This window comes from Diplotaxodon limnothrissa, linkage group LG5 (assembly GCF_057381915.1).
Source record: "Diplotaxodon limnothrissa isolate DT_005_m linkage group LG5, D_limnothrissa_male_GT1.1, whole genome shotgun sequence".
NCBI lineage: Eukaryota > Metazoa > Chordata > Actinopteri > Cichliformes > Cichlidae > Diplotaxodon > Diplotaxodon limnothrissa.
This window is the reverse complement of record NC_140600.1, coordinates 33,530,916-33,798,784: the sequence shown is the minus strand read 5'-3', so window position 1 is coordinate 33,798,784 and position 267,869 is coordinate 33,530,916. Positions and strand designations below refer to the sequence as shown.

At 39.0% G+C, this 267,869-nt stretch overlaps 1 protein-coding gene across 1 annotated transcript; it reads right to left on the bottom strand.

Annotated features, from left to right (window-relative positions):
• Window positions 1-42,522: 42,522 nt before the first annotated feature.
• Window positions 42,523-265,019, bottom strand: LOC146632685 (metabotropic glutamate receptor 4-like). The gene is made up of 12 exons (XM_085353439.1): window positions 264,592-265,019; window positions 223,372-224,420; window positions 130,415-130,631; window positions 95,410-95,545; window positions 95,051-95,205; window positions 94,571-94,711; window positions 81,206-81,406; window positions 65,628-65,764; window positions 63,533-64,468; window positions 47,275-47,521; window positions 45,033-45,035; window positions 42,523-42,779 (listed from the first exon to the last, which is right to left on the bottom strand). The coding sequence occupies exons 2-12, from the start codon at window positions 223,936-223,938 to the stop codon at window positions 42,730-42,732; spliced, it is 2,790 nt and encodes a 929-aa protein (XP_085209565.1). The 5' UTR covers window positions 223,939-224,420; window positions 264,592-265,019; the 3' UTR covers window positions 42,523-42,729.
• Window positions 265,020-267,869: the final 2,850 nt, after the last annotated feature.

The following is a 267,869-nucleotide window of genomic DNA, read 5'->3' as shown; positions in this document are numbered from 1 at the left end:
GCTGATTCACGTGTCAAATAATCCATTGTATAAATCTATCACAAGCCATTATGATGCAGCAGTGTGATTTAGACAACTGAAGGTGTTTCTGTGCTAAACTGCAATGGAATAGACGGTGCCACAAAGGGAGAATTTTACATCAGAAAAAATGAAAGAAAGAAAAAAAAAAAACCTCAGCGCTGCAGTATGATTTTATTATTAGTATTGGTGACATGCCTGCAAACTGGTGCTTTACAGCAGTGTGCGTCTGTTTCTAATGGTCTGTCTGATAATTCACACTCCACTACTTTGTCTCCTTTCCACTCCATTTACCAAACATATCTACCTATTCTTTGATATTCCTGTCCTTCCTTTGAATCTCTTCTTGCATGCAACATTTTATCCTACTTTTAATCTTTTACATTTTATCTTGTAAACAAATAAATCAGTGTTGATCCATTTCTTGTCGTTGATTTGTCTTTTGAATGATTCATTGGTTTGTTAGCTTGCATGTTTTTGTGAACTGCAATAGACAGACTTCAAAGTTTTCTCCCAGTAAGCAGTCCAGTAAGCAGTATGGGTCAACAACTAGCCTTCATGTGACTAGTTTTACGTGGATAATTTTAATAGCGTTGGAACGTTTTGGAACTACAGGGAGGGCACCAGGAAAAGGTGTGATCTGGAAAGGTGATGGCCCCAATTCTTAAAAGAGGTAAGTGGCTGATGAGGTCTCTCCCTGTGTCAGATTCAATGCCCTGCCAGCTTTGCTACACCAAACCTAGGACTGTGGCCAGAGCAGCATGTAGTGTATGAATCAAAAAACATTATTAATACCTTTTGTTGTGAGAGTACTTGTAAACATGAAAGGCTTTTCTGGTTTTGTCCAGTTTTGTGCTCTGACTGTGTGAATGTAGCTTTGTATCTGTCATTTTGATTCTCAATTTTTGGCACAGTTGAATACATTGAAAAAGTGAGATTGTATTTACAACTTTAAATGAAATGAACACACAAGTTTGTGTTGAGAAATGTATTAAGATTTAGCCTCACTTCAAACCACTTGCACGTTCAACCAGAGAAGAGGAAGAAGAAGCTAAACGTCTTACTTTAAATCCAAAATAATTGAATTCATGCCTTTTACACTTTCCCAACCCTAAAGTGGTGCTCATCTTGTCCCCGTCACAGACTCAACAACATGGTAAACCCCATTTTGGTTTAAGTATACTTTCAAAGTATTACTTTACTGAAAATATACTAAGAGACATTGACCAGGCATCTGCTCTTAGCAAACTCTTCATCGCATCCAGAGAACTTGAGTTCTGCACAGTACATAGCATTACCTCTACTTGACTGCCAGTGAGATGCGTACACTCAGTAAATTAGTGGTACGGGTTTTGTATGCAATTTTGATACCTATGAGTACTCAGCCTTGTATTGTTTAATCACTGTAATCTGTTTCTGTCATTCAGGCTGTAAATTTTTGTATCATTCTTGTAACTGTGTAAATTGTTAAATCTATGAGGATAGAGGTAGGTGCAGTTGTATGGCTCTAGTATTGTCCAGTTAACAGATGGTTGAGCAGACATAGAACACATGTATGAGAGATGATACTGTTTTCATACATGTTAATTAACAATTTAGCAGGAATGGGAAATGGGCACATATGGCATGTCACTGTTGCGAGTTGATGTTAATCTGTCAGGAAAGCACCGTGAGTTCAAGTAGGATCACAAGGATGTGTGATTAAGCATAAAGTTTAATCTAATCCAATTAGATATGAATTAGGTGTGCGTAAGTCAGCCCATATGGAAAAGATATATATAAATCTTATAAAGTTTGTATCTGTCTTGTGTGAAACTTGTATGAAAAGCATATACGTGTGAAAACAGATATAAGATCCCTTGAAAAATTATATAATGAAACTTGTATGTTTTGGATACTTACTAAAACAATGTATGAAAGTAATGCGAAAGTGGCCACTTTCATGAGTAATCACACATAAGTTCTTACTATTTCTTTTCCATATGGGAGGCTGTGGCAATTATGTATTACATCTTTCTTAAAGGAATACACAATTGCCACAGCGTGTACATTGTGTTTAAAGCTAATGTGTTTTTTGATCTTGTATGAGATCCCAGTGTATTATACTCCTAATTAACACAAATATCAAATCAGCCAGACGTGTTCAAGACTACCTGTTGAAGTTCAGCAGAATGTGGATGAAAGGTGATTTAAGTGACTTTGAATGTGTCATTGATGATGGTTCCAGACAGGGCAGTCTGAGTATTTCAGAAACTGCTGATCTACTGATTTTTCTGCACAAAAGAGAAAATATCCAGGCAGCGGCAGTTTTATAAGTAAAAATGTCTTGTAAACACTCTTTACACTACTCATCTCTGAATAGACACGCTGAACCTTGATGTGGATGGGCTACAGCTGTATACGACCACACTGGGTACCATCACTGTCAGGAGAAAAATGAGAACATTTTACATCGCACAATAGAACATTGGAATTATGTTTCCTGGTCTGATGATGCTTGATTTCCACTACAAGAATCAAATTGGTTCGGTTACAACCCAGTAAAAGCAAAGTGTATCTGGTCTAAGTAAGAGTATAGATTGATCTGGCATGGGTAGGTGATATCAGGATTGTTTACCATATTTGTATTTGTAATCAAGTCAGTATGACCTTGTTCTTCAGAAAACATAAAACCAAACCTCTTGGAGTGTAGTTATATGTAGTTATTTAATTTATTCATATATGTCGTTCTTTATGCAACTTGGATGGATGTCATGCTCATTGATTTGGACTGAGTAGGCCACAGTCTTTTAGAACTAAAATTCTTTGAGGTCATCTGACTTGAGGCATGATCAGAGGCTCCTTTAGCATGACAGAGTTAGGTAGGGGTCGAGGTTAGTGTGACCTCTCTGGAATTCTCTGTTCATCATGTGTTTTGGCTGCTGAAGAAAGGTTTGGGATAACTGACATGTCTCTGTTTGCAGTCAAGGAACAATGTTAAAAACAAAAGGACAAAGTGTGTAAATCTTTTTTTTTTTCATTTCATTTCCTTCCTCTTTGTATTTCCTCGGTCACTATCTCATCCATGAACTTTCAAATCCTGCTCCCTCTTCCCTTGCCCAGCTCTCCCTTTTGGTCGTGGTAATAAACCCATAGACGTTTCTGTCATGCAACACTTTTGGCACTCATAAAGGTGCCACCTGTTGCTAGTGCATACCAGGACACTTGATGATACTAGTTAGGATACTGCAAACTTGGCGATACTCATTTACTGCCCCCACCCAGTATCCTTTTAGGGTAGCATTAGTTGAGTCAGTGATGCAAGTACTCCACTGTGCAGATATTCACTCTGAGAAATAGTAAGGATATTGATCAGCAGTTTGATACCAATGCACTTTACATCATGCGCTTCATGTTAAAGACTGCAGTCAAAGATTAAAAATAGGGCATTGTCTTTCATTTTTGTAGCACATTCATTCCACATTGAAGAAGATACTGTGAAATGTAGAATAGAAGACAAGAAACATGAAAGGATTTTCTGTGTGCTATAATTCTTAATATGGCCTATCTTTATGTTGGCTTTATAAGAACCTCTAGCAGTTGAATGACTTATTATATAAGAAGCATTTTTAGTGCAACTACAGTGCACAAGTATGTAACTATCACTCATTTCTCTATGTTTTACTTCCAAAGCCAGATGTTCTTGTAATTTTTTTCAAAATCGCCTTGAGCAGTAATTCTCTGGGCTTTCTGAAGGACTTTCAAAGCAAACATAACAGACAACTTGGGAAAGAACCAGTTTTGAATTGTATTGTTAGGCACATTCTTACTGGCAGGGTGTCCCAAAAAATGCACAATTTGTTCCAATTTCTTTTGTTTAATCTATGAAAAATGCCAAGGATAACACAGTTTGACAGTCATAAAATAGTAATTTTGCAACAACAAAGGGGTTAGCAAAGAGCAATTAGCTGAAAAGTTGGCGTATCTTGGCTCCTACCTCAAAGCACACTTCACGCTCTCGATCTTGCATGCTGCACAATAATGTTTAATATTTAGTATTTACTTTTTTCTTTTTTCTTTCTCAACAGGTGATCCAGGTGATTGATATATGTAGTTTTTTTTTGTCTGCTTATTTTGTTGGTTTTTGTTTTTTGCCCTTTATCCCCGTCCCTGACTTGTGGTAGTAACCTCAGAATGATGCTGCTTAATCATACCTTATGTCATGGTAGGGGGGTTGGGTTGTTGACCCAGTGTTCTGTGTTTTGGACCTTTTATGTTTTGGAGCTTTACCAAACTACTGAAATTGTAGAGTTTTGTAATCCCTGGTAATTTCTCTGCTATATTATTAGAGGTCTCTAGTTTAGTTTTAAGTTACTTCATGGTTATCAGCTTATAGTCCCACTCCCTTTTTTCTGCTCTCTGTGTTTTGTTCCCTGTCTGTCATGTCTCTCGCCCTCTCTGTCGTTCGTCCCTGTTTCGTCTCTGTGCTCTGTGTCCATGTTCTTCTCCCTGTGTTTCCTTTGTCTCCCCCAGTCTGTCATGTGTTTCCATGTTTGTTTACCCCTGTCAAAGTGTCAAGTCTGCATGTCCTTGTCTTAGTTTTGGTGTGTGTGATACTCCCTGTCTTATTTAGACAGTCCCTAAACTCTTGTGCATTGTGTTCAGTTTCGCTTCCGCTGTCTCAGTATGCCTGATTTGGGTTAGTCTACTTTTCTGAGTCTACTTTGGCCTTTTGTTTTCTATTCTTGTTTGTTTTTTCTCTCAGCCTAAATACTTTTGTTAAATAACACTTTTTGTTAAATAAACCTTATTTCCCATTCTTCTTTGTTTGAAAGTAAAAATGTAACTTAGTTAACCGTCATGATTACCTGCAAACACCTGTGATAGTTTTAGCAAAATAACCAAAATTACACATTTTTGCTACATTTCATAGTAATATTTCCAACACTTGAAAATCTAGGACCAAAAAAATTTTATTTTATTTTATTACATCACTGGGAAATAATGTATTTTTCGGACCATAAGGCACACCGGTTTATGAGGCGTTCTGTCGATGAACTGGTCTGTTTTCATACATAAGGTGGACCGGATTATAAGGCGCACTAAGTGAAACAAAACAGTCAGATAAGTCAAACTTTACTCAACCCATTCTTCTTGTTTCCTCCACTTCCGTACCATTGATTCATTAATGTTGAATTCTCTCACAGCTGCTCTATTTTCATGTTGCAGTATATTAATGACTAACCTCGTAATGTGGATGGATTATCTCAGTTGTTCTCCTGACTGAAGTTTGTTGTTTGGTCTGTTTACAGCATCCTATCATGCGATTGCATTTGTCCCTAACCCTCGGGAACACTCACATTAACTTTTATCAAGTGGAAAAAAGTTAGCATTCATCCTCCAGCTTCACTGTGTTTATGTTACATCTAACATAGTTGTGTCACTAACGATCACGTAGCACATCATTATATACCTGCTAGTCCAACTTCAGTAACCCTACAAACGTCACTGCTGTTTAGTTTTCTGTCTTCATTTATGGAAGTGATAGCAGAAAGAGGTTTTAATTTTTTCAGAAATCTCTCAGTTATAACATGGTATATCATGTTTAGGTGGAAACTAGCGAGCTAACTTCCTGCTAACTTCTAACTCCGTTAAATTTAATAAATTCTGTTTTCATGGATGCATGGATGTTAAACTTAATTGTTACACCTGGTAAAACAGCAATGCTGATCATTTGATTAAAGATGAAAGAATTTAGACAGTTTTTAACTCTCAGTGATGCTGCAGTGTTCGTTTGACTTTGGGACCTGAAGCTGACAGAGTTTTGGACCCAGATTACTCCTTAGTACGGTAGCCGTAATGCTCCGACAGTCCATCAAGCGGTGCAGGTTGTAGCTTACCAAAGTTGTACTAAAACATTTTTTGACAGATTTTTGAGATTATAAGGAGCACTGTCAATTTTTGAGAAAATTAAAGGATTTTAAGTGTGCCTTATAGTGTGGAAAATACGGTAAACGCTTTATATACAGCTGTACAGACTGAATGTTTAATAGATGACTGTTTAAATTATAGTTCACAAAAGATTTTGATTTTTAGATTTACAAAGTGTGATGACAGAGCCACAGCACCATCATCTCACCATAATATCTGTGTAAGAAATTACCAAATGCTTACATTCTGACCATGTGACAGTTTACAGTTATATTTTACTACTAATTACTAAATGTTTCTCTAAAAATTAATTTGAGTTTAAATTTATAATAATATAGATTGTAATATATAATAATGTAGATTTAAAATGTTTTAAATGCATCAAATGTCCTCTTGTCCAACCAGTTTTTTTTTTAACTGTAAATAGTAAATACATGAAATCTGTCAGAACTGCACATTATCCAATCAAATTTATAAATTGATTATTTGATAGCTTAATTCCATACTAAATTTCTATGTTTTAGTATTTGAAAAGAACATATTTGTGGACATAAAACATTTTGTAATTTATTGATGTTAACCTTTACTTACAACATCTCAGTGATAATCGTTCAGTCTTTTCTAAATCAGCTTCTTTTGACTCTGCAACGAGTAATGCATGTCTTTGAAAGTCAGAATGGATGTCAGGATGTGATTTTGTGTTTCGCAGCTGTTGTAAAGAAATTATGATAATCTTAAATAATTTCCTTTAGTGCAAAATCTGTTTACAAATTAATAGAGATCTGAAATGACTCACAATTTTATTCCTTTTCAGTCATTTGGTAGGTTTACAAAATGTGCTTTGTGGTTAATGTTAAAGCATTCCACATGAAATCATAAGCTTTGGATCTTTTAATGTAAGCTCTGTTGCTCAGCAACTGTCATAATTGCAATGTATTTGTAATTATAAATCTGTTGTACAATGACAATAAAGGGCTTCTATTCTATATATCTGGTTTCCAGTGACAAATAAAGTCATACAAGTTTTTTGTTTTTTTTTTAAGCGAAAAGCTACAGTTTACATATTCTTAAATTCCAGATTTCTGTTATTAATGTGCAGATGTCCAGATGTTATTGATGTTCATTTGCTAGAGGTCCAGTCACAATCTCATAAAAATTCAGTTAAACCTTGGCCATAAAAGTGGTAAATTAGCACCAATAAAAGCTTATGACAACACTGATGCAGCATGCTGGTACTTGATCTCGTCCTGAGACATCCTGAGACTTTAAAATGGGAAAAAAGATCCAGAGAGAATCACTAGAATGAGTATTAAAGAAAATATATCCAACACTCCAACAAAACAGTTTTGTAAATACAGTATTCTTCACACTCTTCAAACAGAAATGGCTCAATGCACATAGACATGACATAATATACAATGTTTAATTAGATACTTTCACAGTAACAGTTTAATTTATGGTCAATTTTCAGACTGCATTCTCTGCTCGAGGGTGTAGCTGGGGTGGAGGGTCTTTTTTCTGTCCTGAACAGTTTTCTTTTCTTTTCTTTTTCACTGAATATTGCAAAGAGTATAATGTTAAAGCTCTTATATTTGAAGGTTTGATCTTTGATCAAGACATGAGATTTATTTATCCTTCTTAATAGATTAAAACAGAATTATGACCAGGTTTTTTTTTTATTAGTGGCTGTACCTTGTTTTTCAGTGTTGTGCATAATGAACTGGGGTTATATGGAGCACTTTTCTACTGTACTGTACTGGCAGTGGGAGGTCTATCTAATGCAGGGGTGTTGAACTCCAGGCCTCGAGGGTTTGCAGGTTTTAGATGTGTCCTTGATCCAACACAGCTGATTTAAATGCCAAACGACCTCCTCAACATGTCTTGAAGTTCTCCAGAGACCTGGTAATGAGCTAGTCATTAGATTCAGGTGTGTTGACCCAGAGTGATATCTAAAACCTGCAGGACACCTACATCTAGGTGGTAATAATGAAGTAATGATCTTCTATCGGTTTATTCATCCATCTGTCCATTTTCTTAAGTGCTTTTCCAGTTTTAGTGTGATATAGGGCAGAAGTTATATAGGCTTTTTTTTTTTTTTAAATCTAACTAAATAACCCACATGCTCATATAATCAGTGTTTCCTCACTGACCTGCAATTTCTTAGCAGTCGATTACAGAGTATCTTTGAGATTAATCTTTGAGATCTTGATGATTTTTTATCATCAGCTGGAATAGCCTGACTGTCACCAGTTTCCCCCTGTCCTCTCCTGCCCAGCAGATGATGGATGATTCTGTGGTCCAAAGCATCTGACCCATTTCGACCTGACTCTGCAACAGTAAACAGAGGCCCTTTTCGACATTTGAGCCACAAGCACATTCTTACATGAATGGTTTTATCATTTTTCTGTACCCCCAGTATTTCTATGAGATGCTGCAGCAAACTGTTTATAGATAGACTTAAATCGATACCCTTCACCTAAATGAACATGGACATGAGGTGTTTGTTCACATCCTATATCTATATCCAGTTCATGAAAGCCTTTGCACGCTTGAAATGTATGTGTAAGTTTGTGCCAGAAGCAACACAATTTTTAATTACTATAGGAAAAGTAGCCAGTGTGATTTGGTAATTGGTAGTGAGTGTGACTGATTAAACACAAAAGATTATCAATTACAGAAAACAAAAAAGCCATGACACTGAACACATAGCGATAACATTCTCTGAGCAATGCTCTTTATTTACATCTAAATGAAAAACATAAAAAGCCTGACCCACTTAGATTCAAATACACATATTTTCTCCATGTTCATCTCAATTTGATTTTTCTTCTTAAAAACAGAATGTAAGAGACCTTCTTCCAACAGCAAAGCATAAGGATCACTGGAGCTGTAAGTCTTAAACTAACTAGGCAGGCCCTTATCTACTGGCAAGTAAAGCCGCAATCATTGGTGTTTTTATCAGATATATTATGATGACTTAATATCCACATAGATGCTCATATTATCACCTTTCTGTCAAACATATTTTAGTGAAATGTGAAACCATCTGTCACTGTCAAAAAGAACTGATATTTTGATTAAGAAAAAACACTTAGCATTATGGATACTAATGGCACTCACTCATTTTTAGAATCAGAACCATCTTTATTTGGTCATTTGGCCATGTTTGTGCACACAGACAAGGAATTTGACTCTTATTTATATATATTTATATATAAATATGAAGAGAAAATGAAAGCAATAAATATACAGAGAGTTACAGAGAGTCTTAAACTATAAAAACTGTAACAAACTACAAATGGGTGTGAGTGATAGATAAAAATAGGCTGAACATGGATTAACCTTATTAATCTAATTTAATTGTCTCAATTTTTATGTTTTTTTGAAGCTGATACTTTATTTCTTTATTCTAAACAGATGCAGGTACATAGAAGAAATGTAGATTGTCTTTTATTACAGATAATTATCTATAATAGTTTTTCTTTTTTGTAAAAAAGTTTAATCAGTTGCACTCACTACAATCAGTAAAGCTAATCTTAGAGGCCAGGTGGATCAGAGCAGATCCTGTTGTTCTGGAGTAGGTGAAAATTAGTTCTTGTGGCTTTCTCTTGTGTGGTTTCATCAACTGCATATTCATATAAACTAAGGCAAAGTCTGTGTCTGTAGCATTTACTGTAGCACTTCATTCACTGTGCTCATGTTAAGATACTTCATTAAACATAATGTTGAAAAAAGGGAATTAGTATGTTGCTTTTCTTAGCCTATGAAACATGCATCCATCAGCGCCCGATGAAGGCCAGGGGCATGTTCTGGTGTTTACCGTGTGGCCAGCGGGGTTTAAAATAGTTCTTGGGAAACTGATCGTCAGCGCTGAGCAGCCATGAAATCCACATAGATCATATTTCTACTTAGTGTTGGAATGTGGTGGCAAGACATAAACGGCCCCATCAGCTTTGTGAAATCACATTATGGACTCACTGTTTAAACAGTCATTTAAACTGAAAAAACTAGTCATTTCCAATGCAGATTCCAACATCCAGAGCTTAACATGATTCCTTGACATATTTGTCATTGTTATAGTGTGGACAATGCTGCCACTAGATGGTGTTGTTACGCTTTACTGTGAGGACAGGCTTCCCTCACAACAGGGTGTGAATTTAACACATTTTAATCAATTAAAAATCAAAAGCTGAGGAGTCATGTGGCACAACTGGTCAGAATGTTTATACACTGAATTACAATGCAGTTTTGAAGCTTGAATTCCATTTTGTTGCTGCAGTTAGTGTGACCATGTAATACTGATTGCAGTATAAAATTCCCTTAGATGATAAATAGTGTCTTAGTAATATATATATTCCTAATAGAAAGACCTCCACTTAATCTTTTTTTGTTATGTCCACCTAACCATTTCTCATTTGGATAACATACTGGAGGTGGCACTGAATGACAGTTTATGAATTCTGTTCATATAAAATCAGAATATGGAAAGCTGTCTCAGAAATGACAGAATGATATTATCCATAGACACGAAGTTACGGTTAACTAGACCAAAGCAATCATTTAAATGTTAAATCTGATTTGTGCCTTTGAAACACCTTTGCCAAAGTGTGGAAAAATCTTTGACAGCTGCAGGATGAAAGGATTTTATTTATTTACTTATTCCTTTTTTCCCCTCCAAAAGATCTCGAGGCTAAATTTCAAGCATGAAGCTTTAAAGTGGGAGGTCACCCAGGAACAGGATAAAGCTACTAGTAAAAATGGTTTTTAAAAGGGCTCAGGTGTAGTCGTGCATCCACCTTAATGTGAGAGCCAACAATAGCATGATTCATAGCCGCAACATGAAATACCCTACAGCACACTTTTAAGAAGATTAGCATATCATTCTTTTCGGAGAAAATGATTTCAAGCATCAAACCTCCAAATTGCTTCTTTGTAAAAGCAAGCATTGAATAGGAATACTCCAGGAGTATTTCTCTTCACCACAGCAGGTTTTGGTTATGTATTCTGAAACCCAGGAAAGTACTTCTAACTTCTCTTCAGTCTTGCAAATGTTAAATATGCCCAATCATCCAGAGACCATTATACTGCCACAAGTACAAATTTTATGTGACTATAGGCAAAAATATCTCTTAAAGAATCATTCATAATGAAAATATCATACTAAAGTACATTTGAATCTAACTTGAATTTAGCAGTATATTTATTGAGAATCAATATACATTATTTCTACTGATAATATAACTCTGCCTACCATGTGCGTGCATTAAAAGCAGCGACTATACCATTTGTCAGATATTTTGAGCCAAACAGTGACACCTTCTTGACTTTTAAGGATGGCCAAGTCAGTGACATAACTGCAATTCCAAATGATGTCTCTCTTGGTAAATACCAGGCTGCAGGCTACAAGACTAAAAACTGGCCATAGTCCAGGCCTGGCAGAACACCACCAAGGACCAAATGTCAGCTGTCCTCACCAGAAAACAGCAGCACTGGCGATCAGTTTTAAAAAAATGAAACCACAGATAATTGTGTTCTTGAAAAGAAAACTATTTAATCATGACATCATTAGAACCTTGCAGATATCCACTGAAATCCAGGGTAGGGAGATGAAAGTCTTTGACTCTGGAGACTGCTGTTTTCATCTTTTCTCCTACCAGCAGTCAAAGTTGGTAGGAGACAGTTTGCCTGTCATGTTCGAATAGGTGTATAAACAGAGTTTTCTCTCATTGTGTGTTTATACACCACTTTGCATTTAATCATTAGTTATTATTAAAATATGGCTCTCTTCCACTGTGTTTCTTTTGTTCAATCTCCCTCTCTTTATCTCTTACCAGTCACAACAGATGGCTGCCGCTCCCTGGAGCCTGGAAGTTTCTTCCTGTTTAAAGGGAGTTTTTCCTTCCCGCTGACACCAAGTGTGCACTTATAGGGAATTAGCTAATTGTTGACAGATTGTTGATTGTTATAATTTGGCACTATATTAATAAAACTGAATTGAATTGAATACCATTAAGATATTGTGAATACAATATAATTTAAATGATTAGTGGTTCATTAATACTATTTGTACAAGGTGATTAATAATTATTAACTTAATATAATCATTAAACTATTAAGTATGCCTTTATTACTTTTTAAAAATGCAGCTCATATAAAACACACACCCTGCCACAATCTGCATACTTTGTATATTTGACTGAAGTAGACAAAAACATTATATTTGTGTGAACAGCTCACAAATATTAACATAACATTAAGCAATGATCAATAAATTCCTGTAAAATAAATGTACCTTTTTCCATCATGTCTTTAGCAGCAGTTTAGTTACCCCTGTGCTAAATTATCCCCACAGGATGTTTGTCTAGATGCACATCAACTCTTAATAGGGTGGAAATGCATGTTAATTGCCATTCTTTATACCTGATTTTCTGTAAATTACATCAATATTTATGGAAAATGTGAATGGAAAGTATATTCACGTCATTAATTTCAATACATTATTAAATATAAGTCAGTGTATCAGATTCACGGCTACTGCATGGCTGCAAGCAAATGCATATAGGATGACCTTGTTTGTGCATATCCATTAAAGGATGGTAAATGTTCATCATAGTGCAGTGATGGGATACTAGAACTGAGCTTGTTAGCCTGCCTGATACCCACCTACACTGACAGACAAACCATTTTTGTATTGTGCTTTTTGGTATATATCACAGCCAAACCCAAGCACCAGCAAATAAGCTCAGGCAAAGCAGTAATTTTTCATATGATGCTTTGCCATTATATATATCTCTGTCTTGGTCACCATAAGTCTTACTTATAGTAGCTGTTTAAGAACTGCAGTGTTACCAGAGACAGGAGCGATAACTCCAATGTAATAATGGACCTCTGCACAGCCACGATGACAGACGAGCCCCTGTTGTGGGAATATATTCTTTTTTACACACTCCTTTCTTTAAAGGACCTTCTTGTTGAAAACCTCATGTGTGAGAAAACTCAAGAGTGAAATCCTCCACACAGCTACTCTATGTCTGAGCTGACCAAGGCTGTAACTATGCAGAATAATTTATTGTCTCTTAGTACTGGAGAATTCTCTGCAAATATATTTCTTTCACCAGTGGTGAGCGCATCTAACTGAAGTGCCAGAATCAAAGCCATGCTGGCAGCTCTCAGGCTAACAACGTTGGTCTAGATTTAAATATCAATATTTATACATTTTGTCCAGATATTCTTGGTGATCATAATGGTCCCTTGACTTTTCATCTAGCACAAGCCAGTAGTAGCTACTCATAGTGTGTGCAGCATACGTTCTTATTTGTTCACCATATTAGCGACAGTAGTAGAATTTGTTTTCTTTACGAGGGCTAAGCTATAGTGCACCTTTAATGGGAACAAGGCAAAATCATGATTGAGTGGATATGCAGCATTAACATATCTTGCTAATAATCTATGCACTTTAGCATAGTTTAATATCATGGTACTTATTGCTCAGCAATATCATAGTGTCTTTAACTACACTAATACTGAAACTAACAGGCCCATAACCCCATGCTGTAGTTAGCTAATATTAATCCAGAACTAGCAAATTAGATATTTAATAAATGTTTAAGTCATGTGTTTCGCCTTCAAACAACAAAACTGCTGACCCGTCCATATTTTCAATATGCATAACCTTTGTCCATCCATGTATTCCTGTTAAAACAAAATCTCCACATGACTTTAAACATTTCCTAGTCATATTATAAACATTTTCCTTTTTTGAGAAGTTACATTAAAAACTGAGTTGGTGTTTTCCAGCATGCTTGAACAGTACTTTGCCTTAAACTACTTTTACTCTAAAGTTATGACTGCTAAATAGACAATAATGCAAATAAAAAACATTAAAAAAAAATCAAACACACTTTAAAGCACACTTTAAAAAAATAAAAACAATTACTGGTTAAAACTAATAAGCGAACACTAGCATGCTAAACCAAGTTGCTAAAAATGGTTAATATTACATCTGCTAGCCATCATCGATTGTAATAGTTGTAATCATGTAACTTCACTGGTATATACAATCCTATGCCAGCATAGGCTTACTGTGGACTTACTGCCAAAAAAAATTCTAACTAATAAGACTGTAACTTAAATTTTCCTTTCTGTGCAAATAGTTTCGAACGTTAGACCAGCTGTCATCACTAAACTTTTCATTTTCATTATGTCTGGTCACATTCTGTATCATTCTTTAAGTATGCTGCTACTGAAATTGGGCCTCTACTAGTATAATGTTTCCTTCTTAAGTCATTTCTTTTTCTCTGTTGTGGCCATTATTTGGCGCTCAACAGCCTTATCCTTTGCTAGGGGAAATAGTGGTCATCATTTAGGCTAATATCTTAAGGTCCCCATCTCTGGCTCTGCAGAATGCCATCCATCTGTCGATGAGCTACCTCATGAGCCTCATAGTAATATTCCTGTGAGATACTTACCCATCTCTGCTTCTTCATATGGATCAGGTGAAGACACAGGCAGTTGCAGTCTGAATGTAAAAACAGGTTAACTTTTGTTACTTGAGCCATGATACCAGTTGAGCAGATCAGGCATGTAAATCATGTCTGCTGGTTATGGATTTGTATCACAGCTTAGTCAACTTGCTGTTAGTCTGAAATAACCATACAGTTGGTTACAAAAACATTTATACCAGTTACTATTTTCGAATTCAGTTTTGACCAAACTGGACTTTGGCAAAGGAAGTCTGCTTTTTTCTAAAGTATGATGGATCGGCTGCTTAGGAGGATAAAGACTGTTTGCGGAAGAAATTAGACAGGAAGGTAAAGCCACAGACATAGTTGTATTTTTTATGTGGAATAGAATTGCTCAGTTATTTCTTTCTGCTGTCTGGGCTTTTTCCTGGCTGTGGAAACAGCCAATAAGAAGTAAAAAAAAACAAGTCTGATTGTGCTGTATTTCACCTTCCATCATAATAGCCATTTATCCTCCAGTCTGGCTGATCCAGCTTCAAACCTCCCTCACTGTAACTATATAGGAAAAAACAAACAAACAAAAAACCCCAATAAAAATAGCAATAGGTCACTAAACCTCACTAAAAAGGTGTGTGAAGAGTATGATCAGCTAAACGTTTACATGCATTTTAGATGTTATATTGCATCTCCACATCTGTTCAGTGCAAGTAGGTGTGAATGACAAGTGTAGCCTCAAGGTCAGGGGGTAAGGAACCACAATATTATGTTATTGTAGAATACACTGAAAACGTCTCCCCAGGCTTTTCACTTGTCACACTGTATGAGCGGCAGCGCTTCATTTTTTTTAAAAGCTCCTCCAGCAAAAAAGAAAAGGAGCAAAAGTATAACATTAATAAAGAAACTCCCCTAAATCCAGGTTTCCTGTGGATGATTCTCCCACAAGGAACTGACTGTGACTCATTACTCAACAATGACATTGGCTGTACTGCTAACACAGACATCTCAGTGTACATAGAAATCAAGAGGCTAAAACCTCAACTGTGCCAGCCCTTTCATCATCACTCACATTTCTTCTCCATTACCTGTTATCAGCATGCTAGTGTCATGTTACCAGTATGCTGTACATGCAGTTTCTCTTTCATTTTGTTTAACTACAGCAAATGTATCGTAAAGCCAGACTATGGAACTGCGAGTTTCAGTAGGTTTGTTAGTCAATATTAAAACTAAAGTTCTATTTCAAGTATTTAAACCAGGGCCCTTCATCCATCCAACTTCCTCCATTCATTAGCTTATTACTTGCTAATTTTAATTCTACAAGAATTGCCAATAAAAATGTTGAAGCGATCCCCTACGGTCTTAATCCTTTTAAATATGAGTATTACTTAATTTGTGTATGAAGGGGGAAATAGTGTAGTTTCTATTCTCTATTCTATTCTATTCCCTTTCTATTCTCCTGGATATGAATGAAATAAAGCATCATCCATTTTTATAGGTCCTTAAAGTAGAAAAAGAGAATCTAGTTACAAATGAATGAAAAGCAAATTAAATGGAAATGTTAGAGTGAGTCATTGATGTGATCCACTGGTGCAGCAATAACTGCAGGTTACTGTTTCCAGCAACTAACCTCAGATGAACCACTTTCATGCTGTCCACCAACTTACTGGGTTAAGGTCAGGACTTTGACTCAGACTTGATTGTGTAAAATGTTTTCTTTATTCTTCCTCAAGCATTTTTTGGCAGAACAATGTGAAAACTGAGGGTTATTGTTCTTCTGCATGACTCACTTTTTGTTGAGATATTTATACTGATGGTTTTTTCATTTTTTTTAATAGAATTCTCTGATATAATTTAGAATTAATTGTACCACCACAATGTTTTTTTTCCTCTCTCCAAATGTAACACTTCTAATTTAAACTAAAAGGTTCTATTTTGTTTATGTCATTATATTCCATGTTAATGTTATTCTATGCTAATGCCTAGTGTATCATATTAGATATATGAGGGGTTTTTTTGTTTTGTTTTGTTTTTTAGCTTTTGTGACTTCACAATATCTTCATGTTTGTTCCCCCCGAAAAATCAAAATAATCAAAATAAGCAATACATTGCGAAAAAAAGAGCTGGATGTAGCAAATATGATACAAATTAAAACTGATATATATAAATTAACAGTTATTATTATTTTTTTAAAGATTCAAAACTACCATTTCAAAAAAAAAAAATAATACAACTTTCTGGTAATTTTTTCATGGTTCAGGCTTTTAGGGTTAATTTGTATACACACTGGTGCCTGTAAATTGGTGGAGTCCAAACTCCAAGATGGTACCCTTTCCAACCTAATGAGTACCAACAACTTTTTTTCTGAGATATCTACTTTTCCTGCCACAATATACTTCCAAAATCTTGAGTTATGAAATTTTGATTTATTTTTTTTTTTTTAGATTATCTGTCTATAAATGCCCACTGCTCACTGCTGTGAAAGCAAAAAAATTGCAGTCAAGGATTTGCAATAGCTAGCAATGAGTCTTTCGCATCACTCTGGAGGGGCGTTGGCTGGCTGTTTTTAAAGAATTGTTTTAGTTCAGTCACACTGGACAGTTTTCCAGCATTGACAGCTTGTTTAAAGGGTTCAAATGGGTAATTGTGTATATGTAAAATAAAGGTCCCCCCTTGCCCTGCGAGGTGGTCTTTATCCTTCATCCTTGGGTTTGCGCCGTATCTTTGCTGTTCCTTGGACTGCCATGATTAGTGCCTCTGTGCTGTCTTTCAATCCAGCTTTATCTAGCCACTGGTAGGATTTCTGGATGTCAGCCAGTTCTTCAATCTGCCGGTGATGCATGCCATGCAAGGGCCTGTCGTGCTCCTCTTTTTTCCCAGGTTTTTTGCTGCCTGAGGTATTCACTAAGCACATGGTCAGTTGTAGCCATCTTCCATGCATGCTAAGGAGTTTCTTTGTGTCGATGTCAGTTGCTCCTCTGTCTCCTCCTTTGGCCAGCTTATTATCCCAGCAGGGTATCTGATCACTGGTAGGGCAAAGATGTTGATTGCCTAGATCTTTAGGACTTGCCTGACCCTCTGCAGGTATGTGGTGGTTGCAGCTTTCCTGGCAGTTTCATCGTGGTTCCAATCTGCCTGTATGATTCCAAGGTACTTGTAGCTGTCATCTACAAGTCATCTACAATCTTCCCTTGTAGTAGTACAATGTCCTCAGTTCTGAATACCTTCCCTGTCTTTGTTACCATTGAACTACACTTCTCCAGACAGAATGACATTCTGATGCTGTTGTTTTATATTCTAGTGGTGTGAACCAGTGAATCTATGTCTCGTTCACTCCTGACTTACAGCTTAATGTCATCTATTTAGAGGAGGTGGCTGACAATTCTCTGTTCCGTACTTGGTATCCATCTTGTCAGTAATCTCACTGAGGGGGACTTGTGCGACTGGTTTGAAGTTAGCCTCTAGTGTTGTTTGCCACATCCCCATCAAATTCCTGATGACAGCTGTTATGGTCCTGTTGAGGTTGTTGAATTGAAGGCATTCCAGGATCCATATGTGGGACATTGAGTCACAGGCTTTCAATCCAGGTGGGGCACAGGTTGGTAAGCCTGATCTTGCCGCTTCTGGTGACTGCTTTATCTACCAGTAGCTGATGTTTCACCCTTCTGGTGTGCCTGCCAAGGCCTTTCTGTGCTATGTATTGATATGAGCCTGTTCATCTTAGCTGCTATGATGCCTGACAGGAGCTTCCATGTGGTACTGAGGCAGGTTATTGGTCGGTAGTTTATGGGATCTGTCTCTTCTGGGGATCCTTGGGGATCAGGACTGTCTGACATTTAGTTAGCCATTCCGGGTGTCTCTCTTCCATTAGCAGCTGGTTCATTTGTGCTGCCAGACGCTCACGGAGTCCACTCAGCTTCTAACCAGTAGGTGTGAATCATGTTGGGGCCTGGTGCTGTCTAACTCTTCATACTGTAGACCTTTTCTTCTATGTCTGCCACTGTGATCCTTAGACTAAAAAAAAAATCAGGAAGGGAGCAAATACTTTGTACTTCAGATCAACAGAATATAACATTTCATCTCATGAGATATTATTAGGGTTCTATTTATTTGGGTTCTGTTTATGAACTTTTTCCCTACTGGTTTTCTCTATATCTATTCTAGTTTTAGAAGTTGTGTGTAAAGATGTCACACAGAAATAGAAAAGAAATGCTCAACAGTTTATAAAAAGAACCCTTTTATTTTTTAATTTAGAGCCAGTCAAGTAGTACACTCAACAACATGATACACCAGTTATGACAATAGTTTGATGGCTCTCATTCCCACCTCATCAGATATGAACACTTTTTAAGGATCCCTTGACATCTCATGTACCAGTATACTGTATAGGCGTAATCATAATTCCACCTCAGTTAGGGTTGCCAACTCCCTGAAAAATAAATAAGGGACACCTCGTGGCCAGGGCCGGGCGACCCAGTTGTCTTCACCCTTCCCAGTGTGGTGAATTTTCTAGCTCTTTTTTTGTGTGTGAAATTATTTTTTTAACCATTTGACTTGAAGTTGATTTAAGTAGATGCATATTCTATTCTTTGTGATATGAACACATGGGAAACAAATGATCATTTAGCCATTTATTTTTAGCTCAAAATGACAACATTAACACGATAAAACAGGTCTCTTTCTTAAACAGAAGCCTGTCATGCTTAACTTTTGAGAATATAAGTAAATCTTTCTTTAAAAGCACTCTTTCCTGCTTAACTTAAAATAATATAAAACAATAGAAAGAAAAATATTCTTGTAACAGTGCACATTTAGTGCATTTAGTACAATTGGCTTCAGTTGAGGTATTATTTCAGCTTTTCTAATGCTAATCAGCTGCTCCTGTTTGTAAACCCGCTTGTTCCCATGATTACGCATCATAACTCATCATCATTATTCATCTATGTATTACTTTTATGTATTAGTCATCAATTTGTTGTAATCATCTATCCTTGCAGTTGTTTATTACACAAAATAAATTATATTATCACACTTCTGGCCACATAGCGCTGATATTCATTGCACATGCCCATATTAACTTTTTCCAGCCAGGTGTTTTCCTTTTCCCATTCTTCCCTTTCTCTGAGGGGAACAAAAATTGCTGCTCTAGTGCTGGGCTCACACTGTGCGATTTTTGGCCCATTTTGAGCCGATTTTTGAGTGATCGGACCGATTTTGGCCTTCATCGTGCGTCGTGTAGTATACGTGGGGTAACGAGAAGTGATTAACACCTCACGACCAGCTCCCGATCATCAATCGCTCGTGAGGGTGTCACCACAGGCGCTCACACTGCTCACGCGCAAACGTAAACGTTGGTGAAAAAGACGTTGCAGCACGGCTGTGCAGCGTGTGATCTGGACACAAGCGATGGAGGCACAGCTTTGGAAAGCTCATCCGAGCCTTTTCGATGTGGCATCACAAAATTATCACGACCACAACAACCGTGAAAATAGTTGGATTTACACTGCTGCTCAATCACAGCTGCCTGATCAATGTTTTTCATTAGCAATTTAGCAAAGTTGATGGTAGTGGTGTGTCTGTGTGAGTGAAAGACAGAGAGAGCGAGCGACAGATTTTCTGTTATAACCTTCATGTTATGGAGGCACAGTGTGAGCACTCAGGTCGCATCAGAGCATCGGGCGGTATAGTGTGAGAGTACATCGTGGCATACGAACTTCTAACCCCTGCGAGTCAATCGTGCAGTTTGAGCAGGAGCTGAATAACGTGACTGAAAAAAATCGCACAGTGTCTGCCCAGCTTTAGGTGTACTGTCATCCGAGACTTGCACCGCAGAGTCGGCGTTTGTTCCCCTGTTGGCCATGCTTCTTGTTGTGGTCATCTGTTGTCTTCCGGTATTTTCTCTGCAAGCGACCTTTCCTCGACCAATGAGATGAGCGGTAATCTGAATTGTCATACTCGAATTGTCATAAGTGTGCTGTCAGCTCATTGGTCACAAAGCAGGAGAGGGGCTGGGAATTATGTTTTCAAACAAAGTGTTAATTCCATAAACATTTATAGACTACTTTTGATTCTCACTGTATTACGGGACAAAGTGCGTCCCTTATTAGCTCAATACGGGACGTGTACTTTTGTTTCGAAATACGGGACGATTCCGTATTTTAAGGGACGGTTGGCAACCCTAACCTCAGTCCACATTTCATATTTTTTTAATACAAAATCTCCTTATAAACCCATAGAAGTTATTTTTACTGCCTAAAACTAATCAATTAATTTGGGTGATGTAACTTAACGACCAAACAGGATACCATTTATGACACCTCTCCAGCATCCTAATGCAGACTTTTCCTCTGTGGTGTACAATACTGCTGCAGCCGGTGCATGAAGGCATCCAAGCCAAATGACACCTTGTACATATTTCTGCAATGCCAGCAGTATCTGAAACAATGTGTATTTGACACTCTGAGCTGAGAACACATTATTATAAAATATAAAAATAAAATTGGAAGTAATACCATTGAATACTTTTAGATTTTAAAAGATATCATTTTAAAAGGTCAAAACACGACAACCTGCTAACAATAAGACCTCAAATATCATGTAAAGGAAACTCTTTCCATGTAAAAAGACTATTTAGTGTTGATAATAATACTTTTTCACATGATAATACTTTTCTAGTCTATAGATATAATGCATCAGTTGCTTTTTAATTATTATTTCCAGAAACACATAACTTATAGTGCATGTATACTTCTGAAATATTGACTAGGAGAAAAAAAATACCAGCATGATTGCATGAAGTTATCATGTTTGTTGCAAATACAATATTGGAGCCACAAATAAAAGGATGTCAAAAACTTACCAAAAGACACAGGTTAATATTCATCAGCGAGACTTAATAAGGTATGAATTCTTTTGTTTTTGATTTTGCTGATTCATCATCATCATCATTATTTGATCAAAAGCCTCTCCATCACTGTGTTTTATTTAGCACCCCATGCTTAACAATAAACTTGTAAAACTCTGCACTACTAATTGCCACCACAGCGATACTAATCAGAGGGGCATGTGTTGTTTTTCAACAAGGTAGGTGTTTTATTTTTTTAACAGCACAGAGAAAATACTTTTCCCTAGGGATCCAACCACCACAGCTACCTGTGTACTCCATCCTTCCTGCTGAATACGAATTTCAGTGCCTTCATGAAGGGCAATTTGACAGTAATTTGTAAGGAAAGGGACAGTATTAGTCATTCGAATCACCCACCTATGTCTGTGGATTATGAGTCATGAGTCCATCTGATGAGGTTCATTCATTTCACTGTACATGTAAAACGAAGCTACATCTTCCTCTTGTGATGTTTGTTCCTTGTCAGTGTCTTCCGTCATTAGAGCAGGATAAAAGCAGTTTGTCAGCTTCAAGGACTCTTGATTATACTAAAATAAAAGCAGCAGGAAACCTCGCCAGAGATCTAACAGACTGAGCAGTGAATTTCTTTACCCAAGCATCTGCAGTCTGGAAAACAACAGTACCTTTTACGCGTCACTCAGAGTCTTTTGTCAGATAATATGAGTAGGTCATACATTTTCACAAACAAAATGTTCTTTGTAAAGTAACTAATAAGAATCATTGAGGTTTTAGGACATCTTGAAGTGTTGTAGCCCTTACCTGCTTCTATTTAAAGCCTGCTCACTTAAGCATATAGTTCCATGAAACCGATTCCATGATAAATGTATATTCTATTCCTTTTAAGCAATTCTTAAGTTTTAAGCAATGAAAAGAGGTTAAATTATCTAATGCAAGTTGTAGGTTTTTCTTGTAAAACCAAAAGTGCTGCTTATTGTAGTTGTCAGATAATATACCATTAATCCTTACAGCTATTGAAAACATAGTCATTTTTCAGTTATGATGGGAGGTTAAAATATCCAGCCACAGCGCACTGACTCACTAATCTGTTTACAGGTAGAATATGTCTAAACACAGATATTGATTTATCTGTACTCTAAAACCTTTGATTGAATAGTGACAGAGTATAGACTCTTACCCAGTTGTGGTTTAATCTTTTCTCCTATCAGCACTAAGCATACATGTTGTAGTAGCAGCCAGACACACAGTTTATCAACTGTCCTTCAATTACTGTATCAGTCAGCAGGTCGCGCATGTCAGAACCCAGTGGATTAAGAGTATGTTGTAGAGCAGTGGCCCCCAACCCCCGGGCCTCGGACTGGTACCGGTCCGTGAATCGTTTGGTACCGGGCCTCGAGATTTGAGGCTCAGGTGTGAAATGTATAGTTTTCAGGGTTTTTATCGGTTTTCAGCGTTATTTTGTTTATCGTTTTTATCGTTTACTCGGTTTTCCTGGGTCTTTTCACGTGTGTTATGAATAAATTTTCTTTTTTTCGGTACCGGTACTAGTTTTATTTTGTTGTATTTATCCGCGACACCTTAAAGGCCGGTCCAGGAAAATATTGTCGGGCATAAACCGGTCAGTGGCGCAAAAAAGGTTGGGGACCGCTGTTGTAGAGGCAAAAAGGAGGGCACAAAATAAGAACTCAGGGAAAACAGAAGTGGAAAACAGAACTATCTGTTCTGAGGTTCTTAACACGTATTCCCTGTACTACCTCTTAAGTAAGTCTATAGGAGGTAATATCTATTGGCAGTGCAATTTTCAGACTGAAACCAGACAGAGAGAGTGTCCAGGAAAACACGTGTCAGTTGTCACACCTTATAAGACTGAGTGGAGTGATCTGTAGTGATTATCTACTCTGCCTAAAGACTTACACATATGCAGAGCAACTTCCAAGACTTGTTTCCTTGAGTGCTCTCAACAATTCTTTAGAGTGCATGCTATGAATTGCTCCACAGTTTTCTTTGGAGTCTTTTGCACTGCTTAAGAATTTGTATCAGAAATTTTTGAAAGGCTGATTATCGTTGCCCTGAAAGCTGTTACTAGCATTAGTTTGGACAGTGCAAGCATTTTCCATAGAATTATGTCTTCATTACTTATGAATGCAGCTTCCCTGTCTACCGACATGGGAAGCTGCATTCATAAGTAATGAACAGAATAAGTAATGTACAGAATATTACACTTCTGTAATATTACAGATGTGTAATATTACACATCTGGTGCTAACACATTCAATTCATTCAATATATTTAGACATTCATTCAATATATTCATGGTAAGACTGCACACCTCGCAGGTTTGATTCCTGACCAGGGCTTCTGTATCCAGTAAGGGTTCTAGCCTAGACCCCCCGTGCTAACCAAGCCTACCTGTCACATGAGGCATTGAGGAACCAGGACACTCTGATGAGAAGTGGGCTACTGGAATAAGATGGCGTCTGTGGGCAAGAGATGAAAATAGGGCGCTGTTGGAATGCTACTATGCAGTTGTAATTGGAGCACTGAATCCCAGGCTAGGCGAGTGGCTCCAGCAGATCCCAAGAACAACATTCGACATTCCCGTCCAGAAGAGTGCAGTCCTAGGTACAGCTGCGCAGGATACTGAAGCTCCCAGGCCTCTGATAGAGGACCTGAGCTTGAAGGACAGAACGCCCACAGGGGGTGAGAGGACATAGAGAAAGAGAGAAGAGAGAGCCTGTTAATAACAAGACTTTTAAGACTATGGGCTTTTCTTTTCAAGGTTGAGCTTTCTACTTACTCTTTGCCACAGCGCACTGACTCAGCATAGAACTAAAATGACACAGGAGTAAAATCAATCCTTATTTTCTCAGAGAGAAAGTTAACCAGCGAATTTTCCATATATGTTTAATTATTCCAAACTACTGTCTCCCACTTTAATCTAACTGAAAATATCAATATCAATGCATACTCAATGGACTGGTTTGTACAATGATTGGTCTGAACTGTCAAAGAGATAATATTCCCACTTTATTCAGTTTTTGTTATGTTTTGTGCTCATCAGTAAATATTAATACACAAATGCACTAAGCTTAAGTGGTTAACATTGTAAACCAGCCTCCTGCTACCTATCAAAAATGTCATATCACTTTTTCAGATGGAGAGCAATAACAGAGATGTTCGGCGTAATGTCTTATTAGTGCAGTTATCAATATTTCAAGCATAAAACGTATCTGAAATATGGTATTAGCTTTCCTTGTGCCACTTTGTTTGTCAGGGTTCATTGTTTAGGATTCCCCAAACAAATCATCCTAATCCCTCAGACACAGATGGTGGTTAATAATTAGGAGGCTGAAATATGTCACTTTTATGAGCATTGTATTTGGCTCCACATAGTACAGAAACCAGACTGCACCCTGTTATTTCTCACACCTAATTGACTATCACTGAGGACTGGTGTGGTTAAGTTGTTGATGAAAGAAGTATTTAGTGTACTGTGAATGTGCCCACCAGATTTCTGACTTTGACTCAGCCAGTAGCTAAATCAGCTCCCTGTTTGTGTCTGTGTTTTGATTGGTGTATTACACAGTCAGGTCAAGTATTGAAATATACAATTTCAACAGGTTTTCCTCCACCGCCACAATAGATTTGAAATTACAAAATTGAGATGTCAAGTCGAATCAAGTCAAAGTTTATTTATATAGCACATTTTAAAAAAACTAGTGTACATCAAAGTGCTTCACAATAAAACCACAGTGCGGGCAGAATAAAGAACAAATAGTACAATTATACTTAAAATTGCATTTACATGGTGTAGTGCAGGCCAAATGAAAGTCAAACTAATTTGTTTCAAAAGCTAAGTTAAACAAGTGTGTTTTTAAAAAATCCCATCCTTTCGTGAACCTCGGGACCAAAAAATGGTCCCGCCCCAAAAGTGCTCAAAAATGTTATATATCAATATTTTTTTCTACTTTAAATTAGTCAATCTTTTAAAACTACTTCTGCTTAAAATATCCATGTCAAGTTTTAATTATATTTTCATTGTTTTAACCCTTTAAATCCCAGTTTTATTACATGAGCGCCCTGTTTTTTTAGCCCCAAAAAACAAAAAAACTAAATATTTTCCAAAAAAAACATTTGAAGTAATATTTGTTTGTTATTATAATTAGGCCTTTAGATGGACTAAAGATTGGCACCAACAGTCATTTCGATCGCCTTTTATTTTTTTTCCAGGAGCGCATTTCATAAAATGCACACTATCGACCACGCCCAAAAAGTGCAATAAAAATATTAAATATTAATTTTTTTTTTCACTTTAAATTGGTCAGTCTTTTAAAACTACTTCTCCCTGAAATATTCATATAAAGTTTTAATTATATTTTCGTTGTTTTAACCCTTTAAATTACAAAAAAACTAAAAAAAAAACTAAAAAACTAAATATTTTCCCAAAAAAACATTTGAAGTAATATTTGATTGTTATTATAATTAGGCCTTTAGATGGACTAAAGATTGGCACCAAGAGTCATTTCGATCGCCTTTTTTTTTTTTTTCAGGACCAGAAAATGGTCTCCAGGCGGCAAATGCTCCTCCTCTAGGCCGAAATAAGTGCATGTTGCCGGGGTAAGTCGCGACGATCACCGGGGCACGATCACCGGGGACTGCTTTTTCCAGCCCACACGTCCGATACCACGTGACAACAAATACGTCATTTCCTGTTGACTAAAAAAAAAAATGCACCCTCTCATGGTCCTAGGGACCAAAAAATGGTCCGCCCGATCAGCGGGCGAAGCCGCTGCTGCACGCCGGAAATGAGGCTTCATTTCCGGCAGGTCTGTCCAAGCAGCCCGCTGTTTTCCAGCAGAGGTCAAATGTGAAGCAAGGGCGCCACCCGGTGGACAAATAAAAAAATTACAACTCTAAGGCCTGTAGTCCAAAACGAAACCTAAGCTGGAAACCTGACGATCCCTTTGACCGTAATTTTTCTGGCGTGAAAAATAGCGTTTATAATGGGTTTCAATGGGGCACAAATCGGCCACGAGGTTCGATAGTGGATGTATGCCTTTTATTCAGCCATTTAAGCTCATTTAAAAAACTCAGACTGAAATTTTAAAATAAAATGGGAAAAAAATACATTTTTGAAAATTTGGCTATACTCCATTAAACACAGTGGAAATGGCGTGGAATTGAAAAATGCAAAGGCCACGAAATGGTCCCAGGTTTTACTGAGGGTTACGGGATTTGAACGATTGAATTGATTCCGAAGTACGGATTTCGACTGGGAGATTATTCCAGAGTCTAGGGGCAGCGATGGCGATGGTCACCTCTGGTTTTACCATTTAGAAATCACAGCCACTGGCTCAAAAGCAACTGGACAATGAATTGAATTCATTACTGAAGTCCAATAGCTGAATTTGCATTTGGCACCTGTTCATGGAAACTCTCAGTATTCAGTCCAAGGAGCTGTTGATGAAGTGACCACATCATCAGTTTGTTAGATTCTTAAAATGACTTCTACAACTAAAGTAGGTCAAGAAAAAACGCTTGGCTACATCTAGTTAGATGAAGAGCACTCTTTAAGGGTGAAGAGCTCTCTTCCATTCCACAGCCCATTGGCTGTCTTCCCAGGTTAGTGTGTGTGTCTTTGAAGAGGCCTGTACCTAATTCATAAAAAAGGGAGAGGATAACTGGCACATGCACAACAGGTGTCCCAATCACCTCACCTGGCACTGTTCCTAAATTACTCTGCCCCATGTCTCCTCCTGCAGCCCCCAGTGAGTGTCCCAGGCAGTAATAGTGTACGGTATCATAGGACAGTCTTTCTCAACAGTACTGTAGCCTGATTCTACACTCTGACAGTTTCTGGCTGATATCCATGCTGGAACAAAATGGCCCTGAGCCCTGTGTTTGAAGCATGAATCTGCGAGACAAAGAGGAGAGAAGCAAGGAGCGCTGAGTGGAGATTGTTTCACTCTCAAATTCCACCTGGCATTGCTCTGGCCTCTGGAACAAATTTGGATGAGAGCAAAGTGAGTTTCATCCGCCTAAGAGACCAGCTGTTGACTGCCCATGTGGTACCCCAGATACTGTACCTCTCTCCATCAATCCGCATACTTCTTTAGGTTAGTGATAAGCCCAGACTCCAATACCATGGCCACCTGCTGCACACACCAGGTGAGCAGTAGATGATGACATTGTCCACACAGGTAGCAGCATAACACGCTGCACCCTGTCCATGAGGTACCTAAAAAGCATAAAGAAACGGAAAGTAAGTGTATCAAGTTGGTATATTGAATAGAGTAGGATATACCAACTTCCCTAGACTCTGAGGAGAAGGAACTCTTCCAGGAACCCTTGGTTAACTTCCAGGAGCTTTTTGATCAGGGGCATGGGATAAGCATAAAACCATGACACTTCACTCGCTTAACATTTTTAATGACATGAATAGTTGGGTATAAGCTATAGCAGACACTATGAGCTCATCACCCCCATTTCCAGCATTGCTTTCAGATCCTACAGAACTTCTGTTCTGGTAACCTATGGGTCATGACAGAACCATCACACCCAGGCAAGTTTCAGCATTATGTTGTATGAGACTGGTGCAACCTGGTAGGTTTTGTAGCCTAACAACTGTTCCCTGAACCATTTTGTGGGATTGATGGAATTTGGCACCTCTGGCTCAAAGTCAACTATGTTATTTATTGGGTTTTCCAAATAGACAGACTCTGTCTCTCCCTATGCTTTCAAGATGTCCAGAGCACCAGAAAACCTTGTGTTACTGCTGAGCACAGCACCTACCACATCTTACTGGTGTAACCTGCTGGTTGCGATGTGACCCTCACACGTTGTCTTACCAGTTGATCTGTACCCAGCAAATCTGTACCCATAATCAGAGGACAAGGTGGGAGTTAATCATGATCTTAAATTCTGTGCATTTTGGCCTTACATTAAATAAATGTCTAAACAGGAGCAAGATTATTTAGATGGATGAAGCCAAGACTGACTTGTACCCAAATAGTGAGAAATGAAGAATTTGAAGTAAAGGAAGGCTCATAATCCAAAGTACACAATGTCATTTGTCAAAAATGGTAAAGGCAATGTTATGGCATGGCCAATATAACTGGGTCATTGCTGTATGATGTTGTGACTGCTGATAGAAGCAGCAGGATGAATTTTGAAGTGTATAGAGCTATACTGTCTGGTCAGATCTAGACAAATGCCACAATGGTGATTGGATGCTGCTCCACAGTACAGATGCATAATGACCCAGAGCATGCCCTGAAAACAAAACAAGTGCATCTTAGTGTTTGAAATTGAATGATCTTAAATATAAGAGTATTAGAGTGTGACTTCCATTTACTGAAGATGAAAGTAAAAGCAAAAAGAACCACAACTATTCAGCACTTGAAGGCAGCATCCACATGTCCATTATCTACATAAAATAGAAATGCATCCTACAAAAAAAAGTATGTTTAGAATTATATTTATTTGTTTTTTAACCTTTTGAATTAAAGCTGAAATTTTAGTCTTCAACTCCTTTAAAAACCATCATAATGATGCATGGAGGCATATTATAAAAATCACCTCCTTGTTATAATACTTTGAACTGACTTTTTATTTATTTCATTTCAGATGTTTTCTTTAACAACCTTATTTTGTTCAGTTATAATATCTTCCCAAGTAAAAAAACATGGGGAAAAAAGACATTTGTATATTTTATTTTAATATTTTTGGTTGCCAAGATTGTGAGAGCACAGAATAAAGCCTTAAGGCGACAAGTGAAGTAAGAGAGAAAGAGGCACTTTATGCACTCATCAAGACTTGAAACTCAGAGCGATTAAGTTGAATAAGGCTTGATGAGGCCCTATATCATACCCTCTACATCAGAGGGACATTGTGACTAATAGCATTTGTCACAGATTGTTGAACATACATTTGGAGACTTTGGAGGCCCAGTGGTGAATTTCAATTTTTTGCCTTGAGTCAAAAAGCAGTAATGTCACCATGTTTATAGTTTTCACTGGGAAAAAATACTGTCTCAGTTGTTATTCCCAAAACTATATGAACCTTAAGTTTGAAATTTGCATTACAAATATGTAAAAAAAAATGTAAAGTTAAAGCTTTCACCTTTGTTTAGTTTGTGGTCCATTTAGATATGTAGCTGTGCCCTTAAGAGGAGGTCATGAAATTGCAATTACTATTACATGACATTAATGAGTATAATTTGAGAAATCTGGCCATCTGGCCATCTGTCAGTTGTCTGTCTTGATAGCCATACATCAGACTGCTTTAATGTCATTTCATTCAATGTCATTGATATGAGGAAGTGCATCCTCATAGCTATTCTCTCTTCAAAATACTAACTTAATGACAGTCTACATGTGACATGCTCAGAGGCTTTTCAAAGAAAATGGGTTTCCCCTAAAATATGTGTAACTGTGAATATGGTTTTATTTGCTTTGCTAGTATTCTCTCACGCATAACTCAAAAAGCTAAAATAGCACACTCATACACTTGTATGTACTTTTTTTAAATTATGAAATGGAGATGTAACAATAATGTGTGATGGTGTGAAAAGAGTCAGTCATATGGGTACAGGGGCAATAAAGGTAATTGTCACCTGAATCCGCAGCCCTGCTTAGTGTTATAAAACTTTACAGGGAGTTGTATCTCATTATATTCCAGGTTTTTACCGTTTTCGTTCACCCTTATGGTGTCGTCTTCGGCTGGAGCCAGGCAGCTGGTGTAAGTGATAAAGTACTGAAAATCTGTTGCACATGAGTTTAAAACTCTTTGCTGAACACACTGGAATATTTAGCAGAGCCGGGTTATTTAAGTTGATTATTGAAATTAAAGTTATTAGACTAATGCTGCTCTGTAACTGCTGAGTTAGTAAATAAACAGCCTCGAGTAAAAAGTTTTTTGCAAGAAAACACAAGGCAGTAATTTAGTAATATTAGGTGCTTGTTTCTGAAGTCATTCACACACTGGTGATGGTAAGCTACATTGTAGCCACAGCCACCCTGGGGCGCACTGACAGAGGCGAGGCTGCCAGACACTGGCGCCACCGGGCCCTCTGACCACCACCAGTAGGCAACGGGTGAAGTGTCTTGCCCAAGGACACACGACCGAGACTGTCCAAGCCAGGGCTCGAACCGGCAACCTTCCGATTACAAGGCGAACTCCCAACTCTTGAGCCACGGTGGCACGGTGGTTAGCACTGTTGCCGCACAGCAAGAAGGCTTCCTCTCACCGTCCAAAGACATGCAGTTTGTGGGGATAGGTTAATTGGATAATCCAAATTGCCACTGCGAGTGAATGTGAGTATGAATGGTTGTCTGTCCTTGTGTGTTGGCCCTGTGACAGACTGGCGACCTGTCCAGGGTGTACCCCGCCTCTCGCCCTATGACAGCTGGGATTGGCTCCAGCACCCCCCGTGACCCTGAAAAGGATAAGCGGTAGCGAATGGATGGATGTTTCTGAAGTCCTATAATGGGTAAAAGATGATGGTATTGCAGACTTTAGTGTGTAGAATATTCTACTTTAAAAGATCAACATGTATCAAATTAGTAAAAAGGCTTTTTGGCTTGAAGAGTGATAGCACAAAGTCATTTTAAGCATAGTTGTATTTACAGGAAAAACAGGCTGTGGATCTAATATTAATCTCAATAGAACATTTAATAACCAAATCAATCCAGGGGAATTACAGTTCCTGTGATAGAAAAGTGAGTTTCAAAGAGATAAACATTCCCTTGTAGCTCATAATCCTTATAGTTTGTTGCCAACCTGCCTCTGTGGAAATTGAGCAAATATCCTGGTTATTAATTCTTGTTTGTAGCGAGAAAATCTTTCTGAATATAATCAGAGCCGGTGTTTCTTAAGTTGGAGAATATTTGTAAAAATATGAGTGGTCATATTAGAAGACCCTTGCCCTACTATCTGCCTGGGAGGTTGAACTATATTAAAAATGGGCCCATATTTCCTCTTATGTTGGACTCTCTGACAATATATTACAATATGAGCTCCCATCTTCTCCGTGACCAGACACCAATGTTTGCTTATAAAACTAGAAAGCTTTTTTACCCTATGTATCACATTTTCATACAGTGTCATCCAGTATTAATGCAGTGAAGGGCTTTGAATGGTTTGCAATAAATCATGATTTTTAACAGCTTTAGGGATTGAGTTCACCTCTATCTAGACTTGACCTACTTCTTAGCAAAGTCCACACAAAGTTGTTCCAGAGTCCCTCGTGAGATGAAAGATAAATGTGGATCTTCTCGGAGTACTCATTGTCCACTTTGTCATTCCATTAGTTATACACAGACAATCACCATTATAGTCCAGCCCCCATTATTTATTAACCATTTTAAGTCACATTCTGCTCCATTATTTTATTGTATAACATCACACATGAGTCTCATCCTTAGGATGTTTCTCTTTGAATTACCTGCTACCTATTATAGTCTCAGATATCACAAGTACAACATGTGATGAAATAAAATATGCAAAACAAACTTGAGACAGTTCAGAAGTCCAAATAAAATGTGAAAAATCTGGAAAACAGCTAGTTAGTCAGTTCCCTTACTTGTGACTGACTCAGGCGTTCTTGCTCGACCATAATCATTTAATTTTCTTTGCACTGACTCATGGATTAATCGTTGAATTCCTTTAGTTTCACCGTAGCTATGATTATTTCACTCACAGCTGCTAAAGTCAGAGGAAGATTATTTCCATCTGCAGCAATGTACCTTTGATGGCATTGCTCACTTCTGGGACCTTGTTGCTTATTCATAAAGTCATGGCAAAAAGTGCAACCTCTTTCATTTCGAAGGTTTTATGTATCAAGACATGATAAAAAATCATTTGAATCTTAGAGAAGCAAATGTTTCTCCTGCTCAATCTCAGAAACATTATAAAGCCATTTCCAAACAATTTCAAGACCATCATTCTATAGTAAAAAAGATTATTCACAAATGGAAAACATTCAATACAATTGCCAGTTTTACCATGAGCGGACATCTCAGCAAATCCACTCAAGGTCAGTACACGGAGAAATGACAAAAACCCCAAGAAGTAAATCTCAGATTCTTCAGGATTCAGTTAGCATGTCAAATGTTAAAATTCATTACAGTATGTGTGGCGTGTTTGGAAGTGTTGCCAGTAGAAAGATTCTTTTCTCTGAAAAGAACGTAGCAGCACACCTTAGGTTTGTAAAGGTTAATGGTTACGGCTAATAAAGGTAATCTTATCTTATCTTAAAGTTCCACCTGGAAAAACCACAAGATTTCTGAAACAATGTCCTTTAGACTGATAAGACCAAAGTGGAAAAATTAAGCCATAGAGAACAGTGCTGCATTTGGTGTAAACTAAACAGAATGTATCAGTGCAAACACTTAATACCAGTTGTCAACCATTGTGGTCGAGGAGTGATGATTTACAGCCTGACCTGAACATCTTGCAGTCATTAAGTTGACTATGAACTCCTCTGTATACCAACGTATTCCAGAGTCAAGTGTGCGGCCATCTGTCAGGCACCTAAAGCTTGGGTGAAATTGGGTCATACAACAGGGGAATGATCCCCAGCACACCAGCAAATCTACAAGAGAATTGCTTCAGAAGAAAAGATGTAGGTATACAAGTCTTAATACAATACATGTGTGCAGCTAAAGTCGTATTTAACAGCTTTTATTTATAGCTAATAACAATTTAGGCCTATCTCCTACCCCTAATTCAAGATGCAATGCTATAAAATGACACTTTGTAAAATGACATGCAAAAACTAGACCACTACCAAATGACATGTAAAATGTGGGAAAGTGGCTTTCTCAATAGGCTGCTATTACTTGATGTGTTCCACAGTTTGAGTTCCATCTGGAGGCATGTACTACCAAGCAAGATTAAAGGGTTAGTCAGATATTTTGACCCTAAAGCCAGAGTTCTCAATGCACAAAGATGGCTCTCTTTTTATCTGGGCAATCACGTGTAGACTCACAGCCACATGCTACATGCTAACATGTCAGTAGGTTCCTCATCTACACAGAGGTGGACACAAAAAGTTTACCATGAACTCCTCCTCCTGGTGAACTTTGTTCAACAGCACAACAATGTTGTTAAAAACAGAATCAGAAACTTAAATTGTCTTCCTCCAGTTCGACATGGAAATTTTAAAGAGGATGAAAAAGAAAAAAATGTCTAAAGCTTAAGCTATCTAGAGCTCAGAGCCACCCACAAACCAGCAGCTTCAGGATGAGCAAAGGATCAAGGCATTTCTAGTGACGACGAGTAATACAGAAAAAGTTATTAACATACTGTGAATGATGTAAGTAGCTGATGTTACTAGGAGAAAACTCAAATGACTCTTCAAACATGCCTTTTTATGGATCTTAAGCAGAAAGCCTAAATTTTAAAAAGTTCATTCTACCCATTATCCCATCTCATGGGTTTTTATGCAAATCATAAAAAAAACCCTGGTTGTGTCAGAGTGAGCAAGTAGTAGTGTAAAACTTTAATAACATAATGACTGTGTTTTTCTTTTAAACTACTGATCATGGCTTGTAGTATTAAAACTATATCATTTGCTCCAGAGGGTTTTCACTGTGGCAAAGGAGGTATTATCAGTCAGTGTGATAACAACCCAGGGGTCCAAATCATTGAAGCTAACTCAGGGATTTAAATATAACTAAAACTATAACCAAAAACAGAAATTAGATTGTAAACTGTACTGGACCATGACACAGGCTATAATGAAGAACCCTGAAGGAATTTCATGACAGTTAATCCAGTAGTTGGTAATGGTGGACTAATTTATAATGTTATGACACCACCGTGGTAATAGCGATCATACATACTGGTATGGCATTTCAGAAAATTCAGTTCAAATAAATAAATACAGGACATATTCAGGTGCACAGAAAGAGAAATGACAGGTTAGAAATATCAATTCTGTTGTTGTGAAATATGAATAGAAGCATTAAATATTAACAAAATACATTAAATTTTAAAAGAACGTCATGTCAGTGCTGCCACATTTCTGAATCAGCATAAACATACAATATATTGTTGTTGTTGTTTGTATAATCAAAATCTAGATTTGGCCAGTGAAACGACTCTCTGACAGAATACCTAAGAAGATGTATTTAACAGACAGCACTGTGCGTTTGAGGTCGACTGAGCTAAAAGGAGAGAGTGAAGTGGTGCATAGCAAATGAAAGCATTATTGGTGGTGAATATGAGACCCAGGCTGCGGTAAACTAGGCTCTGCATTCTACTGTCACAGCCTTTCCCTGTTCTTTTTAGGATGGCCTAGTTTCATTGTAAAGACTTTACCCACCTCCTCACACTTTTTTTTTCTCCCCAGAGAAAAACACATTACCACAGTGTCTCTCTTTAACCTGGGGAGCTCTACTTACAGCACTTATCTGGTTCTTCATCTTCCCTGGGGCTCAATTAGAAATATTGTTCAATGGACTCCACAGTCAAGATAATGACGTGTTGAGCGTTACAGAGGAGTGTGTTTTCTTTAAAACCTTAACCTCTGACTTGAAATTGCAAATGATATCTTCATGTCCCAATGAAATCAGTAAAATAAGCAAGTAAAACAAGTAAAATAATGCTTCTGGCAGAGTGGAATGAATTAATGAAACTTGGTTGGCATTTCTAGTCAAGTACTGGCTGTCAGAGCAGTGTGGTATTTTTCTTTTCTCTAATTTCTTTATTCTTTATTTACAATATGCAAATCTAGCATTAATGCTGATAACATATTCACACTTTTTAGTCACATTTTTGCCATTGCAGAGAGAATGGAAATAAAGTAACTTTCTGAAGCATTAAACAAAAAGTGAAATGATGGTGCAGCACATGCATCAGTGCAGCCTTGGTTACAATGTTGCATGCAACACACTACAAAAACAAAAAAACTGCAGTGTAACACATTTTGGTGAGTATATTCAACGTTTTGCTTTTATACAGTGACTGCATTATCAGAACATTACTCCTTTGATTGCGCAGTAACTGCAGGATATTCATGAGGTACTGTTTCCTAGCAACATAGCGTATGCACTGTGTACTGTATGAGCTATAGTAGCATGTCTGTGATCACTAAGACAAAAGATGAATGAAATGTTAGGGGAATGTTTAAAGAAATGGGACAGACAGCTTTTCAAACATTTCCAGTTTATTTTTGTTAAACGCTGGTATTTTTATTTTTTTTTAATACACGCATTCATTTCTGTTTCTGTCCACAGTGAATTGGTTGAGCCTCTTCGACTGACGCTGCCTCTAGATCAGGCTTTTTACAGCAAAGCAGCCCCTGTCAGTGTTGCATTTGTGATGGTATACAATAGCATAGCTGCACAGCTGAGAGAGCCCAGTCACGGGACCCCAGAGAGAAAGCATCACTGCATTGCTTCTCTCAAATCCTGCTGTATATTGGTGCTCAATTCAAGACAAATGTGCTCCTGCACTCATTCTGTCACCTGAGGGCAGTTGTATTGTATTATTCTGAGGTACACACAGGAGCGGACTAGTGAATAAACATTTTATCGGCTCAGCTATTCATACTTGCATGAGGATTGTCTCAGCTTTGGCACTTCACTTCCCATCCACTGCAGTCAGATCCAGTTTAAATGCTTAATGAAATGTTTTTGATGACTAAAACCAAATTATATTACTATTGCAGTACTTTTCAGAGCAAAGACAGATGGCTTGCATTTACACATTTTAAAGACTTGACATGGTTCAACTGGAAGTGAGGCAAGATGATTTCAAGAACATAAGAAAGCATTATTGCTTGCTCTATGATCCAGTAGTCAAATGGTGGGGTTTGCATAGACACTGTGCTAATATTTTTCCCTATTGTGTGAGTAGCATTGAAATTCATTTATTCCACTATTCTAAAGCAGCTGTCTTTTTTTTACTAAGATCACATAATGCTGAGGAGAGATCTATATTCAAAACGGAAGCTTACTTTCTTGATTTTGCTGTCACTTTTCATATCATGAGACCACCTCATCAGAGATGTAGTTGTACATTTCTAGTGTATCATTAGCCTGTGTTGATAACCCCCTCAATGCTTATCTGAGTATTTGTATCTCCCTGTCTGCAATAACACAGTTGAGCAGATTGCACTCAATCACTCGACAGTTGTGTCGATATGGCCACCCACACGATTTATTTTCTTGAGTGTATTTTGCTGCTGTGCTGCCGAACAACATCTCAAGTTGTCCCAAATATTGTTCTTTCAGAGTCAGACGCATTGAAGCAAGGACAGGCCAGCTGTTGGCAGAATAACACATTCACACTCGCATGTCTCCTGCAAAGTTGGGACGAAAGTCCATAGTTTCAGACACCCAAGTCTTTGATGGGCTGAAGATTCTGATTGCACCATCATTTGAAAAAGTCATTAAACTAGATTTATTTCTTTTTGTCTTTTGTATCAATCATGAATTCAGCTATTATAAGTTCTATTAGTCAGACATCATATATCATCCACATAACTATCTCTCTAATAAACACTTTGACTGTCTCAACAAAGGTTAAATCTGTCTACTTCGAGTTTGGTGGATTTGTCGTTGAGAACCAGAATAAGTGTTGAGTTCAGTTGTTTGGTGCTGAGTGCTGATCTTATTTTTGGGCTGTATTCTACTGGAACTCAGTGGTTAGAGCATTTAACTCCTGCTGCAAGATATCATTGCCACTGGCAAATGTTTGATGTCAGGAATATTTTGTTACCTCAAAGATAATGTCACACTTAGTTCACTTAAGTGTACTTATCTATTTGCTTCTTACTGTATTAATTATATGTATTAGGATGACATTTGTTAAAGTAGTCTGATGGGGTGAGCCAGAGACAATCATTATCTTGACACCATTATGACAAAATAACTTGTCATGGTCCTGCGTCTGTGACCCAGTGTTTGATTTATATTCTTTGTTTTAGTTGTATTACTCATTCTGTTTACTTGCCTCCCCTATGTCCATGTTCAGTGTGTTGTCTGTCCTGTCTTTCATGTATGTTAGTTCTGTCGCCATGTTTGTTCATCTGTTTTCCAGTCGTGTCGCTCACCTCTTCTGTTTTCTGTATTCAGTCAGACCGTCTTAGTGTGTGTCCCATGTTTCTGTTTTTACTTTGATAGTCTCCTGTCCTGTGTGCATTACGTTCAGTCTTGTTTCTGTGCTGTTAATCTGATTAGCTCCAGCTGTGTTTCCCTCCTGTTTCCCATCCCTTCGTTATCCTCTGTGTATTTAACTCCTCTGTATGTTATCACGTTTTCCACATTGCTGTGTGTTTCCCCAAGCTCCTCAGTTTTGCTCATTACTCTTAGTTTTCTCCTAGCTCCTAGTTTCTTAGTTCAGTTTCCCAGGTTCCAGTTTAAGTTTTGTTTCCTTGTTTTAGTGTTTGGTCCTACAGCAATAAAAGCTGCCTTCCTTAGTTAATACTAGTGATGGCCAAATGAAGCTTTCCGAAGCACTGAAGCTTGTATTGAAAAACGGTTCATTACTCGAAGCTTTTCAACACAGTCCTCTCCGGTGACATCTGGTGGTGAAAATTTTGAAGAGCAGCTTGAATCTGCAAAATAAAACGGACTGCTCAATTATCACTGCTCACTCAAGAGTGGAGTTCTCTCTGATATTGGGCCACCGTTCCGTTGCTTTGAACATGTAACTGGTTTTGTTTTCTCGATTGGGGGGCTGAAAAAAATGTAATGCGTATTTGCGTAATACATTTTGATCAATAAACTTTCCCTATTTAAACATGCACTATGGTGGCCTTTCTTTGCTCATAACTCCTTGATGTTGGTAAATACAATAAGTGAGCAATATATATAATATACATATGAGAATGCACAGCACATTATGGAGTATGCCCCTGCTGTGAAGTCCTGCCTCCATCTACTTGTCGTTTAATCACTGGACAGCTTGACAGGTTCATACAAAATATTAGATTAGGCCAATTGTCCTATACATATTTTTGACCTAGGGGTGGGATTGATTGTGAACTGGAAAGGGAAAATGCTTAGGAAGCTGAGTACGGCTGCATCGTCACTGATTTGTAGAATCATTTTGATTCGATACAGGATCCGATTCAATTTGATTGGAATCTGGAAAGTTTTGCCTCAGTCAGAAATATTACAAGTCTGATCATTTAACAGTATATATCCATAATTTCGTATCTATTAAAAGAAAGCTGACACATGTGAGACTTAATTAGAGATGTAAACAGAGAGTTATGAAACCTGCAGCTGCAGAAGCCAGCGAAGAAAAAAGAGGCAAACACAGCGCGGACCTGACGACACATCAAAATCTGACTCTGACGCGTCGGGTCCGCGCTCTGTGTTCACGTTTGTATGCAGAATCCGTAAACCTGCTCCCAGTTACTGTTTTAGCTGCATGGTGTTTGACGACATGTTGTGAGGTTTAACCTGAGATGCTGGCGTTTCAGGCATAATAACGTTAATTTACAAATCGACACGGGATTTTAATGAATCAATATCACTTTATTCAATTTAGCATGGATTGTAATCAGAAAAGCGATAATCAAAACCCATCCCTAATCAAGAACTTGCAAAGTAAAAACATGATCAATGTAAGGTAGCCCTTTTGTTATTTACATTTAAAAAGAGGATTAGTGTTACTGTGCGCTGGCTGAGTCTGTTTCTTTTCTTAGAAATAGTTTCTCCTGCCCTGGAGAAAATCCACTTGCATGGAACAGAAGAGGCTGTGGAGTGCAGGAACTACACTGCAAGTTGGTAGATATGCAGGTATTCCTGGGTCCTGCAGACTATCACCTAAAAACAATAAACAAAATGATTTTCTAAACTGTGTAGCAATGTAATGTACGTATAGTGTCAAATACATTTTTGTAGTCTTCATTAGCTTTAATTCACATGGAAGTGTTCCTAAAGTCATATGCTGTAATGATATTTACATTATGAAAACATGATTTTGGACATTTCAAGTTTTTCACTTCGGCAGATAAAATGAATTGAGCAAAATCAACTCAAAATATTCCCACACGCCAGAACGTCCTCTCTTCCTCGCTGGCTCCATATCTGTCAGTGGAATGATCACCTCGTCGCTATCTGTCACCATCAACACACTCCACGAATCCCGTGGATGATTCACTTCCTTATATCTGTTTGAATCAGGTACCGAAGCAGTTACGTGCGTAATGAAGCTTCGGACGTCACTGGTCACGTGACTTTTGCCAAACGAAGCAAGCCTCGACACAGTGCTTCTGAACCAGTGTGTTGTTTTTTTCGACACACGCTCCGGAGCGTCAGCTTCAAGCGGGCCATCACTAGTTAATACCTTTGTGTTCAAGTCCTGCATTTGGGTCCTACCTCTGCTTGCTCATAGCACATCCATGACATCATCAGTCAACAATTACTATTTGATGCAGTAATGTAGTTGTTCAAACATACATTTACAATAACAAATATAGCTCAAGATTGCTCTGGTGGCAGGCATTGCAAAAGTCCAATTTTGTTTGCTTTTCTTAGAAAACACAAAACATAAAAATGTAGATCTGATTGTCTGCAGTTGGCTGCGTTTTATGGAATATTACTGCCACCACTTGCTGATAAGCAGAACAGAATCAAAAAGGAGAGATCCACTTTCAGACACATACATATTGCAAACTGTGTTTTGGTGCTAAATATGTAAAATCATTTATGTCATGAACTGATAAACTAATACAATTCTCACCATATTGTTGGTTTGAATTTAGCAGTATATCAGGATTAGTGATGATTCCAAACAGCATGTAGTGTACCACTGATTCATTATGATCACCTCCCATTTGCTGTGCCCTTCTTCAGCTGTTTCACATTAAAAGTTTGCAAACTGAAGTTTTTACCATTTAGAAGATACTGCAGTTTTTGAATTGAATGGTTGTTTTATCAGTTGTAGTTTAAATGTATGGATTTACTGAGGTCTGGTATAGGGTGTCAAGTTATGTAGATCAGATCAGTCTTATTACATACCTGCACTGTTGGTGAAGTTAAATGAATTGTAATAAACATTTGGACAGTGTATGCTTATATCTTGTGTTTTTAAAAGCATGAGAGATGTACAAACATGTCTTGTGATCTACTTTTTGGATCATCTCCAGTAGTCATTAGAAAACCTACTGAGATGGAGGACTGATTGTTGACGGGTTTTCTTCCAGATCTATTAATAATGATGATTCTAATAATGTGCTGATAATGTACTGAAGTGCGTCATTTTTTCTGTGCTCTGTTTCTTCTTGCTCTTGCTATGCAATGACTGTTATTTTCCAAGCCTTTTGTTGTATTGTGGGCTCACACTATCAGGGAGGCGTGGAGAAGATGATAGATGCAGAGAGCTTTCTGCATGCAAAAGCCTTGGATGAAAGTAGGGGCTCCCCATTCATTTAAAATAATTTCATGTTTCCTTCCACCAACTCTGTGTCCTTCCAGCACTATTATCAGAGCAATGTGGCAACGTGTTATTCAGAGGATGGCACCCATTGTCTTGTTTTCTTCAGGGCGGACAAACACTTTACATTGGGAACAAAGTACACACTCACTCACACAGAAGTGCTGCCAATCATTTAGCTAGGGATATTGTAAGTTTGCTAATGTATCATTTTCTCTCTTTTCTTTTTTTAAACTCAAGCAACATATGTACAAGACCAGACAGGAACCGTTAATGATAACCTGTTGAAAAACTGAACAAAAAATAATAAACAAACCAATTTTCAACTTTCTTGAATTACAGAAATGTGAAAATGGACAATGATGTTTTAAAACATTTTTAATAGAAATAAAATTTTGTATAAAAAAAAAAACTAAACATGCTTCACACACTTCATTAGTTTTCATGAGGTTTAACAAATACATAGCTAGCCAGGCACTGTATCCTTTTGTATTTTTTCCCCAATTTTAAGATATGTCAGGACATAAAGCAGACATCATCAATCTATTTAATAACATACATTAACTTACCATTTAATTTGGTCAGCACTCACATTTTATTCTGCAACACAAATGGTGTTGAAAGTAATACAGAGGGAGGCATGAAAAGCAGCATTGAATTCACAACACAAATGACCCCACAATATTTTCCCCAAGACAATAGAGGGCTTTTATACTGCACGGAGCCAACCCTTAATCTGTTCTGCCAACTCGGAGTGATTGATAGAGATATTGTATAGTTTTGCAATTAGAATTTCATTTGCTAAAATGCCTTACAACTTCCTGACACCTCCTCCTTATCACAAGAGTGCCTGAAGAGGACATGATTTTTTTTTTTCAGTAGCTGGTCCATTATGGATATCACCTTCAGGGTATATTGCATGATCCTCTCAAGGGCATACTTCATCTTAATTCCCCTACTAATGGATCTGTACAGCTAAGCTTTACCCTTACACTATGAATGTGTGAGAATAGCTGGTGGCAGTGGTGGTAGGGTCATCCTGGATAACAGCTCACAGTGAGATCTCCTGGCTAAAACACTGTTTATTTTAACCATGAGCCACTGTTTCAAAGCACATACAGATATGCAGAGGGCAGTGGCAGCCTTGGGCTAGCTGGTAATACAAATCATGGCCTTACTGTAGCACAGATAAACAATCACTCACTAGACCTTCACCATTTGAGAACAGATTTTAACGTACAATAGGCCCAAACAATTTTAAACAACACTGCAACAGAGTTTAAACGCATTCCTTTTTTTTCCCTTTTGTTTTTTTAAACAACACAACACAGGATGTTAAAACTGGCATGCTCAAAATCAGCAGAGACCATTTTATATGTGTAGTCATTCTTATTAACTCATCGGCAACTTGGAAGAGGAAATCAAAATACATGGAGTCTGGTAAAGATCTGTTGCATTGTTGTGACGATCAATATTTCCAGTCATTTGACTCACGAGACCAGAACACATTTAGAAATAAAAACAAACACAAGCCCCTCTCAGAGATCCATAGACCATGTTTGCATGCCTTTTTGGTGTTGATTAATCCCTTGTGATGCCTTGAGGATTTGAAGATTAATTATAATTCACAAAACTGGCAAACGACATTAAGAACCTGAACATATTCTTACTCGTAGTTCAGTTTCAGTCAGTGCTGCGAAAGATGACGGAGAAGTCTTTAAAAGAGGGCATAGCTGAAATGTAAACACAGAAAAGGAAAGCTCCATCCTTCAGTCTATAGGCCTCTGCCATGCAAATATTTTCATTTTTCTTTTATGTATTCTTCTGAGGCAGACCAAAGATGGAACCTTAAAATTGTGCTGTTATCTGTTCTGGTCCCAAGTTTTGTCCATCCCTGCATCTCATGTGCTCTTTCCACACAATGCCGCGTCTTTGTGCAATATTTCTCTGATCTCCACCCGGAAAAAAGACATATCTATTTAATTTATTTGACTTTATTTATTTTTGCCGGATGCTTGAAATTCCACTGCATGTTTTGTTTTCTTTGCTGGGACGGAAATCCTGAATCGTGATAACATCCTTTGTCCTTCAGATTGCATGGTTGCTGTAGCTGATGTAGGTTTGCTTTGTTGAAAACGCTGAAAGAGACGAAATGAGAAGGAAGAGTCAGAGTTTAATACAGTTGAGGTAAAGTTTGTAACCTAAGAAAGGGAGCTGATTTGGGCATGAAGCTCTTTTTGTTTAGCGCTCTTCCTGTAGTAACAAGAGTAAGAAACTGCTACACAGGGCTGAAAAAATGTGTTTAGTTCCTGATTGGTTATGATATTACGATCCTATTAAAAATTCCCTAGTTCTCAGGTCATGTTATTCCCCTCAGCATGTGCCAAATGTAACTATTACCTTTAGCTACCACCACCATTTTTTTCCCTCACAGCTATAGCTATCAGGAGTTAACTTTCCAGCTGTCTCCCCGGACCATGTTAGCTGATTCTCTGAGTGGGAGCAGATAAATCCTGACATATCGCCACTAGATCTCAGCATTGGGGGGAGCTGGCCCAGACGGGAATTTTTCAATTTCATCAAGCCATATATCCACACTGGCGATGACAATGACAAATGGCACTCATTCAAATAGCCATACACTGTATAGCCCCCTGTAAACGGTAACCCCATCAGGATAATTTGCTGCTGGCTATCAATTCAGCGTCTCTGCCTTCTCGACACTTATTTTAACAAAAGGCCCTTTTAACCATCCACACAAACATGAAGCAAGAATGGAATTAATGCTGCTCTGTTTGGATGCATGTAGTTTTTGTGACAGGCCTCACACCATTGTGCTATTGTTACTGCAGAGCATTGTGATAAGTTTTACATTGATTTCTGGTTTTCTGCTAACAGTAAATATATGTCAGCTATTTTATTCTCCTATGAAAGGAAACAGCTGTCAATACCTGTGGTTTTGACCACAGACTGATAAAAACCTTTTCCAGCTTAAGGCAAGAAGAGTGTTTTGAATGCCACTTGAGTAATTTCTGCTGACTCAATTGCTGAGGTCATTATTTACCTCACTAATATAAATCCACAGTGCATCACAGGAGTGCCAAGCATTGAGATTAGGAGGCATACACAGTGATTCAGCTGCTTTATAAAAGATAGTCACACCTTTCTTGTTTTTTTAATAATGTGTGCAAATGCTAGGCTTTGATTAGTGATTCAATAATTTATCTATTGATTATTATTTCAGTTTATATATAGCATGTCAGTAAATAGTAATGAATGCAGATAGATTTTCCAGTCCGATGGCTTCATTTTACAGGATAGAGCAAGTAAATATTTGCATTATAATGAATTATAAGCAATGGTTGCATGACAAAAATCAACAGTTTAAGTCAGAGATAAACTGAAAATTATTAGAAACCCAGTTCCACACAAGAACTGGAACGCTATATAAAATATAAATAAAGCAGGATTCAAACAGATAGAAATAGAAAACACAAAGTTTACACTGAGACATTTTAATATTTGATGAATTAGCTCATTTTCCAATTAGTTGGCAGTAACATGTCTCAAAGTTTGAACAGGGATAACAAAATGTTAGAAAAGTGGTATTGCACTACAAAAACTACTGGAGGGATATTTTGCGATTGATTGGGTTAACTGGCAACAAGACAGTAACATGATTGGCTATAAAAAAGAGCACTTCAGAGAGATAGCCTTTCTCAGAAGTAAGGATGGGTAGACATTTATCAGTCTGCAAAAAGATCTACAAATGGTAAAACATTTTTCAGAATAATTAGTTTGTTATTCATTATTATACAGGGTGGGCCATTTATATGGATACACCGTAATAACATGGGAATGGTTGGTGATATTAAAGTCCTGTTTGTGGCACATTAGTATATGTGAGGGGGCAAACTCCTCAAGATGGGTGGTGACCATGGTGGCCATTTAGAAGTCGGCCATCTTGGATACAACTTTTGTTTTTTCAATAGGAAGAGGGCCATGTGACACATCAAACTTATTGGTAATGTCACAAGAAAAACAATGGTGTGCTTGGTTTAAACGTAGCTTTATTCTTTCATGAGTTATTTACAAGTTTCTCTTTGTTCACAGCCATTGACATGTTGAAGAGGTTAACACGTGAGGAGCGGATCGAAATCGTGTTGATATCTGGTTGAACCCAGTAACCGGGTCATTGCAGCAGATTTCAATGCAAGACACCCTACGAGACCACCCATCTCCCATGCTACAGTTAGCAAACTGCTTGCTAAGTTTCGTGAAGCTGGTTCAGTGTTGGATTTGCCAAAATGTGGACGCAAGAAAACTGTCAGTAATGAAGAAACATCAGTGGCTGTCCTAGCTTCATTCAGCAAGAGTCCACAGCGTAGCACTCGCTGCATGTCACTGGAGAGTGGCATTAGTCGAACATCCCTTCGGCGGATATCAGCTACTCACAAATGGCACCCTTACAAACTCCAGCTACACTGCAGCATCTCAGCGAGGATGACCCAGATCGGCAGAATTTGAGCAAAGAATTTGTAGGATGGGCAAAACAAAAATTGGAACAGGACCCTCAGTTCACGCAGAAGATTTTGTTCAGTGATGAGGCAAACTTTGATGTGAATGGTGAAGTTAACAAACAAAACCACCGCTATTGGTCTGACACTAACCCACATTGGATGGATCCCTCCAAGACTGTTGGAACCAAAAAAGTGATGGTTGGGTGTGGTATATGGGGTATAACGATAGTGGGTCCATTCTTCATCAATGGAAACCTCAAGGCCACTGGATATTTGAAATTGCTACACGATGATGTGTTTCCCTCTTTATGCACTGAAGCTGGCACGTTCCCTGAGTTTTTCCAGCAAGATGGTGCACCACCACATTATGGGTGCCAGGTCCGAGCATTCCTAGATGAACAGTTTCCTGGAAAGTGGATTGGTCATCGTGGGCCAGTTGAATGACCCCCAAGGTCTCCCGATCTGACCCCCTTAGACTTTTATCTTTGGGGTCATCTGAAGGCAATTGTCTATGGTGTGAAGATACGAGATGTGCAGCACCTGAAACTACGGATACTGGATGCCTGTGCTGGCATTTCTCCTACAGTGTTGCTATCAGTGTGTGAAGAGTGGGAGAAGAGGGTTGCATTGACAATCCAACACACTGGGCAGCACATTGAACACATTTTATAAGTGGTCAGAAACATGTAAATAACTCATGAAAGAATAAAGTTACGTTGAAACCAAGCACACCATTGTTTTTCTTGTGACATTACCAATAAGTTTGATGTGTCACATGGCCCTCTTCCTATTGAAAAAACAAAAGTTGTATCCAAGATGGCCGACTTCTAAATGGCCACCATGGTCACCACCCATCTTGAGGAGTTTGCCCCCTCACATATACTAATGTGCCACAAACAGGACTTTAATATCACCAACCATTCCCATGTTATTACGGTGTATCCATATAAATGGCCCACCCTGTAGAATAATGGCTTTCAGAATAAAGACTTTGACTAACTCAACACCTATAATACATTTTAAATAATATCACAAAATGATTTTGAGAATCTGAATAAAGGGACAAAGGTCAGGTCTATGAACACAATTTGCTGTGCCATCTACAAATGAAGGTTAAAATTCTACAGTATGATGATTAGAAGAAACCATATGTGAAAATGATCCAGAAAAAACATTGTCTTCTCTGGGCCACAGCTCATTTGGACTGAGGCAAAATGGAAAACTGTTCTATGATAAGATGAATAAAAAATATATAATAAAGAATTTCAAAAATGTAAAAACACGGACATAGACAAGAATGGAACAACATTCCTCTCCCAGAAGTGCAGCAACTGGTGTTCTTCAGTTCCCTCATATTTACAGACTGTTTTTAACAGAAGGGAATGCCACACAGTGGTAAACACAGCTCTGTCCTAACCTTTTTTGAGACTTGCATGCTTCTAACTGGGCTGCACAGTTTGCATTAGCAGTTATTGACTCCGTGTTGGTTTCATACTGCAATTTTGTAACAACATGATCAATACAATTTTTCCCAAAACACATTTAAAAGTGAAACAATCAAATTGTATCAAATTTTAAGATGTGGTAAAGTCGTCTTCATCTTTTTAGAGAAGGCCTAAAATTTAGGCGATTGGACTTGAAGACTTTTTTAAGGACGTGTGTTACCCTCGTTTACTTGTTATTTTAGGAATAGTTTGACATTTTGGAAAACATTCACTTTAATAAAAAAAAGAAGAAGATTGATGCCAGTAATAAAATCATACCTCAATGTTTTACAGGCGTTTTAGTTCCATTGCTGGACTCCAGAATATGCTTTCTAATCCATTCCTTTGTGACTTCATTCTCACACACATAATTGTGATTCCTGTAATGCTTCTTGAAAAACAATTTCCACAGCCTCACCACCAAATGAATAACAGTGTCACATTTACTAGATTCAATGAAGTGTTAAATAACATGCTATACATTTGTTAATAAGGTTTTGTTTTTTTTTCCACACTGCATCCTATCATTGCATCAATTTGTTTTACAGACACGGAAGGACAAAACATTCCTGAACTTAAGCCAGCAGGTTTCTAGTCAAAGCTTTCCTCATTTGCATTTTTGCTCTTACACTGTGTTTCGAGGCTTTCGCACAGCTCGGTCTTGGCTTCTCCGTTGGGTCTGAGTCCAGCCTTGGGGTTGAACTTGTTGGACATGGTGGCAGCAGTAACCACAGCCTTGAGGGTCCGTGTGCGCTTAGGCACATTCTGCTCAGGGTGGAAAAGAACCACATAGACCTTGGGCATGTAGAGCAACCCGAGGGACACTGAAGCACTCAGGCTCACAGAGATCGTCAGCGTGGTTGTTTGGATGTACATCTGCAAGAGGCAAAAACCAAACATGAATGATACAAACAGTTTAACAGTGTTTTGCATTACCGATTTTTCTGTGTGGGCAGTGGCATGTATAGTACAAGAGACATCTGCTGTGCATCATTATAATTAGAGTATTCAATGACCCATGTGTTGGTCAAGGAGTTTTTAAATGAGTATCTACTTTGTCCAGTAGAAGCTGCAAAGCTATCTAATGAAAATGATGTGTTAAACTTGTTTTAAATCAGCATCCTATCTGCTTTTATGGTGTATGTGTGCTGAGCCAGCCAGGGCCACAGTGTTTACTTAATTTTCTGCCATTCTAGTTTTAATATGACTATCACGTCCACCCTGAACACAGATTGGATCTTTTTCTGACTCATAATAAGCAGGCCCATAAAAAAAGAAACAAGCTCATGAAAATTTTACACATGGTCAAATCCTCCAAATTATGGGGGAGGGCAACAGAGTACCATCCTCATTCATTCCATTTAATTGTTTGCAGAACTGCAGCAAATTAATGAGTCATCTTTAAAGATGCAATAAGGTAGAAGAAAAGCTTATGCAATTTCTAAACATCATACTGTTGTGACTGATTGAGGAATGAGTTTACATTTGGCTAATACTGGGATACACACACACTCTATCTATCTATGATTGATAGATAGATAGATAGATAGATAGATAGATAGATAGATAGATAGATAGATAGATAGATAGATAGATAGATAGATAGATAGATAGATAGATAGATAGATAGATAGATAGATAGATAGATAAAGGTATATAGAGCGAGATATAGACAAAATATATAAAATTGAAAGTTCAGTTCACTAAAAAGGAGGAGTTTTGTTTGGATATAAATTAAATTGTGCTTGCTGTAATTTTCTACACCTCTGTAACACACAACAAGAATCTAATTATGATCATTTACCTGGTGTAACTACATAAATGTATGAATACTGTCAATAATAATAATAATAATAATAATAATGAGAGATTTTGTTGTTCCTTCAAATCCACCAAAATTGTTCCTAATGCATCAAAATTGATGGTGAGGCTTAAAATAATGTAATGGGTTATAACCTGCTGTGGGTGTAAGATTTAATATATTTACTCGGAGGATGACAGGTGCGAGTAGTAACAACAACAACAAGAAAGACTGAAACGAGAGCAGGTTTTTCATTCTTTGGTTACCATAATCACTGATTTACAAAGATAATTAAACCACAGTCGACTACAGTATTCAAATGAACACACATTTCCAACAAATCAGAATCTGTTATTTCTTGCAGGAACGATATTCGAATCAGACGATAAATCCTCTCATGCATAGATTTTTACTCACTAGTATTTTATATGTTGGTACTTTAAGAGTCAATCTTTCAAGTCAAGTTTTTCCTCATCAGGTCTCTGCTATTTTCTGATTCAACAAAAGTAACAGCTTCTCATACGTGACCTCTATTTTAATATGTTGTGTGTTTTTATTATTTTGACTCTCCACAGTGCTTTCCCTATATACTCAGCCAACCCTCTTTCCATGTGAGACTGCTGGCTGAAGAGAAGAAGGAAGAATGGAGTCAGTATTATAGAGAGACAGCTGCAGCGCTCCCCTCCCAGCTGTGGGGAGTATTAACCAGTGAACTGCTCAGGGCTTGGTTCACTGCTGCCTCAGGGACGGACTGTTGAACCCAAGCTGTTCATCACATAAACAGAACATAAAAGTGTTCTGCTGCTTTTCACCCAGGAATAATATCATCTTAAAATCCATCCTCTCGGTCACTGATTATATACCGGCACAGAATAAATAAGAACAGTAAAATGACTTTAAATCTGAGAACATTTAAAGTCTGTGTCAGAATAACATTTTTTTTAAAAATTGAAAATTATATTCTCAATCATTTCAGTTTTGGTCTGTAAAATTAATGCAACAAGGAACAAAAGACACTTAAATCATCTTTGATGTCCATACTAAAAGAAGTCAATTATCCTATGTCAGAGCTATAAAAACTTGCTTTATTTGTGGCTCAACTAATCAACTTATCAACGCAGTACCAATAATAACTACTATGATTATGTAACTGCACCATATCTCACTGTAAATTAGGTCACGTTGAAGAACAAATATTGTTATTATCATTTAATCTAATGTAACCTTAGGTAAGGTTATTTTAAATTTTGAATATTATGTCAGCAGTGATATAAATCAGGACAATCAGTAAGCTGTCACATTGTAGAGGCTAAGAATAGAATATAAGTGGATTTAATGCCAAATAGTACAGTGTGCAAGAATAATAGTTTCATTTATATTTTACATTTAATGGTGGTGATAATATACATTGGCCACTTAATTAGGTACAACTGTTCAGCTGCTCGTTAACACAAATATCTAATTAGCCAAACAGCAGCAACTCAAGGCAAGGTATGTAGAGATGATCAAGATGACCTACTTAAGTTTAAATGGAGTAATGTTTGTATTTTTGTAGGGTCTCTACAATAATACTGCTGTTGTGAATTGGTGCTATATAAATAAAATTGAACAGAATGAGGAAGAAAGGTGATTTGAAGGACAGCTAGTCAGCTAAGAACAGGGAACTGAGGCTACAGTTTCTAAAATTAGACAATACACGATTGCAGAAATGTTCCCTGGTTTTAAGAGTCTTGACTTCTACAGCAAAACATTCAGGTGGTAGCGTCAGAATTTGACATAAACATGGCTCCATTCTGTCTTATTACAACAGCTCAGTCTGGTGGTTGTGCAATGGCATGGGGGATATTTTCTTGTCATGCTTTGGGCTTCTTAGTACCAAGTTAGCAATACATCACAGCTCTGCCCGAGTATTTTTGCTGACCATGTCTATCCCTTTATGACCAAAGTGTACCCATCTTGTGATAGTTGCTTCCAGCAGCAAAACAAACCATGTCATAAAGCTGAAATCATCTCAAATTGGTTTCTTGAACATGACAATGAGTTCTCTGTACTCCAGAGGCCTCCATGGTCACCAATCAATCTCAGAGCACCTTTGGTATGTGGTGGAACAGCAGAGTTACAGCATGGATGTGCAGCTAACAAATCTTCAGTAACTGAGTATCTTTTCAATATGGACCAAAATCCAAGAGGAATGTTTCCAGCACCTTGGTACATCTGTGGCAAGAATAACTGAGGCACTTGAAGACAAAAGCGGTCCAACCCAGGACTAGCATGTGTACCTAATGAAGTGACTAGTTAGTGCATGAACTGTTTTCTTTTTTAAAATAAACAATTATTTGATAATTTTTTTTGTAACAGCATTATAGACAAAGTGATAGATTTTATAGTAACTGGTACCTTCTTATAGATGAACAATGGAAAAACAAATCAGCACATTTTATAAACTAATCTCAGTCCTGCCTGTTTGTTGGTCTATGTTATAATAATATGTATATAATGTAATATGTTAGATGAAAGGAAATTATTGCCTTGACCTTACTTGAAATCAATATATTATTGTTTGGTATTTCATCAGATAACATGTGCCCTCTCTATTGCCTCATTGATGTTAGCTTACAAATGGAGTCCTTTTTTCAATGTCAGAGCACGTCCAATATTCAGTCCATTAATTTGTTTCCTCCTGATTGAAATGCACCTGAGCATTCAATGACTGGAGCAACTTGGAAGAGAAATGAAGAGAGATACCATATATCTCACACACATATCATCACACTGCCATTAGCGTAGCTTGCCTTAGGCAAAACATAACATAGAAGAAGTACTCATAGTCGCATTAATGACTGAACTAGATGGAAAGAAATCATGGAGCTATCAGTACCTGGAGGATCAGTGATGGGAAGAGTCCTGGAAATATTTACTCAAGTAAAAATGTACTTGTGTACAACAGTACTCCAATAAAACGTAGGTGAAATAATGGCATTATTAGTAAACATGGCTGTATTACACAAAAGAGGAAGCTGAAGAGCAAGGGTCACCTCCAGAATTTTTTTAATAGGTGTGGTCATATGGGGGCCAGTAAAAATATTGGCTGGGGAAATTGTGGGGGACATACAAAGTAACACAATGGGTGTCACTGGGGGCCCAGCAAATTGTTGTGGTAAAGAAAAGTAAAGAAAATTTCTTATATGGTGATAATAAGTCCAGTGAGCCACACCCAGCCTAAAGCAAGTAAATGTAGAGATAAAGCTCATAAACTGACATTTTAAATCAAAAAAGGAAGCTGCAAAATGTTTACGCACAGTGTAATGCACTCACACAAATACTATATGAAACTGAATACACTGCTTCGTGTAACAGCAGTTAGGCTGCCGTTGTATCTGCTGAATTTGCTCTTTAGTCTCAGATCCTGTCACGGTCCGGGGCAGCGGCCGTGTGGAGAGTGGAAGGAGGACTCAAAGCGCAGCACTCATTCAGGTGTGAGGGTGATTTATTGATAATAACAAACATAAAGAGGAGATGGCAAAACAGAACTACGGATGAACTAAACTGGGTGAAACTACACAAAGGAGTGGCAAACCTGAACACGAAGGGAGAACAGCAGGGAGAGCACGCAGAGGATTTCACAGGGTAGATGCAGAGTATGCAGGGTAACACAGAGGATGAACACAGGTAGGAACACAGACGACGCGACGAGGAGCAGAGGAAATCACACGCTATAAATACACAAAGAGACACTGGGAAATCACACACAGATGGGGGAAACAGCTGGACCTGATTAACCTGACGAGACAGGGGAACACTAACACCAGGGACCAACAGAGGGAGCACAAACCCAGAACCCAGTGTCTAAAATCCCAAACACAAACCATCCCAAAACAGCCATGAATAATAATGAAAGTAATAACAATAAGTACATAAACATAAAGTCACTGAGTCATGGTCGCAGGACCATGACAGTACCCCCCCCTCAAGGGCTGGCCCCCGACAGCCACAGAAACACACCACCAGATCCGGGCGGGCGGCAGGGGGCCCAGGACGGAGGGACCGGACCACGACCATGGACGGAGGCCCCAGAGTCCCAAAACAAAGATGAACACAAAACCCACAGGGGAGCAGAGTCCAAAGCACAGTTCAGGAGGCCGTCCACGAAGAAGGCAGCGGCGGCGCGTAAAGAGTTCAGGAGGCCGGCCGTGCGGAAGGCAACGGCGGCGCGTAAAGAGTTCAGGAGGCCGGCCGTGCGGAAGGCAACGGCGGCGCGTAAAGAGTTCAGGAGGCCGGCCGTGCGGAAGGCAACGGCGGCCAGTCAGGCGACGGCGCTCGGCCAGTAGCCTAGCCAGCGGTCCAGAAAACGGCCGTTTAGCTCCAGACCCAAACGAGGCTGGGCCAGGCGAGGCTGAGGGCACGGAGGCTGGACCAGGCGAGGATGCAGACATGGAGGCTGGACCAGACGATGGAGACACGGAGGCTGGACCAGACGATGCTGATGATGCTGATGCTGGACCAGACGATGCTGATGATGCTGGACCAGACGATGCTGATGATGCTGATGATGGACCAGACGAAGATGAAGCTGAAGCTGGACCAGACGAAGATGAAGCCGGACCAGACGAAGATGAAGATGAAGCCGGACCAGACGAAGATGAAACCGGGCCAGGCGAAGATGAAACCGGGCCAGGCGTGGATGAAAACGGGCCAGGCGTGGATGAAGCCGGGCCAGGCGTGGATGAAGCCGGGCCAGGCGTGGATGAAAACGGGCCAGGCGTGGATGAAGCCGGGCCAGGCGAGGATGAAACCGGGCCAGGCGATGAAGAAGCTGCAGCTGAAGCTGGGCCAGGCGAAGCTGACGCTGTAGCTGAAGCTGGGCCAGGTGAGGATGAAGCTGGACCAGAATCAGGCGAGGATGAAGCCGGGCCAGGCGTGGATGAAGCCGGGCCAGGCGTGGATGAAGCTGTAGCTGAAGCTGGGCTAGGCGAAGCAGACGCTGAAGCTGAAGCTGGGCCAGGTGAGGATGAAGCTGGACCAGAACCAGGCGAGGCTGAAGCTTCAGGCTGAGGCGTGGCAGTAGCAGGTGGTAGCGCTGCAGGTGATGATACTGCAGGAGGCGGCGCTGCAGCCACAGGTGGAGAAGCAGCCACAGGTGGAGAAGCAGCCACAGGTGGCCGGACGGGATCCTCGGGCCCCCCAGCAGGCGAAGCAGGAGGCTGGACGGGCTCCTCGGGCCCCCCAGCAGGCGAAACAGGAGGCTGGACGGGCTCCTCGGGCCCCCCAGCAGGCGAAGCAGGAGGCTGGACGGGCTCCTCGGGCCCCCCAGCAGGCGAAGCGGGAGACTGGACGGGCTCCTCGGGCCCCCCAGCGAAAACAGCCGCAGAACCAGTGGGCACCGGGGCCCCCGGCACACATGAAACAAAGCCAGTAGGCACGTGGGCCTCTGGCACACATGAAACAAAACCAGCAGGCACGTGGGCCTCTGGCACACATGAAACAAAACCAGTAGGCACGTGGGCCTCTGGCACATGTGAAACAAAACCAGTAGGCACGTGGGCCTCTGGCACACATACGGAGGGCTGCAGCTGCGCAGAGCACTGACCCTGCTCAGGCAGTGACAGCCCGGTGCAGTTCACAGCTGGCATCTTGGCCACCAGGGGTCCAGAGTAAGCTGAGGGCAGCAACCCCGCCTCTGGGGAAGCCCCGGAGTGAGTAACAGTCACTAATGTTGCCAGCTGTTGAGGAACAGGTCCGTAATGTAACAGTTTGTCTCCCTGCTCAGAAACGGCGGTGGAAAAACAGTGTGAAAATTGTGGCTTAAGGGAGGCTAATGGTTGAGCTACAGACTGGGAAGCTTGTGGCTGGACACAGAACTGAGCCGGAGAATGGTGATAGAGTCCTGGCTCAGAAGGAGCGGCAGAGAAACAGTCTCTCGGTTTCACAGAGGGTCTGTACACGCCCACTTGCGAAGGGTCCGTTACCACGAAGGTGGGTAAGCGATCCGAACAGTCTCCCATCCCGCTCTGGATAGCCCCAGAAAACAGAGTCTCGGAATCTGGGGAAGCCAGAACATGTCGCTCGCTCACCGCCTCGGACTGCTCGGAAGTAAAAGCAGACGGGGGGTGAAGACCGAGGTCCAGAAGGAGGAACTCCCGCTCCCACGAACAAAGCGAGCCCAGAAGCCATGGGAGACCGGTCACCAGACGCTGTAGCCGCCTCTCTACAGCGCGCTGGGACGTGCCACCCGGGCTTTCCAGCCACAGGTCGATCAGCTCCTGTGTGGCATCGATGAGATTTTCCCGTAGTTCCCTGGATGGATTAAGCGCTGCTGGGTCCATGTTGTGGTCGCGTCGTACTGTCACGGTCCGGGGCAGCGGCCGTGTGGAGAGTGGAAGGAGGACTCAAAGCGCAGCACTCATTCAGGTGTGAGGGTGATTTATTGATAATAACAAACATAAAGAGGAGATGGCAAAACAGAACTACGGATGAACTAAACTGGGTGAAACTACACAAAGGAGTGGCAAACCTGAACACGAAGGGAGAACAGCAGGGAGAGCACGCAGAGGATTTCACAGGGTAGATGCAGAGTACGCAGGGTAACACAGAGGATGAACACAGGTAGGAACACAGACGACGCGACGAGGAGCAGAGGAAATCACACGCTATAAATACACAAAGAGACACTGGGAAATCACACACAGATGGGGGAAACAGCTGGACCTGATTAACCTGACGAGACAGGGGAACACTAACACCAGGGACCAACAGAGGGAGCACAAACCCAGAACCCAGTGTCTAAAATCCCAAACACAAACCATCCCAAAACAGCCATGAATAATAATGAAAGTAATAACAATAAGTACATAAACATAAAGTCACTGAGTCATGGTCGCAGGACCATGACAGATCCTCTGTTCCTCTAAAAAAAAAGAAGAAAAAAAATCATAACAGAAATGATAAGGTCATATTTAAATGTGGATTTCCTATTTACTCCTACACAGCTCAACTTCTGTCAAGCCAGAGAACAAGCAAATGCAGCATTAACTGAGCAACAATGGTAATGCATCCTAAATAAGCAAACGTAGCAAGCCAAAGTTTGTTAGATCGCCAGGCTAACACAAACTTAAAACATTAACAATCTGCTATACCCGTGACCTTTGAACTGAAGTCGTTACAGTTAATTAACATACAATACTTTTGCAGAAGAGGTAGTATGTAGAGTTTTTGTAAGAGAGGGCCTCTACATGGTTGTGAAAACACTGCATAATGAAGCTGTGTTGCCTTGGGCGTGAAGATGTATTAGACCATTAGATTTTTGTTTTTTTGTTGGTAACTCTGCAATTGATTTTCACATAAAAAATACACATGAAGATAACCAATAACGATAATCTACTTTCTTACAGTAATCATAGGAATTGTATTTCATTATTTTCATTCCAGCAGAAGTGATAAAGCAATTCCACACCCTGGCCTACGGTGAGTAGAGCAAAACTGAGTAAAAACATCTGTGATAACTCATAACATTAATTTGACAGCTAATAAACATGAACAGACTGCATTTTCAATTCAACCCAAGAGAGTCTCTGAGGCAGGATGCAAACAATCAAATTTATTTAAACTTGCATAATTCCCTCACTATATTAAGGTACTTTTTTTTTTCTCAGCATGCTATGGAAGTACTGAGCAGAGGAGTTTGCTGCATAAGAATTCACTATAATTGCACTCTAATTAAGCCAATAAACAAATAGAACCCTTAGGGGACACAATAATATAGCTTCATGGCAGATTGTCATTTATAAAGATCACAATTCTTTGGCCTTGATTAGCTTCACGGCCTATCCACCCATTATCAAAGCACCCAGAGGTCAACAGAGGGCTGCAGTGCTTTAGGCCTAATGAAAGCAACAACTGCTCTCTGAAGTCCAAGATGTTGCTTAGCTTCCTCTGCTTCGTAGCATCAATCTTCATTATTTATTACAGAGCCTCAGGGGCATTACTGTGAATAACGCTGTTTATCTTACGACTGAGAAAAGACAAAGGGAGAAATGGGAAGGAACATGGAATGGGTGGTAACAGGTAGCAGGTATGAACACAGATTACACTGTGTAACACAAAAAAATAACAAAAAACCCCACTCCTGACTCTGGTCTGGTTGAACTGAAACTCCCACTTCTTTGTCTGACTACCACTTTAACAGCAGTTTTTTTGTTTTTTTGTCCTAACGGTGCCAATAGTGAGATGGAGACTTCATACAGAAATAAACAACCCCACTCAGTTAATCAGACGATTCATGCACTGTAATGGCAGGACCTCTTTGTGTGGGCTGATTGAATTTAAGCTGAGCCCATTGTGCTGTAGCCTCATTCCCATGCATGCTATTGTCTGCTGCCCCTCCTCCTGCCTATATCTTTGAGACAGCCGCTGATTTAGACAGTTTCTCCAGGTAAGTAGGTGTCACATCTATTCCTGAAGGTAGCATAAACACTCCATAGATAGACCAGATGTCCTCGTCTAAATGATAGAGAAAGCTTCCTATGGCATTCGTTGCATGTGTCTTGGCACCAGATGACAAATAAATGACGGTGCTTGTAATGCTGAGGCAGAGGCCTGCTGTAAACGGGTGATGAGTGCGTACACAGCTAGATAAGGTAAATCGAGACCCAAAAGAAGTGGAGCATTTAATTGCTCTGAAAGACTCGTCAATGTGGGCTGTGAAGATTTGTGCAGCCTGACATTTACAGTACAATGATTATGAGGTGTGTTTGCTTTGACATGTTAATTCCTTAAATAAGATCATTGTTTATATAACATCTCAGCAAATCAGTCACAGGCTTTATTTTTAAAAAATAAAACAACAAGAAGAAAATCTGGCACAGCAAAACTAGCTAACTTTCCTGCTCAACCAACAAGTTTTCCAAAATGTAATGTGTGTTCAACAGGTGAGAAATTTTATTTGTCCACACTTCCTAAAATTGTTCTGAATCTGCTTAATGATCTAACTTCCTATATTTATTCCTGTTATCCTTTTCTTCATTTCTAAATATATATATATATATTGTTAAAATGATGAGTGGTCATATTATACATGACCAAATTCATAACCAATGAGGAGTCTTTCTGCTGCTGGTTCTGTGCAGTATGATGCCAATGAGAGCGTGTATCCTTAGGACAGTCATCTCAGGTACACAGCTGCTGTTCAGATCTTCTATTTATGAGGAGCAGTAAATAAGAGCAAAGTTGGCTGTAAGTGAGAGTAAGAAAAAGGCTCAAGCTGCTTGCTTTAGGCAATGGAGAAACTGTGTGCACCAACATTCCATGTAGATAAAGATTATTTTGAACCATCAAACTACCCTAACAGAGTAAAAATATGGAGTTAGAAATGGGCATAACAAGTTTCCTTTAAGGTCTTATTGGCTTTGAGCACATTCATCAGAAACAGTGACATGTAAATGGCAACTATGTCACTGTTTTCATGGTAACAGAAGAGCACCATTGGGGGCATATCCTGTCCGTTTCTCTGCGCTTCAGCTTTTCAGTTTAACTCAAGCCACCTGTAAAGGCTCTGACCACTCTGCAGTGGTAGAGTGCTGTTACAGATCATCTAGAGTTGAGGTAATGGTGGATATTTGTTTGCCCCGATGAGGCAAATTGCACTAAGACTTGGAAGATAGTCAACAATCTTATGATGGCTAGAAGTGCAATCAAGCCCATGACCATCCCTACATTTGGAATTTTAGAGTATTTAGGGTGTCAATTTAAATAGAATAGAGGACCAACACTGCAAGTGTACAAGAACAAGATGATTATTCTTTTTTCTTTTCTTTTTGCTGAGTTTTGTGCACAAAAATATTCCCGAGATTTTCAAGCAGTCTTCATTCAGACTGTGTGCTGTGTACAAACTGTGGAGTGGTTTTCTAGGAGAGTACATGGCAACAGAATCGAAAAAAAACATTCTCAAGGACAGAACTTTAATTGGGGGGGGAAAAAACCCTTTACTCCAAGTCAGTGTAAAGTAGGAGGTCATTGAACAAAATACTCTCCATCATGGACTATCCATCCTAACTCTCTGCAGTACACACTACAAAGACAGAAGAAGGCATTTTCCAACATGCTCATTTAGGCCCTATGTCACAGAAAATCATCAGCTCTGACAATTTTGCTGCTATTGCAGTGATATTACTGTTCTGACTGACTGTTACTGACTATTTTGAAAAAAATCATCATGGTTCTGATATTATTATTGTTGTTGTTGTTGTTGTTGTTGTTGTTATTATTAATAGCCTTAAATTTAGCTAGAAGTCCTGTATACAGCAAATTTGAACAAGAGAATTTCAACTACATGCATATCTGTATTCAGCATGTTTGGGACTCACACCGAATGCGATAGACGCGACCAAAAAGCGCCAGACGCCCCTAGCTGGTCACGTGCACATTCGCACCTCGACGCACGACCAACGCGAATTGGCTGCACTTCAAAACATGCAATTTTCACGCACATGAAGCGGAAATGTGGAAGGAAATAGTGCCAGATGGCAGCTGTCGATCTAGCCTTTGAAGAGAGAGTCTCTCTTCTCTATTTACTGTGGAGAGCAGAACAGCGGCATAAAGGACATCCTCGCTGTACCTGGGTCCATCAGGTCCTCTAGAAACGTGAGCAGTTTGGTGAGTTTCACCACTTGCTCCAGGAGCTGCGTCTGCATGACGGACGCTTTCAGCGGTACCACCATCTTTCCCTCGCCCAGTTTGAGGAGCTGCTGTTGAGCGTCAGTCCAAGCATCGCCCACCTAAACACCTGTCCGTCTGCCTGCGGTTAGTAAAAGTGTTTAAAACGGCAGTCCTTTATCGATACCTGTGCTAATATAAGCTCATTTGAAGTCCCAGTGACTTCCCCACAACGGCTCTTTTAAGAGCCACCCACAAACCTCTAAAGAGCGTTCCTGCCTTTTCTTCTTTAAAAATTTCCTTAATAAATTACTTTGCATGTATACCTGATGCTCTGGTCGCGTCTATCGCGTTCAGTGTGAACGCACCGTAAAAATAATTTAGGGTGTCATTTGTCTTCAAGGTATTGGTATATCTCTGGCTACATCCACACTAATCAATCAATCAATCAAGGCTTTATTCGCTACGTGCAGGTTGCCCTGCAGTGAAATAGGACCCCCCCCCCCGACCTTACACACACAACACTGACATCACATGGGGATAAAGGTCGGAGATCGGTAGCATTACAGAAAAAAAAACACAGAAATATTCACTACAATGGGAAAGTACAAGAGGAAAAAAAGAGACCTCTACTCATGCTGGGCTCCTGGGAGGACAGCATGAGAGCAGGAAACAAAAAAACTCCTCTGCACAAAAAAAGCACATAAATGTCCACAGCACAACATTATGGAACACGTGACAAGCCACAGGGTCGGGTGGGTGGTGAGGAGTAATCCGAAGCAAACACAGCAGCCATCCTAATAGGTTTTCGTTTGAAAACGCATCATTTTCTCTCCGTTTTGACCTTCCGTCCACACTGAGATGGCGCTTTCCCTCACGGAAAACGCAGTGTTTTGAAACACTCTCGAAAACACATACATTTGAAAACGGTGCTTTTGCGTTGCATTGTGGACAGCAAAAACTGAGACTTTTTGAAAACGATGACACATTTTAGTCATGTGATGCAATTCCAGTGACCAGTTAAATTAAGATAGCAGAGGGCATTATACAGCGGTTGCTTTGTTTGCTCTCAAATTTTCTGTACGTTTTTGTCCATGACAGGTTAAACCACAATAAATAGCGATAGCATACACGTGGTGTGTGTGTAGTTGTCTGTCTCTTAAAACGCCAGTGATTTTCCTACAGTTTGAAATGTCATGCAATCTTGTGAATTTCATGAGTCCAGCAACTAACCACTCTTACTAGATTGTATCATGTCATCTCAACAAGAACAAATTAAGTTGTTGAATTTCATACAGATCCTACATGATTTAATTACGTTCAACCTAGAAACATGAAATTATTTTTGTTCAAATTACAAGTTAGACTTTTGTAAATGTAACAACCAGTCGAGACTGAAGAAGTCACTTCGATGAGTGACGAAACGTTTCTCCCACAAAACGCTACGTCCAGATGAATAGAATCAACTTTTGGAGCTACACGCAAGATGCTTACATAAATCCAAGAGATGCCCAATCCCTTTCCCCCCCCCCACTGTGTAAATGCTTCAGATAGCTTTTCTTCAAATTCTTAATTCTCACTGACTTTTGCAACTTCGTACTCTTTTGGTACTCGTAGCAACAACTCCACCTCATCGTTAGTCCGTTTAAAAAACTTGGTGCTTTTCCTCAACATTTTGCCACGACGTTTCAAAGGGCCGGAAAGTAAATAAACAACAGACAGAAATGAGGCAGATCGAATCGTCTTGCGTTTCACGCATGTGCAGTATTGGAACATAAGCGGTTTTGGCCGTTTCAGTGTGGACTGACAACTCTGTGAAAACGACTGAAAACGATAGTGTGGACACGAGGCGTTTCCAGACGAAAACGCCTTTTCAAATCTATCCAGGCTAGTGAGGATGTAGCCTTCGTTACAAGAAACCAATGTTTCCATGTTCTGTGGACATTCATCTGCTTTGACCTCTGCCTTCTTAAGACTTTTATGTATTTTTCTACAGCAATATCTTAATACGGGCTCTTGCTCTCAAGGGACAAAACTCATTCTGATTCATTAAGTTACATCCGATCTTTGTTCCCATTATTTCTAAATGCTTGGTAAAAAAAACAAAAAAAGAAACCAAAAAAACATTTGCAGTAGCAGTATGCTGTGTGGTCTGACAAAGCTACAAACCATATTGGAGAGTAACTTAAATTAAGTTTTTCAGACTCAACACTCAACAGCCCTTTTGGGTTATATATTAAATATGATTATTCTCTCTCAAATGAGGAAAGAAAAAAATGTAGGACATTTCCCTGAAGCTAAACTTCCATTTTGTGTTCCATTTTGTGCTTTACCTTAACATAGCTCAGGGCCAAAGTAAAAGTTTTCTAAATGATAAAAGTAAAACTGTCCTCCAGCCATAGTGTGTACAGTTTTCCACAGGAAATAATAATTAATAAGTGACTCATGTAATTTAGATCAAGAAAAGTGTTTTATATTAAGACTGGGTGAGAAAAGTTTTCAGGGTTTGTAAATTAAATTCATCTGAGGTAAGGAACAAAAAGTAGGACTTCACATACCCTTCAAAGATTTTTTTTTTCACTTCTATTTTACTATTCAAAGCCAGGCTAGCTAATGGATTACCTCATCCTCTAAAAACGCTGTTCAATCTCTCTGTGATTGTATAATTCTCTTTCATCTTCAGAGAGAGGAGATGGAATGATTAAACAAAGAACTCGCTGATCTCCGCGGCTGGTGTTGACATGCGACTTCAGATGTGCAACACTCACATTAAAAAATAATGTGGGCTTTGCACTTGGACCAATTCTTCTTTACTATGTATGCTACGTGTATGATAATGAAAAATGTATAGTGACGACAGCTGATGGTTGTTTTTCCCCTCTGACTATATTGAGGAAATGTAACATTAATCAAGCAATATGTGTGAAACTCAACTGGTCTCTCAGTTTTCAGCATCTAAATGCTGTTGTCTGCACTTTTTCTGTTCATGCTAGTTAACATTTGGGGTAAGAGAAAGCCTGTAGCTTGGACTTCATAGTATTAATGCAACATGCAGCATATGAAAATAAGTCATTGTACTGCCAATCACATAATGCATAAATATAATACAATTGGCTACAGTCATATGCAGATTTTCTGCAATGCCGCAAACTACAGAAATTGGGAGGGGGCGGGGTGTGCTCTGAACCACAATACACACTTTTCTTCCCACCAAGCTAACTATCACAGCCAGTTTCCAGGCCAGCATTTTGATGTATTGTTTTGTTTAATCCCAAATGGAAGAAGGTAAGGATTAATTTGTTGCATCTGTCAGACCCATGCTGGCACTGCTGATAGTGTCCGTGCCAGTTTTAGGGCTTTTTTGTTTTTTTGTCTCACCACTGCCCTCTCTTGTAGCCATCAAGCCCCTTTTGTTACACTGCCAAAACACCTCTTTCAACTGCATCAACACATTGCTATTGTGTCATTGTTGTACCCCTTTGGCTTTGTCCCCAGACTTTCTCCTCTGAATGTGAGGTCCAAGCCCAACCTTCATTTCCATGTCCCATTTGGATCCCTCTTGACCTCAGTGCTCCTGCTGAACACAGTCCAGGTCTATGGTTCAAGAGGTCGGGCACATTGATTTGACATGGGAATAAGAGTGTGAGCTTGTGTTTATGTAAACAGCTCATGGTTCCCTAATGCACTGTGGCATACAGCTGTCACATATATGTGAGTCACAGGCTTGTGAGTTGCCTTCAGAGTTATTACAGAAACATTTACATTACTTTATGTGTACACGTTGCAGATTCTGTATTCACAAGCATCCTCTTTTTAAGTTCTTGGTTTTTATAATTACTGGTACTTCACAAAATGTTTAAAAATTACAGAACAGCAGTAAGGAAAACTGAGTAGAACCATAATTTAGCCTTTTCATTATATTAAGTATATAATTAGATACATATTTAACATTCAAACAGCACTTTAATTCAGCAGACTTGGTGGATCTAATTATAAATGCTTAATACTGCAGGAAGGCTTAACCCAATGGTCACCCCACCGCCCACAAGAGGTTGAATAACTGGATAGAGCAGTAGAGAAAATCTTTTCTATAATCTTTGTTTCATGTCTTTCTTGATAATTGCGATATTCTAATAAACCAAGATAAAGACAATTGTTAAAGGAAACTAGGGAAACCAGGTAATACTGGTTGAAGTCAGTCTGTAAACCCGCTATGGGTTTGTTATGATAAGACTACTTCTGCTTTACATGGTCACCAGCGTACAATTATTTGTGAGGTTATTTTTGTCTTCTAAGTAAATGTCAAGAAATATGAATGCCAAAAGCCACGCTAATAGGTGTTAAAGATAGTTTTGTGTAGCTGCATGTCTAAGCATTTCTTAAAAGAAACTGACAGGCAAAAAATACAAATTGCACTCCAGTATTAGTTGTAAGCTTACCTTTTCTGTTGATTGTGATGTGCCAAAGAAGATTGGGATGAATGCTAGCCAAATAATGCAGGTGGTGTACATAGTAAAACCAATTGGTTTGGCCTCATTGAAGGTCTCCGGCACCCCTCTGGTTTTAATGGCATACACTGTGCAAGTGACCATGAGCAGCATACTATAGCCAAGCAGGCAGATGAGGGACAGGTCAGAGATGTCACACTTGAGCACACCACGAGCCATCGCTGGGTTAGAGGTTCTCTGGTCCTCATAGTCAATAATAGCTTTGGAGGGATCCACAACAAACCAGATGCACACCCCGACCAGCTGCACCGAGGCTAGGGTGAACGTGATGACTAGCTGTGAGGCTGGAGAAATGAACTTTGGCGCGCTCACAGACATACTACCCTGCTCGAAGATGCGGTAAATACGATTGGTTTTGGTAAGCAGAGCAGCATAACTAATGCTCATCCCCAGACCCAAGAAGATCCGACGAAGGGAGCAGATTACGACATCAGGGGCAGAGATCATCAGGAACGTTGTGGCATAGCAGAGAAAAATGCCAGTTAGCAGGACATAGCTTAGCTCCCGGCCTGATGCTTTCACAATTGGAGTGTCATTGTAGCGAACGAATGTGACCACCACAAACAAAGTGGCCATGATGCCAATGACTGCAACAAACACAGGGATGACTGCCCACGGAGAGCTCCACTCCAGCTTAACAATGGGGATTGGAACGCAGCCTGTGTGATTCTCATTGGGCCTCAAATCAAAGTGACACATCTTACACGTGTAGGTGTCTGCCTGGTATTGATAGCCATCGCAGCGTTCGCAGTGCCAACAGCAAGGGATGCCCTTCACAATCTTCTTGCGCTCACCAGGGCGACAGGCCTGGCTGCAGATTGAGGAAGGGATCTGACGGACACCACCGGGCCACTGCATTGAACGAACCTATGAGGGAGGCAGAGGAATGTGGAAAGGGATGAATGGACAGATAGAGAGAGAGAAGAAACATCTGAGAAAAGATTTTTAGTGTACAAAGCTCACTGAATTGCATACAGCTGAGATAGGTACAAAAGGGTGCTTTATTGATCCAAAATGGTCATCAGAAGCTCTGGAAGCCAAGGAGAATTCGTGTTTTTGGTTCTTTGTATTTATTTGGGTGAGAAGTTGAAAAAAGGCAAACTATTCAAGTATTCCTCATACATTCAGCAAAATCTTTCAGTGGTAAGTCAACTTTTCTGAAGGGCAAGTCTGAGAGGAAAAGAGAAACGCAATGTTTGTCCTGCAGTGAACTAATGGCACAATTCCTGTATTATTTTTTTTTTTGGCTTTGGCAATTTTTTGTGTTAAAAATTAATCAAAGTAGAAAGAGATGTCTCATTTCAAAATATTATTCCCCTTTGTGGATTTTACAGTTTCCTAAGCATACTTTGGAGGATAAATTAAATTCATCATTTGAAACAAGGTCTACTCCCTTTAATGTTATCGGTTTTATTTAATTGTGCCAGTTCATTCAAAGGCAGTAAATTTGTCTTTAAATGTGTATTTAATTGAGAACTCAAATAACACTAATTAAATACTGCTGGCACATTTTACAGTAGGTGCCTACAAATACCTTACCTTTCTTTTTTTCTTTCAGCACATGTTGTTGAAAGAGGTGAAGAAGACAAAGCTCCCCTCAGCCGGCCTCATGTGTTCAATTGAACTCATTTGCCTGCCCAAGGCCCCCTCTTCATTTTGTGAAAACATAATTTGTTTGAGTCCTTTATGTAATTTACTGTTATAATACTGTTACTTCATCACACTGCCTGCCCACAGTATTGTTTTTGGAAGTCAGTGATGCCGTCTGCTGTCTGATATTAAATATGTCTGTCCGTAAGCTCCCGTGGCTTTCTTTTCATCACAGTCCATTCTGTTAATCATTTAAAGTGCCCCCTGGATATTTACACCTTTGAAGATAGAACTGAGCACTGTGAAATGGTTTAGAGGGGTTAGAGATCTAACATGCAGCTGCAGAGCTGAAGTAACCTTTCAGAGGATTTTCATTGCAAACACTGACACAAACATAAGTTGTAGGGGACACAGAATAGAAAATGCCAGTGCTCACATTCAGATGGAGTTGATCCGCCCAGTGACCAATAATTTTGTACTCGGCTGTTCGGTTTCTGATCTGGTATTGGTAGATCTCATAGCGTCCAGGGGCATCTCCGTTTTCATTGAAGAGCACTGGGTTGCCAGCTATGCCTGAGTGAGAGAACAAAAATATTTATCATCATTATCTGTTTTTTTGTGTTCTGTGTGTGCTTTTTTACAATTTTTCAGTTCTTGTGCTCATGGGTGATTTTATAGTGTACAATAATTCATCAATATGTGGAAAGTAAGGGTGTGGAGGAGGTGGAGATCCATCAAAGACCAGCAAAGTTCTGAATGAACCATCCAGTCTTGGATTACTGACCACATTTTCACTGAGTTCAGTAACTGAAAGCAATGGTGACTTCTGTTTTTAGCTTTTGGCTAGTTGACAGTTGCTTCCACTACATTTCTACTTGGCTGTAGGTGGGATTAAGTGTAAATACATAACGATCCTGCACATGTAGCTACCAGAGAATGGAAATTGAGACAAATGTTATTTTTCCATTGTAGTTTGCACTGGCTAAAAGTGGTAGGACAGATATGTCAACATGCAAACTTCTTAAACACAACAAAACAGAATCTGAAAGAACCAAGTAAAGTGAAGACAGCAGTGTGTGTTTATCAGAGTTCTCATCTTAAACATAATCAAATTTTCCAGTTTCCTAAGCTTATCGATCTTGGCAATTAAATCCATATATGGTAGAATAAATAAAAAATACATAAGAATCTGACAATTAATTAGAATTTTCATGGTTCTCTTTTATCACTTTGTTTTGTTTCTGTGGGGTTTTTTTTAAGAAAAATCCATTATCAGTGTTTCTCACTGCACACAAGAAACCTTAAGAGCCTGCCTTCTTCTTACAGCAAACTGGCTGTAAACAGTTGGAGTTGAGCAGGAAGTTCAGAGATAGAGTACTGACCGCATTTTGTACTGATTTTTCTGTCAACTAAGGTGGGCTATAATTTATCTTTCCAATAATGACTCTAAATAATATTCCTGTGTTCCTGTTTTATGATAAGTATGTTAATCACAGTATGGTATTCATAGAATGGTCTTCCTTGGCCAGATAATGGCGTAAATGCTTCTTTTTATTTTATTTTATTTTAATTTAATTTAGGCCACTTGTGGTTTAACATTAAGTCTCCCAAAGACAATTAAAATCTCAGTTAAGACGAAAAAGGTAAACCTGGCCAATTGCTGCTGATGGATTTTCTGCTGATGAGAATTTTTTTTGTCCTTGCTCTTTGTTTCAATTCTGGGGAAGCGGCACTGTAATCCACGTCTCGATGAGTCAGCCCTGTTGGATTAAGGCATTACTGTTTTACTCAGCCTTGTGACAATGCCGCCCACATCACAAAGCAGTTACTGATCATGGGAGGATTACAGTGACTTTATGAACCACAGAGGCAGTTTTTATATAAAAATATTAAGAACATCGCCAGTATTAGTAAGCTATGACATTTTTGTTCAGAGATTTTAATCATGCAAAGCTTGTTTTATTTTCACTAATGACCAGCGGAATTTCAAAAAGATTAAAGCTATCTGCCTTCCAGTGTCATGGTTGTCTGCCTACGCTGTCATGGTTGAACACATAACCTCAAGCCAAAGCCTTAAAAGCTTGGATATAGACTATGAGATCAAGCGCTCCTATGGACACCTTCAGTGAAAGAGGAAAACGGACCATGAATGTCACTGGCAGCTTTAAGAGAATGATACGGCAATGCGTCTGATATAGTTGTATGTAAAGCCTTGTGGGCCTTTTGGTTATGCTTGCTTTGCAAATTAAATCCTTTCATAGACTGACTGATCTCTTATTGAGTCTCTGAGCAACTGTTAATCTTCTCTTTTATGCACATATACAAAAACAAAGCAGTTTTGCAGTGATTTTATTTATATATTATTTTGTAATAACATTTAAATGGACTATTCTTTATTTTTCTGTTGGGTCATTATAAATATAAAAACAATGATGTTGGTTTTAGTATGTATGTGGGACACACAATAGAGACAGGGTGCATTAAGCCCCAAATTCCTTGTGCTACATTGACTTTGAATAGCATGGAGCAATGTGGTTAGATGCACTAAAAGAGACATCAGCAAGAACAGTGTTTGTACAGTTGAATACTTTTGGATCTTGACAACTAAAGCATTTTCACACCATGTAACTTTTAATATTGGAAATCTGGAGAATTCAAGAAACTAATGCGAGGAGTCAAATGTGAGGAATATGAAGTCCAGCCAAAAACTAAGAGTAAGAAGCAGCTGGGTGCTAATCAAAGCAGTTGATTAACTGATCGTCAGCAAGTGTGACCAACTCTATAAAAGCTTCATAACAGTACAATTAGAAAAAGACTGAGCAAGTATTTCTTAATAAGAAGGAGAAAAAGGGGAAAAGTCTTTTCTCTATAAAGAACACAGCAGCACAGCTTAAATATGTAAAGCTGAACCTAATCAACCCATAAGACTTGTGAAGCGATGTCCTTTAGACAGGTGGGTCCATAGTAGAGATGGTTGGCCTTAATGTACAGCATGCACTTGCTGAAAACCAAACACATATCAGAACAAACACTTCATGCTAGCTGTCAAGCACGGTGGTGATAATACTGGGTTGTTTTTGAGCCACAGGACCTGTGCACCTTGCAGTCACTAGGTCGACTGAACTCATCTATATGTGAAAATATTCCAGAGTCAAATGCGAGGTCATTTTTCTGACAGCTAAAGCTTATTGAAAAATGGGCCAAACAAAAGCGCAATGACTACAAGCACACAAGCAAATCTACAACAGGATGGGTGAAAAAGAAAAGAATCAAGGTGTTGACCCAGTCAAAAGCTCCCAATTCAACCTGACTGAAACGCTGTGGTGGGCCCTTGAGAAACATTTGTATAAACAAGTGCCTGCAAACCAAAATCAACTTAAGCAATGTTCTACAGATATTGTAAAGATGTTGTACAGTAATTTTACAGAGATTACTTATTGCTGATGAAGTTGGTTCCACAAGTTATTTAATCATGTGGTGTACTTTTCTTTTCAAATGACTATAAATGACCTTGCTATCACATGATATAACGCTAGCTTTCTAAATGCTAACTAGACATAGCTTTTCTAGAATAATGCAGTATGGGGGGCCAAATACTTTGGGACTAGAACAGGATATCAACAAAATTTAACAAAATATTGGCCACTTATTTTTCTATAATGAAACAAAATTAAAGAAAAATGGGGAAATACAATCTTAAGTGTGCAGGAAGGTAGTTTATTTTGCGGCACTATGGTCAGTTTTCAGTTGCAGCTAAGAAATTAGATTTCTCATCCCTTAAACTGCTTGTCTAAATAGTCAACTCTCAAGTCCAGGAAAGATTTATTTGCACAGAGGACTGTTCCATGGCTCCATTGTGCTGTGAACTGTAGCCTGGGGGTAGCACAAGTGTGTACCTCAGGCTGCTCGTTTGGGGTTGATGAGGTGCTAGTAATTATATGTAATATTTAATGATTTTGACCTCTTTCTGTCTTGCACTGTTGTGACAATCCCGAGTAAATGTATACATAAACTCTTTAATAATTGCCATGATATGATCATTAATCCAGCATGTGCTTGCTCTGCATCGATGCACAACCAGAACACCTCAGTGAATGACAACAACATGACAGCTGGTCATTAACTCTTAATGACCTGTACCCAGACACAATGTCGAATTTGGCATGGATCCACTTTCACTCTTTAAGCCATTCAGTCACAGGCATGACCTGTACATGATTGCTCAGTCATAGCATATACACGTTCACTATCTGCAAGTACTCTTAAACTGGCCCTAAAATGTTCTGAAAGCATGCAAGTGGTTGCTTTTAAAAACCCTATAATATGTGAAAATGTATATATTCAAATCACCACAACACATCTGGGTTTTGGATCTGCTAAGAGAGTGTAGATATTTTAAAACACTGCAAATTGTCACATAAAAGCCAGTATTTAAATATTACCCAACACAAACAAATGAAGGACATGCAAAAAGCATCAGAGGAGTGAAAAAACAGTAATGTTAGAGCTAGCATGGTAAATTTAGCATAATGTGGAATCTCACAGCACTATTTTCATCAGTGCAACAGCAGCTATATCACACTAAACATTTTCTCTTTATAAAACAGAAACACAGCTTTCATTTAGTCTGTCTCTGCCTTATTTGGGAGCACCATAAAATATTGTCAATACAACCTGACGTGCAGCTGTTTTAAAAGCATGTAAAAGCATGAATATACCTTTTGAGCTTTCAGTGTGCTGCAAGTGTTGCTATTGTTGTATTGACTCATTTAATCTAGGCTCAGAAAGATGCAAAAAGACCCAAAAACACTCACTAGAATAGTAAGTGAATGAAAACAGTGCTTTCATATGGAATGATGAGAAGTGTTTTTGAATCCTACTTCAAAACTTTCACAATGAAAAGTCATCAGTGTAAAGCAACTTCAGAGATTCTCTTCACGAGCATAGTCTCTCCCTCTGTCTGTGTTTCCGAGCAACATCTGCCAGCTTTCCACTGCCACACCCCGCTGCTCTAAAACTGGTTTGTTCAGTTTATCGTCTTCTGCTGACTCAGCAGTTCTAGCCAGAAAAACACAAGTAAACACTGCACTTCCAATGCGTAACAAATTATTTAGGGCTGATGAAGAGACAAAATTGTGTTATGTGGCCATGTACTGACACTGCCTTACAAACAAGAACACAGAAAAGCCACTCTTGTCTGAAAAGCAGTTCAGCTATAGTACAACTAAGGTGCGTGCACAGGAACACTCTCAAAGGACTTTAAATGTGTTTCCATTGGCTGACAAAGCTCCACCGCACTCTCCATCTTTCCAGAGGAGAAACACAGTCTGACAGTAGCTCCTCATGCCTGGTTAGCTCTGACTACGAGCTCTTTGACGCTGTCCACACTACACTGAGTGGTGGTCAGTCATTCTCTGTGTTTCCACATTACCTGCAACACACCATAGCCACGAGGTCACACCTCCTACAGTCACCCTGAATACGATTTTAAAATGAGAGCGGTTCATCAAACGGTTACAAACACTAGCATTAAAGAAGGCCTATTTCTGGTAGAATTAAAGTTGTTTCAAATAAAGATAAATAACAACCCCAGCTGGTATTTCAACATTTTCTTTACTGTTATAGCTTCTGTATTAGACACAGACTCTGTAAACAACAGGATGTACTGCTCATCTGAGGGGACAGAAGTTGATAGTAGAGAATGATAAATAGATCTTTTTTTAAGATAATGTCTGTTCCTATAAGATATGGGGGGATCTTTTGTCAATAACATGATTGAGTATGATGCCGAATACAAAAAAACCCCAGACATACTGCACATGCAAAAAAATATGTCAGTATAGAATTAGCTTTTGTGCTATGCAACAATGAAGATCTTGCACATCCTTGAGAAGAAAGAGAAGTGACTTCCGGTTTGGCGGGTCGTGTGATGGCTGTGTAGGATAGTTGCTCCCGACATTTTTTCTACCCCAATTTACCTAACTCGAAACATAAAAAGTTTGGATTTATCTTTGTGGGGTACTATACCAAGGAATAGAAATGCCCAGAAAATCCAAGAAAAAGGATGTAGGAGAACGTACTGAAGCGGAAGAAGATGCTTCGTCGCAAGCTAGCAGCAATATGGAAGAAGACCAGCAACCCGATGCTAACGCCACAGCGAAGGACCACCCAGCTACGATGGACATGATATTAAAAGAATTACGTGCTTTTAGAAAAGACACAAATGATCAGTTTAATGCTATAAGGGAGAAGGTCGTCGGCATTGGTATAAGACTCGACGAAGCAGAGGGACGCATAGACGTAATGGAGACTCGAATCCAGGCCTCGGAGGAGCTGCTAATTGAAATGGCAAATTTTCAGTTGCGATGCGAATCTAAGCTACTGGAATTAGAGGGACGGTCACGTCGCAAGAATCTTAGAATATATGGCGTGAGGGAAGGGGAAGAGGACAAATTTCCATCCGTTGTCAATTTTGTAGAGGTTCTATTTGAAAAGACAATGAGTCTCTCCCGCCCCACGGTGTTGGGAATTGAAAGAGCACATCGAGCCGGTGGCAAAAAACCCCCGGAAGGAGCCCCTCCACGCTCAATTGTAGTTAAACTCGCAAGTTATCGTAACAAAGAAGACATTATTAAGAAGGCCTGGCAGGCTAAGGGCTTCAACTTTATGGATTCTAGGATATATGTGGACAATGACTATGCCCCGGAGATACAAAGAAGAAGAAAGGAATATGCGACAGCGAAGAAGGTGCTTAAAGAGAACAATATTCGCTTCCAGACGCCTTTCCCGGCCAAGCTAAGGGTGTTCTACAGAGAGGGAATTGTGACATACAACACGGCGCACGAAGCGACTACCGATATGGTGAAGAGGGGATTATCGGTAGAAGTTGTGAAAGACAGAGACTCATTCTTGGATCAAATAAAACAGCACACTTGGCAAACAAGTACGAAGAAGAAAGGTGGAAACTCGACTCCAAAGCTGGGTTTCAAGGAACGCCTTCAGATATTTAGGCACCAAGATGACAGTGGATAAACAGCAAGTGTGTGACGGAGCACTATACTAGAGGTAAACTCAAGAATATTGAGACCTAAGATGAACTGAGAATATGAATTTTATTTCGATTTACTTGTTTTGTTATATAATTAGTTAATCTTATAAAGAGGGCATATAAAATTACATTAAAGTCGGGTCATTTATTTGCACAATAAGTTGGACCCTACAGACCACTGGGCTTTCGGCCTGTGTGCCGGAGAGGGCACTCTTCCACAAGTGGACAGAAGAGTTTTTCCCTCACCAAATATAGCTAATATAGCGATTATGTTTTTGGAAGTCAACATGATTATATGTTTTCATTGTATAATGTTTTTTTTTGGGGGGGGGGGGTTTTTTTTTTTTTTTTTTCTTCTTTTCTTTTTTCTCTTTTTTTTTCTGTTTTGGGGGAGTACCTTTCGATCTTTGGCTATGTACAGAGATTGGAATTATATAAGGTCGTACATCAATGCCCTGTAAGGTAACTAAAATAGTGTCATTTAATGTAAATGGTCTGGGGAGCCATATTAAAAGAAGTAAAATTATGTCAAAAATTAAAAGAGAACAAATAGAAGTTGCCTTTATACAGGAATCTCACTTATCGAAGCTCGAACATGATAAATTAAAGAAATGGAAATTTAATCAGTATTCCTCTTCCTGCCCTCAGAGTTCTAAAAGGGGTGTGGTAATTCTAATCTCTAGTAGGTTAAATTTTGAATGCATCCAAGAAATCAGTGATAAGGAGGGGAGGTTTGTGTTAGTCAAAGGGTACCTGGAGGGTATACTGATTACTCTTATAAATGTATATGCTCCCCCAGGATCAGAGATAAAATTTTTCAAAAAGGTTTTTGAATTGATTGTTGGAGAGGCACAAGGTACTCTGATTTTGGGAGGAGATTGGAATGTTCGCCTCAACCCGTCCTTGGACTCATCAAACCCACACGCTCCGGGATTGAATAAAACAACCAAAAACATCAAATTAATCTTAAAGGACGTAGGGCTCATAGATGTATGGCGAGAACTAAACCCCAACAAGAAGGATTATACCTTTTTTTCTCACCCTCATTCATTTTATTCTAGATTGGATTATTTTTTTATGTACCAAAAAGATTTTAGCAGGGTGATCAATTGCAGGATAGGAGTGATGGATTTATCAGACCATGCCCCATTGTACCTGGAAGTAGTGCTTGGATACGAAAGAAGAGTTACATCCTGGAGATTAAATACAAGTATTCTAAGCACGATGAAAGAACAAATTAGTCAAGATATAATAGATTATATAGCGGAAAATAATAATGAAGAAGTTTCCCCAAGTATTCTATGGGACGCCCTAAAAGCAGTGATAAGAGGAAAACTCATAGGTTACAGCGCTAATTTAAAAAAGAAGAGAAATGAGCATTTAAGAAAACTCCAGACACAACTACAATATCTTGAAGATGCCCATAAAATAAGCGCAGTTACAAACTTACAATTAGAAATACAAAAGAAGAAAAACGAAATTGATGAAATTTTTTCAAGTGAAATACAAAAAAATATGGTTTTTTTAAAACAAAGATACTATGAGGTAGGAGGCAAATCTGCTAAATTACTGGCTTATAAATTAAAAAAACAACAATTAGAAAATACAATATATAAAATAAAGGACCCTCAAACAAATAACATTGTGTATAAACTTGAAGATATACAGTCAGCCTTCCTAAAATTCTACAAAGAACTATATACACAACCTAGAGTGGATATTAAAGGTATGATATCTTTTTTAGATTCATTCGACTTACCAAAGTTGAATGAAAAACAGAATATAACCCTAATCAAGGACATATCTGAATTTGAAATTAAAAAAGCTATTACAAAATTGAAACCGAATAAATGCCCAGGCCCAGATGGATTCCCATCAGACTGGTATAAAGAAATGAAAGAGGTACTGATTCCTTTGATGAGAACATCATTCAACTATATTTTAAAGACGGGAGTAATTCCCCCATCTTGGAATGAGGCTTCTATCTCTATAATAGCTAAAGAAGGAAAGGACAGGCTTGACTGTGGAAATTACCGCCCCATTAGTGTTCTTAACCAGGACTTTAAGATATTTACATACATTCTTGCCAAAAGAATTGAAAATATTCTTGTTCAGATAATTAGTTTGGATCAGACTGGTTTTATTAAGCAGAGACAAACGCAAGATAATGTTCGCCGAACACTACACGTTATTGATTATGTTAGGAAAAATAAAATTCAGATGGTCCTTATGAGCTTAGATGCAGAAAAGGCCTTCGATCGGGTTAATTGGGAATTTTTATACAAAGTCATGGATAAATTCGGATTCCATCAATCGTTTATCAGGATTATACAAGCATTATATAAATCACCAAAGGCAAGAATCAAAGTTAACGGGGCGCTTTCAAATGTTTTTAACCTACAGAGAGGGACACGTCAGGGTTGTCCTCTAAGCCCCTCACTCTTTGCTCTCTTCATAGAGGCCCTGAGTCAAAGTGTAATACAAAGCAATACTATTACTGGAGTCAAGATTAGGGGTCGAGAGCATAAGATTTCCTTGTTTGCTGACGATATTTTGATTTATTTGACAAATCCAAACACTACTTTCCCCAAGCTATTGTCACTTCTGGAGATCTTTAGTTCAATATCAGGTTATAAACTAAATATATCGAAGACTCAGATATTAACTTTTAACTATGAGCCCAATTATGAAATTAAGGCTAAAGCCAATTTGAAATGGGAAACGGAGCAGATGAAGTATCTTGGAGTAAATATTACTAAAGATCTGTCTAAGATATACAATGCAAACTTTAATCCTTTAAGTTATAAAATAAATGAGGATATTAAAAGATGGAATTTATTACCATTTTTAAATTTTGAATCACGTATAGATACAGTTAAAATGAATATCTTGCCCAGGATGCTCTACCTATTCCAAACACTCCCTGTAGAAATAACTGACAAACAATTTCGGGAATGGGACAAAATAATCTCTAGGTTTATATGGCAGGGGAAAAAACCACGGATTAAGTACCAAACTATTCAGTTGGCTAAAGACAAAGGAGGGTTGGGGTTCCCATGTTTGAAAGACTATTATATTTCTGCTCAATTGAGGACATTAGTCTGTTGGTGTAATGTAGATTATCAAGCGAGATGGAAAGAACTAGAAACAGTGACCTTAAAAGATTCTCCAATTCAGGCAATTCTAGGGGATGTGACACTTATTAAAAAACAAATTCATCAAGGAAACCAATGGATTAACCTACCTTTAAAACTCTGGTTACAATTTCTTAATAAGAATGATTGGATTGAAGAGGTTAGGATTTTAAGATGGTGCGCTTTTGACAGTGATTTTTTACCTAATGAATTAGACGTAAGATATAAAAAATGGTCTGGACAAGGTTTAACGGCATATTGTACGTTTTACGATAAGGGAATTCTTAGGGACTTCCAATCAATAAAAGATCAATACCAGTTAAGTAAAACGGACTTTTTTAGGTTCTTACAAATTAGGCATCATCTATATAATTTTATACCTAAGAGAACAGATCTTTTTTCTTTACCTGTTCTGAGTATATTTGTCAAGGCTTATCAGGCTGACACAGGCCTTAAGGTGATTTCAAGATTGTACAAGGGTATACAAGAGGTTAAGAAGTGGAATACTACCTACATCAAAAAAAAATGGGAAAATGAAACAAATATAGCAATATCAGATAACATTTGGTATGAGCAGTGCGCTTTTCAGTGGAGAATTTCTAGTTCTAATACATGGAGATGTTACGGTTGGAAGAGTATCTGTAGGTTTTTTATTACCCCTGCACAAAGTAAACATTATTTTAATCACTCTAAAGATTGAAGGTGTTTGATTCTTTCGCTTTGTGGGCTGCAGCTCCAGCTGCTACTGAATGAACCAATAATCAGCACTTGTGAAGTTGGTGATTTACAAAAGAGGAGACACAGTTACATCCCCAGATACATCTGTGTGGGAAAATACAAAAGAATAAAAGCTTTTTCGAGAAAGCACAGACGCCACAGACCAATAGAAATAAATGTTTTTTGACTTTTCTTTTAATATTTTCTAAAAGGTTATCTGTCATCAGCTACTGTGTCCCTTGTTGAGCCCATGACAGTCTGCTCAGATATTGATGCATTTATGTATTTTCCTGGCACATGAGGAGCAGGTTTAGTACATCTTTGTATTTAAAGGAACTTGTTGACCTTTACCAGTTTCAACATCTGTAATGTAAGACAGAGTGCATTTGAGCTGTGTATGGACTTAACTATGCAGGTCTGCAGAGGAAGAAATTAGAATTATTTTTAGAAGATATCTGCTGAAACTGCTTACAATAAACAGAAATGTGTAACAATAGATTCTTGCTGGCTCGGCCTCAAGAATGATTCATCACAACAAAGAATGACCTACTTTCACATACATTTCTGTCAATTTGTAGGAAGAAGCAGGACAACTGCTCAGTGTATTTACTGCTGAGTAACATGCTAATATCCCAACACAGAGATAAATATTATCTTTGAAGTTTTTGTACACTGGCCAGTAAGTACAGTCTCAGCTGTTGGGCTGTTTTATGTATCTGGACAAGTTCAATATACTACTGTGAGCTGATGCAATTAGATGAAGTGTAGCGTAACCTCAAGGCAACCCCTCTGGTCTGATGGTGTGAATATAGTCTCCCTGCTAAGAACAAAATTCAGCTCAAAAGTGCTTACTGCACAGGAGTTTTCTGTCCCTGCTCACAGGCTAAAACCCTGTTGAAACCAATTTTTACAGAGAGCATCTCTCAATCATTACTTTACAAACAGCCCAATTAAATAAATGTTTGAAATGATTGTGGATGCACTTATAATGCACACACATTACTAACATGCTATTCCATCATACAGTTCTTATATATTCAATATGTCAATTTTAATTCAATGTCTTGTTTCCCATGGTCGAAAATGTCATTTCTTGTAGGAGCATCCAAACATCAGCTCTAAAAGGGAGAAACAGAAGTTGCATTAAATTCAAGAGTGGTTGCCTTTGAACCTCCAGGCTTACTGGTCTATATACAGCATACGAAATTGGACACATCACTGTCTAGACAATGACATAAACATGATTTGTCTAGACAGAAACTATCAGAACCTGTTTGTCTGGGATGAAAAGAAAACTACAGAAGCTGTTTTACATCAGATCACGAGAACCACTTTCAACAACATACTGCATGTTGCGAGTTGTTTTTATCTAACATTATTGGATCCTGAGCAGCTCAGCTGGTGTGGAGCAGTGCTAAGGGCACCTGATTTACTACTAAGCCAGGAGATTGTAATCAGTACTTTACATCAATATATCATAAATAGGGTGAAAAGAGCTGAACTGATGCTAAAAATTGTGTTGAGGAATTATGTAATAAGATTTTAAAAAGGTTGCTCTTGTGCAAAACTCTTGAATCACTCCTCATTTCTTACTGTATTTCCCAGAGGAGAAGACCTTGTACTCCAGATATCAAGATATACTGTATTTAAGACAAAGACAGAGTGTCTACAATTCTAATGATCCTGAATTCTCTTAGGCAGGCTGCCTTGAAGTTGTCCTCAGGAATTGCCTGCCTTTTGTTCTCTTTCAACATGAACCCACACTGCTTCAACAATTCTGAGATCCGGGCTCTAGGGAGACTAATCCACGAGTTATAACGTCCATTGTATGTGTTATCTATCAAAGTATTGCATTGGCAGCGTGTTTTGAATCATTATTATGCTGAAAAAGGTTTCAAGCATAAACGTTGTGTAGATGGTGATATTCATGAAAACTTTGCTTGTAATTTTATTTATATTTGCATGGTAAATGGTCTGTATTTGTATAGCGCTTTTACCTGTCCCCCCTAGGGACCCCAAAGCGCTTTACACACCCAGTCATCCACCCATTCACACACTGGTAGAGGCAAGCTACAGTTGTAGCCACAGCTGCCCTGGGGTACACTGACAGAAGCGAGGCTGCCATATTGCGCCATCAGCCCTTCTGGCCAACACCAGTAGGCGGTAGGTGAAGTGTCTTGCCCAAGGACACAACGACCGAGACTGTCCGAGCCGGGGCTCGAACCGGCAACCTTCCGATTACAAGGCGAACTCCACACTCTTGAGCCACGATCGCCCAGATGTTCGAAATAGACAGATAAATGGTAAAAATGGTAAATGGCCTGTATTTATATAGTGCTTTACTAGTCCCTAAGGACCCCAAAGCACTTTACACATCCAGTCATCTACCCATTCACACACATTCACACACAGGTGATGGCAAGGTACACTGTAGCCACAGCCACCCTGGGGCACACTGACAGAGGCGAGGCTGCCGGACACTGGCGCCACCGGGCCCTCTGACCAGAAAAGCTATAGAAAATAGAAAAGTAGAAATAAATAGAAAAGTTTATCTAAAAATTTGGTCACTGCCAATCAAATTGCTTGGTGGATCAAAATCTGACCTGCATTTATCATTCCATTAATTTTGACAGGATCCCCAACACCATTTACTGAAATGCACTACCAAACCATGACAGAACCTTCACCATCTTCTATAGATAGCTGCAGACACTCAGTGATGTACCTCTCTCCTAACCTCGTACATATTGATAACGATTTAGTTTAAAAATATTACATTTGGATGCATCCCTCCATAAGACTTTTAGACATTGATTTCCAGTCCAGTTCTTGCGTGACTTGACATTCGTCAGCCTTTTCTCCCTGTTTCTCCTCCTTAAGAAAGCCTTCTTGATAGCCACTCTTCCACTAAGACCATTTCTGATTAGGCTTCGGTGAAAAAATAGATGGATCAACTCAAGGGCCAGATGCGTTTCTCAGGTCCTGTGTCACATCTTTGTTGGATTTTTTTCCCCAATTTGTTAAGGACACAAGTTTCAGATACAGTGCAACTGTTGTAGATCAATTTTCTTTAGGCTGACCACTTCTTTTGTCATCTATTTGTCCAATTTCCCCCTTTTTTTAAGGACACACTGCAAACCATGCCAAGTTTTCAGCTAATGACTCCTTTTCAGTGCTTGAATGATTTTAATATGACTAAAAAAAAGCAGACAATGTCAAAAAAAAGCTAAAAAAAAAACAAACCAAAAACCTCACACTTTGATAGACCTCAAGAACACCTGGAGAACTATTGCTCAAAACCACTTTAACGAATTACAAGAAAATCTATTTCCTTGAAAGTAAAACAATTGTAAAAAAGTAAAGGGGGGTGACTTGAAACTTTTGCACAGTACTATATTTGCGAAAGTAAAAATTACATTTTACTGAATACTGTACACAGTCCTGCTTTGGTAATAATGCCGCAGGCATGGTGCTTGTTGCCTAAAAACCACTGACTCCTGCTGAAGTATTACAAGGAACTAGCTTTATGTCCATCAGTGGCGTAATTGTGCTCAGTTATGATTTCAATTCATCAACTATGGCATTGTAATAGTGGTAGCAGATTTCAGGAGTTTACACTGCTTTACTCTAACAAGCAACATTTTGGCCCAGATAACTCAGCACAGAAGTCAGTAGTGATTACTGACACCACTTAAGTAAAAGCTTTTTAGGCCAATAAAAAAAAAAAGTGTCCCCATTTATTGCCACACTTAGGGTCTATGTGGCAACCTAGTAGTGCTCTAGTGCTATTTTTTATAAGTAGGTTGTTTCAAGCTTGTAAACATGGATTTAACAATGCATCTAAAACTGACTTTGGGCAATGCAGCTAAAGACTATGTCATAACCCCAAAATGTTGACTGTATGTTCAAAAGCAGGTTTAATGATACCAAAACCTGCAGAATCACCCAATAAAATTATTTTGAAATTAAAAATATAAATTTACTTCCCAAATGTGAATTAAACATTAAATTGACATTCTGCCAATGTAATAACTAGATATTAAAATGACAAATTAGCTTGAAGAGCATGAGTTCAAATGAATAATTTATCTGTGCAAACACTGCATACTCAAGTCTCTATGAAAGAATTATAATTGCGTTAAACAGCTTTGCTTTAAAAAGGCTGACTATATAATGAAACTCTGGATCACTGCTCTTTGTGTGAAAGCAGTCAATTATTAATATGCCAGTCATGAATGTGAACTTGACTGATAACTGGGTTTAATGTAATGCTACATAAAGAGTTGGGAAATAGGTCATACAGTAGAGGGGGGAAAGTAAGTTGTGTGCTGGGTCGGGAGCCATATATGGCATCTCAATGTAAGACAATGTTCTTCAAACTGTATGGTTGTGTCGAAAAAAAATAATTCTAATAATGTGAAAGTCAAGTACTTATCATTTTAACCCTCAAACACAGACCTCGGATGGCCATTGAACTTCTATAAGCAATGTATGTTTGTAATCCTACATTGCTTGCATCTTTCACAGCACACATTTTCAACCTTAAAACTTCACATTTAACATGAAAAATGTGAAGTTTGTAGAAAATGTGCATTGAGTTTCCTACAAAGTCAGTGGGAAATATATAGCAGTCATATATAAAACATTGTTCTGCAATTGAAAGAAGAGAAGAATCATCTCTTTTTAGCATTCACAGCCTCACAGACCTTTTATCCAAAGACTTCAAACCTGGATTGATCTGTCCATTCTCTCCATACCACTTTTTTTCTTCTTTTTTTAACCATTTATAAGCGGGCGGTTGAGGACCACTAAAGCATTTGTTTCTCAAAAAACACCTGCTTCTTAAAACCCTTTCAGCTCTGCCACAAGGGTTTTTCAAAAAGGCTTTTCGAATTACCAGTTAGCCTTTTAACATAAAAACTTGCATTTGGTAACAGAATGTGCCACTTAAATACGAGAATGACAGCTGCCAAAAAGGGCCCTGTAACACGTGATGTAACCCATCACTGATTCATAAAACTTATTCTAATAAACTTTAATTGACATAAGATGTTGTCAATTCAAAACTAATACCAAATGACCCTAAAAGTGTATATTTGAGTGTCTATAACTGACCTGAAAAGTTGAGACGACGAATATGCTTCAGCAGATGAGTGCCATTTATGGGGTCCATTTTAGCGCAGAGACCAACCTTGCCCGGGCACAGCTCCTTGTGCATGTTGTGCAAGGCATGAGCCATTGCATAGACGGCATCAATAACAAACTGTACCTTTCCTTCCTGCTCATATTGCGAGTCCTTTCCGATTCGCTCCTGATCTGAAAGACATAGACAGATGCATGTGTGTGGTTTTATAAGTATTAATTGGTTAAAAGAATTCATGAAATAATTCAAATCGTGGTAAGTGATATATGTAATGATCTGCAGTCATTCATTTGGTTTGGTCACCATGTCAAGGACAAGGTTGAGTCCAGTATTAGTATCCATGTAGTCAAGCAATCATGTTTGAGACAGAAAAAAGATTTTACAAGTAGATTTAAACGACTCAATCAGGCAAAAAATCTGTAGCTCTATCAGCCACATCATGCAATTAAGAAAACTGTATTCATTTAAAGGCATGAGCGGTTTCCATGAGTGGATCCAGCTTAAAGAATTATCTACTTGTGAGTTTGTCTCTGACACTTGTTTAAAGAAGGCCGATGATAAAGTTGCATATTCAGTGCCTGTTCTAGACAATTAATATGCACAATTATAGCAAAAAAAAAAAAATCCATCTTGAAACTAATTTATAAAGTAACTTGATGAAGATACTACTGATGTGTGCCAATAGTCAGGAAAACTTATCTTCTCAACACTTGTCTTCTGTGTCATCCCCACTCTGGATGGCAGCTTTTAGATAAGACAATTGTGTTCACGCTACTTGGAATGAGCTAAACCTTTTAAACGAAGGGTGTGGCATCAGTCCAAAAGACAGAAGAAAATGCATTGCTCCTCAGTGAGTCTTATTTTTTATGTACTGAATGGTGTTGCCTCTTGCAATTAGCTAGAAAGTAAATATCTGGATCGCTGCAGAGGACCAAATCAATTCTAATATCTGGAGTGCAAGGTCTTCTCCTCTGGGAAATCTCATCTGTTAAAAATGAAGAGTCTTTCTTATATCTTCTGAAGGAGTAGTAGAGTTCCCTCTGTGTGATTTTCGTGAGCATTATGTTTTGGGCCTGCATTTCTATTCTACAAATTTTAAAAATATGCCTCATGCTATTTTTCATTAGTTGCTTTAAACAGTTCTTCCAATTTGATCAATTTTTTGTATTCCTTACCTTCTTGACTGAGTGTCCAACTCTGAATTCAGTATTTATTGCCTGGTTCAATTTAGAAGACCCAAAGAAGCAGGAAATAGAGACATCCATTCACAGGACAGGGATAATCCCCTTATGGGCTCAATGTAATAACTCGTGATAGGAGTTTATTAATCCTGGCTCAGGTTGTTCCAGAGGTTTTTGTGATTGTTAATTGCTGTGAGGAGGTGGGGTCTAAGGAGATACAACGTGCCAATCCTAACTTCGGCTGTCTGCTCACATGCATGAAGTCTTAAAGCTGTTTCTATGTAAATCTCCTGTATGTGCATTAGCCATTATTAAAAGCAGGTGTGTTCAATTAAGATTTACAATAGACTAATTACTAGGGATAAGCTAATGATAGAGCTGCATAGAATTCAATTAGGCTTTGCAAGTTAATAAGCACACAGCAGGGAATGAGCTGCTGATACTCACACAATAATTTCCATATTGTTGGTTGAAAAAAAATACTTGATGCTATAGAGCTTCTTAACTTACTTCCATATTTTTCAGTATATTTCAGTAAGTAATTTGGTTAAATTCTAGGTTAATGCATTAGTAAACTAGAGTCTTTTTAAACATGACAAAAAGTAAGTTAAACCAATTTTGCCATAGGACAGAGAGTAACTAAATCAAAACCTAAGCCATGCCAAAACCTGACTCTATTTAAAAGTAGAGTTTACTGTAATGCAGTGAATGATTTTCAAAAATAAAAATGGACAGACCTGCATTATACTAAACATCTCTTAATCTTTTAAATCAGGTGTTTTCAGTCTCATTGCCACAGACCAAGCACCAAGGATGTAGTCAGTTTTTCTAAACATTTGTGAAAGAATAGGTTGTTTTAAAGAGCTCACTGAATCCGAATGTAGTACTCTAATAGGATGCCACAAATACAACAAGTTAAAGTCACAAAATTTCTTAAACATAAAAAAAAAAAAATTTTTTTATATAAAACATTGGTATTGGTTGAAAATTCCACAGTTGGTGCCTCCCCTTCATATAATTGTTCAAACAAATACGGCTTAATAACAAGAAAGACATTATACTGTCAGAACCGATGTGAACTAATGAACTACAAATGATCAATATCAATATTAAAAGCCACCTTAACAAACCTCAACCATATACAGGCTAGAACAGTTTTTTGTGACTATGTGGTTATCTGATACTTTTGGACATGCCGATATACAGCTTTCACAAGTAAACTTTTTCCTAAACATTATCATGCAACAACTATCCTCTTGAGGTGCAAGCTATTTTCGGCAGCTACTTCAATCCGAGAGAGTGCTAGCCTCCAAATCAGCAAAGGTCTCCTTCTGTTAGCCATCTTTCATTTGCTAGATCTCCAGCTCCTCACTGCAGACCAAAGGGGTTTTAAGTCTCAGATTATCTCATGAGCTTTTGAAAATGCATGAATTATTGTTGGAGGTTACGGCTCAGTAATTAAGGGCCACAGGGCCTTGATTGGACAGAGATTGTCACAGTTTGGCCGCCATGCTTATGCCGTGGGGAATCCTGTGAGCCAGAGTGGGTGTGAGAGTGATATTTCTCTCTCAGTCTTGGCAGGCCACCCACACTAACTTTGTATTGTCTCTTCTCCATAAGACAGTTTCCCTTTTTCCTTCTGTCTCTCTTTGTAGCTAACTCCTCATTGGCATTTTGGCACTCTCGCACAACTTTTCCAAGCTGGCGTTTTGCTTTCAGAGAAATCCTTTTAGATTAAGCAAAGCAGAAGCTGAGTGTGGGTGTCTTCCACTGAGGTGAAACACAAGACATTATGTGACAGACAGTGTGGGCACAAAACCTTTGACCTATTTTTCAGCTTACGACCGGCTGCAGGCCATCCAATCCACTGAGGCAATCGGACCATCTTTTAAGTTAATGTGACGCTGCTGACATGTGTCACGCACCTTCATTTCACATTTTCTGTGAATTTTCCTATACGTGATTGTAGAGCTAAAGTCTCAATTCATGTCGGACTAAAAATGTGCTGTTGTGTGTATGTTTTCAGTCAAACAGAAATAGTAATTTAAAGTATATTAAAAAAATATCAAAAATGATAACAAATATGATATCACATTTAAAAAACTGTTATTGGATTAATACTCAAAAAAGAAAACTCAAAAAATTGGTTATTGAAGCAAATAATTAAAATGCAACTTCAAGCAAATGTAATTTCAATATTAACACTGATTTTTAAAAAAAATAATCATTTTACAACTATACTGTATTAATGTTCAATAAACATGTCACAGCTGGTTTTATCACCCACAAAGCCATTGATAAGTCACAACAATGTAATAAACAACAGTGTAACCAACAAATGGTACCTTTTGAGCCCCTCAGAACCAACTGAACAATGTTTAAACCCCACAGCCTTCCTGAATATTGTCTGTGTTTATCCCTTTTTGACCGCAGTCTACCCATCTTCTGATGGCTGCTTGCAGTTGGATAATGTTCCATGTCACAAAGCTCATCTCAAACGTGTCTCTTGAACATGACAAAGAATCCATTGTCCTCAAAATGCCTCCAGAGTCTCTAGATCTAATCTAATAGTGAGCTGCATTGGGATGTGGTGAAACAAAGATTTGCTGGATGGTTGTGCAGTTGACAAATCTGGAGCAACTGTGTGATGCTATTATGTCAATATGGATCAGAATCTCAGAGCAATGTTTCCTGTCACCTTGTTGAATATGAAGAATTAGGGCAGTTCTCGAGGCAAACCCAGTCCAGGATTGGGGTTGACCTGGATTAGGCTGAAGTGGAGTCCAACTCAGGTGCACCTATTAAAGTGGCCAATTAGTGTATATGCAAATAACCTATTTGGTTACATCATATTAGCAAACAGATTTCAAAACCTACCCCAGTCAAATTTCTAACTAATTAAATGTAATTGCTATTTACTGATTAATAGTTGTATTAGTTGTATCGTCTTTTTCATGTTCTCACGCTTGGAATCAACTCAAGGGTAGGCTTTAAATTTTAAACTATTTAAACTCTCCATCACACCACTGATCAGAGATTTTCTGCTTCCTAAAATAATTTAATCTATTTCCACAATGAATTCAATTACTTTTTACAAAATCCTTTTTGTAATAAAAGGGCAAGCTGTCCAATATATTCCCCATCTCTTACCCAGAGAAGGCTGAAAACCCCCCTAGTCACCCTGGAACGCTGTTTAGGGTGAGCAGTATAAAAATAGATGGTTGGATGTGAGAGCACATGCGCGGTTTATCTGCATTACTTTCTCTGTGCTGTTCCGCTCACATCGTTAATACAGAGGCGAAACACACAGCCAGCGAAATGGGTCCCTGCTCTACCTCCCCTCTCCTCTCAACATTAATCAATATCAGTTTTACATCTCCTTCATTCCCAGTTAAAAGACAAGTCTCACTTTTTTTCTTCAGTCACTCATGCCCTCCTTATCCTTTGATCACACTAAGCAGTCTAACCCTCTCAGGACACTGATAATTCTGCAGCATGCCCCATGTGGTTTTTGCACAGCTGCCACAGGGACACTGCAAAGCTCCCCACCAGTGAAGAGGCAGCTCAAGTGTCATACTTTAACCTCAAACAAATTCTGTGAGACTCTCACTCCCTGTGAAGCAGAGCTGATAGGGAAGTTTAATACTAAAATGTCTGTAATGAGCGAGACAAGTGATAGAAGAACAGCTACTTAGTGTGAGATGCAGGTGCCTATACAACACTCACTCCTAGTATAGAGATAAACTTAACGATGTCAATGTGGGTATTTTCAGAGCTATTAATTTAGCTTCTGCAGCAACTGAAGGCTAAAAATATTTCTAGTGCATAATCATTGAGAGTACAAATAATCATTAAAGATCATCATTGGTTTTATTGGTAGATAACAATCATTATATGTTTGCTTCATTTGCTCTTTTTCCTTGTCTCGTTGTGGAACACTTCCTCGTATAACAGTTTTTCCCCATTTATAGTTTTGGTTTCACTGATTGAATCCATCTTGCAGATAAAACACACATTTACATTTTGAAGCAGAGCATCTTTATTTTTAAGGATTAAACTGGAGATTCTCTATAGATTTATAAATTCAGCAAATCCCATAACATAAAACAGAGCTTTGATATCTCTGATCAAAAACTAAACTAACCTTGATCTCTACAGTGATGAATTCAGTAACTTTGTTATAGTGTGTGTGTGTCTGAGGGAGTGAGAGGTCGCTGCAAGGGTCACTGCAAATAAGTACAGGGCCGAGTGATCACCTTTACTTTGATGAAAATTTCTATCCTGATCAGAGCGGTTCCTTCTGATAATGCATGAAGGGTCACCTCAGGGAAATTTTGGACCAGTACTCATAACCTTTATCAGAATGCAAAGTTAAGGAATATCTTTGGGAAAATTGTGTTAGAGAATAGATTTCCAGAGACCTGCCAAATAAGTACCAAGGTGTATTAAGCCTGTTTTGGTTGCAGAAAATAACCCAAAAAAATAAGCCACATTAATGCTCCCTTACTTCATTATAATAAACTCTGTTGCTGTAATTGCTCAAAAATGCAGTACCCAGCTATTTTAAGAAATGATTTGGCCTTTTTTTTTGTTTTGTTTTTCAAAAAACAAAACAAAAACAATGCGACCTGATGAGTTTTAAAGGTCTGCATCATCTACAAGAAACACAAGGACTATGGAGTGCCACAGACAGAGCTGGAAAGTCAGACAGTATTAATAAACGGTTTGACATTTTGTTTTGTTTTGGTCTGCACAGGATTTTGTGACATTAAGAAATATTTAGATTACCAACTGGCTTATCTTCTATAACTTGGGAGGGAGGAAACAGGGTGGTTTGTTTATTTGCAATTTTTACCACAAAACACTAATTCAAAACATATATTGTAAATCTTCCCCCAGACCCATGTGTTAATATCAATCTAGATCGGTATTCAACATTCAGTATTAAACTACTACAGATATTTCAAGACACAAAGAAGAATAAATGGAAATACATTTGCTCCCAAACATAAACAATGTGCCATGTTTTCCATCTCATTTATATAAGGAAATGAAAACATGGTATGAGTGTTGGCCATGGTGTTGATCAGACTGCAGACTCCCAGAGGGTCACTGGAGTTATCTAGTTTTTTTGTTCTTTGCAACATTTCCTCTTGGGGGGGTGGGCAGGTCAGTGTAGCCAATCAGTAGACAAATTGATCCATCAGTACTATCTTATCCACCTGAGTGATGCCCTGAATGTAACCCTCTGTGTTATCTCTTTAGAATACTCTGTGTTGGGTTTTATTGCCTGTGAACACAGCACCAGCTGTTGGTTCTGCAGCTCACCCCTTGAGTAAAAGTATGTCTCTGGTGTATTTTGTTTGTACTGTTTCACCAGGGCTGTTTCAGTTATTTATTGTTTTACCAACCCTGCCCTTTATCTACAAATAAATAAACATTAAGATTCTCTAGAGTCTCAGCACAGGGGTCCTTGTCTTTTATCATTACATGTTATTATACACATTAGTACAGCAGAGGTAAGTGGCATGATCATCCACAATCACGCATAATTGCATGTCAACATGCCCATTTACACCGTACGTCAGAATTGCTTTGCTTTGGTGTAGTTGTTATGACTTCTTATGCTCAACAAAGGAAGAAAAGCAGGTTTTACTGTACCTCCATGTTACACCCCGGCCTAGGCAACCGGAGTGCAACACGAAAAAAGTAAAAATAAAGAAAAAAAAACACACACAAAAACCCCCACTAAAGCTCACCACCAAAATCCCGAAACGAAAGTATCGACAAATCTATTTACAACAAACTATTTATTTACAACAAAACACCAAACTATTTACAACACGGGGGAGATCGCGACCATGACACACTGAAACACAGGGTTTAAATACCTAGAGGGAGGAATCAGGAAAATGGACAACAAGAGGGAAACACAGCTGGGGCAACTCAGAACTGACGAGACAGGGAAACGTAAACTGAAAAGACTAAGATAACACAGACTTTCAAAGTAAAACAGGAAACACATAACAGTCACGCCAAAAACAACACACTGACAACACCGAAACGTAACACTCCACTGTCAGTGGTTGAAGAAAATTTGGAAACATTAAGGTAAAAGATGCAAAATAAGTCAATTCAACATTTGCAATACAAAGTAATGTATAGCGATTTAGTAGTATATCAGGTAGTCCAACTGCTATATTACAAAACAAATATTATTATTTGTCAGTATATTTGTGTTGCCATTTATACCAACTGATAAATGATGTGAAGACGAGATGGGAGAAACACCCTTCAACCATGTCCTGAGTGTTGCATTACATAGTTTGTCCACCAGGGGGTATTCTGCAACTTCCCTGTTGCCAAAAGGTGTGGCCACAAACACAACAACAAGCTGAGGAGTAGAGCATAATTAATTAACCTAGGACTTGTTGTGATGATAAGTTTATTTATAAAACTGCACTGTTATATTATCTTAGTAATAACTTAAATAGCTTCACATAAAAAAATATGGACTGATATAATGGGATTTTTAAATTGCTTAATATCGATATCAGTCTTGAGAATCCTGTATCAGCTGGGCTCTCATATCAAGTATATTTTTCATAGAGTTAATTGAGAAACTGTTTAGAGGTAATATATCTAAATGGGAATGTCTCCTCTGGCAGTTAACTACCTGACAAATCAGAGTTCTTCATCACATTTAGAAAAGTAAGCTGTAAATTTTGCACTGCCACAAAGTCCTCTTGACTGAGTGGTCTATTACAGTCACTTCAAATTTTACCATGCAATAAATAGCATGGTAAAATCTTTGGAAATCTTTCACAAATAAATAAATAAATAAAATTAGTCTATATTATTCATGTTATATCATAGGGTAATGCACAGCTGTGACCGATGCATATAGCATTGTAAGACAACGTACAACCACCTTAAAAATCTAATTTAGTCATGCTGTAAATCCCACCTCCACAAAGCCTGCTGGTTTGGAGCATTTTGTGATTTATGGCACTACTGAAGTGCACTAAGAGGGATTCCCCCCTCCCTGCAACAAAATCAGTTTGTTTGTTTTTTGCAACCAAAAATTGCCAGAAGAAAAAGTAAAGCTGGTTCCTCATAAGAACTAAATATTAAAAAATGAAAAGAATAAAGACAATGAAGAGTGTAACATTAACCTGTGGCCTCACAACAGCTGAACTGAGTGAAGATAGCATGCATTTTCAACACAAATTCCATCATTAGTAAGAGAATCATGTACTCCTATTGTCCGCCACCCATTCAAGCAGTGTACTGTATTTTGTTTTGTTTCTTTCTGCTGCTGCAGTCCCGATGAGTGCTGTCAACCTAACGAGGCACTTCATGGGGTTTTTTTGGGGGGGGGGGGTTTAACATTAAAAGCTATCTAGATCTATAAATTTTGAATTAGCATTAACTGAAGGGCTGAAGAAATAAGAAATAAAAGCAAAGTAAACTTTGCCAGTCAGGTCACTATTTCAGAAAATGACTGTGCTCACATTCATAAATGTTACTGTACATGTGAATCTGTGCAATGCGCCGACTCCAAATCCTGCCCAGATTCTGTCTTTGATGTTTTTCTTTCTCTTACTCATAATGCTGCAGCATGTGAAACTCAGCCCAGCCACTGATGTGTGGATTACCGCCATATAAAGCCAGTCTTGTTTATAAATACTAGTGTATGTGTGGAAACTGGTGTATGTAGATTGGGGATATACACATCTGGCTCCAGGGCAGAGTGGTGGCTCGGTGGTTAGTGCTTTCACCGTACAGCAGCTAGATTGTTACTTTTATTTCCTTTGATTTCTTGGAGTTTGCATGGTTTCCGCCTAAAGACAAATTGCTCATTCTTAACTGTAAATTCAAGAGAGGGATTTTTTAAACATTGTGTTCTCTAATTGTGTGCTGATCTATTTTTCTGTCCATGCTGTATGCCCCCCAAATTATTCCTCATTCCCAACTATGTTATGAAGCATAATGTGATTGTTTTTATGACTTCTTTATCTGCTGTATATTTTGTGTCCTCACAGTGAGCTGTCTCGATTCAGTATATGTTTATTTCAGAGGCAAGTGGGGGCTATATGAAATTACAATAATTCAATCAAATTCAACTTTCTTTTTATTACCAAAAGAATGACACAGAGCACTATTATATCCAGCTTTCCATGATCCTCTAAAGCACAATACTGTCACATTTTAAGAATAAAGAGAATATGCAAGTAATTTGTAAGCGTAAATTTATCGTCATATTAAATAATTCAAATCTGGGCATTTGAGTGTTAATTTTTTAGGTTGTTGAAAAGCCACTGAGTCATCACTTGGACTCTTCTTTTAGAGGAAAGAACTGATCCTAACAGTCCAGTTGTGATGATCTGCCTTTAATGGCAATACTAGCTACCTGTAATTAAGAAGATATGGATTATTACTGCATGAAATCTGCAACAATTCTGCAGTGTTTGGCTGTAATGATGGTCATTATCATACAAATCTTATTTGTGTCTCTGGTTTCTTCTCTGTTGTATTGTTACATTTTCCAGCAGACTTCAGTGTTATGCTGTAGTTATTAATTAGTCATTTTGCTACTCTGCATACGTTAGGGAGAAATATTTCCATTAATTGATGTCACTCGAGGGTTGAGGCTATACGTGGCAATTTTCAAACTTGGGAGATTCTCAAGGGATCACTAAGACCTGACAGTCGAGAGCAATGTTAGACTGTTTCTTGGCAGTGTTCTTGCTTGCTGGGCTGCATACAGCAACTCTTACTTGAGTTTTTCCCCACTAATAACACACCTAATTCTTCTTCTTTTTTTTCACCTGTTCCTTTTATGGGTCACCACAACAAATCCTTGCCTTCATGCCACCCCTATCCCTTGCATCCTCTTCTGTCACACTAACCCTCTGCATATCCTCCTTCATGACTTCCATGAATCTTTCCTGTGATATCCCACTTTTACTCATCCCTGGCAGCTCAATTTTTAACATCCTTTGTCTGGTATATCCACTTTCTCTCTTCTGATATACTCATTCTGGGTACTTCCAACAAAAAATCTTAACATCTTGAACTCACCTCCACCTCCAGCTCAGCCTCCTATCTTTCCATTTGTGTCACCGTCTACAAACCATATATCATAAGAGGCCATCTTGCAAAACTTCCCTTTCAACTCTTACTGCTATCCTACTGTCACAAATCACTCCTGACACTTGTGTCCACCAAACCTGTAGTGTCTTTTTCCTCTCTCGGATAGTTGATAGTTGCATACTTGTCCATTTTCACTTCCTCTGCTCCGTGTAGATTCCCTGTTACATCTATCATTTACACAAATGTATTCTGCCTTGCTTCTACTTTCATTTCTCTTGTCTCCAAAGCATACCTCCACCTCTCCAGGCTCTCTTCCACCTGCTCCATGCTCTCATTACAGATCACAGCATTGCCTGTGATCATCCTCCTCCACAGAGACGTGTGCCTGACCTCATCTGTCAAACTCCCCATCACCACTGGAAAAAAAGGAGCTCAAAACCAACATGTCCTGCACCATCCTCACATAGTTCGTTGCCATTCCTGGCTTTCTCATGCAGTATACCACTTTGCTTTCTCTAGACCACAAATACACTATGAAACTCCTTCTGACCTTCGCTACACTCCTCCATCAACACTCTAAGTCAAACACTGGAACTGTGCTCTTTTCTCCACATGAAGCCATACTGCTGTTTGCACCTATCACCTATCTTCTTAACCCAGTGGTTCTTAACCTGGGTTCGATCGAACCCTAGGGGTTCGGTGAGTCAGTCTCAGGGGTTCGGCAGAGCCTCCGCCTTGACATGCACGGCTCATTTTGTGCACCAGTAAAAAAACATATCTATGTCTTGAATTTGAAAAAAAAAATAAATCATATTTTATTTTTCACTAAAGAGGGGATCAATGACTGCACATATGAAACTGGTGGGGTTCGGTACCTCCAACAAGGTTAAGAACCACTGTCTTAACCTAACTTCAGCAGCTCTTTTCCATATCTTCATGATCTGGCTCGCCAACTTTATCTCTCTGTAGTTACTACAGCTCTGCACATCACCCTTGTTCCTGAAAAGCACCAGTAAACTTCCTCTCTATTGCTCAGGCATCCTCTCACTGTCCAAGATTTTATTAAACAATCTGGTTAAAAAGTCTCACAGTAGTCCTGTCAGCTTTCTTCATCAGCCCGACTACTTTCCATGTTTTCTTTGCTAATCTCTTCCTTTAAATACTTTCCTGCAGTAGCATTTATGAATGTGACCACCATTGCGTCACTCTGTCTTCTTTACTCTGTCCAGAGAATAGGACAAATGCCCTCATGGCAGTATCTGTGCAACATTTCTACCATTTAATCCTTGCCTATGTCTTCACTCACTTCCACTTCTTGTTTCCACTTGTGTTTCAGATTGCTTCTTCTGTATAAGATGTAGTGCACCTATGTGTACGTCCTTGCATTCTTATACATCCCTTTGTGTTCCTTCTTCATGTTCACCATAGTCATTTCCATCCTTTTTGCAAAATCCACAACCATCTGTCCTTTTGCATTTCTCTCCTTAACACTATACGTACCCAACACCTCCTCATCACCTCTGTTCCCTTCACCTACATGTCCACTGAAGTCTCATCCAATAACCTCATTACCAATCACCTCCAGTGTTTCTGTCCTTGCTTCCCTTCCACCTGGTCTCTTGCACAAACAATATACCTTCCTTCTCTCCAGCACATGAACTAGCTCTTTCCCTTTACCAGACTACAGAGTCCCTGCTCTCACCTCCCCACTTAGACCTTCCCTTCTCTCTTGCTACCTACAAACACACCTTCCCCCTTTCTTTGTCTTCACCCAACAGTAACACCGTTTCCGCAGTTATTGTTAACTCTAGCCCTGACTGATCTGGTATAGAAATCGCATATGGAAACCTCAATAATCTGCTTGTTTGATTTTAACACCTGATACCCTTTCTCATGTAACCTTCCCCATTTACCTGGGGCTTGGGACTGGCTATAGAAATAAGCTGGGTTCCAAAAGTGAATCTAATTATCACCTTAGTTTCTTTTGCTTTTTGCTTTTCCAAAATAAATCTATTACTTTTAAAGATGCTATAATTGATATTATTTAGGGTTTAAAACAGTGCAAGTTTGTTTTCTTTGAAAAGAAAAAGAAAAAACAGCGAGAAATATCGAATGTGGAACAACGTAGAACGTAAAAGTCTTTTGTCTGAGCCTGTAGAGAATTATAGCCTGAATATACTCCTCCCGTCAGCTTTGCAGAGCTTTATAATCAACTTCAGATCATCGTTTAGGTGTCTAGCCAACAGTTTCAATGTTTTGTTGCACTCTTATTCCTCTCTCAACTTTTTGCAGCCATACCAAGTAGCTGCTTTTAGCAAAAAAAACAACAACTTTAAAATCAACAGTGAGCTGCCTGCATCAGACACGGTTGGTGACTAGCTGTTGAGCATAATGGAGTATTTAGCAGTTAGAAAAGGTAATGCAGTAACAAGGCGTGAATGCTAATAAGAGCTGATCACCAGATATGCTATAAATCCTATATTAAATTAATCAGCTTATAACTACTGCATTATATAGAACTTTGGTTTTGGATTTTTCTTTGGGGAGGGGGGTTCATTTAACTTAGTACGGTTTAGTTTTTACCCTGTTGCAGTTCTCAAGATAGGGCAGAAGTGGGGTGACTGTAAGCAAAATTTCAATTTTGTTATATGTTTTACTACTTAATAGAGGTTTAAATCATGATAAAATATGCAGTGACTTTTCCCACCAAGAGAGATTGTGCTATCTACAGCTGTATAAAGTATGGCATTAAGCCCGAAGCTTTAAGCATGCAGCCGAGCTAAACCATTCACTTGTTATAGCTGTGTGGATAAACACACTAGACTCAGCAGAAATATAGAGCAGCAATGAAATGAGCTGTGAGATGAACTGTGATTTTGAAGACTGAATATATAGCGGTTCCACTTTTAATAGGTGGGCAATGCTGTCAAAACACTTTCCCCATGAGCCAAATGTGTCACCTCCCTCATCATACATTAAAAGAGGAATGTTTTCATGTTGGGTAAAAGTTTAAACAAAAAGAACACAGAATAGCTTTTTCTCAACAGGAGAATATCTTACTTGTGCACTTCTTGAGCCCGGACCCTTTCTTCACAGCATGACGGCTGAGTTTGCAGTTGAAGTTGTTCTCCCAGAATTCAGCAAACCAGATATTCCTTCTGTTGTTTTCCAGCGTTCGACTGATGAAGTAACGATCAAACCCTAAACAGATCAGTCGGTTCATTGTCAGTGATGCGGTCATTCTCAGTGTAAGCAACGCTATATGAGAACCGTAGCTGTCATGTGTTCTAGAGTATATGCAATAATTCAATATCGTGTGCACATTCACTTTGCTTCTTTTTTGTTTTTTATTTGACTGAACTTTTTTACATCTTTGATGATTAAATGAGTGTTGAAGTCATTACAAATAACGTAGTCTTCTGAAAGAGTAAAAGATAAATAGTTTTGTTTTACTTGCATGGAAATAATAAATCACTGATATGTGCACATGATTTTAGAAGGCAGGGAGATCAGATGCTTGCATAATGTCCATCTCTGTACCTCTGATGGACTGACGCTTGGGCAAGATGGTGACTGCTCCCTCTGCCATCTCCTCCTGCTGCACAACCGGAGAGATCTTTGAGCCCCAGCTGTCTGAACCCACCCAGATAAAATGACCTGTCTGGTTGGCCTTTTTCGCTGCATGGAGCAGCCGCCTGTGAAGGTGAGGAAACAGATGTTGCCACAGATAAGGTCAGCATCCCAACCAGCTCCACTTTGATTTTGTTGTGCAATTCATTACACAGTAGTCTGGCAGACCCGCACTGAAACGGCTGTGTTCCCACATGTTTGCATGCTGTCTGCTGTAGTCATGTTTTCCTAATCTTCAAAAGAAGTGTTAATCTATTACCAGGTTATACCTGATATCATCTTCATTGGCAAAAAGTATGACGACTCTGGCATTTGGATTTTCTCTGAGTCGCCGGATGACCTTGTCGAACTCTCCTTGCTTGGGCTCCCGGGGAATTTTGACAGACTGGGAGATGCACACACCGCCTAGAAAAACAAATATAGAGACATAAAATAATATGTCAGAGAACTCTCAGACACGCAAACATAAGATTAAAACATCAATGATCAGCCAGTACCGTACTTAATTGAGTGGTTTGAACGTGAAATTAATATGAAATTAAATGTTGTATGTTGCTGAATAAAGCGCGGTGGCTATTAAGTGAGAAACAAACTGTCTTTTAGAGTTTATTAAAGTAACATCATTTTCACTTACTAGCAGCTCTGACCAGGAAAATATTCTTTGCATTTTTGTGGGATAGGAGAAATTATCTTAATTATCAATAATTGAAAGTTCTGTTCACCCATACTATTTGTTGATTCAGAGGATAGGTTTAAAATGTATGCAAAGTATATGACAGCATGAACATTGTCATGAATTTCCATATTTTAATAGTCAATAAAAAAAAGTTTATCTAAATTTATTGAAATATACAGTTTCACTTTTACCTGAACACTGTTGCTACCAGACAGAACGAACACTGAGATTACATGTTACTGTACAAAAAACTGCAACATCTGAAAATCAAAAACAACCTCTGTCAGGTAAGGTAGCGTGAGAGTCTACCAGTACTTTACACACTTTTAAATAATTCCCACTGAAAATTAAATAATGCTCATTCATGGACAAAACAGGTTTTTGTGTGCTGTTAATGCTTGTTAACAATAAAGCTTACTGTGTGTGCTATTCTTCTTCAAACTGTTTTGTTCAAGACTTATAAGGTATAAATGTTCTTAAGTCTGTTTAAGGTATGCTGAAAGCCTGAACCTCAGAGTTTATGCACCAAATGAACAAGGTAATGTTTGTTCATTGTAATGCATACAAAGGACCTTTATGCGACGGGACAGCTTTGCAGCTCTGATTTGTTTTCTGCCATGTTAGGTCCGGCCATGCTGGTTAGCATGACAGCACAAAACACTGGCACAAAAGGCTTTTTTTGAAAGCTTTGTTTCTCCACCGCTGCAGGCATGTTGTGAAGGTTGTGGTTATGTTGGCCTATCCGGTCTCTGTAATAAAACACTGAAATATTATAGGAAGTATGTTCTTTACCCATTAGACAAAGCAGAGTTAGAGAACCTACAAAAGGAAAAAAAATACACTTTGAGTCCTTGCAAAGGCAACAGAGAAAGAGGATGCTGACATGTGTTTTATGCCACTCAAGTGAGTTTTCCTGGGCTTCTCCAACAGGATTTCTTGGGTGAAATTTAGAGCGCCTCAGAGTGCCATGTTTGTCTGAACGATTGTTTCTGAGCTTCCTGCAGCTCTACGGACAGCAGGGACACTGCCAGAGGATTGCTTTGCACATACTTTACACTGTTTATCGTACACAGAAACACAATGTTTAGAAGCCAGAAAGAGTGAGCGGGTCATAACTACTTAAACAACTGCAAAAGCAGTGTGTCTTATTTTTTAACTGTCACAAGTTGCTCTCCAAACTAGTAAAAATGAGAGTACTAGAATGCCGAATGAGTCTTATTTTTACTACATATACACTACATACACCTTAACTACATATATTTAGTTAAGGTGTGTGCACTTTGTAAAAGTCTATGGCCTAGACTCCTGCCATTTGGTGGTCTTCTGCTCTGATGCCCAGCCTAATGAGGGGGCAGCTAAACCTGTCCCCATTTAGCTGTCTAAAAAAGTTTTGAAGTCTGAGACAGAGTCCCTGTGTTGGATGAAACTGTCTCCTCCTTCCTCACCTGTCAGTGAACCTCATTAAGTTTGAGAAGGTCAGACAAATCCTGGCTCAGTCCTCAGACATGCAAAGATTTAAAATGTTGTCAGCAAAAAACCTGCAGGGAATGGCATATAAAGAAGCTCCAAAAGGGATAACAGCATCAGCCAATGATCAGCAGTGATATGCTGTCTTTTCCTAATTTAATTTATTTTTTTCTTTTACAGCACAACTTGGAGCACATATATGTACTTGTATTGGTACTTCTTAAATAAGTGTTCATAAAACTTTTCAGTATAAAAACAGAAATAAGGCAGCAGGATAACTCAATCCTGTAAAAACACAACCAAGCAGAGCTGTTTTTACTTGTGAGTCTCCCCTGTGCGTCATCATTTTATACATCCCACATCAACATGTAAGGGAAACAGAAAGGAAAAGAAAGGAAAGGAAAAGTCAATATTAAACACTTTAATTAGATATTGAGCCAAAGCATGCCACTAGCAGACCATCAGTGCATTTTGACATTGATTGTTCATTCTTCCACCATCTGGTGTTTTGATGATGGGGGTGAGGACGTTCTCTGGCACAAAGGTGTTGAAGATCTAGTGATTAGCAAGGGCACAGCATGTGAATCATCATCACACCATTTAGTTATCGCTCATAGCCTACGTGTTCGATTCTCATCCTGGAAGAGATCACTCCTGTTGCAGCAGAAATATTGCCTGAAACAGGTGAACACTCAGAACAACATTGCACTGTTTTTTCAATTACCCTTCCCACTAATGGTATCAGTGAATTCAAACCGTGTCCCATTTTTTTCAGCTTGCCAACTGTCTCTATAGCGCATTTCTTTATTTTATTTTTTTTGGCAAAATGTTGGTTTCACAGGTATTGCACATACCCTTTCGGGAAAATCCATTGGTCCAATAAAACACTACCCTGAAAACATTAAATGTCATACCTTTTGAATTTGTGCAAATATTTTGAATCAGTCAGACAGACTGACACATCTACAGCTTTTTTTTATTGCAGTGGTCCCTGGAAATATGCCATGCAGGGATATTTTTATGCATTTTTCATGCATTTAATGAAATGCCAAAAAAACCCTCACTTTATCCAAATGTTCTGTGAATTGATTTGTCACCAAAAGCAGTATGCTTAGAAGAGCAAAGACCAACAGCGATTTGGTGGAGGAAATATTCATTACGAGCATTCCATTTTTGATCCTAAAAGAGATGTTTAGCATGGATAAAAATAACACTTTAACTGTCTTAATGCTTCAGATCATCCTTTAGTTTATGGTAGATATGCTGCAGGATGTGTGTGTCTTGACTGCAGTCATGAGAGCATTTCATCACTTCAACCATTTATGTGTGATGACCCACTTGTCCATTTCACTCAAACAGGATCCATTATTGGTCATTCTGGACATTTAGCAAAATGGATGGGTTTAGATAACTGACAAGCATTCAAGGCGAGCATCTCTTTGCAGTTTCTCACCTGCCACAGCAGAGGACCACCGCAGTGCTATCCTAACAATGTCTTCACTTAAATTAATGGAAACTAATAGTGACAAATAGCTGCTGTGGTGTCAGGCCAACCACAGCCACGCAGTCGGTCTCTGTCACAATAACTGAGCCACCGTTTCTTACTTTTCTCTTTCTGTTTTTAGTTATAGTGAGATGCCTTCCAATGAACACAGACATGCGCAACATGCTGTTAGTGAGATAAACACAAATCTTCAAAGAAAATGTCAACAAAAAGTCAAGATATCAACAACCACAGTGTTTATTGCATTTGAACTATGTGAATACTGGATTCTATCATCACAAATCAGATTAAATCACAGCACCACAGAATGGACACTTCATGAACAAATAACCAGGAATTAGATTTATACTGCAGGGAGAGGCTATTTCTTCTTATTCTTTTTTTTTTTTAAATTGTAAAGAAGACATGCTAGGCTGTCAAAAGTGAAGTGATTTATGGATTTTAATGGCATAAATTCATCAGAAGACAAGTCAGGCAGTCAAGCTGCAGCTTTCTTTTCCTAATAATCTGACATCATTTACTATAGTATATGTTCACTTAGATATCTTGACTTTCCACATCATGAACAAGTGCAGCATTTTTTCTTATTTTCGGTGCTTATTATCTGTGCTTTCTAATATTTGCAGTCTTAGCTGACCAGATCACAAAGAGAAGAATGCATAAAAATCCCAGCTGTAATAAATCGCTACAATCAAAGTCATTATACTAATGACATAATCAAATTTACATTTAAAGATCAGGCCATTATAATGACTCCTGTTGGCTTGCTTGTTAAATCTGACAAGTTGTTTCTTCCAAGCAATTCTCTTGTACTAGGTTCTTTTCTTTTTTCACATCACAAGGTGTCATTCTGATAGGGAAAGAAAACAAGGAAAACATCTTCACTGTTTTGTCAATATATAGTGTCAAACTAAGGGAAAACATGTTGAAGATATATGACAAGCTAATTAACACGTAAAAATACAGATGGGCAATAGATGGAAATTAAAACTTAGTGAACACTATTATTATTAAACGTCTAACTCTTTTGGAGACAAATAGTATTGAGAAACACTCGTCATTTCCAGTGACGCGTGGTCACTGGTGTATTTTCAGTGTTTCTTCAAGTTTGATATGTGACCTACTATAATTTTTCAGCTATTTTTTTTATTCATTGTGTTACATGTTGTTAATATGACAAAGATCATTTAATTTCATTTGCTTTTAGTTTGTGAATTTGGTTTGATTTCCCAAAGTGACAGTAATAAATATTTTTTAGGACTTGCACTATGACGCTGCAGTTCTGTTCAGCCCTACGGGGTGTTTACCGTCTTTCAGCTCACTGTTTTTTTTGTTTTGGTTTTTTTTTTTACATCCCACAGATTTAATGATTTGAGTGCCATCAGTTTTTTTTTTCTGTCTGCTAAGAGTTTGTATGTTAATGTTGATCCATCTGTGCTGAATGTGTAAACAGAAAACAGCTTGCTGCCAACTTTTAGAAACTGACAAAATGTTAGAGTTGTGTTTTAAGATTGTACATTTGGTCGCAAGCTAGAGGAACAAACTGAACTTTCAAATTTACCGTCATGTTTGATTTGCACGCTGTACTGACTTTATTTATCTTACAGTGCTATAAAATACGATAACAAATTCACAGGAAGCTTTCAATTACACTAATTGCCCTCTTTGTCAATGATAAGTTAATGATAACGATAGTCAGGTAGGTAATTTGTTTCTTGTGATGACCACTTGCACAACATACTACATGCATACATCCAATGTTCCCTCTAATTTTTCATGTGTCTGAGCGAACACACAAACTCCGTGAGCGGTCCCTTGGACCACAGTGAGCAACAGCAGATGTGTGCACTGTGGTCACGCCGGCATCGAATCCATCCAAGTTACATGGTTTATTAAAATTATCAAATTACAGCGTTTATGTTAGACTACTTTTAATTAACTGCTTTATCCCACTTACAATGAAAATTAAAAAAAAAAAATCTTGTTCATGACCTGTGTAGTATGTTAACACTATTGGAAGTAAAAATAACTTGAACTCCAATTTTGAAAACAAAACTTTCTTTTTTTTTTTTATAAAGCTCTGACTTGTATTATGCGTCTGTGGTCTGGGAGAGAGTCCTGCAACTTTCTGTCTGCAAAATACAGTAAATAATGACCAATGTTTGCCAATTAATTATATAGTTACTTCTTCAGAAAAGTAACTGAGTTATGCAAACAACAAAGTTTTTTTTGCAGCTGTCTACCTAAAAATGCAGCCAAGGCGTTTTTTAAATAAACATTTCAAACTATTTACAGAACAATCAGCTGTTCTGCATCAAATCTGATGCCACACAAATTATTTGTGCCACTCCAAAAAATAATTTCTGTCCACTATGAGATAAAGGAGAACAACAGCCTGATATCTGCAGGCCTGACAGAGTAGATGTATCACTCCTGTATCAGTCTGTAACATTCAGCAGTCGCCTCATTGTTCTGACACACACAACAAAACTATTGACTACACTACACACTAACACTAAATTTGCGCTAAACATCGCAAATCTCTCACATCTCAAAACACATCTTTCACATCTTTCCTAAAAAACTAAATGCCATGTTGCCATATCATTTTTTGATTGGTCGACATGGTACATTTTTCGACCAATAGGAAAGGGTAGGGGTTATTTTGGTTTTGTTTTTGCTCACAGGCGGAGAATGCTTTCGAGCCTTTTCCTTATAAAACGCCATTTTTACCGTTTTTTCTGCAGTAAATATAAACAACGATAGTATTCAGGAAGGAAACCAAACATTGCAAATATTTTTTATCATAACTCTGGTTTTACGTGGCCGATCAACACAATTTAAAAACGGGTATAAAGTTCACACTTTCTCCGTCAATTGTTCCGACTGTCCTGCTCACATCTCCAATGGTTGTACACGTTGTCATTAAAGTGGCTTCACTCCACATCAGCCACGCCGCTTTGCTAGCTAAAACACCGGTGTCGGCACATAAGGACGCTGTCATAGCCTGTCAGCAACGTTGATTAGCTGCGTATATACGAATGTGAATCGCATTATTGGTTGGACTATGGGATAAGGTGGCATCGTTCTAATCCCATACGGGAGCAGCCAGTCACTGACTAACACTGCAAAACAGAATTGTTAACGTATTCATTTTAATTTCAATTCAGGTTAGATTTTTTTCTGTGCGCAACGCAGATTTTCTGTGCGGAGAGACCGTGCCAGTAGTGCGCAATTGCGCACGCCTGCAGCTTAGAGGGAACATTGCATACATCCCAAGCCAAGCCATTAACCATGTTACTTACTGTATGTAGTTTCAGATGTGTCAGATTTGTCATCACGACTACTTTGGATTGCTCAGGTATGCCTGTATAATCCAAACCCCAAGACTTTTTAAACACTTTTCTATTCCTTGTCACTTGGATTTTGTTTTGTTTCCTCAGGATACAACCATTTCTGGAAATTTCATCATTTTTCTTTGTCTGGTGCACAGTGACATACAGTGCTCGTAAGATTTTTTAGATTGTCTCAATATTTCAGTCTTGTACCTTTGATTTGAAGATTTCACAACAATAGCAGGTTTGGTTTTGTTATCCCTGCATGCAAGGGCGTAACAGGTAAACACTTTCTCTTTCTCTCAGCAAATATTATTACTGCTAGGAAATTGAAAAACTTGTTGACTTCCTAGAGTATGCATCTTCACCTGGTTGATCATCAACTGCAACTCTGGCATAGCTGCAAGGATTAGTATCTTGCCCAGGAATGATAATGTCATCAGAATGAGAAAATAGTTCCAACTCATCAATCCTTTAACCTCTAACTGTGGCCTTCAGGTCATGAACGTTTCAGCACCATTAGGCCCATGAGGTTAAGAATAACAACATTGTTTATAGTATAATTTAGTACAGTGATCTTGATGTTTTGGAGAAAAAAAAACTGTGAACGACAAAAATGTATTAAATCACCATCCTGCAACAACTAAGCCATCATTTGTGGAATTTCTGTATTTCCCATTTAAATCTAAGAGGTTCTGGCGCTTTTGGATTCTGACTGTAAAGAGTTAACTTGAAATTGTGTATATGTGCACAGCAACAGATTTGCTATTTTCACCAATTTACTGTATTAGACCTAATTGCTGTATTATCACAAACAGATTGCAAGTAATTGCCAGCATGCCCTAATTCAACTACAAACTGATAGCAGACTGATACCGTCTTATTCCCATTTTTTTGCCATCTTGATGCACCAAGATCATTTTGAAGACAGCGACTGACCGCGAGTGGTCACAAGCCTGTTCTTGATTTTCAGTGAACCATTTCAAGTCAATGAGATTACAAGTGCTTTGCACATCCTCACAATCGTTTTAGTAGCGTCACCAACCATTATTTTCCTAGTGTGATTGTAGCATAGTATATGCCCGTGAAGATTTTCTTTTTTTTTTTTAATTTCTAAATCATCAAGATCCGATGTTATTTAAGTATCCCCTTCAGTTTTTGAGTAGTATGTTTTGATGCTCAAAATGAGCAACTGCATATATGAATGAATGTCTACGATGGACTGCTCATTTATATAAACCGAGCCCTGATTGCAGACATTTACAAAAATTCTACATTTAACTCTGAAATGTATTTATTGTTATATGCATGAGAAAATAAAGGGAAAATACAGATTTAACTTGCAGCATGATGACTCTTCTATTTAATGTATGCCATTTTTTCTTAAAATAAAAAGACTACTGAGATGCAGACTCAACAAAGGACAAAATGTCACAATATTATCCTGCCTTTATTCTGCAGAAAACTGCACGGCTTTGTATTGTAATATTGTCGGCAGTGAACAACCACTGAAAAATCCAGGATTAATTTTTAAGGATAGACCTACATGAGCTGACAAAGGCTTTCTACTTAAACAGAATTTTTACATTAGCAACAGCCCATTTGCATGTCATGGCTTTTATGTATTAATCTGAGGTAAAACATACTGTAATTCCCTGCTTAAGTCACTACTTGTACAAACTGTGGTGAGCTTGCTAACCTTGCAGCAGTCCTATATAAAAAAAAACAACTGCTTTTTAATTCTACTACAAACTCTCTCTTCCTGCTCTCTTCCCAAATTTGAATGCATTATGTAAAGAACTCTTTGTCAGTGAAGTTATTTCACAAAAATAAATCAGGTAGGACACAGACGTCCTCACAGTAAACATAGATAGCACTGAATCCCAAATAGTCATCAGACATTGCTGGATTAACGAGGAATAGAGAAAGTAATCTCACAGAGGTCAGCCCTGAATGGATTCATATTGTATGTAGACTTATGATATAACAGTTGCAGAAAAATACATTTAAAAAGACAAATGTGAACTTTTCACTATTATAATGTTCTCGAGAGCTGCACTGTGGTTTTACAAATGAAATGTGAAAAGCAGAAAAGTCAGAAAAGTTCAAGGAAGAGGGAACTGACAAAATATTCAAAGAAGAAAAGCAGATCCTGAGAAACACAGTTTGATGCTAGAAACTAACTCTGCTTGTGATGACTTTACCTTTCTGCTGCATTTACAATACAAAGGCAATTCTGCTGCATTTGCTGTTGGCATAGTTTGCATGAGGAGGTTGTTTTCATAGATATGTGCGATTTGAAATAATTTCTCTACAAATTATTCTCTTTTCTTGCCAAGTGCACACTGTTTAACTTAAACTGCTGTGTGTGACTGATGTGCCTGAAGAAAAAGAAATATACCGTATATATATATATATATATATATATATATATATATATATATATATATACATACATACATACATACATACATATATACATACATAGGAACACGAGAAGCTGAAGCTGGAGAAATACCAAGGGCTCAGAGAAGAGCTCGAGAGGATGTGGAGGGTGAAGGTAACGGTGGTCCCCGTGGTAATCGGAGCACTAGGTGCGGTGACTCCCAAGCTAGGCGAGCGGCTCCAGCAGATCCCGGGAACAACATCGGAGATCTCTGTCCAGAAGAGCGCAGTCCTGGGAACAGCTAAGATACTGCGCAGGACCCTCAAGCTTCCAGGCCTCTGGTAGAGGACCCGAGCTTGAAGGATAAACCGCCCGCAGGGGCGTGCTGGGTGTGTTATATATATATATGGCCCACTGATGGGATTTGTTTTTCCAAAATGAATTTCCAAAACATTTTTTTCCAATGCATCTCCTACAACTGTGCCTGGTTGTATACTGTAATCTTTTATGATGGGCCCATGCTCAGTTCCTGTTCAATTAAACCAACAAAATACAATACTATTAGGTCTGAAAACACAATTTGTTGTTTTTCTGCTCTACTGAATTCCCAAATTGTACATCTATCCCCTGTTATTTGTTCACCACACATGTCTTTCTGTGTGTTTAGTCTGAGGAGTCACTCAAGGAAGTAATTAATGTGTGGAAAACACAATCTTGATTTCTTTTTTAAAGCTTTAGATGCTTTTGACTTTAAAGCGCTACTTCATTTTTATGCTTTTCAAGCATATCAAGCAAGTCTCAGACTTCAGTTTGAAATATTGTGTTAAAACAATTGAGAGCAAATACACCGCACCAGTCAAATACCAGTCTTGCACAAACAGAAATAACCACTTCCATTACAGTCAATGATGTGCAACATATACTGTAAAATGATATGCTGAAAGAGCAACATTTGATGGACAATGAAAGTAAAAATACTTGAAGAATAATTCAGAAACTGCAAGAGTTTGTATCTTTGAATTGAGCTACTGAGCTGTCTTTTATTTGGCTCTCTTCCTCCCTGAATCTGGTTCTCCTGGAGATTTCTTCCTATTAAAAGGGAGTTTTTCCTTCCCACTGTTGCCAAAATGCTTGCTCATAGGGGGTCATATGATTGTTGGTGTTTTCCCTGTTTTCTTCGTGTCATTGTAGGGTGTTTACCTTACAATACAAAGCATCTTGAGGCAACTGTTGTTGTAATTTGGCAGTACAGTAGAACCCCGGCTTATGAAGACCCCATTTAATTAAAAATTCAAGTTACGAAGGCACTTAACGGCAATATTTCTGCCCGTGGTACAGCAAAATGCCCGCGTAACAAAATAGATAAAATAGAAAATTTAAAAAATTAAATTCCATAATGTTATGTACATTTACACGTACGTATGCATGCATGCATATGTATGCTTTCTTCAACCCCAGCCACCTCCTCCTCCACCAAAAACTTCATCTTCAGCCAGCATTGCCTCACTCAAAAGGCAATGGAAAAAGGTGCTTCGACTTACGAAAATTTTGACTTACGAAAGACCCTCTGGAACAAATTAATTTTGTAAGTCGGGGTTCCACTGTATATAAATAAAATTTAATTGAATTATATGTATTAGTAGGGTTACGCTAACCCATGCCACAAGGCAACCTCTGGTCTAGACTTTCACCAACGGTGAAGCTAGTGATTAGTTTTCTAGGAAGATCCAGGTAAAGCAAAAACATTTTTTTGAAAAAGGTGGAAATTTTACTAGTTTGAACTTTTTAAACTCTAACAATCTGATAATCAGCAACTACACTAAACACTGACATGCAACACACAGAAATGAACATGGTACAAGTGGAAAAACAGTTTTTAGTTTTATGGGCTTTATTTTTATACCACATATATCACACTATATAAAGTTGCAATCATCAGTGTTTATATTATGATATGTAAAGTGAAAAATATATTTTCAGATGCAAAACCAAGTGGTCTAGTTTGCAAGTGTATATCATTTTAGCATCTTAAGCTCATTATTCTGGTCTCATTTCACATTATTATTATTACTAAAAATGACTCTTGTATACACTTTAAAGGGGAATAGTTATTAAAATGTTATTACTTCCAATCTCATACTTTTATTCTTAGACGCCAACAGAAGTCTTTTATCATTTAAACATCAACATAGTCCTTTTATTTATGTTATTCTTGTCCTTAGCATATGCTCTGTCTCAAACGAGCTCATTTAACTCCTCTTAATTTAAGTCTACCCTTTAAATCAGCTTTCTTAGGATTGGCTGCCCTCCTAAACATAAAGATTGAAAGCATGAGGCTGACTGTGCTCACAGTCAGAGCCCGGTGCTTGAGCTCTCCAAACCTGAGCTTTCTGCTCACAGAGATTACCTGTCCATATGCTGTATTTATGCTAATTATTTTAATTTTTGGCTATGTTTAATTTAAGCATCCACCATTGTAAAATTATGCCTAAAAGTGAGAAAAGACATAATTGGTGTCCTTTAAAGCTAGTACACTGCTTCTCTTTACAGGAAAAGTAAATACACATTTTAAGTATCAAACTTTTAATTTGGTGCCTTTTTTAAAACTAATTGCTGCTTTTACATATTTCACTGGTTTCTTTAAAAATTCTCAGTTTTAGTGAATTGCAGCTGTAGACAGACAGAAAAAAAACATTTCCTGAAATAAGTAATTTGCTGAAGCACAAAGGATGGGTGACAGCCAGCATCAGGCCTTTTGACAAGTAAGTGTGAAAATTGTTGAAGGCTAACAGAATAGCTGATGCTTTCAGTTTTGCACTTTATCGCTCATCAATGGCTATTTAAAAAAAAAGAAAAAGAAACAAACAAAAAACATAAAAATGACTTCCTGAAAAACAGAGTGAGTACAGTTAGTCAACACATTTTAAAACAATCTATTTTAGCACATATATATTTAATTTCAGATATCAAATATATCCTGAAAAGATTTTCAAATTTTTTCTTAATCCAGACATTTTGGCAAATATGTCCAGTTACAAGTGCATCAGAGAGAAAAAAAGAATAATTTCTTTCACCTCTGCCATTCTCACAAACAAAACAAAAAAAGAAAAAGATTTTAAAAAGTGTTCATATTGTGTTTTCAGCAGTACTGGCAGACAAACTATAGAAGCAGCGATTCTACAGAGATTACTGATTAAGTTAGTGGTGAGCCAAAATGAGCTCAAGTCTAAACCTGTCTATTTGAAAAGTTGACCTTTAGTTGGTATTGCCTCCATCAAGCTATTCACCATAATGCTTTTCAACATTAGAACACAGTGCCACAATGAATCATCTTTCAATGTTTGAGCAACACTGGATGGAGGTGGTGTCTGCCATATTACATTTAAGTAAAAAATAATAATTATAGAGCTCTGCAATTCAGGCCAGCGAGTCTTCACCTCTGATATATCATCACAGATATCCCATCAACAGATGGATTGACACAGGCTTTTCACTAAGATCCCTCTTTCAATTGCAAGAAAAAGAAAAAAGAAGAAATGACAAGGCTGCATAATAGCCTGTATTTTATTTTTCACTTCTCTTCAAAAGTAAGGGCAGTGGTTTTAATCAAAACAATTGACTTCTGTCTGACCTCTTTCCTTTGAGTACAGTCCAGGAACGCCTTAGGCTGGGCTGAATCCACACCGTGCCATATGAAAAGGAGGCCTTTAGAATGTAGCCTACCTAATTGACTTTGTAATAGTGTCATAGTTCACTGCCACCAAATTGACTGAGTTTTCAAGCATGCTTTGGCTACAATGACCCCTGAAAAATGACAAAAGGGCCTCCCAGTGCAACTCCAAATTTATCACTAGCAACAAGAGGCTGACAATCTAAAACTGAACAGCAATGTGATTATTTACAATTGGTCATTTTGAGTAATTAGTTTAACATGTCGCATTTCCTCTCCACTAAATCTGCTTTGCTTAATGTTCTTTCATTTGGATATTTGACCTACTGGGGAAGATTAGAAGACATTAAAAGGCTATTTTAATACACTACTCTTTCAAATGTTAATAAATGACGTATTTTTGAGAATGCATATTGATGTATTTTGTGTAAAATCACACCACAGATTTTACTCAGATTTACTCAGATCAACAAAGTCTGTATCAGAGATATGGATAGGTTTAAAAAACAAAACTAATTCATAAAAAAAAAAGAATGGTTATAGTATTTCCAATTACTGTATATAAAATCTCCAGGACTTTTAGAGAAACTCAAAATTAGAGAAAAGAACTGTATGTAGAATCATATGATTTTAGCATATTAGGTGTCACCACCAAGAATGTGATGTTATATTGGCCCGAGTTTTAGCAGGCATCTATTTTAAGCAAAATCATTCTGATTTATGGATATAATTTTGCCTGTCCTAGTTAGTGACTAGTGGGACGACACAGCAGAGCATTAGCATGAGGTGAAGAGAAAACAAGTTTTCAAATGAATACTTTTGAATATCAGATTTGTAAGGCCACACTGCAGAGAGTTCAATTTCAATATATAGTGCCAAATCACAACAGCTACCTCAAGGCTCCACAGAAAGCCAAAAGAATAATAAACATATTCTATTTTTTGTGGTTAAAAAAATGCACTCATTTTTTTTCTTTCATTCAAACTGAAACAGACAACTGGAATATTCCTCTCGTTCCTGTCTGGATAGCCTGGGCCTCTTACAGAGATTTTGTTTTTCACACCTTTGACCTGCACTGTGTAAAAAGAACTCCTGCTTACCTTCAAAAGGTGCTAATTAAATGGGGTGAGGGGGGATACAGGCACCATATGGAGGAGGCTCCTACTGCTTTAGAATTTTCACTTAACTGCTCTTTCTCTATGTTTCTATGGAAAGGATGTCATCTGACTGACAATGATTAGTTAACAGGTCTTCACAGCCCAGTGCTACTTTATAAATCAGCTGTACTGGATGACACATGACTCACTCACAAATCTGACTACGCTGGTTTGTCTTGTAAAATTGTGAATTACTTCACAGGAGAAAAGAGCAATTTGATGTTTCACTGAGAGCAAATTCAGAAACTATTTGTATACTTTTATGCTTAATATTTTATTGGTGCTATTGTAAGAGGTACTGTGAGTGTGAAGGAAGCTGCAATACTATGGGAAGCCTCTTATGAGAGAAATGCTAAGCCGCCAGAAATGATACATAGCTGCTCCAGAGTATTTTTGCAACATAATTGACGTGCCACAAGCATAATTTCCCATCATTAGAGGAACCTGTTGCCTGGGAGCATAGGGGCTTTCGAGGAGGAAAATCCAAGCCCTTAAGCTGCCAGGCCTGAAAGATAACAGGGCTGCAGCAGCACAAATGCAGAGATTTGGGGGAATATGTGGACAACAAACAAACACATTTTGCAATTCATTATACTGGGTGGTAGAAATTGTATCAACCATTCTGTCACATATAATGAATGCAGACCTGGAGGAACACTGTCATATAAAATCTGCAAAGCAGTGAAAAATAAGTGCAACCTCAAGACTGATTTGTGGAGCAAAGTGTTTTTGAAATGGCCTAATAATAAGACCGGTCCATCTTTTCAAAAACTCTTCAATCCCAACTCCCATCAGCTTTTTGCTCTTCAAACTAGCTCCAAAACTGCTGGAGGAGATGAATAACCTCTGTTTATTTGCCATGATCACCTCCTTGTTAATTAAACACTGACAGAATAAAACAATGGGATCAGATGTTTTCATCACCCCATGAGAAGTTTTTTATGATGTAATGCCAAGACTGTTTCAGTTGATTTATAGAATGCTGCTTCAGCGGGTGCGCTGATGTGGGAAGGTGATATAAACATCATTTGTGAATTCATGTAGTACAAAAGTCTGCTGAGGAAACTGACAAAAAATATGAAAAAAAAAAATAGGCAAGTGTTTTGCTAATTTGATGTTGCTGTGGAGTCCCTATAGAAAAGGCATAAATGTGGGCTGTAAAAAAAAACTCGCACATTTTCAATATGTTTATAAATATCAACAATCTGAAGCTGCAAAAGACTGACTGCCCAGTGTGGGAGTTGTTTACAAGATTTTGTTGTTATTGTTGCTGGATCATGGAAGCATTGAGAGCTTTCAGCCTGGAGGATGAGCTATTGTTGAGGATTTTTCCATCCTTCTGAGAGCTATATATCTACTTCTGCCTTTGGGATAATCGTTGTTCATGAAATGAATTTTGCTAAGAATACTTTTTATTAAAGAGTTGTTTGTCATTTTTGGTTAGGACTCTGAGGAAGTTTCTGACAGAGGTTTATGATGTGAAGCAATAAACAGCTTAGTTTCTCTCCCTGGAGGCAAAAAGTATAAACATAAATTCTCTCAAACAAGTCTTTTGGTTTACATTATTGTTAAAGACTGTGGGATTTTCACATTAAAGGATGCTATTATAAACATTTTACACTCATATTTAATGTTTATTTTGATATGTTTGCTTGTTAAGTTCACAGCTGTTCAACAATGTTATTACAAGGTACCAGGTTAAGTGTTCATGAAATCGTGGAAATTGGTGTCCCCAAATGATCAAGTGGGACTGATGAATGAAAACATACACTCTTAGCTACAACTGAAAGTGTGATTCAATCTCTGTAGGACGTCTTTTGAAAGTTGGACAGAAATTATCAATCAGATAAATATGGAATTAAACTTTAAAATACAACTAAAATAACAGAATAGTACACAGAGTAATTTTTAGAAGCTAGCAATGTTCTGCTTGGAGGGATTCTGTCTGGGAAGGTTGATTTAAATCTGCAGTTAACTGTTTCATTTTTTTTATTGCCCAAAATAATCTGACCCTTCTTTGCACTCCTTAAAATTATTCCATTATAGCAAAAACAACTCAATTGTTGGAAGATCTTCTCTAGTGAAATCCTCTAGATGCTGATCAGGACGTTCTGTGAAAACCTGATCCTCCTTTATCCTCGTCTATTGAAATGTTTTAGGATTTACAGTAACAATGTGTGGATACTAGGGAAAGCTGTTAAATGTGCCAGCAAGGAACTGAGCAGAACAGTAGATGTCAATTTTACCACAGAATACCCACAAACGCATGTTGGCAACTCCTTTACCCCAACGAGAAGAGCGCTTTAAAGTGATTGTGCCAGCAACAAAAGGGGACCTTTTACATTAAGAGTTTAACGTAGACAGTCTCTGAGAATTTTCTGGGTTATCCTGGATTACCAGCTCAGTGAGGGACGCTATTCAGGTCGCCAGTGATTACACTCAGACAGCCAGACTATTTTGATTTGTAGCCATGCTTGCAATGTTGTCTTAGGGATTGTAGGATGATCTAAAGGGTCAGTCAGTCAATCTAAAACTTGACACTTGTACTGACATATAATAAGATATGTGGAGATCTATGGCTAGTACTTTTTTTCTCTGCATTGTATTCAGATAATGAATCCTAAACAGTAGCTTTGTCATTCACTGGTTTTGTACTCAACTTTGAAGCTTTGAAGGAAAGAGGTCCAACATATGAACTTGAAACAGTGGATGAGGCTCAGCAGTGAATCTCAACCCTAATGGACAGTGTTGGACATCATTGCACCCACATCCCTAACTAACTAACTTTATTAAAAACAACAAACAGACAAACACTATTCAGAATTGCTATGTGATTTTAAAACGGGAAACTATGGGGATTGACACACAGTCTCAAGTGGCATCAAGAGGAACTGCAGTTTTTGCACAGTGGCTCATGATTTTTCTCCTGGCCACCAAATTTATACTGGATACTGAATACTAAAAGAAATTGTTTTGCTTTTTTTCTGAGCAGATTGGAGGTCAGATAAATACAAAGCAGTATTGTTTTTCCTCACAGCTCAGATGTGTAAAATTAATAGCCAAATGTTCAGCACTGGAAATAAGTATTACTCCTAAAATCCAATTTTAGGGCTGTTTTCAACTGAAGAACATCTTGGTCAGCTGAAATAACCCCCCCCCCCCCCTTTAGCCAAATTGATTGCAGAGTTCACTCCACCTTCCTTTCTATTGCTGTTTTTTGTTGTTGTTATTGCTGTTGTTGTTGTTGTTTTCTTGTTTGTTTTAGATCAGCAATTTTAAAAAAAAGAGTATTTGCAGCACATGGAGATACTTTTACCCTGGTTCTCTTGAGCTGAAATAATATGAAACTTGGAGTGGATCAGCAGCTGACCTGCTCATTTGTTTCCAAATTTAACAAAATAGACACAGCTGGTCAGCTTTATGAAGGCATAAAACCCATCAGTAATCTTACCGAAAGAGAGATGGTGGTACTATTTTCTCTGTGTGCAAGTAACTTGGCTTAATAATGTACAACTCACTGTGCTTATCTGTGTGTTTCATGTGGATGAGTCAGCATGGCAGAGTATGATATTCTACTAAAATAAACAAAGACAGAACTTGTTTACATTCCTTGAATGTCCTCGTTAAGTGTCAGCTTGTCCCCCAACAAACAATTACAGAACATTTCTTAGTTATTCATGATTAAAGGACAGCCTCAAAGTCCTTTTACTTTTCAATTGTTTTTGATAAACAGCTGCTGTACACACAGATCTTAAGAGAGAACATTAAAACAAAGAAGTCTGTGTTGTCGCTCAAACAGAAATAAATAAATAAATAAATAAACAAACAAATAAATCCCCAAAACAGGATTTTAGGATTCAGTGTTTTGTGTGCAGAAAGGAAAAATATTTCACACACACTGTGATGTTGTTAAGTGCTCAGCTGCACCAAACCAATTTTGCATCAAAGTAGTAAGATGAAAAGAATTCAAAGCGACAGTGATATAATTTTCACGGAAATCTCATGTTGCAACCTTCTCTCTGCATTCCTGATTCTGCACAATTCAGAAATGTTTTCTTCTGACAAAATGTCAATAAATATGTTTAATATAAATTGTGTGATACACAAATGAACGCAGCAGTCTTTATCCTTTATAAAGCCTGACCTTCAGTTCATTATAATTAATCATCTGAAAAGTGTTTGTACTAGTTTTGTGCTGACATCCTTTTTATTATTAATTAACTACAAAACATGTTTTGCATATTTTATTCTTTTGCATGGTCACAAGAGGGTTTTTTCTTTTTTGAAAGCATAACAACACTTTGCAGTGTGTCTGAAAACATGGTCCCTCAACATTTAACAATACTTTGTGCGTGTGTGTGTGTGTGTGCGTGCGTGCGTATGTGTGTGTACTTTTCATGATTTTTCATTTCACATTTAAGACAAATGCGTTCATAAAAATAAATATATTGTTTCAAATATGCACTGATGAGGCAAAAAAAAAACCTTAGGACCACTCGCAGGTGGTATTCAATAAGCAATAATTATCTCATAAGAATGACACATCAATGTCTTTGATACATCAGACATTAAGTGGACAGTCATCTCTCGCCTGTGTTGGATGCCAGGGATGACAAGGTGTTGGGGTATAAAAAGATCTGCTGTTAATGTGTGAAAAACATAAGTATCCATCTTCAGAGGTCTTGTAGAGCTCATGCCGTGATGGCTCTGTTGTGTACTATGTGAGTATAAAGTCACTTTACCATCTGCAATGGCCCCACGTGCTGTGATCCAAACACACCTTCATAGTTTCACAAGAAAATTTCTGTGTGAATGTGCATTTTATTGTATAAATTTGTTTTCCAACAAGTTGTAATTGAATGAGCATGTCTCTGTAGTCTGTAATTACAGCATTATTGCTTGTCTAAAATGCTGCTCTTCTCTTTTTTTCTGCACTGTAGGGTTTTCCTTGGGAATTCTTTTATCTGAATCCAGGGCCTAATGATGCCAAGGATGTTGTACAGATTTCAAAGTCGTTCAAAGGCTGATTCATGATTTTGGCCGGCATAAATAAACTCATTTGACTTCAGGTATGCAGACCTTCACATATTTGCACATGGGAGCTGTCCAATACCTCCACAGTGCATCTTTGCTGAATCAACTACACAAGCGCTGGAATGGCTTTATAGCATGCCAGCAGCTTTATATTCATTTTACTATAATGTTATACTTGCCTTACCTACAGGGCTAAAGAACCTGGCTTCAGTGCCTTGCTCAGGCACATGCTGACAGTAGTTAAAAAGTCAATCAAGCCCCCTACAGCCTCTTCTAGCTCAAGTAGGTCTTCGAACTGGGAAACTTTCTGCTAGCCAGATCCGTTAACCTTGAGGCTACTGCTGTACCTCACTTGATTAATTAATTTATTTCTTTTGCACTTCACATCAGCAACTGCCCTCAGCAAGAGACATCTCACTCATTCCTTACAGACAAAATTGCACTAATTTCTTATGCTATAAACAATGTGAATAAAGTTAGATAATGATGAGACCTTAATTTGCCAGGGGCCTCGGGGTTCCCTACTGGAAGATTTTTTTTAATGTTTTCCTAAAGTCATGGCATATCAACCACTCAGGCAGCCCAGTTTATTTTCATTTGTGTTTAGTATGCATAAAGTTGCAAATATAAATATTATGACTAAGGGGATTAGTGGATGAGCATTGTATTCAAAGATAACTTGGATTAACTAACGAGCAAAACAGATTTTCAGAGGCTTTGTTAAAAACTGGGAATGTGCAATGTCTTCCTAAATATTGGTTAAACTGACTAATTTATGAAGCCAGCATTGCTCTTTGGACATAACATGCACAATGCCATCCTCCTTAAAAATGTAATTCTTTTAGTACACTTTACCATTCCATTCATTTATCCATTTACAAATTGTTTTGCATGTTCTCCAAACAAACTAACTTGACAGCAACTGAAAAAGAAGTGGGAATTGCCCTTTATAAACAACAACAACAACAACAACAGATTTCGTCTTCACATGCAGAGACAACGATTCCACTTCCACACAGAGATCTGACTATTTCACGCCTGCTCTATCTTTCAAGCCTTGTCAAGAATTCTGTGGAGAATTCACAGATGAGTGCACACATTGTTCATCTCACAAACATAAAATGAATAACATATGACTCCAATTATGCCAAATAATGTGAATGAAAGCAGGTTCTTATGCTATGAAAGATATGTGAATCAAAGAGGCACAGTTTTACTTTATCATGTTATCTTCCATTTTTAATTAAAGGCTTTGTCAAATGATTGGAGTGACAGTGTTAGTGCACTAAATGAATACAGTTTTTTAGGCTGCTAAATATATTCTTGCATCATTTTTCTGCTGCAGGCACAGCAGATTTACTGGAGTCTCAGACAAGCGAATGCCTTGCATTGCAGCAAGAAGATGACTGTAAAAGAAAGAAGCAGGAGGATCACTCCTAGATCTCTGCTCTGCTATTCATGTCAGTACACTTCAGAGCTTTCGGTTCAAATATGGTAATCTTAGATGTGGTTAGCCGGCCTGTGGGGGAGACTTTGTCAAGCAGGGCTACGATTTCAAGTCTCTGGGTCAGTGCAGTGGGAGCTCTATTAAAGTGGGCTAATCCTACGGGCATAGTAACGTACCTTAAGGCAAGTGCCACGCTCTAATCTGTGCAGAGACAGAAAAGCTGATAACTTCCTACATTCTTTCCATTTTTCTTGTCTTTTGAAATTCATACATTATTCTAATATGGGTTTATGCCATTGCTTTTACTCAGTGTCATATAGATTTAACTACACTGTTTAAATACATTTTTAATCACATCTCTTCTTCTATATTAATAATAAATCCCTCTAATATTTTTTGTCTCTGAACTCTAAAATAGCACACCTTTTGTCTTTTTTTTAATTCATCCATTACCAGCGCTGAGCAGTTTTATTTGACAGCAGGAAAAATGGATTTGTTCATTTTCTTTACACCGGCATATTTGACTGAACATACTCCCTATTCTTTAGAGCTGCCACATCCTGTACAAACAATTCATCTGCCATGAAAGGCACCATGTGTTTTTCTTTGCTGTCTGATGTCGTAGATGACAAGTTTTGTAGACTGAGCAGGAAAGCTTTTTACAGAGGGGAAATTTCCTGACTACCACCAAGATAGGATACACCTATTGGTTGAAACACTCGTTGCCTTATGGCTGTATCCAGTGTGACTGATGCATTTGTCAGTCACAAAACAGGAAGACATACCTTTTAAAATGCAAGAAAGAAAACTGCATTGAGCTGCAGCCAGTAGGCGAGTGAAAGAAAGTGAATTAAACTACACAATGCACAATCACTTTTGCCTGCCTTTAGACTTTGACCCATTCTGAATCATTTGTATATCTTGGCAGCTTGGTCTCATAATTGATGCCATTCATTACATGATTGAGGGGGGCGTTTTGATGAGGTGAGTGGAGGTAACTAGACCATTGCTGAGAGCAACTTACACTGTGATGATTGATAGGAAGCCAGCTGCATAAACACTGACGTGCTGGTTGCCCAAATGCAAGTCAGTGTTATTCTCTTTCCCAGCTAGGGGCAAAGCCATTAATAAACCCTGCAAATGATGATAGCTGTTGTATTGATTCTAGTTTGCACTCTCTACTCCACCAGCCCGTCTCTTTTTCAATACTTTGCCTCAGTAAACACAGGCATCAGAACTGTTGACCCGGGTTGTCTCTGCCATTGATCACCCTGCTGATGTTGGGACACCACATTCTCTGTTTGCATGGTAGCTCAATTTATTCACAAAGCTTGCAGATGGCACAAAATGGATCAATACAACAGGAAAAATGGAAGTATGAGATTAAAACTCATAAATGTTTTCCTGACAAATGAGGTAATATCAATCCTTGCTCCTCTGCAACAGATTAACCTGTATTTTCCAAGAAATCAAGACTGTGGTATTTTACCAAACAGAAACCTGGAGGGAAATGCTGTACTGCGCCTCATGATCACAGTATGGCGTTTGTTTACCAAAAAAACAAAACAAAACAGTAAGGACTAAACAGCTTTATTTTGATCACTTCCTCATCAGGCACAATAGAACAAATGCATAATGAATTTGTAGAGTTGCAGCAGTTCCCTCACTCCTAGCTGATCAAACAAATGCTTCTCTCTCATTCTGCAAAAACTTCCCTTTTTCCACCCTTCAAATCAGCTCCTACTTTCTCTCACCCACACGTCACTCCCTTCTTCTTCCTCTCCCCCTCTCAACTAACTGCCTTGTCATATCTAATGGAAATGACACGCCCTGAGACGAAGTGACATTATGTCAAAAATTTATCCTGCGATTACTGCCAGGCTAAATCACTCTTGCTTTATTTCTCATTCTGAATTAAAATAGGAACACTCTCACAGAGACACCATAACTTCAACGAGGCTCCAGTGTAATGTCTTCAATAACACTTCGTAGCCAATGTCTTCCACTATTTCAATTTTGCTGAGAAAGTTCAAAGCCTCTGTGCCTCTTAAGTGAGTTTGAAGCCTGTTGAAGAAAAAGAGCAAAATTGTGTTAAACTTTTAGATGCCAACAAAGGGTGTCGGTTTTTTTCTACTTCAATGAAATGGCTGCCTCCTCTCACACTTGCTTTTATAGAATTACCTCAAGCTCCTGCAGTTTGTCCTGGTGATTTATGGGCAATTTTGCATTTTGAGGAAGCTGTGAAAAGTCTCTTTTTTAAGTCTAGGTTACTTTAGTTCTCTCTGGGTGACAAATATAGGCAAAATATTCCAAATTTCTAAATGCTTGGTAGGGCAAAAATGCCAGCCATATTAATGTGTTACCATCTCAATCCCATGATGTGTTTATAACCCCAAAGATGATGGTTTCAAACCACGTGATTTGGGGAAAACCCATACCTAGAATATATTAATGCAATACCTTTTTTCAGCTGTTGTCACAAAATCTAATGCTTCTGGTCAGAAATAACTATAATTCCTCGGATGTTCCCTTCAATCAGTTCTAGATGTTTCGCCTTGCCCAGACATTTTCCCGATTTCATCAGGGCTAATGGGACAATTGGAATCCTATTTGTGTCTCACTGTGCTGCCTATTACCTTATGGAAATCCTGCTCAAAATACAGCATCACTTATTTCTTTACGCTAAATCAAATTCAGTTTCCACCATCAAGGTTATTTCAGCATGCTGTGTATGGAGATTGCTTGTGCCTAACAGTCAGTGGTTGGTTCATGCCAATGTTTTCCTATCACATGAGGTACCAAAGCCTCTATTCATCCCCCTCCCCCTTGTGACAATGGTACCCCTGACTCGCTAGCACAAGGGTGCTTTTCTCATTTATTCAAAATTGACCTTTCAAGGTCCTTGTGCAGAGATGAAATGTTGTTTAATCCCCCAGCAGATGAAGAATACAGTTTCAAGAACTTGTTAGAGTTTTAAGATCACAGTAAACAGTGTAAAACAACACCATTTTGACAGAAACAGGACAAAATATTGTTTTCGCTGCTTAAAGGGACCAAGGGCTCACTTAGCAGCTCAACATGCATCAGCGAGTTACTCACAGCAATATTACTTTTCACTGTCTTTAATTATTAAATATAAATATAGGTCACACAAATGATTATTTACACCCAATGGCAAACTAAAATGTTAGGTTTGGTTTTATATGAATTATGCAGCACAATCATTATTTAAATCTGCGTGGCTAAAAAGAAAATAGAGAAAGCATAGCTATATATTTGGTGTGGATAAAAGATGGAATCAATCAGTTCCAAGCATATTTAAATTAATGACTCTTAAAGGTCATCCCAATCTCCAGAGAGCAAAGGTGCAACTGTCTTACATCTTTTCACCTTTTCAGTGAAGTGCATTACAGAACTCGGTTCTAATGATATGGTAAATAAAAAAAACTTTGACATCATCTAGTTTGCTGTGCATCCCGTAGTTGCACAGCCATCACAATGTTTCAACACTATTGTCAATTTAGAAAGAATGTTGCAACTATGCAAGTTAGCCAGAGCAGTAATTAGCTCTCAGGGGAGCCAGAAAAAGACTACAGCAACAATATTATCTTGTTTAACATCAGTTCACCCTGCTAGAATGCATCCTCAGGCACAGCCTCCAACTTCAGAAAAAGGCTCAGACTCTTATCTGACCTATACGTGCTTTCTATTTGTAAAGATTTTATATATGTAACTTTATTATATCATGAACCACATCTAGCAATAAAAGAAACCATTTTTAACATTAATATTTTACATTGTAAACAGTTTGGTCCTGTTAACTCCTTCATGTATTAGCTAGTTACCTCGTGAATTTCTAGGTTAGCAGAAAAGCTAGTTTGCCTCCTTGCTGAATTGTATCAGCAAAGCCATTCTTCCAGAATCAGTGTCGGTGGACAATTACAGGTTCATCCAAAGCACCATGGGACAGTTCTATGGATTTAAAAGCTCACTGCCTTAAAGCAGGATTTCTTCATTTACTCCTCTGGCTCAAAAAAAAAAGTCTGATTGTATAGAAATCGCACTTGTCAGTCTCCAGTTTCAAATCTTATTTAATGAAAAACAATGTCTGTTTTCTAAATTATAGCCCTTTGCAGAGGAAAAAAAAAGATAATAAAATGATGAAGGTTTAATGGAGGTCTAACTTGTGATGGATAATTCACAAGAGTATGAGCATGTGGACACTTCATAACCAGGGCTTACACATCAATGGGAGGAAATCAGGACAGGATGATAGATTCCATCTTTAATATACAGTCTATACTATATTGCCTGACAGGAAGAAGTACAGCAAGAGGGGAGTGTGTCGTAATTAAAATACCACTTGCACTCGCTCTATCTGGTTTGTCTTGTAACGCAATGCATCATTGCTGATGACCTCATAACACTCTTAACTAACAAGACCTAACGGTGACAAATGTTTCAACAATCACACTCTGTCTACATACGATTCAACCACCAAGCCTTTTCTTTCCACAAAAAACAGCTCACTGATTTACACCAAAGAACGCACAATACTGTAACATAAACAGAACAGGTTCACGGTTTTCATCTAAAGCTTCTGTTTTTGTGTGAGGATGTTTATCAGGATGAAGATTCAAGCTAGATGAGAAGCTGACTAAACAACGTCTTCCACCAGCTCGTTAGGAAGAAACCTGAAAGAGCAATAGTTCTGAAGGAAACTGTACTGCCAGATGTATCTGTGTTTCTTTGTCATACAAGGCTCCGTGCTGTGTAAAGAAAGTTTACAGAGTTGTGAAGCAAAGTCTGATCAAACACAGATACTATAAAGACACATAAAATGATTTTGTCATTTCTGAGGTCATGAAAGCCTCTTCAGCTATGCTATTGTTAAGTGAGATGTTAAGATGTCAGCGTCGATAAATAGATGCAACTGGCAAAAACACAATATCCATTAATTGACTTCCTTCCCGCAAACTGTGCTGAGATGCACCTTGACCGCCTTCTGTTTATTTTAGATTTGTGTAATTATATTATTCTCGTCTCTCCCTAAGCTAAATTTTATTGCTGCTGTAATGAGCACATTTCCCCAAAGGGATCAATAACTCTCAAGTCAAACTAATCTAAAGACACTGCTCTACTGTGCCACTGGCTGCATGCGCCCAGTAATCTAGATGCCAAGTGTGCCAACCAGCAACTATATAAAAACAACACATATATAAAATGGAGAGAAAGTAAAAATGAAATGAATTAACCTTAGGCTGATAAAATCATAAAATACATCTTTCCTTATAGGAACCACATATAAATTAATTAACAATAACCATTGCTCTCACAGAAATAGTGCAGCTTAGATAAGGCGAAACTACAGGAAATAAAAAGCTGTATTTCCTGTAAACATGTGCGAATAGGACAAACAATCAAGTTTGGAGTCAGTACAATAATTCTTAGGATTTGTCTGTGTTTTGTCTGGTACAATGTTGGGTTGGTTGCCTGGCATATAAAAGGCAATGTAATGCATTTATTAAACAAATATTTTCACATGGTTTTGTGTGAAATCATGAAATTACTCTGTAAGCTCTTGTATTTGTACAGAAACACTGCATACTCATTCTTCCATGAGTTCACTGGAAAATGTCCAAAGCTCTTTGTTGTACAGACAATGCATGCGTGTATTAGGCATTAGTGTAATCTAACTCTGTGTTTGAGTGACTGTATATGTTTGAGTGAGTGCCAGAGAAAACTTGTGGTACCAGGTTTGGTCACACTGCAATACCACTGAGGAAATGTTGGCTAAGGAGTGCAGCAATGCACACATGAATTGAAATAAAGTAACAGGGTTCATTATACAAAATTATGTATTTGTTTACATTATTTATGATATCCAATATTTATGCTTTAAGGAAAATGACCTCTGGTGGCTCAACAGCTTTGAACTAGTGTCTGCACAGTAAACAGTTTTGTGAAATGCAAGTTCTTTTCCTAATTTTAACTCAGTTGTTTTTTTCTCAGTTGTTGCTGAAACATAACCAAACCACGAGTTAGAACGAGTGAGTAAAAGAAAAGGTTCAAGTAAATAAACTGGAGTCCAGTCTCTCAATGAACAGTAAAATGTGTCCATGCCACTTTCATTCCACCTAATGTGACCTTTGTCTGACCTTTAAAAGCATTTGTTTCAGGAATGCTTACATGGGTCGTTTCAGGCGGTACTGTAGCAACAAATGATTTAGTTGAAGGACCTGTTGTTTTTTTGTACATTACTCTTCATACTTTACTCTCTGAATAAGACACTACAAATGTCACAGGTCTTATAAGAGACAGACGGAATATTAATGTCGGACATGATTTTTACCTAATCTTTGAAAAGAGGAGCTCTGTGCCCTTAGTGTGTCTAGAGAGATGCTCAGTCATTACATTCCTTCAAGTGAAGCTCCTCTATTAAGTGAACTCTGAGTGACCTCTGTAACCTAACCTAAGGAAAAAAATCTCCATAGTAACATCCATAGGATCGATTCAGGGCAACTGCATACAACATCACTATCTTAATGAGCTTCTTAATGCAGTTTTTGATCAAAGTGGGAATTCAAATATGTTTATTATTTTTACATTTAGTAATGTTTTTATCAATGTTGTTGCCAATACTCACCTCTTGTTTTTCTAAATGGACCGAGCAATTAGTACATTTTAGAAATCCTCTCTGGGTTTGACATTGTTCAGTTAAATGCTAATGCAAACCACTACATCAGCAAATAAATATAGCTGTGTAAAAAAATAATTCCACCCTGATTAAAGCTAAAACGATTATGTTGTAGGTAAATAAGATTTAAGATTTTAATTACTTGATATCATTTTTATGTTACAAAAACTTATGTTACAATTTTTTGATGATCTTTTTTTTTTATGATTTTTTGCTTAATTTGGTTCATGCGTTGACCAGGGTAAAGAGCACCAGGGAAAGTAAGGAAACTGGCTTTGGAGGCATCTTTTAATAAAACTATTGGACAACATTACTGGTTTTTGTGAACGCCAAAAATTGATGGAAATGTTTCCTACTTCGTAATTAGGCACATCTGTTCAATTGCTTTTTAACACAGGTTGTGGGGAATATGTTCTTGGCTCCTTTGTGCCTGTAACTGAGCATTGTTCAAATGTGATGGCTAACCTGTATATAGTTGATGACCATGTTCCTTTAACACCACAATGTACCCATCTTTTGATGGATGTTTCCAGGAAGGTAACATGCCATGTCACAAAGCTCACATCATCTCAAACTGGTTTCTTGAACATGACAATGAGTTCATTGTACTCAATGGCTTTCAAAGTCTCTAGATCTCAACCCAATAGAGCACCTTTTGGATGTGATGGAACATTAAAGCAATTCGGAAGTGTCTAATCAATATTTGCAATGTTAGTGCATTTTTCTCGCACAGTAAGAACTAAATTGAGCAACTTTGGTAACATTTGAAATTTTAAAATCTTTTTACATTTTTTTATTTAAATATGAGCCTTCAAAAATTGAAACACGGCATGATTGCACAGCAGTGACCAACATATCAAACATGTATATACATATACATATACATACATGTACATGTATATGTACAGTATGTATTTTTGTCACTTTAAACTAAGTTAAGATTGCAACACAAGATATCATGTTGCTTCAGAAACTGTCATGGAATCGTTACACTACTGTAATGTAATGTGTAAGCCTATTCTAATGAAGCTAATATGAAGCCATTAGAAAGTGCTCAGTGGAAGCTGAGAAAATCTTATCCCCCTGACAAAAGTGCTATTGATATGTTCTTATGAAAAGGAGCTGTCTGGATTATCTGCAGAATTGTAATCCAGATTAGTTGCCTGAACTGTCTAATTTAAATTATTGTCTTATGTTGCGTAATTGAAATCTGTCTTCTTCTCATAAGTTTGGAATGATGGACTTAAGTAGACAGACAAATTCAACTCTCTTTGAAAGTTAAAATCAGTTATATGTCCATTTTTTGTCTAGCTTTATCCAGAATTTTTCATGTACATAGTCATTAGGAAAATTTTGCCACTCATCTTATATTCTTGGGGGAGGGGGGGGGGGGGTATCCTTCTTGTAGGGGAGACCGGGGATAGTTGTAACGTGGGTCAGTTGTAACACTTCCAATTTCTCCAATCAGGGCTAAGTTTCAAATGATGTGACTCATCCTGTGCATGCCCAATTCAGTTCTGCTATCACATGTGAAAAATCAGCACATTTTGTCAAACACAGACAATTTAACATGAAAAAAAGTAATTTGTATGCCAAAAAGTAAGTTTTTCTACTTTATTTCAATTTCTAATAGCATTATCTGCTTTGCAGTTAAACTCATCAAACCTAAATTATGTTATTTGTATGTCTATGGGGATATATTCTGTGTAGGTCTTTAGTGCTAATGTTTTAGCTGTTGGCTGTAATGTTAGCTAGTTCATGGCTATAGGAGTCTGGGTCAGTTGTAACAGCAACAGTCTGGGTTAGTTGTAACAATAATGCAGATGTTACAACTTACCACACTATTACTTTAACTTATATTAAACAAGTTTGTGAACGACATCAGCAGAGAGAGGTTCACTGGTCGCTTTTGTATATGCAGTTAATGCTATTGGCAACACAATTCCTCCACTGTTTGTGTTCCCACACATACATTATGCAGACCACTGTGTCAGAGATGGACCAGTAGGAAGTATTGGTAGTGGAAATAAGTCAGGATGGGTGCAAGAAACAGATTTCCTCATCTTTCTGAAGCACTTTGCAAACCACACCAAGGTAAGCCATGATAAAAAGTAATGGAATTGCGATGCTGGTGAACAACTACATTTTTTCAGCTTCATTGTTATGTTCAAAATTGGTGCAAGAGTTGTAGGTTATAATGCCCACTGAGCCAATGAGGCCAAACTCAAGGAAGACCAACCAAAATTAATGAAATATTTAGTTGCAGAAAATTCCAGAATTTGTCTTTTTTGGGGGGTTGGAATATGTTCAAAAGCTAGATTTCTGCATTCTGTCACACACACACACACAGCTACATAAATGGCTCTAAGTGCATTCATGTGTTGAATAAACAAAGATTACATGTTAATATTTTGTTAGTACCCTTATTTCATTGTGTTACATTTCACCCCGGGATATGTTACAACTAACCCAGACTATGGGGTTAATTGTAACATTTCACTCTTTGTGTTTGAGACCATACCATGCAATGGGTAATTGTGCTGCAGAGAAAATAGCTGCACTATTTAATAGCAGACATGTAAATACTTTGCATTACATTTTGAATCCACTACCTTAAAAGAGCTTCAATGTCATGGTCCTGGGTCGTTGACCCAGCGTTTTGTGTTTTGTGATTATTTCCCTCTGTTCTAGTTATTCTGTGTCCTCCCCCCTTGTGTCCGGTTCGGGTTCTAGATTTCCTGTTTTGTTCTGAAAGTCTGTGTCTGTTGTCATTGTGTTCAGCTTGTGTCCTCCAGTCATCATGTGTATTCAGATCAGCTGTTCTTCCCTCCTGTGTGCGATTACCCGATTACCGTGTGTGTGTGTGTGTGTGTGTATATATAGTGGGTGTCGGTCTGTGTTCGTTGTCGGCTCGTCTGTGTTTCTTGGTATCCTGGTCCTTGGTCTGCGTCTCTCTGCTCCGCTCTCCGTTTTGTAAGATTTCAGGTTTGCTCTTTAGTTTCTCCCAGTTTAGGTTTGTCATTACTCATGCTTCATTGCCTGTTTTTGCCACTGCCACCGTGTAAATAAACTTCACTCGTATCATCAGTTTGCTGCATTTTGGGTCCTCCTTTTCCTCCACACCACACGGCTCACTCCGCCAGCCGTGACATTCAATTTACAGACAGAAATGTCAAAAATTTTACAACTATCCCCGGTCTCCCCTACACCAACCTGATTATCTCCTGTTGCTGGGTGCAATGCTAAAGCTATTGAATGTCACTTAAATGTCATTCTGTTTTTCTCTGACAACCAAACAGACTACCAACTAGAAACAAATTTGATGCTCATAGTTTTAAGTCAGTAACCTAATTTTATTGTTTTTGGTGTCCATGTAATTATTCATATACTAACCTTATCTATAAAAATTCACACAACAGCCTCTTTTGTGGCCAATTTGTGCCACATCCCCCGGGTAGTTCAGGCTAAAATAAACTCCACTTTCCCCCATAACCTCCCCCACACCCTAATCCGTTGCTTTTTTCCCCCTGCACTTTTGATTGAATCTGTGTCACGTATTTCTCCATTTTTGTCTTTGTTTTAAATATGTATTAATGTGCATTGACATTATAAAGTACAAGCTGCCACAGAAGAAGCAGAAAGGGAATGATGTCACATGAAATCATTTGGTCAGCTAACATTTCTATAGGGTATTACTTAAGATCGAAGTTCAAATAGCACTTGGCTAAGGAAATTGGCTTTTATAGTGTCTTTGCATTAAGAGCAATATGTAACCATTACGTCCCTGTCAGAGAGGGAGAAAAGATGGAGAGTGAACTGCTAGAGAAGAAGAGTGATGATTATTTAGCCTTTCGTTTTGCCTAATTAAGCAATGACAAGTAATTGTTCAAACAAATTGCAAGAGGACATATCTGAGGCACTCAGGGGTCATTTGCGTTATGTCAAATAATAAATAAAGACATAACTGCCTGACACATCACACACGGGTGTGAACTAGAGATTAAAAGGCCATACAGATAGAAACAGGGACATCGCTGTGTGTGCTGTGATCTCTTCCCTGGGTGACTGCGGTCATTTAGAATGCAGATGTTCACAAGTCTGTCTGTTGCTCTGGGTGGAGCCGTGCTTCTATTTTATCCTGTTACACAGTCTACAATACTTTCCAGTTTCTTTACCTTGCAGCTTTCATGATATTCTTCAAAGAGTGCATCAAATATTTATAAAGCAGTAAGAAGAAAGCGTGATCTAGCTTATTCCCCTATGCCATAAAACTCCATTGTTGTTACACTATTGCGTTGAGTGGTGCATTACTGCATTACGATAAACAAGCCCTATGCATCTTAAGGCTTGCTCTAATGCACAAACTTATTATCAAAATTCAGTACTAGTGCACCACATATGGTACTGTGCAAAAGTCTTGAGTCACCCCATATCTCTTCATATTTTGCTTAGTTTGTACATTTCTTATCAGCATGAAAATCAGTATTTGAAATGAGCATCTTTATTCTATAAAACAACCTGAACTCTCTTAGGTAAGCTTCCTTGTAATTTCTTTAAGCAATGTGATGGCAAATTTTTAATGATTCTGGTCTTCCGTGTGTTAAGCTGATGATGAAAAGTTCTGACTGTATTGTGTGACAATGGTGGCTAGATAACATGTGCTTGGATGATTCATGGTCCAGCACAAGGACTAGGATGAAAATGAGTGAAGAAGCTGCCAATATCCAAAGGACTTTGAAAGACCTTCGAAAACCCTGGAGAACTATTTTTCAAGACCACTTTGAAAATTGCAAGAAAGTCTGGCTACTCCAAAGCAAAATATAAGGAAAGGCAGCTCAAGATGTTTCCACAGTGCTACATGTATTAATCTTTAAATAATACTGTAACTCAGACCTGCAAAGTCTGAGTTACAGACTTGGGATTTGTTATTTATGACATAAATATAAAGCCCCACCAACCTTAATATTTAAATGTGAACTGCTTTTAACCTGAAAGATCATTTCAGTAAGAATCAGTTAATAAAACATAATTATGCATTTTCCCCATGTGTTGAGTTCATACTTTGTTTTCGCTCACTAGGCATAACAATCAGCCCATTCTAAAATTGTCTGTTCCCTGGATCTACAAATAAACCACCCAGGAGCAATGCAGAGTTGTTTGTGCTCCCCTTTTCTTCTTCTTCATTTTACATTCTCCACATGGGCTTATTCAGCCCAACTCTGTGGCTAACACTTGTAATCCTCATCACATGGGGGTAGCAGTTACTCCATTAGCAGGGTTTTTTATGTTGATGTCAGACAGGCCATTGGTTTGCAAGGGAAATCTTGTTAGGGTTCTTATTGACATTGTGTTTCATTAACTTGATTAATGACATCTATTGGGGCATGCTCCATAGTAATCAACGTCTCTGCAGAGAAGGGCAGTCTTCAGCCAGAGATGAGCTTCTACTGCCCAGAACTGACTGGTCTTTCTGTCTCCTGTTTGTTTCCTAAAGTCTGCACTCGGAAAGAATCGTACATTCATAAATACGAAAGTAGTAAGCAATAAGAGACCATTAAGTAGACCCCAGATGACCATTAGGAAGTTTCCATTTCAGAAACTGTGCGTTTCATAAAATAGGTCCTTTGAAATTGAAGAATAAAGCATCCGGTGGCTGCATCAGCTCCACGTAAGATGTTCCAAATTATCTGGTGTTATTAGAACCTACTATGTCCTCATTGTACTGCTCTTTGCTTTGATGTCTTTGGTAATTTAATATAACACATTCATTGCCAGCAGAGAAAACATCTGCTAGAATGTAGCAGTAAAATACAAGGTGAAAAAAGGGGATTTTTCCAACATTAGGTGTAACTAATACACATATTAAAATTTAGTATGGCAGAAAAAAAATATTTATGTCAATTGCTGTTTGACAAAAATACCAGGTTGTTTTATTACTTCCACCAGCATACTTTTTGCCTGTCCTGTCCACAATCCTCTGTGCCATTTACAACTAAGCAACTAAGTGCATCAAAAGTTCAACATTACGATGAAGTAGTGAGTCCCAAATGTATACACCCTCCATGCAGTATTACATAGTTTAAAAGGGCATAGTGAAGGTAAAAATAAAAAGTATGTGATTTGGAAAGCTTTCTTTTTTTTAAACAAAACAAGTGACTGCTTTTCGTGTCCATGTATCCTACCACAGCTCTTACAACCATCCCTTCAGGGTGGGTCACATCCTGGGTCAGTATATGGGAGATGAGAAGCTTCTCATCTCAGACACTACACAGAAATAAACACTGAAGGCCACTGATTCCCAGCTCGAGGCACTTTTTGCCAGAGAAGAGGGATACAAAAGCAGAGATCACAAAACCCCACCTGGAATTCATATTTACCTTTCATCATCTGCTTTTTACCCACATTGTACTCAGTCTTATTTGCTGGCTCTCTTAAGGGAAAGCTGTTCTGGTGAAGCTCCAAGCATGTGGCTCCTGGGCTGCTGCTATGGGAGCTGAGTCAGATAATTTGCCCGTTCAGGTTATTTTCTTTATTCAGCTCATGACAGTGGCAAAGTAGGAGAACAAGTGCAGCAATGAATTAGCAGAATACTTCAAATCCACAGTCACAGGGATTTGCTCACTTAATATTGTGAAAGCACACAGTTTCAATTAAGAGCTCAAACTAAATTGTAGCAGCTAATATCTATGATTTTTCTGAATAATTTATATAGATTAGTGTGTTTAGAGAGATATGTACTGAGCTTGAACAATCCCCCAAAAAATTGTGTTGATAATACAGTTAAAGTCTGATCCATTTTATTGTAGATAAAAAAAAAATATAACTAAACATATTATAATAATGCTATTTATCTAAAACAAAATAGCCTTAACGTTTTGGCAGTGAAACGTATGAAATGCTTATGACTGTTCTTTAATATAACAAAGAAATGAAAAAATATTTTTAAAAAGAAATATAGTCTATGAAAACCAAAATTTTTGCTGATGTCAAAAACATTTGGCCATGACTTTAGTTCAACATCACTTTGTAGTTTGTTTAATTCTGAATCCTCTACTTTAACTTTATGGCCTTCTCCATTTTGGTATGTTAGAAGCCAAAAGTGACAAAAGGGTGGACTGCGAAATAGGCCGGATGGGCTTAACATGGCCACATATTTAAGTAATTGCATTAAAAATGTTCCAAAAGGCAGCCAACATAAATGAAACTTAACCTTGAGACCTAAAACATTTGACTAAGAAACTGACACCCTGTGAAGTTCTCACATATGGAGAAATAAGCTCTTTGTATTAAGCTGTACCTATACTTTTTAAGGTAAGCCATTTTACATTGGACTTTATAAGGAATAAACTGCTGTTGAAGACAGCCTCAACTGGTCATTCCAGGTACTACAGTTCACTTACAATGTAAAGCACCTTGAGGCAGCTGTTGATGTGATTTGGTGCTATATAAATAAAATGGAATTGAATTGAAAATCTGTGTGGGTATGAAACATTTTACAGAATTGTTTGGCTTTAATAAACTTTAGTGTAGATTACTGTGATTGGCATTGTGTATGGGTGCATTGTTAGGTGTATATTCTAGATGTTAATTAGCAACTTCTACATATGACTGATATTGTCTCTATAGCATCACTCTTGTAAAACTGAATGGTGCTTCAAAGCCATTCATATCATAATTATATGCATGGTAACAACAAACAGATGTACTCTGTGGTATTCAAGTAGACCTCTGCATATGCAAGTTCTGGGTTGAAATCTAACATTTGACCTCAGTGGCTGACTTTTGCTAGCTGTGTCACTGAGATATATCATTCATCAGTGCAGCAAGCTCAAATAGGTGACACCTTCCCACATTGGTGTGCAAGTTATGCAGTAATGATGTACAAGGCCAAGTGTACTCACCATCCTCCCGAGACTTCTGAATGAAAGCATCAACACCGCTCTCGCCATAGTTCCCCTCTGAGGCCACTGTGGAAACATAGTTCCAGCGCATATACTTCACAATATCTACCATGGCCTGGGCCTGGTAGGTATCAGGAGGCACCACTCGGGAGAAGAAGTCATAGCGGGTGTTGTCACTTAGCTCTGGAGCTGTGGAGGCATAGCTCACCTGGGGTATCTGCACAAAAAGAAGTAATAATAAAATAAGCTTGAAGGAGCTTCTAGTAAAAGGAGTTGTGGGATTGAAGTGAACAGTATCAAGGCAAAGCAATGCACACTTACTTGTGTGTGCTTTTCAACTACAAGGGGATCAAAGTGCTTTACATAAGACATAAAAGGCATTAGGACAAGATATAAAAGAAGCTCAAAGCTATACAGTAATAGCAGACACAGATAGGATTTAAAAAGAGTACAATAAAAAAAAACACAATAAAAGTGACATATTTAAAGAATAAACAATTTAATTTAATAAAGGGCACTTGCCCTAGAGTTTATAGACAAGTTTATTGTACATAAAAACTGAATACTGCTTATCCACTTTTAGTTTTGACTAAGGGACAGTAAACAGACCTTCAGAAGAACAGGAATGTATTGTAGCCTGAACCATTCAGTGCTAATTGGAATCATTTCACAGCCACTCATTTAAAACGAGGAATCGATACAAATGTGTGAAAACTCAAGTCATATCAGCCACTTGATCTTGGTCTCAATGTAACAGCAATGTTCTGAATAAAAATGGTAAATGGTCTGTATTTGTATAGCGCTTTACTTGGTCCTAAGAACCCCAAAGCGCTTTACACTATACACAATCATCCACCCATTCACACACGCATTCACACACTGGTGATAGCAAGCTACAGTGTAGTCACAGCCACCCTGGGGCGCACTGACAGAGGCGAGGCTGCCGGACACTGGCGCCACCGGGCCCTCTGACCACCACCAGTAGGCAACGGGTGAAGTGTCTTACCCAAGAACACAACGACCGAGACTGTCGGAGCCGGGGCTCGAACCTTCCGATTACAAGACGAACGCCCAACTCTTGAGTCACGATCGCGGCTCAATATGTTGATGCAACTTTCTAGATATAGTAGTCTGGCATAAATCATTTTGTTTGTCATGCATCCTTATGATAGTAGCCCAATTTTGTGAATGTCTTCATGTAGTCATTGAAATTGAAGCACCAATACACCATTTTTTTCCATTACCAATTGGAGCTGAGATTCAAGTTATTCAAGTTATTTCTCTTTAGACAGTTATCAAACAACACCCTGCTGATCCATTTATAATACCCAGCATCACTAGTCCCTTATGCTACCGTAGGCTGGCCAGAATATAAATTGAGATCACGAGTATGTCACACATTTCAGCATGGGTCACTTGCTGGTATATTTGTGTACCACAGAATGTCCATGCTTGGCTCTAGCTTCTACAGCTAAGCATGATAGAAAATGATATAAAAATAAATAACTGAAGTATTGTACATGGGGTACAGTGTATAAGGTTTTACAAGCATTAGATTAGATTAGATTAGATTAGATTAGATTAGATGAAACTTTATTAATCCCTCGGGTGGGTTCCTCCGGGAAAATCAGTTTCCAGTAGCAAAGCAGATGTGCAAGATGCAATTTTTTCTGCTCCAACTCGATCAACGATTTCACTGATGTGTGCACCAAGAAAAACAATACACACACACAAAAAAAATAAAATAAAACATATAGGTGAGCTAAAGCAAGAAGCTTTTCTTGAGTGACCATAATTTTATATAAGACTTACTCTTAGCTGGTGTTGTGTTTCTCAACACAAGAGGCTGTTTTCAGGGATTTCACCATGTCAGTTGTTGTGATAGATAAACTGTGTTTGTGTAAATGGAATTTTTCATCCCTATGGGTCACACTGAACAAAACAGACAGACGGCAGAGGTGTTTCCTGGTAATGATACACAGTGTGCCTTTTTGATGAGGATCTGTCGTCATGTTTTTGTGTCTCTGAACAAAATGAGGAGAAGGTGCACTCAGTGAAACATGAGCCTAATGAAAACAGCACTGTTTCCCTCCAGATACTTCTTTGCCACATGCAGCATTTCATTATCACTGACAGACCTGTAGGCGCACGCACACACAGATAACCCTTGAAATGAAAACATCTGACTTAAAGGCAATGTCCTCCCAACATGATGAACACCAGAGTGGCCTAACGCCCTTCTTTACATTACAGTATATCAATAAAAATGAAGAACTTGTCTCCACTCACCAGTGGCTGCAGATCAACCTTGGCATTGTAAATACAAATACATATTCGACAAACAAAAAACAAACAAACAAAAAAAAAAACATAGGTACGGCATGTTCATGGGTAGTTAGTAAGAAGAATCTGGAAGGTGAAACTAGTAAGTATGCATTATGATTTATGTTTGAAAATGCCTTAGTTATTGGGATAGTATGTACCATGCACCCCTTGCCCTGAAATGTGATCATGCAAAACTGGTCAGCCAGGAATCAACCTGTTAAACTTCCAATTAGTAGATGACTTGTTCTATCTCCTGAGCAGGTCCTCTATTAAGTTTAGTCAAAATTTTGTAAAAACTTCACACGCTGAACTAAACTAAAGATAAATCCTTTGGGAGCTAAAAATTGAAGCAGTTTATCAACCTGCTTACCTGCATCACATCATAATCAGAACACATCGTGACCTCTATAACAATTAGCTTTGGTGTTTTTGTTCTCTTTTCTGCTTTAATTATACTACTATGACAACAAGCTTATGTTGCATTGTTTCATTTTAGATTTTCCTTTATTTCCTAATTTATTTGTTTTCATGTTTCAGGTTGGATAATGGGTGAAACATGGTAGAGGCAATATCACCTTCTTGAATCCTTCTCAACAGCAGAAAAACAAAAACTGGTCAGAAGTGGGGGGAATAAAAATGCAACCAACTACATTGCAACAGCAAACAAAAAGAAGGTAAGATAACTGTGCAGTGGCTTTAGGGGAAGTCATGACAATTTGTGAATGGCCCAGCCAAAGTATAAACTTTAACTTCACAGAACATCTGTAGGGAGACCTGAAGACAGCAGTTCTCTGAAGCTTTCACAGGCTCTGCCAGGAGGAATGGGATAAACTGTCCAAATCCAGGTTTGCAAAGCCTGTAGAGACTTACCCAAGCAGACTGCTAGTGTAAGCTGTAACTGCTGCAACGCTGGTTACTTTTATCATGGGTTCTTAAGTCTGAACTGACAGAGAAGGGGAAAAATCCAATATTATAGACTTAAAATTGTTAAAACAATACTGAATACTTCCTAAAGCGATGGCATGTGTACATTTTTGTATTGCGAAATAAAAAAAAACAAAAAACACAAAAACTCTGAATATGTGACGCTCATCTGAGGCCAAATCTGAGGTGAAGAGGGTTGGTTTCTTTTAAGCTATCAAAAGAAACACAGCAGGCCAAAACTACATGTTGGTACATGGCGTTTGTTTGTGGTCTTTTCAGTCCCATCTACAGCAGCCTTATCCATGCATGTCTAAGATACCTTAGCTTGGTTTGAAATCTATTCTTGAGGATAGGTTAGAGGCCAGACTCAACGAGGTACTTCGCTTTTGTACCAGTACTTTAAAATGATTCCCTGAGCAAGCACTTGTGAGGGAAAACATGAAATAATGGAATATGTTATAATGGAGCAGAGTGTATTCATAGACTGGAATCTTTGAAAGCTTACTTTGTCAACCATAATATATTACTGATCAAACTTATGTGGGGATAAAAAACGACACAAAAGTCTCCTTGGAAACAGTCATTATTATTATTATTATTATTATTACTATTATACTGCAGTTACTTTTCCTTTTAAATAAGAAAACAGTTCAGTAAAATTAACCCTCATCTGTGTAGGGGTAGTTATGTTGTTTATTTGTTATTGAAATAACAAACCAATTAATTTCATATTTCCTTTTCTTGCTCCAACTCATATAACATCTCCCAGATAACATCAAAAACATCAAGGGTTTGTTCAAATTATATCGACAAAATACATCCTGGGTGGCCTGCTGAATATGGGAAAGCTCATAAGTATGCACATCACGATGAATGGATTAAGATCTAAAGAATCTCATTATTTACCTTGCATCTGAAATGAACAAAGGTGCATTTTAGGTGCATTGTTATTTGAAGGAGGAAATAAATCACAAGTGAATAAGCATACTTGCTTGCTTGGCATGTGACTTTCTCAGCTTTGACACCCAACGTGTTCTCTCCCGAGAACTCTGCAGAGTGCAAAGCTGTCTAATTGTTGTGACTATTAACTGGTATATTCAGAGACCAGAAATAGCAGATTTCTGTCACACCATGTCACTCTGACAATCTGTCAGTTTCTGTTTTACTGGCTTGTTGCTTGTCGCTAACAAAGATGTGTAAAGGTTTTCATCTTGACCAGGATTTTTTTTTTTTTTTTTTACCTGAACTTGCGCTCTTAGCATTAAGCACCTGAGTTTGTGAAAGCAGTGGGAAAGCTAGCTGTGAATGAGATAGAACTTAATGATTTCAGTGTGATTCACATCCCAGCGACACATGGTAATCTGACTATAAAAAGAAAGTCTGCCTGCAGAAACTGCACTTACTATTGAGTTGAATGTCAGTCCTCTAGAATTCATTGCAAAACAAAAAACACATGACATATTATATATATGTATGTAAATAACAATTTTAGGCTTAGATATTTAGTTGGACTACACCTGCAGATAGGCATCTATAAGTTACTTGATTTAGAATTTAGACTCTTGCCTATTTAGGTCAAGACTCTGGATAGCAACATTTTCAAACATCCTAACATTACCTCAGATCCTAAGTGCTACGCTAAAATTATAATCTGGCAGAGAAAATTGGTGTTTCCTCCCTTTATGTTTTCCAGCATCATTTAAGACCTTTTAGTGACTGTGTGGTGCCATATTTATCTCAACTGTTTTCGTTGTTGAGCATCCTGTTGAGATGAGGAGCAACTTAATGATGATAATATTGGGACCCGAGGTGTAGGTGCAGTATTTTTCTGAGCAAATGATGCTGGCATGCAAAGTAGCTGACTATATTTGCATCTGTAATTCAGACACCTGACAGATCCTTGCAACCCGCAGTGTGGCCCAAATGCAGAGCATCTGTTTCAATCACGCTGCATATGGAAAAAAATAGATGGAAAGAGATAGTTTAGCTGTACTACTTGGCATTCTAATTTTCTATCTGAAGAATGCTGACTTTCAACATTGCATGAGCTCAATTTTTGTGATCTATGGTATGAGTGCAGACATATAATAGACTACAAAGTCAATAGCATAATTAATCTAGTAGAAAATAAGTATTTTTCATATTACATATCATTTATAAAACAACAAAAAAAATCTGTAATTGAAATAGCAACATTTTGATCATCAGTTCCAGATACACTGGAGTTTTCTGCTGTGGTACCATTATGGAGTACTTCAATTTGACTTCTGTTTGAGTTTAGTTTATCTTGTTCCTACACATAATAGCACACAAGTGCACACACAGAGGTGATGTGATACACAGTCCTGACAATGATTTTAGATTCTTCCACAGAACAGCTTTACCAGCAGTGGTAGGGCATTAAGATGTGCAGTAATGTGTAACTAAAGGCAGAGGAAAAGCTAGCTGGTAAACATAGGTATATTTTTTTAATGAAGATTTTAAATGTAAAAACTGGAAAATGAAAAGAAAAATGCTCTCCAAATGTCTAATGTTTGAGGCCTCGGGGATACACACTATGCATTTTGCAGTGTATCACTGCCTATAAATATTTAGCTACAAGCCAAATCTTTTTAGTCTAGACTACTACAGTCAACAGAAGAGTGTTTTTTTCTATATGTACTAATTTAAATTTGGTAGTAACTCTCTCTTCAGGGATTTTGAATATATGCCTCACATGTGCCTATGTGGAAAGCTGGAGGTAGGGAAGTGCTCCAGGAAAGGCAGCACAGAACAGAACAAGTATCAGTGACAATGTGACACTATTTAGATCAATAGATCAGGTGGAAGGAATTGAGTAATTAAAAAACATTTTTTTGCTCTTAAAGCATTTACTCTATATTGGCTAAGTGACATTTGTAAGGACATATTGTGTACTTTGTCTTTTGGTTCCTCATGACAGACATACAGCTCTCCATAGCAGGATTGTTGCAAAGTGAAACAACGTTAAATTCCTCATCTGATTAGCTGATATTTTTCAGCACATTTACAAAAAGCATGCTCAATTTTAACTTGTGTTAAGCAACATAATGAAGATTGAACAGTTCTAGTATTAACGTAAACTTAAACAGACATAATAATTGCACGCTTGAAAAGACTGAACACTTCGAAGTCTGCTTTTGTACTCGACGAACAGTGGGCTCCACCATTGTTTCGCTCTTTGTCAGAGAAAGCAAAGCTTGCAGTGCAACAGCTCCTCACTCTTACACAGCAGGAGCTTTGTGTGTTGACTGCAGCACAGCAAAGGCTGCATTATACTTAAGTGTCAGTAGGTAAAACAGCAGTGTGCTCACTACATTCAGGCAGAGATAATGCCTGCAGTTTTCTCCTCCAGCTTCATGCAGATTAAATTTACACAAAATTACAACATCTAATTTGCATTGTTTAACTATAAAATGGCCACTTAGTATGGGACTAGGATGTGAAGAAAAACAATATCTATAATGTTTTGATTTGCATGCTGAAATCTGCACAGATCCAGACAATTGTGTAACTGTTTCAGTGGCGTAGCTCCTTAATTCAATTTAGGGCCAGAAAAGAAATTTGGGCTTGGACAGCGGCTGCAAACATAAAGAGGACTCAGTTAAATTTTCAGTGAGGGATGTGGGTCAACTCTTTGAGTCAAACGCACCACTTCAGTATCCAGGCTTTCTCCGTAATTGCTATCAGCTGCTGTTGACACTGAGGGGAGATTAAAGTTTCACTTTGTTACTGTCAGGGTAAGTGGAGCAGCAAATAGCTGAGCCTTCTGAATAGAAAACCAATTCCTGTATAATGAAATAACAAAACATATTCTCACCGCTGAGGGAATGAACAACAACGTAGCACTGGATACAACAGGGATATTTGGCTATGATTCAGACTGATGCATTTGTATATAAAGGGACAGTATATTAGTGGGAATTATTTCATTATCGCCATTATTTTCTTAGACTTGCTTATTCTGATACACTGTCTAGCTATAATGGGTTTAATTGAGCCAAAATGGTAAACTGTGACTCCAAATAATGCTACTTAATTTCAGCCGTGCAGTGTCACCGTACTGTCAAATGTTCAGTCCCAAGAGACTGGTGATAAAAACTCAGAGCATGCTTTAGACCTTTTCATAATATTTCCATCTCTCAGATTTGACCTTTAATATTTGACATTCGACTGAATTGAGAGAAGCCAAAGCCAATAACACCGAGCTCATCCTGCTTTGTCTTCCACAGGGACTGACATCACCATGCTTCAATCATGCAGATCACTCTGGGGAGCCCAAGTCTCTCTGCTGCCTACCTCAGCTTTAGTCAAGTTATGGCGACTTCTCAAAAAGAATTTGTGAACTGAGACGAACCTGTTGGTGATGTGACTGTTTCAGGTGAGGCAGTAGTTTCAAGATGTTTGTCCTCAAACATCAAAAGAAGTCTTGCCTAAAAGAAAAAAATTAGTTCATGCATTTTTTTTTTCTTGTAGGCAAGACTATTCTTGTTAGTTATTAGCCCACTGTCTCAGAAAAGCCTTCAGTTTAGTTCACTTCAGCATTAACGGGGACAAGTAAGAGATCATATCTCCCCATATCACTGGCTCCATGTTAAATCCAGAAATTAATTCTAAATCCTTTATTTCATATACAAAATTCTGAATTAGCAGGCCCCATTATATGCTTAAGAAGACCATATTATCCCAATAGAGCACTTTGTTCTCAAAGGCCAGGCTTACTTGTGGTATAATCGCCGAGGGCTTGCTCACAGGGGATGAAGTGAGATTCTCTAATGCTGCGTGATCTTTACTAACATAAAGCACTAGAAAGACATGACTATTACTGTGAAATGGCACTAAATGAAATCAACAAAATTCAATTGAACTGGGGAAAAAAATACTATGTTCCAAAGATGCCAAAAATACAGTAAAACTGGTTTCATTTATGAAATGCTGTCCAGCAAGTTTGATTATATAAACCAAATGTTACACTTTCATGTTTAGTATTAGCTGACAAAGTTTGATGATTTGTGATAACGGCAGCCAGTTTCAATTTTTTTGTATCTTTCCTTTTGCGGGAATGGTATACAGTTGGTAGAAGCAGTGAAAATGGATGCTTAATGACTGAGTAACTGTTTACACAGTGAAACAGTTATAATTTTAAACACCGTAATGAAATATGTAAAACAGTCTTACCAAATTTCCATAAAAATTGCAAGGGCTCCTAGCTGTGAAAGAGGTTTGGTTTTGCTGCACACATGATTTTAATGTAGAACTGAAAATGCAATGCTCAAACATATACAGCATTATTCAATCTGAAAGTATAGGGATACGACTTTTGACCCACTTGGTCTAAGAACTAAAAGTCAGACAAACTTGACAAATGGATGTGAGTTTATCTTATGAGAGGCAAGGCTGCAAAAGGAAAGAACTCTAAAATCAAAACTATGGATGTTAAAATGCAAAAGGTGAATTTGACTACCACACATGAGAATGCCAAATAGTTGAAAAATGCTAGTTTGCACACTTGGGGTATGTGGGTGTTTGGTGTATGCACGGTTGAAAGATTTGCCAGTTATTGATTTTTCCACCATATTTCTGCTTTGAATGCTCAGATTAGCTCAACAAGATCACTTCGATTTTGTCTGCAATTGATGAGACAAATGACCTCACTGAGTGGGATATTTTGTTTATTTATAATAAACAAAATGTCAAAGACATTTTGAAAAAAAAAGGCACATTTGTCTGTAAAAGAAAAGCTAAAGGTTATTTTTTATTTACTTATGGTTTCATATATGATAACAGTTTCTTGGATGAATTCCAGTTTGTTAGTTTTTGTTTTTTTTTTGAAAAGTTCCTAAAAGAAAATCTGCTTTGTGATGTAAGAAAAACTGAACTTGGAGAACTTTTAAATGTTATTTAAACCTGTGGCAGAACCTCATAATGAGCTGTTCATTTTTTTTCCCAGTGTATGAAGGAGGAAGTCAATTAACCCCAACAATAATGGCGACTAAATCAAGTTGTCACAGTGCAGAAACATTTAATACTGTTTATTGTTTCAGAACGTAAGTGGATGTTGTTTCTGTTTATGGCAGTCGGTGATAATGTATCAGTGCTACAGCCAGCATATGTACTCCAGCTTAAAATATTGCCCGTACATACTGTATGGTTTAAAGCAGCTGAATGCATGTACTTTGCTTTGCTAGTCTGAGAAGTTTGCCTTTAGGGCTTTCTGGCAGATGGCTCTCCTTCCTTTTATATTATTTTCAATTTTCAGAGGCATTTTGGGGCAGGTATACACAACAAAACAAGATTTGTTTTAAAAATCATTAAGGTGAAAACAAGCCTTTGCACTGTACAAATCTTAGAGAACCTTTTATAAATATACATATTTTAGAAGATTAAATAGAGAGAAACTGGTTTTTAATGGATTTTTAAATGTGATTCAAAATTTTAGAAAATGCAAAAAAAGACAGACTAATATTCTCTAATACATTCAGGACGCCGTACTTGTTTCTTTCATGGTTACTGCATTTTAATCCTACTCCAGATTTACACTGGTAAAAGCAACTTTTCAGTTTGATTTGAAAACCTAAAATAATGATATATTATGTTAATGAATTTGTATTGTTTGGTACACAACATTTTAAATGCAGAAATGTCCATCATCAAGAAAAATGTCTGATTCCTCCCAGTCATGAATAATTAGAATCTGACCTCTCTCTCCTTCTTGTGTTCCTGTGCTCTTCTGTACTGCTTCCAGCTGTCCTGCTATCTTTATAATTTTCCACATGCTACTTCACAACCGCATCTGCATTTTCATGATATACCTAAAAATATGTACAGTGAGCAACAAATTCTGTGTAAAATTGCCCCAACTTTCACGTCTCTTAAAGATCATTGCTGATAATAATAGCTGGATGTTATGCTTACAACTCAGAGACCAAACAGCAGTTTTCAGTCCACAATGTCCAAGCACAAGGGTGGTGCATCATGTCAGGAGCATGTTTGGGCACAAGCCTGACAAGGGGTGTGCACTCTGAACTATTCCCTAAGGGTCAAGCTGCCAACTCATTTAACTTGAGCGGGTCACCATTTTGACACAAATGGTGGAAGCAAGCAGATAGTGATGTCTACAAAGCAAGACATGATTAACAGAAAGATCTTAAATTGATTAGTATAAGTCTTTAATTTTCTGATCATCAGGTCTTCTATTTGAGTATGACATTCAGTACTCTTTTCATCTTAGTTTGCATGCATGATCCAATGCAGTGAAATGTCTCTTTTATCAAGATAAATTCAAAGTAAAAACATAACACATTCAATCACATTGTGACACCTACCAAAAAAAAGCCCTTACAGTTAATGTTAACATGAAGAATCAAATTGCAAAGTGAGGTAGTGCGTGCTGAAAGTGCAAACTCTGTCACGATGCTCCAAGTTTCTTTAGAGCACTTGTCATCTGTGCTAAACATAGCACCCCCCCATCTGTTAAAGACCTTATGACACAGTGTGTGAGGAATCGACTCTCTGCTATCTGGGTCTCTATCTCTCTGCTCTGCTTTCTGTGTGCTCCAAAGACGGCACCTCGAGTGACCCTTTATTCAAGCTGCTGAAGCTTGTAGAAAACACAACCGGGTCTTTCGATGACACATAAGAGGACTGACTGCTGTTTTAGTGAGCCAAAAACAACAAGACTCTCAATCCAGGACAAGAAGGACTTGACATGATCTCTACCTGTAATCAGTGATGTGAACACTGAGTGGAGAGGATGAGGATATCTCAAATCTGACCACAGAGGATGCTTTACACCAAAGCATTTTGGCAGCTCAGTATGTCACAGTCACTCCTGGTATAGACCTACAGATCCATCATTGAAAACACCCTCCCACCATCCATCACTGACTGATATGGTTCTGCCCCCCACCGTTCCTAGGGAAGCGTGTCATTCAAACCACTGAGGAGGTTATCGAGTGTTGACTGCACTGCATTACAGACACACGCACGCGCACACACACACACACACACACACACACACACACACACACACACAATAATGATGTGTGAAAAGGCAAAGATTTCCTCCAACCCTGCCAACTGGGATAGCCACCTGTTCGACCCATTGGGTTTAGTTAAATCACCTGCCACTAAGAGTGTTTCCTTGCAAAAGCAAACATTCTCATATGGAAAAATGAGTCAAAACTACAAGATTACAGAGTAGTGCTTTCATTTTTTATTGATTTAATTTTAAGGAAAGAACATCTTAAACTTACAAAGGCAGACTTTTTGTTAGGCTAGAAGTTGGTGTCATCAGTGGCTCTCAGCTTTCTTTGTGCTTCACCACCAAATAGGCAGCACTCACAAAATTAATCTTTTTTTTCATATTCATGAAAACAAATTCTTACAACAGCGGTTCCCAACCCCCGGGCCTCGGACCGGTACCGGTCCGTGAGTCGTTTGGTACCGGGCCGTGAGAGTTGAGGCTCAGGTGTGAAATGTATGGTTTTCTGGGTTTTTATCGGTTTTCAGCGTTATTTTGTTATCGTTTTTATCGTTTACTCTGTTTTCCTGGGTCTTTTCACGTGTGTTATGAATAAATTTTCTTTTTTTCGGTACCGGTACTAGTTTTATTTTGTTGTATTTATCCGCGACACCTTAAAGGCCAGTCCGTGAAAATATTGTCGGGCATAAACCGGTCCGTGGCGCAAAAAAGGTTGGGGACCGCTGTCTTACAATTTTGTGTCAGTGAACACAAATTTGTATGTAATGTATTTCAATAGGAAATATATTTCATATCAGAAGCATGTACTTTTTGTATCTTTGTAGAGAAAGCAGGGAAGTGTTACTATGGGAACCAGGAGCAGCAATGTTGTATTTTAACACAAATTAAGACATTTTTATAAACATAAACAAGCGGGGGGTTTGCCCAGCTCCAACCTAGTTGTGTTTAATGCCTAAACCTAATCAAGCAACACTTTTGTATTGAATTATGATCTTACAAATCATACAAATGATGTGTGAAAATCTGTGAAATGTATATATGGACTGATATAGCCTGATTAAAAGTTGTGTTCACGGACATGAAAGTGTGAAATTCATGTTGAAAAACAAAAAACAACATTTTTAATTTAGGTCCAGTCACAGAAAGCTAATGAGTAGCTAACACAAGGGAGAACTGCTTTTGTTTTTGTTTCTATCACAGATATATTTCCATAATGAATTAATTAAATTTTGTAAAGTAAATAAATAAACCTATTGTGTAATTTGTTTTACTTCTATGTACAACTCTCTCTCGTCCACCCCATTTACATCAATACAATATAAATGATATAAAAACAAGAAAGTTCTGGCATAATCCAAAACAACTCAGTACCACCACATCCACCAATACAAGCAGCACTCAAACAATAAGTATTTAAATGTATAGTAATAAAGGAAGGATTTACTTGCAGGGCTTAAGCATCAGACTGCATTAGTTTTAACAAGAGCCACAAACGCTGGTTATAAAAATGCACTTAAATGCAGTGTGGTTCCTTCTGCAATATTGTGTGTTAAATTTATCACCAGGCATCAAATTTTTTCCAAACACTTTGTTCTTCTATTTTTTTTCTTTATTCTCGGGATTTGCTGTTTTACATTAATGTGAACTGAATATGTAGATATTTTGGGACCATCATCCAGATAAAAGGGGTCACTTTTTGCAGTAAGTCACATTCGATGCATCCCTAAAACTAAACCCAAGAACACTTTTTGTACAAAAATAGAAACCACATACCTCCAAGTGCATCCACCAAAATTTAAACTTTTTGCAATCTCCTGAGCAAATGTTGCAATTCTGGAAACTAAAGAAACATTTGTTTTGGAACAGATTAAGGGGTGGGAGGGTTTGTGCTGTGAAACTACAAAATTCTCACTCTTCAATTTAAGCGAGAGCTGGGGTTCTCAAAGTTTTGATTATCGAGTGCCGATTTAGGGTTCCACTACCAGTTTATTATTGAGTGCTGCAATAAAAAAAAAAATACATGTTAAAAGTACAAAGTTAGTATTTCCTTCCATCTTTTAAACTGGTTTACATCAGTGTTAGATAGATAACTGTTACATTTCTTGACATCAGCTTTGCTGGTCTTGTTCTGTGGTATTATAGGATGACATTAATGGTGGATGGATTAAATGTACAGTTGTTCCTGCCATCCTCGTGCTCAGGGCCTCCCACTGTGACTTTGTGATTCTATAGCAAACCGTTTTTAAACCTCTTGTTATGTCACAGGTAGCCAGAGTAATCCCACCACCTGCCCCGTGTATACATATTTTTTGCAGTTTTAGTTTGCATTGTAGCTGATTAAGATGAAGGATCGGAAGCATGCTATGGCAAAAAATATACTTTCACTTTATCAGGTAAGTTATGCAATAATATCACTTTGAAACATCCTATTAAAGGCTCACTTGTATAACAGGAGATCCTTTCCCTTAAGGAATCATGATCACAAGCCACAGTACCAACTCTCACATCTCTAGCGGCAGCCATTACTGACACTATATAGGCAGAGTAAGGAAATTTTAAAAATTCATTAGGTAGAATTAGGAGTAGGTGGTCATGAATAATAAACATTTTATCTTTATCTTTTAGCTTTTAAAACAGCTTTCTGGAGGACTGAGTGGGCTGTAAGAAAAGATGGAGTTAGAGAAATCTAAACAACTTTGGGTGAATAAAAGGTTGCAGATTTGTTTAAAATAGACTAATATCAAAACCGACCATGATATTCAGTCTTAAATAATTTAGCGGGTTATTTCACGAGGTCCAGGTGGTTTCGATTTAGTTTTACTGCCTCAGAGTGAAAATTCAAAAGAAAAAAAGAATACAAGAGGAGGAAAGGTCAGTAGTGTCATGAGGTTAAAAGTTTGACATATTGAATTTTGGTGTCTGCACTTGTAAGTATGTAAACCACAAAGACAATGAGTAACAACTCAAAAAATGTTAAAGTGTTGAACCAACTAATAAAAACTAAAATGATTACGTTTTTCTTTTTCCCTTTTTTATTTTAAGTGATGATTCAGACCATATAATCTAAGATGCATGGTTCGAATTTAGTACTAATTCAACATTAGTAGTGCGTTTTTAGTTTAAAAAAAAGTTCTAAAAGTGAGAGCAGAGATGGAATGAGAAACATTAACAACACTCTGGTCCATTTAGGTGTCAGAGAAAGCCATTACTGCAAGTCAGTGTGTGCACTGAAATTAGCCAAACTAAATCTGAAACATCAAACATCATTAATATTAAATACAAATTTGCTTTTCCTGGAATTACGTGTCAAAACTTCTGCAGTAGAAAAGCTTTATAAAAGTGAGAAGGAGGTAAACGATTGCTAGGAATTAAAAGGTGACATTGCAGAGTGGACGGTTTCTTCACTCAAGTGCTCCTCTTCACAGGGACCACTACTTGATTTTATATGGCAGAGCAAAAAAAAAAAAAAGAACTGAAAACAGTCTTGAATAAGTTCCATCAGGCTCCAATATTTCTGCTGCAAATCAAAATAAACTCAAGCACATCCCTGTGTCTTGTTCCAAAGCACAAGTTCCAAAGATTAATTTCCTTCCAAAGAATCTCCTTTTTGCACAGCTGATCATGTATCACAAACACTTAAGCAACCAACAAAACATCAATGTGGCTCTAGCATGATGACAAAAAGCCACAAACACAAAAGAAGCCACATGGTGCTTACAGAGGTTCACACGTCCACTGAAACATTTGAATGCATCTACCATATGGTGGTAGAAACACACATATATGTCTTCCGCCACCTCATCAACTTGGCAGCTAATGAGTAAAGTTTTAGGGATGGATTTGGCTAGATGAAAGACGAAACTAAGCCCCTTAATGATGAATGGTGGTGCCACACCTTTGAAGATAAATCAAGACAGAGGTTTTTTGTTTTTTTTTCCACTCTATTTTTTTGGCTTCGAATTACCAACTGGCTTCCAGCAAAATGGTATATCATGTAGTGTGATGACACTCCAGACTCATATAAAAATGACTGATACATCACAACAATTGACAGAAGTGATTCATCATTTTTTAAAATAAAGGGAAAATGATGGAAAGCATCCCGCGGTCAGGTCTCTTTCTCTGCTGTGTGCTTTAAAATGCCCCAAGATAAAGCCTCACAATCCAATAAAAAGCCACTTAATAACAAAGATACAGAATGTCCTCATAAAGACCCCAAGATATCATCAATATCCAACCATCAAAGTTATTGCACTGCAGAGGATGGAGTGGCAAAGAAGAGGCAAGCCGTTTACCTTGGCCCTGAATTATTTTCCTTAAACCGTGAAGACCGCAAAGCAGTACACAGTGTCACATTCGCTGACCCTTAAAAAAGGGCTTTTACTTGTATGTCATCCTTCAGTCCGTGACTTTACACACACGATCTTGAATAGACTGATCAGAACTGGCAGGTTATATGCTGAGCTTCTGTCTGCTCTTTTGGGGGGGGGGGGGGTATTTATTCTTGATGGCTTATATCTGAACATTTTTGTTCTTGTTTTCAACATGAAGCTACCCACACAACAGACACATATATATATATAAAAAATAGAAGAGAACGGCTATATTTGTTTATTTTAAAATTCTGTGCGATTTCTTGTTCTTTAATGTTGACATGCTGTGTTCCTCAACAAACATAAAATGTCACAGTCTTCCTTTGCCTCAAACATTAAAAAGGGCAAAAAGTCAAAATATTGTGTTCAAAGCACCTCTGCTGCATATTCCCAGTAAACTTCAAATGCACACGACATATTTATGCAGAGCGTGTGCTGTATAGGAACAGCGTGTCGTGGTCCAATTAAAGATTTTTCAATCTCTTTCACACATATTTTTTGAAATTAAACATGGTGGTGAAGATGACATGGAGAGTTTGCAATTATAAATATTTCAAAGCAACATCAGTCTTACTTCACTATTGGTCAATAAGCCATTATGGTCCTCTGCTAAAGTGATTAGATATGCACGACTTCTCATGATTCATTAGTCTGCCCTCCTGTTTTGTGGGACATTCAAAGTTTTCAGACTGTGTCTTTAATCTAAGTTCATAAATGAGTACCTATGGTGCATCAAATGATGACAAGGAAGGTCAAATTTAATAAAACCCAAAACAGGAATTATTAGAAAAAGACAACTTGATGCCTTTCTTTGGACCTATGTTACCATTTCATGATGCAGCATGTAAAAAAGTACGCTCAAGTCTAATTTTGTAAAACTTTTTTATGCTTTCTAAAATTTCAACATTTCTAGATTTCTTGAATGATTTGTCTTTTTTTAAGTTCTGTAAATGTTAAACTCGAAGATGTAAATGGTTTGGCGAGTCATAGCACTTTTCTACTCTGAGCACTCAAAGTGCTTTCTACTGCAAGTCTCATTCACCCATTGACACAGCACTTTATTATTTGTATTCTCATTGCAATTTGTGGTTCAGTATCTCGCTAGAGGATGCCTTGACATGCTGACAGGAAGAGCCAGTGATCGAACCACTGACCTTCCAATTAGTGGACGACCCGCTCAACTTCCTGACCCACACACCTTAAACTGCCTATCAAACTATTTGTTATTTGAATTATTGTAGTGAAGTAACAATGCAAATAAACAGTCACTTGTGGTAAATATGATTACATGAATAAACAAATAAAAACTTCACAAAGTTTACAAGAAACCAGCAATCGATCACATTGCACATAGTGTTTTCACCACCGGCTACAGTGTGTTGTTTATTTGCACTTTACAAATCAGAAACGGTTCATTAAACCACATTTTTTGCAAATAGTTTTGAGAAAAATTTCTAGAAAGTGAAATTAAGATAAGAAACATTAGAAATATTGGAAAGCCAAGCAGCTCTGAGCTGTTTTTCCCCATCTGGGATTTTCAGTCAGCATCTTTGGCTGGACTTTTTCCTTGCTCCGACATATAGGCTACCTTTATTTAAACACTGGACTAAACGTATGTGTAGTATACATTTTTATTGTAACAAACTCAAAGAGGGTTATAAAACTATTGCCCTTTGACTGTAGACATTGTTTTAGGGTCTTTCAGCACTTTGCTTTTATTATGGGGCCTGTTCCTGTTCTATTTTGATTTACTCTCTCTGCTATATGAGGTCATTTTGTGAAATAGCTCCAAGTACCTTCACAGAATCAAACACTAACTGGGCAAATTTAATAACTAGTTGATACACTAAACACCGGCTTGTTGGTAGCACAAGCTGTTATCGCATATAGTGTTATTAAATTTTAGATAAGTGATCTTTAGAATGTGTGCAATTGTTTAAGGTATAAGCTTAATAATAACTATTTTAGACCAAACCTTTCCCTTGCTGAGCCACTTTGGTGCCTAAATATAACCAAGGCCTGAGTGAAAAACACCTGCAAGTGGTGCTAGACAACTTTGCACATCCAATCTCTCAACTGACAGTTGGGTGTGTTTGTGTCACCTCAACCCCACCTGCCTCCCAATATGGTCCTTAAAAGGACTTGTGATTAATGCACTGAAGCATTTACAGCTAAAAGAGCAGCCATTTCCCCCATGTGCACTTTTTTCATTCATCATGCCGTTGCTGTCATTTATGGTAGTTTCTTTCCTCTGCTCTCAGTTTTACGCCTGCTGTGTGTGTCTCACAGTGGAAGCCACTGCCCTCCCCATACAAAAAGCAAAGAAAAGACCAGAAAATGATAATGATAATAAAAATGTTAGAGACAATTCATTATCAAAGGGCAATTCATTATGTTGTTGCATGTGCAAAAAGGTTCCCTATGTAAAATGATACCTGGACCCTCAAAGAAGTAAACCTGTGGAAAAAAGGAGATATTTAACCCTTTTAGTGTTGCAAATCTATTTCACCTTTTGTCATTATACACAATATTTATTATTATTGTAACAATAACGCAGGTCATTATTGACATACCTAGAATTCCCACACATTTTGAAACCCAGGGTATATTGCATAAATGGAGAAGAGAAGCCCCAGTTAACAGCTTTCCTATATATAGAATTGTCTTCTATAGCAGCGGTCCCCAACCCCCGGGCCTTGGACCGGTCCGTGAGTCGTTTGGTACCGGGCCGCGAGAATAGAGGCTCAGGTGTGAAATGTATGGTTTTCAGGGTTTTTATCGGTTTTCAGCGTTATTTTGTTATCGTTTTTATCATTAACTCGGTTTTCCTGGGTCTTTTCACGTGTGTTATGAATAAATCTTCTATTTTTCAGTACCGGTACAACTTTTATTTTGTTGTATTTATCAACGACTCCTTAAAGGCCGGTCCGTGAAAATATTGTCGGGCATAAACCGGTCCGTGGCGCAAAAAAGGTTGGGGACCGCTGTTCTATAGTTTGGGATACCACAAAAGCTTTGATTTATTTAAATCTTGATCAAATATATATTTACAAAGAATCCTTTATTCTGTATGTGAGAATAAAGGTAATAAATAGGAGTTTATACACAAACACTGAACCACAGACTGTGTTAACCACACACTGACTCTAATAGAGGTGCTTTTCACCTTGACAATGAAAATAAATAGCTTCAAATGAATCTCATATAAACAGTCATTGAGTCTCTTTGTCATGATTTGCGGTGTGACTGAACTCATGTATGGAGGTACTCAGGAAAATAGTTATTTTCTTCTTCTGTGTGGTCACTGTAATAAATTATGATTACAAACACAATGGCAGGAAAACTGACCTGTTTTTGCTCTATAGGGATACTGAAGAGGCACTGCTTGCTAAAAGGTTGGGCACACAACTGCCTTGGCCCAGGCCAGCGGGGGACTGATGAAGACTGACGTACTTTAAACTTCAGCAGTAAGCAAAGTTTGCACAGTTGGAGAAACCTGGCGTTGCTAAATCCATCAATCTTTGTAGATCCTACAATGTAACTTAAGTCTTCAACGTAGTTGCTGGCGTTTATACTTGTGCTAGTGAAAAATATATTAACTACCATGTGACAATGTCCTGGTCAATCAGTGGCGCTGAGGCCAGAGAAACTTAAATAATGGAACTTTCACCAGAACCACATTTTTGGTTTTTCTTACTCTGATTTTTAACATTAGTTATATTAGCTAGCAGAAGTGTGCCCAGCTCTGTTAGCCATTGTAGCAGGCTGAAAGAACGTAGATGTTTGCAGCTAGCATTAACACTTATAATAAACTTGCCCTCCCATTTCTAGAGTAAGGTTTTACCTGTCAGTTTATAGGACATCAGTAGAACAGGTGGATTAACCACCAGCTAACTTGAACAATACTTGTTTGTACTGTTGAAAGCAGTATCCATTCAAGGTAAATGAGAAGTTGTGAATGCTAACTTATGAAATTTAGAAGTCTATTCTAAATTGCTACAATGTATGTGTAGTTTGGTGCATGTATTTTCCACATTTGTATTCATTGTATTTTCCACATTTGTAATGTAGGTCTGTTAGCTTTTGATACTGAAAACTATATTTTTTCATTATGAAAGTCTAAGCAGCCAGTGCAGGTTCTAGCACCTAAGTTAAATCCTTGTATTGGAACTTGGACCAACAGACTAGATTTGCCACTGTACAGACTAAAGCTATAACATAGCATCTGCATTTCACATTATGAGGGCAAGGAGCTTAAATGAATTTCCTTATTTGCATTCAATCACAAAAACCCAGTGGAGAGCAGACGACTACATCTAAACCACCACCTGCACTTCAAAGTGCAGTCTTTTTTATTCACCATGATTTCATTGTTTAATTCATCACAAACGAATTAAAATAAGAAGAAAAAACACAATACTGACCATTCAAAAGTAAAGATCACCTCTTACAGGTACAGGGGAAGATTTAAATATTAAAGCTTGCTTTCTTTCTTTATTTCCCTCTTTGCATGAGTTGGAGAGCTGCTAGCTATTAATAGTGAATAAATTCACAGTGCAATAATAAACATTCTTAACATGATTCTCATTAGTATGCAAGGTGCTGATGGCAGCAGCTCTGCATTTGTTAACAATATCCACATAGTTTGCAAAGCCAAGGAAAATGAAGTAAAAAGACCCAGACTATTGGAGGGACACTTCCAGGCTTCTGTCTCTTTTCTTTTATAGTTCAGATATAATCAGACTCACAGCCAGCTTTTGCCTTGATTGTGATCAGGATTATGTGAGAAGGAGTATTGTAGCTTCAGACAAAAATGATACCAACAAAAGTCTCAGTTCTAGAGGATGTTAACTTTTGGGTGAGTCGAAGAATAACCTAAAATATCAAACACCATATATTTTAAATTACAAATGACAGTAAGATCTGTTTCCTTTTCTTGAGGAAATGTACGTAGAGGGAGTAAAAGCTGGATAGGCATAACTAAGCTGTCAAACTAAAAGCTTATTATCTTCATTAAGTGCCCAGATGACAGTTATCACCAGCCCAATTATCCATACCACATATCTGTCAACCTACTGGAGAACCTGTCTGCAAACCGCAAGAAGCATAGCTCCCACATTGCAATTCATAAAGTTGCTTAGTCCAATCTCCAACCTAAAGATCAGTGTTCCCTGTCAGCTCAGAATGAACTCTGCATAGTCTTCCTACTGGCTCTGCCCCTGTTGCTTTCCTTGTGTTGTTTAATGAATAAACGACTCGATTATTGATGATCTTGGGGTTCCTTAATTATTAAAATGTGCCTGTAGTTGAAACCAGTGCGAGGGTTAATGCGAGTAATATAGTGGCTTTGCAAAAACAAAAAACAAAACCAACTCTTCCTTAATCGGGATGATTAGCTCTGGATGCCCACTGTTCAGGCTCTGGTGTGACAAAAGGGAATGGATTTGAGAGAGAAAAAACAGCACAGGCACAAAGTAATATAGAGCAGATTGTACACAACACATAATGCCATTCATAATGCACACAATCATCTGATTATGAAGTAATTACAAAGAAGCTGTGTACTGTCTATGCGTTGCAATACTGCTGTACTGGCGGCCACATTTTTCTAGTAGTATTGTAGTTATTTTTAGCCAGTGGTACCTTTTTCTGGTAAGGAGGCGGATGCTTGCTGCTTTTGCTAATTGGCATTTTGGCAGCATTACGAGTCAGCAGGCAGCTTCTCAATTACTGGGTACTTTTCTCTAACAAACCTGCAAGTACAACAGTGTCTTCAGTTTACCTTAAGCTATTAAAAACGATTGCTTGCATGCATATATGCATATATATATATATATATATATACACATATATACATATATATATATATATATATATATATATATATATATATATATATATATATACACACATATATACACACATATATATATATATATATATATATATATATATATATATATATATATATATATATATATATATACACACACATGTATATATATATATATATATATACACACATGTATATATATATATACACACACACACACACATGTATATATATATATATACACACACACACATGTATATATATATATATATATATATATATATATATATATATATATATATATATATACACACACACATATATATACATATATACATATATATATATATATATATATATATATATATATACACACACATATATATATATACACATATATATACATATACATATATATATATACACATGTATATACATATACATATATATATATACACATACACATATATATATACATATATATATACACATACACATATATATATACACATACACATACACATATATATATACACATACACATATATATATATATATACATATATATACACATACACATATACACATATATATACATATATATACACATACACATATACACATATATATACATATATATACACATACACATATACACATATATATACATATATATACACATACACATATACACATATATATACATATATACACATATACATACATATACATATATATACATACATATATATATATATATATATATATATATATATATATATATATATATATATATATATGTATATATTAGGGGTGCAACGATACACAAAATTCACGGTTCGGTTCGGTACTTTGGTGTCACGGTTCGATATTTTTTCGATACAAAAAAAATGTTCATGCCTTTTTAATTTGTCATTTATTAAAATTATAAATATATATTTTAACTCAAAAGTACAGTTTTTAAATTTAACCCTAACCCTTGTGCGTGTTTTTTATTTTGACAGCGAATGCGCACCTGCGGACCACTTATGTGCAGCCCTGGTTATTTAGCTCATCATATTGCAGCCACAGAAATTCTTTTGTCCATGAAACCATAAAGCTGCACTTTCTTTTTGCCTTATAGTCTGATTTGTCATAACTTCTCCGTTTTGTGGTAAGCTTTTCTTTGGCTGTCACTTCTTCACCCTGACCTGTCTTATTTGGCTCAGCAGAACTAAAATATATATCTGTCTGTGAAGGTTCTCAGTCATCCAGGTCATCGTAGTCAAATATAAATCCTGCTGCTTTTACAGACGCACTCACATAAGCTCAGCGATTCTCTGCGCGATCAACCTCTCACATGTTTAAGCTGCGGGAGATTTCACTTGTCATGTTTGCATAGTAAGCTAACGATTAATAAGACGATGTCAGAGGAATTGGTGCACAAATTATCATCACTCACAGATCAGTGCTGTCGCTCTCTATACACAGTTCGCACGATTGCAAAGTGAAAGCAAAAAAACAAGCGCAAATTCAAACGCGATTTCAATATGTCACATATTGACAGTGGCTCACCGATGCCAATGACATAATTACCCAGCTACATTTCTGAAAGAATGCAAAAGCACTGACATATATTTTTCTTTCCTACAATAGCCCGACGGGCAGGGAAGAGATAGATTTTGGTAGCCCGACTGAAAAAATCGCTAGCCCCAGGACGTCAGGCTAGCGATATTGCAAGCCCTGTATCTGATTGAGGAATCATGCATCTTTGGAAAAGAGAGTTTATTACAGAGAAATGTCTCTTTCCAAAATAAAAGTTATACTATCCGCTTCTTCTGGGTTATATTCTCAGCAGCATAAGGAGAATCATGTGCTAACAGCTGTCTAAATGACTTGGCTAAAGTTAGTAGCATGCTTGTTGTTTTTGTCTTTGCACTAGGATGATGTCGGTGTAAATGTGCAGTCATATTCGTTGTGTTCCCACTAGTGCTTTCAGGTTAATCTCGTTGAAATGACCTTAACACCACAACATGGCAAATCTCCGTTAACGAGCTACCGCCGATCGCCCCGTGCATGGGGCTAGACGGCCAACACGTTAACGAGCTAACTGCGCTAACACACTAGTTCCCACCCATGTAATTGAGCATTGCATGGCACATCCAACATACTGTTTTACTTTAGTCCATGACTCGCTTACCTTCAGGGTCATACAACACATGAAAACCAAAATAATTCCAAACGCCAGATCTGAATGAGGGTGGGGGAGGTGCCCTGCGCTCTTCCTTCTGACTATGCTGTCTGTGTTGAGCGCTCAGTGGATCTGCGCTCGACAGTGCAGCCTAGGCGGAGTAGTCGAACGCAGATTCACTGAGCGCTCCACACAGACAGCATCGTCAGAAGGAAAGTTGATAAAATAAATTACAAATGTTGTATTGTTCGATACATATGCGTACCGAACCGAAAGCACTGTATCGAACGGTTCAATATCGATACGAATATCGTTGCACCCCTAGTATATATATATATATATATATATATATATATATATATATATATATATATATATATATATATATATATATGCTGGTGTTTTGCAGAATACCAGAAATACCAGAGGTGCAAAACACCAAAACACCAGCTACTGGTAGACAGAACAATCAGCCGAGACTGCAAGACCAGACTGACCAACCTGTGCACTGCCTGGATTGATTACAAGAAGGCCTATGACTCAATGCCCCACAGCTGGATACTGGAATGCCTAGAATTGTACAAGATCAATGGGACCCTAAGAGCCTTCATCAGGAACTCAATGGGGATGTGGCGTACAACACTAGAGGCCAACTCCAAGCCCATAGCACAAGTCACCATCAAGTGCGGGATCTACCAAGGAGATGCTCTGTCCCCACTGCTGTTCTGCATAGGCCTGAACCCCCTCAGTGAGATCATTAACAAGACTGGCTACGGATACCGACTACGGAACGGAGTAGTTGTCAGCCACCTCCTGTACATGGATGACATCAAGCTGTATGCCAAGAGTGAACGAGACATCGATTCACTGATCCACACTACCAGGCTATACAGCAATGACATTGGAATGTCGTTCGGACTGGAGAAGTGTAGTCGGATGGTAACAAAGAGAGGGAAGGTAGTCAGAACTGAGGGGATTGAACTACCAGAAGGCAACATTGCAGACATAGAGGACAGTTACAAGTACCTGGGGATCCCGCAGGCAAATGGGAACCATGAAGAGGCCGCTAGAAAGGCTGCAACCACCAAGTACCTGCAGAGGGTCAGGCAAGTCCTGAGGAGTCAGCTGAATGGTAAGAACAAGATCCGGGCCATCAACACATACGCCCTGCCCGTGATCAGGTACCCTGCTGGGGTAATAGGCTGGCCAAAGGAGGAGATAGAAGCCACTGACATAAAGACAAGAAAGCTCCTGACCATGCATGGAGGGTTTCACCCCAAGTCCAGCACCCTGAGGCTGTACGCTAAGCGGAAGGAAGGGGGCCGGGGACTGGTGAGTGTCAGCACCACAGTCCAGGATGAGACAAGGAACATCCAAGAATACATTGGGAAGATGGCCCCAACTGACCGAGTGCTCAGTGAATACCTCAGGCAGCAGAAACCCAAGAAAGAGGAGGGAGACGAGGAACCATCATGGAAGGACAGGCCCCTGCACGGTATGTACCACCGGCAGATAGAGGAGGTGGCTGATATCCAGAAATCCTACCAGTGGCTGGACAAAGCTGGACTGAAAGACAGCACAGAGGCACTAATCATGGCAGCACAAGAACAAGCTCTGAGTACAAGATCCATAGAGGCTGGGGTCTATCACACCAGGCAAGACCCCAGGTGCAGGCTGTGTAAAGATGCCCCAGAGACAATCCAGCACATAACAGCAGGGTGCAAGATGCTAGCAGGCAAGGCATACATGGAACGCCATAACCAAGTGGCCGGCATAGTGTACAGGAACATCTGTGCCGAGTATAACCTAGAAGTCCCGAGGTCAAAATGGGAGATGCCCCCAAGGGTGGTGGAGAATGACCGAGCTAAGATCCTGTGGGACTTCCAGATACAGACGGACAAAATGGTGGTGGCTAACCAACCGGACATAGTGGTGGTAGACAAACAGAAGAAGACGGCCGTAGTGATCGATGTAGCGGTTCCGAATGACAGCAATATCAGGAAGAAGGAACACGAGAAGCTGGAGAAATACCAAGGGCTCAGAGAAGAGCTCGAGAGGATGTGGAGGGTGAAGGTAACGGTGGTCCCCGTGGTAATCGGAGCACTAGGTGCGGTGACTCCCAAGCTAGGCGAGTGGCTCCAGCAGATCCCGGGAATAACATCGGAGATCTCTGTCCAGAAGAGCGCAGTCCTGGGAACAGCTAAGATACTGCGCAGGACCCTCAAGCTCCCAGGCCTCTGGTAGAGGACCCGAGCTTGAAGGATAAACCGCCCGCAGGGGCGTGCTGGGTGTTGTTTATATATATATATATATATATATATATATATATATATATATATGTGTGTGTGTGTGTGTGTGTGTGTGTGTGTGTGTGTGTGTATATATATATATATATATATATATATTTCCCTCTCCAAAATACCATCTTTTTGTCACTTCAATTCTGGGATATGCAATTAATAGTTGCATAACCAAAATAACCTAAATAGAAAAGTTTTACAAAACAACACAGGTTCTCAGGTAAAGAAAAGCTATTCTGAAAATAAAACCCAACGTTCCTTGAGTTCCAGCTAAATACCCAAATTTACAACAGAAACAAGAATATTTATAGCCTGGCCCCAAAAAGCGAATTTCAAAAATAAATGGGTAATGTTGTAGATATACAAGCTAACAATCTCTTAGCTTATATGGTAGAAGATGAATTGCCACTAAAGCAGCAATCCATAGTCTCCCTCTTCTGACATCCTAAGACTCTGTTGCACATCAAGGCTTGTGGAGACTGAGTATTTCAAAAAGGTGCAGCAGAACACCAGCAAAGAGCAGCAACAATAGAAAACAGTTGCTTTTGAATGGTGGATCAGGAGATTTGTTAGATTTATCATGCTCTCAACATGGCCCCTTTCGACTTGAAATACACAAGTCCTTTGATTGCTACAGCCTCCCTGACATGAGCTTTCAATCAGACCCTTTGAAAGCAATTCCCTGGCCAGGCTTTGTCATCTATATTTCCACAACTGTTTGTAGCCCTGATTTTTGAGGAGATTTCAAAAGGCGATCAGTTTTACCTCTCCTGACCTCCACTTGTCTCCAGAGATGAAGACATATCCGGTCCTTGTCAAATAGGATGTGTGCACTCAATTATACATAAAACTATTGTTATACGAACTCCCTTAGAGTTTCATGGCAGGATCAAATCAAAGGGTTGTTTTTGTAGTGTTTTGATGTTTAAATGCAACATTGGGAAAACTGTCTCTTAGTCTAATATACAGGATAGGCAACAATTAAATGAGCTTGTAGACGTTTACTTTTTGCACAGTTATTTTGTTTAATCTTCGTCTAATGCATTTTCAGTAATTGACTAATTTCTTTGGGTTTATGTGCAGAGGGAGATGGAGAATAGGGTTAAAGAACAATGAAAAGCTGCAAAAGAAAAAGAAATGGGAAGAAGCATGAAGTCAGCAGAGGCATGTTTAAGGTAGATAAGGTGAAACCAATTGACGGATCCTGCTCTTTCCCAGTGGCAACAGACATTTTATTGGCAAGTCAGTAAGATAGTCTCCCCTGACCCAAGAATAAGCTAGAGAATTGCAACAGCTGGAAAAAATGCTATTGGTCACAGCAAGTCATTGAAAATGGAGGTCTCAGAGCTGTGAGTGTCTCCCATGAAATCCTGCTTTTCATCTTTTGAAAGGTGTGGCATATTTCTAATGAGATCCTTCTATCACCCTCCAAGTGAGAATTCACAAAGTAAATAAAATATTCAGACCTAATGTAAACTTGCTCCCTTTAAGCCTGCATACAATTATCAAGATGTGACTGCAAAATGCTTGACATTTGCTTGACTTTATGGACTTTGACTAGATATATCACAAAAATACTTGCATGTAGCTCATCGTGAACCTTTGAAAATACGGTTAAAAACAAAACATTTCTTTGGACGTCAAAGAGGCAGACCTCGTGCTGTGGAGGGAAACATTGTATCATACATGTGTTAGATGCTACAACCGACAGTTTGGTGAAAGGGGAGGGGGGTGACGAAATGTGTCACTTCAGCCCTAAAACAGTCCTGGGATGCTGTCCCTGGACACTTCGGTTCTGGCACGTGCTCCTTGATCAGTAGGCTCCAGCAGCCAGGCACATAGCGGGAGAAAGGATTGGCAGTTCACAGCTAGCTTTCAGGACCAGTTGGATAAATGATTAAAACAGCATGATGGGCAGCTTTGTTACACAGACGGGGTCATGGAGGGCTGGCAAGTCACTCCTTGACAGGACGAAGAAGCGGGGTGGGCGGGGGGATACCCACGACTAATTAGATCTGGCAGGCAGTAGAAAGTGACTAATAATGTAATCTATTCATAATCATGATGCTAGGATGACTACTGAATTTGGCATGTAGCAATGGAAACAGCCATGTCTACGAAGAATGAAGTACGGCCACAGAGACTTGAAAACACAGAAGCCACGCAGCAAGAGATACTTCTGATGATGATGGAGTAAGGGCTGCAACTAACAATTTTTACAATTTCATCATCAGCTGTTGTCAAAGCATCTTAAGTCTGATAACATTCGCCAAATTGTTTTATTGTATTTTTACCCATCTGACACAAATCAACACACTTCTACTGTAACAAAAGAATCAATGTATGTGTATAATACTTCATTGGTTAGATTTCTATTGACAAAAAAGCTTAAAAAAAAGCTGGATTCATTAGTTATTAACTTTCTGATATTATATTTCACAAACTAGTTAGCACCTTACTGTGGAGACAGCACTTGAGTCTGTGCCACCATCTGCTCAGCCGAGATGTTTCCCTGCTAGATGATGCAGACAGTGGTGAGAGCAGAGTAAACAGCTGAGTCAGAGTCGCTCTGCTGGACAAACCATTTAATGACAGCATTTGTAACATACCCCAGGCATCTTTTTCTGCAATATGTTTGTTTACAACAAAGTTTCCATATCAGTGAACATCAGACGTCATTCATGCTGATATTCATTCCTGTGACAGGCCAAAACTATCTGATATTACCAGCCACTGACTCCACGACCAAGTTATCAATGAACTGGTTAAATTTAATTTTAATTCATTAGTAAAATACATTTTCAGACTGGTTACCATCATAAATTTGAGGAGATGAATCCAAGACTGTGTGATCTCTATTCTGTGTGGCTCATAAATAAAACCTAATTACGCTACCTAATTATGCAGACGGCCTCTCAATCTTGCCATCTTTGACCCATCTCCCTGCACTGTCTTTCATTTTCGCCACAATCTGGTTGACCTTTCCCCTGTGTGCTTTTATTGTCTCTTCTCACTAATGTGGTGAAGACGAAGGAACCTCTGAGACTGTCTGATGCAACACAACAAAATACATCTAAACCTCGAGATAGTGTGACTTATCCAATATATAATTTCATATCCTAAATCAGCTCTGGGTTTGTTCATTAATATTGGATTCTGTTCCTGCCAGGAAGTTATAATTTTCATAATCTCATTAGTGATTGCGCCACAGATCGTGGGGGTGTGGGGTAAGCGATTATAATTGTACAAGTGGAGAAGCCAGCTTATGATAAACATGTTCATCAATAATGGCTTTAAGCAAACTGGCTCAGGGTACAAGTCTAATTTTGCAGCAAATGTAGTTTTTGGGGTTTTTTTTTTTTTTTTACAAATTAATTAAATTGGGACAATGCGTATAAATGTTGTAAGAACACCCTCAATTTGTCATGATTTAGTATTACAAGAGGAACAATTATCAAAATGAGCACTGTAGTGCAGAGTGGCCACGAAGTTCAAAATGGAGCCAATGAGGGCATTTCTATTCCTTTTTTACTCATTTAGATTACATGACCTTAAGAAGGGTTTAAATGAGACACAGCATCAACAGGCAGGACCATGAGAGGGTTTCTCCTAGTTGGCCTGTCTGAATGATTAGTGTAGGTGGGCAGGCAAACACTAAAGGTCCATGCCAAAGGTAAAACTGATTAGTGAGGGTAAACAATATCATTTGTGATAAGCAGCTCTTTCACTTCATGGTGTCACTAATGACCAGAAAATTAATTCACAACTGTTTTTCCAGCCGTAAGTGTTTCCAAGGACAAATTGTAATTATAGACACCATTTGTTATTTTGCTATTTTATTCTTAACTCAGTGCATATGTGTGTGCGTGAGAGAGTTTAGATTTAATAAGGTAAAATCAGAAGATTGAGCGTAACAGTGCTATTTTTGCTTCTGTGTTTTAAAATATGGAAGCTCACGAGGGAGAATTTGATGCTCGTATTCCCTTCATCAGCTGCTGATCTTTCCTCTACTTGTATATGAGAGCACATTAACTTTTCATGAGGATGAATTCAAGGGTAAAAAGCATGCAGCATGTGAACTACAAAGGGTTTTTTTTATTATTATTATAATTATTATTATTATAATAAAACCACAAATGTCACATCAAAATTTTATCAGTAAGGCAGAGTAGTTCAGGAATTGTACATAAATGCTGGAGTTCTGGTTTGTTTTTCACAGCAACCGTCATTCAGTATTATCAGTATTACAAGGACCTGCAGGGGAAATTCAGATTCAAATGACTGGCAGGGACTTATGCAGGTGTCTGATGTTTATCATGCCTTTTTTTTTTTGGCTTGTCTTTTATGAGATTGCAAAATAAAACTGACTATTACGTTTTCTTCGTCCTGTTTTAATATGAGTAACTGCTAAAACACATAATCGCAACACAAACAGGGGAAAGGTCAACCAAATACAGTGCTTCATCATCTGTCTTTTAAACTGATACTAATGTCCACATTTATATCATTATAACAATTCTGCAGTCTGTCTGTTTTGCTTTCCAACACAAGCCAGGAACATGGAAGCGGACCAGGATCCTCCTTGTAAGATGGACCAGGACTTCTTGAAAAAGACCAAAACAAACTCTAATATGATTTGCTTGTGTCATTTGCCAGAAATACACCATGAATTCAAAAGCTGAACTTGCATATGTACCTTGAATTTAATTTCAGTATCAGCTATCGGCGTGATTTTCCCGTACCTGATTGCGTGGCAGTTATATTCTGTAGATGAGCCACCCATTACACTCCTACAGCACAAGAAAGTCTGGTAAATTAAACAGGCTAGTTTAAAGAACTTAAGTGTCTTTACACAAACTTATGAATCGTTCAAGCATAAAAAGGAGATGAACCAGTGTTGTATCTCTGTATGACAGCCTAGCAAAGAACCAATTTTAAATTGCATCGGTTGCAAAAATAGATCATTTGCTCCCATTTCTTTAGCTGAATTTATAAAAAGTGCCAAAGACAACACAGTTTGACAGGGATAAAATAGTGTTTTGCACCAGTAAGCTGATTCCCAAAGAGCTATTAGCCAAAAACTTGACAAATCTTAAAATGGTGTTCTGTGTATTCTTAAAGAATTCTGGAAAAATGGATTTAAATCCACCATGAAATAACATCTGGAAACCATCAGTGACTTTATTTGTCAACATGACAATGATCCCAAACACACTGCCAAATGCAAGAACAGCATACCTGGATAGAAAAACAGGGCTCATTGATTGGCCTCCCCAGAGCCTGGACATTGGTGAAGTAGTGTGGGAACATCTTGGCAGAGAATGGAAGAAAAGAGAGCCAATATCTGAAGAAGAAGAACTGTGAATGTCCTTGAAGAAGCCCTACCAAATATTGACTAGCTAGTAATGACTGCAAAAACTCTATTCTGTATTTCATGTCAATAAATTGCTTAGACTTTTCCCCATTTCTCTGGTGCTTACATTGAAACAGGTACTCAAATACTAACTAAAATATGTATGTAAACAGCATATAAAAATGTAGTCCTAGTTTGACATTAGATAAAGATGAATTTTTCAAAAAGTACAATTCAGACATCAGACACACCATCTTCAGCTCTTCAATATCATCATTCCAGAGACTAGTACAAGGTAGTACAAGGTTTATATTTATTTGAATTAATCTGCCATCTACGTGTATGCAAACACAATGCACTGCAAACTGTTGTTCCTTATTCAAGTAGACACACTTACAAATCAGTTCTGTGTAAACATAGCTGTCCTTCATTGTGTTTACTGTCTTCATTTTGGCTGCCTGACTATCAAGACAAGAAAGCTGACTGCTGGAAATGCAACCTGTGAGCTCTCTGGTGTGGAGCTCAGCACAAGGATAACATAGTGAGGGACAGGGTTTAGACAGCTTACGTGTAAAAAAAGGGGAAAAAAAGACAACCCTGCCCAACACTTACACCACCTTCTATATGCATTCACAGTTCCTTTAGAGGTATTGTAACATGCACAGCAGCAGCAAGTACCAGGACCTTCCCAGATAATGTCTTGCTCATATAGTCCATCATGCATTTTCCTGGGAGTGAAATATAGCTTCTGTACAGTCACTATAGCTCATAAATATGTTATAACATGCCCATTTACCATTCTGTTTCTGCACGGTTTTCAGTATGTGCCAATTAACCCTGCTCACAAACAAACCTTATTTTTCTTACTTCTTTGTGCACTGAACAGACGAGATGATTCTATTCCTACTTATCCTGGTTTGGTTGCCGCAAATCTCAATAAATAACAAACAATGCGTGGCTTTTCTTTCTTTCTCTGCACCAAATGAACTAAACAGCATGTGCTTGTTTGACAAAAACACCAGTGCTTTGTGCCAGAGTTCACTGTATGAATAATATGACAAGACATAAACTGTAGTCTGGAAAACCTTTTATATGAAGACCTCATGAACACTTGTATATACTGTGTAGTAGAGTCTTGAAGGATTCCATTTTCATAAATTACATACAGCTTGGATAAGCTCAGCAGCAAGGCCAGCTCCAGAAAGATATTTAATACCAGTCTTGCAACCCCCTAAAATGGTTGCTCCTGTGTGCTGTACTTACAAATCTCATTACAGTTCATTCAGCCTTTTGGTTCATAAAGCAACACCCACCAGCTCCAGTAGGCCATCTCAAGAGACTAGACTGGGAGAATTAGAGAGAGGCACTTAGCTCTGCTTACTCTACGCCCTTCACTGTCAAATCCCAGTTCTTTTGAGAGCATACTGTGAAAAGATCAGATGACATAATGTGACGACCATAAGACTGAAAGGCTCTTTTTTTGATTCTCATCTGACAAACTCAATAAAGGCATCGCTATTTCATAATTACGAACAGAAGCTTGTCAGGAAAGAGAGACTTATGGAAGACTAGCTTTCATTCTACGAGTTGGTGTAAATAAAGATGACGTGCTGAATACTTAAGAGGCAGGTACGTTTCATGCTATGTCATGACCATATAGCGACATGCAGTTTTACTTAAATGCCTTTCTCAGAGAGTGACCACATCCTGCTTTTGCAGACCTGCTGCTGCTTTGACAGTAGTGGCTGCAGGGCAGGGCCATTGATCCAAGGCCTGAATGCTCGAAATGGAAAAGATCAATCAAAAGCAAAAGGGTTATCAAATTGTATGAAATCTAATAATATGACTCGCACAAAGAGAGCTCTCTGCACCAGTGTACCCATCGATCCCTTTTTTTCAACTTGCTGTTTCAATTAGACAGCTCTTATCAATGGCTTGCCCATATAGAATAATACCAGCCTAAATAGATCAGTATCTTTTATGTGCTGTCCAATATTACAAATATGTCCAATATTGTGAACACGGCCACCTGGGATATAAATCTTTGCACAATATTGTAGTCTGTGTGTCAAATTGTGACACAAACCGTTCGCTCGCCAGGGCAGAAACATAAATATTGGCAAGTGAGAACTTTCCATTTGGCTGTAGTGTCCCCTGTTGCAACATCAAAGATTTCTCGTGTTATTCGCAGAGAGATGGGGACCTTTACAGGTTTTGACAGCTACCTCACATAGAAGTCAGGTAGCAAAAAGATTTATTTTGGAGGTAAAGATTTGTCTTCTTGTCTTATTTGGGTCTTTTTAGCATAGGTATCCATTTGTTACAGAGTAGACATTTTGAAAGCAATGGTCCCCAAAGCATATGTAATGGCATCATCTCTTCTCCCACATAAGAAAATGCTGTGCACTTCAACAAGCAAAGCTAACAGACAAAATGAGAAAGTGTAGTGCCATTGCCTTCCTCAATTATTCTGTCTCTGATGAAGTTTTTTTGTTTTTTATTGTGTGTGGTTTCACCAAAAGCATTTATTTTCCTTCTTAAAATCCGCTATTACAGCTTTGGAATTCATGGCTGTGAAGATAGCCTTATGTAAATCCCCATTTAATGTGACCTTCTTTTCCTTTCATGAAACAGGGATGAGTCACCAAAAAGGGCGGCTCAAATTCCATTACCAAGGAGGCTTTGGGCATGAGCTAAAAAGTGAAAGCATGGCAACACACAGTCAAAAAGAGTCCCAAAATAATTAGGTTGACTTGGATTACAAAAATGTGAAAATGAGGTACTTCTGTGAAAAAGGAAAACATAATATTCATGACACTTTTTGCCAGCTGATTAATGAGACGTGCCCAGCAGCTGTTTTTTTTCTCCCTTTGGTCAAAAACTAATTTGCTAACATTTGGCACAAATTTACTGGTGGATTTGACTCCACTAGCGACAACCCCCACACAACCCACCCCCCCCCCCCCCACCCCACCCCCCACAAACCTCAACATCTCTTCTCTCTCCTGTTATTATTTCAAGTTAATTTTATTCTTCCACCTCCCTAACTTGCTATTGTTCCCTTGATTCCCCAAACACACAGTCGAGAATATCCATCTTGTTTAATTCATTTCCCTTTTACAGGGAATATCTGGTGCAGCCACTTATTCACTCCTCTCTCAATTGGCTTTGCTCACCTCTCCTGGCTCTATCATTTTAAAGCCAAACATGTAGCAGCAAAGTTATCAGCTCAGCAGGGTCTGGTTAAAATAGACCATGACTATCTGTATTAGAGAGGAAACTGGCTTAACATCGGCCCGTTAGCGTCTTTCATGACTCTGGCTTATCAGCCTGCTGTGACATGTAACCCCTGTGATAGTGTGACCACAAAACAGCATTACAAGAAGACATTACAAGACTTCATTTATTGCCTCGTTTCATACTTCAATCGCTCAATTTGATTTAGGCACCCTTGTCTTTGGAGAATCAAGGTAAACGGTTTAAGAGTGAAAGGTCGTATTTCACAAAGCACAAAAGCGCTGCAATTATAGTTTTAATCAGCTGAGGTTAGCTGGAGGAACATAAAGCAACATGTGATATTCAGTATGACGTAATTTGAGCATTAGTCATCTTCATAGTTTGTCTCTGACAGTTGATCAGATACTGCCACTTGCTGATTTTCTGCATCCTTAACATTATCTTGTAACTGCAGAGGTAGCCGCATTCAAAGGAAAAAGTGAAAATTTACTCTTTTAATGTTTTACGATTCTTTAAATTTACCGCATGATATTGATTAAAAAGACGCAAGGGAAAAGAGCCAGCCTCCCAATGTCCACTTTAACAAGCAACTAAAAGTCAGCCTTCACATTCTCACGCATTTAGGGGAGCTGCTGGTTGTGGAAGAAAATAGGGGAGAAAATACGTTTGAAGTTTGGGTGTAAGGGGCAGTCTGCACCCAAGGGGCTGTGACCAGCCCCACTGAGTCTGTAATATACATATAAGCATGCAAACATTCATTCAGATATTCCTCTTCTTTGTAGTAATGCTGACATATGAGACCATTGTTTGTCACTGTCATATTCTCAGAGCCTCAGCTCAAGGGAGCATCCATGTGCAGTCGGCACTCATGCATTTTTCATGAATACCCACTGGAGTTCCTTTGAGAGACTACGTTCTATAGTCGCCATCAGAGTTCTGTTTCTGTGCCTGTAATATGTGGTAGAGGGGAGAAAATTGCATTGGCCCCTGATAAAGGCCACAGAAGATGAATACAGCCGACAGAAGCAGAACCCTTTAAAGTGGGGCAGATTAATTAAAGTAACTATGACAAAGCCTCCAAACCTATCATAAATAGAGGGGAAAAATCATCATTGGAGGTTTATCATCTTTTTTAAAATATAATCGCTCCGCATCTTTTAGTGGCGTATTTCAAATAATAACCTTGGTGACACACCAGACTTTTATTATTTCACAGCAGAAGCTATGGTTCAACAAATGCTATCAATCTCTGGAAGTCTGCATCAGACACCCGCTTCACGGTTTGGCCCCTCAGAGACTCCCGGGTTGAATGGGACACAGTCAGCAGAAGAAAGTGAGGACAACAAAATGGGAGTGAACTCATTCAGCCACCAAGAACCTCATCAACTACAAGATGAAAAATACTGTGAAATAGAAAGGGGATGGGGGAGGTGTATGGCTTAAGAGGGAAGGACAATAACAAAAAAAGAATATGTTCAAAATTGAGGCCATAAAAATGAGAAAGAAAAATGGGGGCAATGATGTAGGAGTAAAGAACAAGTGGGATTTTTCTTGTCTTAAAAAGTTAAACTCTACATACTTTTTACTCCCACAGGTTCGGATACATGCTGTAGGAAGAGGACGCTTAATTAACTTCATCTTGTTCACCTCTCAGCTCAATTTTTAAAAAGTAAGCTCTTCTTGTAAAAACATCAAAAATACAATTATATGCTACACTTATTCCTGACGATTCAATTATCATGAAACATAAAAAGTCTTAATTTCACAGACTGAACAATTTTAAACAGCTCCACTGGTTAAATGCTATATGCCGTACAAAAACCAGCCAAATTAGGTTCTTGAGAGTGTCATACCCGTCAGCAAAACATTTGAAAAAAAGTTCTCCTCTGACTTTTAGACCTGTAGCTGAGTAACTTGCAGCACACAGGCTTTCAGGGCTGTAAGCGACAGATAGCATTCCCCCTCAGATCATTTTCTCTAATGTCAGAGGTAGCCTGTGTTAGGAGCGACTAGAGGAAAATCTCCCTCCTCTGCATGACATCACACATAGATTTGATTTACCGTTGCGTGCATCTGCAGGAAAGTGATAAACATGTCTCCTTCCAGCTATTCAGGGGTTTCTTTCTCTTGTCCTTATGACAGGGAATTAAAAGGGACATGGAGAATGAGGAAACTTCTCACAACTTAGTGTGAAAAACACATTAAACTTGGTTTGGGTTTTAAAGCTTAGTGATGCTCTATGATGCCTGTGAAGCTATCAGTTTAAATTTCACAATTTATGTAAGTCAGTATTGAAAACATCCACAAAGAAGACAAGACAGCGAGTTTTTTTTTCTCCTCTTTTACTCAGGAGTCTCATATAAAAAATAAAAAACTCTTTTGTAAAACAAACTTGATTACACCGAAATGTTCAAATGAATTTCCATGCTGGCAAAGTGTAACTACAGCTGATTAAAATGATATTAATTCAGAGATAAATATTAAACAATTTAATTTTTAATTATGAAAACATCAAAATTTTATGTTTTCTGTGATGAGTGGAATATTACATTCAGTTTTATTTCTATATAAGATCATATATATGCATTTATACAGCCTATAAAATCATTTATATTACACTGCTTCAGGCTATTCAGGTCATTGCAAAATAAATTCGCATTCACAAGCTTACAAAAAGATTATGGACAAGAATTATTTGATCAGTTGATTTTAAAACAAACAATCACAATGTGTTTGAAGTGCAGACTCTTGCATTAACTGTTGAGGAATTACAGCCATTATTTACAATGCCCCATTTTCAAAGATTAAAACCTTGCATTTGGTAGGGAACTCATAAAATATGTCCATAGTGATGTCTATGCAAGGAAGGAGGTCATCCAAAAACTTTAGGAGTGGCAAAACCAACAATCTGGTACAGCAGCCAGTTCAGCAACACCAAAAGGCCCTGAAGACCCTAAAAAACAACTAAACTGTACGACAACAGAATTATTTTAGGTTTAACAAAATAACTTTATAACATCTAACCAAGTTAAGAACATTCTCAAGGAGGTAGGCACATCGATGTCAAGGTCAACAATAGGGATGGGTATCGAAAACCGGTTCTTGTTGAGAACCGGTTCCCACTGTTTCAATTCCTTGGAACTATTTGCCATTTTTGCAAACGATTCCCTTATCGATTCCAGGCGCCCCGAATGACGTCACCACGTTGCAGAGCGTCATTTACCTGGCAGGAAACATGGCGGCTCAAACGCTCAAAAGTTTGGTTATACTTTACGAGAACAGATGACAACAAGGCAACTTGCAATACTTGAAAAGTAGATATTTCATTTAAGGGAGGAAACACTACGAATATGCAAAAGCATTTGCTCACAAAACACGTGATAACCTTAAATGAATGTCGTGTTTTTAATTCCGCTCCGGACTCGTGAATCTCAACCGAGCAGTAGCGGTAACGTTTGCACGTTCTCTCCCGTTAATACGGCAGGTAAATAATCAACTAACAGTGCATATTATGCTAGCGCGATCTGTCTTATTACAAAACCTGCCATTACTGTGCATTTAGGTGACCATGATGAGAGAGACAGACAGAGTCAGGCTGGCTCAGATGCTGGCAGTTCTCGCTGCAGTCTACCGGTAGCGTCTCCTTTCAGGCCAGGATAGACGAATGTCACCGAGCAGTGACTAAGTTTGTGGTCAAAGGCTTGCACCCATTTGCCACAGCAGATGCCCCCGACATTCGGTAAGTGAATGTATTTAATTGTAGGCAGGGACATTACTGAATATAGTCGTGTAATTGCTACAGAATAATTTATGTTATACTTTGTTATTGCTACAGAAGAATATTTATTTTATTGTTTTACATTTACAATTTTTTTCCTGGGGACCCTGTGACGCCCCATTGAAGAGCCATAGGCTGTGGATCTCTTAAGATCTCACTGTTGGGTTTGTAAGGCCATGTTACTCCTAAATTTCTATCTTGTTCAAAGAGAAGATATAAAACAAAGTTCTAAGCTAATCGAACTTAGTGTTCTCCTTTTTTTAAAAAGAATCGATAAGAGAATCGATAAAGAATCGAATCGTTAAACAGAATCGAAAATGGAATCGGAATCGTGAAAATCATATCAATACCCATCCTTGTCAACAATCAAGAGACACCTTCATGAATGTAAATTCTGAGCCAAATTAGAGTTATTTAAAGACACCCTGCCCAATTCTTGAAAACAAATAAACACAACAGAAATCTTTGAACTAGAAGATTAACTTGTACCAAAATGACTGTGTAAGAGAACAGTATGGGTAAGGAAAAAATAGTCCACGATCTATACCATACACCATTATCTGTTAAACAGTGTGGAAGCAATGTTATGTTATGGGCGTCTATGAATGTCAATTTGATTCAGTTCATTTCAATCGTAGTTATAAAGCTGTGTTCATTGAAGATGTGAAAGCTGCTAAAAAAAATAGCAGGATGAATTCTAAAGTGTATGGGGTTATACACTGAACAAAAATATAAACGCAACACTTTTGTTTTTGCTCCCATTCCCCATGGGATGGACGTAGAGACCTAAAATTCAACCCAGATACACAATATAACCATCCCTCCCAAACAGTGGTCACAAATCAGTCCAAATGTGTGGTAGTGGGCACATCTGCTATATTGAGATAATCCATCCCACCTCACAGGTGTGCCACATCAGGATGCTGATCTGACATCATGAGTAGTGCACAGGTGTACCTCAGACTGCCCACAACAAAAGGCCACCCAGGAATGTGCAGTTTTGTCTCACAGCAAAATGCCACAGATGCCACAAGCAATGAGGGAGCGTGCAATTGGCATGCTGACAGCAGGAATGTCAACCAGATCTGTCGCCCGTGCATTGAATGTTCATTTCTCAACCATAAGCCGTCTCCACAGGCGTTTCAGAGAATATGGCAGCACATCCAACCGGCCTCACAACCGCAGACCTCGTGTAACCACACCAGCCCAGGACCTCCACATCCAGCAGGTTCACCTCCAAGATCGTCTGAGACCAGCCACCCAGACAGCTGCTGGAACAATTGGTTTGCACAACCAAACAATTTCTGCACAAACTGTCAGAAACCGTCTGAGGGACGCTCAACTGCATGCCCGTCGTCCTCATCGGGGTCTTGACCTGACTCCAGCTCGTCGCCGTAACAGACTTGTGTGGGCAAATGCTCACATTCGATGGCGTCTGGCACGTTGGAGAGGTGTACGCTTCACGGATGAATCATGGTTCACATTGTTCAGGGCAGATGGCAGCTGAGAATGTCCCAGTTCTTGCATGGCCAGCATACTCACCGGACATGTCACCCATTGAGCATGTTCGGGATGTGCTTGACCGGCGTATACGACAGCGTGTACCAGTTCCCACGAATATCCAACAACCTCGCACAGCCATTGAAGTGGAGTGGACCAACATTCCACAGGCCACAATTGACAATCTGATAGACTCCATGCGACGATGTGTTGCACTGCATGAGGCAAATGGTGGTCACACCAGATACTGACCGGTTCTGGGTCCCCAGACCCCCAATAGCGCAAAAAACTGCACATTCCAGGGTGGCCTTTTGTTGTGGGCAGTCTGAGGTACACCTGTGCACTACTCATGATGTCAGATCAGCATCCTGATGTGGCACGCCTGTGAGGTGGGATGGATTATCTCAATATAGCAGATGTGCCCACTACCACACATTTGGACTGATTTGTGACCACTGTTTGGGAGGGATGGTTATATTGTGTATCTGGAATGAATTTTAGGTCTCTACGTCCATCCCATGGGGAATGGGAGCAAAAACAAAAGTGTTGCGTTTATATTTTTGTTCAGTGTACCTGTGGCTCAGATTCAGCTAAATGCTGCAAAACTGATCTGACAGTGCCTCACAGTGCAAATGGGTAATGACTGAAAGCATACTATGAAAGCTTTCAAAAGTTCCTCAACACAACGCAATGGGATATTCCTCAATGGCCAAGTCAGTCACCTGATCTCAACCCAGTAGAACATGATTTTTAGTTACTGAAGACAAAACTGAGAGTCGTTTGGCCTAAGACACGCTGTGTACAGAGGAAAAATTAGAAAAAGAAGTTTCTCATTGTCCAAAAATGTATGGACCTAGCTGTAATTAGAAAATAGTCCAAACATCATTAGCAAGAATGATGTCAAGTATAAATAAACTCAAGCCAACTCTGCCTCTCTTCAAAGAGAAACAAATATTTGGCAATGCGCACACGCTGTGTTAGACACAAATCATGTGAACGCTGAATTCCTCCAACACTAAATGGACTGTGTGACAAATGCACAAGCCTGACATCACTTCAAACATTCACTTAAAAGAAATAGTTGTGAAATGTTGACATAATTATATATATATATATATATATATCACACACATTGTTGTGGTTATTTTGGTTTTATCCCTAGTGTTCAAGCTCTTTGTGAAGCTGTCCAGCATTGTGTTTATAATAGCGCCTATCAAACACTGGAGAGCAATGGCACTAGGAAATAATTTAACAGTGTCGGGGAACACAGACAAACAGTTAACTGATACCAAATTAAGATGCTGAAATCAAGATAAATATAAATTCAGGTTATAAAAGTTTTGTATACGTAAGATTTTATTTTATTTTTTTAATTTTGTGTGACATTTTGGGTGTTTTAAACATTATACTTTCCAGCACAGAGACAGATTATATATGATTACTTACTAAACAGTGCAACCTTTCTTTCTACTTCTTTATTCTTCTAAACTGCTGTGATTTTGAGTTAAATGTAATCTACCAAATTAACCAACTCTTACAGACTGAGCAAGCTTGTGTGGCATAGGTTTTTGTTGGAGATGATCATAACGATTAGGGTGTTTATATTCTCATGAATGACTAAGGTAAATGGGATTCAGTTCTGGAGTAAGAGTGATTTTGTTTTTTCATAAAGAATAAAAATATCTGTTATAGGCAGTCTAAATATGTGAATCAAGTCAAGTATCTCATCTCCCAAAAAGTTTGTCGTTTTATGGTTGTCTAGCTGCTAATTACTCCCACTGCATATAGTAGTTTCTGACGACATGTAATATTTGCAATTAGAATTACATTAACACATCCTTTTTTATGTCATTAACCAGTGTTTTTTTGTCTTTTGTCTAATACTTATCAGTTATGACATCATTCCTCTGGGTACCAGCATTGCCAAAACAATATCTGGTAGGGAAAAAACACAAGCAGTCACAGCCAAACCGATCATACCACATTTTTCTGAAATCCTGGATCAGCTTTGAAAAAAGAAAATTCTGTTTCTCAATGATATCCATCAGTTACACCAGTTGCTATAGGGAAGTTATAAAAGCATGTTTCCACAGTTAATGAGTAATCATTTCAAATAATAGGATTATGTTTTTGTCATAATCAAGCTGCCCAAGTGGTTGTAAAGCCTGTCAGATTTCAAAAACTGACTTAGTGAATGCAATGTTATAGAAGAAATGCCTAAAGCTATAAAACAAATACCATGGATATAATAAAACATTTAGAGATGATTGCACCCACAACCAGTGTGTAGTACAGGTCCAAGATGCGGTTAAAATAAACAGCTGAACAACTGATGAAATAAAATCTCTGGCCACTTTCTTAGGTACATTGTGCTAGTATTTATTTATTTATTTATTTATTAACCTTTATTTAACCAGGAAGATCCCATTGAGATTAAAAACCTCTTTTTCAAGGGAGACCTGGCCAAGATAGGCAGCAGCACTGCAAAAACAGCTATACTTGAAACAAGCCAAATATTCTTAAATCTGACAAATTTTTCTTGTTTTGAGCAAAAAAATCTGCCAATGGGGTAAGCAAAAGTTGCTTGACTAGAATTCTTAAAACTAGCAAATTAATCTAACTGCCATATGCCTTTTAACTAGACAAAATTGTCTAAAATGTATGCTTATTTGAAGAAAATGTGACTTATTATAAGTAAAAGACACTTTGATATTTAGAAAATCTGCACCTAAAATGAGTATTATGCTTTCTTGAACAAGCTGTTTTCAAGAATTATTTGCTTACTTTAAGATTCTACACCTTAATTTAGATTTTTCACATTAAAAAACACCTTACTATAGGACAAATTTTCTTAAAACTGAATTGTTTCTTTCTTGATTGAGCTAACTATAAGAATTATGTTTCGACTCTGAGAACAATAATCAGCAAAAATTCCTGAGAATAAGACACCATCTCTTCAAAAAGCTACTAAAAATAAGGGAATTCATCTTAAATTAAGACCGCAAAAGCACTCTTAGATTTTGCGCTTTTATTGACACAGCAATGGGTCAGTAACTCACTGAGGTCTGTTCCAGGAGAATCATGCCTAAAATTATACATTTCAGCAGGGTACTGTGTAACATGGCCAATATAAGAAGTGCATATTCCAGATACTCTTAAAATGAATAATAACAGTATAACACACTCATGGCTGGTATCAAAAATAAATTTTGCTGAAGCTTAAAACAATCACTATTTCAAATCCTATATTTTAGAAGAACAAGTTTAACGACCACACAAACAAACATGTGTTTTACATTTGAACAACTTTTCTATAGAAAAAAAAACAACCTCACTGACTAACACTGAGTCTGATAAACAAGGCAGATGGAGTCTGTCATCTGGGAGACTCACTCAATGAATGACTTCCACTCACCAAGCGCCTTCTTGTAAGAGGGGGTTGAATCTCGGTCATGGATGGAGTCTTTGAGTATTTCAGTTTGCAAGACAGACAGCAGCGTGGAAATGCACTATGGATATGTGAGGTGGAGGGCATAGTAATATGCCATCAGATAGAGCAGTCCCTCATTAAGATCCTTCCGGTCAAAAGTGCTCACCGGTGTGGTTCCAACAGCTATCATGCAGTTGCCTTCAGAGACAAGCAGAACTGGACAAGCCAGGGGTCGCTGACGCAGGTAGCCTTCAGGGTCTTCTGAAGTCTACATGACAGAAAAAAAGAGTATTAGAACAAGACTGTAAGAAACACAATTTTTGAGTTGCATTACAGTTTAAAATAGATCAACTTTTTTTGTAGGTTTTATTAACATCAACATGTTATGGGGATCTGAACTTTAAGAATATTTGACTGACTCCACAGTAAAATATATAAAATGAAAACATGAGTAACTGCAAAATTCAACAATATATACACATAGAATATTGCAGCCTTACCTTTAGGACATGGAAAAAAGCCTCACTACAGATGCCCAGCTTCTTAGGTGGTACTGTGCTGGAAGGGAAAAGCATGGGAAGGGCTCTGAACACAGCTGCTGCATGTTCCACTGGTTTGAAAAAAGAAAAATAAGACAGGGCAACACCATTAAACATTGCAAATAATGTAATCTGCAAAGCATAAATGTAGACAAATCAAGATACTGTAGCATTACCTCCATCCAAAGTTTTTGGATGGAGGTAAGTGCTGGGTTCCTCTCTGAAGAAGTCACCATCTCCAGTAGTTGTTAGCGTTTTTTCAGCAGCAGTCTTGTTCTAAAATACAGTGTACATAGGGCTAATTTCACATAAAATTGCACAAGAACTTTAGGTCTCTAAATATGAAAGATAGTACAACAAAATATCAGTAAAGTGTTGAACAATAAAAAATATGTATATTTAATAAATGTGTAGGCCACTTGATTTAAATCAAAACTAAAGAAGATTCTACTGTCTATCTGTTAAGTGAGTATTGGTGGAATTATTTGAAACTGCATAAAACAAGCTGGTGTGTTCTCAGTTTTGTCACACAGCGATAGGACAGAACTTACTTCTTCACATTTGTGCACTGCAAGCCATAGAGCCCGACGCCTGAGGCAATGTTCAGGACCAGGAAACAGATCTTTGATGTCATCTCGTGAAAGTGATGAGAGCAGGTCTTCTCCAACATTTGCTTCTGCAATAGGAGTTTCCAATTATCACTACATTGCATCATCCTCATGTGCAAGCCAGCTGACAGCTTTGCTTGGGTAACAGACAGGATACATAGGAAACATAATTTAATATTTACCATTTAAAACCATGACTCTATTCCATTATTCTCCCTCCTCACTGCTCCACAGGTTCTAAATTACCTTCCTCCTATTGACTGGTAAAAGTAATATATTTGTGATACATCAATTAAATGCATGTATACATATAAATGTTTTTGGTTTTTTTTTGCTTCCTGGGCTAAAGTATATAATGAAATAACTTCACTAATAGAAATTTGAAACTCCTACAATTTCTGTAAAACTGGCATTAACTTATGGCACTTTGCACACTTGTTGAATAAATTCACAGACACTGAAACTAATAACGGGACATGAATTCTTTCATAACTTTCTGCACTAGCATATTTAAAAATGCTAATGCAACTAAGCTAACCGCACAGCTAAGCTAAGCTAACAACCGGGTATAGCCTGCCATGCTAGCAACTTAACATGCAACATACCAGAACACAAAACATAGAAAAAACAAAACAGTCACATACCTTTCAGGTTGGCAATTGTTATTTCGTCCAGTTTTTCCATAGCGTGCCTTAATTTCTTCACACTGTACCAACTGTATCGCATCTACACCCAGACCCCAAAATCCTGCAATCCAACCGCTTAGGCACGGAGCTAGAGGCGGGAAGGTGGGCTGTACCAACTCAGGAGTATGGGGTTGTGTACGGAAATGGTTTAGTTCGCTATTTTATACCTATAAAATGATATATATTTAAATATTTGACTATTTAGTTAGATTATGTTCTGTAAATACTGACGTGTGGGTGCTGTTACTTACTACAGCTGTTATAAGGCACTGAATTAGGATAGCCATTCCTACCCCATAATGGAATAATCCTGGTTATCTTGACTTTATGGGAAAAGTAGTTCACAGACCAGTAAAACAAAATGATTTGGCGCTGTGTTATCTACATCGTTTTTGTGGGTCTGACCCTCAAATCCCTACTGAGTCATATTAATTCTGCACATAGCCATAGTCCAGATTTCCGTGAAGATTGTGGCATAGATGGATGTGTCAAAGAATATCGTGTTTACAGCTAATTTTGGTATCACATTCTTCGAACACACTCCGACCACCTTGCCAATGGACGATGCAGCGGATCGATTAGGACACAAAAATCTGTAAGGTGAGACTGACTATATACTTTAATATCTTTGAAAATAATCATATAAAATATTCATGTTAGATGTCTACTTGTTTTTACAGCTTAACAGTAGATATGTTAATGCTTATTCCTTATAATCCACAACAATGCTATCTATTTATAAAGAATATTCTGATAGTGTTTAATTTCTTCTACTAGAGAAAACAACATTTTGTATTTTTTTAAACTTTTGTTTTAAATAAACCAATTGTCATGGTCCGCAGTCTCCTTGGTTGTTTGTGTTTATTAATATTCATTGTGTCAGTTAGTTTCCTAGTTATTTGTTAATTATTTCCAGTGTTTAGGTGTTCTCTGTACCTCCCTTGTCTTCAGTGTATTGTCCCTGGTTCGATATTCGTGTTTATTCCTGTTTTACTTTGATAGTCCCTGCCCTGCATCGGTGTATTCTCCTCCTGGTCTCTTCTCATCTGATTAGTGTCAGCTGTGTTTCGTGCCTGTCTGCCAATTCCTCGTTTCCTTTTGTGTGTGTATATTTAGTGTGTTCTTTGTCGGATCGTCTGTATTCTCTCCTGTGTTATCATCTGTGTTCCCTCCCTGATGTTTTCATGTCTTATGTTCCTTGTTCAAGGTTGTAAGGTTTTTGCAACATTTTCCATGTTTCCTGTGTTCTTTAGTTTAGCTTTCCCATTTTAGGTTTTTGAGGATTTTTCAAGGCTTTTAAACTACAGTTAAGCTGCCAAATAGCAATGAGCATTAAATGAATATCCATTTATTAAACTCAGCTTGAAAACATGCATATTTTAGAGTAAATTATAAAATGCAGTATATTTCTGACATTAAAATTTTTTAGAAATTATCAGTGTACCTTGTATTTAATTTCCTTATCCGCAACTAGTCAATTAATCAACCAATCTCAATTGCAGTTCTAGGAGGGAACCCTCATCAGCAGTGAACAGAAATCTGAGTAACATGTGGGCATACAGGACTGATTCAGTGGTGGAAAGCCAGCCAACAATGATATGATATGAGATTCCATTCCATATTACAGTTTCACACACAAAGATATGACATGTGCGGTCATGAAATATTACCTGGGTGATGTAATTGGACTACACGTGAGCTCAACATATGTTTTATAAAAGGTACACTGCTTTACATGCATGAACTGTATTTTCAGGTTATTGTTTTGGACAGTTTTGTGACAATTTTTAAAATGAAGTTGTTGTTTTCCTATAAATTCTGACAGTTGAATGCGATTTTAGCATTGCCATAGTATAGATATACTGATGCTGATCTATTATTCTGTTTGACATGGCCTAAAGTGAATGAGTTGTGCTGTTTCTGTTTTTCAAATGGGCCTGTATTTCATGTTTACCATGTGCTTTTAGTTCCTGCCTTTGTTCATATACTGCATATTGTGTCAAACTTGACAGCAATTATATTAAACTTTAGTGTCAATAAATACATTTCTTAAACTGAGCAGCTGTTTAAATGCCCTTACTCTTGAAATGAGAAAAATAATCTTATTTTTATTCTGGAAATTCAACCAAACCATTGTCATGCCTTGTAACTGGTAAATAAAGCTCAAGATGAGCTGAAATATCCTTTTAAGGAAAAGTTAGACATATTTTCCTAGAATAAGCTTTATTTTCTTGTCCAAAACTTGCTTGTTAAGAATATATTTTCTTTTTAGGCAAAAAATAAGAAAAAATGTCCATAAACAAGGTTTTTTTTACTTTCTTGAAAATTGTTTTTTGCAGTGAGCAGATGTCTCACAGTTACAGAAATTACTCAAACACAGGCAGCAACAACACACATGCAACAATAAGTGAAAGAATACAAATAAAATAAAAATAAAATTCAAATAAAATAAAAAGTCAGTTAAAATGACAATCAATCTAATTGAAACAGTTGCATGTTATGGACTTGGCCTCAAGGATTCGTAGTTTAGATTTAAAATCACTTAATGATTTTAAGTGAGGGTTGGACTCCCTTTTGCCTTCAGAACTGCTTTAATTCTTCATGGCACAGATTCAGATTTAACCACGTTATAGAAAATATTCCTCAGAAATCTTGGTGTATATTGACATGATAGCATTAGACAGTTCCTGCAGATTTGCTGCATGCAAATCAATGATGAGAATCTCCCGTTCTACCACATCCCAAATCTGCTCTACTGGATTGAGATGTGATAACTGTGGAGGCTATTTGAGTGCTATGAACTCAGGGTCATGTTCATGTTTGAGATGATTTGAAGTTTGTGACATGGTGCATTATCCTGCTGGAAGCAGCCATCAGTGGATGGGTACATGGTCAGTAAAAGATGGACAGGGTCAGCAACAATACTCAGGTAAGCTGCGGCAATTAAACAATGCTTAAGTGATACTAAGGGACCTGAAATGTACCAAGAATATTGCTCTTCTGCTGCTGTTGCCAATCTGCTTCAAGGTTTTATGTGTTGTGCATTCAGAGATGCTCTTGTGTACACTTTGGTTGTAACAAGTGATTATTTGAGTTACTGTTGCTTTCCCACAAGCTCAAAGCAGTCTGGACATTCTCCTCTGACCTCTGATCAACAAGGCATTTTCACTCAGAGTACTTCTGCTCACTGGAAATGTTCTCTTTTTTGGACCAGAGGTGGTTGTGTGGGGAAAATCCAGTAGATCAGCAGTTTCTAAAATATTCAGACCAATCTGACTGGCACCAACAAACATGGCACATTTGAAGTCTCTTAACTCACCTTTCTTGCCCATTCTGATGCTCAGCCGTTAGGCTGTTCCCATAGTGCATCTGTCACGTAATCCTTTCGCTCTTCATATTCCTTTAAATGGCTCGTGCAGCATTATCTAAGCAGTTCACAGCCCAACAGTTGTACTATAATACATACTGACATTTACCTCAACATCTCCTATATTTAGCGCACTTACACTGTGTTTTAGAAGTGTGCACAGTTGCACACCTTGTTGCGTCACCCTGCACCGCTCTTCTGGAAGCTTTTTGCTTGCTGTGCAGCGTGTGTGTTTGACAGCTTGCTGAAACAAAATACATTTGATGCACAAGTGTTTGCAACCTTCAATTAACACCTGGGAAACATGAAGGCGATAAAAGTAGGATTTTTCATGAAGACAAGGATAATCTAGTTTAGGAAACCTTTGATCTTACTTTTGCAGTTTTGGCAAAGTGTTTTGTCAGTAATATTAGCATCTGCTCAATGTCATAACTGTTTACTAAAGTAAAGGCATACTTTTATCTGCATATACTCAAGAGTATAGGAAAAGAAACAAGCTTATATAAAGCTCATCTACTGCAATGTGCCTTCCATTATTCTACCACAATATACAGTGAAGTGAAAAAGTGTTTACCCCTGCAAACCCTTTAAAAAGCCTTTTCTAAAGCTGTGGGATTCCAGCAAACCACCATCAGAGTCATTATCCACAAATGGTAAAAAGACAGAACAGTGGTGAACCTTCCCAGGAGTGGCCAGCCGACCAAACACACCACAAGAGCACAGCGACAACTCATCCAAGAGATCACAAAAGACCAAACATCCAAAGAACATGACTACACCATAAGAAAGAGACTGGGCAAGAATGGCCTATATGGCAGAGTTCCAAGATCAAAACCACTACTGAGCAAAACTAACATAAAGGCTCGACTCAGTTTTGCCAGAAAACACTTTGATGATCCCAAAGACTTTTGAGAAAATACAGATGAGACAAAAGCTGAACTTTTTGGAGGGTGTGGGTCCCATTACATCTGGTGTAAAAGTAACACAGCAATTCAGAAAAAGAACATCATACCAACAATAAAATATTGTAGTGGTAGCAATTCCACCACTGAATGGCTTAAGAAAACCAAAAGAAAGACTTTGGAGGGGGCCTAGTCAAAGTCCTGACCTGAATCAGTTGAGATGCTGTGGCATGACCTTAAAAAGGGCTTTCATGCTTGAAAACCCTCCAATGTGGTTGAATTACAACAATTCTGCAAAGATGATTGGGCCAAAATTCCTCCACAGCGCTGTAAAAGACTGATTGCAACATATCGCAAATACCTGATTGCAGTGGTTGCTCCCATGGGTGACCTAAACAGTTATTAGGTTTAGGGGACAGTCACTTTTTCACAGAGGGCCATGAGGCATTGGATTTTTTCCCCCTTAATCATAAACACCTTCATTTAGAAACTGCATTTTGTATTTACTTGTTTTCTCTTTGTCTAATATTTAAATTTGTTTGGTGATCTGAACATTTAATTGTGACAAACATACAAAAACATCAGGAAGGGGCAAACACTTTTCACACCACTGTATTGTTGTCTAAGTAAATAAATATTAAAACATTTCAACATATCCCCTCTTAAACAAAAGCTGGATAATTAAACAAGAAAATCTTTAATATTAACTGTGACACCATCACTGCATCACCCATAGTGGTTAACTGATTAACTACTACAGGGTTATTCCCAACTCAAAATGGCTCTCTGGGGAGTTATATTGCCCAACAGTGAACCATAATTTTTCCATGTACAATAAACATAATGACTGTACCTTATTTGACCAATATCTGTAGACTTCCTCTCATTTTTACCATTAGCCCTTACTGTGGCTTGCACACAAATCCATTGGCAGGTCATTGGAATTAGAAAAAGAAATTAAACTAAAAAGACAAAGTAAAATGGGTGAACAAAGGAGGCACTGTCCAAAAGATATATCTCAATAAAAAATTCTGAGATTATTGCACCTACACCAGAAGACGTCCACGATGTGAAACCTTATTAGAACAAGGCTGGATGCCCTTTTGCCTTTTTTCTTTTTTTTCAGTCGAGCCTGTAAACATTCTTAAGGGATTTTGGTCCATGTTGACATGATAGCATCACACAGTTGCTGCAGATTTATCAGCATTACATTTACATTCATGATAAGAATCCTCAATTCAAATTCATGCCAAAGGTGCTCTGTGGGATTGAGATCTAGTGACTGTGGAGAACATTTGCGTTAGAGATTATTTGATATTTGTGACACAAGAAATCGAGACTTGGACCACATCTAATTTGTCTAATTTTGGTGGGCCCATGTGAACTATGGCCTTAGTTTACTGTCTTTAGCTGACAGTGGCACCAAGTGGCACCTGGTGTGGTCTTCTGCTGCTGTAGCCCAAATGCTTTAAGGCTGGACATGTTATGCATTCAGAAATGCTCTTTTACAAAACCTGATTGTAATGAGTGATTATCTTCCTATCAGTTTGAAGCCACTTTCTTCTGACTTCTGATAATACGATATTTTTTGCTCACTGGATGTTTTATCTTTTTTTGACCAATCCGTGTTAACCGTATAGATGGTTGTGTGGGAAAATCCCAGTACATCAGCAGCTTCTGAAATATTCAAACCAACTCATCTGGCACCACCAACAATGCCACATTCAAAGTCACTAAAATCACCTTTCTAACTGATTCTGATGCTTGGTCAGAAGCTCAATGAGTCATCGTAACAATGTCTACGTGACCATATGCAGGCAAATGATTGCCAGCATGGGATGCATGCTTTGAAGGACAAATCAGATCTTTTGCATTTTATGGGTAAGAGTTGTGCGTAGTTGTGCTGAGTAAAATATAAGCTGCAGAATTAAATATTTTAGACACCACAGTGAGCAAAAGTAATGATTCCTTTAAAGTACTCCATGTCAAATAAAACTATTTTATTATCATTACCATGGAGTCCCCTTTTAAACATCTGGCATAAAGCACGTCCCATTGTTAAACTAAACCTACACAACAAACGTGTGACATTTCAGCACATAGAATTTGCAAATAGTTCACCCTGAGTTTAAACGTAATTCCAGTTAATTTGTTATGCGTTATTGACATTAAGGGGCCTAATACTTAGTATCATTATAAACCTTGGGTAAAAAAAAAACGTGGATAATTCAATTTAATTTGGGAAACAATGACGGCCTTTGCTTCCACCTTCTGTTCTATTGAATGCTTGAAGATTCTACACGAGGACGAAGCCGGTGGGGCTGCTCCAGCCACAAAAAGAGCTTGACATCAATTCGTCCATTATCCATCCACTATCTACACTGAAATATTGTGAAAGACCCTGATCAGCAATGGCATTGCAGTTTTCTACTCAAGAATGTTAGTCATGTATAATACATGTGGTTAAGAACATAATTTCTGAGAATAAATAAGATAAAAATATCCTTCAAGTGTCACTTGAATAACCATTATTCCTATATATTAGCACCATTAATATCTTACAGCTATCCATCTATCTATACATATTATATGTAAAGCTCTTTTTATAGACCAAGCTGAACTGAACATGACTAAAATAATGTAATATCAGTGAAGTGCCCCATTCAGATACCCGTTATGCATCATCATCAGAGTCATAAATCTAATGAGGCACGATAACTTGTAGCCATTTTTGTGCAGCTGCATGAACACTTTTGACGATTGTGAGAATATTTACCTGAAATGCATTAATTCCTTCCACTTCCCACCCAAATGCTATTCATACAGTCAGGTCATTTACATTTTTACAGAAGGCAGCAGATTTCTTTTTTCTTTCCACAGCTTTGCATTTGCTGGTATTTAGAGCAGTTCTGTAAGGTTTTGTCTTCATTGTAGAAGAGCCCACAGTTATTTATGAAATAAAATTCAAAACTTTGGTTTTAAAGGTAGGGAAAGTATGTATCCTTTATGCTGAACTGAAAGAGTTCAGCTTTACATTGTACAGTAAAATAACTGTATCAGTAACTGTTTCCTCTCCATGTCTTATGGTACATTTTTGGTCTTTGGAATCTTTTTTCCATCTTTCCCCTCACTGAAGAATTTTAAGTTCTCAGAAGTTTGTAGCTGCCTGCGCGCTGACACTCAGCAATTTTCTGATTTATTCATTCTAATTGAATCATATGTTTAGATTATGTCAGCGGAAAATCTGTGGCCTTCTACAAGCCGTGGAATATGATTAGAAGTTGTAAGAGGAATCGTGATCAATAAAAAATAATAATAATTTATAACATTAAAAACATATTTGGGTTTACACAGATGAGAGTGTCAGTCACTATAACAATGGTGCAGTTTGCTGCTCTTTAAAACTAGTCCCTGACAAGTGTGCCCAACAATGCAAAAAACAAAACAAAACAAAAAGATATTAATGAATTAACATGTTTTTGTGGGAGTGCACAGTAGTAGACTCATACAGGGTGTTTAGCAATAATTCTTGTCATGGTCCTGCGACCATGACTCAGTGACTTTATGTTTATGTACTTATTGTTATTACTTTCATTATTATTCATGGCTGTTTTGGGATGGTTTGTGTTTGGGATTTTAGACACTGGGTTCTGGGTTTGTGCTCCCTCTGTTGGTCCCTGGTGTTAGTGTTCCCCTGTCTCGTCAGGTTAATCAGGTCCAGCTGTTTCCCCCATCTGTGTGTGATTTCCCAGTGTCTCTTTGTGTATTTATAGCGTGTGATTTCCTCTGCTCCTCGTCGCGTCGTCTGTGTTCCTACCTGTGTTCATCCTCTGTGTTACCCTGCGTACTCTGCATCTACCCTGTGAAATCCTCTGCGTGCTCTCCCTGCTGTTCTCCCTTCGTGTTCAGGTTTGCCACTCCTTTGTGTAGTTTCACCCAGTTTAGTTCATCCGTAGTTCTGTTTTGCCATCTCCTCTTTATCAGAATCAGAATCAGAATGGGTTTATTGCCAGATGTTGAGGTTTACAACATTAGGAAATTGCTGCGGTGCTTCAGTGCAGACAATAAGAATTAAAGTGCTATGTAGAAAGAAAGATATGTGCATGAGATATACATGAGATATATACATGAGAATAAGAATTATGAGTGCTACGTAGAAAGATATATACATGAGTGCAGGTGGTGATCAGTGCCAAACATATATACATGAGAATAAGAATTATGAGTGCTACGTAGAAAGATATATACATGAGTGCAGGTGGTGATCAGTGCCAGACATGAAATGATGCAGTGACACAGCGTAGGGTCATGTGATAGTGGCGGGGACAGTCATGTGGTTATTGTTCATGTGTCCAACAGCAGAGGGGAAGAAACTGTTCTTGTGGCGAGAGGTTCTGGTGCGAATGGACCGGAGCCTCCTGCCTGAGGGGAGCAGGTCAAACAGACTGTGTCCAGGGTGAGAAGGGTCAGCTGAGATCCAGGCTGCACGCCGCAGTGTCCTGGAGGTGTACAGGTCCTGCAGAGAGGTCCTGCAGAGATGTTTGTTATTATCAATAAATCACCCTCACACCTGAATGAGTGCTGCGCTTTGAGTCCTCCTTCCACTCTCCACACGGCCGCTGCCCCGGACCGTGACAGTACGACGCGACCACAACATGGACCCAGCAGCGCTTAATCCATCCAGGGAACTACGGGAAAATCTCATCGATGCCACACAAGAGCTGATCGACCTGTGGCTGGAAAGCCCGGGTGGCACGTCCCAGCGCGCTGTAGAGAGGCGGCTACAGCGTCTGGTGACCGGTCTCCCATGGCTTCTGGGCTCGCTTTGTTCGTGGGAGCGGGAGTTCCTCCTTCTGGACCTCGGTCTTCACCCCCCGTCTGCTTTTACTTCCGAGCAGTCCGAGGCGGTGAGCGAGCGACATGTTCTGGCTTCCCCAGATTCCGAGACTCTGTTTTCTGGGGCTATCCAGAGCGGGATGGGAGACTGTTCGGATCGCTTACCCACCTTCGTGGTAACGGACCCTTCGCAAGTGGGCGTGTACAGACCCTCTGTGAAACCGAGAGACTGTTTCTCTGCCGCTCCTTCTGAGCCAGGACTCTATCACCATTCTCCGGCTCAGTTCTGTGTCCAGCCACAAGCTTCCCAGTCTGTAGCTCAACCATTAGCCTCCCTTAAGCCACAATTTTCACACTATTTTTCCACCGCCGTTTCTGAGCAGGGAGACAAACTGTTACATTACGGACCTGTTCCTCAACAGCTGGCAACATTAGTGACTGTTACTCACTCCGGGGCTTCCCCAGAGGCGGGGTTGCTGCCCTCAGCTTACTCTGGACCCCTGGTGGCCAAGATGCCAGCTGTGAACTGCACCGGGCTGTCACTACCTGAGCAGGGTCAGTGCTCTGCGCAGCTGCAGCCCTCCGTATGTGTGCCAGAGGCCCACGTGCCTACTGGTTTTGTTTCACATGTGCCAGAGGCCCACGTGCCTACTGGTTTTGTTTCACGTGTGCCAGAGGCCCACGTGCCTACTGGTTTTGTTTCATGTGTGCCAGAGGCCCACGTGCCTGCTGGTTTTGTTTCATGTGTGCCAGAGGCCCACGTGCCTACTGGCTTTGTTTCATGTGTGCCGGGGGCCCCGGTGCCCACTGGTTCTGCGGCTGTTTTCGCTGGGGGGCCCGAGGAGCCCGTCCAGTCTCCCGCTTCGCCTGCTGGGGGGCCCGAGGAGCCCGTCCAGCCTCCTGCTTCGCCTGCTGGGGGGCCCGAGGAGCCCGTCCAGCCTCCTGCTTCGCCTGCTGGGGGGCCCGAGGATCCCGTCCGGCCACCTGTGGCTGCTTCTCCACCTGTGGCTGCTTCTCCACCTGTGGCTGCAGCGCCGCCTCCTGCAGTATCATCACCTGCAGCGCTACCACCTGCTACTGCCACGCCTCAGCCTCGCCTGGTTCTGGTCCAGCTTCATCCTCACCTGGCCCAGCTTCAGCTTCAGCGTCTGCTTCGCCTAGCCCAGCTTCAGCTACAGCTTCATCCACGCCTGGCCCGGCTTCATCCACGCCTGGCCCGGCTTCATCCACGCCTGGCCCGGCTTCATCCTCGCCTGATTCTGGTCCAGCTTCATCCTCACCTGGCCCAGCTTCAGCTACAGCGTCAGCTTCGCCTGGCCCAGCTTCAGCTGCAGCTTCTTCATCGCCTGGCCCGGTTTCATCTTCGCCTGGCCCGGTTTCATCTTCGCCTGGCCCGGTTTCATCTTCATCTTCGTCTGGTCCGGCTTCATCTTCGTCTGGTCCATCATCAGCATCGTCTGGTCCATCATCAGCATCATCAGCCTCGTCTGGTCCAGCCTCCGTGTCTGCACCCTCGCCTGGTCCAGCCTTCGTGTCTGCATCCTCGTCTGGTCCAGCCTTTGTGTCTGCATCATCATCTCCGCCTGCTGCGGTCCCGGCTTCCGTGCCCTCAGCCTCGCCTGGCCCAGCCTCGTTTGGGTCTGGAGCTAAACGGCCGTTTTCTGGACCGCTGGCTAGGCTACTGGCCGAGCGCCGTCGCCTGACTGGCCGCCGTTGCCTTCCGCACGGCCGGCCCCCGGACCGCCATCGCCTGAGTGGCCGCCGCTGCCTTCCGCACGGCCGGCCTCCTGAACTCTTTACGCGCCGCCGTTGCCTTCCGCACGGCCGGCCTCCTGAACTCTTTACGCGCCGCCGCTGCCTTCTTCGTGGACGGCCTCCTGAACTGTGCTTTGGACTCTGCTCCCCTGTGGGTTTTGTGTTCATCTTTGTTTTGGGACTCTGGGGCCTCCGTCCGTGGTCGTGGTCCGGTCCCTCCGTCCTGGGCCCCCTGCCGCCCGCCCGGATCTGGTGGTGTGTTTCTGTGGCTGTCGGGGGCCAGCCCTTGAGGGGGGGGTACTGTCATGGTCCTGCGACCATGACTCAGTGACTTTATGTTTATGTACTTATTGTTATTACTTTCCTTATTATTCATGGCTGTTTTGGGATGGTTTGTGTTTGGGATTTTAGACACTGGGTTCTGGGTTTGTGCTCCCTCTGTTGGTCCCTGGTGTTAGTGTTCCCCTGTCTCGTCAGGTTAATCAGGTCCAGCTGTTTCCCCCATCTGTGTGTGATTTCCCAGTGTCTCTTTGTGTATTTATAGCGTGTGATTTCCTCTGCTCCTCGTCGCGTCGTCTGTGTTCCTACCTGTGTTCATCCTCTGTGTTACCCTGCGTACTCTGCATCTACCCTGTGAAATCCTCTGCGTGCTCTCCCTGCTGTTCTCCCTTCGTGTTCAGGTTTGCCACTCCTTTGTGTAGTTTCACCCAGTTTAGTTCATCCGTAGTTCTGTTTTGCCATCTCCTCTTTATGTTTGTTATTATCAATAAATCACCCTCACACCTGAATGAGTGCTGCGCTTTGAGTCCTCCTTCCACTCTCCACACGGCCGCTGCCCCGGACCGTGACAATTCTACTCCATCTGGTATGTTGATACCTTAAGGTTGTTTGCTGCTGTTGCATTTCCTTGTTATACTTTTTTCCCCACAGTATATAAATGTACTTTGTCAAAGGCTAATGCTCATATTAAACATGTACAAAGTTTAAAATATTAAAGGTGTACAAGTTCTCCATGTGAACCCAAATCTCACAAAATGTCCAGACTGCTCTAAATGCTCAATTTAAGACAGATTTTCCTAGAGAGGACATATCCTAAATGTGGCAAGCACAGACACCCCACTCTCCTGTAGTTTAAATCTTTTATTTGAAAGAAGAATAAAAGAATGCGGGTGATCTTGAAGGGAAATGAGCCAAAAGTGAGCTAGTTTCAGATGGTGGATGAATGACACTACCACAAGGCCCAATTTAAGTTAAATAGGACTATTTTAGGACTGCTATGACTACTATGACCCAACAACCTATTTAAGTAGAGACCAAGACCAAGATTGCCAAATGTTGGCAATCAGTATAATAGACACCCTCAAGCAAGCTGTGATAAGATGTATGACAGCATTTATATTGATGTTGTGATACATAATCCCTGGCACGCTATTGTGCCAATGTTTGAAGCTCTAGTTCTTAGTGGCACGATTCCCTGGTTGGTTTGTGTGTTGGGCCTGAAACTCCCACAGTTCAGTTGGGACAGTTCATCCTTAAGGTGAAGGAGGAAAACGGCAATCAGAAGATACGAGTTCCACTAGGACCAGCAGTGGAACTACAACACAATCTCCAGCCAGCAGGCCCAGTCAGGCTCCACCATCAGCCAGCAGGCCCAGCCAGCAGGCCACAGCCAGGCTCCACCATCAGCCAGCAGGCCCAGCCAGGCTCCACCATTAGCCAGCAGGTCCAGCCAGGCTCCACCATCAGCCAGCAGTCCCAGCCAGCAGGCCACAGCTTGGCTCCACCATCAGCCAGCAGGCCACAGCCAGGCTCCACCATCAGCCAGCAGGCCACAGCCAGGCTCCACCATCAGCCAGCAGGCCACAGCCAGGCTCCACCATTAGCCAGCAGGTCCAGCCAGGCTCCACCATTAGCCAGCAGGTCCAGCCAGGCTCCACCATTAGCCAGCAGGTCCAGCCAGGCTCCACCATCAGCCAGCAGGCCCAGCCAGCAGGCCACAGCTTGGCTCCACCATCAGCCAGCAGGCCACAGCTTGGCTCCACCATCAGCCAGCAGGCCACAGCCAGGCTCCACCATTAGCCAGCAGGTCCAGCCAGGCTCCACCATTAGCCAGCAGGTCCAGCCAGGCTCCACCATTAGCCAGCAGGTCCAGCCAGGCTCCACCATCAGCCAGCAGGCCCAGCCAGCAGGCCACAGCTTGGCTCCACCATCAGCCAGCAGGCCACAGCCAGGCTCCACCATCAGCCAGCAGGCCACAGCCAGGCTCCACCATCAGCCAGCAGGCCACAGCCAGGCTCCACCATCAGCCAGCAGGCCACAGCCAGGCTCCACCATCAGCCAGCAGGCCCAGCCAGGCTCCACCATTAGCCAGCAGGTCCAGCCAGGCTCCACCATTAGCCAGCAGGTCCAGCCAGGCTCCACCATCAGCCAGCAGTCCCAGCCAGCAGGCCACAGCTTGGCTCCACCATCAGCCAGCAGGCCACAGCCAGGCTCCACCATCAGCCAGCAGGCCACAGCCAGGCTCCACCATCAGCCAGCAGGCCACAGCTTGGCTCCACCATCAGCCAGCAGGCCACAGCCAGGCTCCACCATCAGCCAGCAGGCCACAGCCAGGCTCCACCATTAGCCAGCAGGTCCAGCCAGGCTCCACCATTAGCCAGCAGGTCCAGCCAGGCTCCACCATCAGCCAGCAGGCCCAGCCAGCAGGCCACAGCCAGGCTCCTCCATCAGCCAGCAGGCCTAGCCAGGCGCCATCATCAGAAATTCCGCTTCCGGGTCCCTCGTGGTGGCCGCCTCGTGCTCTCGCTTCAGTATGCCACCCAAGAAAGGCCCAACACCAGAGGAGGTTGAGGACATTAAAACCTCCCTTGGAGCGCTGTGCGGAGACGTGGCAGCAGTCAGGGCGCAGCAGGAGCTGCTTCTGGGGCTACTGGAGGAGGTAAAACAGCTACGCCTCCAAAATGCCGAAAAGGACAGACGGATCATGGATCTCGAGCGGCGGGTGGATGAGCTGGAGCAGTACACCCGTACGAACGACGTGGTCATCAGCGGTATTAAAATCAAGCCACGCTCGTACGCGCACGCAGTGGCCGGGAACGTCGGGGAGCCCAGCGACGAGGAGACCCGCTCGGTGGAGCAACAGGTGGCGTCCTTCCTCCAAAGCAAGGGGATAGAGATGGACCTGGAGCACATAGAAGCATGTCACTCACTGCCCAGGAGGAGTGACAGACCGCCGGCCGTCGTTATGAGATTTGTCAATCGGAAGAACAAGGTCGCAGTGCTGAAACAAGGACGCAAACTGAAAGGCACGGATGTTTTCATTAATGAGCATCTGACACGAAAAAACGCAGACATCGCGAGGAAGGCAAGGCAACTGAAGAAGAACGGTAAAATACAACATACATGGGTAACAAACTGTAAGATTTTCATTAAGCTAAACGGGACACCAGAAGAGGCAAAAGTACTGATAGTGAGGAACATGGAGGATCTGGACAAGTACAACTGACACTAATGTATCGAGGTAATATATAACTCTAATGACAATCAAATGATAAATACACCAACATCTCTAATTACACCAGGAAATGACATGGACATGTTGAAATTAATTCTTCAACAGAAAGTAATTGATCTAGATTGTGAATATAAGGAGCATAATATAATAGATCCAGAAATAGATTCTGGAAGTAACTTTCTCTCTACTTTTGTTAAAAATTGTAATTATTTCACTCAGGAACAATATGAAAAAGAAATTAACCTAGACGGGAAGCTCTCATTAATTCACTTTAACAGCAGAAGTATGTACTCTAATTTTGATTTCATTAAGGACTATTTGCAACAATTTTCTCGCCCCTTTAGTGTTATAGCCATCACTGAAACTTGGTTCAATGTCGATAAAGGAATAGATTTTTGTTTGAATGGATATGATTTAAAATACATGAATAGATTAAATAAGGCAGGCGGCGGGGTTGCTATATATGTTCATAACTCTATAAAATATAATGTTGTAACAACTATGTCTATGGCTATTGATGGAATTTTGGAATGTTTGACTATTGAGATCATGAATGAAAAAAAGAGAAATGTTATAATAAGTTGCATATATCGGACACCCAGTTCAAGTATTGACACTTTTAATGAATGGATAGAAAAAACGTTTGCTTCGGTGAACCAAAAATTACTATTTATCTGTGGTGACTTTAATATTGATTTGCTAAACCCAACAAGGTTAAAAGCCATTGATGATTTTACTGACACGGTGTACAGCTTATCACTATATCCAACAATAACAAAGCCAAGCAGAATAACATCACATAGCGCCACTATTATTGACAATATTTTTACTAATGTCATGGATTTCCAAATTAATAGTGGCCTGCTTGTCTGTGATATAACTGACCACTTACCAGTTTTTACTTTGTGTGACTGTGATTTAAAAAAATAGATACCAAGATCATGATAGCAAAGCGAACAATAAATGAAGAAGCAATTCATGCCTTCAATTTCGATTTAGCACAACAAGATTGGAGTTCGGTGTATGAAGAGTCAGATGTGGACAAGGCTTATGACAATTTCCTAGATATTTTTACTATGTGGTACAATAAACATTGTCCTGTAAATGAACACATGACAAAGAAAAAAAAGATAAAAAGTCCTTGGCTCACAAAAGGAATTATTAATGCTTGCAAAAAGAAAAACAATCTGTATAAACAGTTTATCAAAGTAAAAACAAAAGAAGTGGAACAAAGATATAAAGCATATAGAAATAAATTGACTGATATTATAAGAACGAGCAAACAACTTTATTATAGAAGAAGATTATATGAAAATAAAAACAATATAAAAGGAACTTGGGATGTGTTAAACAACTTAATTAAACAAGGATCTTCTGGAACATCATATCCTGAATATTTTACTGATGCAAATGGTAAAAATCACAACATGAGTAATATTGTCGATGGGTTCAATAAATTCTTCATAAATGTTGGCCCTGAACTAGCAGCGGACATCCCGTGTCATAAAAATGAAAATATCAGCAATATAAAATCAAATCCCTTTTCACTGTTCCTCTCAGCTACAAATGAGCAAGAAGTAATAAATATCACATTAAAATGTAAAAGTAAGTCTTCAATGGATTATCACGACATAAATATGTCTGTAGTTAAACAGGTTATTCTGAATATTGCTAGTCCCTTAACATATATCTGTAATTTATCATTTCAGTCCGGTTGATTTCCAAAAAAAATGAAAATTGCGAAAGTAATACCACTATATAAAAGTAATGACAAACACAGTTTTACCAATTATAGGCCTATTTCTCTACTGCCTCAATTCTCAAAAATTCTAGAAAAACTTTTTAATTCAAGATTACAAAAATTCCTTGAAAAACATCAAATAATAAATGTTGGTCAGTATGGTTTCAGAACACAAAGAACCACTTCAATGGCGATAATTGAGGCAGTAGAAGAAATTACTGATGCACTGGACAAAAATAAATATGCAGTTGGTATTTTTGTTGATCTCAAAAAGGCCTTCGACACAATTAATCACTCAATTTTATTGGATAAATTGGAAAGATATGGTATTCGAGGGAAAGCTGGTAACTGGTTAAAAAGTTATCTAACGGGTCGGGAACAATATGTTAGCATAGGGCATTACCATTCAGAGAAACTTGGTATTACATGTGGTGTTCCCCAAGGGTCAGTGTTGGGACCAAAACTTTTCAATGTATACATAAATGATATTTTTGATGTTTCTCAAGTACTTAAACTCATACTGTTCGCAGATGACACCAACATATTTTTCAGTAGCGATGATTATACTGATCTTGTAATGACTGTAAACAGGGAGCTACAATTAATAAAAAAAAATGGATGGACATAAATAAATTATCATTAAATATAAATAAAACTAAAGCAATGTTTTTTGGTAATTTTAAATATAATATAGAATTACCAATTATCATTGAAGGTGTACCAATTGATAATGTGAGTGAAAACAAATTTTTGGGAGTCGTAATTGATAACAAAATTTCATGGAAACCCCACGTCAGACACATAAAAACCAAAATTTCCAGAAGCCTCGCAGTTTTGAACAAAGTGAAACAATTCCTTGATAAAGATGCACTTCGTACTCTGTACTGTACCCTGGTTCTTCCATATCTTACATATTGTGTGGAAGTGTGGGGACTAATCCATTAGTCACAGTACAGAAACGAGCACTGCGTATAATTCACAAGGCTGGTTATCTAGATCATACTCACAAATTCTTTCTTCAGGCAAAGTTACTTAAATTCCAGGATCTGGTTAATTACAATACATCCATAATTTTGTATAAAGCTTTTACTAAACTTTTACCGGCAAATTTACAAACTAGATTTGAAATTCGAGAAAAGGTTTATAATGTTAGAGGATTTGGAGAATTCAAATTACCCAGAACTCGAACAACCCGTAAAGGTTTTTGTGTGTCTGTATGTGGTGTGAAAATCTGGAACAGTCTGAGTTTACAACTGAAACAATGCAAAAATATTCATAGATTTAAATTTCTCTACAAACAGTTGGTCTGGTCACAGTATACTCAATGATGGTTTTTTAGTGTGCTCTGTAATGTCTGTTCTCTTACCATTGCTGGTATGGATTCAAAAAAAAAAAAAAAAAAAAAAAAAGACTGTGCGTATGTATGTACATATATGTACATGTGTGTGTAGATATATATGTATGTATATGTATGTGTGTATGTGTGTGTTTGTTACTTGTAGTTATTACTGCCTGTTACCTGTGGTAATGTAATTTATAATTTATATATTCTGTATTCAGTTATGAAGGCTCTAATTGTTGCTTGCGAGCTGCAGTTTAGATGCTTGTATGCGCCCGGGGCTGTTGATGGGACTGTATGCAATAATGGGCGTAGCTGCGGGAAGTATATTGTTTTGTTTTGTTTTTTTGTTTTTTTGTTGATGAGTGAGTATAGGGGTGGGATTTAATAAGTTTTCTTCATCCCACTCCTTTTTCAGGCAATTTTTGTTTTTTGTTTTGTGCATTTTATGTTCAATATAGGTATTTGTTGTGCCTGGAAATGAACAAATAAATGAATGAATGAATGAAACGATCCAACTCACAACTACTCCCCACTGCTACCTACACATAACCGGGCAAACAGTAAATTTAAGCCGTAAAAGGTGTATATTAACTTTAACTTGAGAAGTGATTCCCTTCAAAGCTGCTAGACTCCACTGACAAAAAAATATATATATTATTTTTGTAGAACACAGGAATTTCTGGTCTGATTAGCAACTTCTATATTTTGTAAGGTAAAATTGCAATGCAAGTCTGGTGGCTTTAAAGATAAAATGCCCTTTGACTCCCAGTCAGAAAGGGTTGTCTGCCAGACAGGTAAGGCATTGAAAACATAAATATGGCTTTACCTGAATTGATAATCCAGCTTGGGGCCATGCACACCGCTATAGGTAATGCACTGGCAATGGGTAAGTACCTCATATAACCTAGGGTGACCAACCGTCCTCTTTTCCCCGGACATGTCCACTTTTTACGTTCCGTCCGGGACGTCCTGGGGGATTTTCGAGATTGATGAAAATGTCCGGGTTTTCCTACAGAGGACCCATATGTGTGACGTCATCCCCGAGCTGCGGTTTTGTGAGTTGTTGTTCTGCGCTCACAGACCAGACAGACAGTGGGCAGCAGCGCGTCTGGTGACGTTTAAAAGATGCCAAAGCACAAATGCAGCTTTTCAGAAAAACTGCAAAATATATTTCCCTCGTACCGTCCCGGTACTGGTAAGTTTTCTTATATGAGGCCTTATTTCTATACCATAATTTAATTCCAGAGGTTTTTAAGTAATTTTTTGCCCTTATTTTCTTGTAAAAGCCTATATGACATTTTTTGTTTTACCATTCATTAACCGCACAGAGAAGGCGTTGTTTAAATATGTTAAAATGTTCTTATTTTTTTTAAGCAAACAGTATTATTAAAGTTCTTCATGACTGGGCCAAGTGTCCGTTTTTTTGGAAATCAAAATATGGTCACCATAATATAATCCCACGTCAGATAAAATGAACGGAGTGAAAATAGCTTACCTGGTGAAATGGTTAATCTGTCAAATATCAGAATAAAATCTGTCAAGTTTTCAAGTTTTCCTGAAAAATATAATAGCTGCTAACTCAGAACCCTACTGCTTTTAAAGATGACCCATAATTTTTTTTTTGAATAATTTGCATTGCATGTCATTCTCTTCAGCCTTTTCTAATAAAAGTGTTTGTTATGTCACACACGTACTTTTTAAGAGAACGTTAACCCATTTTGAAGAAAACTAACACATACTGTTGCCATTATTTGGCATATCATTTTTGCCATTCAGCTTAACAATACAGAGACAATTGATTTTTATGATTTTTGGTCCACATCGCCCAGCTTAGCCATCAAAGTGACAGCTGAGCTGTGACAGTAACTGTGGTTGAGACAGTGAGAAAAGCAGTGAGTGATGAGTTTAACAGCTTGTTCAAAAAAACAAAATGGATTTTGTTGAAAGACAACAGCTGCACTCACTTTGTTTATTGAAGGCTGACAATATTGTCGAAAAAGGTCTCATTTCTCTCACAAAATGAAGGCGTAAACAGTGCTATCCCATGCTAATGGTGATTGGCATTTTTCTTTAGTGCTAATAAATTGATAAATAAATAAGAGCTTAGTATAAAATTGACAATGGAACCAAATACAAACCCATTATGCTATTAGGGCACCCAAAACCCAATTCATTTTCTATGATATAAAAAAAAAATGCAAGATTGCCATTTCTGCAGTGGTTTGCAGTAAGGTTTATATCTTCCAGCTGACTGAGGCTTTTCTGTGTAGAGTTAGAATTACATGTTGTCCCTGTGTCTCCCTGTGGATTCTCATTGGGCATCCTGGCTTCTTCCAAAATACTTTTTTTTTTTTTTTTTTTAATTGGTGACTCTAAATTGGCCGCAAGTGTAAACGGTTGTCTGTCTCTCTGGTAGAAATGTGAGAGACAGGCGACCTGTCCTGGATTGTCCCTGCCTCTCACCCTGCGGCAGGTGGGATATAATAAGCACATAAGAAAATGGATGGACATAACAATTATGATTATTCTGTAAGAAACAAAATGCATGAAGATTCATGAAAAAAATGCAGTTTAATTGTATTAAAGCAACATTAATCAAAATCAAATTGTGGGAAACTTCAAGGTTCCTATTCTAAATACTCCCAGCCACATGGGGCAAATACTGCCTGAGCTGAAGCAACTCAAAAGATACTGGCCAGAACTGATCAGATGGGCACACTCTGTGAATACGTAATATTCACTACAAGTTAATTGCTTCACTGATGCTATTTTGTCTCCACAGAGGCTGGCATTGAATACAATGAGAGAAGCAACTGAAACACAGAGGCGGCTGTCTTTATACAAATTCCAGTTTGTTGAAATTAGGCATCAAGAAATAATTGTTTAAAACATGTGCAATTTATGGTTACTCATGTTACAAAGTCCATGCTAATAGAAAGGTTTGAAGGTTTATCTGTTGGTATATTTTCTAGTGTGTGTTTTTTAAACAAAAACAAACACTTTTATAAAGACACCCTTTCTATTTCCATTTTTTCCTCCAGCAGGGACATTTTATTCATTTCATTCCAATATTAACACTTGAGTGTGACACAAGGCTGTCTCGGGGTAGTTTCCACCATGTGTACATTATATCAGCACAGGCTGGCAAGGCTTGACTGGGGCCCGCATGCAGGAAATGCAGCATCTCAGCCAGAGGCAGTTTTCATGGGAGTATGTGTTCCCAGATCTCTTCATCATCTAGAGCGTGGTAGACGTGTGTGTAATGGTCTTTCTCATGCCTCACTGCAGACTGTCTTCAGTCTGAGAAAACTACATACAGATTTGGATGACGGGAGGGTTGACAAACACTCCTTTACAATTCCTGGCTGGTCCAGTGGCCTTTTCACTAATAGATGCCCAGGCTGTACCTAAGCACGTACGCATGTACCCATATCCCTCGTGTGTGTGTGTGTGTGTGTGTGTGTGTGTGTGTGTGTGCGTGCGCGTGCGCGCGCACACACACACTGGAGTATATGCACAAAGAAAGAGGCTCACAGAGTAAGTTTGGAGCTTTTCTTCACTGTTTGGCATCTGTCAACTTCAGTCAGGGTCACAATCAGTATGGGACAGGCCAAATTGCAAGTTGTCCAAGATGTCTTGAAAATAAGCGTGCCTAAAAAAAAAAAATCACTCACTCAACCATTCCCTATCAGGATTGGGAGAAACACTGGCTCTTTTATGTTTAGAGTTTGATAAGTCCAATTTCATGAGTTTCAGATGTCTCCTTGAAAAAAAAAGTGCCATAACAAGATTCGACTTCTCTCTTCACTATAGTCAATCTTACAGCATCTTGGCAATCGATCTGTGCTGCTCAGCCAAGCTGCTTGATAAGAAGTGCTCAGACTTCCCATAGACAACTGATTACGTTTTGTGGCCAATGCCCACAGAACATGGTCTCTTTCTTGCTTGACATCAGTCTATTACAGCCATCATCAGTAAGCAGCTGTAATCACCAACATAGGTGTTGTGTGAACGATAAGGATGTAAAGAGCCACCAAAGACAGGTTCTGAACACTGAAGATCAATACATCAACTAACAACATCGACCTCATGCCTGTCAACAGTATTAGGAAAAGGTGTGACATGGAGCTCTCAAGATAAACTGGCATATGTGACTATGAGTGTTTCAACTATACCAGGATGTTTCTCTATCTAAAGCACTTGATGCACACCAGGCTGCTGACCACCAGACAGAGTTTGGCATTATGAAAGCTTACCGAAAAGATTTTTTTGCAACAGTTACGCTAGCTAATGCATTATTATTAGCCTACTGTTACCATCTGAACAAATGAACAACTATTTGTTTATAAAACTCCACCATTTCCCAAAGAATTTGGTTATTTGAGGCAATAGTTAGGTGCAAAAGGAGGTATTATTCATTTTAAATTAATCATTTAACTAGACTATTTGTAACAACAAATAACAGCACAGGGATTAATGTAGCTGCCTCTCCAGTAAATGAACAAAATCAGACTGCACAATGTTAGACTGCAGCTGTAGTCGCTGTTCTCCTGTGCAGCTTCAGTGAGTTCATTGTAGCAGTACATGTACCAGTTATCCACATGTTCAGGTTCTGAGTTTGCTGACCTCATAGCTCATCTCTGCTTCTTCTGCTCATCTCCAGAGCAGAAGAACTATCGACCGCAACTATGTTTCCTCACAGTGGAGACCGAGTCTGACCGACTGAAACGTGGATACATAAAAGACCATTTCTTTCTCTAAAAGATACAATACACTGGATCTATGCCCTAGGGCTACTTATTGGACCTCAAACTCACCATGTTTACTTTTTGTGGACCAGAAATGTACAAAGGTGGAGTCTTTAAAAAATAAAAATAAAAAAAAATAAAAAAGTGCTCAAAAGACTCTTATAAAACCTTATTTCATAAGTATGCCTCTACTACTTCCATAGGTTCTGCTAAACAAATGCATTTGACTAATTGGATCATCAGCAAGTGTGAGCACCTCTAAAAAGCAGAATGCCAAGGAAGAGAGGCAGCAGCAATGATCCGAAGCAACTGTTGCTGCCCATCAATCTGGAAAGGGTTAGAAGGTCATTTCCAAACAATTCTAAATCCAAAATTCCTTAGTGAAAAGGATTATTCGCAAATGGAAAAGATTCAAAACACTTGCTTCCCAGGAGTCGACATAACAATAAATTCACCCCAAGGTCAGTACACACAAAACTCTGAGAAACTGCAAAAAATCCAAGAGTTGCAGGATTGACTCTTCTCTAAAACCTGGACACTTTGCAATCATTGAGTTAACAGTGAGCTTCTTTGTATGCCAAAGTATTCTAGAGTCAAATGTGAGGTCATCTGTCCAACTGCTAAAGCATGTGCAAAGCTGGGACAATGATCCCAAGCACAGCAGCATTTAAGCTAAGGTGTTGCAATGGCCAAGACCTCAAACTGATTGAATTGATATGGTGCGACCTAAAGAGAGCTGTGTATAAATGAATGACCCTGAAACCTCCATGAACTGAAGCAGCATTCTAAAGAGTGGGCTAACATTCCTCCACAATATGATACTGATAAAGTCATACAGGCTTCTGGGCCTGGGGCTCGGTCACTCTGGCACGGCTGGCTGCCGGCGGAGCTCACGGGCACATCACTGCAACCCCCCCTGGCTTCTGCTCTGCGGCTGCTGAGTGACCCCTCATCTGGGGCTCTCCTCAGCTCTTTCTGGGAGAGTGGCGCGGCTGCCCCTCTGTTGGTCTTCCTTGGTCTCTTGTGCTCTGAGGGTCTCTGGATGTCTGGAGCCTGGATCTCCTCCATGCCTGCTTCATGCCCTGGAGGACGGGGCTGTGGCCCCCCACACCCTCTAGCAGATCATTACATGAAGGAACCTTTTAAATACAAGCACGCTCATGCTCACAGGTGTACACACGGGTGCTCACACACACAAACTACACCCTTTTTGGCTCCTACCTCAAAGCACACTGTGCGCTGTCGATCCTACATGCTGCACAATAATATTCAATATTTAGTATTTACTGTTATATTCCCATAGATCATCGCGATCGCGTTTATTATATTGCTCTCTTTTTTTGCTTGTTTTCTCTTTTTTCTTTCTCAACAGGTGATCCGGGCGATTGATATATGTATTTTTTGTCTGTTTGTTTTGTTTGCTTTTGTTTTTTGCCCTTTATCACCGTTCCTCTTCCCCGCTGTTTTTCTTTCCCTCTTTCTTTCTCCCTTTCTTTCCCCCAGTCATGTCTGTCCCGTGTGTAGCAATAAAAACAAAGGTCAATCAAATGGGCCAATACGGCAAGGCTGGGATGGTCCATTTGGCAAAGTAAATCCATTAGGCATCTTTCTTGGCCTTTAGACAATAATTCTGATGGCAAAAGAACCAAACGGGACAGGAGGAAAAAAAAAAAAAAAAAAAAAAAAAAAGATAAAGTCATACAGAAAACCGTTACTTCAAGTCACTGATCCTAAAGCTGATTTTACAAAACAAGTGTTTTTTGTTTTGTTTTTACATTTTTTTTACCCTACTCTTTGAGTCAAATCTGATCCAATTTAACATCTGACAGCAATAAAAGAAAAAAAAAAAAAAAACATTCTAAAGACTTTTCCAAAAGTGACCCAAAATACATAAAAATAAAAATATTTAACAATTGTATATTTTAATATAGGAGCTACAGATTTGTGTACATTGAGGCTGCCCCATGCCAAATTTGAAAAACTTCTGTTCAGATATATAATCCACCAGTGGGGGCAAATCAAGGAAAGTTGAGGTTTTAGGGAATCTTATCTTGATCACTCTCTGTGTGCATTTGTTTTAGTGTGCGTCTTTTATGAATCTGTGGTGACAGAGTTCAAGGGGAGCCTTGACACTGTCACAAGTGCTCTCTGTGTTCCCAGTTTTTCACACATTTGCCCAGATTCCTACAGAGAAAGGCAGCTGCTGGTTTTCGAATGGCCCTTTGTGAATCTTGAAACAATGAAGAAGTACCAGAGAACAGGTATGATCTATGGATCTATTGTGCACATAAGGAATAAAGGTAATACAGAGGTCTGAGGGTGCCTTTATTCAGATACAATGTCTCTAAAAGGGCAGTACGGTGGTGAAAAGTTTATAAAACCTAAATTTTGTAGAAGGTTTGTAAGACCTAAAAAAATGTATTTTAAAAAATACACTTTTATTGCGCTCTGAACCAATGAAAGATGTATCATCCATTTCTTAATGTCAGATAGGCTACTTATATGCTCTAAAGAGAGATGTAGTTCAGAATTCAGTGTAGACAGTAAGAGGGAATTCTTGGTCTGGGTTAGCATCTCTCACTCTCTTTGCCTCACAAAAAGCTTTGTGGGGGGGACGTGTGTGATATGTTAGCAATATGTAAAATAGTAAGTGAAGCCATGGTTTTGTAAACGAAGGCGTTTAAAACATTAACTTTTTTCTTTTTTCAAAAAAAAGTTTCTACACTGCTATTTTGTTAGATATTTATAATGTATGATTTTTAAGAACATTTTGAAATGAAGCATTTTGGTTTGTGTTTTGGTGAAACCATCTGATTTTCCCTAATTTTTCAAAACAACTTTTGTAACATTGAGTAGAAGTGGGTTCTCTTTGGTTAATATGAGCATGGCTGATGAGCTTTGGAAAAGCTACAGTAATTCTTTTACTCTATTCGTCTTGGTGTATGCTCAATTATCCAGGTAAGTAAATCCCGGTTGAGTCCGTTCATCTGAATGTAGCGTTTTCAACTCTGTAAATGGTACTCACGGCCATTGATCAACAACTACTGATCAAAGCCCACTGATCAAAGACCATTGATCAATTGCCATGAGTACTATTCACAGAGAGTTGGGGAATGGCTGCAATCACAGCATTGTAAGATGGTGTAAGATGTACCCTTAGGCCCCAAATATGGACTTTCTTTTTTAACTTAAATGGCCTCCTTGACTCCGCGCTCAAACCAGCGTTTCTCCCTGTCCAGGATGTGTACATCCTCATCACTTAAAGAGTGTCCACTGGCCTGTAGGTGTAAACCGGCTGCGGAGTCCTGGCCTGACAAGTTAGCTCTTCTGTGTTGTGTCATCCGCTTAGCCAGAGGTTCCCAAAACTTTTTCTGAAAATGCTACATCCAGATGAACAGAATCAACTTTTTGAGATTTCCTTACCTTTATTGAGCATGCAGTAAGACAATTAGCCAGAGGTTGCTTGCTTTCCCCGATGTATAAATCATGGCAATCCTTCTGGCACCTAACAGCGAACACTACATTACTCTGTTTGTGCAGGGGGGAACTGATCCTTGGGGTAGATCAGTTTTTGGCGCAACGTGTTTGGGGTTTGAAAGCTACAAAGATGCAGTGTTTAGAATTGGTCTCAGCTGTTCCGATACTCCTGACACATAAGAGATCACAGTTTTCGCTTAGGCAGCAGAGCTGAAAAATGTATTCTTTATAAAGTTGGGTAAACTTGTAATCAGCTGAGACTGAAGAAGTTACTTGGATGAGTGACAAAATGTTTCAATGAAAACTACATCCAGATGAAAAGAATCACCTTTTTGTGCCTTCTAATTTTTTTTAACCTTAAAAGCAAGGAACAATAATGTTTTAAAGGTTGGATAGCAATTTAAGCTTGGTAATTATTTTTATCATCCAATATGTACAAAACAATAAAGTGGATTATTTCTAGTAACTAAGAAAAGTAGACAGTATTCATATCTGAAAACCAGTGTTTGTTTTTTATTTTTTATCATTTTAAAATTTAAGAGAAAATTTTAAAAAAACAAACAAACTTTCGTCTCCTTAACAGGAACCTTAATCTCATTAATACAGTGTCATTATCAAAAAATAATTTGTATTGCAAATGAATATAAAGTCACATTTTATACAAATGGTGCTGAATTCTGGGGAATCTGTCAGACAGAAGGTAGAGAGGCTCTGCTAATCCAAAGGTCAGTAGGTTCGATCTTTGGGTGACTGTGGCTTGTAGTGCGAACGATTTAAGTGGTGTACAATACTAGAAAAGCACTGAATAGACTTCAGTCTATTTACCATTCCATTTAAATACATTGAATTTTGTACTACAACGCAACATAGGGCTTAAAACAAACTGTGTTTATTTAAAATTTGCATTGAAACATTTATGGCAACCACTGGCAGAAGAATGTAATAAAAAAAATGTAATCAACGCATGCACTGAACTGTCTATAGAAGCTGTGGTAAACTGAGAAATTTCTATGCATTTTTCTTTCTTTGGGTTAAGGTTAGGTTCTCCTTTTTTGTCGAAAATGCAAATTATCCTGAGACCTGAAGGACTGCGGGAAAATAGTTTTAATTGCAACTGCTTATCCCTATGAAGGGTCCTTTGAGGAAAAGAGTTGGCATTAAGCATAAGGCAGTCACAAGGTTTGCACAAAAAACTGACAGACAGTCCCAACTATGGGCAATTTAGAAACTCCTTACTGACCTGCATGTGTTTGAACAGCAGGAGGAAACTGGAGCATCAGGAAGAAGCTCACTCTAGCATAAGCTGAGCACACGGAAACCAGGCAATAAGAAGTGGAATGCAGTTATCCACACAGTATAAAACACTAAATACCTTTACCAGTTAAATTTGCCTGACAATAAGGTTGAAAATTCTCATTTTTAGACTGTGTGCACGATTACATCTTTTGCATAAGTTAAAAAGTCTAAAAAAAAATAATAAAACCAACAGTATACTGTAAAAAAAAAAAAAAAAAAAAAAAAAAAATTTCAGACAAGTAAAAAGTTTAAATATATGTATAAATACCTGAATACAATGATAAACCAAATATATAGACAGAGTACACAAAAGAAAAAAATTCAAACCTAGTTTTTAATGGACTGAAATTCCCACAGCTACAGTGTGAACATTTCACTTTCATGCTGAAAAATTATTCAGGATCAACAGTGTAAATCACTCTTGAGCTCTGACACTCTTATTAGCAAAGCTCAGAGTACAAAACACTTAGGAACCTGCTTACCATTTTTCGTCAGTTTAAAAATCAAAAACTCGAAGGCACTCTCTTTTAAATAACAATTAATTGCCTTTTTTGTTTGGCACAGTTATGTTTAACCTAAAAACCTCTGTCAGGGAGCTAATACTCTGACTCCTTTGGTGTTGGGGTGTTTGTTTGTTGGTCTGTTTTTGTGTTTTGAGTTTTTTGAGTCTATAGATGCGTATCCGTGTATCCTCCTACTCAAATGTTTTTCAAGGCTGCATCAACTCTTACTATCTATTGTTAATTCTATGACTCAAATTGATGATGATGTTTGTGTTAAAAACACAGCAGACTGAGTCTTCGTCCTTGCCACCAACTCCCCCAGAGTCTGAAGCTTACAAGAGTCAGCTGATCATATCAAGACACGCAATGCTCAGATAAACTGCAAAAAACCCAAGAGCTACATCTCAGACTACAGGCTTCAGTCAGCATGTAAAATGTTAAAGTTCGTGACAGTACATTTAGAAAGAGACTAAACAAGTATGGCTTCTTTGGAAGGATTGCCATGAGAAAGCCACTTTTCTATAAAAATTAAAAAAAAGCATGGCAGCAAAGTTGCATCTGAATAGACATCTGGAACAAAATCCTTTGGACAGATGAGACCAATGTGGAGATGTTTGGTGGAAGCCAAACACACGCAGTTCAGCACCAACACCTTATACCAGCTGTCAGCCACAGTGGAGGAAACCGCACACCCAGAGGCAGCGTTTATCACAGCCGGAGACTTTAATAAGGGAGACCTGAAGAAAGTCTCACCAAAACTCCATCAACACATCCTTTTCAACACACGTGGAAACCGGCTACTCGACCACTGTTACACCTCTTTCCGGGATGCGTACAAAGCCCTCCCCCGCGCCCCATTCGGCCAATCAGATCACTGCTCCATCCTGCTCCTGCCCGCCTACAGGCAGAAGCTGAAACAGGAAGCTCCAACCCGGAGGGCGGTGCACTGTTGGACGGACCAATCGGAGTCTGCGCTGCGGGACTGTTTTGATCACGCGGACTGGGAAATGTTTCACGTGGCCGCCAGAGACATTGATGAATACACAGACTCAGTCTGTGGATTTATCAGGAAATGCGTGGAAGATGTCATCCCATCCAGAACAGTCAAATCCTTCCCAAATCAAAAACCCTGGATTAACGGAGATGTTCGCGCGGCACTGGCGGCACGGAACACCGCCTTTGCCTCCGCGAACACATCGGACTACAAACACGCACATTACCAACTCCGGAAGACGATCAAAGCAGCCAAACGTGAGTACAGGGACAGGGTGGAGCAACAGTTTGACAACCCTCGGAGTATGTGGCAGGGACTAAACACGATCACAGACTTTAGAGGGAAAACCAGCACACCGCAGACCACGGCCTCTCTGTGTGAGGATCTAAACGTATTCTACGCTAGATTCGACACAGCGAACACCATGAGACCGGACAGTGTGCGCACCGCGGATGACGTCAGTGCGCACACTGTGTCTGAGGAGGATGTGCGGAAGTGCTTCAAGAAGGTGAACGCACGCAAAGCTACTGGTCCGGACGGGATTCCCGGCCGCGTCCTCAGGTCATGCGCGGCTCAGCTGGCTGGAGTGTTCACACACATCTTCAACCTTTCCCTCTCTCTGTCTGTAGTCCCAGCCTGCTTCAAAATGGCCACCATCGTCCCTGTACCCAAATCCTCCACCATCTCCTCATTGAACGACTGGCGACCTGTAGCCCTGACCCCCATCGTAAGCAAATGCTTCGAGAAGCTGGTCAGGGACTTCATCTGCTCTGCACTACCCGACTCACTGGACCCTCTACAGTTTGCATACCGCCACAACAGGTCCACTGATGATGCCATAGCCCTGACACTACATACTGCCCTGTCACACCTGGAGAAGAGAGACACGTATGTGAGGATGCTGTTTGTAGATTACAGCTCAGCATTCAATACCATCGTTCCCTCGAAGCTGGACAGGAAACTGCAGGATCTAGGACTGAGCAGCTCCCTCTGCAGCTGGATCCTTAGCTTCCTGTCTGACAGACGCCAGGTGGTCAGACTGGGCAGCATCACCTCATCCCCCATCACACTGAACACTGGTGCTCCACAGGGGTGTGTACTGAGCCCTCTCCTGTACTCACTCTACACCTACGACTGCACAGCCACTAACAACTCCAACATCATTGTGAAGTTTGCGGACAACACTACAGTGGTGGGTCTTATCACCAACAGTGATGAGACGGCCTATAGGGAGGAGGTCAGCGCCCTGACCCACTGGTGTCAAGACAACCATCTCACCCTCAACGTCGCAAAGACAAAGGAGTTGATAGTGGACTTCCGGAGGTGCAGAGAAGTACACACCCCCATCACCATCAATGGCGCTGCTGTGGAGAGAGTGAGCAGCTTCCAGTTCCTTGGGGTACATCTGGCTGAGGATCTTACGTGGTCAGTACACACAAACAAAACAGTGAAGAAGGCGCAGCAGCGCCTCTTCTTTCTCAGGAGACTGAAAAGATTCGGCATGAGCCCCCGCATCCTCAGGACCTTCTATCACTGTGCCATTGAGAGCATCCTCACTGGATGCATCACCACCTGGTATGGCAACAGCACCGCCTACAACTGCAAAGCTCTCCAGCGAGTAGTGCGGTGCTCTGAACGGATAATTGGAGGTGAGCTTCCCTCCCTCCAAGACATCTACAGGAAGCGGTGCCTGAGGAAAGCGGGGAGGATCATCAAGGACTCCAGTCACCCCAGCCATAAACTGTTCAGACTACTTCCATCAGGAAGGAGGTTCTGCAGCATCCGGTCCCGTACCAGCAGACTGAGAGACAGCTTTTTCCATCAGGCCATCAGACTGCTGAACACGTCATAGACACCTCAGCTTCACTACTGGAACTTTAACATTATGCACTCCACACTGTATATAAATGCCACTTGTTTTGCACATATTCAACTCTGTATATTTTATATATTTTATTATTATTATTATTATTATTATTATTATTATTATTATTATTATTATTTATTTATTTATTTAATTTTTTTTTTAACTATTTAATTTGTAAAAATGTGCATACACACACACACACACCACACACACACACACACACACACACACACAGGAAAATATTTAGTATACACATCCAGAAATGCATACACTATTATATATTGTACATATATTTATTAGTTTCAGGTTGGCCATTCTTGTATTTTGCTCGTTTGTGTTGTTGTGTTTGCACATCTCTGTTGCTTGTGGGGCTCGCACACAAGAATTTCACTCGCATGTGCTGTGCCAGTGTGCCTGCACATGTGATGTGACAATAAAAGTGATTTGATTTGATTTGGTGGAGGGTTGCTGAACTTCTTGGGAGCCAGAGAACCTGGACACTTTGCAGTCACTGAGTCAACCATGAACTCCTCTGTATACAAAACGTATTCTGCTCAGCTCAACTCAACTTGGTTTCTAGGGTTTTCTATTATGTGGTAGAACCTGGTACCAGGTACATGAGTCATGAAAGCACCTCCTTCACAAAAATCAAAAATGTCAGTTCTGAAACCCAGCAATGAGGGAAATGGCAGCACAAAAATCAACGCTGTGGTTCCCGAATAAGACAAAAAAACCAAACACCGAGCAGCAGGTATGCCATTGTATCAACGTCCTCCATTACTGTGTTGTGTTTGTGTTGCATACAAATAACATCATGGGACTTTTCGGCTACATTGCAATAACAACCCCACACACATCGAGGATGTACTCAACTGTAATTAAAAATGACCGAAACAGGTCAGAGTTGAGCTGACCCAAGCCAAGTAGATACTAGTGGAAAAGCGGCATTAATAAACCGAAGCAATGTTGTAATGAAGAGTGGGCCAAAGTTCCTTCACAACAACGTGAGAGACTGATAAAGTCATACAGAAAATTATTACTTCAAGATACTGCTGGTTAAAGGTGGTTCTGCAAGCTCCTGAATCGTGAGGTGGACTTAGTATTTTTACTGCTGATTAGTTTGCACAGACTGTGTTTGCTTGCTTTTATATAACCTAAGTTCAAAAAGATAGAAAGACATTGGCAGTTCTTCTGTTTCTACATCATCATCATTAAGGACACTTCCAGATCACTTTACCTTCATGAATTCAGTAAGGGTTTCCAGTAAAAGACATGCAACAGTGGCTTAAGTCCAAATAATGGAGAAATTAGTTCAGGGCACTTGCGTGTTTTAATACAGTTATTGATACTATGTGCCAATATAACCCTAATACTGCAGTATCAATATTTTGTCTCAACCATTCTATCCAGCATCAACTGAGATAGTTTGGTTCTTGATTCAAGAAAAAATTACTTGCGTGAATTTTCACATAAAATTTACAAATAACAGAATATAACTCCCCCCACCCCACCCGCACCACACACGCGTACGCGTGCACACACACACACACACACACACACACACACACACACCAAACTACAAATAATAATACCAAATAAACACTAACAGCTATTTTATTCAGCAGATATTAACTTTAACAGTAATGGCTGTTACTGCTGGAGATATCGTGATGTGCAGAGCTTTTACATTTTTATTCCTAATTATAAATTCCATTAAAATTCAAATGTTCAATCTGTAATGACTCCAGCAGGGTGCATTTGATATGCCATTTCCCTTTATATAAACTAAACAAGTTCTTTTATTAACAAGAACTTAAAAAGAGGAACTTAATGAGCTGTGAGCAAGTAATCATTACAAAAACAAATAAATAAACAAATGAAAATTAGCAAATACATTCAAGATTTTTTTTTTTTTTTTTTATTTGGCTCCACAAATTGAAAAATTGTGTACAAAAGGTAAGATTTGAAAATGCAACTGCAAATGGTAACAGTGCCACTAGACGAAATGTCACTAAATGCTGATAATCACACTTATGAAGCCGTTTTTTCTCTTCAAATAGCCAAACATATTTGAGGTTTGGACACTTATTCAGAGCTCTGTTGGCTTGCTACTGAAATGAAGCAGCAAAGAAGTTAAAGAGTTAAATGTCAGTTTAGGATGAGACTATATGGGTGCCATAAGACCAACAATTTTAAATATGTTTTTTGCTGTACTAGTAAGTAGTTTTTTGTTTTTTTGTTTTTAAAAAAAAAAAAAAAAAAAAAAAGCAATTGCATAAAGCAAGCATTCTGCCGTTTTCTATTCTAGCATTTTCTTGTCCTTTCTTTTCCTTTTTTGGGAAACCTTCATCAGTGGATTCTGTGAACTGAAAACTTGCTTTCTGCTAATGGTACATTGAATTGTGAGGGAACAGAGACAATTTTCAAGCTGTTTGTTTTCATGTTTGTGCAAAAACATATGGCTATTATAAGAGAATCTTCATATAACCAAATAGAAATATGCAAATAAACAGCCTGTGAAATACATATGTACTCGTGTTCAAACACAGCCACCCGCAGACATACACACACACACACACACACACACACACACACACAATTGTTGTTGGCATGTAAAGAACACTGGCAGATGGTAGAAGGTCTGGATCTTGATTCTAGATGGACGTTTATCAACTCTTGAAGATACAGAAATTATGTTACGGCTTATTTGCATTGAGAATGAGTTGCTTGTATTTGGCGACATGAGATCAGAGTCATGGCAAAATATAATTATAGTGTAAAACAATATGATTATACAAGATAACACAACATCTAGTTCCCCGAAACCCTACAGAGCTGGCAAACACCTGCCGTAAATAATTTGTGTTTAATGCAGGAAAAACAAGCTGCAAAGGGAAATACAACATACCATAACAAATGGTAATAAGGAGTATAATCAATAATTGCTGCTGATTTAAAAGTTATTTAAATCACTTCTCTGAGAAATCTAATCTATATTAATATAAAATGTATGTCTCATGGCCTTGTGCATCTTTAAAACTTCTCTTTTTTTTTTAAGATGATGAATGAGTCACCATGAATCAATGCAATGCTTACTCACAGAGAAGCAAAACAACACAAGCAAGAAATCAGGCAGTAAAAAAGATTGCACTCAAAAAAAACCCAGAACGCTAAGACCTGAATCTGAAAATAATTTGTGCAACATTTTTGCATGGAGACTGCATGTCATAAAACCACATCATCATTTGTTGCATGGTATTTTTTAGATTATATTAACATCATATATTTAAAAATTTTCTTTATTTTGGCTTGTCGGTCATGTTCAGGGTAAACCAGCTTGTTTAATTTATCAAGGAAATGATCAAAAAACAAAAATCACACTAGCAAATATCAGAAGTAATATCAGAAGAAGAAAAGAAGCAGAGAAGCTCCAAATGCAGCTCAGTTAGAGAGTCTCTACCGTGTTGTGCCATAATCTACTGCCAGGCTAGTTCGTCTTTGTCTCTGCTTAGAAAATCACTGTGCATGTGTTGCTTTTATTGTATAGTGTGTGCATAAAGCCTGTCCAGTACAGAGACAAGTAAGATGAGGATAAAATGTCTCAAGCTGACAATTACTGTACTCCATACTGTAAAAACCACATTACACATTACAAATACACATTAAAACAGGGGAAAATATCTATCAGATCTGCATTGGAGAAAAATACAGGGGCCCACAGGGCAACCTACCCTACACCATTTTTTTTTTTTGTTAAAACTTCAGTATAATTTATAATATAGTACTATATGGATAAAAGTATTGGCAATCACCTCTAGGGTTCCGTTCTGCCATGATGGGCCATCTGTGTCTTATTGCCAGAGAGATTGATCTCTCCTCTTCAAATTCTTAATGTTTGAATTCAGATGTTTTAAGTCCAGTTGCCTCCTAGAAGAATAACTGCGCCCTTGGAACTTGAGTTTCTATGGCCAAGCAGCTCCTGTAGTGTAACACGTAGGTGGCCTTGCATTACTTCCCATATAATGTGAATAAACACAGCTTCATTTTGCCTGTGTTCCATTTTTATTCAGAATATTTGCCTCTTTCTTTTGAGTCTCGCGTCACACAAAGTGATCTTTTCCCATTTTAATCTTTTCTCTGATTCTACATCCTTTGAACTCGGTAATTAAACTATACCACAGCAGATTTAAAAGAGGACAAGATTTTTTTTAAATGCTTTATTCAGCATTTTCAGCTAGTTATTTGAGGTTGTATTTCTTCCATTTAAGGGAACACAAACAAAAACATCTACATAAGACCTGGATGTGAAGAAAGAACAAGTGTTTTCTTATGGTATCAAACTACCCTCTAGCTTCATACAGCTTACAAGACCTGCAGAAAATGATTCTTTGTCGGATCTGTGAAATCTGGGCCATTCCGTGAAAGACTAAAATTTTGGGGGGTCTGATTTAGGATTGGACCAAATCAGGACAAAAAATATATATATATATATCCACAAAATGCCCCTCTCATGTTGAGCCAGACAGAGCCTTGCACTGTAGGTGCAGGCAGAGGCTGCATGAGCAGAATGAAATGACATGGATGATGCAGAAGCCTCTCTGGCAGTCAAAGCACAATGTGTTTCCAAGTCGAATAACATCTGGCTGACCAAAATCAAAAATTGAGACAGAACAATACAGTTACTATATGTATATTACATATAAAAGAATGGAGAAGAAAGTGATGGCCTCATAGGTCAGCATTTTGTTAATGGAGTAGTTGGATGACAGAGAGAAAAAAGAAGGATAGGGATGGAAAAAGCATAGGAAAATAGAGAAAATGGAAAAATACCACCTGTGAGAACGTAGCAGGATTATTATCTGCAGTTTCTGCAATGACTTACAGTACTTGGGCCAAAATGGCTCACATTTTGAAATAATAACGTAACAAAGCCCTATACCATCTTTACATCTGTGCTGTGCCATCCCCTTGAATATCTTTAAATTGATGTGTCCAGGTTTCTGTCTAATTAAAAATGTAATCTATTTTCCTTGGAACTATGCCCCCCCCCACACACACACACACACACACACGGTAAAAAGTATTTTTTGTTGTCAATAACATCCAACAAAACATAAAATGAAACCTGCCTCTGCAAATGCTAAAACTCTGATTTTTTTGTCTGACTTAAGTCTAAACATGTCACCTTCTTGCATGAACTGAAGTACATGCACAGCAATGAAGCAGTTGGTGCAAACAATCATGTTGTCACTGGCTCACTGAATGAGTGGGCTTGGTCAGAGTGAGATGCTTCAATGAGCTGATACTAGTAAATCTTGATTTAGCTGTCATCCCCCAAATGAGCTGCTAAATCAATTTTGGCACAGGGCCGTCATTGTGCTGTGTCACTGGAAGGTTTATAGGGGAATAAAAACCATCAGAACAAGGTGAGACGAAGCATGAAATTTCATGACCCATTTTTTTCCCCATGTTTTAAGAGTTCGCTGCAAGGGCTACAACAGGGTCAAAATTCAAAGAAATGTATCAGATACCGAATGATTGATGACCGTATCCAGTGTCATTAAAAGTGTGAGCAATCGCACTGATAAAATGAAATAAATAGGATAACCAATTTCATCCAGACAGTGATAAAACATGATGTACAGAAAATGAATAACGTGTATTATAAAATGAAACTATTCGTGTTTTAATTCAAGGCCTGTCAGTTTTTTATAAGTGCAGAAATACATGGACTGAAATATATTACAGTGCTGAAGGTTTTGGACTTTTTCCTACCGCTAATGTAATTCTGTCTGGGTACAAAATCTAAATTAACACCAAAAGTATGCATTTAAATTTGGAGATTTGATTAAATTTTCTATAGAAGCTCTACTCAGGTTATTGCTTCATTCCAAATGAATACAAGCCCAACGGCGGAAAGATAAAAAGCTGCTCAAATAATGTGTTTTGAAAAGCTGGCAAAGACTGGGAGGATTTTACAGGAAATCATTTTAAACTTAATGTCCAACAAAGTGTCTGTGTTACCCACCACCCCGCCCTTTCTTTCAGTGTTTAATAATGGTGTGTATTTAAAAAAATAAAAATAAAAAGTTACAAATCCCAGATAAAACACTACTGATGAACTGCTTAATTTGAAATCCAGGCTTTTGTTTTGTGACTCGGACTGGGCAGTGGATCAAACCTTATGCTTAATTAAAATTTTGAAGATAAAATGATTATTGCACCGTATTAATTTAAGCAATGCTATATTTCTATTTTCTTTCTTTCTTTCTTGCAGAGGTCACCCAACCTATGTAAATGCTCAAACCTTACAGTTTAGTTCAGCTTGAGCCAAGATGAGGAAAAGAGGGCACCCACAGAACTCTGTATTGGTGCCAAGCCTGTAGTCAAAACTGTGAAGAAGTGGACTAACGCAGCAAAGCAGGAACTGCAGGACTGTTTTGACTCCACTGATTGGACTGTTTTTGAAGCTGCATCTGAGAACCTAGATGAGCTCACGGACACTGTGACATCATACATCAGTTTCTGTGAAGACGTGTGTGTGCCAACAAAGACCTTTTGCACATACAACAACAATAAACCATGGTTCACTCCTAAACTCCAACATCTTCGTAAGGCCAAGGAGGACGCCTTCAGAAGTGGTGACAGGGTCCTGTACAAGCAAGCCAGGAACACACTGACCAAGGAGATCAAAGCAGTTAAAAGGATCTACTCCCAGAAGCTGGAAGAACGGCTCTCAGCCAACGACCCTGCGTCAGTGTGGAGGGGCCTGCAGGAAATCACCAGCTACAGACGCCCCCCACCCACTATTGAAGCAAACAAAGACCTGGCCAACGAGTTAAACACTTTCTATTGCAGGTTTGAGACGGACAGACTCCCACGCCCCACCCTCCCCTCCCCAGAGACATTGCTTCAGACATTGACCCTCAACACACCTTCCACCTCTCCCCCCTTCACCCTGCCCCTCCCCAATCAAGACTCAACGACCACCCCCACCCTCCCCAATCCAGACTCAACGACCTCCACCACACCTCTCACCTCCCTTTCCTCCTCCCTGAAACTAAGAATACACACTCAGGATGTGAGCCAACTATTCCAGAAACAGAAGCCCAGGAAAGCCCCCGGACCAGATGGCGTCTCACCCTCCTGCCTCAAAACCTGTGCTGAACAGCTGGCTCCCATCTTTACTCGCATCTTCAACAGATCCCTGGAGCTGTGTGAAGTTCCCTCCTGCTTCAAACGCTCCACCATCATCCCTGTTCCCAAGAAACCCACCATCACAGGACTGAATGACTACAGACCTGTCGCCTTGACGTCTGTGGTCATGAAATCCTTCGAACGACTGGTGTTAGCCCATCTGAAAGACATTGCAGGCCACCAGCTGGACCCTCTGCAGTTTGCCTACCGGGCAAACAGGTCGGTGGATGATGCAGTGAACATGGGGCTGCATTACATCCTGCAACACCTTGACCGCCCGGGAACTTATGCCAGGGTCCTGTTTGTGGACTTTAGTTCGGCTTTTAACACCATTGTGCCTGAACTTCTTTCCTCCAAACTCTCCCAGCTCAGCGTGTCACCAGCTACCTGTCAGTGGATCACCAGCTTCCTGACAGACAGAAAGCAACAAGTGAGGCTGGGGGAGATCACCTCTGAAACCCGGTCCCTCAGTATTGGTGCCCGTCAAGGATGTGTCCTCTCACCACTACTGTTCTCCCTCTACACTAACGACTGCACCTCCAATAACTCGGCTGTCAAACTCCTAAAGTTTGCAGATGACACCACTGTCATTGGCCTCATTCAAGATGGTGATGCCGGCAGGAAGTTGAGCGGCTGGTACTCTGGTGCAGTCAGCACAATCTGGAGCTGAACACTCTTAAGACTGTAGAGATGACAGTGGACTTCAGGAGACATCCCTCAACTCTGCTCCCCCTCACCATATCAGACAGCCCTGTGTCAACTGTGAAGACCTTCAAGTTCCTGGGTACAACCATCTCCCAGGACCTGAAGTGGGAGACCAACATCAACTCCATCCTCAAAAAGACCCAGCAGAGGATGTACTTCCTGAGACAACTGGGGAAGTACAGTCTCCCACAGGAGCTGCTGATCCAGTTCTACACTGCGGTCATTGAGTCTGTCCTGTGCTCCTCCATCACAGTCTGGTATGGAGCAGCCACTAAACAGGACAGGAGCAGACTGCAGCGGACTGTACGGGCAGCAGAAAGGATCATCAGCGCCCCCCTGCCCTCCATCCAGGATCTGTACCTCTCAAGAACCAGGAAACGGGCAGGGAAAATCATCACAGACCCCTCACACCCTGCACACAGACTTTTTGATCTGCTGCCCTCTGGCAGACGGTACAGAAGCCTGCAGACCAGGACCACCCGAAACAGGAACAGTTTCTTTCCCCTCGCCATCTCCCTTCTTAACAGTTGACCTGTCACACTGCTCCCACTGCCAGACTGCAACTGCACCTTATGTACATTTTGTAGTATTCATTCCACCTCATTCATTTCTGTGTTTTATGTATATAAGTTTAGATTCGTTATTTATGGTTGGTTTACATAGCTTTGTGTATGTATGTGTAATGTGTATATATAGACACTTGTGTGTGTGAGATTTACATTGCTGTGCTTGAGAGCCACCATCTACCGGAACCAAATTCCCTGTATGTGTCTGCACATATACTTGGCCAATAAACACGATTCTGATTCTGATTCTGATCAGTCTTTTATTCATAGACCTATGTGGATCAGTAGTTGCCATTTAAAGACAGGCTTCACACTTGAAAATACCCTCTAATCTGGGCCATATTCCAACCCAGATGAACATACATCTTCCACCACTTCTGTTTCATTGGTTTTCAATTGAATTATATTTAACGGTCAAAGACAATGTAGGTTTGAAAATACAGTTCAAAAATAAAAGTTTCTCCCAACATCAAGACGCAGCTTCACTGTCCATGAGTACCACCTCAGTGTCATTTTAGGAACAAGGTGAATCTAGAATTTGAATACAATAACTGCTTTTTGATACTTTTTTACTGATTCTTAGAGCAAAAATCATACACAGCATAAAAGACGAGCATAACTTCCGGTTCTGACAAGTAAAGCCAGTGCGTAAGTTTCTTAAACTTGCTAGGGGGGCGATAGCTATGGTTGCTAAAATGGCCCACTTGACCTCTGCAAACACGGTTTATGTCCTCAGTGCGCAGCTCTGTGTGCGTTTGGATCCCTCATCATCGTCACATCTGGTTTAGAATGTAACGATAGAATGTAACGATAGCAAAAAATCTTGAAGCCTAGAACAGCAAACCAGTGAGTGATGTCACGGATTTTGTATTTAGCAGTCATACTACAACAATCAAAACAAATTTTCTAAAAAAGTAAAATAAATCAAGGCATTTTTTTATTGCAACAATAATCTAATATTGTAGGTATTAATATATTATTTCTGGTTTAAAATCTTTTTTTTTCCTTGTACAAGTTTAAACAAAATAATGTAGGTCCCAATCAAATTTTTCATTTCATTTGCACATGCTTTCTTTCTAACTAAAGAGGGGGAAAAAAAGAAACAAATGACCATACCAGCATAACATTAACAGATTTTGCCAAACTGGTCCGAAGCCAAAATGAGCTCAGGAGCAAAGGATCAACTGGGGGGAAATAAGCATTAACTTGCTAAAAGAGGCTACAACAAAGCAGATGGTGAACACCACTGGGAGAAAGGGATGTGGTGGAGCTTTGACCACATAACAGCTGCAGAATGTATCAGCTCGCTCATTCAGGGAACCACGATAGAGACAGTCAGCTAATGATAGCTGCCACCCTCTTCGTGGTTTCTTTTGTGACTAGGTTTCAACATGGACATACTCTGAATGAGACTGACACCGATAGCTTTTACCTTACAAGCCACCACATAATTGTAGCTTCACTATAAGTGATATTCTTTTCTCCCAAGTGCACAAGTACACTCAGAAATGAGTCATGGTAGCCAAAGAAGCCAGTAAAAAGCAAACATTAGCAGCATCAGACTGAAATTTGATTTTTAAAGTATGGTTTTTATTCTCCTTCAAAAACACCACCCACTCTGTATTTTTATAAAACAAAAATAAGCTAGAATCACTACTTAAATTTGAGATATATTGGTTTACTTTTTAGGATCACAGGCTCTATAGAGTAACTGACAGCATTTTTTAATCTGATCTGCCCAACAATGCACTTTTCAGCATAGATCTTATTCACATGCTTATGATTAATGGGTATATGATATGTATATGATTAGCAATCATCCACCATAAATCATGGGAAATATTAATAATATTTGGTGTTCTTTCCTTCCAATCTCCCAAACTAATAAAAATAATTTGCTTTACTTTTGAGTTTTTAAAGCATTTAATCTGCGAAGGTGCAGCCTAACAAGATTCACTAAAAGGTCAGAAGTACTTACTGTCCTAATGCCTTATTTTGTGCTTCTTGTTTTTTTTTTCGTGAGACCTTTACAGTTTAGAAAATGCTCCCACAATGTGGAGTTGCATAAACACAGGTCAGTTTTTATGTTTCCAATACAAAACTTTAAAAAGAAAATAACATTAGGGCGTGAACTAAATTTCAGAGATAATGCAACATTGAGTGGGATGCTGAAGTGAAGGCTTGTGTTTTCTTGCATGAAAAATCTTCTACTTTTCTTCCTCGAAATGGATATTTTTTTACTCTTCTCTGAACCCTTTTACTGCTGAAACTAACCATTAAGTGAATGCGAGATGCTTTGTCCAGCCAGCACTAAACTGTAATGTTAGAGCAACAAAAAGCCGGCAAAATGCTTTCCAGTGAGCATTGAAGGCTTGAAGGTTCTGAGCATCTTATTCCTGGGTCAATGTGTCTCTGTTTTGCTACTCATGTGTACCACAGAACAGATCAAATGAAATCAAATGAAATTTAGAAAACTACTTTGTTTTCACTGAACGAGAGCCAAGCTTCTGCTGTGGTTGAATTTAAAATAATATCCCTGTCAGTACCTCCCGCTGATTGGGAAGGACAGACCTGGTAGTGTAATCTGTGACATGAGTCAACACATTATGAACACATCTGCTGCGTAAATGAATAATGCAATCATCTGACATGGTTTTTCTGTGATCACAAATGATCTTTTTCCCCAAATGCTTGTCAAAGCAGCTCCCTCTTCTGTGAAATGCACTAAAATCTTCTTGAGCTGCAGCTCCTGGTCCCCATGTACCGTTACATAAGGTTCAAGTAAAATATTCATCAGCTTCTCTGGATCACATCTGTATGCAGCTGAGTGCTGAGGAAACACTTTTCAGAAAACCTGCTAACTACACCAGGGTGGCTGCTGCTGCCTTTAAAGTGGTTTGTGTGCAAATGCGCGTGATTACTTTTGTACGAGACTGTTTCTTTGTGTGAAGCATTTATATAGCTGGTATATTTGAGTGCTGCAATTTTGCACATGGTTTATGTATGTAGATATGCACACAGATGCATAAGCATGTGTACAAGTTGGTTTTACCTCACCAGTATCCTGAGTTGTTAGTTGTGTACATACTTTGCCTTCTTTTAAATCAAGCATTTATGCCTAGCAACAAAGCTAGTAGACACAGTCCTCCCTGAACTCCTTCTACTTATTATTATTATAATAAGTAGACATTTTTCTTCTTTGGGGGAAGTGCGTGGGGGGGGGGGGGGGGGGGGGGATGGGGGGGGGGGTCTTGGTGGCAAGGAGGAAGTTAAAACTTTCTGAGCCCATCAACGGCTCCATCAGGGCCAGAAGAACGGGCTGGCATTTGGCTGACCTATGGATCCCTGGGAAGCTATAACTCAAAGCCTTGGCCTAAATGACCACACACTGCTCCGCATTAAAAGTTTGCTGTTAAATTTGTGTAACTGTAACAGTTTAGTTCAGTCTTTTTTTTTTTTTTTTGGAGTGTTGCAACAGTCTTTGATTGATTTATCACTGTGATTTGATTGATTTTCAGAAGAGCGATTAAAAAGTGATAGTATTGAAGATGGACTGGCTTGCTATCAGTCTAGTGCTGCTTTCTCACCCTCCATTTGTCTGCATATAAAAAAGCAGAAGAGGGGAATGCATTGCTTATATGCATTGAGGATAAAGAGACAGGAGATCAGAGACATTCAGATTAAATATGCAAGGACAACGCTTACATGCATTAATGAAGAAGCAATGAGCACTGTGCTAATGACGAAGGATTTGAGGCTCCCATGCGAGAAAGGGATCAGGAACGCACTGCAGGAGATGCTCATTACTGTGGCCCACACCGACTCTTACCTGTGTGAGTGCACATATAGGCATACTTTATGAAATGGAGACAGAGAGAAATGCAAAGTTCATGCACAGGGTTCTGTGTGCTAGAGTATATTTTCTACTGATGTGTACTGAACATATCCGTACGGAGATGCACAAACCTATACACAGACTTTAACAAAAACATTTACACACATTAAAACATATAAAAGAATGCACGAGACCTTGGCGTGTGTGAGGAAGTGCGTGTGTGCCATCACACTGGGTTCACACTGATTAATGCTGGGGGCCTCGAGGAGGAGGATACATCCCATGTGGTTTGTAACACTCTGGAATCAGGGAGCTTATCAAATAACACAGACTGCAGGCTGTTGCTGTGGAGTATTAGATTAACTAATACATAAATAAGCATAAAAAACAAAATAAAAGCCTCATATCCATCTCAGCTAAATCTAGAGCCGTAGCTAAATCTAAGCATTCCAGGTCATTTGCATTGCATTTTATTTAGTGATGTGAATACTACTTTTCATTTTCCACTTTACATATTTTTGATTTTTAAAATTACTCAACCTATCTGGAAGTATGAGTGGTGCTATAGTATTAATGGCTTCTGTCCAGATACACTGCAGTGCAGCACACCTACACACCAGCTACCCCACACCAAACTCCTACAGTATATATATCAGCTTTCATGCTTTACTTCACATCTCACTTTTTTTCCCCTTTTTTTTTGGGCTTCACTCACATCACCTGTAAAATGAACACATTTTCACAGGCAATGAAATAAAAAAAGAAACATGTCCTAATCATAGTCCAGTTATAATAAAAAAGAAAAAAAAAAAAAAAGGAAAATCACACAGCAGAGCATCTCTCCTGCATACCGCTGGCGAATGACATCACACTGGAAGGTAGCAGATAAAGCATTGAGTCTGGTCTGGTTCAGCAGTTGTCTAGGATTTGGTACTGGTAATGAGAACACTGATTGGTTGATCAAGGGGGGAAAAAAAGAAGTATAGTAACACATTGTACATCATGCTCCTTTGGCTTTCATTTACATCATCCAACAGTGCAGCTAATGATTATTTTTCATTTTCATTCATTCATTCACATCCATCAGCCAATTATTTTCTAAGTTATGTCGCAAATAGTAAAAATGCCCCCGGAGTTTCCCAGAGCCCAAGGTAACAAATTCAAATTGCCGACCCTCCGACCCTCAAAACTACACTCCAGAACCTGAGATACTGAATTCATACATCAAATAAGACAAAGAAGAGTAGCAAAATAAAACAAAGCAAAAATACATGAATTAACAAAGCTTTGAATTAGAGCTGGGCGATAGAACGATAACGATATGTATCGCGATATAACTTTTACTCGATAGAGAAATTAAGCTATCGCGATAGACCTCGCCGCTCTTGTCCTCTTAAAAAAAAAAAAAAAAAAGGTCAGCCGATCCAAATTCAGTAGCGCAGAGCCGAACCAATCACAGCCGCAGCGTCACGTCGCGTGACTTGTTAGTACAGCACAAGTGCCAAGCCGCACGTGTGTTTGTCTGGGAAGCAGCCAGCGGGTAATGGAGGAAATGAGTGTGCCGACTAGAAAAATCAACCGAGCGTGACCGAAGAGAAAACAGATGATGGTTCCAACGCCGGAGAGATTGTCAAACGGAAGAGCCATAGAAGTTCCGTAGTGTGAAGGTATTTCGGCTATTTCAAGTCTGACAAAAAACAGAGTAGCGTGCACTGTAAATTGTGCCGAAAGCAAGTCTGGAAATACAATAAACTGGTGCATGCGTCACACTGTGCGCCACGTTATTGTTTCGGTGAAATGAATTTCTACAATACTGTTACTGTTAATTCTACTCTCTGCAGTGTTTAAATGCTTACATATACACACAGTTACTGTCTGTTCTGCTTCTATGCCCCAGCTTTGTTTACTTTTTCCCACCGAGGCTTCTAGACTTCTGATTGGCCAACATTTCTGCACGGTTAGGAATCTAGCGCCACCTGCTGCTTTGGCATGTTCATAGCAGCGTTTTCCTTCATTTCTGCCTTTATGTGTGGACGGGATTATTTTTTAAAACGAAAACGGAAAATCTCCGTTTTCAAAAATACCCGTGTACGTGTGGACGTAGCCTCAGTCTCTGACTGGAAGCGCTAATTCGTCATTCGGCTTTTGTCAGACTAAAGTAACTGTTAAAACTGTTTGAAAAGCTAAACTATACAACAAGGAGAGATTGAGAATTTCCTTTTAGTTCTCAGTTTATTTGATACTGACAAAAGTTAGTCAGTTTTGTCTGTTCTTCTGTAAAACAAACTAAGATTTATTTTTAGAATTAATATTTTGTTTCTAAGTGGAATTGACAATTTAGTCTGTTTCGTTTGTTCTATTTTGAAACTTAAACGCTTTAGCGGCTGCCTTTTGTGTAGTTTGCAATATTTGCCTTTATTTATCTGAAAAAGTCTCATGTTCCTTAAGTACGTCTACCCTGTTGAACTTATTATGGGAAATAAATATTTAAATAAAAACAAGCTGCTGATTATTTCACATTTTACTTGTGAGCAACGGCACATTTAAATCTTACAAATATAGTTATTTGGCTTATATCGTGATAGATATCGTTATCGCCTGAAATGAAAAAAACATATCGTGATATGAAAAAAATCTCATATCGCCCAGTTCTACTTTGAATTAAGCATTTGGCTTAAAAATTACAAATAACTAATCATTAATAAACTAATGAATGAAAAATGAACATATGGTAGGCTGATCAACTCTTTATTTCACCAACACCCTTTGATATTTTCATGACATTGCTGTGCAAAAGTTTTAGGCAGGTTTGGAAAAATGCTGTAAACAAAGAATGCTTTCAGAAATATAAATGATTGTTTATTGGCCCCAAATGTATTCTGCAGCAGCACAATGACCCCAAACATAAAGCCAAAGTCATTAAGAACTATCTTCAGCGTAAAGAAGAACAAGAAGTACTGGAAGTGATGGTATGGCCCCCACAGAGCCCTGATCTCAACATCATCGAGTGTGTCTGGGATTAGATGAAGAAAGAAGGATGTGAGGAAGCCCACATCCTCAGAAGATCTGTGGTTAGTTCTCCAAGATGTTTGGAACATGTTTTGACCAGCCGAGTTGCTTCAAAAACTGTCTGCAAGTGTACCTAGAAGAACTGATGCTGTTTTAAAGGCAAAATATGGTCACACCAAATATTGATTTGATTTAGATTTCTCTTTTGTTCATTCACTGCATTTTGTTGATTGATGAAAATAAATGATTAACACTTCCATTTTTAAAAGCATTCTTTGTTTACAGCATTTTTTCCTCACCTGCCTAAAACTTTTGCACAGTACTGTATGTAAGCGTGCAGTGTTTAATAAAGAGCTGAAACAAAAGCAACTTGGTTGCCAGTACAGAAACGTGCACGAGATAAAGGGTCTCAGTTAGCTGGTTGGCAGCATACACTGTATATAAAAGATGGAAGTAACCACTGTTACATCACATAATATTCTGGACTCCACAGTTTGAAGCATTAGTATTAGCATTTTGGTTTCCACCATGTTGATTTTCTGGAGCCTGAGGTTGCCATGTTTGGACAAGAGGATAGACTTCTAAGTTACGAACTAACGCTAGTGTGTTTGGTCAGCTGCCAGAAATTCCACAGGTGCAGCACACCTGAATTACAGTGCTGTCTGTAAAGTAATTACATCTCTAATTGCCAAGTGATGTCAACCACACAAAGACTGTCTGTCACCCACATTAGAGGAGGCACAATCTAGTAGACAGCAAATGGCTGCAGGTGCCACCACATCTGTGAAATGAAGCAGCCATGCTGCAAACTTAACGTGCACTTTAACCAGTATCCAAATGAACATGTTATTAAAAAAAAAAAGAAAAATTATATATAGTTGTTATAAAAAGGTACAATATCCATAAACATGCTTTTTACCACGTTTAAAAGTGGGAGTCTATGGGGACTGACTGGCTTTTGTGGCCACTCTAGGAAGAGGAGTTTTTGACACTTTGTATTAGCTTCACTTTTCAGCGTCGGAGGCAGCTACTAGGACTCTTATATATAACAGAAGTTTAAATAAAAAGGCTGGTTTCAAAATATACTTGGGCAGCCCTCAATATACCCACGTGTCCTGCCCGAGTAAAATCTATGTGTGGCTTGCTGTGCTTTCATCTGGTGTTGTGTACAGTGATACAGCACTGAAAAAATGTCCAGCAGTGTGCTTCGAGTTGAATCTGCAGCTCCTCATCTAACATTTTAGATACTGACGTTTTAAAAGAATTGATGACAGCAAACACCTGTTCTGTTGAAGTGTCCTTGGGCAAACACTGAATCAGCTGAAAGAATGTTTTTGAGTGTGATCGAGTTCCCCTTTGACCTTGCAGCATAAGCAAGAAAAGGACAGTAATAGACACAAATTTCCATGCAAGATCAAGGTGAAGGTAAAATCTGGAGTCAGGGTCTTGTATAAATATTAAAATATTTTTTTAGCCCCAAGTTTGTGTGAGGAAAAGTTCCTGGTTTTAATTATCACTGAATTTAAATCAGCCACTACCTCATCTCACTGAAAGTGATTTGTCTAATATTTTGCAAAAAGGTGTAATTACCCATGAAACCTTTTCAAATATGACAGTACTTTTAAAAAACTAGTTCTTTTTAGTCAAAAAAGGTTTGCTATTTTGTAGTGAGCCAAGCGTTAAATAGCAATCATACCTTTGGTAAAGTGAAAAAGAACTATTATGACTGCCATGGCTGACTGGCGTGATAATAAAATCTGTATTGAATAATTTATCAAATGTCCAAATGTCCACGAAGAGAACATTTTTTTCTGTAGTGTAAACAAATGTAAACACTATTGTGATCAAGGGAAAGGCTATAGGCCAAAAATGAAATCAAATCCTATTAATCACTTTTGTATTGTGACAGGCAATACCTCTCACTGCTTAGCAACCAGCTCCTCCAGGGCACCAGCCGGGATGAGATTTACCCAGGCATCTCCTCACTAAAGTTATGAAATTGGTCTTTGTGTGGCAGCAGATATCGAACACTTATTGTTCTCTCACATTGTTCAGCGGCTTGTACTGTTTTCCATCCGGTGTTATTAATTATTCAAACAAATACAGTATCTACGTGCATCACTGAAGCAAAAGCATATATTTTTCAGGCTAATACATCATTTGGAATTTGGAATCCATTTTTTTTTTTTGTGTGTGCAATTCGCACATCCCAACAAACCAAGCTAATAAGTAATGATAATCTTACCTTAAACAGGCGTAATATATTGGCCACCATGATGGAAACAGAGCTGGAGGAGGCTCCAATAACACCTACAACCCTCTCAGGTTTGGTGATAATGGGCGCCCCCCCACCGAGACATTTGACATCTGTGCCGTCCTTCTCGATCAGAGCCTGCACGAAGGTGAGAGACTGCTCCAAGGCGTGAGTGTCCCTTGAGCAGGTGTCCAGGATTCGTGCTCCCAGTGTGATGTTGGGCAGTAGATTATTGTCATTATTGATGCGGTCAAGGGCAAAGAGCATGGCCTCCAGTCTATGTATACCCTTCTCCTTCTTCAGCTCCCCACACGGCTTTCCATCGTGCCCTCTGGCGTGTACTGGGAAGAGCCCACCTAAGGAGATGTCCCCATCGATGCGAATAGAGTTCAAATGTGTGTGTCCTGGCCCTTTGGGTTTGGCCGCCTGAGCGGGCTTAAGGGAGGTGTAAAGAAGCAGCAGCAGCAACAGAGGAGGAATCAGGCCGTTTCTTTGAGAGCCGGTCCGTTCCGGTCTACACACCAGGGGCTGAAACATGACCACGGCCCAAGCACACATCCACAGTGTACAACCAAACCCAGCAATTGGAAAACAGCAAAAGCCAGGTATTACTTTATGATGGCCAGAGGGTTAATTGCAGTACCTCTTGAAGCAGTTGGCACTGAAAAGGCTTGCTCTCATGCCTCTCCTTTCTCCCAAACATTCAATTAAAGTAGAATATGAGCTTGGCTCTTTCACAGGATGTAATCCTGTTCTCGTCTCCTCCCTCACTCTCTCACTCCATCTTCTGACCACAGTGGTGGGCAGCTGCTCTTGTGTTTGCTGTTATTCACAGACATGCCTATGGAGATCTTTCACTTGGGGCATTAAAAAGAACAAAGGTGAACGATAAGCTTTCTTTCTGTCTCTCCTTCCCTCTGTGTCTCTTTCCTCTCCACCTCAATCAGAAGTTTTTAATCTCCCCTGTTCCCCTGGGCAGGGATTTGGTATATGTCAGAGCCCTCAGGCCTGCTTAGGTCCACAGTCTTCAGAGTGAATTCCTGAAAGATGAAAAAGAGTAGAGAAGTGAGACATAGCACAGAGAAAACAGGGGCAAAAAAGCACAGGGATTTGTATTGGTCTAAGATTTTTTAATACTTTTTTCTCAACCTTTTTACTGCAGTATTATTATGCGGAAATGAAGAGACAGTTCTGGTCCAGAACTAATTTCTTTCTCTCACACAGCCTGCCTCCGTTTACCATTCTGCTTTCAGTGGGTTGCCATGGACTCTCAAGGTTGAGAATGATCCCACATGCTTCATTTTCACCTATCAACCATGTCAGCAACACATTCAGCCACAATCACAATGCTGTGACATTCTCAGACTATCATATTTCCCATTTCTCTGTCAATTTTCCATCAAATTGACAAATTGAAAAAGTACTGACATTTTTATGGTTCCACTAACATAAGACTGCGCTGACAGCATTGGTGGTAGTAATGAGGCTGCTGGTCTGTGGCAGTACTTTGCTCAGAAATTAGTATTTATCAGTCTATCAGCATTTCCACCATGATATATACACGTCTTCAAATCTTTTCATTAAAAATACAAGAGTTTAAAGAAACGTCCAAGGGGCTGAATAAGCTTCTCATATAGAAGATTTCCCTTTGTGCCTAAAGAACCACTTCAGCATTACCTGGATATATTTCTGCTTACAACAGGCAAAACCAACTCCATATAGATTCAGTATAATATAACAAAATACATATGTGGGCCTCAGAGTCACTTAAGTATTTTAAGCAACAGGTTTATGGGCTGAGTTTGAAACTAACTATGAAGAGCCACTTTTATGTCCAACATCTGTCTTAAAGGAAACAATGCATGTTGAATATGGAGCTGTCAGGGAGAAGGAAAACACAAGGACCACGGAGACAATTGATGGAGAAAGTAAAAAAGAATATACGGAAGGCTGCTATGACAGAGGAGGATGTAGGGATAGGGTGAGATGGAGGCATATCATCTGCTGTGGTGAGCAGCCAAAAGAGGAAGATGGTCTACCTTAAAGGGGAACAATGACATATTTCTTTTTATCCTTGGAGTGTATGAAAGCGAAGAAGCCATTTCTAGTTCCCTTCCCCCTCCCTTTAAACTACCTTTCTTCTGATTGGCTGCCCCTCACAAAATAAGATTTTTTTTTTGACCAGCATGTGGGCGGCACGTCTGTGTGCACAGCTAGAGTTGTTTGCCTGAGAGAATCGTATCAGGTATATATCTGCTCACACTGACATCATATAGATAGCTATAGATTAAAAAGAAGAGGGGGAAAATTGCTAAGCAGAACATTTAGAGCAGTCAACCAAAAACATGTAGAAACAGCACTCTGAGTCATTAAAACCTTATTTTCTTGTTATATCAAACTGCATTTGTTTTTTTGTTTTGCTGCTATGAGTGCTGTTAGATGATGTTACGAGATTCTTTGCAAATTCAGGTGTCGTAAACAAGCTCATTGGTTACATTTGAATTTAAATTTGAAGACGGATTTTTAATTTCTAAGTTGATTCCTGTGACGCACATCTGGTCATCACTACCCTGCACTATTATTTCTGCCCTCCTCCTTTTTCTGCCTGAGATAAAAAGTACACACATGCCTGACACACAAAATATGCCACTATAAACCATCTTGTATCTACACGTCTACACCCTTCTCATTCCTGAAGTTGTAATAACTTCTAAAGGAACAATCTCCCTGCACACAGTCACAAAATACAGCTGTAGACATTGGTTTTCCAGCAGAGTGGGTTGAGGCCTTGCATCGGCAACGGCGGAGATTCATTGAGAGCATATTGGAAGTGACAAGGTACTTTGAATACACCCAACTATCTCCTACTGAGTGAGAAGTAATTTTTCAGAGTTGATTCACTGCAGGTCCACTTAAACTGCTGCAGGGCAGATGACAACTGGAAAGCCAGCCAACTCACCTTAGCCCCCATAATCAAACGCAAACCATGCAGCAGCACATCTGACATTAAAGCAAACACTAAGATTGAGGCGGGGAGTGCTGCTGCCAGCATAGCATGGTACAGATAGTCTAAAAAAATAAATAAATAAATAAAATACAGGTGTAAACATTGAACAGTTCAAATAAGAAACGGTTCTGCAAGGCTGCAGATTTGAAGATAGATGTCATCAAACTTCTGCTTGAACAGAAGAAAAGCTGGTTGGGTGACAGCTCCTATGTCTTATTCAGACTGAAGAAAGCCAGTTAATCTGTAGAAGTAGCTCATGTGCAACTGAAGGAAGAAGATCTTATATCTCACAAGATTACATGAAGTATTATCTTGTTAATCAGCTTGTGTTGTCTTGTTACAGATTAATATCTTATGGTGTTTCATCTTCAGCCACAGTGCAGACAATTCTTTCTGATATTTGAGAGATCTCAGGGCATTCAGGATGGGCTGTCTTAGAATTAATCATCTCAGACGCAATCACCATTCAGCCAAAACTATGAATTCTGTTTTAATGAAGCATTGAGGTTACAACAAACCACTTGTCAGACTTCAATTCAGCACGATAAGTAGTGACGTAGAATCTCACAGAAAGCACAATCAGTGTTTTTACTGTGTGGCTTATAAAAACATCTGGAATATACTCCATGTAATGCACAAAATCTATGTTCTGCCTTTATTTTATGGAATTCCGCTGTTTTCATTTTCAGAAAAACAAACGTACTGAATGAAAGTACAAAATGTTTACACATTCACAGATGAGCCCTTAATAGCATACCTCAAAAACCATACGAAGCACAGACTTATGCAAAACAACCAAAATGTTTACCAGCTAGAAAATGTCAAAGACAGCTGCAGGAATTACTGGAGATTCATATCAGAGAACAACCTTTCCTCAGGTGCAAAAGCATATTTCAGAGCAGACTATGTATTCATTTCAAAAGGCTATCAACCTTCAGGCAAATCAGTGTGTAATGTTAAACGGCCTTGCAAGCGACAGTGGAAGCAGTAACTCCTTAATACTGATAAACCCAAAAATGTTAGCAATAATATATTTTCAAGAATTTCAACTTCTTGCATTAACCCTACACAAACAAGATGGTCAGTTATATATACAGGGTTCAATTTAAAGAGAGTTCTAATGGAAATATTCTAAAAAAAACAACAACAAAAAACTAATAATCTGACTTTAAGTGGGAACTGGAAGGAATGAGATGGTGCTGATTTCACACTGTAATCTAAATTAGCCTCTATACCATAACATTTGTCCTGCAATGTCTGTTATCACAACTAGACCTGGTTGTGGAAAACCATGTTATTTTTTCTGAGATATGATTATTAACAAACACAGGAGAGTTTTCGTCATTGAAGCTTTTTAAGAAACAGGAAATAGGCTGACAGATGAATGGCACATTTGTCTAGTTTGTCCTATCAGTCCCATACTCCCACTTTCTCCCGTTAGGCTCTTGAAATGGTCAGAATGATTTTCTCTGACAGCTTCCTACCACTTCTCACACTGTTTTTTGAGCACCTCATCATCTTGGCTGTCAGATTTGCTCCCTGTTTGCTTCTGCAGTAAAACGTATCAGATGAAGTCATGAAAATTTATCTTTGCAAGGGATGAAGAGTCATGTCAGAAATGGGTGTGGCTTAAAAGCAAAAACCTGTTGAAGTTAAAACTTGGCGTTGAAATGCTGACCACAAACAGCGTTTACCAAAATTTTCACTGTCAATGCTGATAATTTAATTTAATGTACTCTCAATGGGAACAAAATGGCATGAATTAACACACTAAAAGATGTTTTGTTATGACTGTGCCAAAAAGGTGTACTTTGATTTTAAAAAGCCAGGTTTCTACTAGAGATGGACCGATCCGATATTACCTATCGGTCCGATACTGACCTAAATTACTGGATCGAATATCGGAGAGAAATAAAAAATGCAATCCGATCCGAGGTATCGCAAAATCACCTCACAAAAAGCGCTTTTTGGCGTAACCCAGCTCAGCGCATCGGAGCAGTATCACGTGATAGAGCGGCTGTTGTCTGCCAGACCTGTCTGTGGTCTGGTGGAGCATTTGGAGCCTCACTATGCTTCCAAACCGCCACATTTCATCTCGGAGAAAACTATCCCAGAGAAGTAAAGCAAGTTCGTAAGTTCATCTCTGAATGTTTGCATAGTATTTCCACATCAAGCTTAACAACTGATATATGGAGCCACAGCTGGACTGGCCATTGGAGTTCCATATTGAGGTGAAAAGGAAGCGATTTGCCCTGTACTTCAGCTAGAATGAAAAACAGACACAAAGCTGGAGTTATTCTGTCCTTGCTGCAAAGCTGACTCTTCTCTCATTCTCTCCCCCTCCCTCCCCTGTTGCTACTTTAATCATGAAACTGATCAATGATCAGCTGGTCGGCTTTTTTCTCGCAAGTCCCGTCTTTCTTGTTTGTTTATCGCTCACTTTGCGCTAGAAAGAGGAAACCAGCGGATAAACAACAGCAGCACGTTTAAGCTTGATAAGCTGTTGTTAGAACTGATTCAATATTAATTTTCTAGTATCAGCTGCTGTTTGCTGGAGCCACGGCAGTAAAAACTACTGGTCATGATATCGGTTTGGTTATCTGGTGAGAGGGAAACATGAAGATGAAACCAGGAGCTGTCCTTACTGAATCATCAGAGCTGAACAGGTGATGGAGAAACAGGGTTACCTTTTAGGTGACATGAACGGAAGTTATGAACTATTTCTGAGAGACAAATAACACCAAGATCCTTTTTTTACGTAGCGCACAGCTGGTAACTGTGCAGCGGCGGGTCTAGCAAAGTTTTGCCAGGGGGCCAGGTAGGGCATTAACTGGGAAAGGGGGGCACAAAAATATTTCTTTGTTATTTCATTTAAAATGACTAATAAATAATTATCTGAATCTTACAACCAAAGTTTTCATCTGATTAAATGTATAGAAATCCATTACTGTATATAGTAACTATTAAGTCTAATATATACTCTAGTAAGCTATAGTACTATTTCCATCTTTGCAGTCTGCAATTCTGTTGAAGAAAGATGTTGAATCTGTTTAATTATTGTAGAAAAATAATTGATTTCTGTGCTGCTTTTTTTTTTTTTTAAATGCACGTGTATTAAATTAAAGTTGATTATGTTGATTAAACATCACAAGGCGGAGGGTGGGGGGTGGTTCCCTTTTTTTTTTTTTTTGCTGGGAGTTGGCAACCCTATTAGTTAGGTTGTTTAATATTTCTGCTAAGTACTCTTTAAAATATCAGAATAGGGAGGATGGTGTAGGTTTATAGAGATTTATTTAAAAAAAAAAGTTGTATTGATTACAAAATACACTATATCGGATTCATATCGGTATCGGCAGATATCCAAATATATGATATCGGACATAAAAAAAAATTTTAAAATTTTTTTTAAAAATCGTGCCATCTCTAGTTTCTACTCAGAAACACAGTCGCTGGCCATTTAAATTGCAGCTGCACATCAGCCGTCCTCTCTCATGAAGCAGAGGGTAAAGACAGAAAGAGACTCAGGTTATATACTTAAAAACTGAACTTCATTTTCAAAAACCAAGAAGACTCATGATATTCTACCAGTGCCTGTCTGCTGTATTCTTGCTGATATCCTAGAGTAGATGGGGATGACAGAAATATATACACAGATTTGACGAGGTCAGGAAACATTAAGACCAATAATGTCACAGTGGCACGCTCTCCTTTGAAAAAAATAAAAATAAAAACAACCTGATGTTGAATATCTTGTTTTCACATTCAACCCCATCTTTTAGAACCTGATTTCCAGAAAGCTGTTTTGTATTCAAACCAGTCTTGGAAATAATAAAGCCACTGGAAGAGATCTGCAACACACCAGACTTTGGTTACTGAGCGAAACAATGCTGAAAACAGCCTGCGTTCGCTTAAAAATAAATAAATAAAACGTTTTCGCTTCACTCGCCTCAACATGCCTACCCTTACAAATGCAATCCACCTGAGAAAAAATAAATAAATAAGTGGTGTTCTCTTTGAAGCAGACAAATGTGTTCTGCAGATCTGCCCTTATTCCTTTAAATTCCCTCATAATATTTATCACTTTACATTAGAAATCACACCGCTAGTGCAAGTATTTTACATTCTAATCAGTGCTGTGAAAGGAACATTATAAATATGAACAAGGGTATAGCTGAGATAAATTATTATTTATTCTAAAACGATTATTCCCCTCTTTATCTTCAGAGACCTGAGCAGCTGCTGGATGGCCAAGTGAGCCAGGGAAAGTTTGAGAAATGCTGCAGCTCTCCTCTCACAGATGGGCAGGATGGGTTCTCTAATTGACACTCCAGCATGTTGATGCTGCACAGCAGATCAATAGGAAGGTAGAAGTAGGCTGCCCTGAGGAAAATGAATGAAGAGAGGAGGGCTTAGCTGCACACAAGGAGTTGAGAGCTTGGAAGAGGCTGTCACTATGTTTCTAATGAAAGAAAAAAAATTACTGAAATAAGCCTTAAAAGGACATATTGATCGGGTGAATCAAACTTAAAAGTGGAATGGGGAAAATAATTATTTCTTGAACTGAAAAAGAAAAAGAAATTGCCATACAATCGGTGCACAACACTAGGGTGAGCTAGGCCATCTGTCATTGAGCTGATTTTTAGCACCACAATACAGTAATTCCAGTACTGTTACAACAGAAAACACAGTGATTATTTTTACCTGCATCTACTCTCTTCTTGTATATTATAGAGCAGTTTTGTGAGTCAGTTTTGTGTTAGATTTTCTTTTTTAGTCAATGAGTGTTAGTGCTACATCGAGCACATTTGTTCTCACTAAATATAAACTCATCAGAAATATTTTAATGGAGACATTCATCAAAAATAATTTATGACTCATTGTGTACTCATTGTTATATAACAGCAAATTTGATTCTCTTTAAAGATGAACCTTATTTCTTAGTGCCCCAAACTTTGGAACTATAAAGCATAACCATTAATGCGCTCAAAACAATGCAAACTCTTTTGTTACACAGGTTTCAGATAAGGAATTTATTGAGAAGTATAGACACAATTCCAGCTCTGCACAAAGTTACTACTAAAGCATATTTGCATAATATTGATAATACAAATCTTCAAGCCTTCAAACGCCTCCATGCAGAACTACAGAACGGGTCTTGATGACAAGAGTTTTTATTGCCAGCTGTCAAACTACGCATCTGAGACAAAGAGCAATCTTGATATTCGTTAGTGTCATCCTTTACAATAGAGAGAAGCCTCATTCAGATCTGTGCAGCCTGAATGTGAGGTTTATTCTCTCTTGAGTGTGTCAAGTTTCTAAGCAGCAGTGCCTCAGCCAAGCCATGCAGTTAATACCGACAGCTTCCAATATAGGTGTTAATTTGCCTAATTAGAATAAAAACAAAAAAGTTTGGCTCAATCTGCCTACATACTTATTCCAGTTTACCATAATTATTGTTTACAAAAGTGGCCCAAGGTATAAATACTCCTGAAGAGTCAGGATGCACAATTTCCACAGTAATTATTCAAACAGCTTTTTACCTACTGATATCATCTTTTCAATTCTCAGGAGAAAAAAAAAAAAAAATCAGCAGGGAGTGTGTATATTGCAAAAATAATTAGAGTATCAGTCAGGGTTGGCCGAAATGTTGAAATTTTCCAGCCAGCCACTGTCAGCCCAGAAGCATGCATCTGCAAATATTTTTCGAGATGTATATGTGTGTGTGTGTGAAGCAAAACACCCCACTCTAACTGCATGCACATGCATGCTCACATCTAAAAAGAATAAAATACTATATGCGACAGATTTGTTTTGAATTGTAAAAACCGCAAAGCCAAAAACAATACATATACCCTAAAAACCCATCAGATAAAGGATTCCTTTTAGTCTCCAAATGAAAGAATTACAGCTTTATATACAGTTTGCTGTTTAAATGATTAGGTTGGACAAGCTGTGAGCTCAGAAATGCAGTGGAAACTTCATAAATCATTATAAGGTAGCTAGCTTGCTTTGCCTTGGCTCTTGGATAGAGTGTGAGTTCAGAAGTCCATCAGAGACACGAGGCGACGTCTACACTGGTGCTTCACTTTATAGTACTTAGCATCTGCCAAACAATGTCAGGTCTCCAGACTCTAAATTCTCTAATCTTTTATGAGGAGAATATTTATCAGTGTCTGTCTACAACGCTCTAGTTCAACACAACAAAGAAGAAAGACTTCAAATTATGGCACAATTTGGCAGTTGCGCTACTTGGAGAAAGGGGCAGACTACTGAATTATCGAAAAGAATTCTAAAGAAAAATAAATTCTTTGAACAGCAAGTTTCTTTTTAAATCTTTCTTGGTTTTTCCACCAGACCTCTATTTGCAGAATCCTCCACAATCGTTACTCCCCCCTTCAGTTCTGGCAAACCAATCATTACTGGCTGATGAAAAGTGCATCACTACCAGTGCACTTCTGTGCCACTGTCTGCACAGACATTGTTTGAACGTGTTTGGCAAGGACCTGAATGTAAGATGTTGTCCCCTTACATGTAAAACTGCAGCTTTATTTACCAGTTATGATTTAAAGTAGGATGTCACTGTGTAAAAATATTCAAACTGTTTAGGTACTATGTGTGAGGTTTTATTGGGGACTTTGTTTAAATGCATGTGAGATGGAGCTGGACTCCAATTTGACCATGTTGATTCTGCATTGTGACTTTCAGACATGATTCCTCAAAAGAAGACGTGGTGACCTTATTATTACCTGCTCTGGTCAGTGGTTTTAAATCAGCACATATATGCAAATAATTTTTCACCACCTCCCCACCATTAATAATTGAGCCTACTGTTCGTTCACAAACTCACAAGTTCTCATGCAATTTAAATTCCATCTAGAGTGAAACCTTTACTTTTTAAAGTTTCATAGTTTTTTTCCCCCTTCAGTTCCATTTTATCAGCTCAGTATGAAGCTCAGCTTTTGTGTGAAAATGGAAGAAGTCAAAAATGTTACCGCCAATAAATAGAGAAGACATGAAGGAATAAATTAAAGCTATCAAAAGAGCTACACCCTGCAAAGCCCACTGATTGGCTGCTGTAATGAAAGATAACGGTAGATACTGCTGTTCTCTTCAGGGTCCAATTTCTAACCTGTGCCTTTTTACATTTTGGTAACATTACAAGCAAGACAAAATTAGTAATCAGTGCATGTTTTTTGCTGATAAATAACAGTAAATGATTTTTCTAGTAATCATCTGATCACTTGATCCGCTGCTACATATTACATGTTGCTGAAAAATGAATCAATTAACTTGTTACACTGATGGAATCATGTCCAGTATTATGTATGGATTTGGTACATCACTACCAAAGTGGTCCAATGGGAAAAACTATTTTACAGACAGGAAAATGACTGAAATGATCCCAATTTCTTTCCCTCGACATCTGATGTGTTTTGTCACTGTTAGATATAAAGAGAGATGGGAGCTTGAATATTTTATCTCCAGGGCGCAGTAATTACAGAAACAGCAAAATGCAGTTGACAGTTGTGATTTATTTAGAACCCTGAGATATGTGGTAAATCTTGCTAAGACATGATATTATGCAATAGCTGACTGTGGTCGTTTGATTTCCCTTCGCTGAGAACCCTCAGGAAACCAGGGTGTAATTTATCTCTTGAAATATCAACTTTATGACAACCGCACAAGAGAGCCGCTCCATTTCTGTGCCAGCTACAGAAATTTTAGAACATGCAAACAAGGCTTATTAACACGAGGCCGTCGCTGTGTTTTCCCCAAACACAGCGAATGCAATGTGTTGTTTTGGAGATCCTGGAAGACATTTGGAAGTCAAAGTTGAAAACAGAGGGGGGGAGAAGAAGTGGGCCATCCCTAAATTTTTTTGGTTACTTGCGCTGGATGTTTTTTGGTGCAGGCTAATGGAGGGCTAAAGGCCACTGAGCCACATCTAGCAAGAGATAAATGGACTGAAATGTGAGAAGAAGCCCTGATTCTCCTATCCCAGAAGTCTGGTGGGAGAAATATAATGCTGCTTGAATAAGTTGAAGACGCTATGCGAAAGGGAGAAATTGTTGACTTCCTGTTCGCTGACTGACTGATTCAATGACTATTATCTTGCTCTAACAATGAAACACACAGCTCCACAATCCTCAAGTTCTCACCCTTATGGTTCACAGTGTCTTATCCTCCAATGCATTCTTTAGCCTCTCATCTTAGGGGGGGGGGAAAAAAAAAAAAAAAAAAAAAAAAAAAAAAAACACAGGGGGGCCATTTCTGCTTAGTATTCATCACCATTATATTTCCCTATAAAGCTTTCAGTTCCTACCAGCCATCACATGCATACCTGGGGGCCTGAATTGAATACGATTCAGAAGGCAGGCTTGAATCTACAGGTTAAAATATATCCAAACACCTTGGTCTCTCAAAGCCTCAGGCACTGAAGGCTGCTCATTCTTACGCACTATGTGAGCCTGGTTAATGGCCCAGTAAAAAGATGGTATGAGGTGAACCATCTCCAGCCTCCTGTTGACACTAAGCGGCTCTTGGTAATGATGCCTACCATACTTCATCTTGTGGGTCAAATACACTCGCTTTTCAACTTTGTATTTTAGACTATAATGTACCAAAGCTTCATATTTACAGAGCGTGAATGCGAAAAGAGACTATAGAGCATGTCCTAGAAAGTGTGTGCGTGAGAATAGCATGGGGGTGGTGGGGTCACAGTCGATACTGAAGGCAGGTACTTCTCAGACACACTGATTGATTTACTGTATCTGTTGGGCTAGACCTGCCTGCCTGTCAGGATTAAGGAATTATGTCTTATCAAACCTGTTCCCCTGACAGACCCAATTCCAACTGAATCACTTGAAGCAGCAACATATGGAAAACTAGGGCATATCTGTAAGAATGAGTGTTTTGCAAGTATAGTGTCTGCTCGTTAGATTTTTCAAGATAATGGGAACAAAGCGATGTGCAGTCACACAAACTTTAAGGGCACGAGATACAGCCGCTGTTCAGTTCATCTGGTCTTAAGTCTGTTTGCCGAATCCAAATCCTACCAGGCTCTTTATATAAATTGCAAGAGAAATAGAAAAATGCAACACAAATTTCATGCAGAGCCATCACCTTCAATCCCCCAGAGAAAATTGTATGAACAATTTTAATCTATAGCAGCTAATACAAAATACATAAGGCCCAGGGACTCTAGAGAGTAAAAGCCTGAATCGGAAGGCCTCCCTTCTGAGTACAAGCTCATAATCTCCACCACATGCAGCGTGAGAAACGTAGTCTTTCAGTGTATCTCAGAGAAGATGGCTGATTATGTGAAAATTTAAGTCTCTGCACCTTGTCCTTTCTTGGAAACACATAAGTGGACCTGCAAACAAGCAAAAACCACAGAGTCAACAGGGGACACAAGCTAACAAAGAGCACCATATATCCCCAATGTTAACAACAGGACAGTGTTTCTACTGTAATTTCTGCAACACAGCACAAAATAAGCTGGAAGGAAGAGACTGCACAACCAACAGTAAAATCTATCCTCAGTTCAGCTTTCACAACCTTGCTTTATTACAGCTTTCCTGAATTGTTAAAACACTAACTCGCATTTTCTGAAGCAAATTCTCAATGTCCTAAACTAATCAATCCCTCTTTTGGCAAAACGTTAAACTGTTTTCACCTAATTAGATGCAATTTGCAATTCTCCTTTAACCTTTTTGTAAAACTCTAAGTACATCCCCACTCACTAAAACACATTCTGCACAGTGATTCCGTTATGAGGCATAATGGTAACCACAGGAAGCAAAAGTTAAATTACAGCACAGATGCCATTTCTTAAACACAGAATTGTTCGCACTTGTTGCTAAGGATGATAAACCTGAAGCCCGAAACTGAGGCAGTTCAGAACCCACAGCCAGCAACGTTGAGCTGAATGTTGAAAATATCAGTGGATGGAAACTAACTGTGAGGTAGAGGAGAAAGAGCAAAATCATTTCAGTAATTTCAGAAGAAATTTGACCCGCTGCAACAGACCACATTTGTAAAGTAATAGAAGAACTGTTTAGTATGATGTTTCTCACACTATGATTTACTCATAAGAAAAAGAAACGTACTCATCGGTCACTGGTATGCCTGTTCAACTGCTCATTCAAATATCTATTCTGTTAAATACATGGCAGCAAAGCATTTAGGCACCCAGGTGTGGTCAAGATGACTTGCTAATGCTCAAACCAAGCATGAGAAAGGTGATTTATGTGACTTTGAAGTTGGCATGATTGTTGGTGCCAGACAGGTTGTTTTGAGTGTTTTAGGAAATGCATAACCATTGATTGATTGATTGATTGGTAATTTATTTCAACATGTGAACAATATACAAGTACATTTAGAAAAGAAATGAGAGAAAAAAAAATATACAATACAAATTACATACAAAAAAACATTCTGATTAATTTACATGTTGAAAGGGAGTGGGAAGAAGTATACACTTATTTAATCCCACCCCTGTCCCATAAATTATCAGTGAATATTTAGTCAGCTTCCTTACTGATATAATTTGTAATAAAAATAGTGAACAGATTTCTGATATACTATATACTATAATATCACATCATGAATTTTTTGTTTGTTTGTTTTTAAATAGAGACATTCACTTAATTTAAATATTTTCCTTTTCTTTATAGATCGAGAAGATCATATTTTTATAACTCTTTTTGAACAGTTTTATGTTTGGACATTGCTTTAATTCCATATTCAGTTTGTTCCATAGTTTCACTATGGAACAAACAAACATCTCCAGTGTTTACGGAGAATGCTGTGAAAAAGTGAACATTTCCAGTGAGAGGCAGCTCTCTGGACAGAAATTCCTTGTTGATGCCAGGAGGTATCAGAGTAGAATGCCCAGTCTGCTTCAAGCTGACGGAGAGGAAACATTAACTCAAATAACCACTGAACACAAAACACGTTGAAGAAACTGTTGAAGCAGATGGGGTACAGTAGAGGAAGACCCCAGTAGGTGCCACTCCTGGCAGTTCAAAACAACAAACAGAGGCTAATATTTGGACAGACTGACCAACACTGAATGATGGAAGATTGCCAAAACGCTACCTGGTCTGATGAGTCTTGATTTCCTCACAAACATTTAGGTAGCAGAGTCAAAATTTGGCATAAACATAAAAGCATGGATGATGCCTTGTATCAATAGTTCAGGCTGGCGATCGTGAATTGGTGTCTGAGATATTTTCTTGGCACACTTTGGACCCCTTAGTACCAATTAAGCACTGTTGAAACTGGTTTTGTGTTTAAAGTTTTGAGAAAATGCAAGAAATTAATCATGTTAAATGTTCAAATTAAAAATATTATCAATACAGTTTTTAGACATAAGTGTGTGTGTGGGGGGGGGGAATGTTTGTTTTTACTAAATTCCAACTTATTTTGGACTTTCGGATGAAAAGCTGCCCAATTTCCTGATCACGTAAATGCAAAACAATCTTTCCATAAATAGTAAAATAACAGCTTCAGTCATTATAAATGCTTAAACAACAGCCTAAATCCTCAATGTAAAACCAGCCATAATTTAGCCATGCTCTTTTCATCCATGTCCAGCATTGTTCGGGTCATTTTCAATACAGTAAACCCAATTTAGAGCATCTTAAAAGCAAAGCAAAGATGAAATAACATGAAAATGATGCACTGAAGAGGTGATCTGACCACTCATTCATCCACCTTAATGAGCTCCATCCTGGAGCTTTGTGGGTACACAGCACTGTCAGCATGTAGCCTTCTGTCAGCCTCTGTACACATGACTGTTAACAAATCCAGCCCAACAATGGAACTGCACAATTAAGCAATACAGGCTGCACAGCACTAACAACAGCCCACTTTATACACAGCGCTACACTAGGCTGCCATCAGTAAATCCAACAAACAAAAAAGACAATGACTCACCGATTATTTTATTGGAAAGACTCACCAGGTACCTTAAGAGAAAACATTCATCTTTTTTCCTTATTTCCTTCTCTGCCTTCTTAGATCCAGATTTAAAGTACCCAGAGTTCCCAATGAATGCAACTTAAGACAAAAATTTTAGGAAGCAGCCCAGACCTGAATGCTAAAATAAAAATGAAGCCATCAACCTCCCAAGTGCTGCAGCCTGGCGTTAAGCAAACATATAAAGTTAGGTAGCCTTAAGCTTTGATTCTATCTTTTGTAACTTTCCATTTAATTTACCATAATTAGCTTGCTTGAACTCACTACATTTGCTTCGCTTTTTATTTTAGGTTCACGGTTTCAGCTGTAATTGGAAAAATGTGTTTTTAATTAAAATGTGCACCTGGCTTCTTTTGGCTTGACTGCACGGTTTTAAATAGCCGTGAATGGGTATTAAATGTGGGTTGCTGTAGAGGGCGCTCTTTCCCCCAAACAGAAATCAATAACATTTACAAAAGGGCAAAGAGGCAGGTTTTTGTGTTGTTTTGTTTTGTTTTTTTATATAGGGATTAAACTCTGCAAGTAGGAGTAAAACTAAAGCACCATTTTTTGTCTTAGTTTGCTACTTCCTTTTTTTATTTAACGTTGCCTTATCTTTACTGATGTTGTATACATGGCATGTGTTATTTTTCTTACACTCTTGCATGCCATTGTGATTTTTCAGCAGCCTTTTCTTCATGATCTTATCTTATATCTTATCTTTAATGCTTATTGTTAAGATTTTTCTTCTCCCCTAATAGCAAAGATTCATACAGCTGCGCAATTTTTCAGAAGCAAACTTTATTTTTACGTTAATAAGAATAATTAGTTAGGAGTCAACTTTTTTTTTTTACTTTGAGTGAAATGACTGGACAATGCTGACACGTGTCCAGAACCATAATGAAATGTCTGCCTTTTGTTTACACATTCTTCTTTTCAGTTTAATTCAGGTTTATTTATATTGTGCCAAATCACAGCAACGGACACCTCAAGGCGCTTTGTACCGTGAGACCCTGCAGTAAGGTACTGTATTGTGCCTTTGGGTATGCAACACAGGATTATAGCTAAATTAATGAGAAAATGAGCCTTGTTTCGTGCACACTGATAGTGTCCACACAAAACATGTAATTGTTCTCTGTGTCTAATTTGAATCAATTTTACACTTGCTCTGTCAGACTAGAATTCATCACCATGATCCCATTGATGCAGCCATCCTCCTTTTCTGAATGTCCACTGACCAGTGCTCATCAATTTGCAAACCTCTAATTTTGAAATCACAGACCCTCTCATATGTAATGGCTACTGTGAAAATGTGTCTGTTTTTGTTTGTAGGCTTGAAGGCTAATTTTAATCATCTTTTTATCATGCATACAGACAAGCTTTTTTATGCATACTTACTATATTTATGCTTTCAGCATGAGATTGGACACCCGTTCACTAACCTGAAAAGACACCTTTCACTATGACCCATCTTCTCTGACTTTCTTTGATGATGTGAGTATGAATTTTATTTTTCTGTTTTTCAGGAACAGAGTTCCCATTATCCAAATGCTTGTATGAATTAGAAGCATACATTCTCTATAGTGCAACAGCCTGCAGGTCCTTTGAGACCTGCAGCAGATGTTGACAGTACGGGCACTCCTTCCGGAGCTGCAAGTGAGAGTAGCCATTCACCACGAAATGCACAGGCAGGCAGAATGTAGGCTGGAAAGCCTTCTGTTCACCAGCTTCAGCTTACCATAAGTGCAGCAAAATTGTACCTGGCAACTGTGTCTAAGTCATAGCTGATGTTTTTGTTACAGCGGAACAGCTTTGGCAGTCTTTGACAGGGTTTGTCAATAAAGACTAAGAAATTGTTTATTGAAATGTCACAGAAAGTCGCCTATAGACCCAAGCTCAATTCAAGCTTAGTAAAAATTGAGACTGTGAATGTTGGGTATAGCAGCAAAAAGTCCTGTATGAAAAGAAGTAGGAGCGCATAGATCTGACTAAAGTAAGTATATAACATTATTTGATCTGTAAGGGGAGATGATTGGATAAGATAAATGGTATTGCTTGAGAGGAGATAAAAAAGAAATCCTTGCCAAATACCCCCAATACAATGTGAGATAGCAGTGACCTTAAATGTGATCACTGCCTTGCATTGTTTGAGAAAGAATATGAAAACGTTGTGGCAGGAATTTGTGTCAGACAGTAATACTAGTTTCAGCATTTGTCAGAATGAGTAATGAAAAATTGGTGAATCATCTGTTGTGCTGTAAGCAGCTATTCACAACTGAACCCTGCTAATAAACCTGAAGTCAAATAATACTGCTGTAGCAGAGACTATGCTGACAAAGAGAAGAGTAGGAGGCCAGCCTAACAAATTCCAGTGCATCTTTTTGGACGTGAGACAAACAGATCAAAGAAAGAACAAACACCAGACCTTCCCTGCATATCAGCCAACAAGTGAGCATAATGTGCAAATGTCTGAACTGCACAGCCTATAGGTCTTTACAAGTGTGTAATTGCTATGTGACACTTTTGAAGACAGCGCGACAATGCAATATCAAATAAGAGTATCTGAATGAAAAAGAAGGGGGCCATTGTTCGAGGAGAAAGATGTCTCTTCTAGAAAATAATACCGCCTCTCTGTCTGCATTCATGTCACAGTTCAAACATCAGTTTACACTGCCATGCCTTCACAAGTTGCCCTGAACACTGTAACAAGTCTTCAGGGGGCAGGAGAGAAGGATGTCAATGACAATTTTGCAGAGCATGAAGCTCGACTGCTAATGAGATTTATTTTTCTACCAGCAGCAAATATAAGTAGTCATTTCCTGCACAAAGACCACTTCTTAAAAAGAAAAAAAAGAGAACATGGCAGTGATGCTCCTTAAGATTTCATTTGTGCTCTTGTTATGTACTAAACTAAATCAGCTCATATTAATTCTCCATTTTATTACTGTTATTGTTGTGGGTTTTTTTACTTTATGTATTGTGTAATATTGCTAATTTGTGGCATTGTTTTGTTTTGCATTATGCAGCCTTTAGAGTGCCCCTGTGAAACACTTTCAATAATTTCCACTATTACTCAGAACATTTTTGGGTAATGGGCGCTCTTTTGATGCTGTTCACAGCCTCATCCCACAGTACGACGTGAACATCTCCACTGACCACTTAAGCAGGTGCTAATTAACTGACACAACCTTGGAAACCAATTTGTGATTATTTTCATTTCACATTCATAACCCATTACGTCTAACAAAGATATGTTCAGAAATACATTTGGAAGATGGTCCTATTTTGTCTGCATCTGAAGTAATAACTAAACAAGAAAATGACTGTGCCTGGAAATGAATTTCATTTTGAAAAGTTAGCGCGACTTACTAACTACATTCAATTTGCAGCAATGAGTGTAAGTATTAAACTATACAAGCACGTCAACTCGAGCCCTGCATTCACATGCAACACAACAATGCTTGTGAGCATGAAAACTGCCTCTTGCAAAGTGTGGCTGATGAGATATGCATATATTCATGAACAGGTGTAATGTGTTCTGAAAAAAATAGAACTTGAAATGGCCTTTCAGCACAAAGTAGGAGCAACTGCAAATTATCAATGTTCCTGTTCATATGCGTGCAATAACATTATGCTAAAGATAAAAAGACAACAATATAAAAATATTGGGACTAATGTGAAGGATTATGTATTTCAATCACATATAAATCAACACAGTAATAAACTTGATTTGATGCATAACTGTGAGATAAACAACAATGAAATTAAGTATGTTAAAGTATTTAAAGTATAAATGAATTGGATTTATTAGCATAAATATAAGCTTAATGGGGATTTTTAAACTATGCTGTGCAAAAGGATTACAAATTAGAACAAAATTTAAATATCATTTTGAACATTAAAATAACAAAACATAAGCATATTTGAGTGACTTGTCAATATCAATACACAATCCAGTGACAACAGGCATCTGAATGGTCTTTAAAATTTTCTTTTGAATGACTGCCCTGACTTCATAAAGCCATATAGACAATAACCTTCTGTGTCTGAACACGGCTGTCCAGGGCTCCTTTGAGAAAAGCTTTGAGAAAGGTGGCAGAGCACATACACCTTTGGTAAAAGAAAGGTCAGCGTCTAATGTTTCAGAACTGTAGCACTACTATTAAAGAACTTTTATATAACATAAGGTTGCCTGTATATTATATTTATCTCACATACTATTGAATAAAATTAGAAAAGAGATGCCTAATTGCCCAGAGCCTGGGTAGCAAGTCTAAAGCTTTCCTTGGATACATTTGAAATATCCTCACATTGATGTTTCTCTGCAAAAATGTTAACCATGTTCAAAATTCAAAGATACAAAATACAGGGGAGGCTGATGTCATTAGTGACCTGTTTTGAATGTTATCAGCTCACTTCATAAATGGCCATTATCAGCTGTTATCAGTCCAATACTTATCACATGTAGGAGGGCTCTTTCCACTTATTTGCAGGATCAGTGGAAAATTATAACACTTTCCACTGGGGAGAAGTTCCTCCGTAATGAGTGGAGTGTCTCCACTGGCAGGAGTGGTGCTGACATTGGTCACACATGAGCCAGGAGATTAAGAAATATCTTTTGGACTTGAATGATTTGAATCACATTTTGCTTATGAAATTGCTTACTGCTTATTGGTTGATTTTAGGCTGTTTGGTTCAGTATAAAATACTGTAAAAAAAAAAAAAACACAAAGAAAAACCTACAACCTTCAGAGAAAGTGATGCAGCAGTTTAGCGCTGCACTGTAAGCTGGTCCTGGATTTGAATCCACCAGCAGGCCTCTTTGGGTGGGGTTTGCATGTTTGCCCTGTTTGTTTATGGCTTCTGCCTGGGTATTCCAGGTTGTTGCTCTTTTGAAGCCTAACCATGCTAGATTAATTGGGAATTCTTAATTGGCCATAGGAATGAATGTGAGCGTGTCTCTCCTGCAGAAGGCGGTCAACCACTCCAGGGTGTACCTCATCTTTGGCCCTATGACAGCTGGGGTAAGCAGAAGAAAATGAATGGACAATCTTTAGTAAGCAAGCAACGTGTTTCCAAGCTGAATTGTGTCATTTACTACATGCACTTCATCACAGAACAGCTAAAGGTTTTTCTAGACTTATAAGCTGAGCTGATTTCTGTTTATCACTGATTACAGTGGACGATAACTGAATACCAAGCTTCGTGGGAGAGGGTGCCCGCTGGCCATATCTATGTAACTGATTAAAACCGCTGATGGCCATTCAATTCAATTTCAAGTGAAAATACTGAACTTGCAGTTCAAAAAAATGTTTGAATATTTGTGCCAAGTTTTGCAACATTTTCCTGGATGAGTAAAAAAAAAAAATCATTGTTGGCAACAAGACTGAACATCACAGGATCACCTGCGTCATTAGGATTTTTCTCTCCACAGAAAATGTCAATACAAAATTTCAGTATATTTACAGTGAGTTGAGCTGTTGTTTAATTCTGAATAAAACTGATAGATCATCAATCAAACCTGGAGTCCCATCATAAAACCTTTCACGTTCTGCATGCATTAAAATAATAACGTATCTTACTAATATTTCAACTAGAGCAACACTGCAGTTAAGCTGATTATGCAAGTCTCACTCTGTGCATATAATGTATCACAATAATGCAGTTTACATGTCATAGGAGAACACTACTTAGGCATACATTTCTCAGACTTTCCATTAAGACAATGCCTAACATGTCTCAAAATAGCTCTGTGAATGCCAGTAAGAGCTCAACCTATGCTTTCTCTAATACTAATTATCCTAACAAGCACGGCACTGTGTACACAACTTTACTCATGTTACACTTGTAATCGCTTTATTTTTGCATTTTTCATGCCAGGCATGATCCATGGTGATGACACTGCCATCAGTCCAATGGTGTAATTGCACAGTAAACACTAATTGTGACAGGTGAATGTAAACTTCACAATACATGTATCCATTTTACATTTGTGACAATCTCACCTTTTTTATCCTTAACATAATCTTACAATAAATGCAAAGTTTCTTATCACAAAAAAAGAGGAACATTATTTTGGGCAACACTGAAATTTGCATCTCAACAATGACTACTGTGGACACGGGAAAAAGGAAACAAGGATGTCTTGTTTGACATCTATGCATTTTTTTCAGGGTTATGTAATTACAGGTGTCCTTCTACCTTTATATTTTAGGTTAAAAAATTATCATTTGGGATTTCAAAGCTCTTACTAGACAAGGGTAATATGTTAATGTGGTCATTTTAAATTCTTTTCATCTTCTTTTGTGCTGTTTTCAGATTCTCTGGTAATAAAGTGATATCAGGTACGCCCCCGTGTTTCTTGCCTTCTTTTCCATGGTGCACCTTCAAAGCCTATAAACTATCCAGCTGGACAACAAAGGAAGAAGGGGGGAAAAAAATCAATGTAATTGAACACTGTGTGGCCACTGAGATAGCGAGGGTAGATACAATCCTCTACTGTAAAATAACACGCATTATCATCATCCTGCACTTAGATGAACCAGCAGAGACAAAGCAGAAACTGTACAAATTCCAGCCTCTGGAGTGCTAAGATTGTTGATATAGTTTCAGGGTATGAAACCTGTATAAAGGAAAGGAAAAGGAAAAGCCAAGGACGGATTGCTCTTTTTTCTGCCATCCTAGTTGTCATGGAGGTAGTAGTAACATGTTGTAATGTCAGGGTTTGATGTTGCTCATTAGGCCAGTAATGATTTGTGGATGGATTGTAGGTGTGGGAGCTGTGTCTCGTTTGAAGCCATATGCTGGCAGCCAGGGTACTTCAGACACTAGTGTTTACTGGGAGATCCAAGCTATTTTATTGCTTCTAATGTCATAATTTACATTCAGCTAGTGGACTCTAATGGATCCAATGCTCCACATCTTCCCTCTTTGTTCAGCTGAACAATCAAAATGTGGGAAATGGAAATAAGTTTTAATCTTTTTGACCTTGCAGCTCAATATAATTGTTTTATGATGGTATTATTAGCAGATGTTGCAGTTGTTGTATTTTACTGTTATAATAATTATTAGCTTTGTATATCATATATATATTTATAGTTTGGACACCCGATGTGATGACATCCTGGCAGGGATTTGCTTTTACACCAGGCAGTATGACTCTTTACCTCCCTAAGAGATAACAAACATCTGTCAAAAATGATCAGCACTGTGACATAGTGATGGCAAAGACAGTCGATATTTAAGCTGCAGTGTTCTATATACATATATATTGACAAAAAGGGTTCTGCTTTGCATTTTGAAGCTACAGCACATCAAATTTCCATTTAAAAACACATGTGTGTTTGGAGGCTGCAAGCCAGTGCCCCCTCAAAAGTAAATGAGACCACACTGATTAATTCTGGTGCCCATGGAAGTAAACTATATATATATATATAAATACATTTAAGGGGGGGAAATGTATCATAATCAGCAAAAAGCTATCGCAGTGACCAGGGGAAAATAGTCTCTGCAATATTTCTTTTGCCAGATATGAGCTCCTGTCCCTATAAAGCAATTACAGATGAGTCAGTATTGCTTATCAAGCCATGTTTTCTAAGTACTGGGCTTAAAGTTGCCAAAATATTTTGCAGCCACTGCCACAGATGGTTAATGATTTATACAATGTTAAATTATTTCAACAGCTGATGTTTTAAAATTCTTCACCTAATACCAAAGCTCTTGGGGTCAAGCAATCACAGTTGACGTTTCTGTGTGTTTACACTAGGCTCGCTTTCCCTGCATTTGATTAAAATGCAATTGAAAGCAATATACTGTAAAATGAAAATTGTGTATAAACAGGGCAGCATCAGCAACCCCAGAAAACAGCATCCTATATCTAAAGCTGTGCAGCTTTTAACTGCTTTACCAAAGCGGCTTCTGTATTGGCATCTTCAGTGTAGCCTGCCAGCTCCAATGCGCATGGGATTTGCCAAACTAAAAATTCAACCATCTTGAACCCAGCACTCACTATTATTACAAAAATAAGTCTGCTATCTCAAGACACAGTTAGTATGGGTTCTAATGGGGCTTTTTTCAATGTACCCAATTAGTGCTTAGACATGCAGCAGCCAAAGCTTCATTAGTGGACAGCAGTCAGGCAGCCAAATCAAATCCATTCGCACTTTACACAACTGAGTTGAGCTATAACCTTATTCTAGATTTAACAATAACTACTCATTTTTACTGACTCCTATCTCATCATCTGTTTAATAACCTTTAACAAGGAGAGAAGTTACATGTAAAGCGGTCCCATCCATCTCGTGTAATTTTTATGCTTGCTAGGTTGACACGACTTGTTAAAAACAAGTTAAAACTAAAGCTGTATGTATGCAGACAGACTACTATCTGCCACTTATCTTCAAATTTCACAGTAAATCCTTGTAAATGTTGCTACAGGCTGAGACAGCAGCCACCTCCACTTTTACTAGTTGTGCTATCTGCATGCAAAGGAGTGTGGGGTGGGATATTTCCCCCATACCAGACAATCAATCTATCAATATTGCAATGTTTTGCCCCCTAGAAATCTGTGTTTTTAATTGCACCAAAGCTCCACAATCTGTGGACTCTAATTTGGAACGATTAGTCTTTTTGCAATAAATCCAAATATCATACGTTACCTGCAGTTGTGACAAGATCCAAACTATTTTCGTGGGAGTGCTTTAATCCAAGCAGCCACCTTTTTGTGTGCCTCTAATTGCAGGTCCTATGGGTTTTTTAATGTACATCATGGCGACATACAGGAGTTCTTGGCATATAAAACAGTATAGAGTTTGGGCCCCAAGGCTCCCTCTTCCAGCCATTCTCTTTGACATTAAGACCGGAACATGCTCTCTCACAGTAAAACCCCAGCTTCCTCTTTTTAATGAAAGGTGTTCATCATCACCTTGTCAGCAACAGTGTGTGACTAGGACAGGTTGATGCCACTTAGTCTCCCTAAGGGGAGTATGCGCTGTCAAGCAGAATTTGCAGTCCTGCCATTTTACTTTGACAGACGAACCAACCTGGACAGGTCTGGAGAGCAGGGCCACATAATGGGCCCTCCAGTTGTCTTACCCTTAAAAAACTGAATTGGATGACATTTGTGTCTTATTTGAGTCCATAGCTGCATCTTGTTCTGCTGTGCTAGTCATTCTGTGTTTACACCAACAGATGAATCAGAGCATTACTTTCACCATCATTCATCGCCCACGCCATCACATCCCGATCCTTGAAAAGCTCTTAAAGGTTACTGTGGCAGAGATGACCGGTCTCTCCCTTGGCTGCTACAAGTGAGTGCCTTCGCAGTGGCCCAGTTACCCTGCCCGGCTGAGCCCTGATCGCAGGCGTAAGGGGTGGGGTGGGGGTGATACCCTAATGCTAACTGACATCCTGAGAAGCTGTGATTGCTTTGAGGGCTTTGTGGGCAGTGGAGGGTGTGGGTGGAAATGGAAGGATAGAGGCCATGTCTCACAAGGACCTTTAACAACCGTTTAAAAGCTCTAAGAAGGCTGCCCTGACGCCAGCCATTCACAGGAGAAAATTGCTGACAGTGCTAAAGGGGAGAGGGCGGTGGGGAAGAGGAGAGCAGCAGTATGCAGCAGTTCCTGGAATGCTTTTGAGTTCATCACATTGTCCTGTGATCCCTGCAATGATCTAGGCACACCACAACCCAATCGGCCTCGCTGTATTCACTGTGTAATTACAAGCATGTTCACTAAATAATTCACTAGGAGCAACCGCTGAAAAAACATCCAACACTCATGGAATGCACTTCTGTGAGCTTTTCCACTGCAGCCTATTACACCACTTTAGTCTCGGTTAGGTCAGCTCGGCCACTGAGATAGAAACATCCTGCATTGCAATCCTTTGACCTAGCCCCACTCTCAGCAAGTTCACAGAGTGCTGTTTGACCTGAAGGTTTGGCTAAATTGGCTAATACCATGCTGTGTGCCAGTGAATCCTCTCTTTCTGTGGACAATCATCCATCGCCAGATGAAAAAAAAAGACATTATCCAAAAAGAACGCTGAAGTCCTGGGAAGCTTTATTACTCTCATTTCTTCAATAACTCCCTCAGACTTCCAGTTGTGCACCATATTTCATCTCAGCGCTGAAGAATGACTTTTCTGACAGTGAACATGAGAAATGCAAGAGACTCAATGGGCACGGCTGGAGGGGGGGCAGCCTACCCACAGAAGATCACAGCAGTGGCAATGAATGCATCAGAAAACACTGCTGTAGGCTAGCATAAGTCAACAGCGCCTAATGTGAGCCTTTGGTATGCATGATGTTAAATAGATTGTGAAAATGCTCTTTTCATGACTAAGATGGAGCTTTTCATTAATCCTAGAGCTGAACCTGCCTCCGCAAAACAACGAGCATCCCTCGCAGGAAAGACAAAACACCCACGGTGGGCTAGAGGGATCTCAGAAGAGCATACAGCTCATGGACACACTCTCTTTGCATCCACCCCCTTAGTCTTACGTGCAGTTGTGATTTGCATGTTTGTAGATCTATCTAATCTCTCATATCTGTAGCATGTGGTCATAAGTATCTCTGTAGCATTTTCTCCATGTGTCAGTGAGCATCTGTGTGCATGCCTTTCAACGTGATGTACATATGCTTTTGTGCTCTGTGTGCAAAGTGTAGGTGGATGTGGTTGAGACAGATATTCAGAGAACTTAAATCATTTTTTTGCCTTTTATGTGTGTGTGCACAGCAGTTGGTCAGAAGAGATATAGGGTTTTGATTTTATTTTAGGAAGCTCCTGTTAATGATAGCCCACGTGTTGAGGATTAAAGCAATAGCACAGCGCTTCAGTGAATATTCACATGTGTGAATGCTGATAAGTCTGATCAAGCTATTTTCCCATTTGCTCAGATATATCGGGAATAACACAAACCACACCTTGCACAGATCCCTCTTTACTTGTACCTTAACTTCTACATTTCTTATTGCATGCCCCCCTTTTTTAGTTAAATGTTCCATAAATTAAGTATGTGTGTGCAATTTGTAAATAGCACATGCACATTCATCTACAACGCTAATTTGAAAGCTCAATAGCAGGATCTGACTTGCAACAGTGTAAATTTATCGCAAAAATTGAGATATGCCAGTTCTCCTTTGTGTTCCTGCATGTGTAACTGCATCAATGACAGCAAGTTTCACTTTAATATGTCTGTGCCACTGATAGCAGTAAATGGTGCAATGCAGATTTAAAATAAAAAAGGCTTCATTGTCAAGCTGTCATCATGTCATGCTTTGATAAAAGGAAGGCAGAGGTAGTTTAATCAGCCGTTGCAAAGTTAAATGAATAACCACAGGACATCAGAGGATTCAGCCTTCGCCTTAGTGCCCATAGACACTAATGCTAGGGCACGTCAGCCATACAGGAGCTATAGCGATCCCTTCATGTTCTGTCAAAACACCAAAACCTGCAACACACTAATCTCATCATAGCAAGCCGAGCAATCTATTTCTGAGTAGAGCCATATTTTTGAATCAAACACCTTCCTCTCAACTGGCAGAGTGTGACTGTGTGAACCGGAGTTATCCCCGGGTAACGGCCCAGGCATCCATTTGTAATGCAGATGTCTGAACCAATAATTGAAGCCACTTTATCAACACCTGTGCTGATAAGTGATGGCTTTGTAGACAGCTGGTGCAGAAAAGGCCATAGAAGAAACAACATAAAACTTGAAAATCTGCATCTACTGACATTATTTCCAGTTTTTTTCCCCCCTCACTGCAGAGAAGCAAAGAGGGTGGCTAAAAGTAGTTCATCTGCAAGACTTCATTATAGGCTGGAGTTCCCACCTCAGCTGAAAACCACTCAGCAAGCATGTCACCTTAAGTGTGTTGAATGGTTAGTCTGAGCATTCTAAAGTTTAATATACCATTCAGATTTGTTCCCATGATAAAGAGTAAATCACTTTGAGAGACATTTTATTGTACCATGAGCATCCTAACATCTGTGTGTACACTGGGTTCCTTCAGCATAAATCCTAGTGGGGTGTTATTATCACTAAAATGGATCTTATTTGGTCGACACTCCAATAGCTAGAACAAAAGAGGCATTTTAGACGTACAAAAGGAGCATTTAAACCATATGGTTTTGCATGCAATTTATTTTTTGTGCAGTTTGCTGTGAAATACACTAACAATTAAAGAAGGCAAGCAAAATGTTGTAGCAAAGTAAATCTTGTGGGTGGGACCTATACTGAAAAACTGTAAGACACAATTCTCTTGGCTAATCTTAACAGGTTGGTAAGATTGCAACTGAGGTAATACATGAGAGGGAGAGTGCATGGAGAAGACAGAAACTCAATATGCAGTTATTAATAAAATTAACTTTTATCAAAGTTTAAAATGCTTTAAACATACTTAAAAGAATATTTATAAAATAGACCCATTACAACCCATTGCCTGTTAAAGACTGTTAAATAAAAGCAATCTACATGCACCAGTTCAAACCCAACATTCTTGTTTATTATGTTGAAGGAAGTGATGTGAAAACATGCCTATGAATTGATTTTCTGTCTTTGCTCTCGTGTCTTCTCCATGGATGGACTCTCATTTGCTAACAAGCTGTCAATCTGATCAAGAGAGATGTGTCTTACATCTTTCAGTGTTAAGTTGCATAACAATCAAAACTTTGGGGTTTGAAAAATGTTTAGGCTCACATTTTAATACAAATGCATTTACTTGAAATGAAACATTTATCATTTTGCTCTCATATCTGTTTACACCCTGGAGCAGTCTGCAATCTCTCACAGAGAGACAGATAACCATTGACACCTACTGACACTTTAGAATCACCAATTAACCGAAAAGGTTCTTTGGACTGTGGAAATAAACCGGGGTACCCAGAGTGAACCCATGCAGAGACAGGGATAACATGCAAAGCCTGCCCCTATAAAGACAGCATTACTGCAGTGTAAATCCTCACTTTTGATGTTTTAATCGTGATTCTGATGACAGATATAAGTTCAAACTTGAAGAAACAATTAATGAAAATGATGAAACAATTACTAATCTGCCAAATTTATCAGAGACACATTAACTGACAGTGTTGTGATATTTTGATACCATGATAGCATTTACAGGATATTGTTTTATAGTGATATCATACATGAAACTGTTACTCAATAAGGCCCATTTACTAGTTGTTTTTCTCTTTCTCTCTGACCCAAGAATTAATGTGTAAGACTCACAGGCTGGTACCCCAAGGTCGAAAACACCACAGAGACGAGACCACTTCCTTACTCCCATCCTCCCTTTTTCTTTATCTCTTAGAAAAAGGCTCGTTAAAGGCCAGGTGGTTTGTTTCAGAATTCACTAATGAAAGAATTCTGTATTCTATGTCTAGGAGTGTATTTTGCTGGGATGATCATAAATTGTAGCTGAACTGATAAACTACACAAAGGATACTTCTTTGCTCAGAAGGCAGGAAGACGTTTCCTTATTTGGTCTGTACCGGAACCTGCTGACACACGAACCTTTTTTTCCTCTATATAAGCTGTTATGTACTAAATAAACCTTTGAGTCGATTGGGAAGGCAACCTAAAGCAGTCTCTGTTTTCTTGTTCTCCCAAGCTGCTCCCGAGCTCGTACTAACACGCTGAATGGCATACCTGAGTGTTACTTTAAATAATTAGGAATCTTAGAAGGAAAGGACAGAACTCTGCTTATCGCTCGTGCCTTGGAGGGAAAACCGGGATGGACATTTTTTTTCCTTCAATTTGGCGTCAGAAGTGGGATTACCTGACAGAAGGTAAATATGCGTCTTTCATATTTATATAAAGACCGTATTATACCTCTCTCAGTGATCGATCCATAAAAAAACGGGATATGCTGACGAAGTTTCACTTAGTGATCCAGAGAGATACACTGACGACTTCCTCAGTCCCCGAATAAAGTAAATTAACCCTTGTGTGGTGTTGGTGGACCCGCTAGAGTTGTGGCTTTCCAAATTAACACTATCAAACAATTTTATGTTAAATTACTATGAATTAATGTGCTTCTCGTTTTTCTTTTATATAAAATGTTATAAATAAATCAGTTATAATCAAGTGGAGTGAGTGGAAAGACACAACACATTTATACGTAAAAAATAATAATAATAATAATTAATTGTTTAATTTTTCTTTTGAATAAAAAAAACAAAAAAAAAAAAACACGGGTCTCAAGGGTTAAAAGCAGTAAATTAAAAGAAGAAAGACACAGGAAGTTGCCTGTTGTTTTGCGAGAAGTTGCTCGTTAAGTGAGAGTTGCTCACCCAAACAAAAATTGCTAGCAATAAATTTGAAGTGACCTCAGCTGTGCCGCAGCGAAAATACTAACCTAAATCCTCCTAGCGTGTAAACCCCTCTGGAAATCACTGAACATGGGTCAGAATTATTCAAAGACCACAGACAGGTCCGATAAAAAATCTAAAGTACCTGTAAAACCAAAAATTAATAAAATACAAAATAAAGTCTCAAATAACGGCTCAGTACAACTCCCATTTCCGGTTACGTGTAACCTACGTCCGCGAATCGGTGAAGACGTCCATGATCACGTATCCAGAACATGCGGAAGTGCTTATGTGACTGACTTTGTTTACAACTTACGGACTGTAAGTTCAATGCATTCTAATTTATTTCCGGAGCCCTATCCCGAACGATTATCGCCAGAAAACAGGTCAGTAAAACTGAAGGCCAGTGCAGATACTACCACGAAAGCTAAAAGTGTTAAGATAAAGTTGAATTTTGATGTAGAAGGCTCAGAGGAAAGTGAGAAACTAATGTATGCAGGATTACCCGCTCCAGCACAGCAAGGAAGTTTCAGAGGACGGAAGGATAAAAGTAGAGATATGTGTTTTTGTTGTGGCTCAGTTTTCCAGCAGCCGCAGACACCCAGAGCAAAAATGAATTTGTGTATTTCATTTAACATAAAGGGTGAAATGTTTGCTGACACTGATAACAGCTTATGTTTTCTCTGCCCTATGTACCGACATGATGGAGAAGGAACATCCTCTGTGTCAGCTGGACCCTCAGCAGAGAATGAACTCAACATCCTTTTTGTCCGGTACTCTATGTCACACACTGTGCCAAAAAAACGTGTACAGACGCCACTACCAGGTAATCCCATGACTGGGAGCCACACTTTTGTTTCTCTAAGGTCAAACAGTGATTTTGTCACATAACTCAGACATAGTTTATGACATAACTACACCATGTCGTCACATAGATCTAACCTACCCTATCCACTGTACTATTTCTGCAGTTACATTGCCAGCTGAATACCAGAATATGACATTATGGTCAAAAAGTGAGAATGATATAGGATTTATTGACTGTACACTTTATCACGTACACCTATTAAAACACAACAAGCCAGTATATGTCAAGCAACATCCCATTTCTGCCGAAAAAGCCGCAGCCCTAGATGTCATGATAGGAGATTTATTGACTACAGGAGTAATAAAGCCCACACTCCTGTCAATCCTGTGCCAAAGCCTAACAAACCTGGCGTATGGCGTTTCATACAAGACTTAAGGCAAATTAATGCAGTCAACATTCCTCTGCCACCTCTCGTTTCAGATGTTCACAGCATATTGACATGCATTGCATACACATTTTACCGTGGTGGATTTATGCTCCGATCCTTTTTCTCAGTACCTGTGCATGAAGACACACAGCCGTTATTTGCATTCACACATAGAAATAAGCAGTACACTTGGACTCGTTTGCCCCAAGGCATGGTAGACAGCCCTGCTGCTTTCTCAATGGTGGTCCGTGCTACCCTGGACAGCTTCACTCCTCCAGGGCTGTACTGGATGACCTCCTCCTCTGTGCTGAAAGTGAAAAACTATGTCAAACTGCTACACACATGCTTCTCCAGCACCTCCAAAAGACTGGCCACAAAGCATCAGCAAAGAAAATGCAGTACTGTCAGACTTCTGTTCAATATTTGGGATTCACACTGTCTCACGGAAAACGTTCCATGACTGCAGACAGGGTCAAAGCTGTGACCTCCGTCCCTCGGCCCACTACACAGAAGGAAATGTTGTCCTTCCTGGGCATGGTGAACTATTGCAGACAGTGGATACCAGACTGTTCTTTTCATGACCACATTCTGCGTGACTGTTGTAAAAAAGAGAAGCCTCCTCGAATACTGTGATCCACAGAAATGACTGCCTCTTTCAATGCATTAAAGGGAGTGCTGACCTCCGCCACTCAAAGGTGCTGCCTGAATTGTTCAGGGAATGCCGGCCTGCCTGAGGGCAGTAGCAGCTTGCTCTATCATGATAAGGGACTGCGAGAAGCTTACACTCTCACATGACACTATTCTACACACCAATCACCAGGTCACGACCATTCTAGCAAACATAACTACACAACATATGCAAATCTCACTATAAAAGCGAGCAGCACACCTGATTCGCCAGCACATTTATTGATCCTATGCTGTGTTCTTCTGACCGACAGGATGGCTCAGACAGGCTTGACGATCATGACTGCATGACATGTATACAGGAATCCACAGCACCACGTCCAGATTTAGAGCAAACACCTATCCCAGACTCAGCCACGGTTTATGTGGACGGGTCCTGTTCAAGGCCGAGTGACAACTCATTTCTTTGTGGCTATTCAGTGGTAACAGTGCCTGACATCATACTAGAGGCTCACTCATTACCATTTCACTCAGCACAAAAAGCAGAGCTCATGGCTTTAATACGCGCCTGTGAGCTACATTTGGATAAGCATGTGACGATTTACACAGACAGCCGCTATGCATTTGGCGTCGTACATGACTTTGGCACATTGTGGAGACAGAGAGGATTTAGATCTGCTGATGGAAAATAAATTGCTAAATTCTGATTTTGTTCAAAGACTTTTTCAGGCTATACAGCTACCATCGGCCATTGCAGTTGTAAAAACGAAAGGACACAGTACAGCTGACACAGACGAAGCAACAGGTAATGCCTTAGCAGACGTGACAGCCAAGGCTGCAGCTGCATCACAGCTCCCACCTCCGCAGGAAGTATTATCTGTGCCCCTACAGCTGCCACTTGTTACACTCCCAGACTATTTAGAAACAAATGTTGATTTAAAATTCATACAAGAGCAAGCCTCTGCATCTGATTACACCTATTGGGAGAATAATGACTGTACCTTAGATGACAGAGATGGCTTATACAAAATCTTAAGGGTTTGATTGCCCTCCCATATTCCCTGATGCCAGTCCTTGCCCGACATTTTCACTGTGTGAGTCATGTCGGACAAAGAGGGGTAATAGGGGCAATAAAATCAAGATTTGTAATTGAGAAAACATCACATGCAGTAAAAAGCATATTAGCAACCTGTCTAACATGTGCGCGAACTAATGTAGGTAGCTCAAAAGCAAAACATCAGCATTTACCACAACCAGATTTTCCATTTCATACATTATGACTCCATCTGCAGTAACCAAATTATTTCCATTTGAAATAAGACTATTTCCAACACCATGGTCAGCTTCCAGAGGGGCACCGCTAGTAGAAGGTGATGTAGATATTGCATTGTCCGACTATGTCTACAATTTGGTAGAAAAACTGAATAATAACTATCAGAAAGTTTGTCTCTCTCAGCCTTTCCCCTCCACAGTTCCACCAGTGGAGACAAGGAGATGCGTGTTGGTGAAGTCACTAAAACCAAGGACATTTTGGGAGGCCGCGCGTGTTCCAGCCCCAGACTGTACTGGCAGTGACGAAGAACCAGCATCCTCACAGACGGACAACCTCAGTGGATTCATGCCAGCAGGGTTAAGACCAGCCCAATCGGCGGACCATCTCAGGCGTCGATCAAGCAGATGACATCTCCGGCGGGCCAGCGCCAGGATCCAATTCAATCCACATACACACACAATCACTGATTAACACACAACGCCTGAAAGAGCCAAGACTCAGAGAGCTCTTTGATGCTTCACCTGAACAACAACAAGGTACTCAAACATCCAGCAGGAACAGAAAGCCAAAAGTACCACATGATGTCTAACCTGATAAAGCTAGACTCATTCCATCCTGATAATGGAGAAAATGAAATGCCCATTGTCATCATACGACGCTTATTCTGTGTCTCTCGAACCTGGGACCAGGCCAGGAGACAACTGAAGAACTGTTTTTCTTATATATTTAGGTTATTTATCATACTTATCGCATTAACCTTAGGATTTTTCTTTGCTATTTTGTATTGTAGACTGCAACCATGTTCACATTTCTGCAGGTCATATTTTGCTGACTATACCTCATGCTCTATTTTGCAAGACACCTACTTAATGCACTCATTACGTTCCCTAAAATCAGTAAATAGCAACATAGACGCCACTAATAAACCATCTTATGCGCCCTCTAGAACAGGAGTCAACTCCTGGTATGAAAATGCCAGAACAGCCGCTCGTGATTTAGGAAACAGTAACTGTTATGTCTGTTCAAAGGCTAATCCAGAACAGGTAATAGTAGGATACCCCATATCCGGTTTCCCCCTCACTGAGGGACTAGAGAAAATCGGCAGAGATAATGCTCTCCTTAAAGACACTTTACAGTTGACTCTGAGCCCTCTCGACTGCTTACTTAGACACACACACACACCAACTAACCCTGAGACTCCATTAGGCGAATTATTGAAGTTATCTAATGACACCGCAGGGACCTGCGCCCCAATGAAACGCCCTAAGAATAGGTTAAAACCCTCACTGCCCTTAGGACAGATCCCTTTCCATTTTAATACTAGTATGATATGTCTGCGCAGACTAAAGTTAACTGGCCCAGACACACACATAGATTATACAAAGGATAACTATACATTTTTCTCTGACTCCCCAGGTGCACGATGTAATGAGACATGGCTAGCTGTCTCTGTGGCTGAAGTTGTATCATATCTGGAGGAACACACACACAGTTCAAGTTCGAGCAGAGAATCGATCATTGTTCCCCCAGAGGGTGTATTAAATGATACTGACTGGGGGGAGTTAGTTAAATCACACATGGTCACGCGCCTAACTAGAGCAATCTCTAACGGTTATTGGTTGTGCAACAATACTCTTAGACTAGCCCTACCTGTTAATTGGACCGGTACCTGTGGTCTAGTGACCGTTGATGTATGCTGTACTTTCATTCCCAATAATACCGCTCCTAACGGTTCATTCACACAAGCTATGAATAGACTTGAAGCATTGAAGATAGAACTAATTGCCAATGCAGGTCACGGTCAGTGGCTACATAAGTGGCTACAGGACACGTTTGGATAATGGAAGGAACTAATTGTAGCCTTTGTAACCGTTGCAGCATGTATTATTTTGTTTTCGATGATTATTGTCTGTTGTGTGATACCATGTATACGCTCTCAGAATTTTTGATATTAAGCTTGCTCGAAGGACCAGTTACATTTATGATTTGTTTTATGTTTATGATTTGTCTTTATATTATGTTACTACATTCTGTCTTTATACTATGTTATCATTTCATGATAAAAGGAGGGAACTGTTGTGATATTTTGATACCATGATAGCATTTACAGGATATTGTTTTATAGTGATATCATACATGAAACTGTTACTCAATAAGGCCCATTTACTAGTTGTTTTTCTCTTTCTCTCTGACCCAAGAATTAATGTGTAAGACTCACAGGCTGGTACCCCAAGGTCGAAAACACCACAGAGACGAGACCACTTCCTTACTCCCATCCTCCCTTTTTCTTTATCTCTTAGAAAAAGGCTCGTTAAAGGCCAGGTGGTTTGTTTCAGAATTCACTAATGAAAGAACTCTGTATTCTATGTCTCGGAGTGTATTTTGCTGGAATGATCATAAATTGTAGCTGAACTGATAAACTACACAAAGGATACTTCTCTGCTCACAAGGCAGGAAGACGTTTCCTTATTTGGTCTGTACCGGTTTGAACTGGGAAAGCTGACACACGAACCTTTTTTTCTCTATATAAGCTGTTGTATACTTAATAAACCTTTGAGTCGATTGGGAAGACAACCTAAAGCAGTCTCTGTTTTCTTGTTCTCCCAAGCTGCTCCCGAGCTCGTACTAACACGCTGAATGGCATACCTGAGTGTTACTTTAAATAATTAGGAATCTTAGAAGGAAAGGACAGAACTCTGCTTATCGCTCGTGCCTTGGAGGGAAAACCGGGATGGACATTTTTTTCCTTCAACTGTGAATCAGGTGTATGAGTAGGCAGTGATTCTTAGCATTTTCATCAAATCATAAACATTTGCTTCCTTTAGGCTGGCTAGGCAGCAGCATGTGTCCCTCATTTGCTTGGTTGCAAACCAATTTGTTATCTACAAATACCAGAGATTGGGATTTGAGGTAATGTGGTTTGTGACTTGAGCTCTATTTCTGTGGGTAGGAGCCATGCAGCCTCTTTGTAAGCTATGCCGGTCTCAACAGCGAGCAGCAAATTTCTGGAGAGAGGCCTGTTTCTGTTTAGAGCATACACACTCCCACATCAGTGTCTGTACAAAGAAGACTTGAGTTTATGGTTTATGTGTTCTTGTGTGTTAGATGGGTAAATAAGCAACTACTGCCAAAACATTCACCTTTTGTAAGGCGATGTGTTAACAGCTTAAGCTGCCCCATTATAGACAAAAATAATTTACTGCAGATTTAAGGGGCAACTCAGGGGGCATTTACGCCTTCTGCTTGGCTTGGGGCATTTCTGCATGGCGTTTGTATGTCCTCCCTGTGATGTGTGGGTTTCCTTCAGTTCTTCCAGTTTCGTCCCACACTCCAAAAACAAGGGTTTGCTCCAGGTACCCCAGTTTTTCCCACAGTCCCATGAGGCTTGTTTGGTTAACTGGTAATTCTAAATTGCCTAGAGGCGTGAATGCACGTCTGTTATTCTGTGTTAGCCCTGTGACGGACTAGCGACCTGTCCAGAGCGTAATCCACATTGGCCTTCCCATGACCCTGAAGTGGATACGTTTTTAAAAGATGGATGGATGGATGGATGGATGGATGGATGGATGGATGATGTAAGAATTTAACGCTTTTAAAGCTTAAAAAAAAAAAAACAAACAAAAAAAAACACACATTCTAAATAATAAATGATGGATTCACAACTTCAAACATAACAGAGAGAAAAATGCACCATGAACAACCTGAAAGCTGATCATCTGAGAAGAGGGTTCGAGAAAACAAATGGGTTAGGATATTGTCTACATGCAGAGTATGCAGGTTAGTGCAGAATGATCATAGTGGACTCTAGCCTCTATTGCCTCACCCACATTCAGAGGTGGAAAGAAAACTAAACGAGCTATGTTGGCAAATTTTACTCAGGCCATTCTAGCTCAACTGAAATAAGAGCGCCTATCTATCTATGTATCGATACATATCTCTATGCGTCTATGTATCTATCTACCACGTAAAGAGCATTCAATGAGGTGAAGAAGAGCAATGAAGTATCCTTTCTGAATAGTTTGTATGTTACCAAAGCTTCTTTTTCTATTATTTTATTATGCGGGTGCAGTACAGGAGAAGCACTGATATCAGCAAACATTACACAACCATCCATGAATAGCAGGAAAAGAAATCACAGATGATGGTTGGGGAAAATAGGAGGTAGAAACTCGTAACATCAGCACTGTCACAGCACTCATTCTCAGCCAAGGCTCTCATATCTGGTGTCGTTGTCATTGTCACTCCTTGAATGAGGAAAAAGAAGGAAAAAAGAAGCTTGACACAAAAGTCAGCAGCTCTCTTTTGCAGCAGCGGTAATTTCATGTCAAGAAAAGAATGCATTCAGGTGCAGTCTGTTCATATGCATTATATTGGAACTGCACATGTGAGGAACAGCAGGAGGCAAATGAGGACGGGAGGTCGTTTGGATAATCGTGGAGGGACGCCAATGGGAGCTAAAGGCAGCTACGGGTGGGATGGAGCTAAGACTAAGGGAAATACTGGGACACTTCTGTCTTTGTTTTGTGGATTTACTTGGTAAGGTGTGATTGTTGAACAACTCACTGCTGACCTATTTATTTCCTAAACTGCTGACCTAATAATAATAAAGCCAGTGACTTCATTTTCCATTCTTGTTTAAGTTAAAACTAAAAGTAAGTTAAAAAATTTTTTTTTTTTTTTTTTTTAACTCAATTAAAATCTGAACACATTCTGAAACAAGAAAATGCACACAAAGGGGGTGAAAGGCTTAAGATCTGAAGAACTATGATTTGGCCATGTCAAAAATAGGTGTATCTTTAATTTCAGCAACAATGCTACTACTTACCGTATGATAATTTCCTTATTTGTAAAATATTGTCAGGTAGTGGTGTTGATTGTATTTTGGGTCCCTAAAAATCTGGCTTCAAATATTTGGTATTTCTCTGTAACATTAAATGAAGGTTTAGAGGGGGGAAACAGTCTGTATTTCTATTATATGTCCACCTACTTCATCTGCTCCAGCTACAGCTTTTGCTTTACACACTGTTTCTCTACAGGCTTTGTTTCAAAGAATGGCTTTTGATGACAGCCACAGAAGAAGAGTTACAATGCTACAGTCATTTCCAGAAAATATAGACCTGCAGGTGCAAGGATACAACAAGCTCTCCAACAACTTCTCGAACATGTGATTGTACCTGTGATCTTAGCTCTCCTTTACTCCAAATGCACTATTTTTCCACCACTGCCTTTTGGTCTGTCGAGGCCACTTATGGAGGAACTAAAAGTGAAAGTGAAGAAGTGACACCTTTCCTCTTCTGTGATGTAGGTCCAGTGTTCCCTGTATGACTGTTGAACACTCTTGCACGAAGGAGCTACTCCTGTTTTTTTGGCAGACACAAAATCTCACATGGTTTTCCAACCAACACTGGAAAAAGGGTTTCAAATGTAAAAAAAAAAATCCTAATTTTGGCTACTTATGCACACAGCAAATAATAAAATGGGTCCAAAAACTGTTTATTTTTAGTTTAACTTCGGTGGATGGGTGCTTTTGTTATCAGTATCAAGTCTTATTTCGTCCATCTATCATTTATTTATTTATTTATGACTGGCATGATCATATCTAGATTAATGTGCAATATGAGATAAAGTAAAAAAAATTGATCGAACAAAAGGACTCCAGCATGTAGGAAACATTAAATGGGCTTGAGGAAAGGTGAATGTAACTCGATGACAGATTCGCAGGCAGGAGGCAAGATGCTCTCGAACCCTAGTGTAAGATAATGTGCATAATCCACTGCAGGGATGTTAAGTGCACTCATTTCACACTCCATTTCACACTCCATTTCACACAATGCTGCCCTAGGAAGAATCTGTGTGTATGATGACTCAGGAAATACACAACATCACTCTTCTGCATCTTTCTCGTGTTGTTTCTCTCCATTGTTAATAATCTGGAGTCAAATCACTTTTCCACGCTATTGTAGAATAAATTATGTGTCAGGAATGTAATAAGTACCAAAGCCATGTTATGCATGAAATACACACGAGTTAATGGAAGCCAGCGTTTCCTCAAAAATTACTTCAAAAGATGCATTATGGACATTAAAACGGTCTAATTTCCACCTGTGGCTTTATTCAGAATTTACAATCTAACAGACAATTGAAATGGTACCACCTAAAGGGAAAACAGTGTCTGTTCATATATATATATATGATAGCCTGTTATGAGGATAAACATTTCATTTCCATCCATCAGCCCTAAGTGTGGGGAATCTCCATCACTGCTGTCAGAAGTCCATTAAAATAGCTTGCTCATCATACCTTAAATATGATATGAAATTAATCCATTAATTAATAGTGTGTACAAAATGAAACATTTTAGCACACTATAAATGTATAATGCATGTAAAAAAAACTGTCCTTTGAGAGATAAAATTGAGTCCACTAATTGCAGGAAGTTTAAGTGAAAAGCTGACAAATTCTCAACTATGAGAATGGCCGTAGTGTTTCTTAATGCACTGAGAGAAAATATTCAATATTCTGAGTATCTATGAAAGCATGCTTACATAATGTGAATGCAACACGAGGGCATAAATCAGTGCAGGGATTTTTAACTTGGCTGTTTTAGTTCACACACAGATCCGTATATTTAGTCATCTGTTTCATTTCACATTAAACGACCTACTATTTATTTCACATATAAAATGCTGTGTTTGTACTGTAGCCAAGTTTCCCATATCCCTCCAATCTTTACTATGGAATTGTTTGGAAAACCTCCCTGGTGAGCAGATGGTGCCTGCCGGGAGGAGAATAAAGCTAAAACCTTTGCTCTATACACTGCACACACATTTCCCCATTTCCAGGCAAGCTTTTGTAAAAGGGAACAACAGAGGTCTAGTGGGAATTTAACCATGGGTCTGTTTTGGAAAACACGTTTGTTTATTGGAGCCTTTCTCTATGCAGCAGCTACAGTAAACACCGTGGATACTGGAGACTGGAGAAGAGCATCAAGCCCCCACTTGCTGAAATGATTTCAATCACTTTGATCTTCATGGTTTCCATCATGAATGTGATGTGTTCATTATTTGACCCCTTTGTCAATGGAACAAAAAGACAGAGAAGCATTTGAATTTACTGGGAAAGCTTATCTACGTATGCTGGTGAATTCTGTATTATTAAGCAGAGAATGAGGCAATGCTACAGTATGTTCTTATGGCTGCTTACGCTCTCGTCCACACTGTATTGAAGAGAACTTAGCAGCAGGCAAACCAGGGGTCTTACGCTGAGTCTGCACTTGCTAAACTAACTCAGAGGACATGATAAGCCAGGCAAAGCTTGGAAAAGTAAATCTGAGGCTGTTTGAATAAGCCCTGCACCTCTCTGTCAGCTGCAATCAGCGCACAGAGTATTCGTCCCAATCTCTCTGTGGGGGAGATTTCTTAAGCACGCTTTGTTGCTAGATCCAGGTAGGCTATCAGTCACTGCAGTAGTGAAGAACATGCCAACAAGAATAACCCCAACATAAGACATAAAATCCATCTCATGGGACCTCAGAGGCTGGACGAGAACAAATTAAAAAATCTCTCTTTTGCTGAGTCACTCTCTTTAGATAATTACCCACTGATATGAAGAATATTTCCCCACTTGGCTGTAAGTTCAGAGGGAATGCAGACAATGGCATATTTGGCCGTAATCATAGCAGCCCCCCACCATCAATTGAAGCTAAGAGAGTAAGATAGCACAGAGCTAATCTTTGGCTCAACAAAAAGGCCCGAGGGGGCAGCACAAAATGGAAGCAGTATTAAAAAAATTTGCTCCTGGCATGAACCTTCACTGCCTCTCCAAGCCCTTTATTAAAAGGCCAACAACAGACAAAAACTGTGCAGGTAAATCAAGCTTAATATGCATCCCTAATAACCAGGAAAGAAAGCCTTAAAGTGCAGCCCATGTATGCCTAAATAATCTATTAAAGTTTGCTCTGGGGTATAGTACAGCAGCAGTCTCACATCAGCTGGTCTACTACTGTCTCCACTCTCCCTTCCACTGCCAGGAGGCTGCACATCTGCACAGCACAGTGACAGACAGTCGATGGTTCACACACCGTTTACCCCACCCCCGACACACTCTCACAAAACACCACCCAGCCGGGGTGCTCCCCTGCGTGACTCAACTTGTTTCAGGGCTGAGAGGGAGACACTGGGGGAGAGGTGGGGATGAGACAAATGTGGGGGAGCTGGGAACGATGAAGCGGTTGTTTGCATGCTGCTGTGTTCATTTCATTTCATTCATTCATTTATTTGCTGCCTTTCAGAGTTAAACTGGGTTTTGCTTGAATTGAAGAGAGGATTTATCCATGGTTTCGGTCTAATCTGCGCTTTCAAAGCTGCAACTATATTTATATTAAAACCCCGCAGCTCCAGTAGTTTCGATATTGAGTCATTCTTTTATCATATTTTTGCGAGACTTCAGGCGCCTCTGCAGCGCAGCGAGATACAGGGCTCCACACAAAACGCTGCGCCTTAACGCGTAAAAACAATCAATGCACTTACAGTCCAGGGCGTTGCACTCCTTTTTACAGCCAGCACATATATTTACTTTTCTAAACTACAACCGTGTGAATCATCAATTGAAGTATTATACAGCTCTGAAATGTACATGACAAATGTTTTGTGTGCACCCCCAGATATCTATCATGGGTCCTCGTTGCCAGCGCTCTGCGTTCACACTACTTAGTATCAAGTAATTTTAAGTCACGACGTTAACAAACATTTGATTGTCATACATGGCCCATTTTGCGGCTCGGGCGGCTATTCTTACCCCTTTCTCCTGTCCACGAAGAAGCCTTTCATAAGAAGTGACCCATATCCGCGGCAAAATCGCATCTTGTTGGGCGCATCAATTTGTAGAGAGAAGATTTCCCGAGCTTCAAAAAAAGCGTCTAAACATTCTTTCTGAATAGTATCCAGCGGGAATGTACACTCGTTTGGAGGCTCCGTCAATCTCCCCAAATCATTTCGAGCGCTGTCCTCGGAAAAGTGGCGCTGAAAGTCTCAAGTCCTAACTTTAGGCTGTGTGCGAAGGGAAAATAAAAGACACGTCCAGTAGAGCTACTCACTAATACAGCTCCTGCGAAAAGCGGATCTGATTTTACGGGATAAAAGAGCGGAGAAGCGCATATCCCACACCCGAGGCGAGAGCACTTTCTCATTGACAGAGGGAAGACTACATGCGCCCCTTGCACTGGATGTGAAGCACACCGCCTTTATCAGGAAAGAAATGCACCATCAGTGAACGACGGGGGAAAAAGGTGTGAATGTCTGATTAAAGCATATAAAGCTACCAGCGCTTTGGCTGGAGTGTGACATACAGGCTGTGCATCAATTTGTTTAATTTTAACGTCCATTTGGCCGCCTGCTGCTTCACCCCTCAGCACACCCAGACCTCAGTGTCGAGGATTGTGTTTATCTTCGTCTATATAGTGAGCAACAAGAAACACAGAAAACCACCCTGTCTACCCCTACTGCCAGTCAAATCTGATTTAGTTGATATTTTTGTTTGTTTGCTTGTTTGTTTGTTTTTAATAAAATATCTCAGCATTGAAGTTGTAAGGCTCATTTCATGCGTACCAAATCCTTTTGGACTAATTAAACAAGTCACAACAATTCTGTTTTATCCGACTGATATTTTTCTGTCAGATATAATGAATTCCTGTGACTGTGAGATCGCTTGCAATCAATGCAATTTTCACGGTGACAGCAGCAGAGATGGTATAAATGATTCAAATGTGACGCTTTTGGGTCGGCTCGCACGTTACAGGTGCTGTTGCGCAGCCTATGCAGTATGTTGAATCTCAAAGGTTTGGGATGCTGTGCGTAGACCATGACGAAGATATCAAGTCCAATCACCGAGTGAGAAAACTCAATCTAGATACTGGGTGTGTGTTGTGTGTCCGTGTGCGTGTTTCCCTGACTGACAGCAGCCACGCTCTGCAGCACATTTATGAAATTATGTCCAAGGGCATGCCAATATATGTCCCAGATTATCCAGCAAAAATGCGAGAAATTAGTTTTAAACTAGGCATGGGATGTTATTATTTGAGACTTGAATGCGATTGATGCACCCATTTTTTGGCTATTAACCTTCAAACGTCTAACGTGTGCTGTGAAGTGACAAAGGACTTCCTCATCGATCAGTTCAACGGTGGCATCGGTGCATCTTGCAGTCCTGATTGATTAATTTTCCAAGATGTCCAATAGGAGGCTCCCGGTGATTATTTGGCCTTTGCCTCGAGTATATGCGCAGCTGCTCTTTCTGCCTCCCTGATCACAGGGCAGGGGGGGTGGAGGCTTTCACAGGTCTGAGTGGGTCACACCTGTGGAGTGTTGGACGTACTCCACCACATCAAGGGAAGGTGGAAGGGATTGTGCCTGAGAGAGAGAGAGAGAGACTTGGAGGCTGAGGCAGTGGGGGTCCTTGGTGGTGGTGGTGGTATGTGTGTGTGTGTGTCATGTCTCTCAGGGCCTTGGAGGCAGCTTAGCCTCTGAATATTCATCCACACCTCTGCTGGAGCAAATTCCAGCTACATGCCTAGACTGAGTGAAAGTCTTGTGAGCTGTAGTGGGACCTTGTAAGTCATGCAAAAAATAAGAAAAGAAAAAAAATCACAGATCTAACTTGTGCACATTATTGAACAGAGTGTTTTACATCTTTTTATTACTCCACAAAGCATTGACTCCCTTCCATCTGTCAGCTCCTCAAACCGGTGTTCTATTTCTGTTTAGCATAGTTGGCATAATAAGTGAATTATTTAGCTGTGGAGAATGGCTACAAAAGTTATTTCCACCAGGAGACCCATTTTTGCTTTGCTTTCTGCTGCAGTAGACCGGGTCTTGTCGAACGTGCTTGCTCTGAGGATAACATGTTATGGAACTGAGTCCTCCCCATCCCTCTGCGCAAGACAACTCTGGAGAATTACTTGTTTCAATTAGCTATGGGGCGGAGAGAATTTAAGCCATGTTAATTCCAGTCACTAGTGAAAATCCCAGTCAAAGAGACTAGCCACTCAAGCATAATCGCCTTCCCCCAGACATCTCTCATTTCATGGATCCATTAGGGAAATTAATCAAAATGTAAATTGTGAGGTCACAAGATTTCACTTTATTGACGGTGTTCAGTAAAGGCCAAAACTTCACTACTTGATTTAGAGGAATCCTCTTCTTATGACAACTCCGAGCTGGTTTGGCTTTTGTCCATTCACTCATTCAGTGATCTAGATAATTTGGCTTTAAATAGCTTTTTTTTTCTTCTTAATAACAAAAGCTGGATTAATCTCAGTGAGGATGAGCTGCCTTAAAAGTTTTCAAAGACAAATGATGATGTGTGGAAGAATAAGGAGGAGGAGATGACACAGATGCTCCCCATTCAAATAAATGATCTAATTGTTGGAACAGAATCTGATGTTTGTGTCACATCTTTTCATCAGCGTCTGTGTCATCGAATATTGAACTCTGAGGACATACAGACTGTTCGCTAACATCTGATTATCTAAAATTGAGACTGTCTGACACGCCCACAAGTGGCAAGACAAAGGAATGAGTCAGTTTGTCACTCTTGTTTAAAGCAATATTTTGCAACGAAATGGTGAAACAGGCCAGCCGGGGCAGACAGACAAGCCATATGCTTTATGTGAGTGAAATATTTTTGTCGTGTTGCTGGCTGGCTGACAGTTGTCGCAGCTGTAACCTTTGAACTCCAAGAGCCTTTTTTATATAAGAGACTGGCTGCAGTCCAAATTGGCTGAGGATGTGCACACAGAAAAACAGATTTGATCTGTAGATTACCACGAAACACTTAGACAGCTGCATTAGATTACTGCATGTATAGAGATGCCTTGTGAGTAATAGAAAATACAGTTAATAAGAGTGTTTTAGCATAGATCGAGAAACAGTGGCCAAAAATACCAAAGCCATCAAAGCTATAAAAATACAGAGCAGTGCTGTCTGTAGGTTTAGTGATGTTGCTTTCATACATCAAATAATTAATTGAGAACTTATTTAGCAATTAATGTTTAGTATTAAATGCTGATAATATTCATA

Bases quoted from the DNA above. Each gene is read 5' to 3' on its own strand.
- LOC146632685 (XM_085353439.1), bottom strand. From the start codon at position 223,938: ATGTGTGCTTGGGCCGTGGTCATGTTTCAGCCCCTGGTGTGTAGACCG. The intron at 95,546-130,414 runs GTGAGTACACTT...TTGTTTTTCTAG, and splicing joins TCAGAAGTCTCGGGAGGATG to GCGGTGTGTGCATCTCCCAG. The intron at 81,407-94,570 runs GTAAGATATTCT...TATGTCTTTCAG, and splicing joins CGGGCTCAAGAAGTGCACAA to ATCAGGAGCGAATCGGAAAG.